Source organism: Melospiza georgiana, chromosome 1, assembly GCF_028018845.1.
Source record: "Melospiza georgiana isolate bMelGeo1 chromosome 1, bMelGeo1.pri, whole genome shotgun sequence".
NCBI lineage: Eukaryota > Metazoa > Chordata > Aves > Passeriformes > Passerellidae > Melospiza > Melospiza georgiana.
Genome location: NC_080430.1, coordinates 80,533,974 through 80,822,331, shown reverse-complemented (window position 1 = coordinate 80,822,331; position 288,358 = coordinate 80,533,974). Strand labels below are relative to the sequence as shown.

Sequence of the window (288,358 nt, the reverse complement as noted above, 5' to 3'; positions counted from 1 at the left end):
CTAATTCTAGGACAGATGCTCTGATGATAGTGAAGTGACTGCTACATTAACTAAAGCACACTTGTGTGCCCTTAGCAGACAAGCAGTGTTCAAAACATTCCCACTGCTTTACCTTGTCATGCCTGTGTCCTGGCTGTCAACATTCATCAGCAATCTGTGTTAGAAAGAGGGCTCTGCTTTGGCTGTGAGAGACCTGTGCTGCTTTTCCTATGGTTTCTCTTCTGCTCAAGAGTCATTCCAAGCCTAAATTTAGCATGCTTTTTTTTTTTTTAATCTAATTTTAGTATAACATTCAAACTGATGACACTAACCAAGAGCATGTCTGATTTTAGAGCTGTAGTCTTGACAATGTTTGTACTGGAAGAAAGCTTCTGTTATTCTTTGCATTACTGATCTTTGTTTTTCTCTTGTGGCTGGAGCATAAAGTTCATGATATGGTAAGGCTTGGGAACACCTGAGTCCTTTCTATTTTTGAGAAATACACATTTTTAGATGAAAAAGTGCTGGTTTTATTTACACTGCTAATAACGCATCTAGAAATTTTAGTTTTTTCTTGTAGTTTCAATTTAAGTGAATAGTCATTTGTTAATATTACTTTTATCTTTTGAGGGATATATTTTTAGTGAGTAAAATAAACTGTAAAATATTATCATTTTAGATACAATAGTGCATGTTCACTTAATGAATGTGTATTTTCTTAAGTATTTTTTCTTGCTTTTCATCGACTGGTTTTCTCTAATGCAGATTGTATTTCATATAGTCTCTTCAAAGAGAAATTAAAAGTGAGTTTTTATGTATTGTAATCCATAGGATCTATTTCTTTGTTAACAAGTGAAGGAGTTACCCAAATAAATGAATGATTTATATTAATATCTCCTGTTAAGCAGCTGTGCCTATCTTGACAAGACCACCAATTTTCCAGCCAGGTTATCCTTACAACCCTTGATCAGATGACTCCTGATATGCACAGTAAAATACTGCTCTGTTGCTTTCCTTGGCTTAAGAAAATATGGTTGTATGAAAAAAAACCAATCCAATAATCCTTTTCAGGGGCTGTGATGAGTAAGGAAGCATGACTTTTGTTGCTTAATTAAATTTGGAATTCTTGTCAGTAAGTACCTGGTCTGCTTTGATTTGTGATAAAATGGAAGGATTCAAGGTGTGCTCGAATTGCTGGTGCATTGTTTGAACAGCGAGTGCTTAGTGCTTTTTTTTTTTTTTTTTTTTAGTAAAGTCATGGCAAAAATAGCTTGTCTGATCTCATCCCATGAATACAAACAAAATTAATGATACCCTTGTCTGTTCTGCTGCTCATGCTCAGAATTAGGTTTTGGTTGTTATTTTCTGGTTCCTGAATTCAGTTTTAGGAGGAGCTCTTGATATCAAATGGGTTTATCTTTAAAAGCACCAGGATGTAGTGTGTCCAAAACTAATGAAGGTCTGCCATCAACAGCAGTAGTGCAGATGCCTTGCAAGACAGATGTTCCAGGCTGGTGTGAAATGTGGGGTATTTCAAAGGCAGCAGCACATTGCCAACTAAGTGGATATGAACCTGGAATTGCCCATTAGGTTAATACTTGCTGGGGCTTGCAGGGCCTGGCTGGAAAAGGGAGATTTGGGGATATGCATCTCCAAGAATCTGGCAAAAGCTTCATGAAATGGGTAAATAGAGGTGTGTAGAGCCTTACCTTAGGTGGCAGTGCTCAGTTAAAAACCAGATTGGCAGTGAAAAGTATGGAAATTGGGTATGTGGACATACAGAGGCAAAGGTGCAAAAGGTAGAGAGCAATTAAAACAGCACATTAAGAGAAGATGTTTATCTTGCTCTTGCCTTGGCACTTCTCTCTGCTCCCTCAGGACTTTCCTTAGGGCTTTACCCCAGTGCCTGCATTGTCAGCAGTGGAGGCCAGTGCCCTCACTGCTGTGCTCTTGGTATCATGCCTATAGGTTTTACTCCTATTAAAATGCTGTCCCTTCATCTTCCCCCAGTGTGCTGGAATGTTTCTTATCCATGAAATTTTCTACTTTTCTACTGTTGTCACTAATGTCTGTTTGGTCTAGTACCACGACAGCCAAGCACCAGCAGCCTATAGTCACAAACCCTGTAATCACAAAAGGATTGTTTTATTCTGCACAGCAGCTGGCTGGAATTGATGTGTCTCTGTTTCTTACCTGTCAGGAACATTTTCTTTCTCCTCCATTTTAGTGCTGAGAATCTGAGATTCCCATGTATAACCTTGTTATAGATTTCTGTGAAGGAGTGGTTTCTGGTTCTGGATGTTCACAGACCTTAACTGCACTAAAAGTTCACTACAGAGTAAGTCAAGTTAAAGAACTGCACACCACAGATCTGAATCTGCTCCTGATTTAGAGTTTTGCATGATCCCATCCTTACCTTTTCCTTCTGGTCTGTTTGTCAGTCCAGGAAAAATGACATTTTAAGAGTTTAAAATTCAATAAATAGGTTGTTAATGTATAGCTTCCTGTTAATCAGTTGGTAATGTTTTGGAAATGCTGCAGTTTTAATATACTTTGACAGATCTCTTTCAAAGCTTCTTACAAACCTTATAAACAGTGATGAGAAATTAATATTATTTGGTATCTTCTGGGAATGTGGTCAGTATCTGAATGAAAAGGGGAGGATTCAGAAAAATTTCAATCAAAAACTATTATCTGCCTTGAATATAGCTTTCTATCACTGCTCTGCTATACATAATTTGATATTAAAAAGTGAAAAGCTAGACTGACAATAAGATACACTGAAGAAAAAAGAATAGCTATGGGCTGAGGACAGAGTAAATGCTTAATTCAATTACAGGTTTCATGCTTTTGATGAATATTTGGTTGAGGGTTTTTTTTCCTGTGATCAGTTTTGATTGAACTAAACCTGCTGTATTTAGATCAATTATTAATTTCTTCTGTGCATCAAAACACAGAGTCAATATTATATGTATTAACACATACCTGTCCTATGAAAGTTATTCAGAGGTACTCAAATAGTGGCAAGATTATAGTTTTCTTTATTCTGTGTTCTGCAATTCTCCACAAACATCAAAGATGGACACAGGAATCAACACAAGGGTTCAATATATTTTCAACAAATGAGCTTTGGTGCTTGTCTTAAATGATGCTGACCTCAGTATATTAAAAAAAAAAAATCAACCCTACTGCTTCCTTCCAATAGAAGGAAGAACACAGGGGGCGTGCACATTCTGTGTGTTTCTTCTGCTAATTAGAGGTTTGAAGGAACTGTGCATGAAAAACTCCCCACTGAGCTTATTGAATTTTATGTAACAGCCCTATTATCTGGTATTAGTGTTAAATGTCCATTTTCTCTCATGTCCCGGTGCTGGTAGATGAAAACTTACTGTTTGGGCTTTTTATGTTGGCTTGATTGCACACAGTGCTAAGTGAACACAAAAGTCCTTTTAAGTGAGCTCAGAGCAAGAAAAATCTGTTCCAGTAGGAAAAGTGGTTGTGGCTATTTTGGAATGTGTTGTTGTGGCTTTAGCAATAGTTAAGAAAAACTACCGTGTAATATTTCAGCTGCCTATGGGACTCCAGCATGCAGAATGTATGATGTCATCTTCCCATCGTCCCTGTTGTTTTGGGGAAGGGAGGAAGAAGGTATGGAGTGAAATTATGAGAACAGTCTCCAAGACACACTTTTGTTAGGGTTACAGCTTGAGATCACTTGAAAATGTCTTTGCTCTAATAAATAAGTCTACTGCTTTATCTGCAACTTTTCACATGCTTTACGTTCCCCATTTATTTACATTGCTTTTGGTGTTTATGGCGTTTATGGAGGCTGGTCGCTTTTACTATTCAAATTGTCTCAAAGCAGATAGCATTCTTGGATTGTGATTTGCTAGTTGAATTGTATGGCCAGAATATGTAGCATGACAATATAAATAGTTGGTGCAAGATATATATAACAATATAGTAGAAAGCCTGAAAAAGCTGTTATTTGTCTTTCTGTACTTCCTCTGGATTCCTGTGGATTTTTTGGCATAAGCATTTTGGTGTAACAGAAGATACAAACTATATCTCATAAATTGACTGCAGAAAGCTAACTCAGATATCCTGCTGTGTTACTGCATTTTTGGTACATTTGTAATATAAAAGGTTAGTATTTAGATACTAGCTCTGAAGGAGAACCTAAGAAAAATATAATTTGTGCTTGTTCTGAGCCCTTGTTTTGTTTTGCTAGTCCTTGCAATAAATATCAGGGATTTCTTACTGTGGGAAAGTATTTTGCACTGTTCAGCATTTTTATTCCCAAAAATGATTACAGGTTTTTGATTTCCCCCTAGGAGATGCCAGCCTGGTTTGCTTGGGAGCCACTGGCCATGAGAGCTCCTGCAGAATGCGTTCATCCTGGCCTCATTCATTCTCTAAGCAGACATTGTGATGTACCCTGAGGTTTTAATTGATTCAGGGTGTGAGTATGAGGCTGCATGGCATCCATGGACTTCCTCACACCCTAAATCAGTTCAATTCTGTTTCTTTGCTCACCTTCCATCAGCCTGTGTCTTTTGACTGCCTTTGTGGCCCATAAAGCCAATACTTCAGACAGGCAATTCAGAGCCATCTCCTGCCAATGTTTCTCAGGCCTTTTCTGTTACATCTGCTGATGAAAATGTTTTCTGTGGGAAATCTTAGACCCTAACAGAAGGATTTTTAATTTCACTTCTATTCACTAGAAAGATTTAAGCCATTTTGAGAAGTGTCATCCACTTCTGAAATACTTTCTATGTCCCATACAAGGCCTATATTGCCATCAGTGGTGTTTGCTGCTGCATGCACTCAGCCTCTAGGTAAAGGAGTTTGGGCTATTCTTGATAATTTTCACTACTTGGCTCTAAAAGTATTCTTCCAAATTGCCTCCATCTTTCTTCAAAGGCCTTTCTTTAATCTCACCAGCAGTGATTACTTAGTCTCTTCACCTTTTCTTCTTTGACATGTGAATTGTTTCACATATGGGATGTTTGCTTGTACAGTTTTGTAAAATCATTCAGTGAAAGAATGATTTTACAAAACTGTTTGTACAAAGAAAGAAGAAAATCAGTTAAACTATTGAGATAAGGCTGGTCAAACAGTGGAAAAAAATCTTCCTTTTCCAGGTTATTCTACATGCCAAGAGAAGGCTGTCATGCTGTTGTCAAGCTTCTGACATCTTTCAAAATTTTAATGAGAAGTTTAAACCCCTACTGGTATCCTTTGGAGGGAAAACTGTTCATGAAATATGAGCTACCAACCGAAAATAATAGTATATTTTGAACCTGGGAGTCAAGTTAAATTAACGTCACAACTAAAATACAAATATGATAATCTTTCCCGTGGCTCATTTTTTCCAGTTGAGGCATTTGTTGCTTAATTGTGATTGACTTTATGCATAAGTAGCTTTGCAGGGTTAATACATTGCTTTCTAACAAGTATCTGGGCACTTTCCCACTTAAGACCAGTCAGTGTTCTCTGGGTGCCCATTTCCTCTCTCCCTCCTCCCTCCATTGCAAATGCCCTAGGTTGTGTTCAAACGGGAAAGGCATCCCTGTATCCACAGGGTATCCAGGTATTGCAAATATATTGATTGTCTTGTTTGTAATCACACACTATTACATTTGAATAAGCATAACTATCAGCAAAAATTTGTGATAGTGAGACAAGCATAAAATTGCTTGATGCCTGTGGATATAGACATCCCTGTATCCACAGGCATCCAGATGAAGCACAGAACTCTCAGATTTAAAGCCCTGCAGTGGAGGTGCGTGGATGGTAAAGACAAAGCTTCCAGTTAGGCATTTCAGCCTGCATTCAGGAGACACAGCTTTGCCTGGTTACATCTTTACTGCAACTTTTAACAGCAGTGATGGAGCAGCACTAATTTGAAAGACAACCAGCATTTGCCACAGGGCACGGCTGAGCCCCTGAGCCCCGGGGAAAGCCTGGGCAAGGGAGGGCAAAACGCTGCCCGGCAGCCGGGGCTGAGCCAGGGGAAGCGAGCGAGAAACAGCCCTGCGAGCCCCGAGGGGACAGCGGGAGCAGGGCCGGGGGCAGGAGAGACCCGGCAGGGATGGCCCTGCGGCCTGCGAGAGAGCCCGGCCCGGCTGGGCCGGCCCTGCGGCCTGCGAGAGATTTCTGCTCCTCACCACATGTTTCTGTCTGAATAATTAACTTCTTTTTCAGGTCTGTAAAAGGCCTGGGATCTACTTAGATGCGTACTCCACAGGAGTAGTTTCTTTCTTCTATGGCTATTTTGTCTAGAAAATTGAATATTCAGCCTAAATATAACAGCTCAGGAGTCAGCTATGCTGCTTGAATAGCTATGGACAGGAATTCCCAGGCTTACCCTGTGGCCTACATTCCTGTGCAGAAATGCATAAGAATGTCTGTGATTTAGGTTCCATGATGGCTGATCAGGCCAACCACATCATTTCTCACTGTTGTTTTAAATGATGGCTGTTTACATTTATATCATGCTGTTGATTCTTTGCCTTTCCTGAGAGGTTAGCTGAAAACTGAAAACAATGGTAACAGGTAACCTGTGGAGGACAAAGGGCTTTTTGTTTAAAAATAGAAAATGTGAATGCTAATTTTGGTCCCAAGATGTTCCTGGCAGAGTAGGTTAGCCCAAATGTTGTGTTGTTTTTCCTTAGTAAGGGTACCTAGACATCTGAATCCTATCCTTCATACTGTCAAACAATATCTGGAAAAAGTCTAATAAACATGGAAATGTTTCAAACTTTTTTTTTTTTTTTTAATAAGAGCATTAATTTTAGAAAACACTTTGGGCAAGCTCTAGGCACAGTTGTGAGGAAATCATCAATATAATTTGTGTTCTGCAAAGGGAAAAGAGACAAAAACATGAGTTTGGTAGGGTTTTTTTAGCACATATTTTTCCCTCCCACATCACCTTTATCTATTACAGATTAAAGAAAAGACAGCTGATTACTGCCAAAGCTCTGTGAAGAAAATCATTGTTTTCAGAGGGCTGCATGTGATTTAATTGGGCATTTTGCACTGAAGTCATGGTGACAACAGTGTTTTCCTCAGCATCCCGTATTCTGAACTCTGAGCATGTGAACTGAGCTGAGGCTGCTGAGTGTGACTGTGATGTGGGAGCAGCTCCCCTTCTCCAGCTGGCTGTGGCATGGAGATGCAGTCAGGAGAAGCACGCCCTGGTTGGCTCCTGGGCACTGTGCCATTTTTCTCCTGCTGCAAGGCTCAGAGACAAAGTTGGCTGGTGGCCTGATCAGGGGCACTCAGCCTGTGTCTTTGAGGAGCTGAAGAGAATGTATGTACTGTATTTTTTGGCATGAAATGTAACAGGTAAAGGATAATTTTTATGAAAAAAATGTTCAGCTTCTTTTCCTGGTTTTGGGAATACTTGTATATATGACTTCTGCATCAAGTGGTTGGGGTCCTAGTCCCCTGAGAGCTGGCACAGCCCAGACATGTCTGAACAAACAAACCCTTCCTAGCTTGAGACCTACTTAATGTAGTTCTTGCCGGTCCAGCCGGCTCTCTCTGTGCATCAGTGCAGGATTCATGACAAGAAGTCTCTGTAAGCATCACAAGACTTCTGCCCTGCATTTTGAGCTGTAATAGCCACACCTGCTCCCCACCCACACAGACTCAGTGAACTGATAGAAACCCCGTCGTTTCAAAAATGTGAATCTGCATACAATACTGAAGGCAATAAATACTTTCAGATCAGTGTATTTCCAACCTCCTTTGCTTGGGGTGAAGTGGATGTGTGAAGTCCTTGGCACAGAGTTGGTGTTTTCGTGTCATGTCTCACACACCTTGACAGGCTCACTCAAGCAGTAAGGGAGGTGTAATCTAGTAGTAGAGGTTGATTTCACTGCACATGATTCATGCCCCTGATTTGAGGCCTGAGGAAAAACTGCATCCCATTCATGGGCTAAAATTCATGTCCTGCATTGCTTTTTGCTCAAGGCAAAGAACATTTATAGTCAGCTCATGTCCAATCCAGCTGCTACAGTCAAAAAATGCCAGTATCTGGGTAAAGTAGAGGTAAATCTATTTCATGGTGAAAGTCAAAGAAGATTAAATGAGAAATTACTCCCTCCAATTGTTTTGGCTTTTTTTTTTTTTTTTCCTACTAGTGATGGAAACATTCTTTATTTTCCCCAAGCAAATCCCTTTGTAGATTGCTTTTCCCCATCTTTTGTTTTGTGACCTTGGCTGTGAGAGAGATGCAATTTTATGCTTGTCTCACTATCACTAATTGTTGCTGATAGTTATGCTTATTCAAATGTAATAGTGTGTGATTACAAACAAGACAATATCTTTGCAATACCTGTTTTATATCTCATGTAATCTGGTGACCTTTGTTCAGGTGTCTTCTTTCTGGTGTTGTGGGGACAGGACCTTGATCCTGCAGCTCTGACAGCAGCGTTATGTGACTACATAACCTGACCTGTGGCTCTGCTGAATCCTTTCTGTTGGGAAGATTGAATGGTTTTTTGCCATTTCCTTCACTCCATTAAAACACTGATGCTTTTGCCTGTGCTTACACCTTCTTGTATCTTTCCTCCTGCCAGTTAATTTTGGCCCTTTTGTCCCATTGTTCAGACTCAGGTATTGTCCTTCTCTGTAGCCCTATCTCCAATGTCAGACCTTTGTCCATTTCTCTTTTAGCTCCTAAGCATGAGCCTCACATATGTAAAATGGATTAGGTCCCATCCTTTTTTTTTTTTTTTTTTAAGGCATTTAAAAAAAAAATAAAATTTAAAAAAGGCACTAAAAGTGCATGTTCTCAGACCAGATTACTTCTTTCTTTTGCTGTTCCATTACTTCCACTGCTCACCCACCACAAGCATACTGCTGTTTTTATGGGTTCCACCCTGCCTCCCCCCCAGACCTTTCCTGTGCAGGATGCCAAGCACACAGGAAGGAAGGAGAAGAAGTAATAGTAGTAGTAATAACTATGATCCAAACAGAATAAGTCTCTGAGTAATGCTGGCACCTCTCTTTCAATATCCTCAAGTGAGTGCAGCGAATGCTTTGCAGAAGTGATCAAAGAAAAGTCAAAGAGCATTATGTAAACACAACTGAGTTAACAAAATGTCCTATCATGTCTCAATTTACACCTGTAATAAGTTACACAAGAGTTACGGGAACTGTTCATATGCACAAAACTTGGATAAAGTTCACTTGCTGAATTAGGGGTCCAAGTTCTCTTCCCTATTGTATAATAGTTTTGAAGTAAAACAATACTCTTTTTAAATGATAAAATGAAAAAACCCAAGAAGGAAACTCAGCAGGAACAATGAACACTTTATATCTTCCCCCCTTCTCCCCTCTCTTAGATTTGGCAGGATCCTTCAGGAATGGAAAACATACCTTAACATTAACCAGCATGCAGAAATGTCTCAAAATTTCTGCTCTTATTAATCTTTGAGCCAAAATTTGAAAGGGCCTTAATCTCACTCCTGCACGTGATGTTCATGTATGCCTTCCTGATGGTTATCTTTCAGTGTTTTAATGAGCCCCTAGGACAGATAAGTTGCTGCTAGGAGAAGAAATAGTTGTATACAGGAGTGACTTGGATAACCACACAGTTGCAAAGATTATTTTTTTTATGTGCTTTTACCATGTTAAACTGAAGAACTTAGAAAATGTGGCTCAAAGGATATTTTTAAAGCAGGTATTCAACTTGGATCCAGTTTTGTATGCATAATTATATGCATACAGGGCCTGATGGTTATCAGAACCAGGTTTTATTGCCAAGGGACACATTCCATTATTTGTAATACACACCAGTATAAGTCTACTATGCTTACCCTTGGATTTTATATTGCTGCAGTGCTTGTGAGCCCTTGTCATGGATGAGGAGTTTATTGTGTTAGGCTCTGCACAAATGGACGACAAATTGGTGTTCCCTGCTCCCAAAGGCAACCCTCCACGATCTGTTTGGATGCCTGATAGGATATTTTTTCTCATCTGCACCTCAGATTTGGGAGGTTTTTTCTCAGACATCAGCAAAATATGATGCTGTCATTTTACATTGATGACGATACAGTGTTTAAGAGGGCTTCCTCATATTGTAACCCCAAGCCTTGATCTTATTAATAAAATTCTTTCATAATAATTTTCTCCCCACCATCAGGAGAACCTTCAGGAAAATTCCAGCTCTGGTAGATGGTTAAGTGGTGTTGCTGTCATTTGTGTTAACACGTGCAATAGTGTTGAATGAAGTATGGAGTGAATTTGTTTCCCATTGTTATTAGATTGTTGGAGCTTAAACTTGGAGGGTTCATGAAGCTCAAATTTGTTACAGGAGAGCATATGGATAGCTAAAAGGTGTTGCTGTTCATATTTAAAGTAAAAATGAGGGGTGAAGAGGCAGGATGACAATCTGTGGAGTGCTGGAGGTAAGGGAAGAGGGAAGGTGCAGACAGGGACAGTAATTACTGCTCTGAAGTGGTGAGGTTAGTGTCTTCACAGCCTCTGTAGGGAATCTCTACCACTCCTCCACTGTTGCCATAAACAGGTCACAGCTCTCATGCTTCAGTTTATGCTCATTGCTTTCCATCCTCCCACTGTGCATGACTGTAATGATGCCTTAAAATGCACTTGTCTCCATCTTCTCAATGATTTCCTTGGATATATCAGAAAACTACCATGAGGTGTTTCCAGTGTGTTTGGCTCTCCAGGCCTGAAAAAGCCCCTGTCCCTCAGCCCTTCTCAGAGGACAATGTTCCAGCCCCCAATACTGAACTGCCTTCAGTTTATTGATGTCCATCCTGCATCACGGGTCCAAAATTAGACACAGATGATTGAAAATGAAATCTCACAAGTGCTGAACAGATAGAATTCCTCCTCTCCATGTGCTGGCTGTGACCCTGTGGACAGAGCCCAGGACACTGTTAAATGATCTTTTTATAACTAGTCACACTACTTAAATAGCACTATGTTGTGCTATGTAAGTAACATTGATGAGTCCTTAAAAGCTAAAAAATCAGATCCAAAGCCTAAAAAAACCCAAGTAGGAGGTGGGAAAGTGAGATTGTAGTAAGGTGAGATTGAATTCTGAAATGCAGAATCATATTTGCAGTTCACTGCAAATATGGTCCAGACAAATGCAAACAATATATCTGAAAATGCTAAAGCAGGTGGGATTGCATTCTTGACCCGGGTTCACTTCTTTCTCATGTATTTTCAGGTGTTTGATTGAAGAGAATGTCTCTGAACATCACATATCAGTATCTATCAGTTTAATACTGTAGCTAGCCTAAGGTGTGTCAAACCACAGAGGAGCAATGGGCAAAGATGGTGAAATTCTGTAAAACCCGCTGTAGATGTGCATCTAGCTTTTTCTCCTTGAAAACCTCTTACAAGAATTTTTCTTTGACTTTTTGTCCTTTTTTTTTGTGGTTTTTTTTCCTGCTTTAATCAGTCTCCAGACCCTATTAAACAGGAACAAAAAGAGGAAGAGGAAGTACACAGTATCTGCTTTCTACAAAGCAGACTGTATTTATTTGTTTAAGTGAGACAGAATCTCAATGTCTTCAGTGTTTCTTAAAAGCAGATTTAAGCAAATCAGCCAGGCAGCCAGCCAGACAGAATGCATTTTTAGGCACTGGCTCAAAGGCAATGTCAAGTCATATTAAGCTGGGTGTCTAGAAATAATATATGTGAGATTAAAAAAAAAAAAAAAAGAATACTCAAAGATCATCTTGCCACAGTTGTGGATGATTATTTGATACAGGGGGAAAAGAAATTGCATTGTAAGTCATAAAAGGGTGATGAAAAATGCTTTGGAATATTAAGCTAATACGGTATCTAAGGCTGAGTGCCACCTGATTGCTACTTCTCAGTCACTTCACTATGAATCACTATGAATCACCTGAATGTAGTCAATAAAATAGCTGGTTCAAACCAGTTCTCTGGGTTTGACCACCTTCCCAGAAAAAAAAAAAAAAAAGGAGCTATCTTAGTTGTTTACTTGTGTGAAAAACTTGCTTAAATGATTGTGTATTTCAGCAGGAGATTTTTTTTTTAAATTACCAGGTTGAAACAGCTGTTTTAACTTCCTCCTTTTTTTAAAAAATATATTCAGCAGTACAAATTAAGCATCTCACCCACAAAATATCATCTATGTGATGAATAATCAATTTTGTTCTTAACTCTTGGTGCTGACACAGGAGCAGAGTTTTCCTCAGCTTTGAGGACCACAGGACCTTCAGGGTTGAAAGGGACCTCTGGAGATCATCTCATCCAACCCTCCTGCCAAGGTAGGGTCACCTAGAGCAGGTTACACAGGAATGTGTCAGTTGGGGTTTGAATGTTTTCAACGAGGACATTTGTTTAATTCATGACCTACCCCGGCAGCCAGTTCCAGCTGTCACCCTCAATGCAAAGAAGTTTTTCCTTATGTTGAAGTGACACTTCCTGTGCTTTGGTTTATGACCATTGCTCCTCTTCCTGTTGCTGGGCAGCTCTATAAAGAATCTGGCACCATCTTCTCAACACCTGCCTTGGAGATATTTGTATGTATTGATGAGATCCCATCTCTCTTGTCTTCTCCAGGATAAACAGACCAAAAGGCAACATCATAGGTGAAGTTAAATGGTTTTCATTGCAAGATGAAATTAGTTTCCTATTTGTAACTAACAACAAGGTAATTAATTATACCATTAATCTAACACACTTGGCAAGGCATGCTAGAGTTTATAGAAGCTCATCTCGGTAGATGGTGCTGTTGTGTCTTAAACTACTTCCTAGGATGAGATGGAAACACTGCCCGAAGCAGCAGAGGCACTGTAAAGGTTCTGCCTCTAGAGCAATTACAGGCGGCCTTAAATAAGTTTGGTTTGTTGTTTGTTTGTTTGGGGTTATTTTGTGTTTTTTTTTTTTTTCCTAAACTAAGAATGGGCAGGACTGATTTATGTGTCTGTAAAACCTGTACAAAAAATGCCCAACCTTTGAAGTAGGTCATGGGGGTAGAGTAAGGCAAAACAAACTCTGTGTGGGATGAATCAGCTGCACTACTGAGTCAGGAAAGGAAGAAAATCTTTAGGTGTGCACTGAATTATTAGTGCTTATGGACATTAATTGCCTGTAAACGGATACAACCACACCTTATCTAATCATGCTTTTCCTCAGACTATTTTAATGACAACTCTGGCACAGGTCCCATAAAAAAGAAAGTTGCACAGAAGGGTGCTGCTAGTATGTGCATGAAAAGAACCCTGTACTGCACCAGAGTGCTCTGTTCTTGCTTCAATACCTGACATGCAGAAATCAAAACAGAAGATTTTCTTTCAGGCTGGGAAAAAAGCCCCAAGTCATGTGAGCCTGCAAACATAAGATTATTTCCCCTTCTCCACCCCTCATCCCCCATCCCCTGCCGCCTCCCCCCTCCATTAGTTTTTCTTAGAAGCAATTCCTTGCTGGATTTCGGGATTTCAATAGTGCAACAGTGATACAGTCTGAGAGCCACTCTGGTCATTTCTGTTATGCTCCCCAAAGCTTTTTTTGGCTTTTGCACAGCAGATAGCAGTTCCTGGATCCCAGTTCTGCTGAGCCAGCTGTGCTCTTACAGCCTGTTTACAGTTGGGAGCTGTGCTGCTGAGAGACTGAGGACAGTAAGAAATATTGGCACTCTTAGGATAGTGGGAGGTAAGGCAGCCTTAAGTCAGCAGAAAATTAGGGCAGCATTAACTTACAATCTAGGTCTGGGCCAGTCTTAGCCATGTAAGTAGCCTTACATGATGGATAAACTGGAGGGATTTGCCCTGTTTAATGATCAGCAGCATTTTTTTTAAAATAGATATAATTAAAGTAGCAGACTGCTGCCCCACAGCATGGTCCCAGATGGCAGCACAATCTCTGGGCCAAGGTTTCCGTCTGTTTTCTTGCAGGCAATCCCTGGAGCAAAAGAAGTCGAGTTACTATGGTGACTTCATACAGGAGGAGGGGATATCACAACCACAAAAGCATCCCATTTGTTGAGTATCTCCTGGACACATCTTTTCCATTCTGCTGAGCTGATATAGTCTAGCTGAGCCAAGCTGTTTTGCTTAATTCCTCAAGAGCAAAAAAAATTTCATTTATATGTCACATCTGTCTGGTTGCCACTCCCTGTCATGAAAGCCTCTCTTTGTTATATGCTATTAAGCACACTTGATCTCTTAATCAATTTTTAAGGCCAGAGAAGATGGTTGTGATTCAGAGAGAATACTTCACTGGAAACTGTACACCTAGCTCATACCCTCATATTGTGAGTAGAATTTCCTCTTGTGATGCATAAGAATTTTCATTAGAGAAATTATGACATGTGATGGTATTTTCCTCTTATTACATATTTAATGTATCCTTGAAAATCTTATAAAGCCACAAAAAATTGTATAGATTTTGGTGGGAGACATATGTAGGCATGCAGACATGGTATTAACCTGAACACTTTATTTCTTAAGTAGCTTACATATTTAATGGAGAAAAGCTGCTTTACAGCCCATTTAGATGAAGATTAACTTGTTTAATGTTTAGTTCTATTCCCAGTAGAGCAATGATTGAAATCTATTTAGTCTGAGACAAATGCAACAGCAGTGTTTTGCCTAATTTGAATATTGCTAAGGATAAGGGACAGAAACTCTTGAAAATTAGTCCAGACAGTCAACTGTTTACACAATACTTGAGTCACTTGGTTAGACTGCCATCTCCTCATCTTTGCATGCACAAGGCTATTCCAGTCTTCTCAAAATGAGTCTTAGGAGCCTGGATCACACTCTAAGCTCTATAGAAGACTGAGCATGCCTAATTAAGTGGCTGTTAAAATGAGACTAACCACAAACATTTCAGAATTTATAAATAAATGACTGAATCTGAGTCTGGTGTAGCAAATCTCAAATCCTGAAAGTAGATTTTGGGCTGTTTTGCATCCACAAATTGTAGGAATCTGGTGATGTAAGACACATTTTGCAAGTAAACCAAGTTTGCAAGAAATTAGTTATTGATAAAGAAACCCTCATTTTTCAGGTCATTATATTGCCTTCCTTAAAACTTAGTGCATCTCCAAAATGTCTGTGACTGATCACCTCAGATAGGGAACCAGACTATTCCATGTTTAAGCAATTATTCTCTGTGCCCAATATGGTTCTCTAGAGGGATGCTTGGCTCCCTGACTTCTTGCACACTGCTCTAGCTCATGCCTATGCATGTGATTGCTCTGCTTGCCCCTCCCAGCCACAGAAACAAGAGTAGGATAAAAAATAATTTGAAAAAAGTAATTTTATAATAGCTTCTGTTTTTTATAGTACTTTATTTTGGTTGCGAATCTTCCAAAAAAAAATCTTTTGAACTAAAGCAAAAACCCATAAAAAGTAGGGGGAACAAACCTAGGTGTCTCTCTCAAGCAGTTTGAGTCTGTTGGGGCAGTGGATAAAGTCAACATTTACCTTCTGACTTCCTTTTGTGGTTACCAGAGGGATGCAGCTGTTGGGTCTGCTTGGCCATGCCATCCCTAGAGCAGGGGGTGGCATGTTCAGGTGTCATCTCAGTTCCCAGCAGGTGATTCATTCTGGCGGCTGGTCCATGACAAGCTGATGGGCAGGTGAGATGATTTCAATCCTGCAAAGAAGGGAATGTGTAATTCAGGCCATGTGTCAGGGCTGTGTGTGTAGAAGCAAGTGGGAGAGGGACCACAGTAGAAGGGAAGAAATAAGTGATTGAACCACGAGCAGAGAAAATTGAAATTTATCCCAAAGATATTACCTAAGATTTTGGTAGTGCCTTCATTATTGCTAATGATGAGGCTGGGAGTTTTGGAGTTGCACTCATTGGTAGATGCACCCTTGGAAAGGAACGTGGGGAAATGTTCTCTATTAGGATCTGATTATATGCAGCGGAGTCTGACAGTTCTAAGGTTACTTGTGTATAAATCAGTCAGGCAGAAGAGGAGTCAGACAGAAATTTTATTTTGCCATGGCACAGTGTGAGAACTGTCATCCTGGAGTCTGAACAGCACAGCCACTGCCATGTGCCAAGCAAGCCTGTATCATTCCCAAGGCATTTCTGTCCACGCTCCCATTCTGTGCTGTGATGCTAGAGCCTTCCTCCTTGGAGCTTCCCTCCTCCTCCTTCCTTTGATTTCTGAGAGAGGCAGAGGCAGTAAGCAATACTTACCTGTCCCCTTTCTGAGCTGCATGGATTTGAGAACATGGCTGCATTTATTTCTTACACTGTCATGTCATTGTTTCCTCTCCTTCCAGTCCTGGGAGAGGAATAACACTTGCCTCCAAAGTGGAAGTCACAAGAAGAAGAAAACTTTTTAGGAACAAAATGGATCCCAGAAAACTAGCTGGGGCAGGATTGGAGCTGGAGCTGGGCTTGCCAGGATCTCATGACAGACTCTCCTGCCAACATCTTCACTTAGGTGTCAGCTGGACCTGGAAGCAGACTCAGTTTGTTTTATGTTTGTTTAATCAGACTTGGAAGAAATAATCCAGATGTGTATCAACTTTTAAATGTTTTTATTCAGTGGGCGAGAGATGTTGATTCAGGTTTCTTGTTTGGAAATGCACTGCAGTGAGTTAGAGGTGCTATAAACTGAGTAGACTTTCTGAGGTGACTGATTCAGATTATTTATCTGGCAATGTGTGTTACATCTGCCAGATCTTTAACCCGGGCTTCAAAGTGTCAGTTTCTAGTACATGGAGAGGATATACAGTACCCTCTCAGAAATTAGGCAAGGTCTGACATTCTTTTTTAAGGGATGAAAGTGATGTAGAAGAGATGGCAGAAGAAAATTATTATGGTATCTACTGTTACCAAGCTGGGAATAGTTTCTCTGAAGAGATACTAAACTTCTAAACTTATTTCAAAAGTTTCAAAGTGAAGTACTGCAGAAAATGTTGAGGAAGAAAAAATAGTTCTGGTTTCTGAACCTTTCTGTAACATGGAATTGTTGATTGTCCTAAGGTGAGGCACAGGGCAGTGGCTCAATTCACTTGACATTATAGATCCACTTGGGGATTTTCAGGTTGTGATCAACTGACAGACTTCGTGATTCTCTCATGTGGGTACAGAAATTTTAAAAAAATCTAGAAAATTATCTTCAGGAATAATGCTGTAAAACATAGCTTCTAGCATACACTGTGGATAGGCCACTTAAAAAGAAAACAACAACTCAAGTTGACCACCTCAGAAGCTCTGGGGATGCAGAAAGTATTTGACTGGCATAAATTTGGCCAGGAAAAGAGAGCTTGTCATTTTTATGTACTCTTCCTCTCCTTTTCCATTCCTCCTCATGTCTCTCCCTTTTAGTGGTAATTAATCGGGGTAGATTACTCACTGGGGATGGTGTTCTGTTTTTCTCTGCTCATACCATCACACCAAATGCACCTAATACTCATCTTTGCCAGCCCTGGGGTTCATAAAGTGCCAGAGAAAATATGGAGTTTAACATTCTCTCTCCTTTTCCTTTTTTAATGCACAAATAGTGACAGTTTCTGTGTCTGCATATCTGTGCAGCCCCATCCCTTTGGTTAACACCTCCTATCTCCCTGGGACACCAGGGACACTTGGCAAATGGAGCAGGGAGTACAGACATGGCCTCACCTGTCCCCCACCCCTGTCTCTTCCCTGAAGTTTTTGCGCTTGCAGTACTCTTTCATGCAAACGAGAAGCCATGGGTCCATTCAGCTCTGCCTCCTTTATTAGCCTGAGCAAAAGAGGCTGGGAGCACTTTGTTACAGGTGGGAGGGGCAGGCACTGGGGCAGGGAGTGGTGAAGGGGTGTGGGCAGAAGCAGCAGAGCGAGGATGGCAGGAGATCAGGCTCTGTGTGTTGGTGCTGTGACTCTCCAGGGACAGGGCTGTTTCCAGTGCCATGCTGAGGCACTTGTGCAAGAACCACATCCAATGTGAATGCATCACTTTCCTGAGGAAAAAAGTGCCAAGAGCTCAGCTCTTCCAAACTTCAGTCTAGCTTTGACTTCTCCCATCCAATTATCCAAGTTTCTTTCGTCCTCCTTGCTAGTGCATTGTGAATAGGCTTTCTCAGCCCTTTGCTTGACTGGAACTCCTTACTTTCTCCAGGAAAAGAAAATGTACAAGTTCTCTTCTCACTGTTTCTACTGCCCAACATCCTGCTGTCCAAAACTGTATGCTTTATGTATCTCCCCAGTTTCTCTGCTGTATTCTCTTGTAGCTGTGGTCAAGTATCTCTTCATATACTCACTCTCTTCTCTAGAGGCATTTTCCATCTTTTCTCAGGTTCTTGGGCTGAACAGAGGACCCAGGTGATTGCAGAAAATGTTATTTACATCAGTTTATTTTCACTGGGGAAACCTGCAAGTTGTAGAATGAATGTATAAGCCTGTTGGCTGAGGCCTAAAGTGAAAATTAACCCCCTGCATTGCACTTCCCCACTTTGCCCAAATAGCAGATGGCAGAGAAACCTAAAAAATTATGAGTGTTCTGTTTGCATCTCAGGGGGTATAGGGAAGACAAAAGACAAGGAGGGCCAATGGGCGAACCTAAAATATCTTAGGTTTAAATGCATGAACAAATTTGAGAGGACTTTCTGCTGAAAAGGGAGCAGAGTTTCAGGCCGATTAACCCTAATTGTGCCTGGGATAAACTCATCTCCTTGTGTGCTGGAGTTGCTTCCAGGGCTGGAGTGGAAAGATTAAGGTGTACAGGGGAGAAGGGAAAGGGATGGGCTTCTGCAAGTGTTTGGCAACCTCTGGCACAGAAAAGATTTCCTATGGGTTTCCTGGGAGCTGAAAAATAAAGGCAGCTGCCAAAGAACCACCTTTAAGGGAGATTCCTGGTGGAATGTATTTAGCTCTCCGTATTATCCACACTTTCTAAAATGCTGAAATAACAAACTGAGTAGAGTGGCAGGGAAGTTATCACTGTTTTTAGAGAGATGGGTGGGTTGATGCCTGACTGGCTGAGGGAAGAACAGTTCATGGCAAGCAGCAGGGTCCACTGTAGGAAAGCATCATGACTACAGATCCCCTGAGGTGACTCTGGACCTTGCTATTTGTCCAAAATGAAAACTAGGAGGCTTTAGCAGTTCTCTTCAGCAGAAAAAAACCCCAAAGAACAATGTAAATTGTCATTAGTGCTATACTTCAGGGACTTCCTCCTTCCCCAGAGGAGGGTCAAGGCAGTATTCTTTTAAAAACTTCTTTAAATATAAACTATATCCTTGTTGCTGGCAGGAGGGCCACACACACATGTAACTTTGCAATAGTGTCCAAAGATTTTACGTGTCAAAACCCTCTTGCTGCACAAGTGAAAGGGAGATGCTTGTACTGCACATTAAGTCCATAATGAGAGACGTGTGTGTGCAGAGTGGGGGGCGTATTTGAGGAAATTGCAAAATATTTCTTGAGTTAAGTATGTTTATGAAACATTTCAGTCAGGACCAGTTATACACCAGTGATTCCCAACCACTTTCAACCTTTTCCATAGCACTGCATGTTGTTTTCTTGTCTCCCATCTTGACAGCAACCCCCACAGTACTGAGTTGCTGCCCCTGCCTTCCTCCACTGCTGTCAGTTTGAGAAGGTGCCAGTGGAAAGACTTAGATAATCAGCCAAGCAAAGCATATTAGTTTTGTCTCTCAACTCTAATGTTGGTGTTCAAGCCAGAGAGGTTATTTTAATTGGGACCCAGTATTAGAGATAAAATTATTTTTTTCCTAGAAAGTGATCGCGTTAACTTTGAGATTAATGCTAAAATGGATTAAATTTAACCGGGACACTGATTTAAGTTTCAATCCCTCAACAGTGTCTTCCACAATACAGAAGAAAAAACAAAACAGACAGAGTATGGGATATGTCAATCTCAGCTATTCATTTTTCGGATATTACAGGAGGTGAATGTGCTTGGACAGTGAAAGGAGAAGAATGGTCTGGCTTTAGAAGTGCTTAGTTTCCCAGAAAATTCCTAGTGCATTTAAATTTTGGATGCTAAATCTTTCTGAACATCAGACCTATAGAGTACATCTACATTACTTGCAGTATTGAATGAAAAGATCTAGAGTTCCTATTCTCATGCTGCATTTTTTCCCCTTTTGCTTCATTTTAAGTGATTAAAACCAACTGACAATACCTCCTCTCCTTCCTTATTTATTAATTCATGATGAATTCTGTTTTCTGGCTGACATCAGTTCACTGTCATGGTTCAAAACTTTTCCAGTGCTTGGTTGGCTTGTTGCTTGCTTGCTGAGAAAAGTGTTTATATCAGGATTTTTGGAAAGAAACAAAATGTGATGTTATAGAGAGGGAGGAGTTATTTTGTTTTGTTTCTACAGAACTTGAACTTTGAGATATTTACATTGTCTTATATGTGACTCCTATTAAGAAAAAATACTGCAATTGTACTGGTGGCTTTTTTCTATTCATTCTTTTGTTATACTTTTGACAGAGTATTAATTTAAAATAGGATGTGGCACTCTGTGCACACACTTAGGTGAGATGTCTGGCAAATTTGCCAGAGGGTAAAACATCTTTGAGAAAAGTCTCAGGTATTCCTGTGATTAATTTTTTTTTTCTCCACTTGAGTTTCATGCCTGTCTCACAGTCACCTGCTACTGTATGAAAATCCTTTCTGATTATTAGTTTTGACCTTAATGATGCCTTATTTTAAATGCTCTGTGCCTGAAAAAGGCTCACATGTCTCAATCTGATCCCATAAGTGTCCTACATAAGCAGTGAGCTCTCTCCCAAGTGTGTAAATCTTGAAAATTCAAGTCTTTTGTCAGAAGTCTTTGGTACTGGAACAAAGATGACTTATCTGTTTTGTGAATTCCATGAAACCATTAAAAAATTAAGAATCAGCTCCTTACAAAACCAAGGAGCATTCTAACTCTCATCTTTGCATACAACCTGATATGTTTGTTTAAAGACATTAAATATCAAACTGGTAATGGTTTTACATGGAAAACAAGGGAAAATAGTTATTGTCAGAGACAAGTGTAAAGTTTTAAGATGTAAAATGGTTATTTTCTCTTACTGTTCCCAGTGTCAAAGAGAAGGTTATTCTCTACCAAAAAAACCCCAACAATAAACAAAACCAAAAAAATCCCCACTACCGATTGACAGTTTTATGTATTAAAAGGTGTTCCATCTACAGTGGTATTTATACTAACAAAGCAATTGCATATATCATTAACTTACACTAATTATGTGTAGTCTAAGAAAATTTCCAGAAAGCCAACAAATACTGTGGTTATGACAATTCATGACTTACTGCACTGATTTCACTCTGGCCTAACAAGAGATCTGTTGGAGAAATGATGTTCTAAATAACATCACTGGTACATCAGAGTCTTTTTCTTCAACTCATAAAAAAACTTGGTTCCTGAAATAAAAAAAAGTACAATAATGGGAAGTCCTGACTAGTTTATAACACTGTTCTCCTTTCTGATTATGTTCTCAAAATGCTTGAGCATTCTAAGTCCCAATGGATTTGATGTTGTTTGGTACCTAACTGAAAGCAACTTGCTTCTTGGATAGCCAACATAATATATAATGCATTACCTACACTCAGATTATCTGCCACATGTTGAGATTGGTATCTGGCCACATGGGCAGCCAGAAAATTTAGACATTTAAGCCTTTAGAGTGTCTCTTTCTGAGATGTCCTTGCAAGCAACACTTTTTTGGGTGTGGGTTTCAAACTGAGGGTCAAATCTACTTCATTGAATATCTATCTTTCTTTTCTTTCTTTGTTCAACAGAATGCTGTCTGTGTTTTACTGTGTCCAGCTGGCACACCCTCAGCATGCTGATTTGATTTAAAAAAATCACTACCCATTGTAGAAGCCAGATGTAGCTGAACAGCAGAGTTTTGCTCATAATATGGCTCTGGTGCCTGGACTGTTCCAAGGACCATTACTGCAAAGAGTGCAGTGAGTACTTCCAGAGCAATGGGAGAAGGCAGGAAGTGCTGCATCTGTGATGTGCCTGACAGTGGGACTGTGCTTTGACAGGGTGGGCTTCTGTCATCCCCTGGCTCTAGAACTGGAGATTGTTCTTCAGACATCTGAGTTACTGGGACTCACTTAGGCTGTAGCAAATTCCAAGCCAGTAGCAAATTGTACAGGCTTTCAGGCATCATCCCTGCCCAGCCCCAAGCTTGCAGCTACAAATTTGTACCTGGGGAGCAGCAAAAGGGCTATGGACAGCTTGCTTAAAAAACTATAGAGCAGCCATCAGTATAGTGAATATCCCCGTATGCTTATTTTGTAGTTTCACACTGCAATACTATCAGACCTGGTAGCAAAAATACAGTGAGAAAAGTACCATTTGCATTAGGTGCACCACTATGATTTTTGAGCATTGTTTATGCTGCCCAAGGAATTGAAAGCTGGAGGGATGCTTGTCAAGAGATTACAGTAAACCTGACTGCTAGATCATTCTATTTATCCCTTACCTTTCTGGCCTTTTCCAAATAGGTTTTCTGGCTATTCATACTGTTGTTTGGGTGGGAAAGAAATGAGATTATAAAGACAGCTGGACACACATAGTAGAAATGAGGATAAAAGCAACTGATAAGGGTAAAGATAAAACAGTCTGAGGTAAGACTTCCACAGCAGAAACTTTGCTTTGGTATAAAATGACAGTCACTCAATATCTTCCATTCAGAAAGAGCCTGTCACCTAAACAGTATCTAGAAAATAATGGCTACAGGTGAGAGCACGGGACTGATCATGAAAGGCCTTGAACTTTGTTCTTGGCTTTTCTGTTTTGGATAAGTCACTGTTGAAATCCCTCATTTGCATTTTAATAATATGTAAGCATCCAATGTTGCTGTCTGTCTTGTTCAAATTTATCCTTTCTGTTTTGAAAATGGTTATGTCTCTTTTTTCCTGTTTAAACAATCTCACGTGTTTGATTTTTTTCCTATTAGGTCCTGTTTTCTAACTGCTTGATCAACCTCTTTGCCTTTCTCTGGATTCCTTCAACTAGTACATAAAAATCTGTAACTGCTGTGGGTATAACAGGGCATGCCAGCCCAGCTCAGGCTGTCTCCCTCTGAGGATGGAAGAGCACTTGCTAAGGATGCTGAAGTACCCCAACTAGGAAAAAAGGAGAGACTGGGAAGGTACTCTCAGACCTGACTATTTTCAATACCTTCTATGGAAGTCTTGATCACCAGATGCTAATGCTAAATCATCAATTGTAAGGATTGCTGTCACCTCATTCAAGCCTTATTTGTGTAGCTACAAGCACCCTCCATAAGCTTTCTTTTGCCTTGCTGTCATCTTAATTGATGTTCTCTAAGTGACTTTTTTGGAAGCACATGGCAAACTAAATTTATGAAACTATTTTGGCTATATTAGGATCTAATGAGAGTGTATTACCTTATCTTGTACAGAAATAATCCAGGGATGGACTTTTCAATTTTGCAGTGGCTTCCCATGTGACAGGAGGCTCCTGGAACTGTAAGGGAACAGATACCAGCAAAAATGCTGATTAACTGCAGTGCCCATAGCAGTGCTTGCCTCCTTAAGATGCAACATGCCTACTCTTTCCCTCAACACAATGAATATCACCATCCATTCTAAAAGTTACTGGTGACTCTCCTTTACCAGAATGTTCTTTCTCTTGTATCCCCTGTGCCACATTGAGCAGGTCAGGCATTGCAGTCTTTGGTGTTTGCTTGAATTTCATTTTTGATATGTTGTGTGTAGTTTTGCCCCTGCCAAAAAAAGAAAAATTTATCTGAAACTTTTTATCTGGGGGCTTTCTGCTGCATTGTTTCAGGACTAGCCAAAACTTAAATCACATCTTAAAATAGAACTTATGAAGAATAGACATTGTAGTACAAGAAAATTATGGTGAGTTTGATTTTGTGATTTATTTTTTTACAGGGGCTATTTCTGGAAAAGTATATACCAGGCTTGAGCCTTAAAGAAAATTGACTGCTTGCTCTTTGTGGAGGCTGGACTTGCTCTGTGCTGCCTTTTTGGGCTGTGTGGATCTTGGATGGTGTGTGGAAGACAGCGAACTTTTCCTCTGCTCTTACTGAGCATCCAAGCAGCACTGCCTTGAATGCTGCCAGCGAGGAGACCCAGGGACTGCAAAGAAGTTCCTGGTGCCAGAGAAGGGAACAGGTCTGGTTCAGTGTGGTGGTTTGACCCTGGCTGAACACCAGGTGCCTACCACAGCCATTCTATATCTGCTCTCCTCAACTGGACAGAAGAGCGAAAACACAAGAAAAGGCTCACCAATCAAGTTAAGGGCAGGGAGAGATCATTCTCCAATTATTGTCATGGGCAAAACAGGCTTGACTTTGGGAAATTAGTTTAACTTATTACCAATCAAATTAGAATATGATAATGAAAAATAAAACAAAATCATAAAACACCTTTCCCTCACCCTTCCCTTCCTCCTGGGCTCAGCTTTACTCCTGGTTTTCAGTACCTCCTCTGCTCCAGCAGCACAAGGGGACAGGGAATGGGGGCTGAGATCAGTTCATCCCATGCTGCCTGGATCACTCTTCCTACTCAGAAGGAGGACTCATCACAGTCTTCCCCTGCTCAAGTGTGAGTCCCTCCCATGGGGTGCAGTCCTGTGTGAGCTCCTCAAGGTGGGTCCTTCCCACAGGCTGCAGCTCTTCACAAACAGCACAAACACTGTGATCTCTTCCAGGAGTGCAGTCCTTCAGGAAAAGGCTGCTCCAGCGTGAGTCCTGCACAGGGTCACAAGTCCTGCAGCAGACTACCTCAGCATCCTCACTCCATGGGGGCACATGTCCTGGCAGGAGTCTGCTTCAACACAGGCCTCCCACAGGGTCAGACCCTCCCTTGGACACCCACTGCCTCTGGCACGAGGCCCTCCATGGGCGGCAGATTGGTCACTGCTCCCCCTGGGCCCTCCATGGGCTGCAGGTTGGTCACTGCTCCTCCATGGACCTCCATGAGCTGCAGGTTGGTCACTGCTCCCCTGGGGCCCTCCATGACCTGCAGGTTGGTCACTGCTCCCCCTGGGCCCTCCATGGGCTGCAGGTTGGTCACTGCTTCTTCATGGACCTCCATGGGCTGCAGGTTGGTCACTGCTCCCCTGGGGCCCTCCATGAGCTGCAGGTTGGTCGCTGCTCCCCTGGGGCCCTCCATGGGCTGCAGGTTGGTCACTGCTCCCCCTGGGCCCTCCATGGGCTGCAGGTTGGTCACTGCTTCTTCATGGACCTCCATGGGCTGCAGGTTGGTCACTGCTCCCCTGGGGCCCTCCATGAGCTGCAGGTTGGTCACTGCTCCTCCATGGACCTCCATGGGCTGCAGGGCAGGGCTGCCTCACCATGGTCAGCTGCACAGACTGCAGGGCAATCTCTGTTCCTGTGCTTGGAGCACCTCTTCCCCACCTTCTGCACTGGTCTGGGTGTCTGCACAGTTGTTTCTCTCGCATATTCCCACTCCTCTCTCTGGCTGCTGTTGTGCAGTGTTTATTTTTTACCTCTTCTTAAATACATTATCCCAGAGGTGCTAGCTACCAAGGAAGCCACTGGGTTTGGCCTTGGCCAGCAGCAGATCCATCTTGGCACCAGCTGGCATTGGCTCTGCTGGACATGGGGAAGCTTCTATCAACTTCCCACGGAAGCCACTCCTGCAGCCCCCCTCCCTGCTACCAAAAGCTTGCTATGCAAACCCAATGCACTCAGCAAGCAGATGGGGAGTCAGGCCTGTTGGAAGGATCTGGTAAAAACATGGGCTACAGCTGAAGCAAAGACAGGGGCTGGATGGTAGGGAGCACTGAGGAGGGAAAAGGCAGATTTCACATCTACAGCAGAGACACAGCATTAAAAAGATCTTCCCTGCTCTTGTCCCTCCTTTTCCCATTTTCTTAAATTAATCATCTGAAAACTTAATTCTGCATCTGCTGGTGTGTATTCTGGGCAAGGGGCATCCCTGCATTTCCCTAAAATGTTTGGGGAAATACCCTGAACTAATTCTGTATCCAAGAGAATTAAGGAAATCAAGTTTTTATATGAAAGTTGCTCTTGATGTGACCTTCTTCATAAACAACAACAAAACTTTCCATTGTTTTGCTTTAGCAGGTTTACTTATAAGGTATTTTAGTGCAGAGTAGCAAAACAGCTATTTTCATGCTGAGAGTACTTATTTTTTTTCAGTCATAATACCTTTTATGTCTATCATTTGAGTAAGATATTCTCATCTTCAGTCCTTATCAAGAGTATCCAGAATTTCATGGTACAAAGAGGTATTGCTATCTAAACGTTTGCATTTGCAGGTTTAGTTTTATTGCAGAGTACTGTATATTCTTCTTTCTGGAGTCTACATTCTTGTTCATGTATACAATATGTTGCCTCTGTTACATAAAAATAAATCTTTACCAGCTGTGATCATGAGATAAACTCTGACATTTGAATAGCCTGACTTTGAAAATTATGGGAGAGGACATTTTGTACTTGAGTCCATAGGTATGGACTAGTGGAATAATGAAGAAGTTAAATGACAGCCTAGTTTAAAAATCATTGTTTGCTATTTTCATAGATTATCCGTGTTGGGAGATTGATTAGGGAGTGGAGGAACTTCCTTCATCAGCAACCAATCAATCCAATACATCCCCAGCTAGACAGGGACATCAGTGGGAATGCCAGTTACGCTGCCTCAGGGGAGAGGGAATGTCACTTCGGAGAGAGCAGGGCAGAAGGACATCAGCACATAACTATTCCAGCAGAAAATTGATACGTTTCTGAGCTCAAAGACATTTGTAACTTTTAATGTTGAGGCCACCAAACAAAGTGGGAAGTTAGCTGCTTTTGATGCAGCAGTCAAAGGGTCAAATTCTTTTCCCTGCTTGCTCCAGCGTAGCTCTGTGGCAGTCTGCTGGGCTCCGCCAGTGAAACTGAAGAGGAGGATTTGGCTCGCAGCCTGGTTTTAATCTGCACGTATGGTATCAATTTTGGAAGCATTTTCTGGTTGTCCTCACAGTTATAAAAGGGTAGAAAAATATATTTCTTCTCTTCCCCATTAAAAAAAAACCAAAAACTAACCAGGCTTTTGTTAACTCATTTGTGTTAATTCTCTACCTGAAAAATGTAATGCTTATCTTCATCTTCAGTTTTGCCACAGCATTGGCCTGTCTGTTAATAAACATCTCTGCTGTCTATGCTAAGGGAAAGGCTGCTCTGGAGAAACTAGGTTGCCCCAGCAGATTCCAGTTCTCTCCTGCACATGTAGCTGAGCTGAGTCCATGAGGACACTACTCTATGGATCCCCTTTCTGAACATAGGCACTGGAGTCTCCTGCCCATCAGTCTTCTTCCTTTTTCTCTCGGCATGTTCATCCAGTTATTGCTTTCTCAGTAATGAGGAGTTCTGTGGTGTATGGCTGTTGGCAATGATTGTGTCCATTTTCAAGTGCCTGCTGAAGAGGGACTGTCTCCTCATGCTCGCCAAAATCTTCAGCTCATTTGGTGAGTGCAGGAGCTGTCAGCCATGGAGAAGTGTTTGGCCCCATTAACAAGCACTGACCCCCTTGGAGATCCATCTCAAGTACTGTCATAACTTTCTTAATTGCTGTTTTACTATAAGGTTTTTCCTGCATATTCCTTGATTGTTGTCCCTTCAGTATTTTGGGTCACATTTTTCTTTGGGATAGACACTACTTCATCCTCTTTCTGAAAAAGAGGACAATCTGTCCCCAAGACACAGGACTGCGAGAAGTTGCCTGTAACAAGGACTTCAGTTTTCCCATGTAATTGCAGAGAGCATTCATGTTTTCTTCAGAATCTTAGGAAACTTACATTTGAGAAGTAATTAAACCTTGACAGTAACGTTTGCCTTTTTTTCCTGCTGCTTTCTCATTTAATTACTGATTTTTCTTCCCTTGAAATTGCTTCTTACTTTATGTGTCATTCCACCCTCTTTTTGTATTCTCCTCCTTTTTTTACCCCTTTCCTCTACGCTGGCACTCAGTTAGCACCCAATATCAAAATTCCCATATAGCTGTACATACTTAATCACTTCTTGGCTCTTTTAATAGGCTTAAAAAATTTCCTCAGCATTAACTACTTCAATAAATATAGTAAGATATTTATGTAAGGCAACTGAACAACAGTGGCAGGCTGCATGTGATGAACTTAGCTTTAGTTATGCTACTAAGAAATAAAATGACAGCAAAACCTAGAAGGTGAGAAAACTGAAGCAGGGAAATGAGTCAATGTTGTTGGATGCAGTGATAAGGGCAGCCCTATCCTTTATGCCACCAAGAACTTCTGCTGACAGCTTTCCATGTGTGCCAGTACTATTATTGTAGGTTAATAAATCAATAGAAGTTCTCATTGTTTCCTGCAAATTAGAACTGTAATTCCTGCTAGAAATTTCCCTAGACTCCTTGACCTGTAACGTCAGGAGTTCATAATGATGAAAATAGGAAGCAATGCAGCAAGTTCATCATGCTTTCTAGAGCACAGCACTGCTTTGGTACTTTAAACAGAATACATAACATCTGTGTTGTGCTGGTTTAGATTTATTTCTTATGGAAGACAGATCTCTATCTGCTGAAATATCTGAAATTACCTTCTAACATACTCATCAAGAAAACAAACTTTAACATCAGCAGACCACTATGGCTGTGTCTGTAATTTGGGAACTGAGAATACCTGTAGGAGATTCTCTTTTAATAAGATGAAAATAAATGACTATCCAAAACAGTTAACTGATTAGGATCATAATGACCTTATTTTAATTTGGCTGCTTTGCATGTTGAAGGTGAGAAATATCCTGGTTTTGAAATACATTCCCAATATTCAAAGTGACTATGGAAACAACACAGGTTCTTCACCTTTTACTTCCAACATCAGTGTTTTAAATGAGAAATAAATAATTCAACTGAAATAATATAGGTTTCTGAGTCTATCAGATTTGTTCTGGCTGCCTACTGCCAATCACTACACCAGTTCCAGTTTGTGAAAGTCTTTTGCTTTATGCAGTAGTTTGATCATGACTGTAAGTATGGGCTTTTCCCCATAATTTTCATGTATAACTTTGGATAGTGGTAGCAACAGTGGGAAATCTTAGCGAATCAGGCCTTTGAACACAAGCCTTGTGTGTCTGGGATTTATCATTGCACCATTAGAGCTCTGGCCATTGCAAATTTACATCTGCATGACCCAATTGACAACAATTCTGAGTAACTCTGGAATATGCCGATGACATGTCCAGAACCTCAGGCTTGAAGTACTGCACAACACACTATCACTTTTTAAACACTGATTTGCTGATTCTCTGCATAACTCTTGCACTGCTAGTGGGTTAAACAAGGTTATTGAAAAGGTTTTTCTGAGTTTTAAGGATTTGTATTCAAGGGATATTATGACAGCATATTTAGTAAATATAATAAATAAATTTAGGTAGTGCCTTCACACATTCAGGACTATATCAATCAGGCCACATAATTATTAGATTGGATTTGTCCAATGAAAATTATATGCCTCTGTACTATATGCTTTGACCTCTTTTTCACTTGCCCTGATAAAATAGCTTAGGAAAAAGCCCACAACTGTGCTAAACAAACACATTTGTTTGGTTGTACCAAGTTTTTGTTCCAGCATTGGAATTTATTAAAACAACATGTTCTGTATATTGCCGGCAGGTCATCAATGCATGATTGAGTCAGATTCCTGACCTTTACTTTCACTTGCTAAGTCTGCAAAGTTGCCTCATCCTGGAGACTTTTAAAATATATATCATTAATAATATACCTTGCCCTGTTTTTCTTATAGCTGAGAATATCTTCACAGGTGTACTCATTGGTTTTCTCTGGTAATTATCAACTAGTTTATTTTATGTAGAGTCAGATGCTTAACTCTAAATAGTCGCTGAACTGTATGAAATAGAAATATTTTTTCCTCACCTAAAGAAAATTTAAATTAAATTTGAAACCTATTTAGGATTTGAGGTAAGCTTTTTCCTTCTGTAGGATGGTTGGAGGTCATCTCAAGCAGCTACTCAACAGTATATATTCCCAGGGAATTATGTGGATTTGTCATTATCTAATCTGATGTTCTGGTTGTTTGTCTAGATGTAACTAAGGTTAATTTTGCAACAGTGTTACCCCATCAACAGCTCTAATAAAATGTGCCCCTACACTTTACTCAAGTTGGAAAATGGTGATCAATCCATTGGGGCCCAGCTGGGCATGTCCCTAACCTCTGCGTTTAAGTGCTGTATTTCACATCCTGTTTTCGTTTTGGCACTGACCATAAGCGTCTCAACTCTAAGTGTCAGGACAGCTCCTACATCAGGGTCACTATCTAGAATCAAGGGATTACGCCCTGCCTCCCTAATTTTGTAGATGTTCTCAGAATGTTCTCAGTGCAGTTGACTTGTATCAGACCTATCATCCTGGGATCAAAGAAAGGACTGTTTTTATTTCCAAGTTGCAAATATTTTGCAGTTGTTTGGAATCAGTGAGGAGACTACATGTCTACATGAAAAACCTCACCATGTTCTTCTATTCCCTTTTCACAGGAAAAAGTGATCCTGTAAAGAGACAAACTTCCTTCAGAGGAATTGTGCACGAGAGCTGTGAATATGTGCAAGGGGTGCAGTGCCAAGATCTGTACCAGTGTGCCAACTCCACTGTCATTACAGTCAGCAGACTTTTACAGCATAAGGATCCACAGCAATGTAAATACACCCCAGACTTCCCTGAACAAAAGTGTGGTATTGATTTTGCTGTACTCTGTTGCACTCCTATGGATCTTAGTGACAGGCTGTTACTTGAAACAGCATGACAAAAACTTACTAAAATAATCTATTTTTCCTTGGTAATTAAAGGCAAAGCAAAAGGGAGATGATCACAAACAGTCTCTGATGAGAACTTCTCTTAATGTTTCTTTTGATCTCTTGTGCTGCTGCTCCAAAGTAAAGCATTTAGGCAAAAATAAAATCACATTAATACAGGATGTTAAATGGAAACATGTTCCTAAGAATGAAGCCTATACAATTTAGTGTCTAGCTTTTTTCTGGCATTTGTTAAAGCCCAGTGAATGCAGCTCATTTCAATGTGATTTCAAAAGCAGATAAGCAAGTATGTGCATTATAGGAATCATTCAAAAAAGATGGTTTGAGTTTAAGACCAATCATTTCACAAATGCTTCAATAGTATAGAATACCACTTAATAATTTAAACTCTGCCTTAATAAGGATCTATGAAATTGGCATTTCTTTGAGATTTTTTTTTCTATTCATGTAAGAGAAACACCTGAAATAGAGTTAGAATAATCAGATCTATCCATCACTGAGATCATGTCATGTCCTTGAGACCTGCAGCAGAATCATTGATTGATTTGGGTTGGAAGGGACCTGTAAAGGTCATCTAGTCCAAACCCCCTGCAATGAGCAGGGACTTCTTCAACTGGATCAGGTTGTTCAGAGCCCTGCCCAGCCTGACCATGAGTGTTTGCAGGGTGACAAAAGTTGAGATGCAGTTCTTCAGTGTTTCTTCAGTCCCCTGTTTCTTCTGTTATGTGGTGTGTTTCTGTAAGCTGTGAGAGGAGTCAGGCATAGTCTACCCTTTCCATGCATAGATTTCATAATGATTATAGTAACTTTGAAAGAGGATTGTGACTGGTGCTTTCCCTTTTCCAATGTACTTTTGTTATTTTCCCTTTGCCCAGTACAACTTTCCAAATAAATCTTTCCCCTTTACTTTTGTCAGTCATTATGTAAAACATTGTTTTTCTATCCCTGGGGACCAATGTTAATCATTTACAAGCTTTTTCACACAGCTAAATTGTAAATTGCCTAAGCAATATGCATGTCAGGAAGTGACAGACAGTGTAAGCATTCAGTTACTTGCCTATGCAAGGTTACTGAATTTACCTAGATGTGATTAATGGTGCTAGTTATCTTATTAAAGGTAATTGAGGGAGAATCTGGTGTTACAGTTTTCAAGATCTACAAAAATACAGTCTAAATTAAAGCAACTTCAACTGCAAGTCACTTTAAAATTTAAAAAATATATATGAGTGTTTATCTGTATGCAGAATTATTTCGTTGTTACTTTACTGGTCAAGCAATTAGTCCTGCAGGGCTTTGAAATTCAATTAAGGGAACAACTTCATAAAAGTTCTGGGAATGCAGTAGCTACACGTGAGTTCTGGGCTCCATATATGTGTGGAGCTCCAGAAGAAACCACTCCTACTGACTCCTCAGAGTGGCAAATGTGGGCTGTGTGGCCACCTTGGGGAGGTGAGTCAGGGAGAGTTGCATGCTCTGCAGTTGGTACAGACCTCTCGTATGTCATGTCTGTGCACATGTTCTTGCTGTGCAGAGTGAAATCTGCCTATCAAAGACTCTATCAGTCTGCTGGGACTTGTGTTCCTCACGTGTTCTTGCTGATGAGCCATCCATATCCCCCAAGCTGATTGTGCACTATGGTACTGCAGTCATGGTGGTCAGATTTCTATTGAAAGTACTCTGTAAAAGAGCCAAGAAATGTGAAACAGATGAAGAAGTTCTAAAACAAAGATGAGGTATAATGGCTGTTATAACTTTAGAAATTGTCAGTGCTGTACAGTGATGTTAGCCTGTGGCTTTAGGAGAAAACATAAATGCAAACCAGGTTTTTCTTTTTTTCCCTATTCAGCTAATGAGAACTTGACCAGGGTGTAAGCATTTTATGTTACTGACCTGCTACCTTCACTCATTTTGGAAAACAGTTGAGACTTGGATATTTTGTGTAACAGCTTTGTAACCCAGCACAGGCATCTAATTTAGCAACCTGCTGGACTATTGCATCTGTCATGGCAATGTAGTCTCTGCTTTGTGCTGAAGCAGGCTTTGGACATACCGTGTTCCCTCTGCCCTGGTATCAACATTTTCCATGCAGTATTCCCTCCAGTGGGCTGGATGACAGTGAAATTTGGTCAGTTGGTCTCTCTTGAGACCAGCCAGTGTGTCCTACCTCCTAAATGTAGGGACAAGGGCTGCTTTGCCAAGAGGGTAAGAAACAGAGAGTGGTTTCAGCCTCCCTGTCTTCCTCTGTGTTGCCACAGGGCAGAAGGAGGATTCTAAATCTTTCAGGGTTCTGTGGGGGAGCTGTCAGCCTCAAATCTTTCTCTGTACATGCAAGAAGAGAACATGCAGCTAAAATGTGTGATGGTAAACCCTTTAATTCACAGTGTTAATGCTTTTTATTCCTAGCATTATAATTTTCCCTTTCTCTGTTACCTTATTTTTATCTCTCCCCCTGCAAGCTGTGAACCACACAAGCAACTACTTCAGAATTTTGATGTTGTTTGTCACACCTGAAAATGTAGCTTGTCCCAAAATATCATCGCCTTAGTTCCTATGTCAAAGTGGCTGAAGCCTCATCAGGTCAAATGAGCTATTCAGGGTATCTGGGTGCTACTTTGAATGAGACAAGGGCAGTTACCAGAAAATACTCTGAAGATTTAATTGTCTTAAAAGTGGCAGAATAGTATCCAAACCAAAACAGATGGGAGGAGCATCTTAAAATAGGAGGATTCTGAATCAAAAGATAATAAAATGATTAACAAAATATGATTTTGAAAGTATATCACTTTCTGTAGTGGTTTTTCCCAGCTCTCTCTTTTCTTGTAATGTAAGGCGTAACAAGAAATAAATATCCTAAAGCATAGGCCCATATACAGCCTCAAAAAAAGCAACTCATGTGAAAGAACAGTAACCCCAGCTCTGGGGGTTTTTGTGTTGTTTAAAGCCCTACATAAATCAAGAGGAGGCCCACAAAGGGAAGACTGTTTGGTTTCAGGGACTGGTCTTGATTTTCTGCTTAGGATAATCAAGATCAGGAATCCATCTCTAATTAAAGGCAAGCAGAAAATATGAAAGATTTTCACATACATTCTTTTCATACTCATCGTTTAACATGTTATGTATACAGTATTCTTTTCCTTTAATTCAGCTTTCTCAAATTATGTGCAGACAGCTCCAGCAGCAGGGAAAGGTGGGAGTATTTAGGATATCTAGAAATTAACTCTTCCACTTCTACAGAAACACCTATTTCTTTATCAGAGGTATTCAATAGAATGTGGTTTCTTGTTTCAACAAAAAACCTCATTGAATCTGTGATTCTGTCACATGGGGGCTTGGGGGGATATGTTGTTAGCTAGGTTTTTTTTTCTTTTGGTGTTTTTTGTTGGATATTTAGGGGTTTTTTTTTTTTGGTTGGTTGGTTTAGTTTTTGTTTGTTTTTTTTTTTTTTTGTTTGGGGCTTTGTTTATTTGATGTTTGTTTGGGGGTTTTGTGTGTGTATTCTTATTTTTGGTTTGTTGTTTGTTTTTTTTTTTTTTTTTTCTAATTGTAGCAAATATACTTGCCTGGCTTCTTTGGAAAAAAAGACATGCTTTTAGTTTTAATAAACATAGCGCTTTTTCTTGTCTGCTTTTCTAGTAACGCTGACTTGCTTTGCAGTGATTTTCCATGGATATGTCATTCAAGTGAATGAAATTTAAGCAGGATGTGGGTTTTGTCACTTTGATGGTGATGTAGTTTCCAAGATGTAAGTTTTTCATTAAGAAATTAATATTGGCAGATTGGGTATTACAGTAAACCGAACAAGCTCGAGTATGCGGTAGGAGCACATCATTTCACTTGGTGGTGTTCAAGGTCCCCTCTCTCCCCACACAGTGAAGTCTGGGGTTGATTTACATAAATTCTCAGTTTTCTAAAAGCTACACCCCATAAGTTGAACTATCCCTTATGGTTTTGGCTCCTTTTCTGAGATGTATTGCTGACACTTCCATCAATGACTCAGTATAGCCCAGTGAATCAATGTCTGATGTCTGGTCTAGAATATTTTTACTTTTCCCTTTTCTTGTTTTCAGAGAGTGTAGAATATTGGAAACAGTTCCATTTTTTCCTATTTATTTATTATTTTTTTAATTATTAAGAGAATAATTTAAAAAACAGGCCTTATATTTTTTGTAATATCACTTTTTTTTCCAGATATACTTATTTTTTTCCTTTACTTTCTTTGGTAGTTTTTTGCTCTAAGAGGGTTTTTGACTTTCCTAAGACCATTTCTTCCATGCTTGTTCCTATCTACTGAACAACTGTCAATCGTTTCCCAGAAATTTTGTTTTCCCAATGCTTTTCCCAATGCTAATTTCTGGGTTTGGGAATTTAAGCTCCAGATGTGTCAATCTGAAGCTACTCAGTGTAAGGCAGACCAACCTTTCTTCCCAGTCCTGAGTCTCCTACTGCACATTGCTTTGTGTGGCCAATTATCTTCATAACTGAGATCCAGGTTTAGTCTTGAGTAGCTGAACACTTGAAATCCTAGGCTGAGGAGCATTTCCAAATAAGAAGGAGGTATTTATGCATAAACTGTGTATTCCTGAGGGAATGGAAACTGTTTTCTTGAGCATGAGCACGTGTAGGGATAAGCAATGTCCTGTACAAAGGACTCCCACTGCCTGACCTGCACTTTTCCAAAGTCCAAAAAGAAAAGAAAAGTTTGTGGAATTTATACACCCTGTGGAGTTTGAGTCTGTTGATAAAGTAAAGAAGAAATAAAAGCGAAGTCTGTGCAATTTTGAGTCATCTGCTCACTGACTATAAATCTACAGCAGTCTATTTATCAGTTCCAGTGAGGCTGCAGCAACTCAAACAGGCAAGAGAATACAGCTGCCTGTGCCTGTATGCAGAGCCTGTAGATGGGTCAAAAGCTGGACATAAATCAGCAATACAGAGCTGCTGCCCAGACAGCAAAGCTCCCAATCCAAGGGAGAATGGAGCAGTGCCTTTGTGCAGAGGAGCCCCAGCACTGTGCAGGACAGTCAGTTCTGGTAAGGTTTTAACTGGGATATTGTGCCTTGCTCTGGGTGCTGGGCTTAGAGACACTTGCAGCTTAGGGAGAGGAGATCTCAGACCACTGACGTGGATGATCAGGGCTCTTAAGGGTATTTATCGCAATGAAGGATGTAGTGAAGTGGCTTCTTTCATCTCAGAGAAGGAGGAGGGAGGAGGTAGGGTACCTGTGGTCATATATGTGAGCACTTCATGTCCATGGTGCGTAGAGCAAAATCCGGTCAGGTGCAGCAAGATTCAAGTTTTGTATTAGAAAAAAGCCTCTAGAGCAAGCATATGGAAGTACTGGAGAAATTGTCTTCATCACCAGAAGTCTTGAAATGGGATTAAATAAACATGGGCCCAGCACAGTTCACATAATCTTTGCCTTTCCCAAATGACCCTCTGAGACTCTCACTAACCTTGAGATTTCTGTAGGAAAATAACCTAAGTTTCTTCCTTCCAAAACTTGCAGTGATATAGCCTAAAAGCAATGGTACCTACTTAAGCACCCAGTCCTGCTGTCATTTGTTAAACACGCCAGGGCTTTTTTCTTGTGAGAGCTTCTAAATTTTACAATAGCTTCATAAATATCCTATGTAAAGATATACAGTTTCCAAAGTTTTAGCAACATCTTCAGAAAAGCTTGAAGCAGGGACAGCCATCTTGAATATGAAAAAGTGTATATATCTAGGTGTAGGTGTAGCAAGTCTTAAGATGACTTGTAAGACCAGTCACTTTGCCTCCACTCATCTGAAAGGATAAAGCACTTACAGAAAGCTCTTGACTGTTTCCCCTGATTATTTATATTCCCTTGCCCTTTTCTGTTGGAATTCAGACTTTTTATTTTATTTTTGAAGGCAAAAGAGCACAAGTACTTCAAATTGATAATGATGCAATAATAAAGCTCAGTTGCACTATTCTGACAAACATGGTGTATGAGTGTGCAGGGTTAGGAATCCTGGGGTATTGGGGCACTGTTTTACTAAACTGCAGGGGCCTCACTGTGGGCTGATAACTCACAGTGCCAGGTCAGTGGTGAGATATCTTCTTTAAGTGTTAGCCAGAATTTGTTGGCAGGCAGCAGGGAAGTGGATAGAGGCCTCAAAGGTCAGATGTTGTTCCAAGTTTGTCACAAATATGCATTAGGGAACTGCAGTGTGGGGGTGGATGGGGCTGAGATGCTAGATTTAAGCAGTAGACTGGTGCCTGACTCCACCATCATTGCAGACAGGAGTTGGATAAAAGAACACAAAACTACAATGCTAATTTTCTTCAGACTTTTGAAATAATGAAGTAACTCTAGGGCTGCCCGTTATATCAATGTTAACACAGCTCCATCCAGTACAGAAAACATGATCACAGACTTCAATAGTTTTGAGGCATGTCTGCTGAATGTCACACAGATTCCTGACGTAGATGCAAGCAGTAGAGATTTTAAGTGCCTGTGAAGAAGGACAAAGATTCTCAAAATGCTCCACAAAATCCGACCAGCTCTGTTTCCCAGTACACTTCCTCTCCAGCAGCAAGGATAACTATATGTGCCCTTTATTGAGATTGTGCAACCTTAGTCATTTTCCCTGGTCCATTCCCAATAGATTGCACTGGATCCACAGGGATGTTACAGGGTGCATTTCTTCTTGTTGCCTCTCTGTTTATAGAGCTACTGAACATTAATTTGTGTGATTGTTTCTGAATCTGACAATGCTTTCTGTCTCCACAATCTCCTGTGTCAGCAAGTTCCACAAAGGTGGCATGAGATATAGTATGATTTTACATCAGAGGAAATCATAAACCTGCCTTTTTGATTTTCTTTCTAGATGGTTTTGGTTCCTGCACCATAATCACTTTTTAAAAAGCAGTTTTGAAGCACATGGGCCTGGAGATATGGAATTTTCTTGTGCATACCTGTAGACTTTTGGCTGTCTACCTGTGGGACTGCATGGAGTTAAAAGCATCCTTATAGCCTTTTATCCACTTTCTTCCATGTGATGTATCCTTAAGATGGTCTTTACATTTCATCATGTGATAACAGAACTAGTTAAAGTCTTAAGTAAACAGATACACTCTCATCTTTGGTTGTCTAAGGTCTAGTTTTTAAGCAACATGTTTTACACATGCCTATAGCTAATTCAGGTCAGGATCACATCCTTTGGCAGACAGCTGTGTGCTGTAGGAGTGCCTGTATAATGGGGAAGAAACTATGATGAGTACTCCTGCTATATATATATATGTATGTATGTATATATATATATATAAGCTGTACTTTCCAATGAGGAATTATTTGATCCAGTGTTCACAATAAGGGTTGAGAATTATCCTCCATAGGCATACCCTTGGAGGATATGCATTTTCACCTATGGTTGAAGCCAGTTCTATGGAGATCTTGCCTCTAGACCTCTGAGTGTCCACAGTCTGTGTGCAGGAGAACCTGTTGTTGAGACAGCCACTGGAACTTCTGGGGCTCTCACAAATTCTGCTTTGAGAATGGTTTGATAATACAGAAGTTTCTGTTGATAAAAGACCCGTATGGCCCAAGGCTTCCAGCATTTTTCAGGTGGCTCTTGAGTGTCCACAAGACGTCTTTATGTGCAAAATGTTGAGCTAGCCTTTTTTCTCCTGTAGTGCCTATTGCTCTGCAAAGGGATCTGGACAGCCTGGATTGATGGTCCAAGGACACTTGTATGAGGTTCAACAAGGCAGAGTGCTGGGTCCTCCCCCTGGGTAGCTGGAAAGTGGAGCAGCACCTGGGGGTGCTGGTCAGCAGTTGGCTGAACACGGTCCAGCGTGTGCTCAGGCGGCCAAGAAGGCCAGTGGCATCCTGGATTGGATCAGCAACAGTGTGGGAGCAGGAGCAGGGCAGTGATTGTCCCCCTCTATCTGGCACTGGTGAGGGCACACCTTGACTTCTGTGTCCACTACTGACTCCTCAGTTCAGGAAGGACACTGAGGTGCTGGAATGTGTCCAGAGAAGGGCAGCAGAGCTGGTGAAGGGTCTGGCACACAAACCTGTGATGGTGTTCACAGGGGTCTTAGGATGAGGGAAGAGACGTAGATCTGACTCCCTGTTTCAGAAGGTTTGATTTATTATTTTATGATATATATTACATTAAAACTATACTAAAGAACAGAAGGAAAGGTTTCATCTCAGAAGGCTAGCTAAGCTAAGAATAAAAAAGAAAAGAATGATAACAAAGGCAGATGCCTCAGACTGTCAGAGTCAGCTCTGCTGTGATTGGCCATTTATTACAAACACCCACACGAGACCAATCACAGATGCACCTGTTGCATTTCACAGCAGCAGATAACCATTGTTTACATTTTGTTCCTGAAGCCTCTCAGCTTCTCAGGAGGAAAAAATCTTAAGAAAAGATTTTTAATGAAAGATGTCTGTGGCACAAACCCATTGAGGAGCAGCTCAGGGACATGGGGATGTTTAGCCTACAGAAGAGGAAGCTGAGGTGAGACTTTATCACTGCCTAAAGGGATGGTGGAGTGGGGTAAGCACTGGTCTCTTTTCTCAGGCAACAAGTGACAGGACAAGATAAAATGGCCTTACATTGTGCCAGGAGAGATTTAGATTGGATAGCAGAAAAGTTCTTCGCAGAAACAGTTGTCCAGCATCAGAACAGGCTGCACAGGGAAGTTGTGTAGTCATCATCCCTGGAAATATTTAAAAGGCATTTAGAGGTATGTGGAGCTTGGGAATGTGGTTTAGTGATGGACTTTGCAGCGCTGAGTTAACAGCTGGACTCGATGATCTTAGAGGTCTTTTCCAACCTAAATGATTCTATGACACAGAAATGCACTCTGGAGCTCTTCAGCAACACTGAATTTTGTGGCATGGCAGTAAAAGAAAGAGAAAAAGCCTTTTAGCCTGACCTTGCTAATTGAACAAATAGAATTTTTTGTGGTTGACAATATTACATCATCCTCATGTCATTTTTATATGATCTTTCTGACTGTAACCATAATGTAAACTATGGCCAGAGGTGCATTTTCAAAGCTCAGTTCTGAAGTTTCTAAGTAATTACTTTCCTAAATTTGAGACTGATGATGGTAGCTTACTGTGTATTACTGCAGCCAGAAAAAGGATTAAATCTAGACAGCAGACAGACATAGGAAAACCCCTCAACATTTGTGTATTTTCTGCAATAACTTCTTTTTGACTAATCTGGACAAGTTCATACCTGGACACTTGCAGTCAGGGAAGCAGGATTTTATTTTATTTTATTTTATTTTATTTTATTTTATTTTATTTTATTTTATTTTATTTTATTTTATTTTATTTTATTTTATTTTATTTTTTGTTTTGTTTTATTTTATTTTATTTTATTTTATTTCTTGACAACCATTGACAACCCTTCAACAGCTTCCAGGAAGGAAAAAAATTAGAATGTTTAGAATGTTAATTTAAAAATATATACATATACTCCTGACCTTTCTGTATGAATTTTTTTTCCCCCATGAAGGACAATCTCTTGAAAGCCTGTAGGATAACAGCAACTGAGATGGAACATCTTAATTCCTTCAGATGCAGTATCAGAAATCTGTGGAAATTTTTAAAGTATTTTTTTAAATGCTGAAAGGTAGGTGGGGTAGATTAGTATTCAGAAGAACACACATAGCTTTAAAGACATATAGAAAAAAGTCTAAAGGGAGTAGTTTTCTGTTTGTCATATATATGCAGTTATGCATGCATGCAAGCCCACATTTCATTTAACCTTTTATTGATAATTGCTGAAGGCCAAAATAGTAAAATCTTGATTTGCTGCACTTCAGAAAACACCTTTCTCCTTTCAGATGCCTCTGGCAATAGAGAGCACAGTTAGTGAAACAGAGCACTGCTGGGTTGAAAATGCTGCCAGTGTAGATGACAGCAGCACTTTGTCTTTGTGGAAATGCTTTGTAGTTTGCGCCATGTCTTGCTCCTTTAGACATGCTCAGTACAGCTCCCCCCATCCTCCACTGTCTTCTCACAACCTTCCTAAAATGCCTTTCCTGCAATAAGGAGGGGTCTTGTGTTAAGTGTAAACTTACAGCTCCACCTATTTCCCTTTTACTTAATTTCAGGTTTTCAGTGTTGTTTAAGCATAACATAAAACATATTGCAGAACTGGCAATTCTTCCTACACATCTTAAAAAGTTCAGATATTTAAAAGTGAACTTAATGCTTTCTTTTGCCCATATTCCTACTGCACAAGTCCACATAAAATGAAGTAAGCTATAGTTGTTGGTGCCTTGGATTTTTTTGATAAGGTCATGTCAGGGGATTTGTTCTCCACTTCTCAAAGCCTTCAAACTTACTATCAGCATCAGAGAAAAGAAGGAAGTGTGTAATTCCAGCTGGATTGTGTATTTGCAGGTTTATTGTTCTTCTATTGATTTTTCTTTTCATTTTTACTTGCTCTCCCCTAGATCCTTGCTGGAATAGCAGAAACATCTGCCTCTCTTCCTTCATGGAAGAGAATCATTTATAAGTCCCAGATTCACCAACAGTATCAGTTACTTCCAGCAAACCTCACTCCTGGCCTTTTTAATTAGTTTCCATATGTTTTTCCTTCAGTCATCTTGGTTAGGAGAAAAATGCATGACAATCAATATTAATGACTTCTTCAGTTGTTATTTATTAAGTCAAGCTTTTTGCAGATAAAGTTTCAATAAATACATGACGGGTTGGGTTTTTTTTAAGAAGGAGCTATCTTTCAATTGGACATAGTTGAAAAACAAAATGCAACAATTCCAGAAGCTGATGACAGTATGAGAGCAGAAAGTGGTTTGACTTTTTTTGTAATTTTTGTACATACTTCTTTGTATTTTAAATTGACTGATACTCTTAACCTCTGCTTTGAACTTTTAAAGTGAAAGAAGCACAATTTGGATTTGATAGTTATACACTCAGCTCAAGGAAAAAGTAGAGCTCCAGAAGTTGCTGTTAGAAGCAGCTACCGTGGACAGACAAGGGTAGTCCTACTATAGTTTCGCTCTTGTATTTTGTTTTTTACTTTTGTTTTGGTGAAGTGAACATTTATATTCTTCTTTTCCCATGACTTTTCCCTCTTTTGGCTATGTTGCTCCCTTGGATTCTGACTGGGAAAGCAGCATTGAACTTGGAGCGCTGAAAAGATGATTAATGGTAGGCAGAACTGTATACAACGTGCACTTTATTTGGGGGGGAGGAGCCTGCAGTGAAATCCTGCATTGGAGAATTCTAGGCAAATGGTGTGTGAAATTGTTGACAAATTGCTCTCATTAAACTCGCTAAATGAATGCTTTCATGAGAACACTGGCTTGATATCACCACGTATAATGTAACTTCTACTTGAAATTGTGTGTGCTGCTATTCTTATCTTTTAAACCCTTGTAACAGCTTTAATGTCCTGATAAAACCAACCATTGTAGCTGTCTTCACTGTTCAGTACATGGGATGTGAAGGGAAATTGCTGAGGGTGACTTCCATAAGTGGTTTTGAATTATTCATTAATTTATTACTACAATTTTGAACCCAGTCGCCAGAGTTCATAAGTGCCAAGAAATGGATTTAGAAATGCCTCAAGTTCCTTGGGCTCTTTAACTTGATCCCTGCCAATGAAAGGGGAAGCAACAGGACAAAAGTCACGAAAGCCTCACTTTTAAAATGCAACATTGTATTCTGTTTAGCCATGTTGATGGTAGAAATCTTCCAGAAAAAATGTGTCTTAATGGTTTTTGTTGATTCAGGACATTCACCAGCATTTGGGTAAGGTCACTGTGCACTAGACACTTGCCTTACCAAGTTGAATTCTGGCCATCAGCCTAAATATGCCTGGTTGGGCAAAGAATGAAGTGTGAAGCCATCACAGGGAGAGCTGCACACACCAGTGAGACCTTCAGAGATGAAGGTCAGGCCATGGCCTGGTGCCCTGGATTGTGCCACACACAGCATGTGCTTGTTACTGGGTTTTAGGGTAGTAAAAGTATCCATGCACAAACTACCACTCTTGGCTGTTTACTTTTGATTCAGCAGTTGCTTTAGCTGCTTCAAAGGTGTAGGAGATAACAGCCAATCCATACTGAAAGATGATCCATGTGATGAAATATTGAAGAAACTCTGCTCTAAACCAAATGTAGAAACCATGCAGAAAATGACATAAATATATATAAAGCTGTCTTTGTGTTGAAGACTAATAGTAACTTTGAAGAGGAATTTAAGAAAGGCATGGATATATTGTCAACCACTGATCTATTTGGGGTAAAACCAGATGTGTCTGGTCCTTCTTAGACCTTACTGCAAGGAGACCTGGAAACTTTGCTGTCCATTTTCCCACATTTAGGAAAACCTCAGATGAGCTCCATCACTTTGGAAAACTGTTTCCCTGTATATGGTGTCTCCCTGATGTAAAAATCTAGAACATTAATCTATTCTGTGGCTGTGATATGCTGCAGCTAAAGCTTAGGTGGTAGGTGGCATTCTTTGCCTTATCAGCAGGTGTTCCTCTGAGCACAGTTTTGTGATAATGAAATGGGTGGATTCCTCCCTGGAGCCAGCAGGGAGTAGGAAGTGTGGTCAAGGACAGAGTCTCATAAAATGGAAGTATCAATGAAAGTCAAATTGAAAAATAATGCTTCAGCTGTTGAATCACTTCGTAGTAAGACCTCTATGATATTCTCCTACAAAGGACATGCATGAGAGATTTAATAAGTATGAGCAAAAATCTTTAGAATAGTAGGTCTGAACGTTAAAAAGGAAGCAATGATACTTTGTTTTCCAGAAGTAGTGCACTGATTTATTTGAGCCAGAAATTAGTCTACTAGATGATGTCTCATAAAATTTCTGGTAATATTAAATGCATGCTAATTGTGCTGGCTTTACATGTGGACAATGTCCTTGCAGCAAATTCCCAAATTAGTCATAGGCAATGATTAAGTGTCTTGGTTGATTAAGTGTCTTGGTTCTGGCTAGGTAAGGGTCAATTTTTCCTGGCAGCAGCCAGGGGGTACATTATGTTATTCTATACCACCTCGTGTCACTTTCAGGGGCTGTATTAGGAAGGGCCCCCTCCTGGTCACGTAGAGGGAGGTGAGTTGTGGGGCTGGATTTGTGTTCCTCGTGGTGAGCTCTGGTGTGAATCACTCGCCTCTTGTGCACTGTTATTAATACTCTTGCAGTTATTGCTGGTTTCTTATCTCATTGCTGCTTCCAGTAAACTGTTCTCATCTCAACCCATCATCTTTACCTTTTGGGTCTCCAGTTCTCCTCTCCAGCCCTCCATGGGGAGGGAGAAGAGAGAGTGAGCAAGCAGTGCATGGTTTGGAGTGTTCTAGTGAGAGCGCTACACTGGGGAATATAATTCCTAAACCACGACAATATGGGACAAGGCAAGCTGTCTGGGGGGGATGAAAACTGGAGAATGCGGGGGACCTTTTCACTGTACATGATGCACTGCATGCTAGAATCACTCCACTGGGACATTTGCCATCCCCTGAAGCATTGCCATAGAATCTTGGTCTCATATATGTGAAAACCCTCCTAGCAGAGCACACAAACAAGATTGTCCTGCTGTGCTCTTCCAGGGCTGATGCTTGAACTGTTTCTGCGCATCCAGACAGCTGCCATTGGTGTCCTCTGCAGGTTCCTGGCTGATGTTCACACCTTAGTTTTGTTTCAACACCTAAATGCTGATGTTTACAGAGACGTGCACTTTTCCTTCACTGTGGCACAGTAGTCCAGCCTGCAGCACTGAAAGAGCTTCTTGAGCATGCTTCTTCATGCTCCTGGTTTTTTCATCATAGCACAGCGCTGTTTACAAACCAAGTTCTGGTTCTTGGTTAAGAGTGCAGGATGTGCTGACAGTGGGATTAGTGTTAGTGACAACAGAGTCACCATTTGCTGGCTTTGCCTTTGGGAGAAGGCACACACAGCTTGCTCTCAGTGGGTGCAAGCTGCCTCAGAAGAAACCTAGTTCAGCTTCATCTGTGAGTTGAGTGACCCAGTGACTGGGCAAGATATGATTCTGACAGGCCTGTGAGGAGATCTAGGGTCAGCAGAGAGACTTTTTTCCCTCACTAAATCTTGTACAAACCTGTCTGTGAATTCTTCACTGAAAGTCAATCCAAGCTTGGAAGGAAAACCAGGCTCGCTGTGCAGGGAATGACACCACCAAGGGAAAATGAGGCATTTTGGCTGCAGGCTTGACAACTCAGGTATGATGTCTGAAACACAATAAAACCTTCTGATTGGAACTTGGTGAAATTCCCTTTCACATGGCTAAATTTCACTGCCTATTCTTATGAAAAGAAGAAAGAACTGGGAGGGAGCTCATCAGGGCTGAACAATTAAAAAGCCACTTTGGATTTTCTTAGAATGTTTTGCATTAAGAACAGTCTGAGGCAGAAGAATGGAACTGAGGCAGAAGAATGGAATGGCAGCAGCAGTGGTGAGAGACCAGAAGAAAATTGGTTCCAGGAATGCTCACAAAGACTTGAATGTAGAAGGAATTAGTGGAGATAAGTGCTGCAGAGAAAAAAAAATCTGTGTAAATGCAAGAGTTGAGTTGGTGAAAGAACTTGGGAGGTAAGACAGTAGAGGCAGGACGAAGGGAGGGAAGGCCAAAGGGTCAGAGGAAGCTTTGTTGAGTGTGGCATATATGGGGCACGAGAAGCTGAGACTACAACTAGACAGACAGGAAGAAAGGATGTGAAATGAGGATTTGGTGTGCATGTAGAGTTTGACTGTTTGTGGAGTAGTGTTCAAAGGAGAAGAAACAGCACTTACGGAGATGCAATGCTCAGAAGAAGCTTGGTCTAATGCAGCATCCTTTGTCCAGCACCCTGTGATCCTGCAACATCTGCTGCTTCTTGAGAAGATCCACAGCATTGAAAAAATGCTTTGTCTTTCCCCAGTGTTGATTCCTGCAGGCTGTTTCTGAACAGAGGTTTCCAGAATTTGTCCACATCCCTGCATAGAGAGTGTCCACAGTGTGAAGGTCTGCTATGAACAACCTGGGCACAACCCTGCTCTGTCTGTGACTGGAAGGAAACCTGGCCACGCCAGGAAAGAAGACCACGACTTCTTTCTGAGGAGAAGCATAGACACAACCATGGTGCTTGGAAAGTCTTATGTTTCCATCATTACTTCTCTTAGTCCAACCAACAGCATCCTATTTAGCAGAGTTCAGGCTTCCAACTCTGAAAATCATTGCTAGAAATGTCGATGCAATGAGGCAATGTATCTTAAGTTCACTCTTTGTTCAGTTTTTGGAGAATGCACCAGCCAACACTGTTTTTTAAATCCAAGGAAAACCTCTACTTTAAAATTGCAAGGTCAGACATTAGTTGTGAAATGCCAGAATTGATTTTGCTTCTACAGTCCTACTATGTCTCATTGTGCCTGTGCATTAAAATGCCACAATTTACATAATTGCAAAGTGCTCCTGGGACTGAAGTGGTTTTGCAGTGTTGGCTGAGGGCCTCAGGTTTGTCCGTGGTGGAAGGTGTACTGCAGACAAGGCGGGGGAATTCAGGATGGTGGTTCTGGAGCTCTACACAGTCTTCATTCCTGTGTTTTCTAACACTTAAGACTTAGGAACTTGGCTTTTCAATCTCACTATTCTTTTCAACAGATTTTACATGTAATGTAAAACATGTTCAACACAGTCTGAAATTTATTTATTGCTTTTGTTGTTGGAAGAAGGAAAAATCACATATGAGTGAGGAGTTTCTCCTATAAAACTGAAAAAAAATCAGAAAAAATGTCTTAAAATCTCAAGTTGGTTAAAAACTTTTAAAGACTTGAATTAGTTGAAGTTCTGAAAGAAGTTTAATATAAAGCTGGATCTTTATTTGATAGAATTGCCTGTACTTCATCTGATCTGCAATCTCATCAGACAAACCTATCAGAACATAAACTCACATTATCCAAAATGTCCTAGAACTGGAGCACCACCTTAATTTAGTGCATTTCAATCAGGCCTATTGAAGTCATTGTGGGACCAGAGCCTTTGCTTGGCTGGAGCAGCCTGACCTCATGCAAGTGGATGCTAAGAGAGTTCTCAGCCAGGAGAACTAGCTCTACTAAAAGCTGCCCTGTCAAACTCAATCTGAGATATCCTTAGGTCCTGCAGCTTTTTAGCCATGTAAATCAAGTCACTCATAATGATAATAATGAGGAAATGGCACATACTTTCAGGTCACAGGGAAATGAGGCCATAGCTTTTGTCTGTAATGATAGACATAATTTAGATTTTTCTTTCTTTAGGAGGTACATAGCATTAATGGATCATTTTCTAGTTAATGAAACAATATGCTTTTGATAATGGTTTTAAGTTGCCAGCAACATATTAGTCAAATTTCTTTTGGATTCTTTTTCCCTTTACAATGCCCAAAAACAGTCAACACAGATATTATCATGAAGCAATCACAAAATATATGCAGCCCTATGAACATGGTGATGTAAAAGCAGACTTAATTTAAAAAATATCACTTGGCTTCTGCTGTCAGTAAAAGGATACTGAATTTTTTAACATTTTATTTAAATTCAGATTGTGAAATGAAATGTTTAAAATGTTCAAGGAAGGAAAGGAAAGGCAGGTAGGAAAAATCAAAGCTTTTTTAACCAAATAGGAAACTAATCTTAGATTTGCTGCTGGAATTTTAAGACCTGAAATGCAAATGGCTTTTAAATTTAACTTTGACATAAGGTCACTTGGAAGTAGCTGGAAGTTTTTGATATTTGTTCATCCTTTCTTTCAAAAAGGAAAGCTTAGACTAAAACTGAAGGAAAAAAATAGTACTGAAAAAACTGTAGCAAAAAATTCAAAGCCAAATTATTTAGCCCTGGAATTGCTTTGACGATACCTTATGGAAATAGTCCTGCTGCTTTCAATTTTTAAAATTTTATTTTCTTTGTCCAGAACCCTTTATTCGGCTACTTCTTCAACAATTGCTGTGGTTTTGTTCATGAAATAGAAAAATGGTGCATCATGAGACATGTAATGTACCACAGAGGGAGGCCCATAATGGATACAGATGTAATACAAACATTCTGAGAAATGATTGTAGCAACACATCCAAATAGAAACATTTTGGCCCATAGCTTTCTTATTTTACCTCAGCTCCAATAATTTCTAAGCTCCTCTTGCTGGGATAGGATACAAGTCTAAGAAAAATGCATTGGTGTCTCCTATGAACAAGGAAGGTATAGGAAGATATATGGAACAACAAATCTTTCTGTCTTGCAAAACCAGCATTTGATAGTACTCCATCTCATCATCTCTGAACTGGGTGTGTGCTGCTTGGATTAAGAGACAAAACCACCAAAAGTTGTCCTTGTGCTTACAGAAAGCACTGTATCTCCTTCGGATCATTGAAAAGATGGCAGAACTGATGTGCTTTCAGATTCTTGGCACCGTTTTGAAGGTGGAAGTGTCTAAAAGGGTTATTGTAAACAGCTTCACATAGAAACTGTATTATATGGTTTAGACAGCTTAACTCAGTCACAGCCAAGAGAGACTCCTACCTGTCCATTGTATTGATATATAAATAAACTATGTAGTTCAAGCTGAATAATCACAATGTACAAGGTATGGAAGACAAGGAGAAAAAAAAGGAAAAAATCCTACTACCAAATTTTGCCAAGAATGAGTGAAACATCTCTGAAATTGTTGAAAGAAAATATCTTCTTCAGTCTCATGTGCAGGCATTGTAAGGGACTAAGACCCAAACCATATGTCTGAACATAACAGGCCTCCCAGGGTGCCAGAGTGAATCCCACAATGAACCCAGTGTTTGGTAAATACTGAAGGGCTGTAAGATGACTCAGTCCTAGCTGGAACTTGCAGAGCCTCTTCAGACCAGCATTTCCCAGCTTCTCTGCTCATGTTGATGTTTTTGGGCTGATGAAGCTCCAAGTTTGAGTGTCCTCCATGCCTTGCATGAAACAGTTACCCGCTGTCAGCATATCATCTGTGATAGATACATTTCTGGTGAGAGTTTTATGTCTTTATAAGAAAATTAGTTTGGTACTTTACTCTTTGTCCCTGTATCCTCCACCTCATTCTCCAATAGGAGTGTTACACAATGTGCAGCAGCAATATTCAGTCCTTCATCAGAAAACTGCGTTCATATTTCCTATGCCAAGGCCTTCTTTCCTCAATAGACTTTTTTTTTCTCCCTGGGTATTTTTTGTTTGTTTGCTTGTGTATTTCATTTTGGTTTTGTCTGTTTGTTTGTTTTTTGTTTTATTTTGTTATTGGGGTGTTGGTTTTTTTTATTATTTTTGTTTTTCTTCCCTTTTGGTTCTGGTCATGGTGGAGTATTCCTGAGATTTATATCATAAACTTGACTGAGTGGTAACAGGTCTAATATCTTTATTCTTTACAGGGCTCCCTCAACAGCTGAGCTTGCTGCCTCACAAAGCACCAGCCTATGCTGGTTTTGATAACCAAAATTACCCCGTGGCAAAGGGAGTCATTTCAGTTGTGGTGCATCTGATGTTGAGTTTGGAGGGAAACTGCTGTATTTGCTCTCAAGGAATGAACTCATGATTTCTGAATGATGTAAAATTATTTACATACCGCTCTGTGCCTGGGTCTGTGTGAAGTGATGTTTCTAACAAGGCTGAGAAATTTCTCTTTCATATGCCAAAAGGGTTGCACAGCTTTCTAGGAGTTAGAAGTGGGATCATGGGCCTTCCTGTCCTGTGAGCCACACTGCCACGGTGTGCAGAGCACAGGGTGTGACATGAGGAGCTGAGGCTGCCTCAGGAGTCTGCAGCGGGTGCTCGCACCATAGCTGAATTTCAGGCTGGAATTAAGCACAGCTGTGCTGCACATGGAGCAGGGACATGTGTTGTTTTCAGCCTGCATGTGCTGTCCCACAGCTGGGGCCTAGCAGTGCCCTGCAGCACTGGTGGGGAGCATGGTATGGCTGGGTGTGCTGGCCCACAGCCCAGCTGGGTGTGAGGGGTTCAGTGACAAAGGTAGGCTGCTGTGCTGCAGAAAGCCCTATATTTTTTCTTTACCCTCCTACCCTGCCTAGGTGAGTTCCTAACAAGTGTTTGGGGTACATTTATCAAACCCCACAAGCCACACAGCAGGAAAAATAGTACTTGGATGTTTGTGTTTGTTGGCAGCCTGTGGGCTCATATTGAGCAGATACTGCCCCACAACTTTTTACAGAAGGCAGATTGCTCCTCCTGTCCTCTGCCCTGCCCCTGAACAGGTAACTCTCAAAAAGAAAGTAGATGCTAAAAGCAGACACTTGTGTCAAGGCCTACCTGCTTTGGCACAGTTCTAAGTTTGTTTCATATGAGTTTTTAGACATTAACCTTTGATTGCAGAAACCTATATTTTTTGACAGATTCATATTTTGTTTCAAAGGACCAAGTTTGGTCACTTGATGAGTCTGACCCCAGAAGGCACTCTGTTTTCTTAGACTTTCACTGGTTTTTGAGAATTGAAGGGTGTGTGTAGCATTGTATTGTAGTGTTCAGTATTGAATCAGGATCAAAACTTTTTTACAAGAAGAGAGTTAATGATGGGTATCTGATGGGATTAGAGCCTCAAAAACATTGCCTGATTACTTGTCAGTCATCTTTGCTGCTGGCAACTTCAGCTTCTGGTAATTAGCCCACCTCTTAATAAAAAAAATAAAAAATTAATGCACCCATCCTTAAAACCTCATGTTTTAGACACCTTTTCTGTAGTCCTGACAGTGTTGATATTTTTGCCTCTGCCATTTCATATGCCATTTGTATAAGTTGACAAAGATATAATTAGCTCAGAATTATCTGTATGTGCAGTAATTATCTTGTGGGTGTTGTGATATGTTTAGAAAGACAGGCTTTTTCATACATAACATCATAGTGTGGTGCAGGGAAAACTGCTCAACTCATGGTTTTAATCAAATCAGAATTAAAGTGGTTTTGTCTTTTTAACAGGGACATGTTGACCTAGCAATCAGTGAGCTCTATGCTGGGGCCAGTATCAGCAGTACAACACATAAACACCAACCACAGATACTTGCAAAATGTTAGTAAAGAGCTTTGAAACTAATCCTCAAAACTCCTAGCCTCACACATGCATTGCTTTGGGCATGCCACTCCCCAGGCTGTGTGGGCTACAAGCTGACACTGCTCTTTGGGAAGTGTGGGTCCCTCTGTTGCCCCCCAATCCCTGCAGGTACCCTTGCAACCACATTTCAGGTACAGTTCCATGTACCTGTGCTGCTCCCTGTGCTGACAGACATGCCTCAAGACCCCTGCACACCTGGGCTGGGGGTCCCTGCTTGTTACACCCAACCTGCCACCAGACAGAGCCAGCACCATCAGGCCAAGGCACAGGTGAGACACCAGCACCAAACCAAGACTGCCTGCTCTGGTGTTTCCACCTATTGCAAGCTTTCATCCTTCTTTCTCACTTCTTTTACACCGGATTCTTTCCCCAAAAAGCCTTTGGTAACACCCAATTACCACTTGATCTGGGTAACAGTTGTGTGGAGCAAACTTAGTTGATGTCCTTAGCTAGCCCACTGGGCACAAGTACCCTCTTGGGACTGGCAGTTTCTGTATTAACCTGGTCACACGCAGTATATATCCTCACTCCCATTTGACAGCATCTCTTGTTATCCAGCCCCTTTTGCCAGGCAGAGGTGGTGTGGGCTCTTATGCAGTAGAGCAGTGAAATCCTTGCATCCCAATGCCGTTCTTTGGGTGGGCTGCGCTCGGGAAAGGCACCCTGGTAACAAAGTCCACCATCCCTGCCAATCCCAGTGGTCTAAGAGTCTGTCTTTTGGGGTGAAAGAAGCAGAAACTGTTTTTTAAGACAGCTGGATTAAATAGAAGCATCTCATCCCAAGGGATGAGATATATCCCTATAGTATACCTGAAGAACAAATTTGGGGGATATTCAACAGTTTGATATTTTTTCTTCAATGCGGCGGCAAAGGCCGGCAGTGACTCCCTGGAGCTGAGTGACTGCAGGAATACCATTTGCAAGGAAAAAACAGCTCGAACTCCGGAGCAGCCAGAGAGGACGAGAAGTAAGCGTCCCTGCTGCGCGGCTTCCTCCTACACACGGAGATTTCTGTCAGCCCCCAGCTGGGTTGCACGGGGTCGGGGGTGCAGCGAAGGTGCCGAACGCAGAGCCCCTGTCCTGCCTTGGGAAGGACACCGGGGCAGGAAGGTGCCGGACGCAGAGCCCCTGTCCTGCCTTGGGAAGGACACCGGGGCAGGAAGGTGCCGGACGCAGAGACCCGAGCCCCTGTCCTGCCCTGGGGAGGACACCGGGACAGGGCAGCGCGGGGCGGGTCTCAGCCCGCAGCCCCCGCCGCCATCCCCGACAGCAGCCCGGGGAGCCCCGGCGCCGGGCGCTGTGTCTTTAAGGGCCGGGGCCGGCTCGGGGCTCCATCCTCCCTCCATCTCCATCCCCTCCCGCCCTCCCCGGCCCGGCCCGGCGGCGCTGGGCGCCGGGAGGAGGCGCCTGCCGCTAACAAAAGTCTGCGGCCGAGGCTCCCTTTCCTCCCGCCCCGGGCAACAAGTGGCTGGCGGCGGCCTCCCGGGGGAGGCGGCGGCAGCGGCACGGCTGCGAGGAGGAGGAGGAGGAGGAAGGCGGAGCGGCGCTGAAGCATCGGAGGAGCCGAGCAGCAGCCGCGGGGCGGCGGAGCCAGCGCCCGGAGGCCGTCCCGCCCGTCCTGCTTGTGGATTATAACTGAGCCACCTTCCTGGCCCGGACACACCGGCTGGAAACCAGGGCGGGGTGGGCGCACCGATACATCGCATTTTTGATTCTTTCTCTTTTAAAGTTTGTTGTTGTTGTTGGGGTTTTTTTGTTTGGTTGTTTTGTTTTGTTTTTGTGAGGTGGGGAAGGGAGGGTGTCGGCCACCGCCGAAGAAGCGGAGGAAGTTGCGGGGCTGCTTTGGACATGTCGCCGTGAACACTTTGGGAGGCGCTGCCCGGGGCTGCACTCGGTCCGAGCCGCGGCCGCCCCGCGGCAGAGATGCTGAGCGGCGGCGTGGGAAAGCGGCCACGAGCATGAAGGCGGCAGGATGGGCGCCAACAATGGCAAGCAGTACGGCAGCGAGGGTGAGCTGAGCTGGGGGGCGGCAGGAGCGCGCTGCGGGTCCCGCCGGCCGGGAGGGGTGACCGGGCGGGGACCTCTCCTCCTCTTCCTCACCGGGACCGCTCCCGCCCCGACCCGCCACACTGTCTCCCGCTGCGCCCCTTAAAAACACCCTTTATTTTTATTATGTTTTTTATTTTTCACTAAGTTTAAACTATGTAGTTTAAGTGCTGTCTCAGCTCATGATGTCGAGGCAGCGGCGCGGCTTGCTGTTCGAAGGCAGCTCGGGGGTTATGGAGAGTGTTAACTTCGCTAAAAAGTTGTAGAGCGCTCTTTGTAATCTTTTTTTACTCGTCTTTCTATCCCAGGATCCTTATATTATGCAGTATGCTATATGACTGCTTCCTGTCTGAACAGAAAGAAAAAAATTAACCCCGGCAAGGGCTGGGGGGAGAGTTAATGTTCTCCAGCTGTTATCCATAGATTGTACTCCTGCAATTTCGCTTCAGTGAAACTTTAGTGGGCTTGGTTTTAGATATACAGGGCCTGATTCGTTCTTGTGGAAACCTATTAGTCTCGCTGGAGCTGCATCAGGGATGAATTTCAGCTGCTTTGCTTCTGGTGTGAAGGACTACTGGAACAGTCAGCTGGTGTCAGGCAAACCAATGGCAAGTACAGAAAGTTTGTCTTTCTGCCAGCTAGTTTTAAGCTTTCTTTAACTTCTAGCTGTCTTCTATATGAATCGCCCTCCAAGTATTTAGGCAACTCTGTAGGATGTATGCCTTCCCCTTGGCGTATTGGGCGACTGTATAGGATCACTGCCACCCCCTTTTTTTGGTTGTTGAGGGTTTGTAGGCGGAGAGAGGAAGATGATCTTGTGGTCTGCTCCATTCTTTGGGAGTTCAGACGGCAACTGCCAAAGAATACACCTCTTGAATCCAAAATATGCATGGAGATTGTGTAAAGGAAAGGGGAAAGATGCCACTTCTAGAGCAGATTCTGCAGTTCCTTTCATTTATTGCCAAATGAGCTCTGCTGTTTGAAGAGTTGATGAAGTCAGATGCTTTAAGCTGAAGATATTCTTCCTGTCGTGGGGTTTCAGTCAATTGATACCATCACTAGAAAAACTCCTGCATAAATAGGGTGAGCCTGGAAGTTGCAACCAAAGCCTCTTTGGATTCCTCCTGAAAGGGGAAATCTTAGTTTTTCACCAGAGTTGAAAGGGCCATCATTGATATTTCTGGTCATACTGCTGGGAGGTGTTTACCTCAATGATTAGAAAGTGTGGATGCATGCCTGATCTTTCTTGTGAATTGAGAGGACTGAGTGCTTCAATAAATGTACAATTTTTGGGGAGAGATGTGACTGACACAGAGTCTTTTGCAGCCCTCAGTGAAGGGGAGCTTAACTGTTCCAGAAGTACATGATAGGTGCTTCTGTGAGGAAGAGGAGGATTAGTACTACCAGGGAGTTCTTAGTTCACGTCTCTCCTCCATTCAGAGTGGAGACTGGATCCTGGCAGTGCACACTACCTGTGGCAAATGAATCTTTGCAGTGCAGACCATTACCTGTCTTGCAAATTAGGTGGAATAGTGGCTTAAAGTTAAAATAGACTTAAAAACTCCCCAAGCCCCATGACCAGAACTACATCATCGATGTGCATCGTAGATCGTGTTTCCTGGTAACTCCCATGCATCATCAGTTACTGAGGAACTTGGAGAAGCTCTCATACTAGTTTTGTTTCCCGAGTGATACAGAGGAGAGCAAATCTAAACCTGATAAAGGGAGGCTTTTTTTTTTTCCCCTATTAACTACTGGGGCTTTTGGTGCCTTTGGCAAATGAACCACTTCATTACTGTAAAAAGTTACTTTTTAGTAGGATGTGATTATGCTCCCAGCTGGGTGAGGAAACAACATTTTCTTTAAAAGCAACCTGAATATCCATTTGGAAGTTCATTGAGTGGCATCTCAATGTTTTTAGCCTCAATCTCAACAGTTTTTAGCCAATTGGGCTTTGTAGGCTGATGCTGCACTATGCTATGTCATTTTAGGGGTGGAGAAAAGTACCTTTGTTATCTGAGCTTCTTGAAGGCTGTTTTACCATTTGCTGCTTGCTGATATCTTATGTGGGATTTCAGGAAGACAACTTGAAATGATTTTTAAAATGGTTGGGTTTTTCCTCACAGCTTTCCTTCCTATCTGCTGTGGAACCGCAGAGCTTCATTAATTTGCCCAAATTGGTTCTCATCTCAGTGTTGAACAGATACATTGGGGCAAGAACAGCTCTTGCTCAAGATACCACTTCTAAAATAGAGAGCTTTTATGACCAGGAAATTGGGTGTTACATGGATTGCTACATTGTTACACTACCAGTAAGAAACTTTTTTTGAAATTCACATCTGTGCTGTGTATGCAATAATCTCAGGCAGCTAAGTGTTTGTGACTGATCACATAAACTACCCTGGACTGCCTTTATTTATCTGGTTGGCCAAGGCTTTATGGAATGTGATTTTATTGGGAGCTACAATTGTCATGTTAAGATGCACTGGACAGTTACATGTTGAGGATTCTAAATCTGTATATAGAGTCTGGTGTATAATTGACAGTGCCTTTAAATGTGTTTGTTTTCCATTTATTTAATTTTCTAAGGCTAAAACTTGCTCTGAGTGAAGCTTACATGTAAATAAAGTTTCTTACCTGAAAAATCATGTAATGATTTTTGGGATATGAACACAATACTTACTTAAGAAATTATGATAAATTAATATAGAAACAAAACTTTGTTGACAGGAATTTACCTGTTTTTAAATGTAAAATATTAAATACAAGGTTAATTTTCTAGTTTTCATTTGAACTTTTTACAATAATTGTTATAAGGCATATTATTCCTGGAAATTGTTTAGCTGAAAAATATGGGGAGCTTGAGATTTCAGGCTTGTTGTAATATGTAGTAGATTCAGACTGAAGTGTTAAAGCTTGAGGTGAATCTTTCTGAGTGTGTTCCAGCAGTTGTGTTTGAACAGTGCTGCTGATGCTAATAGAACACTGGAGCAAGAAATCCACTTTATCATGGAGCAGAACTTGTAGGGCTTTTGCCTACACAGATAAACTGATGGAAATCATCAGTGACCTTAGCAAGAGTCAAGTTACTGCTGTCTTTCACTTTCTTGCCATGGGGATAAACCATTCTGTTTTCTCTCACTTATTTAGCTACTTGCTCAGTTTTTAAATAAGAGGGAGCCTTGTGTCTGATAGTGGACAGAGCAGCCTTTTGTTGTAGGAGCTGTCAAAAGTCAGGTGTTCTGTTTAAGGACATGCCTTAAAATGTAACGCTGTTGCAGCTGACCAAACAAGACACTACTCATCATAACAGATAAGGGACTGAATTGAAGGATGTTGCCCTTTAACTATTGCCAAGTTGATGAGATACCTTGGCAGTGTTTCTGTAATGTTTCTGCCCAGAAAAACCTTCTGTGCTGGGCATGAGGCTGGGTGGGTGCTGATGGTCATGGGTAAAGTCCCAGCTGTTGGCATGGAGCCTTGGGAAAAAGTTAACTGGATGCTGTTCCTCTTACTACCTGAGGCAACTTCTAATCCTCAAGGGAAGGACTTTAAAACTGCTCCTGTAGTACAAGGGGATTGGCTTTGTTATATGAGTTGGAGGAATAGTCTGTGTTATTACATATGAAAGGAAGCTGTGGCATTAAGGTGAAATTGCTGCTTTGCAAAATAACTTTTCAACATGTCTTCTTCACAAGTGACTTCTTCATTAAACTGAGACCTGAGACCAGTCAGATTTGAGAGGAGCTAAATAATGGTACAAAATGTTGACAATACCGATGTTCAAACCAGATGAAAGAATGTCTTTTTAACAACTCTTTTAACAACTGTCCAGAATCCTGCAGCTGTGGATAAAACTTTCTTTGAGCCTCTCCTGCAGTTTCTCCATCCATGAACTGGTCTAGAGAGGATTGGTGACAATGAGCTCCACTTGATCAGTTAAAATGTATCATGAAAGACTTGATATAACACAGGAGCCTTGTTCTGTAGAGAACAGAGGATGGCAGGGGAGAAGTAGATGAAACTGTGGGAGACATAGGTGAAACAGCACCTTAGAGAAGGAAATCAACATCCTTTCTGAACCACAAGCCTTGTTGACAAACTTTTTCTTTTTGAATCTGAATATTTAATGTGGGAAGATTTTAATGCAAACTCTTTAGGAATAACTTTCACTCTGTTCTTAGTTTGAAAATGTTCCTTCTTCAGACTTTTATTTATGGTGTTTTCTATTCACAAACCACTTGGAGGGAGAATTCCGTGTTCTCCCAGTGTTCTGCTCAAGTAAGCACCAGCACAGAAACCTGCCTTTGTCATGAGATACAGTTGCTAGAAAGCACAGCATAGTTTCACGAAGTGTTAATTATGATGGGAGTCCTGGTATACAGTAGCTAAAACTTCCCAGGAATTGCCAGCACGTAGCACTGTGGAGAAATGGGTCAGTCTGTGTTCATTTTGGAGTAGGTTACCCTCTCAAATCTGTCCCTTCAGCTGGAAAACATGGTCAAGGTCTGCATTATAGAGCCAGGCTTTCAGACTTGTCCTTTTTCTTGAGGGTGCTGTTGGACACTAACTGATTGTGAATGCTGCCTTTCATTTCGAAGTAGATCTCTGCTCATTCAGTGATGGCAGGTGTTCTGACACACCTGAGGCTGTGTATGGAAATCTTTTTCATCCAAAAGCTCTGACATTCATAGATTTTGCCATATGTTAGGATTCTTTTCTTCACAAAGTGTTGTTGTATTTACTTCACATGCAGTGCTTATGTCAGCTGTGAAAAACAGTGTACCATGGTAGTCTTCCACTCTTTTGTTTAAAGAGTTTGTTAAAGAGTTGAATCATAATCATTTACCAATTATTTATATTGGTGGTTAGAATCTGTAAAGCCTTGTGGGAAATTTTAATGAAGGTAAGGGGATGGGAAAGACAATATAGTAGCTTTTACTGCATTATTTAATTACAAAATTGTGACAACCCCTGAGGTATCTTCCCTGTGTACTGCATCTTCAGAAGCAAGGGCAGTTTTTCTTTCTGGTTCATTATTTTCTACCCCATGAGGTTCCCAGAGTCAAGTGAAGAGTCTCATCAAGTTGGGTGCTAAAAGGCTCCTAGGCTGTGCATTTTTTTTCCTCAACTTGTTTTGATGTCTGAGTTGCATTTACACATTACTATTTGACCTGTTAAAAATGAAGTTTAGTATATCGCACTGCTGTCTTTACTGTTCTGGTGGGGTTTGTTTGTTTTTTTAACCTTAACATCCATGTGACCACCCTAAACATTAGGGTGCTGCTTAATAGTGCTTTTGGTGTTGCACTTACTTATGTGATTGTATTCTGCTTTTTGGTACTTGTCCAGTGTCGATTCTCCCATTCTCCTGTGGCTGAATTTCACTCACCTACCTTCAGAGAGATGAGACTTGCCTCTTAACAACAAAATTAAGACTGGAAGTATAGCACTATTCCGAATGCCAGTCCTTCAAGCAGTGTTGTTTTTCTTAAAAGGGAATTTGCAGTCTGACAGCGGCCAACTGCTCTTAACCAAAAGTAATCTTCAAAAATGCTGCTTATGATGTTCATATTTTATGTAACTGTCAACTGAGCAATGCAAAATGATTGTATGTATTTTGTGTTTACTCAGTTTGTCTCCAAAAAGTAAATTTGCTCTAAGCTCAGGGCTTATGTTGCATGTTGTTGTCTAGATTGCATGGCAGGGGCAGGAGGAGGGTCGGACACAGCACTTAAGTGAGCTGCTCTGCTGCTGTCAGTTTTTCATAAAACAGAATTTTCTTTTCTAAAAAAAAGACTAGCCTGTATGTAGTTCAAATATGTGTTTATGCACACTCACACAGCTACAGATTTGTGGGAGGTTTAGGCTTGTAAATGTTGCTAATTTTATCAATAGCTTTTTAGAAAGTAACTTAGTGACTAATATCCATGTTATTTCATAAATTGTTATTCTTTCATAAAATGCTTCTGGGACAAGGGAGGATCTCTTTTTTTTTTTTTTTTTTAAAGATAGATATTAGCTAACTAACTATACTCTAGGGAGTTGTCTTTGACTTGGTTGTTAGCTTTGCATGGTGCAAGATTAACTGGACTCTCTTCTGTTTAATTAAAAAAAAAAAAGTTAACTGGGTGACAGTCAGAGGCCTGAATAAACTTTGAAGCTGGGGATGCATGACATGGAAAGCTTCCAGCAGACCTGTCTCAGCTAAGGTAGTAAAGGTAGTAGGAGTCCAGGACTTGCATATCCTTATCCTTCTTTTGCCCACTCCCCAAAGGCATGGAAGGAGACAAGACTGCTTTGGTAACTTTTGTAAACTGAATTTGAACATCCTTCTATCAAGCTGAACTTTATAAAACCCAAACTGAAGTGGATACTATATCATTCCTTGTGAGGGGGGGGAAAGAATAGAAATCAACATGTATTCAGAATTGGATGAGCAGTTTTAAGTCTAAACCAAAATACTCCTCAGCAAACTTTGTTTTCTGGCAGTTTCAATCCTTTGGCCACTTCTGGATTCCTTACTTCTGTGAACAATTCCTAACTAGGAATTGGTTTGCTCCTTTCTGTGTCTTGTTTGTGTTAGAAAGTGATTGGCAGAAGGCAGTGGATGACATTTGAAGGCTGAAATGCACAAGTGGTTTATTTCTGCTCTTCATTTCATAGTTAGCTATGCCCTATTTTTTAATACAGGACATGTGCTTTGCTAAATTAGGACAACTATTTCATTAAGGAGTAGCGACTTCAAAAGCTGAAAAACAGGTGGTGGGCTCCCAATAAAATCTGTTCCTTGTTGATGAGAAGATTAAATATGCAAGACTTTCTATGTGTAGAGATGTGCAGCTTGTGATGGGATAGACGAGCTGCAGGACTTTGGTATTCAAGTACCATTTAGGTTGAGAACTCGTAGTGTTGTACCTGATATTGAGGGGGGAAAAGCTGTTAGTTCTGTCTGGTCATACCTCTCATTTTAATTCCAAATCTACTTGTGTCTTCTAGGACCAGCCTGGCATTGAGAGCAGGTTTGTGTGAGACCTCCTTAAAGGAGTTGAAGCATAAAGGAGGTGTTATCATCTTGATGTTGTGCTTGAGTTGGCCATGTCTGAGCAGATATTTCAGGAAAGGCTTCCAACTTTGTGCCAGCATCCAAACTCAACAAAAGTAATTTTTTGGCAAAATAGGTCTCTTCACCCTATATACTTTTGTGATCTCTGCCTTAAGTGAATGGGGAAAAAAATTGTTGTATCTTGGGGATTTTTACCCTTAGAGTAAAGTGAGCAACAGGAAGCTCTTTTTCATGCCCATGTTTTGGATCAGGAAATTCCTCTCTGCAATACATAAATTTGTCAAATCAACATCTGAAATCATGTGGCACTTGTCTTTCTGAGCAATTTGTGTACAAATGTGTGTAATAGTTGCAGTAATGCTATACTGAAGTCTTTTCAAGCAGCATTAGCTTGGAGGAAAATGTTTTAATCCTCTTTTCAGTGAATCTATTTTAAAAATTATCTCCCTCAATTTTCTTCTTTGCTCCTGTTAAAAGAAAACCAAATGAAATTTGCAGATGCTATTATAAAAGGGGCAATTATGAGGTTGGCTGTCTTTTTGTTTGATTGTTTTTTTAAGGAAAGAAAGAGGACTCTAAAACCACTGGCATAACATCAATGATGGTTAACTAGGAAGAACCTCTTTTGATCAAAAGTCACACAACCTTGTTTCACAGTAAAAATAGAATTTGTGTCAAGTCTAGTTGTCACATGACAAGTGCAGTCTTGTCAGCTCATGGGGAGTCCAGAGTTTTATTGCTTGCATGACTGAATGCATAGTGGAGAAGCATGCCATCCATTTAAGGCTCAGATACTATTTTGTTGCCAGATTGCACAAAATCCTCTTTCTGTGTAAATGGCTGCACAGAGAAGAAAAACTTGGAGATTTTTCTTAAATTGTGTAGTAATTACTCAGGGTGAGTGTTTTGTTTAAATCCTGTTCTTGAGAGATAATAATGCTATTGTGTAAAAAGCTGAAGACAAAGTGCACTTCTTTGAGAGGTTCTTGTGGTGCTTGTAGCTCCTGTCTTATTTTGTCTCTGGTGAAATGATGGCAATACTTGATCATGTTCATCACTGGAGTGCAAGACAGCAAGGCCAACAGCTGGTCACCAACAGATGTACTCAACAGATGTTTTTGGGATTTTTCTATAGTACCCAGTAAAATGTATTTCTATTTCCAGTTTTTCATTTGCCTTTGACGTTTTACAAGGAAGCTGCTTGTGGCATCAACGGGGAATCATAGAGTAGTTTGGATTGGAAGGGACTTTTTTAATATCATCTAGCTCAATCCCTCTGCAATGAGCTGCAGGTTGCTCACAGCACCTTCCAACCTGACCATTTATGTTTCCAGGGATGGGGTAACCACCAACCCATTCTACTGTTTTGCCACTGTCACTGTAAAATCATTTTTCCTTATATCTAGTCTAAATATTTTGGTTTAAAACCAATACCCCTTGTGCTATCACAGCAGGCCTACTAGAAAGTCTGTCCCCATCTTATAAGCTCTCTTTAAGTATTGAAAGGTTGCAGTAAGGTCTGACAGGAGTCTTCTCTTCTCCAGGCTGAACAACCCCAGCTTTCTCAGCCTGTCCTCATAGAAGATATGCTCCAGCACCTTGATCATTTTTGTGGTCCTCCTCTGGACTTGTTCCAACAGGTCCATGTCTTTCCTGTGCTAAGGTCTCCTGAACTGGATGCAGTATTCCAAGTGTGGTCATGCATGAATTTTTTAAAAATAAGGTTGTGGAAACAATAAGCTATTGCTTTATTATGTGGTGAAAGTTGTTGATGTACTATTACAAGTTGAGCTTTTAGAGTTTTTGAAACTTCAGGATATATTAAAAGAGGTGTAAGCAAAGCCTTGTAGCAGCAGGATTTCAATTCCAGTTAGCCATCAAGTTGAAGCTAACTGTATGCTCTTCTATGTCAAGAACATCTAGCAGCTGACCTTCCTCCTCAGATTCATGTATGGCTGTCCTCTTTTGTAGCCAACAAGCCTGGAGGTCCTCATCTATTTTTAGCATAGTTTTGGGACATGGGTGCTCTTACTCCAGAGCCTCTTGCTGTGGAATTTTTATGGTTTTGGTATACTAGACTGCTGGTGGGGTTCTGTACAGACAGTAAAATTACATTCCAGCCTTTTCCAATCAACTCTTGGCCATATTTTAATGTCTGTAGAGGCTGAAGTACACAAATCCAGAGATTGGAAGTGACACCTCTGGAGATCTCTAATCCAACCTGCTGCTCAAAATGAAGCCAAGTAGAGCAGGTTGCACAGAATATTGTGCCATCAGATTTCTTAGCACCTCCAAAGATGAAGATATTACAATGCCCATGAAGATATCACGATGTCCCTGAGCAGTCTGTTCCAGTGCTCAGTCACCCGCAGATTTTGAAAGAAGAAAAAAATGCTTTAATGTTTAAATGGAAATGCTCATATATTTGTGACTATTGCCTCTTCTCTGTTCACTCTCTCTCACTGAGGAGATTGTGTTCTTTACTCCACTTTCTCTCTTCTCCAGGTATTTATACAAAATGATGAGATTTTGTCTGAATCTCTTCTTCTTCAGAGTAGAGCATTCTAGCTTTCAGAGTATCTTTCTGCCTGGCCTATCTTTTTGCAGATTAGTCAGTTTTCAGTTTTGTCTCACTGTCCACTTAGCTAGACTTAGCTTCATCCATTTGTCTATGAAGGTGCTCTGGAAAACAAAAGTTGGGAAGCTTTACTGAAGTCAGAATGAATCACTTATGTATTCCCCTAGTGCCAGTTGTTTCCTTATTGATGTCTGTCAGGTTGGGCAAGCATTACTTCCACTTAAAAATCCCTGATAATGTCTTCCCATCACCTTGGCTTGGAAATATTTTCCAGGAAGCTCTGTCACTTATCCTGGATTGAGGTGAGGCTGGCCAGAGTGTGGCTCCCTATATTGTCCTCCAAGCTGTTCTAGAGACAGGGGCATATTTTGCTTTTGTCCAGTTCTCAGGAACCTCTCCTGATTGCCATGACCTTCCTGCAATAATTGAGTGACCTTGCTGTGACATTGGCCAGATCACACAGCCATTGCCAGTGCACTCCATTAGGTCTCATGGATTTGTGTCTGTCCAGTTTGGTTAAATGTTCCCTAGCTCCATCTTCCTGTACTTCTCCTGTTAGTTATGTTTAGAGAAGCTACTACTGGGCTTTCAGAAGCAATAGAGTTCAGCTGTAGCAAGTTCTGGCAAGTGTGAATGCTGTGTTGCAGTAGCTGAGTATCTCTAAACAGTACTCTGTAAACTTGTGTCTGGTTTTTCAGTTTTACCTTATATTATTAATGCTAAAAGTCTTCCTTTCTGCTGGATAAAGAAACTCACACTTTCTCAATGACTGCATTTTCTCTTGGCAGAGAGCAGATGAAATAAGAAGAATACTCCCAAGAGTTGTGGTGGTAGAATCTGGCTCTGTTTTTTTTTTTTGTTGCGGTTTCTGGCAGCAGCAGTGGTCTGTGTTTTTCATAAAAGCTTCTTCCATGGAGTTTTCCTTGCTTCAGGAGGAACAGTTAGCCCAGGATAACATTTTTTTGCTCTCCTAGATGATTAAGATTGCTACTTTAATTAATAAAGTTGTAGTAATAATAAATCACTTTTGCCATGTTCAAATTGATGTAGCCATGACTGGTAAAAATACTATTCTACTGGTGTAAAGGCTTGCTTCTTTCCATGTATTCTAGGATTGAATCAAAGGTGAGTTAAATCCCCCATTTAAGTTATAGAAGGTTAATATTCAAGTTTAGAAGAAATGCCTTACTTTTCATATGTGAAATGATGAAATATGGTTGTCTTAAATTTCCTTCTGAGAGCAATCACTACCTGACAACGTGGGTAATTTTAATCCTCTAAAGTGCTAGTAGGTGCTTCTCATTTAAGAGAGTCTTTTATTTAAAACTAAAGTTATGTACAATACAATGTGTTTTGGATGTTGCTATATCTGAAGCTACTTGGCGGTTGAATTTGCATTTTGATTTTAGTACCAAAAATCTACCTCTAGGGTATTTCACCTGTTAATGTTATCTATTCCTTGAACATTTGTTCTGTGTGGGAGAGGGGGTAACTTTCTAGAAAGGCAGAAGGTTCTGTGGTATCAGAACTATAGCCACAGTGCATGAATCAAATTGTTCCAATGTGAGATTTTAGGGGTGACTTTTTAAAACTGTTTTTCTTTCCATTTGTATGTATAGACTAGACAGCATAGTCCAGTCTAAAGTTTTCTTTGGCACTCAGGCAGGAGCAGAATATTTTGCTTATGTCTTCATTTCTCTTGGGAAATTATTGCTCTTTACTCCCCTGTGGGTGTACCTTTTGTTACCCTGCGTGGTTGTCTTTATGGAAAAACACAAATGCTTGTGGTGAGTATTTATTTCTCTTGCCAGGAAATAGTGGAACAAAGGTGAATGTGAGACTTCCTCTCCCTCAAACAATTAGTAATTTTTCCTGCTTTAACTCTGGTTTTAAAAGGCTCCATGTGAGTGCCTTTCTTGTATCGAAGAAATAATTCAACTGTGAATTGGCTCACAGTTTATCGAGAGGTTGCACAGAAACTGTGAATAAGGGGAAGGACTAGTTTCTGTTTGGTTGTCCAGGAATTTACTGTTTCAAAAATTGTTTTGATTTAATGGAGTAATTTGCTTCTCATAATGAAAGTCCATAGTATGGCAAGTTGTATTTGTCTCTGGAAGAGCTGAACTGTGATGACTGCCCAGCATCTTTATAGTGGTACATGTTTTGATGTCAAGTAATGAAGTGGAATTGAGCACCCTTATCACTTACCTTTTTTTTTTTTGAGCACAGGATTTGGTAGCAGAAGTAGGACACAGTGAATGTTGCAGATCTGTTCCATTCTGGGTTTCCCGATTTCATTTTGCCAGGTCTCATTTTCTGCTGAAAACAAATTCGTGCCCTTCTGTGGATAAGATCTCCTGCTGCCCTTTGCCTTGCCATGTCTGTCACTGAAGTGTAGGGTTTCTTCATTAAGTCCCTACTTGAGCAAAAACATTCCTAGAAAGTGAAGTTTAGCTTCCCCAGGATTAGAGTCTAAACCAGAACAAGTCTAGTCAGACACAGGAGCCTTTCACACAGCAGTTGGCTGTCAGTGGTTGTGTGGTTTGTGCCTTTTAAGCACCAATTAATCCTACCCATGTTTTCCTCAATTTTCTTCCTAACTGAGGTATCAGCACTTGGCTGAAAGGAGTGTGGTAGGTAGGACACAGAGCCTGGGCTTTTTGTTAATTGAGTCATACTGATAACAGCCTTGTTGCTCATGCTAGCCATCCATGGCTTTGAGAAAATGTAAGACAAATTGTGAAGGATTCTGTTGATTCAGGATGTATTTTCAAGCCAAGGTCAGGTCTTTAACTATGCACATGGGGGAAGAAGGATCGTCACACAATCTTGCCTTAACCCTGTAGATGCCAGCCAATGGGTGTGAAGTGTGAACAAAGTCCCTGTAAAATCAACAGAACTTGTGTACAACTTTTTTTTTGTAGACTTGACCACAGGTGGTTTCAGGAAAAAAAAAACCAAATACGTCAACTCAATTACATCTTCTAGAGTTTTGAGGCTTACAGCTGAAAGTACAAAGAGATGAAGCTGCAGTGGAAAGGTGTGTGTTTTTTCCTGGGCCATACAAGTGATATTAATCAGGTACCCAGTAGAAACTTGGCTAATAATTAAAAAAAAAAAAAAGAATGAATACTCTAGGAATAATAAGCGAATCTGCATCACTAGTGAGTTATCGGGTGAACTAGATGTTCCTAGTGGTGTGTTTTTGGATGATAGAGAATGGTGGAAGAATAGTGAATTACATGCAGTATTCTCTGCTATTCTCTTCTAAAGCAATATCAAAATTGAGTTTACTTCAGTTTTGAGAAAACAACCTTATCTTGTGTTGTACCTGAGCCTCTGTCCTTTGGAACAAGAGCTACTGCTATTTAAAAAGGGTTTTTTAAAATAAGGACTTAGTATTTTTTAAGTCCTTCTTCATGATGAAGCCATGAAAAGTTAAAAAAAAATCATAATATGTTAATTCTTGTATGTTGGCTTTGCATTGTCTGCCAGAGAGCTGAAGTCCTGTTTTAGTGATACCTGGACTGTACACAAGTAATAATACAGCTCTGCAGAAATCACAAATGAGAACAGAAATAGCTGAGCAAAAATATTCTTCAGGGAACTGGCCTTAATTTTAATTTTTGTACATATACTGGAAATGTTGTATAGTAATACCACACAGTGTTTTTAATACTTTGACCTTTTTATTTATTTGTGTAGTGTATCTTTAAAAAAATGGTATCTACAATTTCTCTGAGCCTCTAGTTCTTCTTAATATATTGTGCTAGGGTAATGGAATTTCTAAAACTGTAAGCTCTAGTATTCCAATAAGAAGCCTCAAGGAGGTTTTCAATCTAGTTCCAGTGAAATGGCTTTGAAAAGTTAAGGCTAAGAATATGATTTTCAGTGTTGTGTAACCAGGAATGATTTTTGTGATCTAAAAAGGATAGCTTATTTCTGAAATATTTCATTTGAGGAATTGAACTGTGTTTTTGTTACTTTTTAAATTTAAACTGCAATGTTCAGATAAAGACAATGTTCTTTTGTGCTTTTAGAAATAGATGCAAAAAACTAAGCACAAGTAATGGAAGAATGAAGTTAAGGAGGTTGGAAACTAGACCACTGTATTTTCCTTGAGACTGTCTAGCCACATTAGTTAGCCAGGAAAGTCATTACATCCTGGCTATCTTCTGAAATGCATTAGCTGAGCCCTGATAATTCTGGTTGCCAGCAGACCAGAAATCAACTAATTGCATGTTTTATAAACAATTTACCATAACACTAATGCTTGGTGTCAATATATATTAATGTGGTGCATTGACCTGACCCAGTGAAATGGGACAGCCCTACCCTTCAGTAGGGCATAGCCCTCTGGAAATCTGGTGAATTAAAATTCTGTTATTGATATAATATGTTCTTAGTTTGCTGAGTACCAGCTGCAATAAGCTGGGTATTCCCCTAGGATTGTTTGGTGGAATGTTCTGTGGTGGAGGAGACAGGCATGCTGCATCTCAGCAGTGGCAGAGTACCTGCTCTAAAGCGGAGCTGTGCAATCACAACTTTGATGAATTTTAATAGATTTGTTGCTGTCGTCCATTCAATAAAGGGCTAACTTGGATTTTTCTCTTGTGCAATAGTTAAAAAGAAGTACAGTAACTTAATATTATCTTTCCTGTTTGGTAATAGTCCAGGGCATCTCAAGGGCCTGGCACATCAGGTGATCGCCAAGGAAGTTGGAAAGAGTATCACTGGTTTTTGGTTTTTTTTCCCTGCAGATTGACTCTTTACACTAGTCATAAGAAAACTTCTCTAAAGAGATTGCATCAGTTGTGAAGAATAAATGGACAACTTTCCCTATCTTATGTTTTGTCAATGATTTGCCACTTAAACAAGGATTTATTCTGAAGGGTAATAGATTTATGATTTGGTAACACTGTATGGATAGATAACACCATTTAGATAACTGACACAAAGGTTTTCAAAAGTATTTTAAAGAGAGTTTGCCGCTTGAATTACTTCCTGTGCTATCTTGCTATCCAAACTAGTATGCCAGCTCTGTGACCATGCTGGAAGCAATTAAGGATAAGTAAGAAAGATGCTACCATTGTTCCAGGTAGGGCTTTGAATGTTTGAATGAAGAATATATACAGATCAGGTAAGGAATCGATCTAGAAGCTGCCAGAGGAATTTGTTTGTAGTTTTGGGTCAAATCTGGTATTTCTCCTTCAGGAGCTGCCTCTTAAATTGCTTCTCTGCAGCTATAAGCAAACTCCAGTCTAAGTTTAGTCTGGATTCACCTTAATATCTTCTGAGAGATGAGCATCAGTTGTCTCTGATACTCTGATCCTTATTAGATCCTTAGAGTCAGTAAGTCCAGTTGCCTGCTGCCCTCTTGTAAAGCCTGTCAACAGTTCCTTATAGCTCAGTAGCTCTGTGCAAAGCCAGTAAAGCCTTGGGCATGCTCCCACGTGCAGATGGTTGGGTGGTGGCAGCAGCTGCTGGACTCTGTGCAGCTCAGGTAGTACTTTTTTCTGTATTGGTGTCATTCAGACTGGTCAGAAGTTTTTAGCATCCTGAAGAATTTTCCATTACACTTCCTAATCACTTTTGAGTAAATTATGAAGTGAATAAGAGGTTATTCTTCCTTTGCTTAATGGCACGGCTGTCTCTTGAGTATTTCTGTTCTGCTGTGCCGTTTTGAGGAGCAGTATGGGAGAGTGGGCACTGCAAGTGCTTGTGTTGTTTTGGAAATGCTTCTTGGGATCCAGACAAAAAGTAATGTCTGGAATATTTCTGTTTATTGTCTGTGAGAGGCACAGGAAATGGGAAAGGCCAACTAAATTATAGCAGCCAGCAAACACTCCTCTGAAGCAAAAGAAAATTTAGGAGTGACAGAACTGGGCCTTGCTGCCCACTGGGTCTGTGTTGCACATTCCTCATAAATCTAGTGACAGAACTGGATCAAGGCTCCTTCATCCTAGAACAACAGAGAGGAAATGAAGTTAGAGTTTCAGCACTAGTTTATCAACTAGAAAAGGGAGAAACATTTACTTCTCTCACCCCAAATATCCATAATCTGTAGGTGAGTTCTCAAGAAGGTACCAGACCTGCAGGAAAGCTTGTAGGCAGAATTTTCTCCACTTTCACTTAGAATAAATGGTCATTATTTGGACATTATTTTCTTTTGCTAGTTAGAGTTGCAGATGAAAGTGGAGAGTGCTAAAGACAGATATTCTAAGTGAGGAAATTACTGTAAAATACTGGATAATCCTGTACTATTCCAACTAATTTCCAACTTCTCCTGTGTTGCTGTAAAGATAAGTAACCTACCAAGTTTGCAAGTCCTCTCACCTCAAGGCAAAGATGTTTGCATTTTCAGCCTTCTCTTTTCTTGCAGCCTAAACTGTCCAATTTTTAGCTTAAACAGATCTGTGAAAAAAAATTAAATCCGGGCATTTGGCCACAGTAAACAAACGAGAATTGCTGTTTCTTTGAATGTTTAATAGCAGTAAGATAAATTGTTCCAAAGTACTTTATGCCTCATTCATAGCAAAGATCTACCTTTATCTTAAAATATTGTTTGCACATGTAATGAAAAAATGCTATTTAGACTTGAACATCTTTATTTTTGGTTAATCTAAACTTAAATGGTGATTGATTCCTTCGGATTCATTGTCATGCTTTCTGCTAACCCAGGATGTGTCCTTGACCTGTGAGAATGTGCTGCTGTGGGGCTGCTTGCCTTTCTTTGTGCCGTGGCAATTGAGGTTTTGTCCTTCAGAGCAGTACTTTTTTTGTATGGGTTCTCATTGGAAAGGGACTCTTCATGTTGTGCTGTTGTATTTGTCATGGAGTTAAATCCTAACCCTTTGCTTTTATCCTAAGAAATGTTGTGCATTGTTTGTGTAGGTGATGATCATCTGGCCAGGCTGACAGCCCAAGGGTTTGCGCAGTATTTCTGTGTCCCCGCCATGATTTAAATTAAAATCTCTGTGGCAGCTATCAGCAGTGGCAGAAGTAGGAATCAGAAGAAAAGGGCTGTGTGGGCAAGACTGCTTTCTCTGAAGACACTCCTGGGAGAGCCTTTGTGTAGAACCTTAAATACATGAACTGGCTGACGTGAGACCCCGGTAGCCTGGTGAACCTTCATGACTTATGAGCAAAGAATAGTTTAATGGAATCATGTCAAGAGGTAAAAGACAGAACCTGCAAGCTAGAATTGTACATTCTAGAAGTGTGCCTGGTATCTGAAGCAAGAATAAGAGATAAGTGGGTGCTCTTTTCTTATTAGGTCTTCATTGCTCCTTATTTGAAATACTACAATTCTCTTGACTACAGTTGTCAGTAGAAGTGAAAAGCTGAAGTCATATTTTGTGTTAGAAATGAAATCCTGCAAATTGTTATCGTTCATCACTATAGTTTAGTTAAAAACATTTGTTTCTGACACCTTGTGGTTGAGCCTTAGAGCAGCAGCAATATGAGAAGTTTTATTAAGAGAGAATTTTTTCCTTGCTGTTTAGTCACAGAATGGCCTGGATTGGAAGGGGCCTTAAAGATCATGTAGTTCCAACCCCACTGCCATGGACATGGACACCCTTTGCTCACCGGATTGCTCACACCTCCATCCAACCTGTCCTTGAACACTTCCAGGGATGGGGCACCCACAGCTTCTCTGGGCAGCCTCACCACCCACACAAGAATATCTTGCTAATATCTAACCTAAATTGCTCTCAGTCTGAAACCATTCACCCCTGTCCTGTTACTACCTGCCTTTGTAAAAATCCCTCTCCATTTTTCTTGGGAGCTCCCTTCAGGCACTGAAAGGCCACACCTAGGTCACCCCAAAGCCTTCTCTTTCCCAATCTTAACAAACCCTACTCTCTTCGCCTTTTGATTTGATGGGTGGGATGTTAGAAAGATAGAGCTGCTTTTCTAGCCCTGTTCCATTAGTGCAGCCTTGCTGAGTGACAGTGTATTAACCTACTTGTGTGATCTGCTCCTCTCATAATGACAAAATTAATCGAAGCTCCATGAATTTGCAGTGAACTATGAAAGTGAACTGAATTGGCAGTGAACTCTTCTAGGCTTCTGGAATTGGAGTTTTTGTCACATGTATAGTACATCTCTAACTATTGGATTTACGGACCATAAGAAATAAAGCTGCATTTTTTCCAAGCTTTTTATTTTTCCTGCATAAGCATTTTTATTATTCATCTGTTTTTAATAGCTCTCAATAAGGGATGGGTTTTATATTTACAGTAAAAGCTTTGAAGCATATAATTGTTTGAGTTCATCTTACCCTGAAATAGCTTATTCTGAAATACTTTGTTTGTATCACCCTGTACTGTAGCTCCAAACCCTGACTTGGACTTGGTGGGTCCAACTGGGACAACTCTCACTGAGAATGATGGTGAGTCTAAGCATCTGTTTGCTTTTAGAAAGTATCCTTTTTCTTCTGGAAGTCTCTATTTCAGTACAATGAGACTACCTTTTAGACAGAGGGTGAACCCAGAGGGAAAGCAAATCTGCCTGCTGGGTACAGCTGTAAGCCCCCATAGTTTAAGTTCCCCAGAGGAAAGGGCATTTTCAAATTTAGTCTGTAATAGTTCCCTTGATCAGGTAAGATACCATTGGAGAATCCTTTTGTTGCTAATTTAATTGTCTAAACTGTGACCCTCATCTGTGTAGAAGCTTTGCACAGGAAGAAATTCCATTGCTAATGGACACTGCTTCTTCAGCAAATTTCTAAAGTTGGTCTGGTCTGTGAATTTCAAATAACTTGTGGAGAATTCCTTTATGGACTTGAAGCCATTCCAGGGGTTTGAAAAAAGAATAGAATTGTGGTGTCTGTTTCCTCCTTTGTAAGGATAGAAGACAGGCAAATGGACACATTTACTGTCTGTGATTATTGGCAGAATCCTGCAAAAAGCAGATTTTGTAGCTTGACAACAGCTGTGACTCAAAGCTGCCTAACTTGCTTGTCTCTGTTTGTAATTATCTAATCCTGCTTAGGCTTTTTTTTCCTGAATACTGGTTTTTGTATAGTGAGCATTTCCTGCAGACTGAGGGCCTTTTGCATCACTAGGTAGGATGCTTCAGGTCTAAACAAATATGTGGTATTAATGTCTTGATTTCTTCAGACTTGTTCTTTAGGTTGTATTTCTCTTAAAGCCTAATAAGGACTGTTGCTGTCTTCTGGTCTATGCTCTTAAAAGAAGAACGCTAAGTAACGAAATATTTTAGTTTCTTTACTAAAAGTTGAATATTGTCAGCATCTGCCACTCTTTGTCAAGAATTCTTGATATCATCTTGTTTGTTTGTGTTTGTGTCTCCTGGCATGAACAGCTTCTGATAGCTGGATGTCAGATACCCACAGGCAATATGGCTCTGCTTCCCATGTCAGGGAATCTGCTGGATGCTCTGGATTAAATGGAGCAACTTGGACTTAGAAACACTGACTGTTCATCTTAAATTGGCAAACAACTCTAAAAGGTGATTCAAATGGGGGGAAACTTGTTCAGGGTAGGCAGAGAGGAAATGCAATGAATTTTAGGTATACTATTGATCTTGTAATTCTGGAAATAGAGAAGCAATTCAACTACTTTTAAATTAAATGCCATGTCTTTATTAAAAGACAAAGTACTTGCATGACTTATCTGTTACTGATTGATTCATATAGAAAATAAAGTTTTAATAAAAGCTGTTATGAGAATTGCCAGGGTTAGTTCCAAAAAGTAATAGTGAGATGTGGTTCTCGCTTCATATATAAATCCAGAATTGTTAAGAAACAATTAGAGGAGTGACTGAGGTCACTTAGTTTGTTCACCATGGAGGAGCTTAAGGAGGATCTCACTGCAGTTACAACTTCCTCATGAGGGGAAGAGGATGGGCAGGCACTGATCTCTTCTCTTCTCTGTGCTGACCAATGACAGGATCCAAGGGAATGGCCTGAAGTTGTGTCAGGGGAGGTGTAGGTTGGATATTAGCAAAAGCTTCTTCACCCAGAGGGTGTTTGGACACTGGAGCAGTTCCTCAGGGAAGTGGTCACAGCACCAGCCTGACAAAGTTGAGGAAGCATTTGGACAATAGTCAAGCACATAGTGTGATTCTTGGGGAATCTTGTGCAGGGCCAGGAGACAGACTGATGATCCTTACGGGTGCCTTTCAAACTAGGATATTCTGTGATTCTATAGCACATGGAAAATGACAGCCTAAAGGTGTAGCAGTGTGGCTAGGTCTTCAGAAATTTTTTCAAGCATGCATTCAGACTTCCTGCCATGAGAAAAACAAGGTAAATATTATGCTAGTGTTAAAAGCAAAACATAATATTTTGTTTTGTTTTCTGCTTAGTTATGGCTTCTGTTAGAGGGTCCTTGCTTGGAGACTTGCTTTTGTTATGAGGTTTCTGTTGATGTTCTTGTCCAAGTTATCTACAGCAGGTACAGGACCCCAAAGCTTAAGCAGTCCTTCTAGGCATTTTAAGACTTCTGCTATTCAAATTGACAGCAGTCTGTGTGAAGTCCTGATAGTAATTTGTTGTCATTCCTAGGAATTTTCTTATTCAGTTGTGCAACTGACCAACACATCAAATGTTATTTATTTATCATGGTTGCTTCTTTTTTTAATACGTTTTTTCCTCCAGGTGGCCAGGAGGGCCAATGGCACCCTGGCCTGTATCATTAATAGAGTGGCCAGCCGGACAGGGCAAGGACAGGGCAGTGATTGTCCACCCCCCCAGCACTGGTGAGGGCACACCTTCAATCAAGTGTTGGGACCCTCACAACAAGAAAGACATTGAGGTGCTGGAGGGGGTCCAGAGAAGGGAAACAGCTGGTGAAAGGAACACAAGTCTTATCAGGAGCAGCTGTGGGAGCTGGGGTTGTTTAGTCTCAAGAAAAGCAGGCTCAAGGGGGGACCTTACTACTCTCTACAACTGCTTGAAAGGATGGTGGAGTAAGGTGAGTGTTGGTCTCTTCTCCCAGGTAACAAGTGATAGGATGACCTCAAGTTGTGCCAGAGGTAGTTTATATTGGATATTAGGCAAAATTTCTTCACAGAAAGAAATGTCAAGCCATGGAATAGGATACCTAGGGAAGTGGTTGAGTCTTCATCCCTGCAGATATTTAAAAGATGTGTAGATGTTGCACTTGGGGATATGGTTTAGTACTAGGCTTGGCAGTGTGAGGTTCATGGTTGGAGCTGATAATCTTAAAGGTCTTTTCCAATTTCTAAATGATTGTATGTTTTTGTGGTGATATGGATAACTACATGGACCCCAGTATTTACAAACACAATGAAGAGCTGCAACTTAGGAGTGTGTTTTTCTAAGTTACAGAGAACACACAGCATTAATTGTAACACTTTTCATTTCTATGAGGGTGTCCTTGGGTAGCTTTTGATTTCTGGGCTCCTAGGGATATGTAGACTGTAAAGTGTTAGTAATACTAATTCTCACTATAATTTCCATACAGTAACCCAATTAAAAAGGTCTAGTTAAAAGATGCTATCCTTTAAAGAAAATATTAAACCTTTGAAATGAAAGAAATATAAGCGTATATATTCTTAATGTTAAAAATAAAATCTGGCATTGGGATGCAGACAGTCAGTGTGACTGGTTCTGAGTGACTTTGTAAGCCAGCTGGGGAATGTGTGACATTAAGCATACTGTAATCCATTCCGAAGTCAGATTGTAGTTAGAACTTTCCATGATTCTTTAAGAATTCTGACTCAGCTGTAAGTACACATCAAAAGATTATAGCTGGTAGCCAAACAATGCAGATCATTCATTAGAACATGCGTAGTTAAATAATTTTTTGATGGAAGGAGATTGAGAGGAGGAACTTTGTGAGATGAGATCTGACACCCCTGCCTTGCTGGCCCTAAGTGGTGTAGGTTTTTGTATAAGCAAGTGTGGTTCTCTGCTCAGTTCAGGTGTTTCCTGTCCTGCCTGACACAGTACTTCTCTCTACTCTATGTGTAGCAGGTTAGCAGTGGTCTTTGGTAAACACACTTTCCAGAAGCCTCATCCAAAATGTGATGTACAGAAGTGTTTGCTGAAGGTCATCAGGGCCTTTGCCTCTTGCTTAGGTAGAATGGAAATTCTGATGACCCAGGGATATATTAATTGTGACAGTAGTAATTGCATTCATAATATGTACCAGTTTCCAAGGTGTTTTCAGTTCAGCTATGTTTTGAAATCATTACAGTCATATGAATTCTGGTGGCCTGGAGGTAGTAGGATTTTTGTGGAGAATTTTAGCATCTACTTGTTAAAAACGTCTGTTTCTTCAGAGTTTCGTCAGAGTTAAAATGACTACACATATAAGAACTTAAAATCTGGTGTGTCACATCAGATTAAACTTGAAATTTAGTGTTTGCTGCCATGTTTTAGAAAATTATATCCTTGTCATGAGAACAACTCATGCTGCAGATATTGTGTACAGTAGAGAAACTTTTAAAAGCTTCCAAATTCCCATAAACTTTTGTTTGAGCATGCTTGACAGTCCAACCTCATCTTCCCTATAATGTGCTTTGGCAATTGCTCAATTTAATGGGTTCTCATGGCCAAGCATACAGAGTTTTTGATATATTTGAGGCTCTACAGGGCTTGTATACTATGACCAGGTATTAGTAAAAATGTGGGTTAGCTTTAAGGCAAGTAGCTTGAATTTCATAGCATTTCAATTATTTTAGCTGCAGGTGTTATTGCTATTATTGGTTTGTCGACTTTCTTTTAGTTGTTGGAATTTGTTTGGGTTTTTGTTTTTGGTTTTTTTGGGGAATGATTAGCTTTCAATTTTTACGTGAGGAAATATAAATCTTAGTTGGCCAACTTCAAGTTCAAGTCCATTTTTATGCGTTTGGACAAGAAATCAGTCCTTGTGTTCTTGGTCTTGGTGGCAGCTGTTCTATTTTTTTTGAATAAATTTTTAAAGGGAGAGGAGACCTTTGAAAATGGATTTGTCATATGTTTGGTGTCTTAATTTTGTCTCCAAATACTATCAAAGAAAGTTTAATATTTGACAGTTCACAGACAGGAAGCTGTAAGGTTTTGTGATGCTTGTGGTGACAGTTGCCATTATGTTGAACATGATGCTGCTGGGTTAGGTTTGCAAACTTTCTCAAGCTGAATTTTGGTGTAAAACTGTATCAAAACCAAGCATACATCAGTTTTAGTTCTGTATCAAAACCAAGCATACATCAGTTTTAGTTCCTTAATAAAAGGCAACTCTGCCTTGTGTTGTTTTTTAATGCTTTAGAAAGCAATTACTTCTTTCAGGGGGCAGTGTCTTCTGCTGTACGGTGCCTGCAGGCTCACTGCAGCTCTTGGCTGCCTCACCTCCTTTTCCCCTACTGCCAGTAGTCCTGGCAAACCTGTCTCCTGAAATGAGATGTCTTTGGGTGAACAAAACTTTGGTTGATGTGAAGAGCACATAGTGAGGTGTTTTCAAGAGGGAATTGCAACAATGGTGATGTTCCTGATGGTGTTTCCTCATAGACCTGTCTTGTCTAACATTTTCATTATTGACTTTGAACTAGATGAGGTAGCAATGTGTGTAATGATGGGAAACGTCCTTACTGCAAAAGGACCATAACAGAGTATGTTGACAGAACTTTGTGAGGTGGTAAAAGCAGAAATGGCATGAGCTCACTGGTGCAAAATACTGAGTAGTGCAGGAAAGAGATCATGACAGTAGAACTTTTATTAGGCATCTCATTGACTGGAGGCAGCTGAGGAGAAGGGATCAAGAGTGTGTTGCTAAACAGGCCATGATTCTCAGCATGGCATAGCATGGAGATGGGAAAGTATTTGCAATGAAAGAATACTAGAACCTGTATAAAAGATCCTATTTAGAGGGCCAGAATGGCAATATTGATCTAAACCAAAAAATCTGTAGGAAATTGCCACTAGAATGCTTGGAGAAATTGGGAATGGTATCGTACACATTAGGCTACCTTTAGGGCTGTTGTGTTCAGGGCTGTGAAACTCGGATTTGTCTTGTTTCCCAGAGGTAGAACAGATGCTCTGGGTGGATGTGCTTGCTATGTGCTTCTGGGGAGTAGTCCTTGGTTCCTTTTCAAATGTTCAGACTGTTACAAATCCCTGATAGATTAAAAAAAATGAAAAACGACTGAAACTAGAAGTTAGAATGTTTGATCCCAGGAATATAGTTTTAAAACTATCTTTTGGACCTGGCCGAGGTGGAGATTCTATTTTAAAGTAAGAGTTCTTCAAACTGTTAAAATGGTCAAACTGTTAAATGTCAAACTGTTAAATGGCCTTTCTCTGTACATCAGGAAAAAGTTACTCTCTAGGTAAAAGTGACCATCGTGCTTGCTATTTTTTTAATCTTCCTGTTGGGCCTTATGTTTTTAGGTGTCTGGGGAAGTGTGGTGGCATGGCTACTCTGTGGACTTTTCTTCATGGGAGAAAGCAATTAGGAAGAACCCCAATCATCTTTTCCTAATATTGGCTATACAGCTTTTATGTGCCTGAATTCAGTCTACTATGGTTTTCACTGCTCTTGGAAAATGTGAGTGGTTTTTGTACTCCTGGGTGTAGACCACCCCATTTAGCCTGATTTTAGGCATCTGGTGCTGTGAGATGTTGTATTCCTGGTAGATGGGGAGTGCTTACAGAGTAGGCACTGGGCCATAGGGGAAGTGCTGCTATGAAGCACATCGTCAGGCCTCTGTGTCTCTTTGTCTGCTCTGCTGTGAGCTTTGCTTCAAAAAACGGCTGTTTAATTAAATGCCAGGACTCTTGCCAAATTCCAGCATGATGTAATTAAAACATTCTCCACAGGCAAGCTCTGACCAGGCATTCAGTGTGGATCAGAAACCTGATGCACCCTGGGGATCACACTCTCCGGAGGGTATTCTTCCAGTTTGAACAGAGACCAAAAGGGGATGAACAGATGGGGAGCAAGCAGGCTCATCTGCAGAACTGTAAGGTTTTCAGTGAGCTGCATCTTTTCCTCCTGCCTGTGCAGAAGGAGCAAGTAGCCACTTTCAAGCACAGCTCAGTCATCCATCAGTTACTGATACTTGTGTGGGTTTTTACAATGTTATGAAAGTTTGTCTAATTCAGTGCACTGTATCAGTGCAGACTTGTTGGATGAAGAGTGACATGACCACCTACTTCAACCCCTGATTTTTACAACTTTTTAAAAAGAATAAATCATTGTGGAAGATCGTGTGTGTCATGACCCTGCATTCCTTTGCAGGGATCCTGTTATATGTCACTTGGCAGTTTGTTTTACCCACTGTGGTGGGTACTTGATCAACTTGAAGAGTTTTTATTCTCTGCTGGTTTTTTTTTTTCAGTGAAAATTAGAATATTAACTTGCCAGGAATAGGAGAAATGTCTTTCCCTGCAGACTTCCAGAATTGAAGTGTTGGTTGTTCATGCTGCTGGACTGCAGCAATAGAATAAAATTCCAGTCCTCCAGAGCTTATCTTCTTTATTGGAAGAATCAGACAGAAAAGCAGATTTGAGGAAACAACTAGTATTTAATACTAGTTGTCTTGATGGATATTTGCCTACCTACCACTAGACTGCTTAAATCATGGAAAGCTTCATCTGAGAGACTAAAAGAGGGCAGTAAACTTAGAGATTTCATGAACTTGAAAAGTACCTTGGGAATGTGCCTGTGGATGTTGCTGGGGAGTAGATGGAATGGAAGGCTCTGAAGAAAGATCTGTTTGGCTGTTTTGTTTTTAGTTGGTGGGACAGGATATGGTAAATAGTGAATAAATCTCAAGCCAACAGTACCTCCCTTATGTCAGGTACTGCCTGTGGGTAGTTTTCGTTGTCTTGATTTTTAAAGGTGTTGTTTATCAGTGGTGCCTGTTCTGGAAAGGGGGACAGTGAAAGTATTAAGAAAGGTTATTCTGCACTGTTGCAAGCTAGTGGAGTGGGATGATGACAACTGAGGCTGAGATTTATCCCTTTGAAATAGAGATAGTCTTACATAGCGAAAGGTCACCATGGGGACAGATCAAGCTTTATGCGATTTGTTTCCTCTAAGAAAAAAGTTCCTTTTCAAACAGGTATTTACTAATGGTTAGTACATGCTTTTAAAGGTAAGAGAAAGCACACCTCTCCTTTTTGAGAGGTGTGGTTTTCTTCAGAGTGAGATGTGGTGCCAAAAAGGCATCTGCTGTTGGGCACTGTCAGCGAAGCTCTGAGATGGATCAGCCTTTCTGTCTGACCTAGACGTGCTCAATATCCATCTCTTCCTTTGTGTGCCAAAACCACTTTGGCAAACGTTCTTCCATAGTTATGTATATTTTTAAATGCTTTAGATATAAGATTCAAGATGTATTTTGTTATTTGTGAGTGGACTGACTTAGTAAAGATATTTGTCATTAATAAATGCCTCTGTCTACAGCTTCAGATTTTGTAGTGATGCTTTCTGAAGTTGGGTTTCAGCTCAAATAAGAGTGTTTTTTACTTCAAAGAAAAGTGTGCTGTATTGCAAAAGAAAATGTCAGAACACTGCAGATAATAACCATTGAGAAAGCTTGCCTTCAGGTGTTTGCTGACATCTGAAACCCAGATTATGAATTTCAAAATAGTAGTAATACTGGTGCACTCATTGCATTGTGCAACTTGGATTTCTGAAGTGATGTTAAAAATGGACACTTGCATTTCTTGACTGTGTGCATCTCTGTGTGTGCATTTATATGCAGAAATCAGGTACCTTTCTGAGTTTTCAAGACAGCATGGATGTTCAAATAGCATTTATTCTTTTTGTTAAATTATTAATTAGTAGTTGTGCTATGCTGGAATCACAGCCGTAATCTGTCTAAAACTCTTATTTTCCTATGGCAACTTTGTTTTGGTAGCTATTGATTTTTCAGATGTGTAGTATAATCATTCAATAGTATGAATATCTGTTACTACTAGAAGCATGGGAGGTATTTTAGGAAATATTGATACAATCTCACCTCTGCTACCCAGCATTTCAGATATATTCCTACTCGTTTTCTGACATAGACATAGGACAAGTTTTACTTGTGTTCTTCACTTCCGTCCTTTTGTCTTTCCATCCTGTACACACTGCCACTGCTTATGTTTTGAGCAAGTACCTTCTAATGACTTCCTTTGACACAGGGTGTGACAAGCAATGGAAAAACAGATGATGACTTTAAGCATTCCTGCATTCTCTCAGGCCCTCTGAGGTAGGGTAGTGGATGAACATGCACTTACTGGCACAAGGGGAAAAAATCAGCCTGTTTGGTTTAAAATGCCTCTGTGTGCTCCCTGGATGGAGTTAGTGGGCTTGCGTGTTCCAGGCTGGTCTAGGACTGCAATGGCCTTCCTGCTGCTGTAGAGTTTGTACCTATGTTTGAAAAAATGTTAGCCTTAGATTTCCTTTAATGAAGGCAAGGAGAACCCAAGACAATAACACACGATACCTAATCACATGGGAAATCACTGCTTCAGTATTAGTTTCACAATGTTGTTTAGTTTTGGAGAAGTCTGTTTCAGTACAGTGATTTGGCTTCAGTTTTAATTTGCAAAAATTAATGCCTGAAACATGGCATTACTTTTACATTTCAATTACATTTTGCACTATGTACTAATGAATGGTACGAGAGTATCTCAACCTTCTGAAGGCCCTTTCTGTGTAAGAACAATGGTCTAGCTCATAGACTTTACCCTGAAAAATAGCATACTGGAGATTGAGATAAATCAGCAAAACTTCTAGCTGGCTTGGACAAGCAGTTTTGCTCCTTTTGTCGTGGTACAGATAATTTCTGTAGACTAAATTTTAAGATGAGTAAATCAGGTTCTTGGCATGGCATGGTCTATTTCTCAAACTGTAGTTTTACAGTGGCATTTAGTTAAAACTTAAATCTGAAAAGAATCATATGAGTTGTTAGCAGCTCTCAAGTGTAGTTAAGGATAAGCTGTCCTTTTAAGAGGATATTGTGGAAATGAGCACTGGAGCAAGCTTCCTGCACCTGTGGCTCTTTAACATCAACTGTGTTTTGATCTGATATGCAGCCATGGACATGCCAAGACCAGAGAAGTGCAGGTGTTTCCCTCTGGCTCATGTAAGATATATGCTTCCCTGGAAGTAAAATGCAGCTTGCTATTGCCTACAACTGCAAAAGTGGATGCTTAGTAGTTAAGGAAGTGCTTGGGTATGAAAGGTGCCAAATGGCACTAGACAGAGATTTCAAAGAGGAGGGAGTGGGAGGAAATGCACAACTGTTGTCAGTTCCCAGAACACAGCTACTCTGCTCCATGCTCTACCTCTGCATGTAAAAGTCCAGACTTGCTCTGTGTGCTAGCAAAAATGTACTAATGGCATTGTAAATGTTATTGGACTTACTTGCTAGAAATCATCAGACAGGTTGGAGCTAATGCAGGAAGATGCAAACTAAATCCCAAATGGCTAAATTGTTGAACATCTCTACTCCCCACTAGAAACACACTTTGGGAATGTTTCTTGTCAGACGGATTGTGGTCAAGGAGTTGGAACAGTTTTCACAGAAATGAGTTTGTAGTGGTGACTGCTTTCAGCAAAATGAAGCTAACCAGAGAGACTGAAAGACTTGGGAAGAGTTGAGTTGTGTTGTTCAATGGCAAAGGCATTCACTTATGTTTGGCTACTCTTGCTTAACAGGTCTGCCAGCAAAGGCTGCTGTCCTGGGCATTGCTCAGTTTGATTTGGTTCATCAGGCACATCTTTCAGAGCCAAGAGGAGCTAGGGGCTGAGCCTTGGGTAGAGCCAGTTGGGCCATCTTCACATTGCACTGCATAGGTTGCTTAGCTGGTTTCAGGATGATAAAAAAGCCATTAAAATGTGTAACTGAGTGGAAGTTTATGCTAAGAGAGAACCAGAGTATCTTGTAGATAGATAGTGCGCTTGGACCTTATCCTGTGTTTGTTGTTAGCCGGAGCCTGTCTGACACCCCTATTTGGATTTCTAGTTTCCTTCTCATGTTACCAACCTGATTATTGACAGCAGTTTAGCAGTTTTTGTATAATAAACTGTTTCTTCTGTAATAATTACCATTGCATTGTACCACTTCATGTGCTTTCTCTCAACTTTTGAGTCACCCTAGTTATTACAAATCTTAATAATGATTGAATGGCTGTTTGGTTTGGATTTTGTGGGGTTTTGTTTGTTTGTTTGTGTTTTTAATTTTGGGGGTTTGTGTTTCTTGTTTGGGTTTTTTTTTTGTTGCTTTTGGGGTTTTTGCTTGGGTTGGGGTTTTTTTGGTGGTTTTTGTTTGTTTTCTTTTCTTTTTGGTTGGGAAAAATTCTCTAAAATGATTCATGTTTCTTTGGTGTGACATCTATTAGTTTTTTGCCAGTACTAATTAATTAAAAAATATGTGCAGAAGTGTGATCAAGAAGCTGATTCCCTGAGTGTTTTAAGAGTGCTCACATGACACTGTAGTGGTGAAGATTTTGTGTCAAATGACAGAATATTAATGCAAGCAGTGCATCCTCTGTCCTCTTTTCTGTACAGGTAGTTAATTGGCTCAGAGAAAGAAACTTAGGATTAATTAAAGAACGTTTTTAATTACTTAAAGAAGAACTAAAGAGTCAGTGTGATGCTGGGCAGGATGAATGGGAGCTGGAGACTGGCCCTGCTGCACCATGGCTGGTTCCCAGAAACCATCCAGACAAGAACATCATGAGCAAGAGGTTTTTTTGAACTGTCATGTGTAGTGGTCACTGACATACCCACTCTGTTTCTGCTCTCTTTTCTTCTGCTGGAGATGTACCTTTGTTTCAGTATTCTTTTTTTTCCTTTGATCAGAAGCTAATACTAAAAACGACAAGAATGAGTAATACCAAAGAGCAGAACTACTTCTTGTCAGTTGTGCTTGGAAGAAAGGGGGATGAAGCATGTCTTTTCACAAAGACATTAGATAAAACACTTTTGAAAGCAGTGCCTTTATATTTATTTTTCAGGATTGCTCAGTTGAATTAGAGCTTTATGGATATACTTCAGAAGGAATTTTGTAATTCTCAAACTGTAACCAAAAATCTTTATGACAGTCGCATGCATACTACTGAATAGTGAGGAAGAAAAGCATTTCAAAATTAAATACTGAATTTTAAGCAGGGTGGATATTAGTTAAATTTGTTTTTTTCTTTAATTCTGTCCTTCTCCCACTGAAAACCTGTGTGAGTTGTAAATAACATAGCCCTGGAGAAGGTTGCAGGGCAAATGAAAAAAGTGTCCTTTGTCTTTTTGTTGCTGGTTTGTTGGGATACCTTGGATCATATGCTGCAAATAAAATAGATGAAGAAATTGTAATGCCTTGAGGGAGATAGATTTATATTTAACTCTTCTCAGAGTTTCCATGCCATGTTTTCATGTCTTCTGACAGGAATAATTTTTTGTTAAAGAGAGCTGAAATATAGATAATAGTGCAGAAGGAATAAAAATGCTGAATTGGCAGTGAAAGCACAGAATCTCTATGGAGAATTACTGTCCTACTCACATTCTGGGGAGAGATGAGCCTCTGCATTGTTTTGGATAAATTTTACTCTGTGTTCAGGCAGTGACTGCAGTGGCAAATTGCAGTAGTGTGTACAGTCTCTGTACAGAATTGAGACTAAAAGATTAATTTATGTAATTGAAACTACAGAGAGTTTTCGATAGGAAAAATGGAATTTTCTATTACATTAAAATGATCTGTTAAAACTGTATTTTAAAAAAATAGACGGGTGCTGGGTCTTTTTGGGGTTTTTTTGTGGCTTGGTTCTTTTTTTTTTTTTTAGTTTTCAGCGTGATCATTGCCAGACATCTGTGGTTAGTGCAACATTAGAACTTTGCATTTCATAGAATTCAGAGAAAAAGGAAGAAGAAATCTAAAACTGATTGCCAAACGTATTGTATGAAGCCTTAGTTTGATTTCTTTTGTAAGTATGGCTTCTTTCATTCTCTTAATTGTTTTTAACCTAGTTATGTGCTGATGAGTTTCATTTCTGAACCTGCTAGTATGAAGCTTGTCCTTTTGCCAAACTTGATTGTCAGTTAAAAGAAGTAGGGATATTTCTCAAGTTTGTAGGTTTTCTCCTGTTAGTTGCCTTTGAGATACCACCCTCTATCACTATATGCCTTCTTCACAAATCAGTTTCATTTAGTTTTTGTAATCCCTCTATTTTTCAGAGTCTCCTTCTACTTGCATCCTTGAGTCAGCCACTTCCCTTTCCCCCTCTTCCCCTCCCTGTATCCATCAGTAAAGAAAAGCTGGAAGTGACTGTGCTTATCTAAAAGAGTAGAGTGATCCTTGTCTGCTTTTCCTTAGCTGTCAGGTTCTTTTGTTCTTGTTTAAGTAAAGAAGTCATCTTAGGCTGTCAGATCTGTATTCTCACATGAAAAATTTGTGTATTACTTTTCACAGTGTACACTGATACCAGAGTCCTTGGTATCATGTCTCGATAAACGTTTTTCACTTCCTCAATTCTTTACCATTAACTCTGACTTGAACAGCTGTCAATAGTCAAGCTGAAAATTTGGGAGATATTGCAAGGTTGATTTTTGTGGTGTTACTATGTACTACACCAAAAAAGCTGCCCCTCCAGCCTGCCACAGCAGCCACTTCCATCTGGGGGTTTCTTCTGTTTCCATTGTAGCTGATTGAGCAGTGAAATTGATAGTGTTAAGTTTACTATTAATATTTTTTGTTTAAATCTTGGAACTAGTTGTTTGTGAAAATCTAAAAAAACCAAATCTTAAGTATTAGTGGTATTACTGTGGAAGACAAATGTGTTTGGTGGGTTTGATTTTGTACTACTGAACTATATTATGAAATTCAGACCCGTACCAAATGCCAGATGCATTCCATGCAGTAGCAGGTTGCCGCCACTTCATAATCTGTACTGGAGTTCATCCTCTCTGGCTACCTCCACTCTTTGGCATGTCTCATGCAATAAAGTGCAAATGAAGTCTCTGCCAATTTATATTTGGTATTGAACTGGATAGTCCTTGCCTTTTCTGAATGGAAAGGATTAGCATTTCGCTTAAATTACAGTAGAGCTGGGAAAAAACCAAAATTGAAGTAGCCTTTAGTGAGGAATTTGCCAATGAAGTGTCTTTCTCAGAGAAAGTATAAAACTAGAAAAAGGATTTTTTTTTTTTTACTTGTGTTTATTAATTTTTTGTGTTGGTTTAATAATTTTTTTTGGCTTTTGGATTAAAATAGTAGAGTCAACATTAGGTAATAAATTTGAGAACATTGTGTCTAGAGTAAATGCCCATCTTACAACATGGTGATGATTGGATGAGAACTTGTAATGGAAAGCCCTACATTAAATGAATGAGTGTTTTGTAAGAAAATTCTGTGATTGGTAGGAAGGCCAAATTTTTATTTCCCTGTTTTCTTGGCAAAGTAGAAGTTTACAGAGTGGGAACCATTTTGGAAATAGGCTGAGCCATTTCAGTGGAAGATAACATTTTAATATTTAGTTGGGAGATATGCTAGTCCTGCTAAGTAAGAAAAAAGGATGTTAAAAATTTCCCATCTTGTTTTCTCAAGAGATCAAATAAGCAAAGTACTTGCATTCTTTCTTTCTCAGGCAGCCTAGACTAAACAGTTTATGGAGTTCTATCACTGTGTGTTTGAAAAGTAGAGCTTAACACTTGGAGTGGGTGCAAAGTTTAGCTGCAAATAAATATTACCTTCTGGCATGCAGGCTGCTTAGCAGGTGTGAAGAAAGGCCTCAAAGTAGTTTGATGCCTTATTGATTCTTTATAAACCTAACAGTCTTGTGTGTTGTTTGTCACTCTGTATGGTGAAATCCTTTGATAAACTAGACATGTACTGTCTTCAAAATTAGGGTGGCCTTCATAGTCCCATATAAGGGTTCTTGGTTTGCAAACCTCATCAGTGAGTGCTGAAGTTCACTTGGAAAGGGATAATATCTAGAAAATATATTTTAATCTGTTACATAGAGGAGGCAACATGTGCTCTGACTCTGTTTAGTTGTTGGATTAGATGAGCCCACTTGAAGACTTCATTAAATAAAGCCTTTAGTATTCTAAACTCATAGTGAGTTATTTAGCACCTGGCAAGTTTAGCACCTGAGAGTTAAAGATGTCCTGACTGCAAACCCAGTAGGCTTCCAGTGCAGCAATTAAAATCTATGACTATGCAAACAATTTTATTTAATCTTCACGATTTTAATCCAGATGTTCTGAAGGCTTTCCTTGGTGGTAACAAACATCATTCTGCTAAACAGTTCCGAAAAATTCAATCCCCCACCTGCACTCTAGCGTTCTGAAGCCTTTTGCAGTATAGTGGATAAACTGTTGTGTCTTGCTAGCTGTAACACAGCTGTATTTACATCAGAATTAAATATGCTTATTGCCTTCAAGTGGGCTTCTTGTATCTGGTTGTAACACTGCCACTGAGGGGCTGAGCCTCAGGGCTCCCCTGCTCTGAGGGGCTCAGCCATGCCCTGTGGTGGGGCCATTTGGCTGGTACCTGCACCTGGGAAAGGTTCCTGAAAGAAATAAAACATGAGGTGACTTGCTCTACCAGGGATATATTAGTGCAGCCTGTTGGCGCTTGCAGGACGTTTTGTCGTGTGCTGTGGTACTTGAGAAGGTGAGGCAGACGCTGACTGAAAGAACAAAACTGGCCAAATTGGCCTGTGGGACCTGAATTGAAATTTAGCTTAACACTTACACAAATGCTGCAGAACTAAGTGTACTATTTCATAGCTAAGTTATGCCAGATTTCACAGCCAAATTTCACAATCCTGGAAGATGGAGTGTGGTTTAAAAATAAAAAAAGTAATGTAAAAATGCTTGTGGAGATTCCACTTGTGAAACTTTTAAGAAATATTGTCCCAAAGTACCAGTGCTAGCACATATCTGCAAACTCTACAAACTTCAGTGTGCTTCCTGTGAAACATTCAGTTTATTTCTTCTCTTTGGGATTGGAGTTCGTGGAGATTACTGCACAAGTTATTTTATCATATCCTGGCCAAATGTTGGGTGGAATGAAATTTGGAGCCTGCTTGTTACATTGGCACGCATTTTAATTTGGAAAAAAGCAAGAGCAAGCTCAAGAGCCATATGCCTAAGATTTTAGGGCAGAAGGTCAACTGTGAATGGTCAAAGTGAATCTGTAAATGAACATACTTCATCCTGAAAGCAGTTCAGTGAGTAACAATGCTTGTAGGTAGGTAACTTCAGTGTTGAAACAGTGGTAGTTTGGTCAGCAGCTAAGAATTAGTAGATGGAAACCATTTTTATGACATATAATTTCCATTCGTACAAATGTAAAGTTCAAGGAGAATGATTGTCCAAAGTGTGTAGTCCAACTTATCTTGTACTTTGGATAAATGGATTGATATATTGCATCTTTAAAGGATGTTTTATATCCACAAAGCCTCAGTACTGCACTAGGCTGCTGATTTCCATGGGAATACTTGGAAACATACTGGGAGTCTGCAGTCTTTGGAGGGGCAGATTGTAAAGAGATACACTTGAGGTTTTGGTGACTTGGACCAGCATAATGTGTGTCATGGAAATAAGAGAAGGAAAAGAGATTTTTCTTTCCTCTTGAATGATCCCTGATGCTTTGAGGTTTGGATTAATTTTTTTTTTTCTCGATCTCTTCTTGATGTGGTTGGCATGTATTTGATTTTAAAAGAACTTCTCTGAAGATATAAAAGAGAAAGTAATGATCATCTGTAGGAAAACCATGCACATATGCACTTTCATTTTGAGAAGTTTAATTTGAATAATGTCATTTGGATAAGAATTGGTGCCTTAAATAAACAAAATTTTCAGACTTTTTACATCAAAGTCATTGTAATATAACACTTATGGACAGTTAAAAAGATTAGTGGTTATTCTGGACTTAATTGTTTTCTGCTCTCTTTTCCTAAATGATTATTTTGTTTTTCTGTTTTGGCATTTTGTCTAATGTTTCACTTCAGCAGGGCAAGCAGTGGATTTGGGTGTACTATCCATTTAATTCCTGAGGTACCTGTCACTGCCTGCTGAAGAAAGACATCATCACATAAAAACTTGATGTCAAGAGAAGTACTGCTGTTACTTTCCAGGGTGACACAAAAGAAACAATGGTCAGGTCAACCTGTCTCTATGAGATCTTAGAGGGATGTGTAAAATATGGCTTGCAAATGCTCATAACACCAGAATCCAAGGCAAATGTGCTGTGTAAAAACCTAACAAAATTGTTCCAGAGTGAGTGAAGGGGACTCACTGCTGTTCAGACTAGGACAGGCTTTGCATATGTGGTTCCCAAAACAGTTTTTCAGTGTCATACAGTTATAGACTGTGCTTTGCCATGGAAGTTTAAATTGCATTGATTCTGTCCTGACTGGCTTGGGATGTCTTTGATACTTGTCAGCAGTGAGTGTGATGGCAGAATCCAAAGTTTGCAAAACTGAAGATAGCAAGCACTTTATAAAACAAGCATAATTTTGTTGTCATTATAGGCATCTGTATGGTAAAAAGAAAATTAAATACATGATTTTAATAGTCATGATTCAAAAAGAGACAAGGTAAATTTAATAAAGCTGTAGGGCTACTAAGTGGAAAGACGTCTGTGGCTGGAAAACTTCTGTGGGCTACAAAGGCCTGAAGACAATGTTGAGAAGTATCTGTTATATTATATGCTTTCCTGATTCTAGCTTTCTTTCCAGCAGGATCAAAATGTAATCTGCAGGAAATAGTGTACTAGGTTAGATAGCTGGAGTCTTGTTCCTACAACTATTGTAAGATTTTGGCACTAGCAGATGGAAAAAAAAAAATCCCTACTTTTGCTTCTTCAGAAGCAGGTCAGAGACTTGATTTGAATTGCAACTGTGTGGCTGTGTGATTCTTTGCAGGTGTTGTGAAGTACATGCTACCTTCACTCCCAGTGTGAATTATGTTGTATTCTAGGAAAATGGATTTCTTCTATCATATCTACATACTACCATAGTGCAGTTTCCTTTCTTTTGGATTGCAGCTTCTGGTTTAGGAATAAAGAACTGTTGACTGTATGAAGGAAACTCTAGATCATTGCAAGTCATGTTAGGGAAGCTTTTGGCAGGCCTTTAATTTTTTTAAGCAGACGATCAAATACAGTCATTAATGCTGTAGTCTTTGCAATATTGCCCTCTGTTTGATCCTTCTAGTTGTCATTGCGTTAGAACCCTTGTCAGGGTATATTTATGTGCAATGACTTTCTCAGTGCACTTTTTAAATTGGAGAGGAACTGGTCTCTGGAAACCAGTGTTATGCTGTGCTTTAACTTTTCCCTATAGCATTAGGGAAATCAGCAGTCTTTGGGTTTCTGTGATTCTAATATTCCATGTAATCTTTCAGGTTGGAAAAGACCCTTACAATCGAGTCCAGCTGCGAACCCGGCGCTGCCAAGTCCATCACTAAACCGTGTCCCCAAACGCCACAGCTACATGTCTTTTAAATACCACCAGGGATGGTGACTCCTCACTTCTCTGACCAGCCTGTTCCAATGCCTGAACACCCTTTTAGCGCAGAAATTTTTTCCTAGTATGGAACCCAAACCTCCCCTGGCACAACTTGATGCTGTTTCCTCTTGTCTGTCGCTTCTTACTTGGGAGTAGAGGCCAACTGTCATCTCCAGGCTGAACAGCTGCTGCTCTCCTAGCCTTTCCTCTTTGGAGAATATTTAAATGCTGTTATGTTTTAGCTTTGGCATGTGTACATGAGTCTGCAGTAGCCAAATCTAGCCTACTCAAAGCTTTGTGAACTGAGAAAAAACCAAAAGAAAAGATATATAGTGTCAGCTAGTCTGTTTGAAACACATTGAAAATTACTAGAAAGTACATCCTTTCTCATTATCTGAGTGGAGAGTTACAGTGTTGGCAATAAGGAAAAAGGCTAGTTTTGGGGCTCTATGCAGTCAGAGGAAACTCCATATAAAAATACAATTACAGGCAGAACTGTATCAAACCAAAGCAACAACTATGTTTTGTTTATTTTTTTTCCTTTCTCTTAATTTCTAGTTTTAAATTCTTGAAAGGCATTAAAATGTTTTAAAGTTCAAGTAGATTTAAATGATAAATATCTACATTTACATCAGGCATTTCACAATTTCTACAGAAGTGTGCAATTTTAAATATGTTGCTACGATGTGTACTCACAGTAGCTTACAGTGGGTAAAACATTTTGGTTATGCTCTTTGAGGTGGGCTTGTATTTGCGGTAAATAGAACTGCTATTGTTAATGGGGAGCCTGGGAAGAATTCACTTTGTGAAAACAACCCATTGCAGATATGACCATCTTGCAACTCTGCTGTTATTTGGTTTCACTGACTTCCTTTCCCTCTCCCCTCCCCCCCACAAAGATAAATTCTCTTTTAGAGGAAATCCTGTTTATTTGCTTTGAGGAAATAATTTTTCCAGTTGCTCTGTTTATTTTGTTTTCTTTCTATGAATCTGTTGAGGAGTGCTGATACCCCTTAGAATTTTATTTTCTGCCTCTGTAGTTAGAGTTTTTGATATATCAGGAGTTGCTGGTAGTGGCAATACCACCTAAATACCTTTCAGTACCTGTCAGTAGTGATTTGATTCTCAGCTGCTGCAGGTGTTTCTTGTTCTTTGGCCTCTTCTTGGGACAGAGCATTTAACAAGTACCCTTCCCTTTTATCTTCTGCCTTTCTTCTACCACAAACCTTGTTGCCTTAGTTATGGAGTTATTTTGGGGCAGTAATTTCTATAAAGACCACAGTCTATTACTCCAACTCGTCACAGCTTGAGAACAATTGAAGATATTCTGGAAGTGCTGCTTCTTGGTTTTGCTTAACTTCTTAAAGGAATGTAAAAAGCAATTAGTGAATCACTGAAAATACACTTTTTTCTTTCTCTTCATCCTGCCCAGCTACTAGCTTTAGCCGTTTATTTTTTTATCTTCTTCTGGCCATTTTAATATCCTTTCACTCCAGTTAAATTCAAAATCATCTCTCAAATCGAAGCATGTTAATTTAAGCAACTTTCTGTGGAGGATGATTCTCTAGGGCTGGCTGACAGATTAGGTGGCAGTACCTTGGTTGTGAAACAACCTACATTTGCACATTCTCCAGTTGTTTCCCATTAAAATTTAAATCCTTGTTCTGTTGTGGCACCTTTAAAAAGCAGACCTCTCCCTTACATCTAAATGTTATGAAAACCAGGCATACTGTAACCCAGAACCCCAAGGAATGCTTGATTGAAATAACAGAACAGAAAAGTCTCTTGCTAACATTTCTGTGATTATGGGTTTACTCAAGTGACAGAAACTTGGTGTCAGCTAGCTTTCTGCATACAGATTAATTTTGGTCAAAAAAAACCAAATAGGTCTTAAAGGCTTCAGTGATGCAGTGTTTTTGGGGATAGGTAACTTCTTAAAATGTAACAGTGTTCACTGCATTTCCTCTCTCTAGAATTATCCCACTTATTGCTCTTTGGGTGGTTGGTCTGGTTCCTGCTGCAGAGTAGTGCAGTATTCCCTGCTAGTAATTACTGAGATTGAGTAGTATGAGTGAAGGGAAACAGGAGTGACTCCTTCTTAGATCCTCACGGGAAAACAAAAAGACAGCTTTGGTTTAGCCAACTCTGTTCTTCTGTAGTATCTATACAGGTTAGTTTTTAATATGTATTTGGATTTCTTTTGTTTGTAACTTGTATCTAGAATTTGACATCCTGCAAATATGTCTGAAGACAGTGATATAGGAAATTCAGGAAAAGCTTTTAAGAGAGAAAAATAAGAGAAGAAACATCCATAGGTTATGATTTACAGTTAAAACCTCTCCACCATTAGTGAGAAGTTAATTTTGAAATGGTGTATTACATCATGCAGTGAGTATGGTGAAGGAGAAAACAGATACCTTGCTTTCATTTTCACATGACCAAATGACTTGAATACATGATGTGAACACATAAGACAGAAATCTAAACTCATTTAACATATTTTGAATGTAACCATTTTTCTTGATCTGTGTTAGAGGTATTTGAATGAGTAAAGTGAACATTTAAGTTCCCCTAATGTGTTTAATCACAAACATTTAATTTTCAACAGACCTTAGCAAATATGTACTTTATGAGAGGCCCTGTGGCATAGGAGACTATTTGCAGCCTCAATACACGTAAAGATGCACATGCTAGAAGTTACAGTGCAGTGAATTCCTATTCTGGTGTGTACAAAATGAACATCAGCTGCTTTAAACCTAGTTTAAAGCTTCCTGGAGTTGTTCCAGGTTCAGATATTGAAGGTCTTTCTATTTCAAAGTTTGAACTCATGTTTTTGTTCTCTCTCCCCTCGTCCCCCCCTCCCTCCCTTTCCACCTCCTTCTCCTTTTGCAGGCAAGGGCAGCTCAAGCATCTCATCCGACGTGAGTTCAAGTACGGATCACACACCCACCAAAGCCCAGAAGAATGCAGCTACCAGTGAAGGTAGGCAGCTGGTACTCATTACCCAGGTCAGGCCTCCCAGCAGAATCCTAGCAGTTTTCAGAAGAAGAAACTCTCCTCCCCACTCCTTCTGTGTAGAGTAGCATTGGTCTGCTAGAAATCCCAAAGCCATTCTTCCTTCAAACAGTTTTCACTTCTGCCTGTGGTAGTTTCTGATTTGAATTTGTGACAAAGGATTTAAGTACTTCTGTGGAACCCAAACGTAAAGAGTTAGGAGTAATTTTGTATGCTACTTTTTCAGCAAAGGTCTTTATACTTAAGATTTTATGTGACATTATTTTGCAGTTATATGTGAAGGATATATTTGATGGAAGCTTTTTGACATACAATTTAGGTCAAATATCAGTCATAATTCTTTTTGTATTGTAAACACCATGAAAATATGAGTTGTTTGAGAAAATATTTTCAAAGGTATAGCTGTGGGCATGCTGACCTGACAGATTTAATTAGGTCAGTACACCTCACCTCAATTACTGGAGTATGTCATCACTGAGGGCTGGATTTTGGATGTCCAGGGGAAGGAGGTGTCATGTCTGTCTGTATCAGTACAATGTTGTGCTAACTGGTCTATGAACAGAAAAATGCTGATTGTTCCTTTCTGACTTGTTACATGTGAGTAAGTGTGCCCTGTTAAATGTAAGTCTACTTGCCCTAGTTTTTATAATTTAAGGCTGAGAGGAAATAACTATATATAATTTATTGATGTAAGCCATAAGGCTTTGTAAAAATTGTATATTTATATGCCTTAACTAGTATTTCTGTTTAACTGTCATAATGATTTGGTTTTACTTGGTAGTAATTGAGTTATAATTCTGATTTCTTACATTTCTGTCACTACAAATTAAGTTACAAGATCTGATTGCTCTCGGTTTAGTTTTATTTCTTATGGTTAAAGTAAATCGGTCTTTTGAATAGTTCTGGTGTGGCAAGTCTGACTATGGCTGTAGAATCTGTTCAGTAAAAGCAGTTCATGTAAGTAATAAATGACCACATAAATCACAAGAGTTCTGATGTTGGGCATGCATAATCCCATACCAGGAATGAATATCTGGCACTTATGAATCATAAGAAATACTGGTTTAGAATCTGTGCTTTTTAGTCCAGCCAGTAAATTTAGCAACAAACAAATAAATGGTTAATCATAAGTTGAATAGTAGACATCATGTTTCTTTAAACCTTAGATTCAAAAGTTTTGAGGGATCTGAAAGAGGTGAATTACCAGGACACAAAAAAAAATTTAGGAAATGTATTCTCTTTATGACAGCCAAGAATGAAAAAGAAAAGAAACCACAAAAGAATCGTGGAAACTCTGAAGTCACTACTTAATAATTGCTCTGAGTTTCTTTTCTACTTCAGTCTATAAAGCATTTTTTTTTCCTTGGATTCAAATAAGATAGTGCAAAATAATCCTGTACTAATCTCTATGGTTTCTGTTCTTAATTTAGCTCTTTATTGAGCCAGTGAATACAAATGTTGACCTTGAAATCTTCACCTCTAGTTTGCAGCTGATTAATTCATTAGCAATGGAGGCTTAAATGCAGACCAACAGTTGCTGTAGTAAAATTGTTTTTATAAGTTCACATGCAAAATCAGAGTTCAGAGCAGTGTAACTGTGCATTCTATACTTGGAGGCAATTTCAGTTGTCAGCCTAATTTTTCTGTGCCCTGAAACAGTGTGATTTGACAAATACTTATTTTGAAAACAGATTTGGAGGTAGCTTCTTCCTCAGCCTGTCCTATTACTACTTTCTTACCGTTTCTTTCTCCTGAAGAATTACTAATGTGGACCAGTTGAATAGAAATTACCTTAATAAGGACTGCTGCATAATCTGGCAGATATTTTGAATGTCATAACCAGGGAGCATAAGAATTCTTTGAAGGCAAGTGAGACGAGAGATATAGAAGTAGCTAGAGCCAAACAGGCAGTGTTGAAACTGGTGCTATTACTGAAGGCACATTTTTATCAACTTCTGTGCCTGGAGTTTTTACTAATGCTGCCTCTTTTCCCCATGAACAATAGAACATATACTGAAGGAGGATTCAGCTGGTAATAAAGACTCATACCTTCCACAAGATGACTTGAGTTCTGTTCTTGCAGAATGCTGAATGTTTTTGAACCATTCAGTTCCAGAGTAATGCCTAGGGGCCAGCTAAGAACAGGAGTCTGATGGTGTTAGATGCTGTACAAGCAGTCACACTTACATCTTTTGGAGTGGTTGCATAACATTTTTTAAACTTTTAGTTAAATTTACCTAGTCCACTGTAGTATTTGCTTGCCGTGGTACAATAGTGTCTGCCCAGCACAGTATGTGTAGCTTTGTTTTCACTGGAGGCTGTTTACTGCAGGCACAGAATGGTCCAATTCTGCCTATGTTGTAAATTCACAGTACTGTGTGTTGGTCTGTGAAGAAGCCATGTGTTGTGTGGAGAGCTGTATGCAGCCAGGTTTGGTGTGGGAAGGATGAGGAATCATTGCAGGTGAACTCTTCTTCAGCTTCATTGCCATGGGACATGATCCTGATTGAGCAAGTGGCAGACACCTTCTTTGCATCCTCTGAATTTCTGTTGCCAGCTGCTTTCCTGAGCGCCCAGCTCTGTGAAGAACACAATGTTTGTTTGGGGCTGAAGGCCTTTCACAGCTTCTGCTTTCCAGCTTTTTAAACAGACCCAATTCTTTCCAGTTCTGCTCAGCTTGTCTTCTGTTTCTTTAAGACAGGTGACTTGTGACAATACTTGTTGAAGCTGAATCAATGGAATGAATGCCTTAAAACAACTAGAAAGGAAATTTGTGGGAATGATCCGTCTTATCTCTGGTAGTGTACAGCAGAGAAGCAGTCATGTAAACTACTACTTAGGCAGCTACATATTCCCAAGAATTGCAAAAAGATGTCAAGCAGGACTGGTGTTTGGAAGTGCAGACCACCTCAGGAGGTATCTGACAGCAGGTGTTGTCTTTCCATCAGCTTAAGCAATCAACCACACTCTTCATCCTGATGACTGCAACCACATTATCTGTCAAGTTTCAGAGCTCTGATGTTTCTCTACAGAATGGGTACCAGAAATAGGTAACAAGATGCTTGAAATGGCTTTTGTTATTCCACTCCTAGATATTAATTTAAGGCAACATCATTTAACTCTCTTGATGGGCATGGGTTGGTGCAGTTAGGGCCAAAATAATGGTACCCTCCCTCACATTGCGGATTTAGAGCATCTGTAGGTCATCTGTTGTGGAATATTTTATGCCTCAAAGAGATAAAATGTTGGCCATGCTATTGAGTGTGTCTGGGTGAAGGGCACATCTTCCCCAGACCAGGACAATGTGTGCTGGTATCCTTAGCTAAACAAGCTTCGCTCAGTGATGCATCAGAGGTAACCATTATTCTGTTTTTGTGGCATAGAGGAAAGCAGACAGTACCTGGCAGACTGTGCAGCTTCCTAAATTCAGGCTTTGACATACCAGTTATGCACTTGAGAGGAATGGAGAGGTGCTGAAACTGGAGTCCAGTGGCTCTCATTTTGTGTATTTGAGTGAAGGGAAGGTGGCAAAACCCTGATGTCTGGTCCTCTGTGTAAATCACAGGCTGGAGGGACCTGTTGGTTTGGCTCAGAAGAAAGCCTGGTAGCCTGTGGGTGTGCATGCACACTGATGCCTTCCCACTGTCTCCTGAGGATGCAGTTTCCTTCAGCTTTGAATATACACTGCCTTTAACTTCCTTTCCAGTCTCAGACATTGTCTGCAATTCTTTACCCTATCAATCAATTGCAGTTGGAAACGTGAGAATGCATGAGTTTTTACTACCCCCCATTGCTCTCTGGCAAGTGAGAGACTAAATGGATTTTTGTGGGCCATTTAAATGCAATTTGCTAGACATAGTCTCAGCTGGAATATTATTGTCTGAAACTTGATTTAGAAGATTAGACTGAATGACTGTTTTTGTATGGGCTTACCTTGATCAAGGAGTTTACTTCCAACTTACCTGCAAAGCGTGGAATGTTATGCACACTTTGTATTAACTTGACTGACTGTTTTTCAAATAAAAAAATCAATACTGTTTTTACTTCATGTATAGCACTGTTAAGATGTAATCCAGAGGCAGCTTTAAATTGAGTATGTATGAGCTCAGTGTAGAAGTTCTAATTTATTTCTCAGTTTCTGTAAAATCAAATTGAAGGATTAGGTCTGAAGTAGAACACTATTTTAGCAGAAGGGCTCAGTGCTGAAGTACCTCTGAATATATCCCATTGATTCATAGTATTTTGAGTTTTGCAAAAACATGGGGAAGCCAGCTGCTGTATTTTGAAGTTCAATTTTTATCTGCTTTTAGTTGACTTCTAGGGACCTTCAAAACTAAGTATTTTACTTTGTTTCTCCTTTTGCAGTACTCTGACAATTCCAGAGTACATTGCAATGTATGTTTATGGTGGAGATCAAATGAATTTGTTTTGGCAGTAGCTGTTTTTATGCATCTGCAGTTTAGGTGTGTACAAGAGGAGCCCTCCCTTTCATAGCTGTATCCTCCTTCCTGTTTTACTTGGGTTTTGTAGTGTTTCTGCTGGACTTGACAGTGCTGGGTTTACAGTTGAACTTAATGATCTCAAGGGTCCTTTCTAACCTAAATTATTCAGTGACTCTCAGAGCAGCAGGGCCTATAGCCTGGTGGGAACAATTGCATTCATTAGAAGTAATTCCCTCCATTAAACCATCTTGGCGGGGGGCAACTGAGTGAGCCCTTTGCAAACATGTAATGCTTTAATTACTCATGTAAAAGTTCTACTGTACCCTGTGAAAGATGACGGCTCAGTTGATCAGGCTGTGTTTGGGGCCATTGGCCATCCTTTTTTTGTGGGACCTGGCCGCTGAAGCTTTTCCATAGAAAACCTTTTCCAGAAGAAAATTGACCTCAATATCAGAAAACATTTATCACTGCTCTACATGGGACTATATTAAGTGACATTTCTTGAACACAAATTTATTTGGGTTGCATGCCTCTCATTTCGCCTTACAAGTGAGGGAACAAAGTAGTTGTTATAGGATACTTTCTGGGAGGCTGTAATTAGTTTAATTTCTTTTGGCTTCATAACCACATTCTTTTGGATCTCTGAGTAATTATTAATCTATTCAATGAATTTAAGAGGAGAAGTTCTTGTATTGTGGACTGTGGTGGACAGTATCGAAAAATTTGGGAAGATGGAACAGGTTTGTCGCTATGGAATGCTCTATCAGTTCCTGATAGAGAATCAGCTCAAACTGAGATTTAGGTGAGTGCAATCTGATATTTTTTTAAGGGGATATAAAACCTCAGAGAACCAGTTTGCAAATAGACATCCTCTCTGTATATTAAGGTTTTCATAAATAGGTAGGTAGCTCTGTTTGGTATATCAGACTTCCACTAAAGCTTTTGAGTTGTTTGTGTACCTTTTTGAGACACTGAGCTACGTGTTGTGGCAAGACTTTTGCTGAAAAGAGATGCAGTTTTTAACTTAGATTTTCTTGATCCCTTTGGGAGAAAGAGCTCTTTACCTGTTAAGAAACATTTTCCCACTTTGGTTCTTTACCATTTTTCTTTTCATTTTCTCTTTAACATTAGAAGGTTATTAACCCAGTATCAGAAATGAAAACCTTTAAATGTTCTTTCTGGATGAATGCGAATATATGCATAATTCCTATTCTTTTCATGGCAGTTTTCTTCCTTTTCATATCTTTGCATTCTTTTTAGCCTCTTGGTGGGTATTTGGGCTCTTGGTTCTACTACTGAAGTTCTGTCAAAGCAGGCTTTCTGTACACCACAGTGTGTCAGAAGTTGATATCAATGCCTGAATTTGCCCCTGCTTGCTTGGAACTGGGCAGAGGTTCAGTTGGCTTTGGGTGAGCTGTGGCTGTTTTGAGTTGGTAGTGAAACTGGAGACTAGGTAAGTTTCCTGGGGTTTTGTGTTACTTTTCTAGCAGGGGAGTTTTCTAGAGAAGCGAAATGTTGCATTGCAGAATGTGCCAAAACAGAATAATTTCAAGCCAAAAAGATTGAGGAGGAGTAAGAGGGGGCTGAGAGGCATGACAGCTTATAAATCCAGAACTGTAAACAGTTTGGCCGAATAAACAGAGCTCACTATTTAAATTGCTGTAACCAACATATCTGAATGCATACACAAATATAATCACCTCAAGCAGTGTGTGAAGGTACAAATTAGTATAGAGCTTGCTCTTAAGCTCTGTTTTTTTGTACTTAACCACATCTTGATATGCTTTTGCTATCTAATAGGCAGTATTCCTGTGGAACTGTTCTGCTAATTACAACATTACCATTACAATCAGCATTTAAATTTGGGTTCATATACAAGGCAAAAGTAGCTGAGACATTGGCAAGGTTAAACCTGCAAATTGAAACCTTACGTTATTCTGGCTAATTTGTACTGAAATGCTATAGCCAAATGTTTAAAACTTGCCCAAACAATACCAAGAACAAATTGGAAAGGTACATCAAACTGCAGTCTTATTTGATCTGCTGCCTGAAATGTGAGACCCACCAGAGCAAATGCACTTAACAGTACAGTTAAAGAGAAATTATCCCAATTTAAAAACCTGGCATTAGCTTTTCCAAGTGAGGTCTGATGCTTGGTAGGAGTGATTGCAGTTTATTCAATTACCTGTAAATCTGATTCTAAGGAATCCAAGATCTCAAATATAATTCTTTAGGTAAAATACCGTACCAAACTACTTAAATACTGTTATCACAGGGAGGTTCTGACACTTAACTGTTTGTCCTGTTATTGCGTATGATAGCTGTCTAAAGTAGTTTCCTTCTCTGAAAAGTGAAGTCATCTCAAAGGATATGAAGAATGCTCACCATTTGTTAGTCAAAACCCCATCTTTCTTGAATGCTAGACTGTCTCCTAAGACTTCTTGAAGAATATATGCAACCTGATAATGCATATTTAAATATGTCAGGTTTATCCATTTTTCAGAATTTATGAACTGAGACGAGCAACTTGCTTCAGATTAGTTCTAGTTCTTGATTGAAATAATGAAATAAAATTGGAACAGCAAATTCTTTGACTATAACTTCACAATCCATGTTAAAATGCTGTCGTTTAAATTTATTGCACAAAATCTCCTGCGTTATGTTTCAATATCTTATCTTTTAATGTCAGTTTGTCGAATGACTGTGTACTTTTTAAGGCTGATACCACCAATAGTGCCAAAACTAGCAGCATGCTTGAGAAATATCTGCTTGGAGTTGCTGAGCCATTCTGTACTTCTCTTCTGGCTTATTGTACCCTCGTTCCTGCTACTGTGTCTTTCTCAAGGTTGGCATCTCCCCAGTTCTGTCCTTGAGAAATATCGGGTGATGAAAATGGCAGTTCAAGAGTGGATGATGATAATTCCTCTGCTCCTGTTAATTCTGACTGCTGAATCATCTTTGGTTTAGGCAGTTACATCAGACTAGGCTGAAAGTATAAGGAGAAGTTGTGAACATGAATATAATTGGATGATTTGCCTTTTATGTGTTCCTCTAGCCTTAATCAGCTGCACCTGAACATAGAACTTGTGGTGTGCCTGGTCACTTACTGACCATTGCGATACTTCTTTCCTATTTAGGGATAGTTTTCATCTTGAGCTGTGATGTTAGATTTGGGAATTTGTAACTCTTGAACCTCAAAGTAAATTTTTTGTATTAACAGTTAAAATAAAAGGGGTTTTTTGCCTTTTTTTTTTTTTTTTTTTTTTTTTTTTTTTTTTTTTCTATAGAGAAAAACAAGTGCCTGTAGCAGCATGTCATCTACACTGGGCTAGGAGGTTTTTACTTCCTTACTCTGTCCTCTTGGGTGTACACAGGTTTGCCAGAAGGCAGGCAGGGTCTCTTTAGACATGCATTGTAAATGGTTGTTTGCAAGATCCTGCAGTCTATTTAGATCTGCCAGTTTGAGTTACCTTCCCAAAAAGTGAAGTATGGAGACTTTTCATAGGCATGTCACCTCCTTGTGGCATGTTGGTGCTGCCTTGGAGGTGTGAATGTGTGGGTGGGAAGAAGCTTGATGGCTTTACTGGATGGCTGTAATCTGGCATGTTGCTTGCAGTGACTTGAATACATCATATATCTCCATTGTAAATTTTTATCACAGTTATCATCAACATGTTTTGGGGTTTACCAGTGCCTGATCTAATCTATAGTGCTTTTAGTTTTATAAAGTATAGTTTTCCCATTTCCATCCTGTATATCAAAGAGAGTAAAATTTTACAGCACTGTGAAGTATTCATTGTTTGTGGGAAGTTTTAAACCTTGTTCATTGTAGGTAAATAATGCTGTGTGGGAATTTCTGAAAGACAAACCATAAGAAATCTCATGGATGTGGGCAGTAGGAGTAAATTCTTTTCTCCAGTTGTGATGCTTGCTTAACATGAATATTTATATGTCCATGTGGGCATAGGTAAACATTGATTATTTCTTTGTTTATTTGATACACCCACATTTCCCACCTCATTCCCATAAGATAAACATTTGTAAGCCTTGTCAGGTAGGGTTTGAGCTCCCATTTGAGCAATAAAAACTTACTGTGGCACTCAGAAGTTCAGTAACTGTTCGCTATTCAGAGCAGTCATTTACCTTGGTGCAGTAAAGACTTCTGTGGTAGTTTTCCTTAAAGAACGGGCACACATATAGTCTAAATGATAAAATTATAATTGGACTGTATTTTGTGAGCTCAATCTTGTAAAACTATTGACCCTTCTTTATTGTGCGCTGGAATAAACCATTAGGTTGAACTCTGCTTTCTGAAAATGCTCTCTTTTTCTCTGCCTTTAAAAACAAGACTTTAGTAACTTCTTGTAATCTGAGGCAAAATTGCATCTCAATCTGATTTTAGCTGTGAGTGTATTTTCCCTTTGCTGTTCCTGTAGAGTTAACTTTCTCAAATTTCTTTTAATACCCTTGTACCTCAGATTCAGTTATATAATGGATTTTCTGTCCAGCCTTGAGTTTGTCTTTTGAAAGCTTTTGCCATGTAAAACATGCGAAGCTGATGAAGAAGCTGATGTGCCTGGTTTTAATGGGAGACTATTCTGGACCTGGCTAAAAATCACAATATTCCGAATATGCTTTGTTGTGTTCCAGTAAAAAAATCTGTCATCGGTAGGTATCAGTTGGCACTGTTAATTTGGCAGACTATTTAACAAATTTGGTTTTGGAAAAGAAAAAGCTATCAAGGAATATTTATTTTTCTTTCTTCTGAAATGGCATTAGATGAATGATAAATCTGCTTCTATCCATCCATGTTTCATAAAGATCGCTTCTGCCACTGTCTAATTAACCGTGTAGCATTTTGTGGAACGTGAATGTTTGCTGGACTATGTTGAGAATGTCGCTCCCAATGAAAGTGTATCCAGTTCAAAATAGCAGTACAGCCATTCAGTCATGGGTTCAGATTTCACCAGTCACATAAAGTAGCTACATGGAATGAAGGATAATTAGTATCTTCTCACCTTGATGTGTTAATGCTTTCACATATTTTTAATTCTGTTTAGAATGTGTGATTGTATATGGGAAAAAACCTCCAAAACTCAAAATGATACACAAAATAGCCCCCACCTACTATGTTTTTTTTTTTTTTTTGTTGCTGAAACAGTACTTGTTGTTTTTAAAATATTGTTTATAAGGAGAAGACTCTGAATGTTCTGAAACAAACATGAGATTTGGTTGTGAGAAACTATGTCATGATTATTAATAGATGTCTATTTTCAATTAGCTGGCAAATGCTGTGAGCAGAAAAAACAAGGCTCAGAACTGATGTAATTTATCTCATGTCCTGATTTCTCTTATTGGTTATTCTAGTTTTGATATGAACAGATCCCTAAAGCAAAGACTGGGGTAACCTCCTCAATTTGATATCAAGTTAATTCCCAGACTATTAGAATAACTTATTATCCTTCATTTTTGCTTTAACTCAGAACTGTACTTGCTTCAATGCTGCTTAAATTTCAAACCTGCAAATTTCACAGACATCAGAACATGAAATATTAGATCAGCTCCTTATATATCCTTGTCCAAAAGGAAGTAGTTTCTCACGTATCTTGGAAATAAGATAAGTGTAGAAGGACAATATACCATGAACTGTTGAACATCTCCTGATTCTAAATTGAAGCAACCGTGTTTAAATCTGTGATATTCCGTACTGTTTTTGATGGAAGAATAATAAAACCCTAACTAAGCAAAAACTTAATTTGCCTAATAGGAGAAAAAAGGAATGTAGCTGGAACTGCGAAGAGTAAAACTTGGTAAAAGAAACTGAAAAACAGTATCTGCAAAATCATTTAAAAAATACGGTATGAGTGACCAAACCTTTGTATTCTACTGTCTGTTGCTCAATATGATATATTGTGCTTATAAAGTTAGTAGGTGTAGATACTGCAGAAAAGATAAAGTGTTTCCTTTGGGCCCCTTTGTGGAAATTGTGATGTTTTGCTTGAATGGTTAGCCAGTGCATGCCAGAGAAACAAGCATTTTGTAGTAGATGGTTTAGTTAACAGCAAATGTAATCACAGTGAATCTTTGGAATCTGATGCTACTTGTGTAACCAGATAGACTTCCTTAATCCAAAAGATTAATCATAAAATCTATGTAAAAGTTAATGATGTTTATTTTGGGATTGTGAGTGTGGTTCTAAAAAATAGTTGACACACCATTCTGAAAATGTTGTTTATTGTCTTGAATTGAATTATACTTTTACGCTAAATTCAAGAGTGTGTCTAATTTCAAGTCCTAAGAGAGGCCATATTTCTTTAAGTTTTGAAGGAGTTCAGTTCACTTCTGAACTTCACTGAACCTATGGATATGTCCCATCAAGAAGTTGCCCATCAAAACCAGCTTGAGCTGTTCTTAAAAAGACTCACTCTGGAATAGTGAGATAAACTGGAGCTAGTGATCAATCATTACACAAACCCTCTATGAAAAGAAAATAGTTCAAACTTCAATGAAAATCTGAGGCATGTTTCTCAGCTCCTTTTAATCTGAGGACAAGATCATCTTTGGTATTAAATGCATGGCTGTCAATGGTGCTGGTCTCCATTTATGTTCTGATACAATTCTCTGTTGCAAGAAAAGTGTGTGTATTTTAGGCGCTAGGGTGCTATTTATGTGTTGGAGGGTTATTTATTTTTGTTTGTTTCATTTACTAGTGTCCAGGAAACTAAATTCAAGATTTGGATGAGCTTCAACTCTTCCCATCTGTGTGTGTATTGGAATTTTCAAGAAATTTGGCATGGGAGGATGCTAAACTGCAAACACATCGTCAGTCCTCACCTCATTAACACTGTACTGCAGTAGTTTGTGGTGTGTGCCTGTTTACTCAAAAGCTGGAAAGGTTTTGTTGCCTTGGTTGTTTCTTGAAAATTAAACAAGTAACATCAATTTTGTTCTGACTTTGAGTATTTTTTAATGCTAATGTGGTTCAAATATCAACGGAAAAAATTTGCTTCTCCTTGGACTGTGCTCTTTTTAATTCTGACCCAGTTTTGTGGGCAAGCTTTGTGATCTGGTAATGGTGTGTTCAGCTCAGAATTAGGTCTTCTAATGGGCTTGGAAGTGTTTATGCTCCTGTGCTGTTTTATTGACATGCTGGCTTTGAGTCCTCATTTGTACATCATGTCTGTATTAATTTGATCCAAATGAAGGACACTCCTGCCCCAGTTTGTCAGGGCATCCTGTGCACAACTCTGGAAGTGTGACTTGATGCCTTACCATGCCAGGTGCACTTAATTTGATTCTGCTTATGTGGATGTAGAAGTTAGCTGGAGCTTTTGAAGCTTCAGGTATCCTGGTCAGAGCCATTGCCATTTAACATCTGGAAGTAGTTGAAAAAAAAAAAATTTCTCTTTTTCCTTGAGGAAAGAATTGTAGGCTGACAGAAGAAGGCCAGGGAAAACCAGGTGTTTAACTATGTTGCACCGTCTTGTAAATGATGTTGTCTTACACATCCAAAATATGATAGTCTTCAGATAGCCTTAGTCAAACCATTAATCACTTGATGGCAAAGGCTTAAAAGAAAAAAATAAAAGTTTATATGTAGGTGTTGAAATACATGGTCTTATTCTTGGTATTTGAACATTGCATGCTGGATCTTGGGCCTGGGTGAAATACCGTGTAGGAAACTGACACTGATTTTAAACAGGTTTTATCCCCCCTCCTTTATTTTTTTTTTAATTTTTTTTTTTTAATGTATTCATTTTGTGAACTTTTGGCTGTGGAGTTGGACCTGATAACTCCTATTCATCTGTCCATTTTTTTTAGTTTTAATGGAACAGTAATTAGCTCTGGCATTGAGCTTGTGACTGAGTCTGAATGGACTATGCTTTAATTTTTTTGGCAATTTCTGCTGAACAAGTTATTTTGGTTCCCCATCACAGAAACATGAAACTGAAGTTTGGGGAGGGAAGGGACTGCTCAAACTAAAGGCCCTGAATTTAGATTGGGAAAAGGGAGCAGTGATGTTAAAAGATAGCAAAGGTAGTAAAGCCAAAGTTTAAAATAAAGCTTCTGTGGTGTATAATATTAAAAAGGTAGCTTTAGGTTTCATCTGTAGGGATAACACACTGCTAAGCAGTGCTAACAAGACATTAAGGAAAATGTAGGCCATTGCATTCCAGCACTTGTGTCTCTTTACAGAAAGCTTCTGATGGAAGCAACAACATAATCTTGACAGACTCATTGAGAGGTCTAATAAAAGGAACCCTATCAATTCTAGGTGCATGGAAACCTAAATGCTACAAGACCATTGAAATAATATTGATAGATGTCAATATTGAAACAGTAATATGTTGTGATGTTGGATAATTTTGAGTTTGTACACAGTGAAGAACCCTTGTGTGCTAGAAAATCCTTGAAACAAGGTCTGTGTCAGGACGGATGGGTTCTTTAGCTCCAGGCAATAATGCCTTCTTCACTCATAAACTGGAGCTTATGGCTGCAGGGAGGTACCAGAGAACTCAGCTGGGCAAATGCATTTCAGTTATATAGAAACAGCATGAACAAGCTAAAAACAAAGTCCTTGTATTTAGTTGGAATGCAGTAGAAGCTGTTTTCAGTTGTGCACCAAATGTGTTATAGGTTGGGAGGTATTATCATAAAAGCATGATTTTATGATTACTTGGAACAGAATATTATGTATCTAGAATAGCATCTTGTACATGCGTTTATGTATAAGATGGACAGCTGTTGGAATAAAAGTTGAGACTGAAATTGTAATGTTTAACTGACACTTAAGTTGAAAATAGTACAGTTCAGAATTCATAACTATTCCTCTCATTGCAGAGTATTTTAGAAAATACTTACTGTTTTCATCAATCTAGCATTATGCTCAAACATGCAAACTGGACCAGAAAAACTCTTAGTTTTGCGTGTGCTATCCTGTGTCAATAATACCTCTTTGCACGGCCCTGGTTTCACCATTGCTCTGGCAAGCTTTGGAAGGTACCAATAACCAACACACTAGAAACCTTGATGATGGAATGGCCTTTAAACATCTGTATGTCTGCCACCTCCTCTGTCATGATCAAAGCTTGTTCTGCTGAGCACCATGCTCCTTCAGTCACATGGATGACATCAGACTCCATCCATCTTAAATTTACCTCCTGGAAATGTCTTATTCCAACACTATTTCTGAATGTGAGATGAAGCTGTCCTCACTGCCAGCTTAGTTTTCTGAATATGCTCGCCAGGCTGAAATGATATACATCATAGTTACAGGCTTCTTGCTGCCAAACTTTGGTCGTATATATATTGCTCAAGCTGCAAACTTCCAAAGCAAACACTGAGAGGAAATCAAAATTAAATTAATCCTCTCCAAGGATGTATAAAGTATGGCTGCACTAAGGTTTACATGTTGAGGTTGAGAGGGACTGTTGGTCATGTGGGAGGCAGAAGCCACTCGGTATGCACAGCCCTGTTCTGTTGCATTGCTTGTCTGGGCTGGAGTTGCTTAGTGTGAAGACCCTAATTTTTTTCCTGATAAGTTGACAAAAGGCTTTGCTAAGCCATGGCTGACTGTAGAACCATAGGGCTCTCATGGTAGTTTGCATTCATAGGACTAAAGGCAAACGAGTCACTAAATTCTCTGGAGCCCTCATAGCTGTGCATGTGCTTCATTTAATGTAGTCAAAACTTTGCTGAGACCAAACAGAGCTCTGGGGTCTTCAACTTTGGACAGCGTGCAGGTTGGGTTTGGAGGTTACTGCCTCTTGCCCTCAGCTGAGAGGAGTGGTTTAGGACAATGCTCAGTTCTGCTGTACTGCTGGGTTTCAGCTGGCCAGCAGGAGAGATCATCAGTAATCTTGAAGGATTTGGTGACAGCTCTCTCAGATGATGTGAGGGTTGGAGGTGTAAAGTAGTGGCTGGTGGCTTTCTCAAAAGCCTACTGGCTATACCTAGTCCATTTTCAAATGGAAATCATGGATGAAAGGAATACTGCCTGCAGGACATGAAAATGAAAGGGAATTGCTTAGCAGAACTTTGTGCAACTGCAAAATAGACTTGAATGGTCTTTCATTAAAAAAAAAAATAAATGTGGTGGATTTTTTCCTTTTCCAGGTTTTGGGTTTTCCATTTTGGTTTTTCTTTGTTTGTTTGATGTTTGTCTGTTTGGTATTTTGATTTGTTTGATTTTTTTCCCCCCCTTTTTTTTTTTTTTTTTTTTGGAGCTGTAGCCTTTGTATTTTGGTAGCCTCATATGAAATGAAGTTATATCCCCTATTGTAGAGTTATTCAGAAAGAAATTCCTCAGCGAGCAATGGTAGTCATAAATTAATCTACTTCCACAAGCAGAAAAATAGGTTTGATTGCTGGAATAGCAGTCATAACTATTCTTCACCAAATATTGTGCACAATGAGAAGGAAATAAAAACCTTGTCTGTTTTTCCTATAGGCATAAAAGAGCTTCAGCATCATAAATCTAGTATAGGATGCCATCAGTGATCATCTTGATCTACCTTCTGCTTGCTCTGAAGCTTTTAAATTTAAATTATTAGGAGCAATTAAACTTTTGTCTTGGATAATTTAAATATCTCTTTAAATTGTTTTGAGAAGTAGAGCTGTAACTGAGTAGCTTAATCTTGACTTGTTCTGGATGAGAAACTTTGACTACACGAGAAGCAGACAAGTTCAGGTGTTGAAAATGTGCTCTTTTTATCCTGCTAATTCAGGGAAAAGCATCTGCTTTTATTCTTGCAATGCTATCTGTTACTGAGACTTTTCTACTGCTTACTCCCTGTTGTCCAAGATGAGACTTTTGGAGTTAGTAAAACTTTTTACAGAAGACCTCCTGTGGTGGGAAGTTACTGGTGTGTTGTCTTGCTGCAAATTATCTGTCCCATCTTTCGTAAGCTTAATCTTTGTACAAACCCTATGTTTAATTTCTACTGATAGGCAAACAATTTTCCATGCCTTCCCTGCTAAATCTGTCAATTTGTGTTAGTGGAGAAACTTGTCAGTCATTAATCAAGCACATAGTGTGGACCTAGAAGGGAAAGGGTAAGAATTATTTTCTGTGCTTCTTGATGACTGTTCAAGGACTGACTCCTTGCCAAAGTGGTTAACAGAGCTGAAGTAATGTACTGTGAATGTCAACTCGTTCATCTGCAGATCTTGAAACTTTTCCATGAAGTACAGAGTGCAGTCATGAACTTAAGCTTGCTGATAATAGGTTTTGTTTTGGTTTTTTTTGTAATATTGATAGTAAAAGTTCTGAACTCTCAGGTATTAACTTCTGATGTAATGACATCCCCACTGAAAAAAGGCACTGTTCTGGGGAGAATCAAGGAACTTGTAACTCTTAGAAACCACTCCTGTCATTTATCATTTCAGTCCATTTCCTCACCCACAAATGATGCAGGATGGCTGCCTGCCATGAAGGCAAACTGTAACAAGATGTAAAATAATGAAGGCTTTTTTTGTTTGTTTAAATGATATATGTTAAGTTGTATTATTAATGACTCATTTATCTATAGTTTGGTTTGTTCTATATGTAAAAAACTTATTTATAATTTGAACAAACAAGTATCCATCAGTTTGATACTTTGAATCAAGGCTCTGACTTAAATTGTATTAGTCTTCAAAAGCTTGGAGCACAAAACTGACTTAGAGCACGGGCTCTGTTTGATAGAATTTGATATGAAACATACAGAAAATACAGCAGGAAGGATGGCATATTTCAAAATGCTCAGCAAAGTTGCTTTGGGAATTTCATGATCATAAGAATACAATTTCTTCCTTAAAGGTTGGTAAATTACACCATTGAAATTATTGCAAGATATATTTATTAGTGGAGGCTGTTTTAAAGATATTAAATGTCATTCCAGTGGCAATGTTTTCTCATTGCATTTTTATTCTTGCTTTTGCCATTTGGTAGGTATACGTGTCTGCCAAACTAAACCAGATTTTAGAAGCCAGGCCCTAATATTAAATGCAGGCCCTAATAAAAAGGATTTGCGTGATTTTAGGTAGTTATTTTTCATAATCTATTAACTTAATTAAAACCGATCATAACTTGGTTATGGTTTTCTGAAACGCCTGAGAATAAAATGGAAGCTGAATTTTGTCCAAGTTAAATTCCAAAATAGAGTAAGGATGTTGCTTTCATTATTCAATTTCAATGCATGATAATGGCCAGTCAAAACTTTTTCATTTTTCTTAAAGTTGCTATAGAAGTTCAGCAATTGGGAAGCTTTTCTTAAGTGAGTAGGTGCCCAAGTGTACATATTTAGTAACTCTTTTCAGGTAGTATCTAATGTGAATATTGGTATTGTAAAACGTAGCTTCCCTTGAAACACAGTGTAAAGTGAAGTGTGGCTTTTACTTGAAACACAGAGTAATTTCATATTTCCATTAGCAGATGTATGCTGGATATATGAAATATGTGTAATTATAGTCATTTTATTAATATATAAAATTATAAAGTGCATAACCGAAAGCTCGTCAGTCTTACATGAAGCACTAAAGACTGTCTGATTTAGACTAAGGAAATAAGTGTATATCCTTTTTCTAGATTAATTGAAAATTATTCTGAGATATTATGATGACATTTTTTACAAGAGTAGATTTTCATATTTGACTAACATTGCCTTATGCCAAGTAGCATGGCTTGAAAAGTAGTTTTTTGTATGTTCAGATTTCATGTGATTTTCCCCCCCCCACCCCTTCTACCCTACATTTTTTGTCCTGCCTACATAAAACTAGAGTGAGAAAATTGTTAACAGTATTGAATTCTGTTACTTTTCCCTTTTGTCCCTGTCTTATTTTAGAGGCCAGCTTAATGCTGCACCTAGGTAGACTTGATAAATGGAATTGCTCCAAGTCCTGTGTGTGAATACAAGGCAAGGATAGACTAGAGAGCTGAAAACCTGCCAAAACAAACTTGGGTGAAATAGCTTCATTTGTCTGGTGCTGCACTTTTTAACACCATGGGGCTTGCTGAAGGTATTTCCGTTCTCAGATGTATGTGGTCTGTCGGGTATCACAAGAGGCAAGTGCCTTTGTGATCCATGAAGTCTGTGTCCTGCAGCTCTTAGGTGACATTTCAGTCATCCTCGTAAGCAAGAAGGGACCCAGCTTGGCCCAGCCATCCTGGCTGACACCATAAAACTCGTGGTATTTAAAGTAAAAGCTGCTGTTTTGTATAGAGGTAGCAAAAAGTACTACAATGTCTTAAAAAGGCAACGTCATATAAATGAAGCTATTTCAGATTCTTTCACACTGGCATTTCAAATGCCTTCCTTCAGATTGTAAATCAAATACAGTAATACAAGCTCCTTGCTAGATCGAATTTCAAGTACTTTGTATTTTAAGCTGTGTTCATCTTTAAGAAGCATCTTGTTAGCTGTTTTGAGGATTTATGAATGTATTTCATTACAAGTGTAATGATTTGAGTAATTTCGAGGCCATATGAGATTGAACCTGTGTTCAGAAAACCTGACCTGTAAAGGAAATCGCTCAAACATCTTTATGTCCTAGTATAAGTTTGAGAAAGGAAGAGGACATAAGTGTGTCTTGGAATACAGAACAAAATTACTGCAAAGAGAAAGGATTAAGATCTTGTCCGTGCTTGGTGCGGATGAGAGAATTAGATTTTGAAAATAGATCAAATTTTACTATGAGCATTGAATTAGCCTGTGCTCAATTCTGGTGCCTCTGCTCAGTCATGAAGGAAACAAAGACTGGCCTAGGTATGTGTAGGACTGATACTTACGTCTTGTACATACACTTGTAACTGACACTGCTGTGAAATAGAAGAGCTAAAAATGAAAAGGGACTATTTATGACCTTTGGAGACTCTATCCCCTTTCTACTCTCATGTTGGACTTGTCCACAAATGAGTATTTTTCCTAATGCTGGTTTTAATCTGTCAGTTGGAAATGGGTTGTCATTTAGGAATTGAGTGTATTCACACATAGCAGGACTCTGCTTGCTGATGTGAAAGATAAAATCTTTCCAGTTTTACTACAAAGTACTGGATTTTCCCTTTGGAGAACAGTAGCTTAAAGAAAGCCAGGATCTGAATTGCTGCACAGGCTGGAAAAACATCTCTGTCAATGCAGTTGCCAAGGTAGATTTTTGGGATGTCCAAGAGGTTTTGTAAAGTGTCTTCAGGAAATCATCTTTTAATCTGCCTGTTCTGTTGTAGAATCAACTTTTATAGGCATTAAAATGATAGGAAAATCTAGCAAAAGGGTACATGGGGAGACACGTAGAATATCCTTTGTAGGAACATGTGAGATAAAACATGTTATCCCTCCTGTACGTGGGAAGGAGGTGAAGCATATGAAACTTGTTCAGGGATTTTTTTGAAAATGTGATCCATAGTAAATGGATAAACTATTTTGCTAGAGCAAATATCTGTGCATAAAAGGGATCACTATTTGCTATAGATGTGAAGGTCAGGAGGTGCCCTGGTAGAATCTCCACCTCAGTTAATAAAATGTGCTTAGTTGCTCTGACTATAATATTGCATGTTTTGGGATTTTAATCTCACTGTGCAGATTGATAGAGTTAGAATTAACTTCCAAATTCTAGATGCTGAGTGACATTCTCAATATATCTCAGTTTTCTTAGTGAACAACTAAGACTGTAGGCTTAGGGCATTTTCCAGATATGATTTCTCCCTTTTCACATCGATGCTCTAGGCAAGTAACAGAGTGTTTGCAGGAAGAATAAATGCAAATGGCAACAACAAAAGCTGAAAATTTTATTTCCTCAATGTGAAATTGGTCAGTAATGCAGATTATGCATAGCAAATATTGAAGACCCTTGAAGGTAAACAGTACAAGCTTATTTTGAAGAAAAAAAGAGATCATGAAAACCACCAGATGTCCTTCCATTTTTCAGTCTAGAGAATTATTTAACAAATTTATTAAGATTACTGCCTGAAAAAGTATAGCTGTTATCTAGTTTTGAAATTGCTAGGACTGCTGGAAACCAAAAAGAGGCTAGATATAAAAAAGCAATGAGATGAAATGAAACTTCATTTTCTTATATAAAAAGCTAAGTATTTTTGAAATAATTCAGGTGATTGTGCTGTCCATCCCACTGTCCCTCTGCCCCCCTTAAATAGGTAGTGATCTTCTAATAGTATAAAATATAATTTTAGGCTAAGAGGAACAGATGAGTTCCTTACAGTCTGAAGCAGTGCTCTTAAATGTGTGTGTTGAAGCTGCTCAACCATAGAGATAATCTGCACAATACCTGTATAAAAGGATCACAGAAGTTTAACTGCATAAATTCTTGGTTTGTCTGTAGCATGTGCTGCCGATATTTCGTATTTTTTTGCCTTTTCCATTGCAGCATATTAATTATTTTTGTTAAGATCAAGAAAATTGTTTCGTAGTTATACCATAATTTTTACTGAAGTTGTATTGTTTATTTCTCTATCTGTGGAATACAGAGTCCCTGGGTTGACTTAGGCTAATTTTTGTCAGAATCCTGTACCCTTGTGGTGCCTGATCCAAATGATGTTGAGTTGTAAACCCTGGAACATTCAGCTCATCTGTGTTTAATGAGAGTTTTTTCTTTAAAACCTTCGGTGTCACCATGAACACAACCTAAGATCATTTTCAGGACTACTAGAGCTGACCAAGAAACTCTTTCCTGGTTTTCCCAGTGCCATCCCTCTACTGCTTGCACAGATGCTGTGGTTTGGACTGAGAAAGTGGAGAAAATAAGCAAGCAAGGATGAACAACCTGTGAAGAAGGAAAAAAAAAAACCCACAAAAATCCCACCCTATCCACACTGACATGCCAAACCTCCAAATGCTAAAAAGTTAGAAGCAGGATGAGGAAGTGTTTGTTCTTAAGCCATCCCAAAAATGAAAAGGAAGCCTCACAGGTATCTGAAGGGGGAAGATAAAAGTCTGAGTGGTGAAAGACCTTGCTTGGTCAGGAAGAGTGGGACAGGGTAGGAGATCTCCCAGGTATCTGGGTTATGCCTTCTGTTTGTAAATGCCTCTGAAACCCCAGTGGTAACCCCTCATTGCAGTCTGCTCCGTCCACTGCTGTTTTTTAATTCTCTGCTTGCTTGAACAACAGAGGAGGGTGTAGTGGATTAGAAGGTGGCCAATAATTGTTGAAACAAACAAGTTTCAATGCAAGACCATAGTCTAAAAATTTTTTTAGGTTAAATTGTTTTTAAATAAACTTGAAAGTGGTATATGACCTAAGTTGAAACAGTAATTGTGATTTTGAACCCATTATTTCCTATAATTAGGAAAGTCTGTAAAACTTTAGCTTGCCTTTGTCATGTTTATGAATTGTAAAAAATCTTCTTTTTGGACCTTTTCTGTCTCAGTTGATACTAAGACCAGACATTGCTTTTTCAAAGACTTACTGTTTATTTCCTGTGGTCATCCTAATTGTGGTAGCAATATTTCAGCTGTAGTGCTCACAGCATATTTTGGATAGAGTGGCATCTCCCTGCCTTTCTGACGTGTCAAGACAGCTTTGGGACAGGTTGCATGTAGAAACTCTTCAGCTGCCTTAGGATTGTTGGAAGTGAAGTGATGACCTAAAAGCTATGTGATTATGACATTGTTGGGTGTCCTACATTTAACTGTAACTTTTACCTTAAATCAGGGGTGAAACCTCATTATGTGCATGCAGAAAGATGGCCCACAGTTTTAGGGACTTTGGTAGGGGATGTCTATAGACTCCTGGTGTAAGAACACTGAGCATCACAGCAGCAACCTCCTATTGTGGATTTTGCTATGATTAAACTGTTCCATTAATAATCTCATCTCATCACACAGCACTCTTTGGACAGTGGGCCTCATGCATGTTATTTTTACTTCTCTCTCTTGAATGATGAGTTAAAAACCAGAATTTTGTCTTGTACATGGCTGCTGTTTAGTATAGTCCAGCCTGGGAGAAAGTCTGATAAGACTTATTTTCCAGCTCTGACAGGCTCGAATAAGGGTTGAACCGTACATATTGTTAAATGTAAAAACAAGTGTGTGGTTCCAATATTGCTCTGTTGCACAGGCAGCTGACCAGAAGAGTTAAACCCAAACTTCCAATCTCTGCATTCAGCTCCTGGCTTTGTTTCAGACTAATTCACACTGCTTAATTTCTGCAACTCTTTCCAGTTTTCATGTGGCTGTAGGCTTAGATTTTTGAGCTAGCTCTTGGCATACTTTAAATATATAAATATATTCTGGACTTTTTTAATGCCACATTTAAAAATATTTTGACTACCTGAATCTCTGTGTCTCCTGTAAATCATATGACTTCCTATGGCCATTAGATGATAGTGTGTGTGAATGCATTTTTTTGCTGCTGAGAACAGGAAACAAAGTGTATCTGTAAGCTTCACAGCCATCTTCCTTCCAGTTAGTGATGATTTCCATAAAGCTAGGCTCCCATCTACTGTGACCTCTCTAGGTAAGAGAAAGGGAATGGGGTTTGTAATTTGCCTTACTACTGAACTCAGGCCAAATAGTGACTAATGAACATACCAGATGTTTCTGCTTTTGAAGGCTTTTTTTGGAAAGAACTATATTAACCAATTTATCCTTCCTCCCAGGAGATAATAGGACAGCTGCGTAGCTGAGATCTGACAATTCATTACATAAGAAGAAAATATTAATGTTGACCCTTGCTATATTGACAGTAGGGTTTGAATCTAACCTTCTGCTCTTCTTGCATATAAAAATGCATGCAAGTAGTTTTCTTCCAATCTTTCAGCTACTGTGTTATGATGTCAACCACATTTTTAGCAATTTGGAGTACAATGAGTCAGATTTTTTTGTGCAAATCCAGGGGATCTCCATTGACTTAATAGTGTTACGCAGATATTTATTCATCTTACCATGAAATTCTAATCTGACCTTTGTTTTTGAAGAACAAACAAGCCATGTTTGATTTGGGATAGGGGAGCTATGGAGCTGAAAGGTTATAGCAAGTTTCTTCTCTGCCTTTGTTGATGAGCTCTCAAAGGCATTCATCTGCAGTTAATTATGTTAAGTATGAGAGAGGATGGCTCTGTTGAAGTTTCTTATCAGAAAGTACTTGCAGGCAACCTAATTTCTAGAGTTCTCGTGATTCAGTGGGTGTTCTACCTTTTGTCCCTGGCAGGAAGGTAAAGGTAGCAGCTGTGAGGACCTCTGTGTGGGACAGCCAATGAACAGGAAGGAGATGGTTGTAATGACTTCAGTTTTAGTGGTAGTGTGGAGTTCTGCAAGAAAATAATGAAGAAAAGAATACAATCCTGAAGGTGCCTTCACAGGCTTTGCTCTTTGCAGCTCTTCCCCAGGGACTCCCTCTCTGGGTGAAAGGAGGCCTCACTTCTTGGTGCCTTGTCCAGGTGGGCTCAGGGGAATGGGAGGCAACTTGTGCAGGCCGCACAAGGTTTGGCATGGCTCTGGCTCCTCTCCCTCCCTTGCTCTCGTTATGTGCTTCCATTCCCCCAATGTCCAGCAACCTGCTCTTACTCCAAACACTTCCATTGCCTCATCCTGCCCTGGAGTTCAGGATGCAAAGATATTTTGAGCGCCTCATGCAGGTGGTCTGTGTGTCAAAAACGTAGGACCTTGAAAATTGATTTCCTTTGATTACACTCTGTTCCATTGTTCATGAAATGTGCTTAACTACAAGGGATGAAGTCAAGAATGATGTAATAGTTATGGAACCATAAATCAGTACAGTCACTGTGAATATCCAGGTGGAAAATTGTAACAACAGTTTATGCTCACATCTGCATTGAATATGTACCATAAATTATGCACAAAATCAAACATCTTTTAAGTGAACAGCATTATTTAAGGCATACTTCCAGAAATCAGAAGAACCAAACCCCCTTGATAAGCAGGTAGTTGCATCATTTTTACTGATTGCTTGCAGATTTCTACTTGAGGCAGAACGCAGCAAAAAGAATGATGTGGGTCCACAAACCAGCTTGTTGTCATGAGCCACCCAGTTAATGTGGGAATAATCTCCTTAGGAAGCCTTTTTCTGCACACATGCACATCACCATTTCTGTAGTTTGTTCATTTCATCTATAAGGTTCAGGAAATGTTACATTTAAAGGTCAGTAATTTTTCAGTTCTGATTTCTCTGTGGTGGCAAATCCCTGGCTAAGCTGACTGTAGGAGTTATATGTGAGAATGTGCTATGCTTAAATTTCTTTTGAACATCAAATTTTAAACAATAGGCTGACACTCTTAAAGGGTAATCTGAGACCAAACAGAGGCTGTTCTTGATGTTCACATAAATCTCATTTAGTCCATAAAGATATCTATATCTTTCTGAAGCACTGTAGATTTCATGTCCATTGGAAAAACTGCATTTCTAAGCAGCAGAGTTGCTTTGCTTTTGTAACTGGACATGTGTTCGCCTGTAATAACATCACTGTAATGATTTTCATGTGTGCTGACTGCTCCCTTATGTAGCGTGGGCTGGAGTCCTTTCTAGCTGAAAATTCAGAAGTTTCCAATGTACATCCTTGTTCTTCCATGCAATACAGCCTCTTACAGAGCTGTGTTGATAATGTGCCCTGCGAAGGCGTGTGAAAGGGCAGAGTGTCCTGTTTCTGTGGCAGGATCCTCTGGCTCCAAGCTGGAGAGGGGAAAAATGGAACCAGACCTGACAAGAAACTGAATCTGGTGTTTCAGTCTGTGGTCATCATAAATAGAGGCTGTTTCAGTTTAATACCCTATGTGCCAGGAAGGGTGGATGTAATTGGACAGCATACCTAAATCTAGGAATTTTCTTCTCCCATTCTTAAGTTTGCTTTATTGCTGAATGTGGTGGCTGCTTATAGGTGGGTTAAATAGTAAGATTTAACTCTATTTCTTCATTCTTCTTGCTCTCAGCTCTTGAACTGAATGTTCCTATCAGAGTGTTAAAGTATCATTCTGAGTACCCCCAGTCTGATCTGGGCCTTACTTTGTGAGCTGATATATGTATGGCCATATAATGATAACTTATCATAAAGAGCTTCTGAGCTCCTGCTGCTCTTGTGTGGTTTTTGTTTGTTTCATGTGACTTGAGGTCAGAAGGACGCTCTTGACCTAAATGCTGTACTAATGTTTCACTGTCTTCTCATTAGATGTTTTCATGAGGTTGTAAGTGTAATGGGAGACAAGGAAAAGGTTATAGATGAGTTCTGAAGTTGTTTAGCTGAACTTGGAATATCTTTCTTGGAGTGAGACAGAGAAGGAAAGAATAGTGGAAAAAAGGCAGCAACTGAAGGGGGGGAAAAGTTGGATGTGTTTTATAACCATAAATGGTAAAAGTAACCTTGCTCCGCTGCCAGCAAGCAGAAAGATGGAATAAGGTTTTGATTTACAAGAACAGCTCAGCAAGGGCCTTGTAGAGTGCTTCATGCCTGCTATAAAAATGTGATTAGCTATAAAATGGGAGAGATTTAACAAGAGTTTAAGCATCGGCAACAGCGCTGTTTCATGCAGAATGTGGATGCCTGCTTTTAGAGTTCTGTGAATACAAGCTAGTTTGGAAAACATTATACCTTTCAAGAGAGAATGTAGATTACTTTTATGTATTACCTGAACATGTTGAATTTTGGTTCTTTGCCCATCCATCATAAAGTCTCTAAAATTAAGCAACATTTATCCTTATAATTGTTCCTTTAGGTAATTGGAGGGGACCTTAGGCTTTTACAGTAAGCTGCCTAAGGACATCGAGGTAGATATGAGATTTCCTTAATTCCAGTATTCTGTCTTGTTAAATAACCTTTGTGGTCTTTCCCTACCTGCATATTACTGCTTTACTCAGGAAGGTAAATTTGTCAGCTTTAAGCTCCAGTGGTCAGTCCTGTAAAGATTCATAGTTGTGGATGGCAAAAGCCTTTCCCCACTTTACTGTTCCCTGGCTTCCAGCCCTGGAGGGATGGCAGCTCAGAGTTTAAATTTTCTTAACAAGAAGGTTATGAGCAAATGACTTATCAGCAAACATGGCAAGTAGAGTTTGGGGAGCAGAGGAAGGGGAACAGCAGCGTTTTTGGGTGCCTAGTGTCATTCCTTGTGAAGGTTATTCCACTGGAGGCAAGTGGAAGAGAGGGTATGGGAATTTCTTTCTGAAAAATGAACTATCAAGTTGACTGTGAAGATTTAGCTGTACTTGTGAAAATCTGAGGCCAGATGTTTCTTTTGAAGGACTCAGTCAAAGGCAGAAGAAGGGGAGACTCATTTGCATAACACCATATGATTTAGGATTAAACTGAATGTTGAGATTATCTATTACTTTTAATTAGGCAAATGTAAGGCACCTTCATTTAGTTTAAATGCATTATGATAATATTACTGCTACTTCATTTAGTTGAAAAATGACTCTCAAGAATGAATACCTTAAAATCCTTAAGTTATTAATGGCAGTTATTTTCTTTACATGAAATTGAGAAGCAACTCAAAGATTGAGGCACACCAGTATAATAGAATATGTAGTTACCTATGAACTTGGGTATCTTAAGATACTATTTTTGTTTATTTTCAAACCAAAGTCACCCTCCATGACATCTAAATGTTTCAAATAATATTATCTTAGCAATTTCAAAAAAAATAAATGCAGAGACCTTGAATATAACATTGTACTGTCTATTAATTTGATTTGAATCGTATTTTCTCAATAAACCCCCAAAAATTGTTTAAAGCTTACTTTTCTATGTATTTTCACTCATGGATCAATAAGCAACAGTTTCAAACTGCTAAGTAATAAATCTCCTTAATTTAAGAACATAACTGAGGAGATCCATACAGACAAAATTTTTATATTCTCTTATATTACAATTAATATAAAATCACTTTGTGAGAAATTATTGCTAAAAATCTCTCAAGGAAAAATGTAGTTTCTCTTTTTCTCCACTGAAGATAATGTGTTATTCATTAGTATCATGATACAGTGAGGAACTTGCACTGTAACATTTTTATTGGTGTCTAAATATGCTTACATCAGGTTTATGGTACAGATGCAGAATGCAGAGTTGAATTTGGAATGTATTTTCTTAAGTGAAATACAAAGAAAGCTTTCCTCCTCATATTATTTACTTGTTAGATATTAGGGGCTTCAAAACTTAAAATTAAGTCCAAAGACACAAAATTGGTTGTTAAGTAATTATTAAATGTGAAAAAGCTGTTTTGTGTAGGCTCTGCATACAATTCTGGTTTTAACCAAGAAAAAAATTGTAATTGAATACAATGCACTCACTGTCAAAGAAGTATTTAATAGGTTAAATTTTCAAGGTAATTGGATTTTCTTGGTAGTTCAGAAGCAGAAAAAGGTTAAAAATTTGGATAGTTGTACTAACACTGAAACCTTATTGATGACTGAGTTTAATTACTGGCTTTTGCATGTGATAAGCTAGACACCCATTGAGGAAATTGATTCTTGGAAACTGACAAAGAAAACAGAACTGGTTGCCACATATATCCAAAGTAGGTCTAGGATCTCATGGCTGTATATGATGGGATTAACCCTGCCAGCATCTGTATGTGCACTGTTGATGTATGTTAGCTGAAATCTCACTGTATGTCCTGTATGCTCTATGGGGCCTTCTGTTTGCAGGCCTTAAATGAAGATGCATTCACTTCAAACAACTTATTGGCTTGGGGAGAGGAATGCACAACTGTGCCTTTGTGTTTGGGTTTTGAAGTCCATCCCCTTTCCCCTCCCAGTCATCACGTAGTGGTGGGAAAAACTCCACTATTCATTTTACCTTTAAATCATGGAATTATTTCGTTTGAAAAAGACGTTTAAAATCATTGAGTCCAACCATTTAACCCAGCACTGCCAATTCAACCACTAAACTGTGTCCCTAGGCACCTGAGTCTTTTAAAATACCTCCAGGGATGATGACTCCACTACTTTCCTGGGCAACCTGTTCCAGTGCTCCATAATTACCTTGAAAAAGATGTTTCACTAAGTGACTTCTTGCTATGCTGTGGGTGTCTTGAGTAAAACCATGAGTTCAATCTGCTGTTTTCTTTTTCTGGGCTCTCATTTCCTAGCTGGAATGTGAAAACTTTTTCTCCAATGTTAATTACTTTACAGTAATTTCTTTCTTTGTCACGTTACATACCTTAGGTAGGATTTGGTCAGACTTCAGGCTAAGGATGTAGCTGCTAAAAGCACTGTTGTCTTGTCCAAATGTGGGAGTATTAGAGGTACAAAACAGAAAATGCAATTCCTGAACTATGATTAAAATCATCTTGCCTTAATTCCTGCCCTCCACTCCGCAAATGAAAAACTGCTAAGCAATTAAAAGCTTAACATCTGTACTTCAAATCTGTTGCTGTGAGTTAGATTTCTGTGCTTTTACTTTCAGGGCTGTCTGTTGGGAGAAATACAGTCAATAAGAAGGGTATAAAGCCATTAGGGAGCATCCAAGGGAGGGCCATGAGGGTGGTGGAAGGTCTGGAGAGGGAGCAGTTAAGGTCACTTGGTGTGTTCAGCCTGGAGAAAAGGAGGCTGAGGGGAGAACTCACTGTGGTCATCAACGTCCTCACAAAGGGAAGAGGAGGGGGAGACACTGATCTCTTCTGTGGTAACCAGTGAGAGGACTCAAAGAAATAGCCTGAAACTGAGTCAGGGGAGGGGGAGGCTTAGAAAAGATTTTTCACCCAGAGGATGATTGAGCACTGGGACAGGCTCCCCAGGGAAATGGTCACAGCACCAAGCCTGTGACCCTCTGAACAGAGGGTCACAGAGTTCAAGAAGCATTTGGACAATGCTGTCAGGCACATGGTCTGATTCTGGGGGTATCCTGTGCAGGGCCAGGAATTGAATTCAATGATGTTGATGATCCCTTCCAACTGAGCATATTCTATGGTTCTATGATAGGTACAGGTCTCTTGGCTCAGTGTAAAGTATGGAATTGCTGACATAGGTTTAATCAAACCTGCTCAGTTGATGGATCAACCCTTGTGTGGGAGCTTCCCATTTAATGGTTTTGTCTCAGCATGGGCTGTTGTGCATCAGCAGCCTTGTCTGCAGAAGGGAGCTTCTTTGCTGGTGTGTAAATGTACCATTATAATTGTGCCACAAAAAGTATACCTGGGCACCCACTGGCAAATCTCTTTGCCTGCTTAGTATGCAGGGAAAGAAAAGGAGTGATAATCACCTTCAGGACTCAGGAATATGAAGCTGAAGAGAATGGAGTTGCTCCTGCTGAGCTCCAAAACCCTACAGAGAATTTGTAATAAGTGTACTGGAGGATATTTACATGTAATTCTCCCAGAGTCCATCTCTTATCCTAACCCAGTTAGGATGTGTCCTCCGGCTAGTAACCTGCTTGTAAATGGGCTGAAATTCATTCTGTTGGGCTCTGCACAGAGCACTGAGGGTGGGAAAGGCAGTAACTGTGTAAAAACTATTGAGTGGCTGGCTCCACATGTTGAATTGCCTTTCCCTTGCCATTCACATCATCACTAAACATTCTCTCTGGCAAGCATATTGCTGCTTTCAGGTATTTAGGCTTGATGTTGAGAATTAGAATGTAACATTATTTTTTCTATCTTCATGCCACTGTTTTTCCTCTCCCATAAATCTTATATATTTACTGTACTCAGTGGTGCCCTTTTGGATCCTTAAAACTCCAAACTTTATTTGTTCTTGTCGGCATTCCATCCTATACCTACAGAAATTAATTTCAGTTCTTCTTCTAACTCATCCATGTTTTTTCCTGCCTCCAGTCTGCAAGTTTATGCTCTTTTTCATTATTCTGTGTTGTGAGGCTTTGAGAATATTTATGAAAGAGAGGGGATTTAATCCCTGTGTTAGTCTCCTCCAACTGCCTCTACCCCTGAAAACCAGCCACCTTGAGCAGGCAGCTAACTGTGATCTAACATTCCAGGACAAAGATTACTTTTTAACTTTTAAAGCCAAGACCAGTGCTTGATCAGAGCCAGTCTTTCCTCTGTGGTGCTCCTGCTCCTTAAACTCCTGCAGGAGTTTGTGAAGCTATGTAGAGCCAAATTTCTTGGTGAAAGGACAGGCATAGCGTTACCTGACACCATGGTTTTACTTGGATTCTTTTGGAAGTGCTGATTCTATGGGGTATCTCTGGGTTAAACTATTGTCTCAATTGTCCAACTTCTACAGTATAACTTTATTTTTGTGTTTCTTTTCTTATTTTTTCTGGTAGATCTAAGCATACTCCACATAAAGTTGCACTTTCCTGGCCACAATGAAACCCCAGATGTCTGTAGATATTGAAAAATGGAATGTTCTCTCTCCAGTGGTGATGTGTCCTGGTGTCAGCTGCAGAGAGAATTCACATCCAGTGTGGATCTGTTTCTTTTCTTTGTGACCATTTCTCATGAATATGAAATTTAAATGGTTGTACTTCAGAATGAAGGGTCACCAGTCTTTTCTTACTAATAGTTAGAGGTATTGAGAATTGCTTGTGGTTAAGCTTTTGAAATATCTTCTTTTGTCTGTAGAATTAAAGCCATGAACCTAGTTAATCGTTTAGAAATGTGCACTGATGTCTTAAGAATCCAGTTTGTGAAATTTCATTCTGGGTGGATTTTTTTTTTTTTTTTTGATAAAACTGAGAAATGAGACTTTCTCCATAACAGCAACTCTTGAGTTATTGTCAACTCTCTTTGGACAGTTTTCTCTGTGAAGGCTGTATTTGTAGGAAAGGACTTTGTATCTGATAAGGAATGTATTGTAGATATTAGTCCAGAGACATCACTTTTCCTACTGTTAATGTAAAATTAAACATACCCTTGTATAATAACCATTTTATGACAATGAGGGAAAAGGGAAAAAAACATTGAAAGACTTCAGCCAGGCATGACTTGTAGGTGTTAGTGTTAGTCATAAAATTGAGCTGACAGAAAAATAGTAAACTGCATTTTCAGCTATTGCGTTTTTTCTCAGAGTCAATTCCGCCACTTTTGAAAACATTGTGTCCTTTAGGATTTAAAACACGGGGACCTAGTCCACAAACTTGCTATGATGTTTTTGGGGAATCTTTCCGCTATTTTCACCTCTTCCTTCTAGAAAGGAAGAGGTTACAGCCCAGCCCATTCTGTTTTTCTAACTGGCTGCATCTGTAAACATCTGTAATCTGCCTGGAATGTCTTTTGTGAAAGTGGAGTTGTGTTCTTCTCTGACACCTGGTGGAAAAGCAAGTCTCTCAATTCACTTTGCTATCATTCTGTTCAAATTAGAAAAATGTAGTGTAGTCATTGTATTGTGGTGAAATGTCAAGCAGAGAAAAGGGCTGTAATTAGTGTAACCTCCTGATTGTTTTTTGCACAGCTGCATGGATTCTGGTTTTGCCATGATCCTAATGGATCTACATTTTATGACATTCTGTGTTATATCAAATTTGCTTCCATCCTTCAGGCCTTTGCCTCTGATGCATCTTGTCCAAGTTTTCAAGCATTTCAGTGATAGACTAGTGCAGGAATTGTTTGCCTTTGCTCTGATATGAATGGGGTGCAAAATATTTACATCTGTGTAGGCACAAGATTGTGAGAAGAGATTTGGCTTATTCTAGGTTATCTTTGGCTGTGTGGTTACTGCTTGGTGGTTGCTTGTAAGAATGGGACTGGCAGAGGAGAAGAGCCTGTATGAAGCCAGCACTAATCTTTTCAGTTAGCAGAATTCAGCCTTTAAGAACATTTAGGGGAAAGATGGTTCTTGCAGAAACTAGCCTCTGATTTGTATCTTTTATGAAGAAGAATATGATCGTTGCTATGACTCAATAGGTAAGACTTTGAAAGATGTTCACATTTCCCTCCCAAATGCTAGGAGAAAAGGACTTTTCCTGTCCTAAGCACACTTGTACCAAATGTGAACTGTATTAATGGTGCTTTTTGGAGAAACCATCCATGCTTTGAAGGGCTTATTGCCTGTAAATGTGTGTTCTTACACACACCTAAATTCCACCCTCTTTGCAGATGGTTGTTTGTGGAGGAGGGGAACAAAAAAACCCAAACAAAATTGAGCAGCTTGGTGATAATCAGGAGTTTCTTGTTTGGAAATGTTTTCCCATTTAGAAATTATTGCTTTCAGCTGTGAAAATAATGGGCTTTTCCTGCAGAGAAAAAGAGGGAGGATGCATTTAAGTATTTAAAATAAATATCAAGTCTCTTTTGCAAGTATGGAAAAATAATGACTCTTGTTTTAAGATCACATAGAGATTCTACAAATATTGCTTGCATTTGTGGATAAGTTATTTTATTGGGTCAGGTCAGAGAAGCCCTGCTTGAAGATAATCTCTTAATGCTGAAGCTGTGCTGACACCATTTTTGAGCAACCTCTTCAAAACGAGAGTACCTTAGGGGTTGTATGTAAACAGAAGCTTCAAATAAACTTATTTTATTGGTTGCACTGACATAATCTAGCAGTGATAATTATCTCAGGGCTGGATAACTCCAGAGTACTTGGAGGTACTTGCTATGTTTGACTCAAAAGCTGCCAGCCTAGCAGGTGATGGAGTATTTCAAACACTGCCAATCAAGTTCATTTCTGCCACTTTTTAGGAAAAGCAGCCTGACATTTATTCATGGTCATTTTCCCTGAGACTGCTGTTAAGGCCTTTTTTCCAAGTATAGTGAAATATTTTACAGAAACATACTGTGACCCATCTAAGCACAACACGATAATCTGAGAGGAAGCCTCCAGGGAGCATGCAGTGTCAGATAACTGGACAATAAAACTTTCTTCTTGCATGTTGCTTTCTCTGACTGTTCAAGCGTTACTGAAGGAGAAAAACAAAGCTTTGCATAAAGGGTCTACATGTGCCACCCAGTGAGTTTCAGGCTTTTGGGTTTTTTTCTGCTTGTTTTAAGAGCAAAGGTCAAATACCATTTGCCTAGTTTCTTCAAATCCTCCCACTCCCCACAGAAGTGGGTCCATTTCAGGCTGAGACTTGAACTGAGAGCCCTGCTCCAAAACCAGTGTTACCTGGTGGTCCCTCACACTGAAGAGGGGAATTCCTTTGTCCCATTTTGGGGAAGGAGTTTGGAGTGAGAAGGTCCAGGGTTACATTGTTGTTGTAATTGTTTCAGGCAGCAAAGATGGAAATATCTTGATGTAGGGGCTGTTTTGGAACAGAACAGGTGGGTATCATGCCATGTGCATATTGGTGGTAGCACTGCTTTAAAGAAAGAGAACAGTGTTTTTCAAAAGTTATTTAATTCTCATGCTGAAGTATCACTGAGTTAAAGTATTGTGTGAAAGATGTATTAATATGGCATATCCTATCAATTTTTTTATTATACTAGTGAAATAATGATTTTTTGGCAGGAATGTATTTAATTGGCATGCCATTGATTATGGCTTTCAAAGGAATTGCACAAGTACTGCTTGGAGAATAATGTTAACTTACTCAGCCTTTCCTGAAGGATGTACAGTAAAAAACAAATGGAACCTCATGTTCAGACTAGTTCAGTTTGCAGAGTTGACTCTTTGAAATGCTTAAACCTATGTGTGTGATAAGAGAATGGAGAATTACTCAGGATGCTGCTTCTTTTTCGAAACTTTGATTAACAGTTACATGAGAATGAGTCTGGAAACAGCAGCACTTGTAAAGAATATTATTGTATGTAATTCTGTCCACAAGCACGTGCAGAGTAATGCTGCACATTAAAGCATAGAGTTCAGGGCTTACCTTTCTTGTTTAACATGAATTGAAGAAAAAGGAAACTCAGCTGTATTTTGGGTGGTTTTAGTTCTGTCTTTAAAACAGCAATTCAGACTGCTACTGGCCAAAAATGGCGAGTGGGTAGAGTGTGCTCTCCCTGAAGCACCTTGCACAAAAGAATTGTATTCCCATTTGGCCCTCAGTGGGCAGTATTGGTTAAATGGAAATGTCTTTGAGCATGGAACTAAAGATGCTGCTTCTGATATGTCCTGCTGTGGTCAAAGTCTTGTAGAAGACCAGTAGTGACTATTATTGCCATACTCAGGTTGCCTAGGAATAAACTTTCATTCATAACATTAGTTTTAAAGAGTATACATCTGTGCTTGCTAAGGTTTTACCAGACAGACATTGCCACAGAGTAAGATGGGGAGGAAGGGGAGCAGAAGACATGAGCACAAGCTACCAAATGCTAATCTGGAAGTTTCCTTTAAACATTTTATGAATTCTCTGGCACTGGTACTAGAAAAATATCTTTTGATCATTATCCTATTTGGTTCTTTCCACTGTTTTCAATGCTCTGGCTCATGGGATGCAATCAGTTCCTTTCTGTTTTCCTCTGATTTCTTTTGGATTAGTTTGCTTTGGAGGGTAAGCAGGCTGCAATAATTAAGCATTTACATTGTCCACATGAATAGTGCTTCCTTTTCAGAATAGATTCAGTAAGGAGAAAACATGCATGGCAGGAGAAGTAAAAATTTTGAGCAGCTCTGACATGGAACAATCAGCTATTCTGCTCTTGCCTCTTTCTTAAGTGATTCTAAGAGACTTGACAGAACAGTAGGTTCTTGGAAGTCAAGGGCTTTGTACTCTGAAAGTCATCCCTTCTCTTTCCAGATAACATGCTTAATGAAAATTATGAGAATCTCTTACACCAAATTAAGCCTGCAGTTTGCCTCTGGGGCTTTAGCTCAATTGAGTCTGAAATCTGAGACTTCTTAAAAATTCTTTTAAGAATATAAGCTATTAATTGGTGGGGGTTTCTAATGGGACTTCACTCATGCAAAGAGGGGATATTTTATTAAGGAGTCTTATTTTAAGATATCTTTGAAATACTGAAGTAATGTTGAGTCATTATTTGCGTGCAGTTTTAAATTATATTTGACAGCTCCAGTTCTTGAATCACTGAAAACTCATGTTTCTCTAGAATCTGACAGTGTGGCGGAAATGGTCATATTCACCAGATTTAATACAACTGTCAATGAGTGCAGGAAAAAATTATTTCAGTGATGCAAAACTACATGGCAAAAATGCCTTGTGACAAATTTTATTCATCAGCAGTCATCTCATACCAGATTTCAAAACCAGCCATATAGATGAAAGCTTCCAACTGACTCAGGGTTTGCGCATGAGTTTTGAAGTAATAGCTTAGTTGTACATCTAGTAAATTATTTAAATGAACAATATTGTTTTAGTAGATTAAACACTTTATGTATATTTTTTGCTATGTGGCTTAGCTTGGAACCTATCTTCATCCTTTCTGGTGGGAAGTTACCAGAAAGTGTTTTCTAAAATTGTGCAGCAACTTGTGTGTGTAGGAAAAATGCTGTTTGGATTGTTATCATTGATGCAGTTCTCCTGTGGTACACAACACAATGGATGGATTTTCTGAATATGACAGCAGAGACCAAAGCAGTATCAGGTCATTAAGAAATGAAATCTGCTTGTGCTTTGAGCAGACTAAATACTTCAAGATTTTGTGTATTAATAAACTAAAGTCTTATTTTGGATAAAGAAGAAAACAATCTTAAACAATTGGGATAGATTTGGCAGAGTTAGCTGGAAACAACAAAAAGTTCAGTGACTCTTGCTATTTTTTCTGTAAGATAGCTGGAAGTTGTGAAATCCTACCTCACCCTCTGCTTGCAGAGCAATGTTCAGTGTTTTGTAGAAACTGTTGTATCAGGCACTAAGCTCACAAAAACCTGTGATGTAGGTTTAAGTTCAATCCTACTTGGAATGCAATGTGCCCTTAAATTCATTAGTTTTGCTCGGTGCTGCTTCTAACAAAAACTCTTTTAGTCTTAATGTGGGGACCTACATTACTAAGTGTGCATCAGCCAGATAATGCTCCCTGACCATATATAGTCTGCCTGACAGAATGCTCTGTAGTGCAAGGGGTATAGAAGCTATCTAAGCATAATCCTCTGGCTTCAAGAGCCTTGGTTCTTCATGTGGAGAGCACATACCTGCTCAAGAATTGGCAGATAACTTAATTTGCTCCAGTAGCACAGCTGGCAGACTGGCTGATTACCAATATAAACCCTTTGGTTCAGTTTTGGTCATATTATCTCAGTTTGACTCGGGGCTCCCAAGACATTGCTTTGATGAGAGAGCAAAATTTGACCTTTACACTCAGGGATGGCACTCACTGTGCAGAAATTAAGATGCATCTGAGCATTTGCTAGGAATGTAATGAGTGTATGAAATAAGTATTAGAGGGGAACCTCTGGAAGTAAGAGGGTAATTTTAGGCACAGAGAATTATTCTTACTAGTACATGACATTTTAGTTGTTTCTCATGAAGGTGAATTATACGACTTGGTAATGAGCTGTAATTTATTTAACAATGATATACAGTTTATTCTCAGAGGCATTACAGGCAGGAGAAGGAGTCTGTGTGCATTGCTTTCTTAACTCAGGAATTTCCCTGCTATCAGTCTGTGTTCAGCTGCTGATGCAGTTTGTTTTGCTGTGTTTTGAAGTGGCTGAGCAGTGCATTGCTGGCATATTTCTGTGTGTGTAAGCTATGTAGTGACTGATGGGCCTGATTTCACTCACACACACACATGCCTTTTATCTAATGGACTTGTTTCCATTTATACAAAGTGGATATAGCATAATGATGTAGGATACTTGGTTTAGTCACATTGAGGTAGTAAAATAATGGAAAAACCCCTCCTTTTTGTTTGCTTTTTTATTTTTGGTTTTGGTTTGTTTTTAATACTCGAATATTGACTGAACTGGAAGTAGTTTAAATTTGGAAAGTATAGTTATGGTTAATTTCCTAGAAGCTACCAGGCCTAACATACTAGCAAGAAGCTGAGAAGTAAAATGAATATGCCTATTAGTAATGTGAATGGCATGAATCTTAAGGGAGTTGTTTGGAAAAAAATGGTGCAATTCACATTTAAGCTGTATGGTCAGATGAGTGATATGTATATGAGAAGCAAAGACTGGTCCATTTAAAAGCTAACCACATACTGTGCTTGGAGGAGGATTGTATTGGGACTCAGACATTCAAGCAAATAGAATGGATGTGTTAACACCATAGCTTGCTCATGTCTGGGAGCAATGGCACCAATCTGCACTTTCCTATTTTTATTTCCTGGCGTTTCTTTACATTTTGTGATCATTCCAACCATGCAAGATTTAAGAGGGATCCCTCTTTGAAATACTGGTGATCAGTGAACTTCTGTAGTTATAGCTCAAATCCACCTATCACATCCTCAAGTGATGGAGCCTATGTGCAAGCCTAAGTATTTCTTATATTACTATAGCAAACATCCTAATTTTCTCTTACACTAGCTATAAAACTTAAATGTAAGAAAACAGGCAATAGAAATGATTGCAAATTACAAAAGTTAAATTAAAAGCAACTGTTCCAACTGCAGCATGTCTTTAGCAAACTAAAAGTGCAGCAAACTAGCACCTGAATTTGTAGCAATAGTTGGATATTCTGCACACAGTAGTGAAGAACTCCATAGGAAACAGTATTAAAATATTGGAGGAAAAAGAGTAGTGATTCTATCAGGGTTGGTTTTGGTTTTTTTGTTTTTGTTTCCTTATTGAACCTGTGATGTACACATGAGCGTTTAGGTGTTGCTCTTTCAATCTGCTCCATTGTGATAGCCACTCAAGACAGCAGTACCATGGAGTCCTTTTTCAGTGCTATTTAAAGGTGGTAATATTTCAGATTGTATTTGTTTATCAATGTTAGAGAGCAGTCTTTCTGGTTTATGGAGATTCAAAGATCTGCAGAGCAATACTCAGCCTTCTGAGAGCCTTCTGTAGATGCCTTGGCTCTATATTGGGAAAGATGGATGGTTTTCCAGTGTTAACATGGATGCAACTGACATATTCTAATTCAGTTTCTCTCAGGTTGAGTGTGCATTGTGTTTCTTCCTGGCTCTAGCAGGAATGGAATTTGCAAAGCTGCTTTAAGGCAGGAGATATTTTGTGTAAGGCAGGAGGAAACGTGAGGGAAGGCAGATGTATTACCTGCATTCCTGGTATTGTCCAGCTGATGTGAGATTTCAAGGAGATTGGATGCTTGAGGAGTGCAGGAGTAGGTGTGACTTAATTTTGGAATCTCCAAAAAGGTCTTAAAGTGGCTCTGGGGAAGGTGTTAAAATTGGATGCCAACGTGCATGCTGGCAAGGTACTTGTGCAGGTAATGCAGGGCTCAGTTTTGGGGTGAAATTGTTACTGGTCAGAGCTTGCTTGCCGATGAGAATGTGAGTCAGTGATAGGAATGCTGAGTGGGCATTGTAAATCCACAACTTTATTGAAACAACTAATGGATGATCTGGAAGTGACTGAGATGGAGCAGTTTGAAAATTCTAGGAACTGAGCCTTGGAAGAAAAAAATGAAACTGTAAATCATTTGAGGAGAAAAGCATTCAAAATGAGCATAAACAAAGTAGATTATAATTCTCAGTGAGTATATTTGCTGCATAAATAGTATTAAACCCCAACACTTAGTGTTGATTTAGAACAGGCTTGTTGTCAGTATAATCATATTTTTATGACCTAGCAAATATTGTTATGATCAATGGTTTCCTTCTGCTGAGATATTTCTCTTCAGTATTTGCTACTCAGCCATAAGTTCAGGTGAATGAAGTCCAAAGTGCCTTTACAGCTAAATTGGTCAGCTGTTAGGCTTGACATTGAGCTTCAAAGTACTTGGTTCACTTATCTGTGCCAAAAGTTAAGTCCTTGACGTATGTTTGTAAACTCAAGCATCACTTCAAATTTTTGCCCCTGCTTCTTAAATGCTATAAAACATCTTTACAAGTGTTAAGTTTGCAATTAGTCTCCTTGAAGGTCAGATGATGACAGTAATTCACCTGAGGCCTTGTTTCATTGCAGGATTTGGTTGTTCAATAACTTTAGATTGCTTTGAAAGGTCTTAATCTAATTGCATTGCTTCTGTACAGAATTAACTCATGGTTTAAAAAGCACCTACTGTTCTCAGATTTGTTCCAACACCCAGTACCCCTGTTTTTATTTATCCTAGAAGAAACCCCCTCTGTTTTGTCCCATCAAAAGCTAAATCTATTTGGCACATCTAAGCAGAACATCATAGAGATATGGGAAGGAAACTGGAAGGAAGGATTCCCACTCATGTTCTTGACCCTCATGGCCTTTATGGGAGCTTCTCTGATTTCTGTTTGAGGTTTTCTGGTTCTGTTCTGTGGCCTGTAATTTTAAGTGTAGCTCAGGTGAGGTTGGTGTCCTTGTGCAGCTGGTAAACACTGCTCTTTCACAGCGCTGTAGTTGAAATAAAATCCCAAGTTCCATATTAATGTTGCAGTACCTGATGAGGAATGGATCTATGGAACTGGATGGGTGAAACTGAAATAAATTCCATGCTGAAAAGACAGACTTTGGCATTTTTACTTGCTTTGTGCTCAAGGAGGTTGCATGAGGCTGCTCTCCAACTATATGGAAGCTAGTTAGAACTCAGGGCTGTCGTTCTTCTTGCAGAGCTGTTGAATATAGTGAGGGGACTGGGGAAGAAACAAGGGCTGAATTTGTTTAATTGGCAATGACTCCTCCTGGCACACTAGCATGCTCTTGATGATCCCATTTATGGGTGCCTATTGCCAGCAGTAACATTCATGTCAAACTACACTTCATGGTTGACAGAAAATTATCTCTCCATCATATTACCATGTTTAAGCCATTTGTTCACTCTCTGCTATTATTGGTTATTTTAAACCCTGTTGGTGAATCTTTTAAAATCTTTTTCCAGTTTCGTATTTTCTTTTACTCCTCAGGAGAGAAAAATAGATGTATAATTCAGCATTGGAGAGTTGGTCTGAGCAAATATAGAATAAGAAGTCTTATAGTAAATTTGCAGCAATTTGGTTTCTGTACCTAAACTGCTTTCTCTTTCTCAGACATCAATTACTAACTCTTCCACTAGCCAGCTACTGTTCCTTTTGTTAGATATGAACATTTTTCTAATGAGTAGCATGTGTTCTTTGTGGAAAGAGAGGAGTTCTCTGTTGTCCAAAACAAATGCAGAATTCAAGTCTTAAAGCACAGATTTTTGATCTGAATTCAAATTCCCAGGTTCCTTGTCTGGTGGCAGTACTCAGCTGGCATCTGCGTTGAGCAGCATGTTCTTCATGTTCTTCTGTATTGTTTGAGTGGCCAATATCTAGTCCCAAGATGCTATGAATTACATATGATTATCACTTTTTTATTCAAAACTTATAGTTGAATTTTGATGGAGAATCCCATAATGGACTGCTTTTGGTTTTTTGTTTTTTGGTTTTTTGTTGTTTTTTTTTTTTTTTTTTTTTCCAGAATGAGCATCTGTTACAGATAAGCTGAATTATGATGGAATTTTGTTTCTAAGGGAAATTAAGATCCCTCTGTGCCTTTCCAGATGTATTCCTGGGGATATATATTGCAAATATGTTAAGTTTTCAAGGATAACTAGTTTTCTAACAGTCAACACTACCAACTGGAAGCAGCTGTCCCACATTTTCTATGTCAGCAGCTGCCTGTCTTGGGTAACCAGATGATTTTGTGTTCTCACCTGTTGTTTGTGCATTTAAAAGTTGAGGCTGCCCTGCTAACTCCAGCATTCTTTTTCCCTCAGGGTTTGACCATATGTGGCCATCAAATCACAGTGGTCAGCTGCTGAGACTGATTAAGTCATTTAGCTGTTCAGGTCTGAAATAAATTAAGCAGCATGAAATAAGTTGTCAGACTTGCATATCTTTCCAGAAGAAAGACATGTTATTTGCTTACATAGCACATCAAATGGCAAATATGCTTGGGTTTTTCTGCTTGCCTTGGAGGGGCTGCAGCCCTAGAAGGGTTGGAAGAGCAGTGGGAGCCAAGTGAATTACCCAGAACCTCATGGGATTAATTTTTGCAATTCATCTAAGAGCTGGAAATCAAATCTGCAAGGCAGGAGAAACTTCCATTGCAAGGCAAGACTCTCTAAGAACAATGCTACGCTGTGCCAATAAAGTTACCTGTAGCATTTTTTTATTTAAAATATGAATTTATTTCCTAAAATTTAGGGGTTGGTGACTTGGAATTTTTTAGTTCCTTCGTGTTTGGAGTTCCTTTGTTGTTAGGATTATTTTTATTTTCTTGTAGGGTGGAGGTTTTTTGCTAGATTTGGTGATTTTTTTCTCTTTTTTTTCATTTTTTCTTTTCCTAGCAAAATAGGAGATACATTCCTAGTTCATTAGGATATACAGATATAGTTACTCCGTGCCAGATTACCCCTATCTAGCCAAAAAGATACTGATAGAAAGCTTTCATATCCTGAGGCAGACCTTGTCTGTTTGTTTGAAACAGAACAGCTGTCTGGAAATGTGCAGCTCGTTGAAATCTGAAGTGAGGTATGATTCTTTTTGTTTCATTGCATATCAGACCCTTTGTACTTTTTTTTTTTTTTTTTTTTTTTTGTTTCTTCTGTTTTGGTCGGTAAAGTGGGGAGGTGCTTCCAAACTTTTCTTTTTTGTTTATTTAATGTTTTTGTGGCTTTTTGCTAGATAGTTTTTTATTATTTTTTCCAGAAAAAATGACATTGTCTATATTGTACTAAAGGGATACCCTTATCCTTTGCTCCTTTCTGCAAGGGAAAAAATTACCCTATTGTTGGTGTTTCAATGTGTTAATAATTCCGTCCACTAATGGGCAGGTCAAACAATCATAAGAAAAGAAAGACACCTTTTGTGTCCCAGGAAATTTGGTACAGAACATAACAAGACATGCATTTTGTGTTAGGAAAGAACCTAAAGGTTTAAGTATCATAAATCATTTGGGTAAATAACATCTCACTAGCACATGAGATCTGCCCATCATGATGTAACCTGCAGGGATAAAATAATAAAATAGTATTATTTGAGATATGTTGGACTTAAAATATCTGTCTGCATTTAGTTCCCTTTCAAATTTGCCCTCTCATTTCTGGCAGCACTATTTTAAATGAACAGCATGCTGTTACTGATACCTGCGCCTTCTTGGTGGCCCCTGCCTAAAGATCAGCATCATTTGCTATCTAACTTAATTTAAATTTGAAGTGAAACAACAGTGGTTCCACAAATCTGATGATAAAATACTGTAGGAAAGGAGGCTGGGTTGCAAATGGATAAATGAAGAACTTAAATTTGCTAAACAATTTGCAGATGTGAGAAGCACAGAGGATTAAAATGAGAACAGCAAACTTAAGACTAACAAGTATGCACACAATGGGCCAAGTTTGCAGAGGCCTCTACTTGGCATCTTACATGCTATTTGGTTACTTCCACCCACAATTGACTTGTTGAAGCAAAATTGGAGCCACAAAAAACAAATGTGAAGTCCTTCTGCTGTAATGTGTACGGGCAAACAGCGCCTGTACACATAAATCAGGTGTTCAGCTATCTGCAGTAACTTGAATCTGCAAATGATTGAAAGCTTCCTTCTCCCTCCCAAGTGATGGAAGTAATACTTTTTGAATATTTTTATGTATAGAGTAGGCAGCTCTGAAATAAAGACACGTTGTCACCTTACAAAATAGCTAAATGTTACTTTAGACCTTCAGCTATAGAGTATTAAACTCCATGAATGCAGTCATGGCAGAAAACGTTTCTGCCACTCAGATCTGCACTTGGAAGTGCAATTCCAGTCCTTTTGCAAAATAAAAATCTGGATATTGGCTTTCAGAACCCTGAAAGTGCTGTTGGGGTTCTTGAAAATACCAGTGGGAATGTACTCACTGTAATGTCAGATGTTTGAATTTCTATTAATTCATATTTTTAGGTATGGCAAGTTGAAATCTTCTCAAAAATTGAGATATATTGATTCTTTGAGCCAAGGGACAAAGTCCATTTACATTAGCAGTATTTTGACACTTACAATAAAATTGAATTACTAGTGTGAGATTTTCTGGCTGCAGATAAACTTGCTAAAGCATTTTCATTTCTTCAGAAATCTTTCTGGGAGATCAGTGACAGCTGGAATACTCCAGAAGTGAGTCATTTATCTAGATAGCTCCCAAACTGTAGTGGCTGCTCAAACATTGCAAATGATGGAAATGGAAAATCTGTGGATTTAGCAGTCTTTTAAAAAAGTCTTTGGTTTGAATCTTCTTCCCTCCCTCATATCCAGAAAAAGTAAGATATTGATTGTTCTGTCCCCAAAAGACAGCACTTCCATTGTGACAGTAAGAACGAATTCAGATGGATTTGGTCGACATTTTGTGTTCCTTGTTAAAATCCAGAGTGTAGACTTGTCCTTAATGACTTTATATAGAAATCGTGTGTGCACATTTTGTTCATGGATGCTTTATCCCTTGTAGTATGAAGTTGTTACAGGGAATATCTTGTGGACCTCAGTATTCAGTAGGGGCAGAAGCACAGTCTAGTGCTACATGCATGAGGTGGTAGTTCCCTGAATTCATTATTAAAAGCAGATGAAAGGGATATTCTCATTAACACCTCTGCTGATAAGAAGCCTTTGGATAAATTAACTAATGCAGCATGAATAGTAGAATCCAGTGGTTTGTACAGACCTCATTTGCATTTTTTTTTGATCCCACAGCATGATTGGGATGCTTTGTTCACATGAAATATTATTTTTTAAATATGGGATAATAGTATGAATGATTTAATATCATGAAGCACTCTTGATTTTTATTTCTAGTTCCTTCTGGGAAATTCAGATGGTGTTTTTTCATTGAGTTTGATACAGGTTTTCTGTGCTAGGAAGAGCTGCTTTTGAAAAGTTTCTGTACATGTCATAATGAAAGTCTACTAGCAAATCTGTCACATCAATGGATATAAAGTCCTACAGTGTTGTTTTCCTGTAAAAGAAAATAAATAGTATTTTCCAAAATTATAGAATAGTTCAGGTTGGAAGACAACTTTGGTGGAGAAGTCCAGCTGCCTGCTGTATCACACCAGATTCCCGGGTCTTTATCCAGTTGGGTTTTGTAAACCTCCAAGGCCAGTGGCTGAGAATCCTCTTCCACTGACTTTCCTTAGAGTAAAAAAGACCTTCCTTTTCATAGCATCTGGATGCCTCATTTCAACTTACATTCATTGCCTCTTGTCCTCACATCTTCACTACTGTGAAGAACCTGCTTCTCTTTTCTTTACAACATTCTTGTAGGATTGGGAAACTGCTCTTAGCCCCTTTCTGCTGCCACTTCCTCAGTTGTTTCTTGTCCAGGCTGAAGCCCAGGTCCCTCAACCTATCCTCACAGGTCAGTGCTCCAGTAACCTGATGACATTGGGGCCTTTCTGATGGAATTATTCCAAGTTTTCAAAGCCAGTCTGGTATCAGGGAGTCCAGAACTTGGAAGTAAGGGAGATGTGTTCCCATTAATCTTCAGGATTGACCCTTCTGGTGCTTGTTACTAGCCTGGAGTACAACCAAGCAATCATTACCCTTTAGGAATGGACAAATCATCCAGCATTTTTTTGCCACTCTGGCTTTCCAGTCATCCAGATCATGGTATACCAATTTGATTGCAAAAATATTGAAGATTGCAAAACAGGCTTAAAAAAAGTCAATGTCACTGAATCACTGAAGGCTGTCAGGTGACATTATTTCCTCTTGGTTAAGCTTTGCTGATCTAAATCTCATTTTTATGTGTGCCCAGAAATGGGTTCCAAGATGGGACCCACTTGAGCTCTGAAATCTGAGTCATGTCTTAGATGGTAGAGGTTGCTTGAATAGGATTTAAATGAACCCAGTTCAAAAAGTTGTTAATTGCAGGATAATTATTGTACTGTAGTATCTCATACAAAGGACTTTTCCATGTCAAAGACTTTCATAAGCATCAACAGAGCTGAAAACTCCATGAATTTTCCTGCTTCCCATAGCTAATACAGATCAACAGCACAGTAGGATTGAATAGTGATCAGGCAAATGGTTTTGACACAAAGCATCCTCCAGTACCAGACCCCAGGCTGATGGAGGAGTTGTTCAGTGGAGTGTCACATGAGAAGATGCTTTGTGCAGTACAAGAGATGTTTTTTGATGAACTTTCAAAACAAACATTGAATTGCCTGGTGCTTTCCTAACAGGTAAATAGGTGTTAAATATCTGGAGGACGTGTTTCTCCGGCAGTTCAGGAAAATGGAGAATTTCCTCAGCAATCCCTCCACTGCTATTACTAAAAGTCAGTTCATGACTTTGTTTGCCCTTTCTAGGTCTAACCCCACCACTTGCCTGCTTTTTACAAAGGCATCCAGGCTCACTGCGGCTTCTGCCAAAGACCTCTCTCAATGGTGTCTTATGGTTTTGCCCCAGCAGCAGTTAAAAAGGGGTAGTATTCACCCTGCTGTCACTATCCTTGCATTTTAAATGGAGCACAAAGTCCTGGAAACAATAGGTTTTGGCTGCTCAGAAGCTCGTCCCTCACAGCCCTTCTCCCCAGTTGCCTGTGCATTAACTTTGTGCCATCATGGGGTGCCATCTCCATTCAGCTGTGGCACCTGGCAGCCCCTCAAGAGCTTAGCCCTCCCCCAAAGCCAGTGTCCCAGGAGGAACACAGCAGTGTTCCTGCCTCTTTCCCGTCTGCTCAGTCGATCAGAACTCAAGGCTGATGGCAGTTTACACCATGGCGCTCATGTGCCCAAACTCAGACTTAATAGTTCCAGCAGACTGATTTACTTAATTTGACTCCTCTACAGGCCTTGTAAAGTCTGTTGTTCTTTTAAAACATACATGCAGAAGAAAATGTAATTGTTTTCTCTATGCTTTTGATTACTGTTGGCTGGGTATATGCAGCTGCCTAGACACCACAGCTTTAACAATTCTTGCTGTGGTTTATACAGATTGACGTATTCCTGCAAGGAATGTAAGCCACAGAAAGCTGAAGATGAAACCAAGGAGGGACTGTTAAACTGGTAGCAGGGAACAATTTAATTGCAGTTTAGAATAGTGTTTAATTTATGGAGGCTTCAGTTGCGTTGTTCCGTTTTTGTTACTTGACACCCCAGCAGTTGAAAAGAAAACCCTGTACATACATGCTGCAAATCCCTAAACCCAGCTTTTCCTGCCCCTAAACTTGCACCATACAACATATGCCTTGTAGCATAGAAAAAGTGATACATTCCTGAAGACTTACTCGATTTCTGCTTTTTTTCTAAATTCTGTATTGAGTTTACTAATTTAAGTCTCTGTCTAACTGACTGAGAGTCAAATTTGCTCTTCAACTGAGGGGAGAGGTCTTCCCTTTGTTTAGCCTATATTCCCATTCTAATACATCTAGTAAGCAGGAGATGAGGCATAATACAAGTTTAGAAAAATTTGGGACTCTATTAAGTCTGGAAATATGGATGATAGAGTGAGACAGAGATCAACATTTTCTGTAAATATAAAGATAGTTTACATTATAAGACTACTCTAAACAGGAAAATATTTTCATTTGCTATTTAGAGTTTCAGTTGTTTCTTGTGATTTGAAACTTTGTTTTCCCTTTTAATACTGTCTTCCTAATATATGATGCAAGAGAAGGCATTCATTTTGCAGAAAAAAAAAGTGGCACATTTTTCTGAAAATCTTCAACTATTGTGCTGACTTCTAAACTTGGGCAAACTATACAGTTATCTCAAAGACACTCATTTCAAGGGAATCACATATTGATAAAGTACTTGCACTGAAGCTTTTCCAGCCATTTTTCTCTAAAACTGTTTTAACGTTGATACACTTGAACAAACTGTGCCCTGATTACATCTCAGAACTGGGACCAAACTCATTAAGGATGGAGGAAATGCTTTCAGTGTCTCTTCACTTGTATAGTAATTTGGGATTTTAAAACCTCGATTTATTCCCATACAGCTCAGTCCATTTTTGGAGATGGATTAACTGTATTTGGAAGAGAAAAGGCTTTGTAGAACAATGCTGTAAGGCTTTTGTTCTTTAGGACCAACACTTATTTCTTCAGCTGGATTTTTTTTTCCACTTAGTGATGAAACGCCACTTAAAAGGTTTGCAAATTATTACAGTGTGTGAATGTTATACTGACTCTTGTAACAAAGGTGGCCAAGGATTTTACTGGCTTTTTCTGAAGGACAGCAAAAGAATTGAAGGGATGTCTCAGGATACTGGGACCAGCTGCTCTGCTCTGGGAGCAAGTGCCTCGTGCAATCCTTTTCATTAACTTGCAGAGCCCTTTTGTAAGCACTTTGTCCCTCCCCCTCATTTCTGTGGGAAATTATTTCAAAGCTTTATTTCTCTAAGGATGCAGAATATTTCTTTCAGTCGAAGCCTGAAAGTATTCTAGGCCAAAATGCCTATTTGTTCTTCAGCAATACTCTGTCACTCCCAAATGATCTTCATCTAGCTTTACTTCTGGATAATGCCTCTACTACTTGTGATACTATTTTTTCCTTTTTATTTTTATATAGCTGAAGAACTTCTTACAAGATTCTTTAACATTTCAATGTCTAGTTATACTTGATTTGGACAGCTTATGTCTTATTCCTGTGCTTCTAGACCAGTGTTTTCTCCTTTGGTGTTTTCTTATTTCTTAACAGCACCCTTCTGTATTCCAGGCAGATACCTATATGTCATCTTTCAAGGAAGTCTGTGGTCCTTTCTCAGAGACTTCCTTCCCTCCAGGGCACTCCTCATGTGGGATAACTTCCTGAGTTTAAGCACTTCTGAAACAGAGCCAGTCCTCCTGCTCCATTTGCTGCCTTTAAGTCGTTCTCTCATTGTGACTTTGTTTGTGCCTCTTCAAACTGTGGCTCTCCTTCCAGACTGACTCATCCCATGTCACTTTTCTCTTGGGTGGCTCTGGGAGCTTGTTGGCCCTAGTATAGATGGAGTATCACTTTTCCAGGTATCTGTACTGCCAGAGAGCTTTGTGAGCCAGTGCAGATTCACTGGGATTTTCAGCAGAGTGTTACCATAGACTGGGCATGAGTTTCAAGCTCAGCTGTCTAGTATTTATGGAGAAAGGTGACTTAATTATAGTCATATTTACATACCAAGTACAGGTGTTCAATTCTTCCAAACTTGGCTAAAGTTGGGCCTTGACCAGCACTACCATAAGGCAGACTCACTCCCATCACTCAAATCCTTGGTGAAGATGTTGAACAGTATTGCTCTTAGTATTAACCCTTGAGAGTTTTAATCTGAAATTCTGTCGCTGGCTTAAGATGAAAAATCGATTGTTAATAAGTAAGAAAAGATGAAGCATGATATAAATATAAAATCAGCAATTAAACTGTGAAGTCATCAGTCAGCCGGTGCCAACTGGCTTCCGAAATGACATATTCAGTGACATTACAGAAATAAGTGGGTTTTTATAAGGAGTGAACAAAATATACTTCTGCCTAAGCAACGCTTAGAAGAATCACTTAAAGCATTGCAGGTACTGGTTTATATTTGCTGTTAGTCAGATAAATGGACACCTTCCATATTAGAAAAATATTAAATTGGATTTGATATTGGATTGATAAAATTGGATTTCTCCAGTTCCTTCTGGAGAAATGAAGGAATCTGTTAATCCCCACCCTGCCAAGCCATTTTTCTTTCTCTTGGAAAGCACACGGTCCTTTGACATGTTTGGCAACAAATTGTTGCATAAGGTACCAGGCTGAGTCATTCAAAGTTGCTCAGAGGATATAAATGACACTGTTCTACACACACACACAATAATTGCAGGCTTTAAAAGTGCAGTTGTTTTAAGAAAATACTCTGGCTCTTTGTAAAATTCTCTAATAGGAAATCCCTCCACCCATTTCCATCAATTATTTATATGAGCTTCAGGCTTGATATTTAGCTTTGGACACAAATGCAGCTGCAGCTGTTCTCACAACCTTTCCTCTGGGGATGCTGCTGGTTAAGCCCTGTCCGACCTCAATGCCCATTCAGCCTACAGGAACAATCCCTCCTGTAAAAATCCTAATGAAATCTAAGCAATTTTGTTGTGATTTAGGATAAACTAGATGAGTTCAGTGATCATTTGTGGTCCATCTAAGGTTTTGTTATGTTGTCCCCTGGCGATAGGCTTTGTTTTCTTTCTGTAAAGCAAATAATTATTAAATGTCACCAAACAATCCTGTGCTGAGCAAACTTTGTAGCATTGCCAGCACTGGTAGGTAGTTATTTTATCTTGGGCCACCAGCCAACAAGGAAAATGTATATGAAACTGGGAGTTAATTTTTAAATGGCAGATTCTCCTTAACCTGCTTATGTACAGGTGTTTTTGTTTTTTTCTCTAGTCTTGCCACTGTGGTGAAGTACTAATTTGTATTTTTAGCTTAACAGAAGAGTAGGATAAGTGTATGGCTTAAACTGTCATGGGCTGGCCAGAAAAGAAGGAATCAAAAGGTCAGCAATGAAAGGAAATAATGAAAAGCAAAAGAGTTTATAGAAATCCTGCAGGTAATGATGGGTTTTGTTTATTTCTTCACCAATACCTTGTTTTTTACCATTCTGCTCCTGAGATAATAAAAATAAGGAAAGCATTTCCTGTATGGTTTAGGAGAGCAAAGGATTCTTTTATCCAGAGGGAAATACTAAATGCTGAGTAGACCTGTGGGTAGATTTTACTTGCATGTATCCAGGATTGCTCAGATGTTTGATTTCAGCAGTGTAGTTTGCCATATCTCAGTGGGAATATGCCTGCATTGGTTGTGATGGAAAAACTGTCCATGGAAGGTGCTCTGTCTGGTTCGATGTGTCCACAATACTTCCAGGCATTATAAACCCATGGAACAATTGCAGTGGGATTTTTACTATTTTTAAATACCACCCTAGCTGCAATTTCACGTGATTTAAAAAAAGCTTACTTAAAACTTTGTTATTGATGATTATATCAGTTGGTGTAAAAGAAATGCAATGGTACATATCTGACCTGAAATCTGAGTTGGTAATGCATGGTATTTCTTTCTCTTCCTTTGCATTGCCTCAGCAATAGGCACCCCTTACTATAAAGCCTGAATTCTTTTGATCTTAGCCAGGCTGGATTATCACACTGCTCTGAATTTTATAGAGCTTGGAATGCACACAGTATGTCATCAATGCATTTTAGGAACAAATAACCATACTGTGTAGCACATCCAGTACTCTTCAAGTCTCTTGAATAAATATAATACAACTCAGTGCACAAGAGTTGTTAAACAAATGACTTCTGGCACTTAGCAAGGCAGGAGCTGTCAAACTTTGCTGCACTTTAAAAGCAGCCCTGATGATTTGCTAGACCTGATGAATCAAACAACCTTGAATACACAGTAAAGCTCAGTGTTTAAAATTTGCATGTATTCATTTGATTTCCCTGTTCACTTAGTAAATATTTACTAAAAACATCTCACCTGTTGCAAGATGTCTAAGAATATTAACTGTGTCTTAAACAATAGACTAGAATTAATTACTTGTTTGGGAATATTGTGAAGATGAACCAAGTGGTCTCAAATCCTATTCCACATCTGGAATTGTCCAAGGGGCTGCCTATTGTTGGCTTAATGAGAAGTAACCTTGCCAAATGGAATTTTTTCCTTTCTGTTGCTTGTTCCTCCATTCATTTTTTTTCCAAGGAATTGAGAAGATGTGCAAAGGTGTCAAGAAAATGTAAAGTGCTTAACTGCAAATGATGTAAGTAGGGAAATAGGGTCAGTCTGTATGTAGCTATAGATCTCCTTCAAAATTATGGAACTGAAAACTGTCCCATGTTGTTCTGGGCAGGAACAGCAGAAGGTGCACATGGAGGGAGTGTTATGACAGGTAGCGTTTTGCAGCAGTGTTGGAAGGACCATGATTCTTCAATTTCCTCTCCTTTGTTCCAGTGTGCTGCTGAGTAATGTGCAGCACTAATTTATTATGTAGGTAATTTTATTTTCTCTCCTTTTAAAATAATTGTTACAGAGCGTGCACCAGAAGTATTTCTGCTTTCTGTCTAGGGTTGAGATGGAAAATGGCAATGATATACTGCAGCTGTCCAGCATGGGGGCAGCAAAAATTACTTCCATTGTGTGTAAATGAGACTTGGGTAATGTGGGAACTGTTTTCTACATTGGAAATAGCTCATATTTTCTGGAACGTGCATGCAAACATTCATTTTTCTAGACAGTGAACCCAGCTGACTTTGTAGTAAATCAGTAGCCTACTCAGTGTTGTATGTAGGTATGACTTTGGCCCTCTGCCTGAGTGGGAGTCCTGGAAGGCTTCACTTTATGCGTGCTCTGAGCATTGTGAGCTCCTGTTGTTTCTCTCATCTTTGTGAGGCTGCACAAAGCTTCATGAAATCATGTTGCCCTGCTCTGCAGCGAGCTTGCAGGCTATTATAAGTCAGTTCAAGTAAGGAATCAGTCTGCATCACCCTCCTCTTCTCAAGTAACATGTTTTTTTCATATCTGTTTAAAGGAAATGGATATTTTTCTTAATTCTATTGAAATTCCAGGTGTTTTCCCTCATGTTAATGAGAACCAAAAGATTTTTCCTTGATACATACTTTTTTTTTGCCACTGATTTTCCTGAACATTGAAGGAGAATATTATCAGACCTAAAGGAATAATATAATTACTTTAAAAAAGAAGAATTAGATGTCTTATTTGGGATTTGTTTTCAGCTTTTTTCTTTCCAAATAGATTGCAGTATGAAGGCAAGAACTCCCGATGTTAGGAACTTGAGTTGTCAGTACACTGGGGAAATAAGGACGAGTGATCAAGAAACTGATGAAAAGAAGGGCTCCTTGTAGTACTGTTATAGAAGATGAACTTGTCTGGTCACACATAATGTATTTAGTTGGGGAATAAAAGAAGTCCTTCATAATTTTGAAAGTACTCTCTGCCTTGAAATTTGGTGAATCTTTTCCCTAACTTGATCGGTGAGTATGCAGGCCTCTATAAAGGATCACCTAAGTTATTTTGTTCCCCTAATCACTCTCTGCATTTCTTCATCAAAAGGCTATCATATAAGTAAGCCTCTCCCCAGTCAAGAGTGGCTGAAGGGGTGAGATGGCAAATTAGTGTTGTTATAAATACCTCTGTTTATGCATGGATTTATGGTCATATGTGCTCCAAAAGGAGATTAAAAAAAAAAAAAGTGTTCGTTCCTCTGCTCCTAGGGTCACATACCTCTTTGGTGGGATTTCTGCTGGCCACATACATCTAAAGGATGCTGCTTTCTGCTGCCAGGGCTACTGTCACAATACTGTGTATCTCAGGCAGACAAGGATTGTGTCCCTTCAGGGAGACAAACTGGTGTTCATCCCAGAAAAACTACCAAATACCCCTGTTGCTGTATTTTTGAATGTAGTAGAGAAACTTTTTGGGGGTGGAAGGAGGTGTAGGTTATAGTTTAGAGGAAAAGTGGTGTGGACAGCACTGTAATTATGGGGTGGCTTATCAACTCTGGTCACATGTCAAATTTCACTGTCCTCTTTAAGGGAATTATTTGGGAAAGGTGGAGTAGCATGGGGGTGAAGAATAAGCTCCTCATGCCAAAGCACAGTTGGCAGCTGGCCGCCTTTTTTAATGTTTTATTTCCTTCATGACCTATTGTTGTCTGCCCTGACCTGTGTTTCAGCTCTTAGGCCCTGGCAACAGAGAGATCAGATTAGGTTAACTATTATATTGTTTTAAACCCAGTAGAATGATAAGCACAACAGTCTTCAATGTAGCTTTTAACAAGATTTTCTACCAAAACCCAGCCTGAAACTTGAGCAAAAGTACTTCATTGTTTCACTCCTCTCTGCTACAATAGCATAAAACTATCACTGGATTTCAGATTTATGTTTTGAGGTTAAAAATCTCTGATTAGTGCTAAGCACCACTTGTTAATGTCAAGGATTTAGTACATTCTATCTTTATTTGTTGATTGCTGGAAATGAATATGTTCCTTTTTAAGAAGTTACCATAAATTACTAACTTGCTTGGAATATAAATGTAGTTCTTCATCAACCCTCCACAAATATATTGACAAATTCTGCTTTGTTACTCCAGTGCAGTTACAGGGTTCTGTTGCCTCACACAGCTGAGTAGCAGCTGCTGGTGATGCCCTCTGTTTCTAGCAGCACTTTTGAAAAAGTTACTCAACAACTATATTAATTAAATCTTGAATGTACCTTCTTTTGCAGTTGAGGCTGCTATGAAATTCCTTTACTAGTAGGCAGTGCCTTTTAATTGATTCACAGTAGACTCAGCCCCTGAAGTGATGGAAAGTCTATCACTGATTTCCCCCACTCATCATGGGCTAAAGTGGTGGACTGGGCGATCAGACTCAGTGACCTGACATTGCTGAGATGTAGGCTTTTTGTAATAGACCTAATTTTTTTTCAATATCAAGGACAGGACAGCACTAAATTAAGGCTAAATTCTGTGAAGTGATTACTCCCTGTACTGGGTTTGTGTGGTCAGGTTTTGGTAGCTATAGGCTATTGGGGTGGCTTCTTTGAGAACCATCAGGAGCTTCTGCCGTGTCCAACAGAGCCAGTGCCAGCCAGCTTCGAAACAGAACCACCACTGGCCAAGGCTGAGCACATCAGTGGCAGTGGAAGCACCTTTGGGATAACATATTTACAAAGGGGAAAAAGTTACAGCACAACATCAGCCAGGAGAGAGGAATGAGAAGATGTGAGAGAAACAGCCCTGCAGACACCAGTAAAGGAAAGGGAGAAAGTGTTCCAGAAGTTTGTGGAGGATGTTTCCCATGGAAGGGAGCCCAGAGTGAAGCAGAGGAGGAATGTGAGGAGTCCTCCCCCTGAAGAGAAAGCAATGACAGAGACAATGGATGATGAAATTGCTGAAACCCCCATTACCCTTCCCCCTGTGCTGCTGGAGATCTGGAGGTAGAAAAATCAGGAGTGAAGTTGAGCCCAGGAAAAAGAGGGCTTGGGAGGAAGGTGTTTTTTAAGATTTGGTTTCATTTCACATTATCCTACTCTGATTGGTAATTACTTAAACCAGTTTCTCCAAGTCAAGTCTGTTTTGCCCATGACACTAGTTGATGCGTGAGCTCTTCTCCCTGCCCTCGTCTCAACCCATGAGCCTTTGATTAGATTTTCTCTCCCTTGCCCTGTTAAGGACAAGTGATAGAGTGGCTTTAGTGAGCACCTGGCACACAGCCAGGGTCAACTCACTGCATTCCTTAAGAGGTTGAACAATGCCTCCTGTTTTCTTGGTGTGGTGCTGCAGCTTCTTGGTGGTCATCACCAGAGTGTACTCAGCCAGTTCTGGTTGAGGGCTGAATTCGGTAAGCTTTCCCAACAATTTACAAAACCCACATGAGTATACAAAATACACCAATCAGAGAGCTAATCTATGCAGCCTTATAGAGGAATGGTGCATGGTCTAGGTGCACTGGCATTCTCTGCTCTTCCCTTGGAATGCTCTACTGGATCAGGAAATCTCCTTTCTGAGATCACACTAAAGGCACTGGCTGTCAAAGTATGTGGTTGCAGAGGATGGAGTTGCAAGAGAGTTTTATCTTGGGTTATAGAGAAATATGATCAGACACAGACTACATCAGGCCACTGGCACAGGCACTTGAGGCCTGGAGAGATTTTTATGTGAAAAGCAGCTCAGTGCTTGCTGCTCCAGACAAAAGCCATCCTCGCACAGTCACGGCTGGTTGTGTGGTAACTTGGCAGCAGCAGTGTGGTCCTGGTTTGCCTTGTGCTGTTAAACTGTTTAAAGGCTGTACAGTTCCTTATTGTTAGTAAGAACTTTTTCCATTATATTGTTCTTCTTCATCCTTTTTGTTTTCTCATGGTACACCTCTTGTTTTTATAGTTCTTTAATGGAGAGGTACTGTGTCTTCTAGTCTGTTTCCATGGAAACACCCAATTAGAAGAGTAATTTGAAGAGATTGAGACACAGCTGCCAAAACTCCTAAAGGGAGAGAGGGGTGGAGAGAAAGGGGAGAAGATTTGGGTTGGCAAAATGCAAGCAACATTGCCTGTCCTCTGCCAGCTATTTCCTAACACTTGTCTGTAAATTCATATCTGACTGTACATCTTGCACCCATTTGGTTTAAGCTACATCTGTAATGAATTTTAAAACTATAATTGAGTCTGGTGCTCAGCATATGTGATGTTAATGCTTGGAATGTGAATTTTTTTTCTTGTTGCATTGCTTCTTTCATATGTTTTTTATCAGGCAGTGGCCAAGACTTGAGACCAGAAAGGGAGGGGAGAGGAATTAGAGCATCTCTGTCTTGCCAATGTCTCATGTAAACACTCGTGCTGAAAAGACAGTTTTCTGTCCTCCCTTTGACACAGAACAGGGTAACCCAGGTATCAGTGATTCAGTGATTCTCAAACCATTTATAAAGGAAAAAAACCCCAAACATTTCACTGACTTAGTTTTCTGGTAGTCAGATGATTAACATATCTGCCTGTCTTCTTTTGACTCAGTGGAGGCAGTCAGGAACTGATTCATGTGAGAACGGGAGAAAAGAAGGAAAAACTAGTGAAGCAAACATTGAATACTACATATGTCCTTTTCCATAGGTGAAAAATCTATTATTTGCATATATGAAAACACACCAGTACCCCAAGAATGACCTCTGTACTTAAAGGGATAACTTTGCTACTGCCTTTCACATAGGAAAGAGAATTAAAATTTAAATGTCATAGGATGTTAGGCTTTGTTCATACCCACAGAAATGTGTGCTGTGATGACAATTTACAAACACATTTTAATTTCTGTTTTCTCACAAAAGAATGGGACTTTCTCAGTATTTTTTATGAAGTATTATCTAGACTGACCCTAAGACTCCTTACTTTCCTTCCTGACTATAGGTCAGTCTTCCAAGACTCAAAACAAGAAAGAAATCCCCACCAAACCTACTAAATGAGCTGAAAACAAACAGAAGTCCCCCTCTCCCTGAAAAAAACCAATCCAAATGAGCAAAAACCCATAAGCCCATTAAAAAACCAACATAAAGCCCATCCTCACACCCATACTTTTATCAGAGAAACTTTGGCACAGGAGTAGGTTAGAAATCTAGTGTTCTTTAAGGAAGGCAATTGCAGAAGCTACCCAGTATTCATGGGTAATTCCTGATCTGATCATCACAAGATAACTCTGAGCCTCTTGCTTGACAGATTTCAGCCATGGCTTTGAGTGTTTTTTCCCATTTTCACTGCCTCTGCTGCCTTTTGTGCAGCTAAAGGAATAGGTTTGTGCTGTCCTTCCTTCCTCTTCTGTGACCTTGCCCTGAGTTTGTGTCCCTTGAGCAAAATGGGCCCTTGGTTGCCTAAGAGCATCACCTTCCCATGGCATTGTGAGTAATACTTTGAGGACCTTGGGACTTGGCAGAGCAGTTGCTGTAGTGCCTTCTTGGACTTGTAATCACTCACTTGCCACACTGTCAAACTGCAGTGTTCAGGAACATTTTAGATCTGACAGATCTTATAATTGATAAAGCTTCAGTGTTTTGGGCCTTCAGGAAATGCTTTTCTGGGTTACTGAAACTTTCCAATTTCCATTACAAAAAGAAAAGGCAGCATAGTTTAACATTTTAAATTCAGTTAGTTGAAATGGAAATCTTATAGGAATCTCCTCTGACTATCTTTTGCCAACCAGGTATGTGTTACATTGAACCTCAGGGGAAGCAAGGACGCTCTAAGAGTTCATCCAATGCAGTATTGCAAGAAAGCAAATACTTTGTCTTGCTGGTTAAAGATTAGAATAGAAAACCATCATTCAGGGTGACTAACAGGTGATGTGTGATTTTGCTGTTGCTGCTTTTTGCTGTAGAATAGAGGGGAGATCAGTCTCTTTCTGTTTAGGTTGTCATGTGTATTTTCCACAGAATGGAGTTTCTCAACATTATCTTGATGGAATGAACAGTCTTAAAAAACAAAACCAACAACCACCCCTAGGAAAGAAGGACCCCCAACAATATGGTAGAAACCACTTATTCAAAGACATCTGCAAGAAACATGGAGTGAACTGACAAACTTAAACTCCTCTCTTAAAGGAGACTGACAGTATCATATTTAACACCACATGTTTATATAAATGTGGATATATATGCATATAGGACCTTATTAGCCAGCAACTCAGATTAATACTGAGTGCCTGAGCAAAGTGTTGACTAGTGTGTGTAGTTAATTAGATGTAAGCATCTAATGAACCCTGTCAGCAGTTGCTTCCTATTAAATCATTATCTGTTACAGAAACATGTTGATACAGTTTTCTTTCAATACTGGAGTTAGAATAGATGTAGGAAAACTACATTTGTTGAGTAGATTTCAGGTCTATGTTGCTAAACACTACTTCTTTAGTAGTGGAGTGAGAAGAAAAGTGGATGGTATTAAATTTTAGTTGCGTCTAATAATGACTAAAGCAATTGTCATTGCGGGTTTTGGCAAATGGGAATATTTTTCCTAATGCATCAAAGTCTAGACTGAACATGGAGAGATTGAAATGCCTGGGTGAGTAACATCACCTTTTTAATATCCTTCCCTAAATTTAGTATGGACAGTTAATGTAGCTTAGCAGTAGAAAAGCTTTTTAAAGGAATTACCTTGTAATACTTAGCTTTTTAAATGGCCTTCTTTAAATGCTTCTAGGTTTACAAGAAAAATACCGTTTCCCATCTTGGTTCTTCACCTGTAGTGAAGCAAGAGCTGTGAAATACTTTCTTGTAGTTCAACCAGACAAAATTAGCAAAAGCATGCCTTCCACAGGAATGACCAACTAAATCACAAAACCCCCAAAATTCCTGTTATGACCAAGCCCTTCTATAAATGCTAATATTTTGCTTTGTGATCTATCTTTTTCATACTAACTTTTCTACTTGTAGATCTTTAAGTCTTTGTATATGTGGCTTAAGCCATATCACATGAGCTGTCTGCTTCCTGCTTCTTCCTTTTTATCAGCCAGGGTTGTGCCAGTGTCAGTCTTCCAAGTTTGCTTTTTTCCTTCCTGGTATTCTGATTAACTACAGCTTTGATAAGTTTTCTTGAGATAGATTTTTTTTTATAGCATTTGTTGCTGATGTTTTTGTAATGGAAAGTTTATGGTCTAAAATTAATTGTTAGCTGATTTTATTTGGTAGCAGTGATCTTCTGCAACTTCCCAGGCAATTTTGGGAGACCCCCAAAAACTTGGTTGTGCTGTATTTATTAACTCCTTCTCTTGCATGTGTGGCTGCAGCATTCTTTTATGCTATCTTTATTATGAAATTAGGTTTTTTTTGGTGTTTGATTTTTTGTTGCTTTTTTATTTTGGGGGCTTTTAAAATAACATTGTACTTAAACAAAGTATTCTTATTGCTCTATGCAATACTCTGTAGTAATGATTGTTAGTCATCACTCCTAAGGACAAGTGAGAAAGGTAGCAGGAGCCAGACTCTGAGTTTGAACTCTTTTTCAGCATTTGGTTTTGGGATTTGATCCCAGTGAAAATTCATGTTGTCCTGCTTCCAAGGCTGCCTTTCAAATACACCTTGTGCTGGCTTTCTTCTATTCCCACTGACATGACTGAAAATATCCTTAAGCCTTCTCTGAATCCTGATTGGTATGAGGAAATAAATTATGAATGACACTTGTGGGACAGGAGTCTTAAGCTTGCTGTTAGCCATTTTTACACCATATGCACACCAAATTTATCTCTAGGATGATCTTACCTACATGCCCACTGTTTGCTCAACTGTGAAAAAACAAAGAAATAGCAAAATGGGTGCAAGTCATCAGCAAACCTACAACAGATCCTTGCAGTGGCAGATCCTACAAATATACAATAAACCAGAATTATAGTAGTGAAACGCATGAAGTTTAAAACAGCCTAGAATGGCTGTTTCAAGGGCACTTTGTAGTTTGTCAGTTGTTGAAATCTATTCTTTGTCCTCAAAGCATTTTTGCAGGTGCTGGAAAACACATTGAGCTTATCTGATGAGTGACAGTTGTTATTTAAAAAAGTCACGTGTTAGAAAAGCAGGCGCCACTAAACAAGAAGATCTGACAGTTCCATCTGTAATGTTTTTGCTGGCAAAGTAGATGAGATACTGTTCCAAAGTCTGTGCAAAGCATGCTGCAAACCTCTAACACTGGAAAGAACTTAAGAGTTTGATGTGTTCTGGCTTCACGTTACATAAACAGGGGTCCCTATGGTCCTATATTGATTGGGCTTGTGTTCCACCACTGTTTTTGTGGGTATATGCTAGCCCATAAAATCACATTTTTGTTTTTGCCTGCCAACTCCCTTCTATTGCTTTGTCTATTAGACTACAGTGGTTAAGTGCTACAGCTGGTGTGCTCAGGGATCCAATGCAGAACAGTCAGACCACTAATGTTTAGGCTGATAAGCCTGAGAGAAACCCTTGCAATTGGATAGTACAAATGAAAGTATGTCATGAGATGTCAGAACTGCTTTATGCTGTTTGGAAGATGATGGTGTATCAGCCCAGGCTAACATCACCAGCACTACAAATATTTTGCAGCACATCTCTAGCAGTCACAGCCTCATAAAATTACTGCTGTAACCATGGGTAGTCAGATGGGGAGAAGACTCTGAAGTGAAAGATCATGTTTAGTATGCTCCATTTTTTTTTTCATCTGTTCCTTCTCTAAACATACAACTTTTGGGTTTTGGTAAACCTTTCTGTCATCCTTGCATGTGAGTGTGGAACATGAAGTTTTGGTGAAACTGGAAAGCCTTTCTGGCTTTTTTTTGACATGTTGACATTTGACTTACATGGGAAGATATAAGGAATCTAATTTTTTTCTTTAGCAGGCAGCAGTTAAACTGACTTAATAGTCCTTGTAGAAAGGACACTGCAGCTTCTACTGCCAACTCCGACAGTTCTGTGCTGTGTTTGCACTTCATTAAAATACTGACATAAAATAAAATGTGATACCTGCATGCTGGGTGAAGGTCTATGCAAACTGGCATCCTTAGACTCAGGATTCAGCTCACGTGGCCACCTCCTGCTTCCTGTCACATCCATCTCTACATCCACGTGTGCAACTTCTCTCTGATGGGAACAGACTTTTTAGAAGGGCCCATTCTGTGGGACAAGGGTTAATGATTTCAAACTAAAGGTGGGTAGATTTAGACTAGCTAGAAGGGAGAAATTGATTACTATGTGGGTGGTGAAACTGTCATAGGTTTCCCAAAGAGGTGGTGGATGCCCCATCCCTGGAAACATTAAAGGTCAGGTTGGATGGGGCTCTGGAGAATAACTGGATGTTAAATTTTAAAACTGAAGTATTTTACAATTTTGTTATCATCCTGATATATCACTATATTATCACAATATCTATTATTCTAACTCATAAAAATATATTGTGTAGTATTCTAGAATAACTTGGAATATATTATGTTACCATTTTTTCTTTAACAATATTTGGGTCAGTTTTTTTCTTTTTGTTTGTTAGTTTTGCCAGATAGGTCAAAGTCTATTTTTAGTTGAGTAAATGCATAACAGGACACCTTCTATAATTTTATTATAATTTGAAGAAAATCAAGGAACTCCTCCTGAATATGGAATGAGGTTTTATTACCTCAAAAAATTCTGCCAGTGTCTTGCAGGGTAGGAGTACTGCAATGGAAAGAAATGAGTTGCAAAGGAAATACTTAGAATACTAGCTGCTTCCTTCTTTTTTCTTTTTCTTTTTCTGTCCCAAGAATGATAGAAGAGGCACACCAACTACCCTCAGCCCCCCAGAAATGATGAATATAGTGTGGAGTTAAAAGGACAGTGAGATAGATAAGGACAGCCTGAGGTTGGGTGAGAGCTGTACTCAGTTTAGGATGAATCTTCTCTTCCCCAGCATTTGATTTAGAGACTACTTTGGATCCTAAGGACCTGAGCCATCAAATTTTAACAGGGTGAGTTGAAGCAAGCCACTTCTTTTCATAGTATATTTGGGTTTCTCATTGGCCATTTAATCTGTATGGCTTTGCTGGATGCAATATGCAGGGTTTAGCATGATTGGTAGCCATGTGCAAAACAGACCATGACTAAATAATGGGATTATCTCTAATAACAGATGCACTTTTCACAGAAGGCTTGTAATTGTGGTGAAGAGTTTTACCACTAAGCATGGTGAGGAGGTTACTCTTGCAAAGTCAAGGAGTAGGGCTCCTAGCAGCTCTTTGCTGCCCTGCTCCTGCATTTGCTCAATTAATTGCAGAATTACGGAGATAGACACAACTTTTCACTAAGTTGTCTAAGGGTGGACATCATCTGCTTCTTCCTTCACTGTTTTACAAGAGGAATAATTTACTTTTATAAATGAACACAATGAAAATTTCCTACTTGTTTGTGTGTCTCTGATCCACTGAAAACACAAAACACAAGGACAGCGCATAACCATTGCATCTGCTAGTGTGGTGGGGTGAGACAGTGAACTGAAATCCTTTGATACTGCAGACAAGCAGCACAGCTGTAAAACACTTGAAAATCTGCACAGCCTCTACTGGTGTGCACCCAGAAGGCTCTAGTTGTAATGTAACCAGGCAAAAAGACTTCCAGAAAAGTGTCTCCACTTCTGGAATAATACTTCTGCCCTGGCTTGTAGGTTAGTTTTGTTACACAGGTGTCCTCCGTGGGGACTACGTGACCTGGAACTGGGCTTTTGTATGCTGGACCTACCTCAGAGATGCCAAGCAGGGCAGCATCTGGGATTTGGAGCCTCAGGAATAAAATGCTCAGTGTCTCAGACCCTCCTTCATGTTCAAATAAATGTTCCAGGTCTAGGTCAGTGTTCTCATTTCTCTTAAAAATATTTATCAGAATAATTAATCATTTAAGCAGTCAGAAATGACAGTAGTTATTTGATGTAGGAAATCACACAAGGAAGGAAAAATTGGCAAGAAGTTGTGGGAATACTGAAGTGGCCTTCTGCATTGTTGGAAGTGACAGTTTTGTTCATTGTTTCCCTTGGATCCTCTCATTAGTCAGCTGGATAGCTTTGTGCTGGCCGTGTTTCGCAAAGGTTGGGACACGGGGCCGCGCGATGATCACACAATTGTGCGCGGAGCTTCGGCTCCCGTCGTCTTGCCATAGAACAAAAAGGCCATTGTTTCCAGCATAATACTCAAGCAGGAAAAAAATCACAAAGGTCTTTCCTCTAGATAGAAGGCTGACTTAGCAGCAAGCAGGAGAGAGCTAGCAAGGAGTTTATCTGCTGGAAATGGCTTCTACAGTTTGCATTTTTGTTTCGTCTTGTTTTACTCTTGGCTGGAGAAGATACTTAATGCTAAAACTGCAAAATCAGTTGTTGTAAATATCTCACTGGAAGCTGATGATAGAGTAATCTAGCACTGGAAACTGTTTTGTTTTTTCCAGGTTGTGTTACTGTTCAGTTTTTAGAACCATTAAATCCTAGCAAAGGAGGGACCATGTCTTTGTGTGTGTACATTCCTCTGGCACACTGAGACCCCTTTAGTCACTTGCTAGGAACAGAATACATTGTTGGAAAATACTTAATGACTTGCCAAAGTAGACTAAATAGTACACATTAGTTCTTTCTGGGAGGCAGGTTCTGCTGAAGTAAATTAAGTTATGAAGCCTTTTCTTGGAAAATCCACTCTTGAAAGGTATCGATGGAACAAAATATCTCAAATGTCAAATTGGGTCAGCACAACTCCGAAGAGCAGTGGCCAGACACCTTTTATTTTTTTTTTTAAATTCTACTTCATATCAGAGTTAGCATATCTTCCCTTACCCCATTTCTGTTCAAAGGGCTCTGTAGCAGGCTTGAGCAGTGCTATGTGTGGAGACAGGTAATTTGTGTTATGGAGACTTCTAGGAGCACCTCCAGACTGTGAGGTTGCAACTTCACTATTGATCTACATGTTGGAGGAAGCATTTATGGAAACTACCTCCTACCATTGCCAGTTTGGACTCGTACTGTGCCTTATTCTGCTGTCAGTAGCATTGCCTGGTGTTGAGCCAGAGCTTTTATTAGCAAAATGTAAATCGATATTACTCTTAATATGCATATTAACAGGTGCATGCACAAAAATATATATCATATGATGTAAATGATGAAAGAATTGTTCTGTAGTTTCTTGTGCAAACACTTGTATTATTTGCATATAGACACTTCCCCTTCTAGATGAGATCACTTGTGCCTCTAATCCACTGGCCAACAAGTAATACAATCTTCAACAGAGCCTGTATTTCAAAGCTGTTAGGAGTCTGCATTCTTGCACAAACTAAATTTTATTGAATGGTTTGCTTAGCTTGGTAAGAGGTGTCTTGTTCCTGGAGATGTACTACACTGAAAGCATACAAAAATATTATTTCATGGGAAATGATAACAACTTTATGGGCAGTCTGCAGTCATCAATTATTTCTTAGTGAAACTGGACTTCACCACTTCTGCAGGGAGAAAAATGAGGAATATTTAATTACCAGATAGAAAATATTGCTTTAGTAGGTTTAGGAAATAAGGGTGACTTTTTTTTTCTTGTAAATGTTATCAAACATACTGAATATTGCAAATGGGTCTTGCATTGCCAAGTAAGTTAGAAACATGGTTGTTTTCCCTTGTTGGTTTATCTAACAGTAAAAATAGAAAATATTCATTTTGATGGTGGGTAAATGAGAATTATATCCACAAGACCCAGAAATGGGCATAATGGAAATAATAGAGTCTATATTATAATGGCATGATAATGGACACATTTGAATGTTCAGAGAAAAACTGGCCAAATGGATATGCCTGATTACACACAGTGATGGTGTACCTCATCACAGAAGTATTCAAAGAAGAACTTGACTGAGAGCATCAATAACTTAGCCCATTGTATGTAAAAAAGTTTTACCAACACCATTTGCTCTAGTGTCACAAACAGTTCCTACCATTGCAGAGGGAGATGGTCTTTGGAAATCGAAACAGTAACTAGAGAATGACTTTTGGCAGCACAGTGCTTTCTAGAAGCTGCAGCTGATCAGTGCTGTGCCTTGAAATAGAGTTACCTTGTTTGTCGTGCCTAGGGCACTAAAAAAAAAAAATTAAGCTTTTTTAAATGTGAAACCTTTGAGAACAATTTTTCCAATCCCCATGACTTCAATTTTCTCTTTCCCCCCCATATCAATTTTGGTAAGTTCTTCTTCCTAGGTTTTGGAGAAGTGGGCTTGGACTCCTAATCTTTACATGCTGCCTTACCTGAATATTCCTGGCAAATGCAATAAAGCTGGGAATCTTTTTAGGTAACTGATGGCAGGCTTCAGAAGGAAAAAAAGGAGCCAAGACAGGAAGAAAAATTTATGCTGAGATTTATATTTAAACATTGTAAACCTGTAAAAAGAAGAGTTTGACCCCTTCTAGGAAGTAGTCTGAAACCACAAAAGGAGTTCCCCCCCCCCCCCCCCGAAAGGAATCTCCAAAAGGTGGAGATTCACAAATCTACCCTTGAGATAGGGAAATGAGAAAAGGAGAGGTCTTCTGATATAAAACATGTATCAGAAGGAAGAGTAGGAAGCAGGATGGCTTCTCATCTTGCTGAGATGTCATCTGCAGCCCAGCTGGCAAGCAGCAACCATTGTAGAGGCAAATGAAGGGGCTTATGTGGCTGGCTTTTGCCCAGGCTGCCAGAGAGTCCTAGTCAGTCCCTATTGGGTTGTGATAAGCCAAGTGATGATGGATATACCTGCTGGTGCTGTTTTCTGGCAGTAGAAGTCATGTGGTATTGATTAAATTCCCTTCAAAAGCAGGAGGCCTAATTGTCTGATATCTTCATATGTCAGCTGTTGCTTTGCTGGGCTGCTGGAGATGCAGATAAATAGAAAGTTCTGATGTCACTTCCCCCTTTAGCTCAAGAGTGGCTGGTCCATGCCATCAGCCTTGCTGACTGTTCAAGAGAGGCAGAGCCACTTTGTGGTTGGAGTTCTTGGCAGTTTCCCATAGACTGGAGGAGACAACAGGACAGTCCTCCCCTTGTCTGGCTCTCTTACTGTCTGGGGAGACTGGGCAACCCTTCAGTGATGCTGAATTCCTGATTGAAACAGGAATGTGAATTTAGGTGAGTTAATTCGACATTGTCCTGGTTTCAGCTGGGGTTGAGATAATTTTTTCTTTGTAGCTGGTACAGTACTGTGTTCCAGAGTTAGAATGAGAAATATGTTGATAACACTGATCTTATCAGTGATAAGATCAATATTATCACTAATATTGATGATGTTTTAGTTGTTGCTGAGCAGTTCTTACTCTAAGTCAAGGACTTGTCAGTGTCTCAGGCTCTGCCCTTGGGGAGGCAAAAAGCTGAGAGAGCTTGGCCAGGACAGCTGACCCAAACTGGCTGAAGAGATATTCCATACCACAGAACATTATTCCCAGTCTATAAACTGGGAGATTGGCCAGGAGGGGTCAAGGTTTTTCAACATTAATTTTTAATCCAGAAACACCTCCGGCATGGACTGTGCAATGGGAGCATGAGGCTAGTCATGGAGCATGTGGATGTTCTCCTGAAGTGGTTGGTGGGAAAAGTGATGCTCTGAACAGCAGGTCCCTCAGCTGTGCTATGTAAGTGGCTGCTGTTTTGCCAAAAGCATAGGAAGCAACTGGGACTTGATAGGGTGGTGAATTCAACTCCAGCACAGACAAAGAGTGTCCTTGTCATGAGAGATTCAGATGTCTGGAAAAGATGCACAGAGAGAGAAGAGAATGGTCCTCAGGACACAGTCCAAAAACCCCAACCTAGTCAGTCTAAGAGCAGTGAACCAACTGTCAAATATCACTGCTATTTGTTTCCAGATTTTCAAAGTTGTTTTTTTTTTTTTTTTCTTTTAACTTTCACTTTTTGATCCTTTACTTCTCCAGACACAGTTAAGTTTCATTTCCAGGATGGCAAAATTTGGTGACTCATCAGAGGTTATCTTACCTGCTGAAACTCAGATGTGACAAGCAGTTGCAGCCTGTTTGGGTAAGAGAAAAAAGTTGTTATAACACAAGCAAACACTTTGTACACTTTCTAATAATTCTGAAAGATAATCTCCTGCAGCTGAGTTTCTTGGGAGGAGCTTTGTTGCTGATTTTATTTGATTCAGTTTTTGACAACTGACTAGTCTGAGCAGTACTTGGAAAGAATAGTTGTTTGGATCATTTTACATTGCTTTATGGCAAAGATTTTACTTCCAACTGTCTTAGAAATGACAAGGGCAAGATGCTGCTATTTTGTCCTGCCAACTTCTTTTAGTTTGGATGTGAACTAATGAACCTTGTCTGTAGGCTGAACTGGCCTTGAGTTTTCTTTGTTAGTGATTTTCAGAAGACCATTAGCATTTTGTGATTGAATGGTCATTGCACATGGATGCTGATGATCTTCCCCATCTTCTGACCATATCATGCTCCTAAAATCACCAATTTAACAAGGTTATAGTTGTTTAGCTGACTGCAGAAGGCACCTGTTTTTCTGCTTTGTGTGTATTGATGGAAAAGTTCATCTGCTTTTACTTGAACTGTATATAGTCATGGAGAGGTGAGGAATGGTATTTTGTTCGTCTAAAGTAGCTCTGGGCATTTTTACTTCTCCTATTTTTAGTATTTTCAAGTGATTCCGTCAAGCTCAACCACATGGAGACAAACAGATCATACTTAATCTGAGAGTTCATGGCTTGTAAAACGATAACCAAAGCAAGACAATGAAGTTGATGAGCTTCTAGATTGGAAGTTTCCTTTTTTAGCACAGTTTGAGCATTACTGTGGAACTCTTTACTCCAGTTTTGGATTGGTTAGTATTAGGTTGCAAGAAACCATGGTGTTTTCTTTCTGCTTTTGACACAGTAACTGTTTTGACAAGTGAGTGTGTGATTAAAGGCCCAATAGTGACACACTAATGACTGAAAGCCTGTGGGTTTTCTGTGTGCCTATAACGGAGGTATTTATCAGATATTTATCAGAGTGATTTTCAATAGCTCAGCAGGCAGTTGTTCTGCAATGGGAAAGTGAAGCAAGTGTTTGAACAAAACCCTGCTGTCATTTGGCAGCGCCGATGTGAGCGAAACCTGTAGCTATGTCAAAGACCACTAATGTTCGGTATGTTGCTGGCAAACTGCTCGTTTTATTTTTGATGGCAGATCCCCAAGTGTCTGTACACAGCAGCAGATGTAGCAAGAATTCACATACACACACTTCTGCCTTAAAGCCCTTTCTCTCTTTTCACACAGGGACAGTTTAGGATAGGAGCTCCTTGGTTTTATGCTTCTTTTCATCCTATCGTATTCCCTTCCTAGCCCTGTTTATAGTTCCCTGTTCCTTTGCATGCAGATGACAAACACTGAGATATCTGCATTGATTAATCTCAATCAAGTATTGTTGTTTTTATTTGGGGACCAGGTTTATTATTTCTTAATGTTTTCCCAGAATCTCTCCTTTCATGGAAAGTTTTAAGAGCATTTAGTGACCTGTGATAGGAGTGGTTCTGTAATTTTATATTCCTTTTTCTTTATTTAATTTCTTTGGTTTGTTAAAGTTTTGAAGGTCATGCAACAGCACTGAAAGTTTACAAGTGTAAGAACTGAAATCCTATATTTATCTTTGTCCTGAGTCTCTTCCAACTCAGAATACTCTGTGAAAAACGAAGCAGTTCTGTGAAGTCAGAAAATGTGATGAGAAAAAAAAGGTAATAATAAAGAAAGCTTTTTTAGTTTCTAGCTCTATTTCATAAGCTCTAAACACTAAAGACCCAACGTCTGCTAAGGTTAATTAAATGTGGTAGTGCTGGTTTTTTGTCTCTCCTTGCACTGGAAAAGAGCTGCAGTCAGGGCACTAAATACAAATTTCAGTCTGGTATCCAATCCTAACCTGAAACTTGGCCTAGGAGCAGAAGATCCCCATTTCTCCAAAATGATTTTGCAGGATCTGTGTCTCAGTCAGACTCTGAGTTCCACCTTTACCATACAAACTTGCGATTTTCACATCTTTGTTACCCTTAAGTCAAAATTAGGCATTGCTGGCTGCTTCTTCTGTGTAGTAATGCAGGTCAGAAAGCAACAAAATTTTGGGAGTGACAAGCCTGTGAAGGTAAAGGCTGCCAAGTTCCTCACAGCCTTGGTTTGAGCTGCATATGTACAGTGGTGATTGAGATAAGTACAAGCTGTCCTGGGATGCCTGCAGGAGAGGAGGGAGTTGCTGCTTGGAGCCTGTAACACTCTAACAGCAAGATTCTTTTTTCATGACTTTTTGCATTGAAAGTTCTGCTCTTGAAGAGAAAGGAAAACAAACATGATCATAAATCTGTGTTATAGGAAAGGAACAAAGCAATCTGATTTTCAATAACCATATGTTGAAGATAATGGAAAGCAATAGCATGCAAAAAATCTTTCATTAGGCACTGCTTTGAAGTTGTATTTAATCCGTTTTCTTGACAGTTCATGGAAACTTTGCATGCATCTTTGCATGGCACTGATTTAACTGCATATCTTCACTCAAGCTAGGATTTTCTCTTTGTTTTGATCCATAAAGTGAAGTCACTGTAATCCAGCTAAGTAATCCATGCCTATTTCTCATCTGTGGCATACCCAAATGGTGCTCATCTTTTCAATCTAGAGTACCACAATATGTTCTGTAAAGCAGCATTCTTCTCCAAATTCTTTGGCAGTCTTCTACCATTCATGACCTTACTGCTTTTCACAATCATATAGCTTCATTTTCACATTCCCAGTTATTCTTCCCCCTCTCTCTTCATTGTGTCTTGGATAAAATAAGAGAATAAACTCTGTGGGCCAGAGTCTCTGTTTATCTACGGCACTAAAAGGTGCCATAAAGTAACATAAATACCTGAAGGGTAGGTATGGATGGATGACTTATGGGACAAAGGGAATTTAATAAAGGAATGTGTTTAATTGCTTGCTTGGGATTTAATTGCTTGGGATTTAGTGGGATTAGAAGAATTGGGAGCTCTTCTGAAAAAAATGTGTGATCTTAATAATATATATATATATCTTGATTTCTGTAGGTAACTAGTAATATTTGTGACTTTAGAAAGATCTAGTCCTCTGAAAAGATATGAAAGTTGCTTGGCTGAATTTACAGCATAGCAAGGGCTACTGCCAGCTCACTGGCAAATGAGCAGGCCTTCCAACAGCCAAGATCTATAGCTTTAACTTGAGTAGCAGAAACTGGTGCTCAAATAGATTAGCAATGCTTTGCATAGCCTTATCTCTCATCAGTCCAGGAGAGACTTGTTGCCATATTAACAAATTCTTTTAGGACACTGTTTTGTTATTTAACACAAGCTTGGCACAGCATCAGACAAAACAGTTCTTCTGTTCTCCCTAAGCTATTGTTCTTTCCTTCTGATCTTCTGTAAAGTCTGTTACAGGATCCTGCCTCTCTTCTGCAACTTCTGTCAAAGGTTTCTAAGAAAAATCTTCAACATCCCGAAACAAAAGCAAGGCACCCTGACTCTTAGCCTGCCATATCTCTTAATTTTGTGGGCATGGTGTGCTGCTCCCATGCTGCATTCCCTGAGATGCAATCACCTCTGAATTTGCCTGTGGTGTAGTCATCTGCTTTACTGGATGACTGATCTTAGGTAGCACATAGGAGTGTGCGTTCTGTGTGGCCATAATTTGCACCCATGTGCAGACTTATGTAGAAAAGCCACATGTAGTTTCTGCTAGTGGTGCTGGGTGTGCCCTTTCCATTCCTAGATCCTCACAGGGTCTTTTCCCCACTTCAGGTCTAGAGACATCTTGGCATTCAGAATTACTGCAGCTCCTTCTATCATGGGAATGAATAGAAAGGAGTGTGAGATAGCCTCAGAGGCAAGAAAACATTAATTAACAACACAAAGCTGTTTTCAGATGAGAGATAACTTCTCTCCAGGGAAAGAGCATTCCTCAATAACCTCATTATATAAAACCTTGTTAAGCTCTTTAAAAGGCTCAGGTCTGTGAGATGACTGATGTTGTGCATTGCTGTGGAAGTCATGGGGACTCGTGGCAGGTGTTGCTTGCAGGAGACAATAAGGATCTGAGGAGATGAGGGAATTAAGCAGTGATGTATTTATTAAATCAGTTAACAGTGTTCATGTGACTGTTGCATGCTAAATGCATATTTTAAGCAAAGCAGAAAATTTATTCTCTTTAATTAGAAACCTGGTACACAAGGGAGGGAAGGTTGTTCCATTGAGTAGCAGCAAGATGTGCTGTTAGTGTGACTTCTTATAGAAGTCTGGTAGTTAAATCTCCCGTACAATGAAAGGGACAGTTGAGGCCATAGAAGCAGTTGACAACATATTACAGATTCTGTATTTTCCTGTGAGTGCAGAAATATGGTCATATCTCCTTCAGAGCTGTACAAAGAGCTTGCAAACTTCTGTTAGCTAAATGTGCAGTAAATAGGTTTATCAGCTTAGTGTGTTTTAAGTGTCACCTACCAGCAGGTAGGGTGAAAATAAAGGAACAAATAAAAAATGTTTGTGGTGAAAGATATGAACTTAGTGTAGTGTTAGGTGAGTGTAAGGACAGTTGCCTATAAGATAGTCACGAGAAGAGAAATTACAACTATATATATTAGGACTATATATAAATGCTAATGCTTGCATTAAGCATTTTGGGCACTGGCGGTGAAAAGCAAGTATTGCTCTGCCTGCCCTCTGGCTTCACAAAGAATGTAATGCCTCTGCTCCTACATCTGGAGGTCTCCAGCATGCTTGCGTTCTCTGGGAAGTTTGGGCTGGTGTTTCTGCTTGGCCCAGGTCTTCCTATAGTGCTTCAAAGGTGTGGAGCATTTTTATTTTTAGGTTTAATTTTCATTTTTTTCCTAAGTTCTATTTTTCTGTCAATAATTGTTTTCATGGAATTCAGGTGGTTGCCACAGTCCATCTGTTTGTAGCAGGCAGTGGGCTTAAGCTGCTTGCACATAATGTTTCCATTGCCCTCTCCACATCTGCCATGACTGACAGAGGTAATCAAATCAAAGTCTTCTGTGTAATCCAGTCTCACACTGCTTGAGTCCATGCCCTTTAAAAATGTAGTGTATTATGTTTTCCTCTCTTCCTGTTTCTGCAGTGATTTTTTAAACTGTGTGCAAACATGTATGTATGTTTAAAAGAAATGCTACATGCACACACATTTTATATGTTAATTGCCTATGCTATGAAATTTCATCAGTATGACTTGTCAGTGATATACTGTGAAACTGGAGATGAGAGAGAGCAGGTGGTTCACACTGAAATGACACTTGCCTTCTGGATGGGTTTAAAAATACAAGATTTAGATGCAAGGTTACGGTACTTGATCCTAGGGCTTAACTCAAAGGCATGGATGAAGATGAAGCTGAGCATCTTGATTCCAGAGAGGATGTCTGGAGTAACATGTCAGCAAGCTGGACCATGTTCTAGTTTTTCCATTCCCTTTAATCACTTGAAGAGGGATGATAGTGCACTTAAACAGCCTAATATTTTCACAGATGGATGTCAAAGGCACTATTCTGTCTGTTGAAACTGAGGATCTTTCTGATCAGACCTTTTTTCTTTGAAAATGCTGACTTGTTGGAAACAAAACTTTTAATAGGTATGCCTGTGTCTGGGGAAGCAGAGGTACAGCAGAGCATCTGTTTTGGAAATGGCCAGAGGTTCAGTTACTAAGGTTTGTCTGGGACAAGGGAGACATGAACCCAAATCCAGTCTCAGTTTTCAGGAAAACTTCTTTGAAGAGATGTTTTTCTCCCAGTGTGAAGAAGAAGAAGAATATTCTGCTGAATAAACAAGTTTTCTGTGACTACTCAGTATCCAGAACAGAAGGAGCAGCTTGCAGGAAAGACACCTCTAAGTGCCTCGGCAGGGGCACGTGTGTGTGTGTTTGACATTCAGGGGCTTTGCGGTGGGGCTGCACAAATGGAGCCACAGAGGAGCTGAGCCATCGTGCTCTGTGTGCCCAGGAGCAGTGGTGTGATGGTGTCCACAGGGGTTTTCAGGTGAGGGAAGAGACGAGAATGTTGACTCCATGTTCAGAAGGCTTGATTTATTATTTTATTATATATATATATATATATTACATTAAAACTATACTAAAAAGAATAGAAGGAAAAGTTTCATTTCAGAAGGCTAGCTAAGCTAAGAATAGAAAAGAAAAGAATGATAACAAAGGCAGCTGTCTCAGGCTCCCTGTCCAAGTCAGCTCCACTGCAATTGGCCATTAATTACAAACAAGCAGACGAGACCAATCACAGATGCACCTGTTGCATTTCACAGCAGCAGATAACCTGAGGCCTCTCAGCTTCTCAGGAGGAAAAATTCCAAGAAAGGATTTTTACTGAAAGGATGTCTGCGACACAGTGGGGCTGCAAGCATGGAGCCACAGAGGGGCTGAGCCATCGTGCTCTGTGTGCCAGGAGCTGCAGCACTGCACAGCAACGCTGAGCCTTGAGCTGTTTCAGTGCCACCATGAGCTTTGGTGATGCCCACATCCATTGTACAGATCAAAACAGTGGTTGCTGATGCTGAAAGGTGACAGACTCTCCAGGGACGGCTGTCTTCCGTGCAGCTTCCTTCTGCTGTTTCATAGCCCTCAGAACCACAAAGACAAACACATTTCATGTGCTCCTGCTGCTGGAGGCACAGGCCTCTTAAAGAAGACCTGCAAAAAAGTTGTTCTTTGCACTCTGAAGCAGTGTTTTCTAATAGTCCAAGTTCTGAAACTAATGTGGTTTGAACATGGTAGAAGTGTATTTCTGTAGAAACATCCACTATAAATAACAATCAAAGTTAATAGCTTTTGATCCCGTCAAGAAGCTCTCAAGCAGGATAAGTATATGAGGGGTTAGATTAGGAAATTTAATTTAATGCTGAAGTGGAATGGCTTTGCATTCTAACCAGGAAATTCATAAGCTCTTTCTACTCCCTGCAGGCATGGTCTGTCAATTTTTGAAGATTAAAAACTTAAGCATTATTAAATCAGTTTATTCTCAAGAAGAATTCTCATACTTGACATCAGTTACAGGTCTCCCAAGCAATGTTCCATGACAAATGGAACTGAGAGCAGAAATTCTGCATATGCAGCATTCTCCTTGTGGAGAAAAAGCAAGCTTCTGCTGGGAATCTGGACAGTCAGAATCCCTTCTTACAATGATTTTGAGGGATGACTGTGACGCCATTGTGTGGTTTCACCCCAGACAGGAGCTAGGTACCACACAGCTCCTCACAATGCTCCCCCTCCTCCCTGGTGGACTGGGGAAGAGAATTAGGAAAATATAAAACCTATGGATTAAGAACAGTTTAATAACTGAAGTAAAAAAACCCCAAAGTAGTAAAACCAAAGAAAGACAAGTAATGCAGAATACCATGCTCACCACCCACTGACAGATTCCCATCATCCCACAGCAGGCCAAATTCCCCCAGTTTATACACTGGCCATGATGTTCTATGGTATGAATATCCCTTTGGTCCGTCCTGGCCATGCTCCCTCCTAGGTTCTTGTGCACCTTCCTCCTGGCAGAGCCTGAGACACTGAGAAGTCCTTGAATTAGGGTAAGGAGTACTCAGCAACAACTGAAACATCAGTGTGTTATCAGCATTATTCTCATCCTTAATCCAGAAAACATAATTTTATCAGGTATCTGGAAAAAAAATGAATTCTATCCCAGCTGAAGCTAGGACAAGCTGTCTATCTCTCTGTGGAAAGCTTGACAGACAATCCTAAAGCTTGCAATTCTGGCAAAGCAGCTCCAAGCAGCTCTTGGTGTAAATATTTCCTTGAACTGTGGCATCACTGAGAGGATGAGGTGCTTCCTGGTACAGCAACATGAAGTCCTGAACTTGTGCCACGTGGACTTGTACTTAAGGAAACAAGCCTCTGAGGATAAAGGCTGGGAAGCGTTTTCATAAAGAAGGTTTTTAATTAACTTTTTTAAAATTATTTTTTCACACTATAAAATGCACTTCAGAAGTGAGATTATTGGTTACAATATGAATCAGCAGGTTTACAGCTGCACAAATTTCAACTAGCAGCCAATTACCACTGGTATCCCTCGGGCACTGATACTGGGCCAACGCTGTTTAAAATCCAAATTAATAATGCAGGTGGATGGTATAGAGTGTGTTCTCAGCAAGTTTATGGATAATACCTAACTAAATGGAATGACTGACCTACTTGACAGCAGGGGGAATATCAACTGGCTGGAAAAAATGGCCTGAGGCTGGGCTGTATTAGTAAAAGTGCAGTCAATAAACTGAGGGAAATTGTCTTTTCTCTTTGGCGCCTGTGAAGCCACACCCGCTCTACTGTGTTTGGTTTGAGCTCTCCAGAGAATGAAGCACATTGGCCTAATGAAGTCAGTCAAAGGAAACATCCTTAAAGAAGGTTGAGGACTCAAGCACTTACCTGTAACCAAAGGCTGAGAGGACAGGGCTTGTTTTGCTGGTGGCACAGTCTGCTGCCTACAGATACTTTAATGGAAGGGTAGAGATGAGATAGAGATGGATTCTTCTGGCCATACTGAGTAAGGTGGGTTAGCCTCACTTTCTGCCTTTGAATTGGCTGTTTGATGTTGTTTGAATTGGCCCTGCTGCTGTTTCCTGAGTAGCAGAAGTGAAGTCCTACTGCCCAACTTTCCATCACTTTATTTCCAATACTTGTGTAATACTGACTACCCCAGAAGGACTCGAGCTCTACCAAAAGGTGCATTAAGTGACATAGTCATAAAAATAGCTGCAGTTTAACATCATCTGATATTTTCACACAATTCAAATGGAAGTTTGCAGATTCATTTGATAGATAATTCCTGGTAAGCTTTCAATTATTTGAAGTTAAGTGAAAAAAAGTTTTACACTTGTGTATTTGTGACATGAAAGGATAGTTCTAATGTAAAATCTTAATTGGAAACAGAAGAAGTCCTTGAAATAAAAAATGTCAGAAAACACTGAAATAAATTGTAATTGATCAGTCCTTATTCAGATTAGGCTAGATTTAATGGATAGAGGAAAATAATTGGGCTATTTGCATACAGCTTGCATTCTTGTAGCTCAGCTGAAGCCAGCAGATTTGCTGGGATGCCAGGTCATACCATTTGTTAATGAAGGGGGAATAGAAGGTCTTATCCAGCAATACACTGAGGGTACAGTGACCATTCAGGAAAAAAATCTGAGATCCTTCATTGCTTTACAGAAGGGATTTGGCATCTCAAGGCTTGTGCTGTTCAATGAGCTCAGTGGCCATGAAATTGCAGGCTTTGAATCTCTGAGAGCAATAGTATGACCCAAGTATTTGTACATCAGGCTGTACAAAATTGCAGAGAGAAAGTTTCTGCCTAAAATTTAATCCAAATACTAGCTTGTCTCTGCTGTCATTCAGATCAGTAAATTTCTTTGTGCAATACTTTTTTAGTTCTTGTCACCAATAGCTTGTGTGCTTTGATTCTGATTGAGTATTTATTGCAGTAACTGTCTGAGCAGGTGGCAGGGGAGAGGGAAGGGCTTGTGAGATTTTTGTCTGGAGGGGTTGTGTTTGTTTTGTTTGGGGTGGGTTGGGTTGGGGTGGGGGTTTTCTAGATTTTAATGAAGGAGACTGGAGGCAAGAAACAACATATAAATACAAATATTTGGAGGACCTTCAAGCAGGACAGCTTTTTATCCAGACATTGGTAAAAGAGCAGAAACTTGTAGAGAAGAATTGAATGTTAAGGGAGCAGCTGGAGTAGGGCTGGAAACAATATTAGTAGCAGACTGATCATTCAGTTCCCAAGAAAGAGTCTTGCTAAGGCTCTCCAAACAACACACAGCTCTCAGCTTCTTTTTCAGTCGCAGTGATAGCACTGAGTGTTGTTAACCCTGCCAAGTAAATTGATTACATGTTCTCAGTTAAGCAGTGGTTGCTTTGGGTAGGAACAAAACTAGGACAGGAGACTTAGAAGCAGGTCTGGAGTTTCTCTTCCAGATGAGGAAGAGGAATGTGAAGAGTCATGTGGATAGTGTCATTTCTAATACCTTAGAAGTGGTTGAATTTTAAACCTGTTTACATTTGACCTATTAGGTTGAAGACATTCTTTTTTTCATTAGTCTTGGCTTGAAAAGATAAGCTTCACTGTTTAGAGATTAAATGAACTGAAACAAATTTTACCAATTTAATTTTCCCAGATGTTTATAGGCTGTAATGGCACATGCTGATCTAGAGAATATCACCTGCATGTTTCTTTAGTTGGAGTTTGCTTTCTCTTAAGAGTTTATTAGTATCTTGAAAGTGATGGTTTTGTTCTTGTTCTTAATGTTTTAAGTACCAGGGCTCTAATCAATATTTTTCAGTGTTTTGCTTCCAGTTGTCCTTAAGACTCCTTCTAATTTTATTTTTTTTATATATCCCATCTCTGAAAAGCATTGTGAAAGCATTGCTTTCTGGCAATTTTGATAGATTCTCTTGTTTTTACACTTTGCCACTTTCATGTCTGTTCTGATAACCATCCACTTCATAGCATATCTGTTGCTTCCCACCTGGAAGGCCTCTTTTTGGAGCATGTGTATGGTGGAAATTTCATGGTCAACTCTGCCCACGGAAGGTCCTTCCCAGATTGCTGTTGTTTCTCTTTTCAAGCTAATCAGTCAGGCAGGAAGCAACTGCTGCAGGAAAGCTGTTGAACCTTGGAACCTTTTGCATTTTAGGCCAAGAGTCACAACTTTCATCACAACCAGCAGGTGACAATTAGTGTCACATTTTGCCTACTGTATTAGTTGGCTGCGCTGTCTCCTGTCTGGCTTCTGGTGGAAAGATGACCAGAGTCTGGAAAAAGATGGGAGTATTTGGTTTGCTTTGAAAATTGGCATGAAAAGCATGGGGACACAGATCTAATATTTGTTGGATGACTCAAAAATGAATTTATAGTATAAATACCATTGAACAATTTTAAGTTAAACTGTTGTGAGCTGTCCTCTGATTCCTTGCTAAGTCAGATTACCTGAGGTCATGGCTGATTTATAGAGGTTTCTCGACTGATTTGGTCTTAAAAGTTTCTGAGTAATTTTGAATATACTGTCCTTGTTTCTCTTGTTTTCTCTGTTATTAGACTTGTTGCTGTTAGTGTACATTTCTTATCTCATTGCTCTTTCCAGGAAGTTGTTCTTACCTCAACCCATGATCTTTACCTGTTGTGCCTCCAATTCTCCTCTCCATCCTGCCATAGTGGGAGTGGGAAGGGAAGCAAGAAACAAGCAAACAGCACGTGCTTTGGAGCGTTTCAGTGGGAACACTAAATTGGGGAATACCATTCCTAAACCACAACAAATGCACACAGAAAACTGACTCAGGAGCTCTCCTCTATTTTCCACTTCATTAAGAAAATCTGTCACTCCCTCTGCTAATTGGGAGCCTAATTGCCCTTCCACACACCTTACTCCTTAGCATTTTTCCTCTGGATAATGTAAAACTGGAATGATCACACAACTAGAGCAGGTAACAAATAATTGAAACACAGTGTTTGAGCATGCATTTTCCATTATGAATTGTCCGAAATGTGTTAATTAGCTGCTAGATGTAATGCTGTTTCTCGCTAAGCTGCTTTTTTGAAGTGCAGAGCGCCACCCTTAAATGACTGAACACCTTGAATCCTCATGTAGGACTAAGAGTTACAAAGTTAATTTCTCTGGGTGTGTTTCCTAGATATCTTCCAAACTCTCATAGGTGTGTTGTGTAACCAGTCACGTACTGGCTGGGAATTGTTTGCATCTGAGATACCTACAATTGTGTCTTTTGCTGAATTTAAATATTTTCTCTTGCTGGTTGTTGTTAGCGTTGTGTTTGTTGGTGGCCTGCAGTGAGCCTTAACACAAATTAAGGAAACGGCTCAGCTGCCAAACTGCACAAGAAGCATGAGGAATAGCACGAGCTTTCAGTTGAGTAACCTCTACTGACTTGGGGAAAACTTGGGGAAAACTAGTTTGAAATAGCTTTCAGTGTTGCCAAAGCCTTGCCAAGGTTATTTTGCCTGGTCATTGGGTGACTCATGTTCTCTTGCCACCCTTATCCAAGTTCAGCTGTCAAAGTGAAGGAACATTAGCCATAGAATTGTAAAGGCAGTTGCAATCTCCTGGAAGTTCAGATTTCTTGACTGGGCTTTTGGTTCAGCTCTGTTAATTTGTTAAGATATACTTTTGCTTTAGGAAAAAGATTCCCAGAATATATTAAAACACATTACACGAGAAAACAATGGCAGGAATAAAACTTTTCCACTAGAAAATGAGCATGTTGGCTAGTCTTGCCATACACATGGGTTTAAATACAAACCAGTTTTAAATTGCACTAATTCTCTATATATGAACTATAATGAAATTTAAGTGAAAACAAACCCTGCTGCTGTTTGTTTTGTTTGGATATTGGCAAAGCTTGAGGCATGTTTCTTCTTCCTCCTTTCATAACTATTTCAATAAAGTGCAGACAAAATTAACAAAGAATCACCCTGTCCCTGTTTGTAAGTGAAAACAGGCATCTCTGAGCTCTCTATTGTTAAGGTATGCACAGTATTTGCATAGTATAGACTATTTTATTCCTGTTGTAAAACTACTTTTTGCAACCTCATTCTGGGGGAAATTAATGTGGAAAACTGGGCTTAGGGTTTTTTTAGGAGAAAGAATATTGCTTTCTTAAGAAGAATTAAAGTAAGCTTAAAAAGGCTTTGAAGATAGTATCAGACATCAGTCTGATACTGATTTCTGAAGAACTCCAGAGTTAGTGTGTTCTGTCAGTATCATTCACCCCCCTTTTTTTTTTTTCTCTGCCTCTGTCCTACTGCATCCTTCTGGCTGAAGGGCAAAAATCAGTCTCTGCTACGTGCTGACAGAACTGACAGCCCATCAAAGAAAGTATGAAGAACCTTCAAGTGTTCAAAATACTTCCGTCGTTACTTAGCCTGCGGCATGGTGTCTCCGTGGCAGTTTCCATTTGCCTTCATACTCTCGATGTCAATAACTCCGAGTCTCTGGGAAGGGCCTGTACTGCTCTAGCAGCATGGTAAAGGTGCTGCCCTGCATTGCCAGTACTCAGATAAGTGTTCCCACTTCTGCCAGAGCTGTGGATTGGCAGTGGAGATATGTCATTGCTTAAACTTTTTGAGGATGAAATTCTTAGCTAAACTACGAAATTAATCAAGAGCCTCACCTTGATGGTGTATCTTCATATGTGTCTCAAGGCAATGGATCATCTCACAAGCTTGAAGATGCTGTCTTTCATACTGTTAAGAGTCTTGTTTCACTATTTTTGATGTATTTTGAATTTCTGGCTTTATTTTTTCTGACTTTTCTCTTACTATTTTACTTCTTTACTCATCTTCATGTCTGTCACCTAATATTTTTGCTTCTTTTGAAGCTGCAAGTAAATTTTTTCACAAAGGGTTTATTTTCATTATTGTAGTAAGAGGATATAAAACCAAGGTACATCCAGTACAAGTTCAGGAGGCTGGTTTTAAACCAGATGCTGTGTTGGAATGGTGAAGGGGAGAATCAAGCCCAAAATAATGATTGATTTTAATTTATTGTAATCATGGGATTTTTTTTTCCAAGCAGAAATTTTTGGACGAAAAGTGCCCAGAATGTCTGAGTTGACTCTAGAATTACAGCCATCCAAAACATCCATAAGAAAATCCAAACCAACTCAAACGTACTTGTGTTTTAGTGTTTCATTATAAACCCTTAACTCAGCCAAGGTTAGTAACCCTCTGAAAACCTGGCCAGAACTGTGAGGGAATCTAAGAATGAGAGAATCTAGGTCAGTTTTTTCTTTGTGGATGGAAACATGTAAAACTTGATGGGTTTATGTGGTTTCAGCTTCTTAGCCATGCAAAAATTCAAAGTTGCATTGAGCTCCAAGGGAACTGGGCAGCTAAAATGAGTGGCCTGCTTTCTGCATTGTCCTACATGGTCCTACCCCTTATCTAAGCTGATTTAGGTTCTACTGCCTTGCACTGGGGCCCTGAAGAAGAGGACAATGCTCATCACTTATCTTCTATATGTCACACAAAGACATCTGTATTGTAGTCTTTTGGGGCATTATTTCAGATAACAGGGAAATGGGAGAGATAACTAAGGGCAGATTTCCCAGCAGAGGACAGTGAGTTGACTCTCCCACTGGTTGTGCTGTCTGTTGCAGTATGTGCTATCCAGGATCACAGGGTATGGAACTGGAATTGTCTCTGAGCCATAATGACTGTATAAGCAGACAGCACTATCCAGGCACATGAGTAAAACGATTTTCTGTCCCCAGCAAGGAGTGATAGTTTATCCCCAGCTTTGACATGTTCCAGTGGCTCTGAGGAAGAGAGGGAGAATATGCCCAGTAAGTATATGCCTGGCTGTGATCTGGGGCAAAAGCTGTTCCTAGCTGAGGTAGTGGAGCATTTGATGTCATCAAGTGTCAGACTTGGTAATATTTCTTGTAGTCTTCATCTTTAAGTGTTAGGAATGCATTAAAGGGTAGATAAGTTCATTCCCAGAAGGGTTAAATTATGGTGATAGAGAACCCCTTTAGTGCTGGTAGCCTGTTTCCTGTTTCAAATGCTGATCAGATGTGAAACAAGCCTAGTCAGAAAACGTAGGTGGAAATGGTGCTACCAGCACCTTGCCTCATACCTGTCTGGTCCTCTCCTGTTTAAATAGGATGTCATGGACTTTCTAAATGCAGTGGATGCTCCAATGGAGGGTATTGTCCAATCCCAGCTGTTCTCTTTGTTCTCCAAAGGCTCGTTGTGGGCTTTGTCTGTGGCCTTCTGTGAAGAGAGAAGATCTTCTGTGGCAACTTCTCAGTGATGATAAATCTTTACTTGTTAAAGGCTTCTACTGTAGCCTCATTGTAGCTGGGAGAATTTAGGAAGTTTCACAACAAAAATGATGATTATGAAAGCAGTCTTTCAGTCTGGAAGACTGGCATCTGGACTTAAAAGCATTCAATATCATAAATCACCGGGCTAGTAGACAATTCAAAGTACCAATTATGTCCAGAATTATTTTGGGTACTGTGGACATTATTAGTGATGACATTCCTTTGTTGCCCCAGCCAGGAGAAACTCTTAACAGGTTTTTTTTTGATTTTGTATGCATGAAACGTTGTTTAGTTTCTCCATTTGGGTTTTTTTTTGGTACATTTAAAGCAAGCTCATCTTCAGTGCTTGTGCCAGTAGTGGTCATTTGCATACTCATAAGACAAGATTAACATCTGAATAGAAATGCAGAACATGAACATGAAATGAGATTACAAGACATCCTCAGAAAGTTGGGGTTTTTATCAGATAAAATGATCTTCATAATAAGAGTGGTGGGGTTTTTTTTACCTGTCTCACAAATGTAGTGGGGGAGATGGGATATGGAAAAAGCAAAGTGTAAGAAATGAAGGGACACTGAAACAAAGGCTGGTATTTCTAATTTGGTTCTCTGTTTTATGAGCTCCTAAGTAAATGTAGGAATGGACAGAACAAATCTTTGTTTATGTATGCAAATTAGGAAGAGAAGAATGTGCTATATTTTTGAGCTTTGTTTGAGTATTGTTTCCAGCTTAAAGCAGCTATCCACAGAATTAAATTCTTTTAGTGAGGATTAAAATTGTTTTAATAAGGCCAATTACAACTAACTAGGAATGATTTGTAAGGCAAAATACAAGAAAAAGAGGTGGCAAAAAGGCTAAAAAGTCAAGTACTTCTGTCCTGACCTTACCTGCAGAAAAAGGAACAGATCTGATTTTCATTCAGACTTTTCAATTAATTTTATTTTCATTTTTTCCAACATACTGCTATTTTATAGAAGTGGATACCCGATCTACAGCTTGTAGTCAGTTTCCAGGTTGCTCTGGCTGCGAAGGTGTGGAGAGATTGAACTGTGAAGTTTTTTGAGGTGTATCATCCTGCCTTTTGGAGATACCCCCTGCTCTTTTTGCAATTCAAAAAGCAGAATTTCCTGCTTGGGCCTGCCTGCCTGCCTGGTCGTGCCCAGACAAGCACACACGGCTTTTGCATTGCAGGGGCTGAGCAAAGGGCATTGCTCTGTGCCAGGTTCTCAGTGTCCCACAGGTCCTGGGGTCAGTGGAACAGGCCACGAGGGTCAGAGCAGGGTAATTCAAACCTCTGGTGCCACTGCTGAAGGCTGTGAGTGGGATGGTGCTGGGAAGAGACTGAAACATCCCATCAAGGGCTGTCTGGATCATTGTGTTATGCATTATAGACATTCTTTTCACCCTCAAATGTATGTACAAATAAGTGAATATGAATTCACATACAAGGAAACTGAAGCTTCCCATTTACCCTCAAACTAGTGCTCCTCATTTCCCTGAAGTGCATACCAAATATCTCACTGGGATCTTTAGAATGTGTTTTATTTAAACTCTTTTTTTAAACACCATCCCTTGGTTCTGTTGGGGGGGGGAGGGTGTGGTGTTGGCATTCAAGTACTATTGACTCCCTCTTGTGGCTAACTTAAAAAAAAAAAAAAGAAGTAAAAACTACATCAGTGATAATTCTAGTATTGGGGGGCTAATTGTACTGTCATGGTTTAAATGCCTGTTGGATGAAGTGATTTTTCTGTATCTAAAACCTTTCTAAGTGCTTCCCTTGGATGTCCTTTAAATATTTAACATGGAGAGTGGAAGCAAAATATGATAAAAGGCTGCAATTAGACAGTAACAGTTTATTTCAGGTACAGGTGGTCATTTGTGTTTAGGAGGTTTCAGTGCAGGAAATTCGTCTTCTGGGGAATGCTAGCTTTTAGCAAGCAAATAGTTCTTGCCCCTGCTTCATCATCAAACTATTTCTGAGTTTCAGTGTTTTCACATTTACTAAATAAAAATATCTGTGTGTGTGCACACGTACAGAGTTATTGAAGGTAGCTGCTTACATTTCTGATCATGTTTTTAGTACCTCACCAAAATTTTCACTTCCACACTCACTCAGCTGCAATAGGAAGTACAACTGCATGGTCAGTGATTAGAAGATTTCCCTCAGATTTTTCTAATGAAATAGAAGCTTCACCTCTGGTTCAGTGACCAGTGCCTACTTTCTTTGTTTTCTTGCTCACATTTTTAACTATCCAAATATTGGCATTTCAAGTGTTACATAATACTGCTGCAAAATTGAGCCTGTAGGTACCACTCTGTGCATTAGACTAACAATAATTTTTTTTTCCCATATAGCTCCCATTTGCATTAACTTCTGATAACGCTAAATTGGAGGGAAAAATCTATGAAATTGCTCTGCATTTATGATGCTTATTTTCCTTGTTTTGTTTTTTTTTTCTCTCTAGAAACTTATCACAAATGTTATTATTGCTAAAGTAGATTTTATAATTTAGGATATCCAGCTATCTGATCTCTGTTTCTAAAGGCTTAATTTTTTCAAACGCCTTAGTGGCCTGGCATGGCTTTTATTTCCAACGCAGCAATATGGGAATCTGTGTTCTTGCTAGCACATGTTCCCCAGCCTGTGCCAAGGCACTTCTTCACATGTCATTAAACGACATCATCAGATATTTAATGACTAGATTGCACTGCCTTTGTTCTTAAAATAAAGGACTAATCCCCCTTTGTTCATCTGGTTTTAGAAACAGTTGTCCCCAAGACTACAGAAAGTTGTTAAATGAAAAGTTGTGCTGGTTGTTACAAGGCTTTTAACTTTTTTTTTTTTAGAGGCCATTTAAATTGTATTTAATGTTAAGTATGAAAAGAACAGGATTTTTCCTGTTGTCTTCAGGACTTGCCTAAAATACAGTAGAAAAAAAATATTTAATAGAACTCTTAACTGGAGTCACTTCATTTAGCATAGTTTAACTGCAGGCTTGATCATGGAAATATTGAAAACATGGAGATCTTGGTCCTCATTCTTCAAAGATCTGATGATGAACAGACATACAAATCTTTCTTAGGGCTGCTCATTATTTCAGTTTCAGTCTGGAGCCTTCCTGCTGAAGTTCCTTTGTTTCATTCCATCAGAGCAACCTTTCTCTGCAGCAGCGCCCACATGCAGGTAGATGGTCACATTTGATCCAGCTGGTGGCTGCTACTCACAGACTGGCTCTGACATTTGTTTGAAAACCTGGTCTCCAAACACACATCTAAAACTGGTGAGACCTGCAGAGGTGAGGGGAGCTGGGAGCAGACATTTACTCCTCTTACACACTCGGCAATCCTGCTGCACTGCACCAAATGCACCATTCCACTATGTGGCTTGGACAGCCCCTGGGTCGCATCTCTAGTTATCAACATCAAAAAGTGCACAGCAGCAGCAGGGCACAAAAATACAGCTTTTCCTTCTTCTTATATATATATATATATATATTTATTTATTTTTAACTCATTAGTAACACCAAGGAAAGAATATCACCTCAGCTGCCTTAACACTTAGGGTTGTGCTTCCCTGCCAGCTGATTTAGGGGATCCAAGTGAAAATCTTCCATCTCATTTCAGCTGACTAGAATCCTGGTGGAGCAGAACTGCAGGTCTGTTGTTCAACTGACTTTGGCAACTTACTCATACTCCAGGAGCGTTGAGACAACTGCTTATTGTTTTCAAAGGATTTGGGGCGTGCCTTTGTATGCAAAAGGCCCAGTTGCTTCTCCCCTAGAAACTCCAGTCAGGCCTGTTTGCACTGCTGATAGTGCCCAGACGTGGGGTGTGAGTGTGAGCAGTGCACTGAGGTGAGCAGGGCTGCTGCATCTTCTTCATCTTCTTTTTCTTCATGAGCCCTGAGGCCTCCTTATCCTGCCCAGGAGCAAACCACATGTTCCTCTAAAATGCTGTTCCCACTGACAGACCCCTTCTCTGTTGGAGAATGCTGCTCCCTTTGAACCAAGGGGCAGCACAAAGTTCTGATGCTTCCCCACATCTCACTTTAATATGGGAAGCAAATGTAAATAAGCTTCTAAGCACACTAGAAGAAAAATTTTTAACAATACTTGCAGCACACAAAATTGGTTTTGTTCTGAAAAATCTACATGGCTTTTGTCTTTCTTTTACTGCATAATTCTTAGAGACATCAAGTTTCTGTATTTTATAGTATTTTAAAAGTCAGTGGGAGAAAAATATTAACCTCTTATATCTTCAAAGGCTAGGTATTTCTGCCTGACTTCTAAGGCAAATCTAGATATACATATATATATGAGGTAAATTCTGATTCATCATCCAGGCTTTAGATGGTGTAATGCTAGACAAGCCATTTAAATGCCCAGCCAAGTTTAAAGTGGGCTTTGTCAGATCTGGGATTAGCATAAATGTTTCTGGCTTTTTGCTGATTATCCTCTCAAAGTAAATTCTGACGCCTTTGACCTTGGTCAGTAATTTCCTTAATGCAGCAGTCCCTTGGGCAGCAATAGGGAAACATCCATTGTTCTTGTCATAATTTTGGGTTTGGTGGCACAATTTTTTTTTTTCCTTACATGGCTCAACAGTATTGCATACTGTCTCAAACTTTGGCACATGTAAGTTCTGTGGTACAGGAACAGGCCTAGGCTTTAACAGCATGTATATTTTTATATTATTGAGCTCCACTGTCTTAATTTCATTAATCAGGCTGTGTGTTTTTTCCTTTTTCTTGCTCCTTTGTAAAACTCTTACATCATTCTGAAAGTGGTCAATTAAAGACCTGCCTTCCCTTTTGCAAACAGGCTTGTGCTGTACAGATTTGTTTGATACAGAACACAGCTTTTGTAACTATTAGACACATAATCAGCAGGGATATGTTTCCCCCAGCTCTTTCGTGAAAAGAAAGTTGCCAGATTATTTCATAGTCTTATTTTTTTCTTTCTTTTTTTTTTAAGTTTGGATTCTTCAATCTGTCCCCTGGATTCTGAATGGGTGAAGTAATTTCCACATGCAGATGGTTCATGCCTTTATACATGAGCCTGCTTTTCCCTTCTGGATTCCTACAAGCAAATTAACAAGTGGAACTATGAGCCAGTGACTAGCCAGCAGCATGCTCAGCCTCTCTAGTCTCTTCCAGACTCCTGCTTTGCTCAGTCAGTGGTGCTGGGTTGTGCTCCACGTTGTGCTGGCAGGGAGCTGGCTTCACATGGCTCCTTCTGGCTTTGCACGGCATGAGTGGAGTCTCCTTTTATTTCATATAACTGTGAGTGCCTTCAGACACAGCCCAGCCTTGCTGAGGGATGCTGTCCTCTCTTGTGCCTGAGCAAAGCTCCCCAGAGTGGAAAGGGGTCCCAGGCTGGGTGCTTTCCCCAGGTATTGGGAAGAATGGAGGTAACAGCTGCAGCCAGTCAGGGAATGTGCATAGTGCAAAGCATTTTCACTTTTCCTCCCCATGCTCCTTTCTGTCATAATTAGATTTCAAAGTTTTCATTAGGTTAATTTGCTATCTTGGGTACTGTAATTAATAAATTTGTTGCTATAAAGGAAGTCCCATGGATTTTTTTTAATATTTTCTAATTAATATGTTTTATATAATACTATATATATTTATAACTGTATATATATTTATAGCTGTAACTATAATATTTAGTATGTTTATTATATATAATTTTATCATGCATTATATGTTATAAATATAATTTATAATCAGACTTCACACTTGATTAAAAAGCCAGCAAAACCTCATGCAAACTAGATTTAAAGGCCAACTAGTTCAGGAACTAGGAGGTAATTAGGTGGTAATTAGGTATTTGTCTATTCCATTTCAGTAACTTTTGTGATAATAATTAATTAAACACATTTTACAGTTATGTAATAATATATTTATATATTTAATAATTTAACAATATAAATACATGGAAAATAAATATAATAAAAATCAGCTCTCTGGGCTGTTGGTGACCCCTCTGGGTTTTGCCAGGATATTCCATTAAGATCTGACATGGGACTGATGAGGCACCATATGACAACAGCTTCCTTTCAGCGGTCACTAGCTGTAGGGGCTGGCGTTGCTGCATTTGCTCAGGGATTTATGCTGTGGCAGGGACAGCAGGCTGCCTGTTGGGAGCTCCTGGCTCACAGTCCCCCAGCCCCTAGGAAACCTCTTTTAGCAGTGGTGTGATTCCCTCCCCTGCCAGGGGCCGTGGTGAGCTGGCTCCTGTGCCACACTGTCTTAGTTTGGAAAGACAGGTGTCTGTTAAAGGAAGGCAGGAGCCTCTCTTGAAATGGAAAATGTAAACCCTCTCCTTCCAAATTGTTATAAATTTGAAATTAAGTGGCACTCAGGCAAAAATATGGGAGAAAGAATAACAGTTCTTTATTAAGGAAGAAAATAAAAAGATAAATAAACAATGCAGTATACCAAAATAACACTGACGGAATCAAAATATGACCTGACACCCTGTTGGTCAGGGTGTTGGTAGCAGTCCAATTGGAATTGTGGCTGCAGTCCTCCTGGAGTGTCAGGTGTGGTTCTTTTGGAGCAGTGATCATGTAGAAGGAGTGTAGTGTTCCTCTGGAGATCCAGTGGAAGAGGCAGCTGTTTCCCTGGGAAATCCAGTGGAGAAGCCGTGCCGGTGTTCCAGAATCTCAATATTATATCCAGGTAGGAATGCTTGGCTCCTCCCTCTGGGCGGAGCATCTCACAATGGGATGCTGTAGTTTTATCAGTCATGCAGTGACATTCAATAGCCTGTTATCAGCAGATGTTCCCCCCCCCCATGGGAGCATTGGGTGTGGAAGAGATAAGGAAAACTGCCCACTTAACAGAAGACAACAGCTATACAGATGGCAAATAGAATGTAATTTGTTTGGCAATCCAGGATACACACATGCAGTGACATCTCAGGCCATGGATGAGGGAGCCCCGTTGGCAGGCTGTGGTGTGGTTGAAGGACAGTCCAGAAGAGCAGCCTCCTTTTCTGTGTGTGAGTTGTGGCCCTGGGTGAGTGCAGGGTGTGTGAGCAGCCACAGCTTTTCAGAAACTCCAGAATGCCAGCCTTGAACTCACAGAGGGGAAGGCAGAGCTCTGCACAATGAGATTAGAGGTTGCATAGTGGCTGAAGAGCATCTGGCGTATTCTTTGCTGGGTAGAAAACTGGCTGGATAGCTGAGCTCAGAGAGTTGGGGTTAATGGAATTATATCCGGTTGGTGGGCAGGCAACCCTGAGTTTTCCACTCCTGAGGACAGTCCTGTCTAATACCTTTATAAATGATCTGGACAAGGGTATTGAGTTGCACCTTCAGTAGGTTCACAGGCAGCACCAGGTTGGATGGGAGTGCTGATCTGCTGGAGGGAAGGAAGGCCCTGCAGAGAGTTCTGAACAGGCTGGAGTGATAGGCTGAGGCCAATGGTATGAGGTTGAACAAGGTGAAGTTGGTTTCTATCGCAGCAACCCCAGGCCGCTGGGAGATAGGTAGCTGGAAAGTTACCCAGTGGCAAAGCACCTGGGGGCAGCAGCTGAACATGAGCCAGAGTGTGCCCAGGTGGCCAAGAAGGTCAATGGCATCCTCGCCTGTATCAGCAATAGTGTGACCAGCAGGAGCAGGGCAGTGATTGTTTCCCTGCACTTGGCACTGGTGAGGGCACACCTCAAATCCTCTGCTCAGTTCTGGGCTCCTCACTACAAGACAGACCTTGAGGTGCTGGAGCCTGTCCAGAGAAGGGCAACAGAGCTGGTGAAGGGTCTGGAACATGAGTCCTATGGGGAGCATCTGAAGGTAGTAGGGTTGTTCTGTCTGCAGAAAAGGAGGCTCAGGGGAGGCATTATTGCCCTCTACACGTGCCTGAATAGAGGTTGTTGTGAGGGGAGGGTCAGTCTCTTCTCCCAAGTAGCTAAGTAATAGGACAAGGGGAAATGGCCTCAAACTGTGCCAGGGTAGGTTTAGATTGAATATTCTGAAAAATTTCATCACTGAAAGTGTTGTTAAGCAGTGGAACAGGCTGCCCAGGAAGTCATGAATTTGCCATCCCTGTAACTGTTCAAAAAACAGACAGACATTGCATTCCACTATATGGTTTAGTGGGCATGGTGGTATCAGGTCAAGGTTGGACTTTTGATGATCTCAGAGGCCTTTTCCCACCTAAATGATTCTATGAGTCCATGATCTGTTTTGAGAATATTTTGGCTCTGCAACCAAATGCTCCAAGTATTGCTGAACTACAATGCAAATTAAATAGCACTCGTTCCTTTTTCTTTAAAAGCTAGCAATTAAATGATTAAATGGGAGATGCCCTCGTTGTATGCTAGCTCTTGCATCTGGCAGTTGAATAATAAGATAATATATTGCTTTCTTTTCCCCTCTCTGTCATTCCTCTTTCATTCTTTGTAGTTACTCAGGGATGTTGCTTAAGTGGTTGGAAAGATGGTGGCAGAATAATTTTTCTTAAAAAGTTGAAACAAAATATCAGCATAATGTTAATTATTTCCAGACCTGACTGCTGTTAGTAATTCTAAAAGAAGAATAACTCTTTGAAGAGGTTGCAAAATATCTTTCAGGTTTCTACGAATTTACTAATTTCTCACTGCAGAAGGGTCTGTAATGAGCGCTTATTATCTGTTGCATGGACAGGAAACACACACCTTTACTTCCTTATGTAACAGCATAAGACTGTTTTAGAGTTCTAAACAGTTTTAGAATTCTAACAGTTTTTAGAACTCTCAAAATCTGTTAAAAGGAATAAGTAGAGGAAATCAATATCATAAATTGTTCCAGAGCTTCATTGGATTTTATGGGGTTTTTTATAAAAATATTTTTTTTCCAATAAGAATGTCTACTGCAATTTCCAAATGTTATACATGATTATATGTTTTATATCCAAGGTTGAGTAGTCCTCTATCAAATCTATCTTTTCCTACTGGCACTTACAAACAGTTATCCTGGACCTCCTCAGTAAGATAAATATCCTCAGCTGCTTGAATTTCCTAGTCTGCTGAAATATGTTTTAGTCATTCTTGTGGCTCTTACTGATCCCTCTCCAGTTTTTCCATACAATTTGTGTCATACACTGCGGAACAGAGTGGTATGCTAGCCCAGCCCAGTGCCAATAGAGACAGTGTTTTCTTCCTGCCTGGTGTTTCCTCATCCACGTACCAAACCCCAACTCTGTTGCAGTTATTCATGGAAGATTATAATATTGGGCTATATACTTTTCCCCCCGTGAAACAGGGATAAAAAGCTAGTACCTTTGCAATTGCCTTCTGGCTGAACAGCACATAACCTGAATTTGTGTGTATAAAAGATGCTTGTCTGGGATGTGTCACGTAAGGATATTTGTATTCCATGGGCATCCCAAGAAGGGTGTTACAACATATGAGAGGTAATAAATCTTGAATCCTTATGAGGCCACTTCCAGCACCTGCTGCCTTGTGTGATGACAGAGACAGGGAACTTTCAGAATTAAAATCAGTGTTTTTTCCTATACATCAGAGAGCATGCTGGTATGTGATGTTTTCATATTTCATGTGAAGGCAACTGCAGGCAGCACTAATTTCATTTACACCTTTTAGAACATTTTTGGTTTTGACCAGCTGGAACAGACAGTTGCACTCTGTTGCATCTGCACTGCACAGACTCCAGGACAGAGGTGAGCAAAGATCAGATCACAAGTTCCTGAGCTGGATCAGGGCCACACCTCTGCTTTACCTCATTTGGGACCTGGAGGACTTGCAGCACCTGAGAAATGGCTTATATGAGCTTTGCCAGGTGGGAACTGCCTCACTTGCTGTCACAGCACAATTCACTCTCTCCTGGTGTATGTGGATACTACCTCAGTGCATAGGCATCTAAAAACACAGAAATTCTGAGCTTACTTGTTAACAAGTGAAACAGACACTTGGAGCGCAATAGAACAAGGAAATAGATGAATGAGAGAGAATTGGCAGAATACATCAGTTTTTCTTTCCTTAAACCACCAAATAGTTTTTTAAAAAGTTTAAGTGAAACTAAGCAACCACATAATAAATTTTTAAAAAATAAAAAATAAAACCCATATTTATTGCATTTTTTGGATAAGCTGTATCTCCCAACAGGATTTAAAATCTTTCTTACCACTGACTTATTTGACAGTTCAGTCAGAGTTTGGCCATGGTCTGATCAATATGGTTAGCCAAGAGCACCACCAGCCTGGAGGACACTGATGATACTTGATGCCTTAATAAACAGTCTGAGGTCTGTGAAAGGAAATACAATTGAGAATTTTTTTATGTCAATACAAGCATGGAAAATAAACCCACATTACTTAAAGACCTTGTGCAGGATGAATCATAGCAGTGCTTAAGTAAATTACATGGAGTTGAGGAGAGCCTGCCTGGCAGCTTTAAGTAGTCAGGGATGGAAAACAATTAGAAATCACTGTCAGCAAATGGAGGTGAGGCTGCTGCTGGCTTGGAGGACAGCACTGAGCAGTGTCTTCCTGATGCAGCTTTGCAGCACCCACGTTTCTGTGGGCAGTGTGCTTGAAGCTTCACAGGAGGGATTCGTGAGGAGAGGTATTTTATATTTTGGAGCAAATAATATTAATGGGTGGGAGGAATACATGTTTCTAGATGCACAAGCTGTTCTGTAGATCCAAAATAGCCTGTAGCAGTCTTCACAGTTCATTAACAGTTTAACAACTGTGTGGAGTGTAGATAGAGCTTGTTGGTCCAGCCACCTGACAGCAGTGTAGGAGGAGAGGTGGACAAATACAGAGCTGTATGGAAAACAGCATGACCTGAAATTTATACTGCCTGTGGATTGTGAGAGGCTTTCTGGGAGAGGGAGGAGAAGTTGGAAATACCTTAAGGTCATTATTCCTGTTGAGTCTGTAGGGTTTGGTTTTTTTTTACTATTTTGTTTTGGTGTCCAGTGGAACATATATGAATTTTTTTTTCCCAGCTTTTCTCCAGACTGAGCAATCACTAGGTTGTTTGGGTTTTTTTCCCTCTGGTAACTGGATAATTTTGGTCTTCATCAACTATGTGTTGATTCAGGCATCTCCTGCCTGGGGTTTCCCAGAGGGTGTTTTGCCCACCAGATGACATGTACTGCTTATTGGGAGGTGCAAGCTTCTGCTCCTGTCATGTTTCTGATTGTGTTGCAAGTGGGATTTACCATCACAATTGTGAAAGTGTTTCGGAAAAAATGTTACCCCAAGAGGTGTTTAGTTCCTTTTTGACATGTAGAGTTTAAAAGCATTAATACATTTCTGATGTTGTATGAATTTAGCAGACCAAAGGCTTGATTCAAAGTGTTGTTAGAGATGAGGAAAGGTTTGAGGCCAGGATTGTTTGTTGTGGTTGGACTTACTTCACTGTGGTTCACTTCACTGAAGTGAACTGGTGGTACATCACTTCTTTGCCAGTCAGGGGTCAAATGCCCAACCTGCTTCTGCTTGGTCACTACCTCCTTTGGGTTGTGCAGGGACTGTGCCAGTACTCTGATAAGCAAATTTAAGCCATTTTTAGCAATACAATGCACATAGTTGCTTTTCTGTCTTCTTCTGTGGAACAGGAAGGTGAAATATCGCTCTTTGTCATAAATAAGCGGGCTGGGTACTTTGATTTCTGAAGTACCATTTCAGGTACCCCTTAGCAGTGATCAAGGCTGGAAACTAAACTGGCCCAGGAGGGTTGTGCCTCACACCACACTCTAGGCAGAAGACTGATGGAGCACTTGAATGACAGGGTTGTAGCCCCCATTTTTGCACACAAGTAGTTCAATTGTTTGATGGACTTGAGGGTGGCATATCCTTTTTTTTTTTTTTTTTTTTGCTTTTTTCTTTTTGACCTGATGATGCTCTGCATAGAGTTAATTGGTCCTACTGACCAAGAGAAGGACAATGGATGCATCAGAGCCTTCTTCACAGCATCAGACATGGAGAACTGTTTGGAACAGGTCCTGCATTATACTGCAGCATCTTTAAGAAAGGCTGGTGAGGTTGACTTGTCAGTAGCAGGACAAAATATGATTTCATATCTTGAAGCTCCACTCAGAGTTGGAAGAGTTGGTGTTAAGATACAATTTGGTACATCCTGTGCCTTGTAGGGTAGGAGCCTTCAGGTGTAGTTTACCCAGCATTCCCAATATTTTGCCCCATTTTCTCATTTCATTGACCTAGGCATTTGTCAATCCTTGATCCTTGGGTTGAGTTTTATACTGAATATAGGCCTGGTTTCAGTTACAGCATTAAATAAATGCGTCTGTGTTATCTGCTTATGTGTCCAATCCAAAAAGTTTGTACAAGGGTCTGCTTTATAGGATAGTAAAGATTATTTGGAAATAATATGAAGCTTCATTCTGGAACCCATTCAGCAGTGTAGAACATGTGCTTGCTAAATAAGATTGGATTTAAGCATTTTGTGCTAAGCTTTTTTATGTACATTTTCTCTTAATTCTAAGAAGCAATTGGGATTTTATATACCAAGTTTCAAGAAACAGAATTTAAAGATTATGACTGTAGCTTGAATTTTGTTGTAAATCATGTAATTTTCTTTGCAGTCATATTTAACAGGGGAGCATATTTTATACTAAAGTGAGAAAGAGACAAGAGGGAAAAGACTTTATTAAGATTAAGAAAAAGATGGCAGAAAATCTAACAGTCATCTAAACTCACTAAACAATTGAATTTTTCTGTGAGTAGTGAGGAGTCTGGAGTAGATACATGGCAACAGAATGACTACTTAGGTATTTCTCCCTGTGGATAGTTTGCAGTGGTTCTACACTATTCATTTAAAAGACATTTGCTGGGGAACAAAAATATATTAGTTCATATATCTAACAGGCCTGCAGAGGCAGAGAGTGGTTCAAAACCTATAACTTCATCTCTTTCCCAGCCTGCATATTCTGTTTTTGAAAGCAGAGGTTAAGCACTGGAAATCCTTTGCCAGATGTCCGTAAGTACCCTCATGATAACAGTTTCATTGTCATAAGGTGGCTTTCCAAAGGTCTCTTTAGGTACTTGATTTGTGTCTTGTGCCCTGCCTCATTCTTCCTTCATATATCCCAACTGCAGCATGTCTCGCTGGTGAGGAGGGCACAATGGCTGTCATTGCTTGCTTGAGCTCGTGACAGCAGAGTTACAGATCTCATCTTTCTGCAGCAAACCTTGTGTTTCCTTGTGATCCATGGCAGAAAACTCTGTGACACGATGCAGAGCAGTACATCTATTGACGCTTCAAAGGGCTGCTCTTGGCCTCTTAAAGCTGGCCTCATTTTGGCTGCTGCACAGCACATCCCACCTGGGGTTCACGGATCCACGTCTCTGGCACGCAGGAGCAGAGGCTGTGGCGCTGCCTCCCTTCCCCAGGCGTGAGCAGAGCCCGGCGCAGCTGTGCGAGCTGGGACACCATGGGGGGCTCTAGCGACCGCAGCATTCCGGCAATCCAGGGCAAGATGGGCCTGCATGTGCAGGCAAATCAGCCCAGCTGACAGGGTGGATGGAGCCTCCTGCATCTGGCTGGGCACTGAAGGAAATACGTCTTGTAAATCTGTCCTGTGGTGTGGCAGGTTTGCGGCATCCAGGAGAGCAGAAACAAGCTGTCCTTGAAGTAATTAAATGTTCTGCAAATAGCAAGAAATCCCCTGGAACATTTTACCTCGTCTGTCCCTTGGAGCTTGCGTTGAATCCTACAGAGTTGCTTTCTCCAAGAAAAAAATTTCTTTCCGTTCCTTAACGCTCTTGTTTCTGGAGAGCCTTTCTGTCCCCACGAGTGCCAAAGCAATGCTGTTGCAGTTCCTTCAACTTGTCATATGGTTTCCCTAATCTTAAAAGAATGCAGAAACCTGCAAGCCTGTCAAGTTATTGGAAGCACTGGAAACATATGTCTGAGTCATCCAGAAACTCAGGTAATGGAATGGAGGAACTTCATGTTTTTCTTTCCAGAGGATGTGCAGAGTTGGTTTGTGCCTGTGCAGTACACTTGCAAGATCAGCCCATCAATACAATACTTTGTGCACAAGTTTTGTCTGCTTTTAGAACAGTTTAGCTTTTAGAGAAGGAGGATGCAATTGGTTTGCATTTTACCCCTTTATAAATACAAAATTCATTACAGTAATTAAAAATTTTCAGTAGTTGTTGTGCTTGGGTGAAATGTATATGAAAGGATAATTTTATGAAATTACAAAAAATGTACATATTTTATAGCCACCATGCATCTTTGCAGATAAATTAGATTTTCCATAGGATAGGTGTGGAGTTTAGGGCAGGCTGATGGGTGCAGCCGCACCAATGTCAGTCTGTAAGACTCTTTTTCAACACTTTTAGAACAAGTAGTGAGACAAAAGTGCAGAAGATTCAGTAACAAAATCAAGTTTCCTGTGAATTTCTTGTCCACTACTATTTAATGACAATCCATAGAACTGCAAAGATTAACATTGGCTATAAACATCAGCTTTTACTTCCCTTCCAATATTCATGTATTTTTGGCAAAATCTTAACCTTACAGAACTGGAGCACCTCTTCTCTCTTGTCCTTTATACATAGTGCTCATGATCAACCTGGACTCTGCAGGGACAGGGAAATTCTTTTTGCTTTTGCAGCAAAGTTGTCTTCAAACTGCACTTGCAGCCCTTGAGTTGCTGTCTTTCATTACACTCTTCAGCCACACAAAGTTGCAGTTGAAAGTCAAGATTTCTTTTTTTTTCACACGTTGGTGGAAACCTTACAATGCCAGAGCAGATTATGGATGACTGTCATTCTCTTGCCCATGCCCCACTGCAGAAGCTGAAGCAACTGTTTATGGCAAGTCTGGGTGTAATCACTCAAACTGAGCATGCAGAACTGGAGGCTCCCAGAAACCCGAGAGCTTCCACTAAGTGTGGAAAGCTTGGCTCCACACAGAATTTCCAAATGGGCAAAAGCTCTTCCATGTGTTCTTGAGAAAGAGATGTAAATAGCATCCCTGAAAAAGTTAATGATGCGCTAGCCTAGCATATAAAGTTTGTGGAGTTGCCTTTAAATATGCTAAAGACATTATGGCTTGAGAAAGAAATTAGTGTCTGGCAAATTATATGTTTGCATGTAAAGAACAATAGTGTCTTTAAACAGAAAGTGTACTTAAGGGACAAGCCAGGCTGGGTTTATTTGTGTGCTGCAAGTACTGTGATGAGGGCAGGGAGGAAAATGCCTCAGAGCATTTCTGGAAATTTCAATGGAAATACTAGGAATAAGTGCTGAGGGTGATAGTGAGTAGGAGAAAAGTGTAGAGCATTAGGGAGACTTGAAGCAACCAAAGAAATATAAAGATCTATGAGCAGGTTGTATCACAATTATTTTCTTTTCACCACTGGACATAATTTGCGCCATCACCTCAGAGCAGTGTGACTCTGAAATTGCCACTAACCCAGGTTCTAGAATAGCATTCTGGACAAATTTTGGTATTTCATCTCTTACATTCAGATATGGAATCTTGCAGTAACCAAAGATGAATGCTTTCCTTGGTCAAGAAGAATTTTCCTGGAACTGAGGAGAGTGGAGGCATCAGTCCAGTTTCCAGCAGAATCTGACATTTTCACTGGCATTTTCTATCTTATTTAGGGCATAAAATATTCCAAGAAGCAATTGAGCAAACATTAAAAATTGAAAATGAAACACCTGATTTTGGTGCTAGGATCTGATTTAGTTGTTGGTCTTATAATAAAGTTTACTGTTTGAGAGACGCTATTAAAGGTAAAATTGAATTTTCACTGCAAAGTTTATATGATCATGTTTATTAATGTTGCTTTCCCTAGAGTCACTTACATTTTGCTTAAGTAAAATATATAAGATGTTAAATGCTGGTCTGGCTGGATTAAGGCAGTTATGTGTTAGAGTCCTTTCCTCTCCTCAATTGCATTTTTATGAAGATGAAAAGTTCCTGTATTGGAGCAAAGACCTAAGTTCAGGAAAACGTCATAGTCATATCAAAATAGAGTGAAAATGGGATAGTTTTGCCACTCTTTAGTACAAGCAATGCTTTCAGAATGCTCTGCATTATGAATGAAAATAACAGAATCTGAAGAACTTGCAAGCATAAATATTGAGATCCAGTTTAAAACATATTTACATTGGCATTGGGTGGCTCTTGTGCAAATATATAAAAATTTTAAAAATGTATTAAATATTTCTATATAAATACTTCTTTTAGGTTATCACATAAAGCTTGAGTCTGGATTATTTGAAGATACATCACATCATAAAGCAACACAATGTCAAAAGTTTGAGCTGTTGATAAGTTTGTGAGCTTCTAAGTCCCTGGGTTTTGTTCTTAAAAAAAAATTAGCTCTTCTCAACCTTAAAGTCTTGATTCTTCCATATTTTCCTTCTTTAATATAATATGACTTGTTAAAAAAATCTTTTGATGCTGAACAACTAAAACTCTAAGCATGCCTTTTTAAATACATTATTTTAATAAGAATAGAGCTGACTAGAAGTGCTATATACCGCTATCCTTACTGCTAAGAGGTACTCAGAGGAGTCAGACTCCAAGAGCTGCCATGGCATTGTGTGCAATGTCTTGGTTAGATACAGCTTTTGATTTTGAATCCAGCACTTCAATCATACACCTTTTGTCTTTGTTTTCCTTCTTTTTTTGTCTGACAAGGAAAATGTTTTCCAGACTGAGAATGTTTTAGGGTGGCTTTCTTCCCCCTTTATAATTTTTTTTCATTTTTCATTCATTTAAAACTGGTTCATAATTTCACTCAAGCCATTCCAGGGTTCATAGAGCTGTTAAAAATATTTACTGCATAAGCTGGGGAAGCATCTGCTTTTTTCTTCCCTAATTTTGTTTCTCCAATCTGTTATGTACTGTTTCCTTCCTGAAGGTGCAAAGGTGATGGAGGCTACAAAAAGCCTATTAGAGTGTAAAGAAGGGGGAATATAAAGTAGCAGTACAGATCTCCTTTTGATCTGAGGGATTGCTAAGGATGGAGAGTAACATGTTTCCCTGAATTGTGAATTGGTCAGTCTCTGTGACCTAGGAGGCCTGGGTTCAGAGAAGAATTAAAACTATAAATGCTAAAAAGAGGAGAGGATTTTGCATGAGGTAGGAGAAACTACCTCAGAACTTGGGGGAGAGCATGAGAGAAGCTTGATGACCTACCTGCTGCAAAGAAAGAAAAAGAGATGTGTCAGTGACAAGGCTACAGCTGTAACAATGGCATTCAGCATCTGTAACCCTCAAAAGAGATTACAGTGTTGTTTGCTCTTCCATAATCCATTCCCAACCGGAAACTAGAGGTATGGTAAGCATCTCACATAAATGTTCTGAAGCAGAGGTCTTAGTGGTGCAATGAAAAGTGAGGAATATTGGGGAAAACACTACAGAAGATTAAGACAATAGGCAAGAACTGCTCAGTGTGAGATCTTTCAAAAGATGTACTGAAGAAGAAGGGATGGTCATGGAGAAGGGATAGAAATCAAATATTGCTCAGCAGATTTTTATTAATAAGCACACCGTTAGGGTACTCTCTTGCACAGGAATTTAAACTGCTAGGTCAAGTGGACAGCAGTCTTTCAGAACTGTCATGAAGTTCAAAAGATTGAACTAGTCCAATGAAGCCAGCCATGATAAACAGACTAAATGGGGAACTATTTATAAATAGCTTTGCAGAATAAAGATGACCAGTGCCTTAAACTGAAGGAATGAGGCTAAAGCAAGAGAGACTCAGAGATGAGAGGAAACTTCTCAGCATGGTTTTTTTTTTTTTTTTTCTGTAATTAGCTAATGGCAGGTAAGCTTGTGATGTGCTCCCCTGAGGTAGATAAAGATATATTCTAGATCCTTCTGTGCTTATACTCCTGGTGTGTTGGCAGTGATCTTTGCTATCATATGTAGGACTGCACGGGTTATGTCCACCCTTGCAACTGAGAAGGGCCAGCCTACAGGATGGGGCTGGCCAGGTTCTGCCTGCTCTACTGGGCAGCTGAATGCCTCTGCAGGTTAGCCAGCACAGCTCTTAAAATCATGGTGGAGGAGCTTTTCTTCAGAAGGTTTGCATGAGAAAAAGTGAGGATTCAGTAAAGCTACCTTTATTTTTTACTACAGATAAGCTGATTAATATTTTCATGCTCAATATACTTCCCCTGACAGCAGCATAGGTCTTTCTTCGATGTACAGCTCTTCTTTGAGTGTTGGTAATACTGCAATTGTCAGCCCAACCATGGTGATTTGCCTCACTGGTAATTTATTATACAAATCATTGAAGGAATTTAGTGCTTGAAGGTGATTTTCCATGTTATGGCAAAGTGCCCCCTTACTACAGATACTGTATATATGTAGTAATTCAGACTGAGCACTGAAATATATTTTTAATTCCTGTCCTGATACTGTCATGAATATCTTTGTTCCTTAGTTCACTTCCCTGTTTCTTAATGCTCTTGCTGTTCCCTACAGGTGTTTATTACACTTCAAAACCTGTAATAAAGTTGTCAGATGATACCTGTTCCTTTTCAAATACCCTAAGGGAACCTAGCTCTTAGCTTATTTATATGCCTCTTCATTGTTCCTGAAGTGCAGCAGATTATTTTAGAAACAGCAATAGTGTTGAAAAAAATGTATTAAATATATGAAAACTGAACTCCAGTGAACTCTCTGCATTATGTCTTTTGTTTTGCTGCTTTTTCATTAATTGCTTTCTTACCTTCTTCCTCTAACCAAACCCTTTAAAAACACCTTGGTGGAGTTTCCTTGTTTTATTAATTACAGACCCGCTGTGTTCTCAGCACTGCTGTTAAAATAATGTTTTTGATAGAGTTGCTTGCTGTGGCAGAGGTGACCTTTCTGCACTGATAAAATTAGGGCAGTGTGGAAGGTCAGCAGGAACAATTCACTGAGGCTTCACTTCAAGTTGACTTCTTCCTTCCTGGAAGCCTGAAAGCATTTGTGCAGGCAGGCACTCCCCTGGCTCTCGGCACTCCCTCAGCCGCTTGTGCTGCTTTATTAGCAACCCAGCTCTGATCCAGAGCAGCACTCACAGCTGAGAGGCAGAAAAAGCTGCTTGCTGCTGCACTTGGGCCCTGCTTAGGGCTGCTTGATGTCGGAACTACGTGTGAATAAAGGACCCAGTGGCAGAAGAGTACTCGAGGAAGATAAATCACGCTTTGGCTGGACACCGTTTGGTGTGTACAATACAGATCACAGAATGGCCTGGGAGCCTTTCCATGGTATTCTGGGCCCTGCAGGGGTGTCCCTAATTGCTGCAGAAGCTCAGGTGTGTGCATGAGTGGAGAGATGCTGAAGGGGGAAAATGTATTTTGGGAAAATGCCACTGCATGGTTATCTGTAAACTGTGCAGAAACACTGAGGATCACTCTTCCTTCCCACACCAGTACCCTGTTCCCTTTCCTTTAGGAGACAACAGCAGCTTTTGCTGCTTCATTCACTGGAAATGAACTGCTTTATCCACATCAGGCATTCCCAGGGTGGGATTTCTGTAAATGAGCTACTTGTGTGAGCCTGTTCCTCAGCTTCTGGTACCTCTATGCCCTGAGAGGGGATAAGAGGCAAAAATAGCTCCCTGAAGAGGGCAGCTATTTCTTTTGTATTACTTTTTTTATCTCTGAAAAAAACAAGCAATAACTTTTAGATCCTGAAAGTATTAAACATCTTTTCTTGCCATAAATCTACTGTGGTTCTGTTTACTCATCTTGAGATTTGGAAAGTCTTCTCCTTTCTTCCTTGACTGGATTTTACTAGAAGTATTGCCAAATACCAACCATTTTCTGGATGCTTTTGTCCTGCAGGACCTTCTGGGGAAATAAATTTTTTATTTTTATAGCCAGAATTTATGTATAATACTGCAGGTGGTCAGATGTAGATCACAGCTCTTCCCTATGAGTTTTTACAGGTGGTACTTGACTGAAATGTTAAAAAAACCCGACAAGAAAACACTGTCAAAGTTTGCAAAACTCAACATTTACTTGCAGTAATGCTAGCTTGAGCCATTGTCCATTGTATGGGAGCTGGGAAGATTGTTTTCAAAATTTCAAAAATTAGAATCATTCTAAGAATTATTCTCTTGGTTCTCTGAACTTCAAGAAGGCAGTTATCACAGAATCACTTTGAATGATCTCAGGACTTATTGGGGAGTTGTAGAGAGACTTGCAGAGTGTTATGGTATTAGCAAGCTGAGGGGCTTGCTCTTGCACTGCACCCACTGCTGCTCCCATGTGTGTTACCTAGGTCTGCCTCACCTTTGCAAGGCTATTGACAGAAAATGCTCATCTCCTACTATGTTTTTTCCTTCCCTTGTATTCAGACATGATTATTTGGAAGCCTAATATTTACATGCTCCAGCAATTGGCCGCACATTAATTCTTTTAGTCTTTAGTGCCAGATTGCCTGTTTGCAACTTAACCTTTTCTTGACCTGGTTCACAGCTTACTTTCTTGACTTCTGGCCTTCACCAGTTTTTAACCATCATTTGGCTCCAGCTGTTCTTATAAAAGGAGGGATTTAATTTCACCTTCCAGTCAGCCTTAGGACTTGAAAACCCTCATCAGTTTCAATCATGTTTGCAATACTCTATATGGAAGAGACGGCGGCTCTTAACGCTTTGCAGTATAATGTGTTTTCAGTCCTATATTTATTGGAAGTGCTTATACGGCATTCTTACAGGATTTAAAAATCCACATGGGAGAGGAAGGAGTGAGATTTTAAGTGCTGATGGAGCTGGATAAGAGCTATAAGCATTATGAATATGATAGGAGGTGATTTCTGCAAATGCTGCTGTCCTCCACCTACAGATCATTGCCCTCTCGTGTCTGTTTGGTTTGAGCCTGTCAATGGTTAGTTTAATTTCTATCATCTGTTCTCTTGTGCAAGAAAATAAGTGAAGTATAGCTTTTTAATGCCTCTTATGACTGTACAGGTCTCCATCATATTCTTTTTCAATTGTCTCTTCTTTTGACTGAAGAATGTTTGTGATTCAAAAGCTGTTTCTTATTTTTGCTTGTCCTCAATACTCCTCTGAACTGCTTCTGCTTATACTAAAGTGCTTTGAGAGGAGGAGACCAGGAGTGCATGCAGAACTTGAGTTGGTTTTTTTCCTCTGTGGTGATGATTGCTCTTTTCCTGTTCTTTATTCCTTTGTGAGAGTTTTGATTTTGCCCTTCTGTGTTTGTTTGTTTGAGACTGTATACTTGGAACTATGGTGTGTAACTGTCTATTGCAATCCCAAGATCTTTCCTGTCAGCTCAAACTCTTTTACTTTATGTGGAAAATTGCCTATTTTTGTGAAAAGTTTATCCAAATGAGTTTTATTTTTGCCTACATTAAATTATTTGACAATGTAATGTCCAATAGCAGAGTGCAATTGAGACTTTTCTACAGTTCTCCAGAGCAAGCCCTCATCTTCAGCTTCTCGAGTAATTTAATCAATCAACCATCATACTTATTGTTTTCCTGTTAAATAGATTGTCTAGATTACATGTGAGCCTATCAAACTGTCTGGAGCCTTCCCTGAATGACAAGTGACTGATAACTCCGGCTTTGTTTTCTGTTCTCAAAAATATGGAGCTCACCTTTGAGACCTTCCCACTTGTTTTGGCTGCAGGGTTTCTTTCAAGACTTCAGTGTAGGCAGTAATTGACTATCTTCTGCAAACACAAGTGAACTATAGCAAACAGATCTTCCTCTGTCCTTTGGTACTTTTCTTTTTGGTTGAGACTGCTGCTTGCAGTGGTTTTGTTTGCCAGCTAACAAGTAACCTTAGTTTTTTCCATATTTTGGCCCTCTGTTCTGAGCTCTCCAAGTGTGCAATCTGAGCCATGTAATAGGGTTTAGAGGCTTTCTGACTGAAAGGCCAAGTTATACAGCTCAGAAATCAGGTGGTATCTCCTCTTCATCTGTATCTGGTGGAACTTGGGAAAATCCCCCTCTCCAGCTGGACAGCTTAAAACCTGCAGAAGGAGATGCTGGTATCCACACTTTGCAGTCCAGCAGGATTGTTTAAAGCAGTATCAGTGGGAACAGCTCCAGGTTAGTCTCTGCAGCACAAAAGACCTACTGTGAGCCAGATCTGTATCCAAGATGTATTCACATTATGCAAGTATTTCCTGTTCAAGATGACTATTCATCAAACCAGACAACTCTTTTACAGCAAAAGCTTTCTATAAAATTCATATTTAGGACATGGCATAAACTTACTAAAAGTGGCTCTTGAAAAAAAAAAAAACAAAACAAAATACAAAAACCCAAAACCAACCAACCAACCAAACAAAAAAAAAAAAAAAACAAACAAACAAAAAAAAAACCCCAAAAAATAATTAGCCAGAAAAAAATCTGCTTTTGGAATGTAGAATGGCATTTTGCTCTTGCATAAGCTCATATTTATGCCTTTTATAATTAATGAAGAGAATGAGTCTTAGGAGTGGCTGAGGGAGCTGGGGATGTTTAGCCTGAAGAAAGGGAGCCTTATTGCCCTCTTATTGCTCTCTACAACTGCCTGAAAGGAAGTTGTAGCCAGGTGGGGATTGGTCTCTTCTCTCAGGCAACCAGTGAATGGACAAAAGGAAATGGTCTGAAGTTGCACCAGAGGAGGTTTAGAAAAAATTTCTTCATCAAAAGGGTTGTCAGGCACTGGAACAGGCTGCACAGGGAACTGGAGTCCCCGTTCCTGGAGGATTTAAAAGACATGTAGATGTGGGACTTGGAGACGTGGTTTAGTAGTGGACTTGACAGTGTTAGGTTTGTACTTGAACTTGGTGATCCTAGAGGTCTTTTCCAACCTAAATGGTTCTGTGAGTCTATAGTACTTCATATTTCTGCCTAAAGATAACTGTGTTCATTTAACCTTGAAAACAGGTTCTGCAAGAAGGGAAACTTGTCATTTTATTCCAGGGCTGCATTGTTGAGTGTAATATATCCTGCAACATGAAAGATAACCTCTTATTATAACTTTGTAAGTGTCAGTGAGTCCCATTAAAAGATCCTTTCTCATCATATCTGGATATGGCAACTATATTGGGGAGTGTTAGTGACTTTGGCTTTCAAGTGTCTGGTGCTTCTGCTTTCTGCACTGAAAGGTTTAATTTCAGTTGATAAAAGTCACCTAAGGGGATGGGTGCCTTGTATCTGGAGAGCCGAACAACCCCTGAACTTGAGTCAAAGTGCTTTTCCTGTCAGAGAGTTAAGAATCCCTAATTTAGAAAATGCACTTCACTTCTGAGGCATCTTCTGATCACCTCTGTTGAACAAAACAGCAGCCACTTTCCTGGAAGGTTTTTCTGTGCTGCACTTCTCTTCTGATTGGTTGTGCCCATCTGCATCCTTCCTTGCACCTGCCAGCCCTATGTTCTCTTGTGTTGACAGTTCTGCAGCACTTCTTTCAAAAATATCCTTTTCAATTTTTTTTTTAATTATTTTCCAAGATGAAGCTCAGCTACTCTAGATCTGCCCCATCCTCATCTCTCAGAAGGACCCATATGGTTTCACACTGGAAAGGACCCTGGAGGATTTCCCCTACCTGGGGCATTTCTTACAACAGTGTTACTCACAGTGAGGAGGTGTGTGCCTGAAGAAAGGAGGAGCTACATCACGTGCCTGTTTCCTTTCCCTAGTGCTGCTGCTGTGGTTTTCCAGGCAAGAAAGGTTTCTTTTCCATGATTTCAAAGGCTCAGTCTGGGTGTTGCCTTTGGTAGCAGAGGGCACGTGTTGCAAATTCTGGAGAGGAAGGAAGAACAGAGGTCCTCAGGGTAATAACAGAGGTCCTCAGTGTAAAAGCTGCCTGGCTGCAGGCCCCAGGACTGTTCAGGTCTTGGATTCTTGTTGGAGTTACAGGAATGACAGAGCTGATATGTGGGATCATTTTTCTGAAGCTGTTAGAGGAAGTCCATCTATGCTTGGTACTTGACACCTCTCTGGGAAGCACTGTCAGACAGCCAAGTGTGCTCCTTGCAGAGCTCAGATGTGTCTTATGTTGGCAGTATTGATTCTGAATAGAGCAGTCTTACAAAGACATATTTTAGTCTTTTGGAAGATATAGTTTAAACCATTTCCCAGATATAGCATGGTCCTCTTAAAACCACAGTGGGATTTTACTTTCCATCTCATCTGAACAGACTGCAGAAGGGCCAGTCCAATGTTCAAACCCTACCCTGCTCTAGAGTGCACAGTTACAGCAAGGCACTTACTACCTGATGTGTACTGTGACTTTTAAATTATTTTTTTAAAGGCCAACCACCTCAACTTCATGAATAGTTTTATAAATGTATAAAAGCAAAAGCTTTATCTATTCCTCCAGACAATTCCCTTGCCTAACTTTCATTTGAATTGAAGCAAGGCTTGATCTCCTTCTCCAGCTCCTTCCCCCATCCAATAGTTATAGCAGAGATTTCCTCTCATTAAGTGAACTTCAGATGGAGCCCACCCTCAAATAAAAATCCAAACATTTTGCTTTATTTTGGGCAAAGGAGGCAGGGAGGCATGTAAAAGACAGGAGAAAGACAAATAGCCTTTCTAAACAAACAAAGGATAATTGCTCTCATAAATGTGGGTCCTCATAATTTAAGAGCAATAGTTTATATACTTGGTAAGCCTTATAAACAGAGAGAGGAGACAAGGGCCAGAGTTGTGTTCAATAAAAGGTCCAACTCAACAAGGCCCTTGATTGTTAAGTTGTGTATTTTGTGAGCCTCTGCCAAGTTTCCTTGCTAGCAGGGCTGTGCTGATATCTGCACAGAGGAGCAAGCTCTGGGAGTTCCTCTGCTCTGTCCTGGGAGTGGGAGGGTGCCGTGACTGAGAGCACTTGGAGGCAAAAACAAACCATCCTGTGCATGGTGGGCAACATGATACTGTGGGGTTGGCAGGTAGAAGATTCATCTAAAAAGCCTAAATCTAGAGTCTGTTTATAGTACAGTGTGTAGAAAATTTAAATGTGTCGTGTATTTGCCAGGTGGGTGAAACCAATGATAAAGGCTTTAACCTCACCACAGCCTCTAGCAGTAGTTGACTCCATGGCTTAAGGAAGGCTGGTTAATTTACCTGCTTTGATTTCTCTCTCTATTTTTTTTTTTACATTTCTTTTCATAAGATTTCTAAACACTTGAATGTGAATGAATGTGAAACAGTATTCCTGTTAAACAGACTTTTGTTGTGATTATTGACTTGCTAGGAGAATCCTCCCAGCATGTCTCAGTTTGGGTATATTCTGTCAAACAGGTAAACAAAACTTGAACTGACAATCTAGACTGTTTCAAATAATGAACCTTAGGGTTGCCAGGTTTCTCATGGTTGCCTGCAGGAATCTGGTGATTCCACACTGCATGGTGGTGTGTCCAGAGGGCTGTATTTCAGGTCTGCTACCACCTCTAACTTGAGGTGTTAATGAAGTTTTTGTTGTATGATGCATTAGCTTCTTTCCTGAGCACCTGTAGTCTGCTTGCTTTTGCTTCACTTTTTTTCCCATTAATCTAGAGCACTTTCTATCTGTGGATTCAGATTTTGTCTGCTGCAACTGCTGCCTGTGATGGTGAAAAAGTTACACCCGGCCCTGGCTGCATGGGCTTTACTACTGGTACTGGGAAACAACAATGCAACAGCAACAAATGCAACAGCAGCTGCATTTCAGCAGCTGTATCTGAATGCTCAGAGTAGTAGAGGGACCCCAGGACAAAGAAAGATGTGTGGCTGGGTGAGCACAAATATTAGATGTGTTGCAGTATGCCATATTCTGCATGATCTTCATGGGATGCCTAACACAGGTTGGTGGCACCATGTGGTCATGCCAGTGTGAAATATTCCTGTGAAAAAAAAGAAATTTTTCTGCCTTTCTGTGAACCTCACTTGCCTTTAATGCTCTGGTACCGGAATGGGCAATTGCAAGGAAGCAGACCTGTTCTGTGACCAGGCTGGGCTTGCTCTCAGGCTGCTAAATGGCTCCTGGTGACTAGTTAGATGTGACAGAAGTAAGCTGCCAGTGCTTTGTTGAGGAGCACAGGGGGCAGGTAATAAATAGTGTGGCATGCTCACAGGTGACTGAGGAAGTTTGGGTGCCTGACAGCTGCTTTGAGATGATGGGTGTCTCAAAGTGCCCTGAAGCTCCTTTGGAGCTCTGTCATGTCACCAGGAGCACCTCAGTGCCAGCTGCAGAGGAGGCTGCTCTGCCCTGCTGCCTGCCTGGCCGCAGGCTGAACCTGGAGAGCTTGGAGGGTACTGATGAAGCCAAGTGGCTGAGATCTCCTGTTCAGCTGTCAAAAGAAGACAGGCACCTTACTTTCTCCCAGTGGTGAACATGTCAGATTCAGCAGCATCAGGTCTGTTGCTTGAGCTTCTCAACCACCCTGACTCATACGATTTGCCTGGATGTCAAAACATGTGCTGAGGAAAGTCTCAACAATAGATTTGATGCAGTGTTTCTTTTGGATACAGTCTTTTAAAAGAAGCAGAATATGAATTCACATCAAGGTTGCCAAGACATCCAACAGCTTCTGAATTCCTTGTATGTTAGTGCAATGGTTATTATGGCTTATTTTAAAATATACAATTAAATATAAACTGAATTTCCTAATCCAGTTTATATTGGTTATAACATAAGAATAAACGTCTGGCTTCATCCTCTGGCTCCACTCATCATTATCTGTATGACATTTTTGACATTGTGTTGTGCAGTGGAATTATGGGTTTTAACAGAGGGTGCAAAAAAGGGAAAAGAGTGAAACGGCAGCACTTCTTACACCGTCATAGCTGACAACAGCTCAGTGCTCATATCCTCTGGAACCACAGTGCTTCCCATGGTTTGGGAAAGGGTCCCATTTCCCCAGCATGTCTCCCACAGCTGCAGCTATTCCCAGCTCTAGGCCATGATCCATGTTTTCCACAGTCTGCTCTTGCATTGGTGCATCCCCGGGATGCATCATCTCACGGGCTGCACTGGAGCTCACCTGAAGACCTGGTACAGCCCTAAGTCATTCTCACGGTCTGTCGTGTCTGTTCTTTCACCACTCTGCTGAAAGAGGAGAGTAAGTGTTTAATTAGGGAGAATTTGATGTTAAAATTGGTACAAGTCTGAGAAAAGCTATAGTACTGCTATATAGTAACACTACTCCCAGGAAAGTGAGAAGGGCCATTTTCTGGTTGAGTTTCAAGGATGTGCTGGACACACACTAAAAGCTGTTTTCTTTGCAGTGTAAACTTGACTTAAAGCTACAGTATCTTGGTAGCTTATCTTAAAGTTTACAACTCGTGTCCATCTGTTTTCTGAGCCGTGCTATCATGAAGTGTCTCCATTTTAAACAAAGCAGATGCAGCCCCTGCAAGTGCCCCTTATTGTAAAACTGTATTCTGTGGCTTGCCTGATTAATTTTTAATTAATTTAAACATAATAAGCTAAATTTAACCCAGCTTAAAAATAATCCTTACCACTGTGCCACTGGGTGCTTGGCTTTTTTTCATACTCCTCCATAGTAATATGCCAATTCCTGATCTTACATACTTTAACAAAAAAAAAAAAAAAAAAGAAGAAAAGAGAGAAAGTTAATAGGGTAAAATCATTATGATTTAATTGTGTGATTGGAATATTACTCATAAGGAATTTGATACCTTTTCCTAGAAAAAATGTTTTAAATTGTTTAATTGCCTTTAATTTGGTTTCCTAATTATATTAGGTGTATATTATTAAGTTTTCCCTGGCACACATTTTTATAAATGAAAGGTGAGCTTTTTATTCAGTTGTAACACTTCTGTGGTTTCCATTACTTTCCATACTTAGGAAGAAAATTCAAAGCCGCTGTTTCATTTCTGGCCATCTGTAATTATCGTAAACTGCCTATAGGTACAGGGAAATGTAGCTCAAATGTATGGAAATAATGCACACTTTTGTATGGAGAGATAATTAGATTATACCAGGGCTGTGATTCCCTGCAGGAGAAACCAGAGTCTGGATCAGCTGCAGTCCTTGCCAAGGCAGAACATGATCCCTCATTGCAGGTGTTTAGCATCTCCCTGTTGCTCCACTATGCAGCGCTACACAAATCCACAGTGACATCTAGGTTGCTTTTGGAGTTTGTCCACACCTTTTCTAAGCAATGGCTTGTTGCAGCTGGTTAAACAACACTCTTTAATCCCTAGCTTTATTTTGAAATTCTTGTCAACGCCTGATATAAATCAGTTTTCTCATCCTTAAAAGTATAACAGAAACAAACAGCAGGGAGTGATGAATCACATGTGCTGCAGAGGAGTGCTATTCAGTTCAGATAGCTTAAACTAAAATTAGGATCAAAGCAGTTTAATACTGGTATGAATTTAATCAGTAGTCAATGAAGTGCTCATTTGGGATCAGTACCAGTAATGCCATAGATAAATTACAACCCTGAACACTGAATTAATGTTAATAAGCACTTACAGAAAACAGATTTAACTAATCCCCAAAAGTTACACACTCTCTTCCACAAGTACACTCACATACTCTGCCAGCATTTATGGGTTACAGTCTCCCCCCTTTCCCCATCTGCAGTGCACCCATATCCTGCAGGAGATGTGGATGCTCTCACTCCTGGGAGCCAGTGCTTCCCCCTGCAGCTGGTGAGGCAGCACCCATGAGCTCAGGGGCACCCCATGAGCTCTGGTCTTTGCCTGCAGCAGGCTGCCTGACAGCAGGCAGCTCCTGGCCTCTGTCTAGGAAGCCGCTCTGTCTGGTGATGATGATTTTCTTCATTATTAAGGTGTCTGGTTAGAAATGATGGGTTTTGTGCATTTTCACATGAGCAGTGTTGGGAAGCACACACTGATTTTATGTGTTTTTTACACCTGCACACCACCAATGATTTGCTCACGGTTCTGTCTTAAAAGGTGGTGTCCCAGACCATTTCCCAAGGTTAGGCCATACCATCACCATCTGTTCCTAAACCTCACTTTGTTATGCTCAGTAATCTTCTGCTGCATTGGCAGGGCATAGAAGCACACCCTGCACCCATACCTTTGTGTACAAAAAGGCTGCTAAATGCAGTTCAAGCATGATGAGATTGCTTTTTGCTCTTGAGAGTTTGGAGTTTTTCTATAAGCAAGAATCTGAATTCCCTTCAAGGAACAAATATCTGTTCAGAGAAAGGCTCGCAAGCCTGCTGCAATGTACTTGCTGCAAGACTGATGAAGCTTTGTTGTGTTACAAGGCAATTTGCCTAAGGGGCAGGCGCTGCCAGCTGTAGTCTCAGCTAAAATAACTTATTCTGCCTGAATTGTTCTCCAGATATGGCTTCACTTTCATGAAACTCATTATAGGCAGTAAAGAAGAGTCAGTAGCATCACTGGTGAGTGCTGTAGGTATAGCAAGTAATGAGGAGAAGTGACTGCTTCACTGAGATGTGCAGGAGCCATGGCTCAGTCCCAAGGCAGGCATCCCACCTGTGCAGTTCCCCCAAAGAAGAGCTGGATGTCCATGCCTAATGGTCAGCCCTTGTGGCTGCAGGCATTGTGGCCTCTCTAAAGCCTTTTCTTGTTGTGGTGGTCAAGGGGTTTCTGGCTGGTTTATAACATAGCAGATCACTTGGGAATGTATTGTCGCCTTCCAGAGCTTATGAAATGGAAATTGCTAAATCAGAGAACAGAGGCTGTTCAACATAAAAGCTTTGTGAGTCAAATATCACTTCAGCAGCATCTGTTTCTGTTACACCATTGCAGTAAACCCAAAGCTTTGTAATGGCTTTCCTTAAAAAGATGGGATGGTGAAGGGGGTTTGTTCAGTAAGAGCTGATGCTCTATGTGAGCTGTACAGCCTGCCTTTGTGCTCTGCTCTTCAGCCCTTGTGAACAGACACCTTTCTGAGAGGTATGTGCCAGGTATACTGTTGTGCCAGGATTTGATGAGTTACATCACAGTCTCACTCTGCAGTGGCAGAATTCAAGTACTGCAAAAGTCACCTGAGAAGCAGGTTGGTGGAGAGTTTGTTTTCCATCTCTGGGTTGATGCACAGACATCCCATTTTGGCAGGTTGAGAACAAAAAACACATTTCATGTGTTATGGAGATGGTCCTAGGGAGGATTTTAATTCCTGTGATTGAAAAGGAAGGACTTCAGTGCCCTTGTATAGGGATACCTCTTTAGACATAAGCAGCCACATGCACTTGTGTCATTGAAAATGTTCTGCTCCAGTGCTTTTGCCACCTCTGTTTCCTTCCCTGTATCTTGTCAGAACAGTCAGTCTAAACTGAACAAGAGAGATGTCTTGTGATAGACACAAACTACAGGATGATCAGTAATTGGCAACAGATTTTGCTGTCTCCCAGACTGGATAATATATTTAATAGTGAAAACTTTAACATTTTTTACTAGTTTTTGAATCACCCTCAGGGCCACAGAAGTATTTTTCTGTACTGTGTGTAATACCAGTAGTATCAGTGCCTTGCATATGGTTCATGTGTTCTGTAAATGGAATTAAAATGATGAAGCAAGTAAAGGCATAACTGGATTATAGGAGATTAGTGGCTCAGTGTTTGTAATCTCCTCTCACTTCTTACTTTAGCATTTCTCATAGTGACACTTTTGCAATGTCATGTTCCTATACATGGTTCATGCTATAAAAAGTCATGAATACAGCATGAGTGGAGTGTAACTTAGTATGATGAAATGAGGGCAATGCTTTCCAGCCAATTACTTATGTTATAAAAGTCTCTTTGCCACAAACAGAAGAGAAGAGAGTGAACTAACCTGGCAGCATTTCAGTTTTGGTGTGTAGTGAGGGGAGTTGTGATCCTGTGAGAGGCTGGCTGCTCTGAACTTACAGTAGCCTCTGGTACTCTGCACATCCTAGGAACTAATTGGCATCCAGGTACCAGCATCAGCCTCTTTGCTTGTAAATTCAGTGAGCTGGAAAATGTGAAATCACTATGTGCTTCTAAATGTTTCCTAATAAAAATTCTTTTTACCTTCTCATTAAAAGCTTTTAAGTGCAACTTTGTGATCTCTCTTTATTGGCCGTGTTCCATGTTTCCAAATTATACTAAAGAATGCTAGGAATACTTCTTTTTTTTTTTTTTTCTTGTGTAATTAGGAGGGAAATGATGAAGTCATTACTATAATTTCTCCACCTGAAGCCTCAGTACCTAGTGGAACTATAGCAGAGTTTTAAATGTCTCTTCTAGAACCAGAGCCTTATTACATCTACCTTAATTTACATCACACATCCTGTAAACACAACGTTGTCACCACTCCTTAAAAGTAATGGTAGTACAGCCATTGGACAGGGCTTTTCTCTCTCTGAAAGATTATAACTTTCCCCTGTGCTTTGTGTCCATCAGCTTCACTTCTGAAGCAGGTCTTATAAGGATTAGCATCAGTTCAGCTGGAGGTGATCTGAGGGTGGATTCACTAGGATTTCAGTGAGTTAGTTCTGGTAGTCCTTGTCTCCAAGCTTAGTGCATCCCACCAAGAAATCTGTAGCCTCAACTCTATTAAAAGGAGAGGACATGGTAATTTTTCTACAGCAAGGAGGAAGGCTGGCAGTGTAATGTGCTGCTCAGGAGTCTCAGAACTGAGCCCAGTGAATACTAAATCTCGAACTCAAGTTGTAAGTTACAAGGATCTTTGGTATATTCACTGTATTGTGAGGGAGAAAAAAATCTTGAGGCATTTCACTGAAGTTCAAGACACTTATCAGAGTCTGCATGGGTAGGGTTTAATATGCTCCTGTGGATCATGTGAATTGCAGTGAACTTCATCCTCTTTCTTCTCAAAATGGAGAATGGTCTGTATTTTATGAACAGAGTAAAAAATCTGTAAAAGTGTGTGCTGCAGCGAGAGCATTGCTTCTCAGCCCCAAATGTGGATCCATGCCAATGATGAAAATAAGCATCAGTTACTCCTTTATTTTTCAACTCCCTGACAAATCTTACAGTTAGTTTTACTTCCCTGTTTTAGAAAGACCAGGATGGCTAACAAATCAGGGCTGCTTGATGATAAAGCATGGGGAAGCTCTTGGGTCATCCTGTGTTAACAACATCTTAAAGCGCAATTTTCTTCATAGATTAATTCCTCTATTGTTGTGTTTTGGTTTTTTAAAATTTTGCTGCTTCCTAGTAAGCTCTAGATGTCAATCCTAACGCACTCAGCCTATGCCTTCATCTATTTGTGTACTGTGTCAGAATTATTAACCCTCAAGTACTATGTTGTCTCTTAGTCAAAATTGGCTGCTGCTCCTTCTGAGATGGCTCTGCAAGCACAGTAACCTTTCCATCACCTCCCTCCTTAACTGCATCCATTGGAGTCATGGTACATATTAGCATGAACTCTTTGATCTTCAGCTGCACAGGGCAAGATCACTTATCTTTTCCACTCAGAGTTTGGGAATTAGAACATTTATTATGACATTTTCACAAGGGTTTGATTTGCTTTAATTAGCCAAGGTTTGTTATTCTGTGCAAGGCCTCAAAAAGAGGAGCATTGTTAAGATCAATTGAATTGGTAAACACAGAATAATTATATTTAGAAGGGACTCAAGTACACTTTCCTGTCAGGTGTATATACATATTCATTAGACCCCCCTGGCAGGTTCCCATTTTCCTTGGACTTTGTGAAGATAAGGGTTTTTCTCTTCACCTTCCTCTTACTTTGTCAAGATGTCTAATATTTCTTAATTCCAAAAGCTGCTTTTGCTGCTGTCCTGTATTTAAGTCTACTGCCAGAGATACTACCATAAGCTGGTGATAATAAATCTGAGGATAAATGTAAAATTCCATATAGAGCTAGTGATGATGTTTTAAATAATTAGCTTAGGTTAACATGAAACGGACTTAAAGATTTAGATAGTGCTGGAGTTCTTGCTTTGAATAATACCTCAGCAATTGTGTTGCCATAAACATCACATTTTCTTTTTTTGCACATTGATTTTGAGGTAATGAAATCAAAGTGACGTTGAAAGAGTCAGTGAATAATTTTGTTTATCTCATTTCGGTAAATTGAAATCACAATGAATTGAAAAAGAATAATTACAGTCAGTTCCTATTTTCTGCACAATAAAGCAGTTATTTATTGTGGTGTTCAGTAGACTGGGAAGTTATTGAAGTTGCCATAAATACTGAGTGCTGAATTCTTGATTTACTTGCATGTATGTATATCTGATACCCCTCAAATGTCAGAGTACCTTATGCTGTTGCATATAAATCGTGATCTGCAATTTATACAGCACCAGTCACAGACACAGCAATTGGGACCTCAGACGGCAGGGCTGGGTTTCAGAGGGAGGCTAATGCCCCCTGAAAGCTTCTGCAGTCACAAGTACCATCTGTTTTGACACAGTCTGGGACTGCTTCACACTGGTGGTCAGGAATCCATGTAACTTAGTGCAGTTGGGCTTGAGCCAGCTACATTTTTCTAGTGGAAGAAAGCTGCCAATGGCCATGTCTCTTTCCCAGCTTAACTCCCAGATTTCCCATAAACAAAATTTTAATCCTTGTGGTTCTGAGTAAGCACTGCATGCTTGCTCAGTGTGTTGTTGTGTGTGTTTGTAACAAGAGGGGACTGCTCACTGTCACTCCAGGCTCTCATAACGTGACGTGTTTATTATGAAAAAGCCTCAGTTTATGTATCTTTGTTGAAGAGATGCTGGAAAAGTTAGACTGAGCTGGTGCCGTGGGTTTCTGCTTTGGAGGCCTATGTTTCTTTGCTTTCATCCTCTCCAGAATGTTCCTCTCACCCAGGTCCCAAAGGTGATTTGTTGGGGAATTGGTTTTGGCCAGCTCTTTGCTGAATGCATTTCTTTGTCTGTACGTGTAGTGGCAACAGTGGGTTTGTAAGAAATGCAAAAATGTGGGTTAAATGAAGTTTTCTACCATTCCTTCAAAAAGCCCTGGAGACCAGCTTTGTTTTTCTGAGTTTGGCCATGTGTCAGAAGGGAGGAGGGATGCAACCCTAGAAACAAGGTATTTGCCCTCAAAACATGAGTGTGCTTGCCAGGATACTAGCAGGTGCTTTTGAAGGAATCTTATTCCTGGAAAAGAAAATAAGCTTTGAAAACTGAGGTGTAAATGGATTTGAGCTGATCAGGAGCAGGTGTTGCAGGTCAGCCTTTAGTTACACTTTGCACAGTTCCACTGAATTTCTGTAATTTGTGGGCATCCTGCAGATGGATGCAGGCAGGGCTCCTAGTCTGCAAAAGCATTAGTCTGGGAGTAAACACATCTCCTTGCTAAAGTCAGGAAAACTGCTACTGCCTCAGTGTAATTCTCCTCGGGGACTGAAAAGAGCTCACCAAACTCACCCTGGAGTGAGCACTAACATGGTAACTTATTAAGCAGTTTTTTAGAAGAAGGTTATGTTCTCTTGTCTGTTGGCAGCATTTATGGTTGCTGTTTCATTATCACTCACTTACTGAAGTTTAGCTGGTAGAGGGATGTGTCTGCTGCTCTGACACACGGCTCATCAGCTGGGACACCAAGCAGGCACTTGCAGGTATCTCATGGACAATCTGTAACAAGCTGGGATGAGCCAAGGTGACTTGGGAATGGCTTTACCAATTGGGTTTTGAGTTTGTTTTCTTATTTTTAATCTAGACACCTCTTCTTGTGCTATGTACAACTCTGTCCCATAATTTGCAGGCTTATCTTTTCCAAATTATCAGCAAAGAGTATGTTTTCAAAGCTTGAATTTATTTTAGGAAACATATTTGTACTATTCTAAATTACATTGATTTAATGCATCATTAACATCTGGAGAGAGACTATTTACAAGAGCAGGACAAGGGGAAATGGCTTCAAAGTGAAAAAAGAGTAAGTTTAGATTACATACACAAAAGAAATTCTTTGCTGTCAGGGTAGTGAGGCAATGGAACAGGTTGCCCGGAGAAGTTGTAGATGTCCCATCCCTGGAAGTGTTCAAAGCCAGGTTGGATGGAGCTCTGAGCAATCTCTTCTAGTAGAAGTTGTCCTTCTCACAGTTTGAGGATTGGATCTAGATGGTCTTTAAAGTCTTTTTCAACCCATCAACCTTCTATGATTCTGTAATCTAAAGTTGATGATAGGAGAGAAGCACAATTTTATGGCTTTAAATCTCTGATTACTGTTTATTCTTCTGTTTAGCATACTGCTTACCATTTGTTCCTCCAATTTTGAAGGTCAAATCCTGGATCCCCTGTTAATTTAAAAGTCAGTAATTTCTGAGAGCTGCATGCTTTTAAAATGCCAACAGTTGATTATGAGACAATGTTCTTTTACACAAATAATTTGTTTATGGTGAATAGGCTGGAAACAGCCATTCTTGGGGGAATTATTTGTCTACTGCAGCATTTGCTACCAACTGGATCCAAGTCCTCTTGATTACACAACAAAGTGATTATATTGTCAGCTTTTCCCAGAGGTAAACATTCCTCTGCTTTGTATATTATTTTCCACTTAGAGTCACGCACATCTACCAGAACTATATTTCAGAGTTCTGTAGGTCCCCATGGTTTTTATCCATGTGAACTGGGGATTTTGAAAATATATTTCTTCCATAAATATATTCCAGCAACTTGTCTTGAAGTTTTGCAATAATGTAAACTGATATATTTTATTCCAAATTCTCCCATTTTTGGAAGGTAAAATAGTAGGACAGCTACAATTGTCTGGAGCAGCTGATTGGATTTCTGCATTTTGAAGTTGGGAGCCATTAAGTAGTTGTTCCAGTTTTCTATATAAATTGCAAAGATACATTTGCAATGAGTATTTATCATTCAAAGGTAGAGTAGGATCTGTTTGTCCCATCTCGGTATTATTCTAAGAGACTGATTCTGACCCTGTGTGTGTGGCTTGAGAGCCACTGTCAAGCAGTGTGCACTCATCCTCTCTACATTTATTTAAACTTGGCGTTAAATGAAAAATAAAGACCAGTGGATTTAAAAAGTGGAACACAGTAATGTAGATATTGTCTAGTCAGGTGGAAAAATGTTTAACCTGACAAAATTTTGACCTTGGAGCATGGTAGAGTAACTCAAAGAAAAGGCAGGTTATAATTGTAAGCCTGTTTCACTGAAACAAGTCATTCTCTGGATAAATTGGAAAGGTTTTTTGTATTCCCCAGGATTGGGTTTCTGGGTTATTTAAGACTATCAAACTTACCAGGAGATGAGAGAGAGACCATGGCAGGATTTTTAGTAAGATTTGAAATTAAGCAAACTTGCTATCTTGTTGTTGCCTTCTTTAAACCTTTATATTGAAGTATGTTGAAGGTGCTTATTTATAAGGATCTCGTAAAATTATTATTTTTGTTTTAACTATATTTGGTTTGCACATTTTAGAGCAGTGCATTAAACATCATGGATCCTCATAGGCGTGACAATCCTGAAAATGAGGGCTGATGAAATGCAGTGTGTCTGGTCCATTGATAATCCAGCCCTGGAAATCCAGCAGGGCACATTATGCCTCTCCTCAGAGTGGTATGGAATAGGATGGGAGATAATAATTCATGGTTTGGAGGAGGTAGACAGGAGCTTCTTCTGACCAGTTTATCTACAGTTTATCTACATTAGTGGTTTTTTTTTCAAGTCCAAAGCTCGCTTTTGAAATGCCTCTCCTTCTTACTCTGTTTTAGTAACCACCACAAGGTATATGAACCCAGTTACACTCAGGCAAAACTAAAGCCAAAAAATATGTTCTGGCAGTACACCTAAAGCACCAAAGGCAACCCCTACTGAGCATTCAGGATTGGGGATTAAATTAAATGTTGGCAAAAAAATAACACCCACTTCCCAGGCCTGTGGATGTTGGGCTTTCAGCAATATTAGTTTTGCTCCACAGAACTCCTCTTTCTGGGCTGCACTCCCTGTTAATGTAAATATAAACTAGCTCAGCTGGAGGAGCTCCCTGGCATACCAAAAAGATTTGGGAGAGCATCTGACTGAAGGATTTAAGCAGAGCTTTTACTTAAGCATGTGTGGAATTCATTTTGGGATACATATTTACAGAACATGGAAAAAATGCACCTTCCAGTCCATCTCTGTGTAATTCCCCACAATGCTGCACTGTGAAACCCTTTTCTCAGAGCTGATGTGCTAGTATCATCAGTTTACTCAAGGCTAAATTATAATGCTTTGACTTCCTAAACTAATAGTGAATTCCTTTTTTACTTTTCCTCCCCCTCAGTCTTTGTATTTTTAGCTTCGTTCAAAAATATGGGGATAAAATTAATTCCTGCCAAGTGGCAGGGGACAAAGTCAGTAGGGGGGAAATTAGTTCCAATTTTCCACAAATACATTGTAAGGAAGAATTATTTGCTTAATAAAACTATAATGATTACTTCACTTGCAATGCTCTTTGACTTTAGGCATCTACTGTGAGTATGCCAGGAATGCAAGATCGGGTCTCCAAATGTGTGTAGAGGAGTTTAAAGGCTGAAGAAAACTGGAGCTCAACATCACAGGGAAGCTACACCACTGTAATCCAAGGTGTAAAGTGTCACACAGAAACTGCTATGAGATGGCTACAGATTCTAGTTAACATATCCCTCTTCCACAATGCCTCTAGTCTTATTCAATAGGTACAGTTTCTTATTACATTCTAAAGGGGGTTTTTCAAAACCATAAAAGGTTATTTCAAGTTCTGTGGAACTGTTCCTTCCAAGACCATGTGGATGTGATTACTTCGTGAGCTCCAAGGTTGCTTATTCTTACACTGACAAATCAAGCTCTGCTGCAGGTCTTTGCTCTTAAAATGAGAATTGCATTCTCATTTTAAGACAAGAGAATTGAATTCTCATTGACTGACAAGATCTCACAGGGTAAAAAAATAGTTTTTACCTTTGCCAAAATGGTGTTGTACCTTTGACCTCAGTTTTCCATGTAATTTTCTGTTTTGGCAAAAATGAATTGTCTGGTGAGAGGGAAGCAGTAGCTGTAAGCTATCTCAGGTTTATTTGGACTTTTGCATGTGTGTATTGGAAACAAACTGGTGAAATATGGGGTGAACAAAATCATGGTGAGATAAGGTGGGCACTGAAGGGGAGTGTCACTCTGAGTATTTGTCAGCTGTGATGATGTTTCAGGAAGAACCCTTTAGAAATCACAGAATATGCTGATTTGGAAAAGACCATTGAGTCCAGCTTTTGAGGAATTTCCTCCATAGAGGAAATTTCCTCCATAGAATAATTAGACCCACAACCTTGGTGTTACCAGCACCATGCTCTGATCAGCTGGGCTGGTCTCATCTGCAATGGCTTACAATATTTGTGAGCAAGTTGCCAGACTTTTCATTTCTCCCTAGGAACCATCTTTTTCAATTGAATTGGGACACAAAATTACCAATATCTAGAGAAATGGAATGAAATTTATGGTCCTGGAGCGGCAAAGTATTTGGAAAACTGAAAACTAACACACTCAGAGAAGGTTGCTCAGTGCTCAAAATACTCTTGAAAAAGTAGATTAAGGAGAGAGAAAACATAGTATTCTCCAAGGAGACAGCTGGAGGGAAGATGAATGGTTTCTATAAACACAGGTGTGGAAAATAAATATCTAGGTGCTGTATGTCACATGGGAATCCCAGCAATATCTTGAGTCACATAGTGAAAATACATGAGCCTTTTGGGACTGTTGAAATCTGGAAGGTTGGAAATGTGCTTTCCATGGAATATGGGTGGAAAAGGCTCCACTTTTCCACTGCTGGTGAGGTTGGGTGTGCATGGTGCTTAGTTCAGAGCATTGTGCTTTAAGAGAAAAACACACAGATAGGAGCAAATGGAAAAGATAGAGGAAACTGGGAATGTTAGTAACATGACTAATAAAAAGAAAGGCAAATGCATGTAAGAAATCCTTACGGGGGAGAGAAGACCTCTCATTCTTCACAAGCACAAGGAAAGGGGCAAGAAACAGTTTCTTATATGAGCCAAATAAGAGGAAAAACTTGGAAACTTGGTACAGTGACAGCACTGGAACAGGCACCTCAGTGAGCTGAGTAATAGCTGCCCGGAGCAGTTAAAAACAGGGCAGACATGCACATCAGGGATGGTTTAGGTGTACTTAGTGTTCTTGGAGAGAGATGAGAGAGCTCATCCAACTCATTCTGCATCTTCTTCATTGTAAAAGGCTGCAAAATCATGTGGCTATCTCCACTGGGCAACCCTTTCCTTCTGGCACTCTTGACTGCTGCAGCCCCACACAAGTTTGCATGTGAATTTTGTTCCAGCTGCCTCTTTGCTATCTCAGAGTCTCCAGTTCCTCCCAGCCTCCTGGGACTGGGAGGAACCAAGGTCAGTAGGGTAACTTATCCTGAGAAAAAATGCCTGAGGATGTTTGCAATGTGGAAGATGCTCTTTATTTTTTTGTAGGTAGCACTTTTTCTGGGACTTTGTCCATACCCAGGGCTTTGGAAGGAAAATGGCTGGGTTGTAGCCTGCTCTCCTAGATAACTCCTTTTCCTACTCTAATCCAAGGGCACAGAGCCATATTTGAAATCTGTCTGTCAAATTCACAAGTCTCTCCTTGAATCAGCCCACATTGTATCCCCTGTAGAAGTCTCTGTTCCCCTTTGCACCACTGATTGTAGCTGCTGCAGTCATTAATTTCCCATTTTCCCCAGTCTCTGTAAAAGGAGTACTTACTTGGCATGCCTGAGGTTGATGGTATTGTGGTAAAAATGTGAAGTCTATACCCACATTGCACTTAATAAACTATGTTATATCTACACAACACTTATTGAAGAGATGCTAAGTCAGTGAGGTTTTGGCATGCTATGTAAATGCTTCTTGTGCACATTACTCTGCAGCTAATGCTTACAAAAATGACAATTGCTTTTTATTCTTCTCAGCTGTATTGACTTTTTCAGAGCTTGAACACAGTTTTGTTTATTTCTTGCCTTAGTTTTGCTAAAAACATCAGTGGTGACAGGAGATCAACACAGAGGACCTTTTTCAGTTGTCAGATAAGAATCTCAAGTTTGATTGGTATTTGCAAAATTTTCATTTTAATTTTGTTAGCTTGAAGAACTCAGCATAGTATTCATTTCAAAAGAGACTCATTCACCATACCATAGTGGAAGGTGTGAATGAATGGAGTCATGCCTCAAGTTGGAAAATGGTTCAATCTTAAAAAGGCCATGCTGGGATCTGGACATCAGTGTTAGTGTGTGTTGCTGGAGTAATGGAAATACAACACTGTTTTCTCTCTCTGGTTCTGAAATCAGACTGCATATTATTGTCAATGCCAGAAGGAATGGAGGTTAGATCTTGGCTTAATTCTTATATAGTTAAAGGTTTTTTTGTTCACATATGTATCTATTAATTGGGAAACAAACTGGGGAGAAAAAATCCTTTGAAATAAACCAGATTCCTAGTGGAATAAGAAAACTCCCTCTAGTGCATTTTCTCCCTCTGTGTCAGCTTTTATGGTTCTGTTTCTGGAATGAATCTTTTGAGATTTCTTTAAAGATTGTTCAGAAATTTTGTCTTACATCAACGAACAACTATCAGAGCTTGATCAAAGCTTTAATAAAAGGTATCTTGCACAGAAGATTGGAGGCAAAGGGGCAAGAGAGATTGTAGGGAAGGAAGTGCAAGGCTGCTATCTAATTTGCTTTTACTTTCTAAGATCACCAAAATTAAAGTCGCATTTCAGGCTTGTAAACAATTGAGTTTACAAGAGTAATGCTTGTATAGGGCATGTGTGTGTATAAAGATGTGTATTGAGAACTTTATTCAGTAACTTCATTTCTACATGCAGGGTTGTGTTTAATAATGTTACATGGTCATTACTTTGCTCTTTCTCAGACTGCCACAGCCTGTTGGCAAGCACTCAGTAAATGGTGAAGAACAAAATTCTAAGGAAACTCCTAGAGTTGAGATAGTGCTACAGGAAGCCCCTCCCAACAACATTAGAAAAGCCTGGAAAATGTACAGTAGACCAAGTGTTTTGCTGAAGTTTTAAATGCTAGCAAAAAGCTTTCCAAGTTTTTCCTGGCAGTAAGGCTGCTGGACTCACCTGCTATTTTTTTTTTTTAATTTTTGTTTCCCCTTAGGGGTGTACAGAGAACAGTAAGCAGGAATACCTCTGTGTGGAGCTCAGCTGAGCTACCAGCAAAATTCCTGTCTGAGAGCATACTGCATTATGGGCTCAGCAGAGCAGTAATGTGCTCACAACTCCCTTTTTTAAACACATTGACACCACTACAGACTTTTTCCATAATACTTTCTGATGGGGAGACAGGGTGCATGTGTACGTGTCTGTCTGTCCCTCTGTGCCCCGAGGATGGAGGGAGCAAGTTTTACATGATGCACCTTCAGGACTGAAGGGAAAGGAAATACAGGATGCACATCTGGAACTGCTATACTAATGAGAGAATTAAGAGAGCACAAAGCACGGAGCATACACATAAAACAGAAGGTCAGGTCTTTTTTAGCTGAAAGTCTAAGTTAAAAACCACATATTAGTAATTCATTACACACCCAGAATGTCTAAGTATTGATTATTCACAGTGCCCAGGAGTGATGAAGGAATGCCACTTCTGATCCAAAAGCAGTGGAGATTAGCCGTATTAGCTTGGAGCATTGCTCACCAGGGAAAGGGGGGAGAATCGTGGACTATGAAAAGCTTTTTTAAGCTTAAGTAGGAATGGAAACTAATGAAGACTGCAGAACTAACGAAGACCCTACAGAAATTTTAAGGTGTTTTTAGTGATAACTGGCTAAAAATGTACATTTTCCAAATATGCTGTGTCTTACAGAAGGCACTCATTCCCAGAGGACTAAAAATTGTTTAAAGCAGATGTAAATAATTGGAACTTTTTGCTTTTGATTTTAGTTTTGTTTTGTGGAATAGAAATAAGTGTTTCTTCTGTGGTTTTTTATTTACATAATTTTGTTTTCCTTTTTGTTCTGGTTTGTGTAAAACAAGCAACCAACAGTTAACCAAGGAAAAGGCCCAAAGCAAATGAAAAAGTAAAATGAGAGGAATTGACAATATCAAATACATGTAACAGTAGAAGATACATCCAGCACTTGGGAAAAAAAGTGTATATTCTTTTATATTAGAAACATTCTTGTATTAAAATTTTAAAAAAATGATCTAAAAGTAAAGGCTTTGCCACATATTCTGCACATGTTTAGCTTCAGGCGCTGTCACTGGTTTTGGTGATAATGTGAGCAAGGTCAAACATATGGTAAGTCCTTGCAAAAATTAATCTCAGGGCCTGTTGCCTAAGAGGCCTGTGGAGTCAGTGCTTGTCTCCAGGAGCCTGGCTGCTGCTGGTTGGATTTTTCTCTCCAGCTGTAAATCTCATTTTTAAAATACCAGCATATACCAGATGCTTACCAAATAGCACTCTCCGATGCAATTATTTGCAAAAGCTGCCAGGGGGTATTAGGAGGTCTCAGAGGGAGCAGGGTGTCTGCAAAACCCACTCAGCATGAAGATACTGTTCTTGCTCATAATTACACAAATCCCTGTGTTAGGACCACATAGCCATAGCACAGACTCAGAAGCCTTGGGGAAAATGTTCTTTCCTTTCATTTGCTGAAACAGTGAATTTCTAAGTAAAACAAGAATGCATAAGAGGAGGAGGGAAGGAGCTGGGCAGTACAGGTTTTTCCTCCACAGTGTGAGAAGATGATTTTGATGTCTCTGCAACTCAATTAGGTGATCATGAGCAAGCCATTGGACTTTGTGTCTTGGATTCCTCAGCTAAGTATTTGTGCTTCTTTCCCTTGCAGACTCACTGTGGAAATACAGGCCTGTGGTTGCTGTTGCTGTAGAGAGATCAGAGGAGGCCTGTGCTGGGCTAAGTAAAAGCTTCATGGGGAAGTTTATGTGTAACAATCAAATTCACCAAAAATGTACTTAATTTAAAAAACCTGCCCAAATCCAGGTGTGGACATGTTTGTTGAATGCATTTCTGGCTGTGTCTTGATTAGGCTTATCTGTGCTTTCACAGTCACACAGCTGCAGAGTCAGTGTTACTTAAGGGGCTGTCTTTGTACACTTCCCTGAAAGGCCTGAACATTGATGTGGAGATGTGGCAGGAGATGTGATGTGGAGAAAAGCTTGGTCCTCTAAAAACATTGTCTGTCTGTGAAAATTGTTATTCTGCTGGTCCCTAAATTGTGGTTACTGTATTCAGTTCTGGGTGGTGCTTTCCTTTGGAAAAGTTTCTGTTGAGATCATGCTGAGGTGGAGGGAGTGTGCTCAGCAGCAGCGTGCATCTCTCATACACTGCTTGTATTTGTGTAGCATACTGCTAAAACATCCTCAGAGTCTCTGAATGTATTGCCCATGGCATTTGCTGGACTATCAAAGTTATATCTTAGTTGTCTTCCAGTCTTTTACTTGGGTTGCTTGGAGAAACTGGGAGCAGGAGTGGAAATTACTTGTAGGCGATGTCAGCACACAGGAAAAACAGTTTAAATAACCTTACAGCAAAAGTAACCTTTCTTAGTAGCAAAAAACCTCAAATTTTGTGCCTGATTTTGACAACTAAAATGAACCAAAGAAGGTAAAGAAGTAGCAAATTGTTTTGGGGTGTTGAGTTGACTGCTTCCAATGTGACAAATAGCCCTAGCAATTAGTGTGTAAATATTGTATAACAATTCTCCAACAAGTTTCCAGGCATGCTGTTTCTTCATGAGTTACTTTTCTGGGCTTTTTTTTTTCTCCCAAAAAGTTTGCTTTAGTCCATTGGAAAGGAGTGTTTTCTGCGTGCACATGAAGAACTGTTCTGGGTTCTTGGGTGAACTGAGTTTCAGTTTGCATGACTGAATTAGAGAAATTAACTTTTCTGATGACACATTGAAAATAAGTGTATGGAGTTGAGCTTTTCCCATCTGCCCAGATCTGGTGAAAGAAGCAGTATTTGCCTTGTGAGCTCTTTTTTGGCCTCCTGCTGAATGGCTGAAGGAGCTTAGAGATGAGGGACCACAGCATTCTCTGCCCCTAAGAGTTCACAGCTGTGTCAAGGTTATGGACAGTTACTTTCTGCCAAAAAAAAAAGCCTGTGACTCAAACATAATAATTCAATTCAGTGTTTAATTAAGAGTATAAAGAATAAAAATCCTTGGATTTTAAAAAATTCTTCCACTGCTGTCTCCTTTTCAGGACTCAGAACTGCATCATCTCCTTTGCTCACATGGCTTTTGAAATGTTTTCTCACTCTGACTCGTAGAAGTAACTGCTTAACCCCCAACAAACCCCAAAGTCCATTGTTCTCCATAAGCAACTAGGCTAGGAGGGTGCTGTGCTGTGCAGAGAGCTCATTGGAATTGTGTGTTTTATCTTCCAGATTCCGACCTGAGCATGCGAACGCTCAGCACACCCAGTCCAGCATTAATATTTCCACCGAATTCCCCTGGCTTCCAAAATGGCAGAGGTTCGTCGACGTCCTCGTCCTCAGTCACTGGGGAAACCGTTGCCATGGTCCACTCGCCGCCTCCCACCCGTCTCACCCATCCTCTCATCCGGCTGGCATCCAAGCACCAGAAGGAGCAGGCCAACATAGACCGGCTGCCCGACCACGCCATGATCCAGATCTTCTCCTTCCTGCCCACCAACCAGCTGTGCCGCTGCGCCCGCGTGTGCCGCCGCTGGTACAACCTGGCCTGGGACCCGCGACTCTGGAGGACAATTCGCCTCACCGGCGAGACAATCAACGTGGACAGGGCTCTCAAAGTGCTGACGCGGAGGCTTTGTCAGGATACCCCCAACGTCTGTCTCATGTTGGAGACGGTAATTGTTAGTGGCTGCAGGCGGCTCACAGACAGAGGACTCTACACCATTGCCCAGTGCTGCCCTGAACTGCGGAGGCTGGAGGTGTCTGGCTGCTACAACATCTCCAATGAGGCAGTCTTCGATGTCGTGTCACTGTGCCCAAACCTGGAACACCTGGATGTGTCAGGTAACAGGGAATGTTCCAATGCAGGTGCTTTTGATGTTTGTCAAACTCCATAACTGCACGCTTATCCTTTCTGTGTTGTCTTTCAAAGTAGGAATGCCTGTCTCCTAACAGAGCGCCTGTGAGACAGGCACCACTAAAATCTCAGTGCCCCTAATGCCAGCAACACCTCTGGAGTGGCCAGGCCTCTTCCAAAGGAAGTGAGCTAGCAGAGATGGCCTGTTCAAATGGCACAAGGAGTTCTTACAGATTTCTATGGGCACAAAGCACCCATAGAAGGGCCCACACTGCAGTCAGAGCTACGTCATGTGGTGAAGCCTAGTCACTTCAGCAAAATTTGTTTTATCTTTTTCACACACATGTATATGTAGATTGTATATAGATAACGAATACATCTGTAATCTGGTAAGTGACTTGAGGAGGAGCTCAGAAAAAGTGCTAGGCTTTTTTTCTGGGTATTAATATCTGTTGTCATCCCTAGCTTCAAGGTCCTCTTGTTTCCATTGCTATTTTAACAAGACTTAGCCAGCTTGATCCAGCTTGAGCTTTTTTCCTCTTTTCTTCCTTTATTTTTTTTTTTTTTTTTGTAAAGCTGCCCTTGCAGATGTTTAGATCAGCAGAAATGTTTTAGACAATTTTCTTCAAGCCTGCTCTGGGGAAACAAGATGTTTTTTCCCAAGGTCAGCTGCACAGAATTTCTTCTCTGCAAATAGGTTGGCGCTTAATGGAAAGGATGCAGCCAAGCAGAGCACTGAAGTAAATTTGCTGCTCAACATTGTGATCTCATCTGTTATCAGTCTAATGCCATCATAAATCAACCAAACCAGGTTTGCCATTGCAGAGGTACCAGTGGCAACAAGAAAGATGAAGACAGAGGATTAAACAACAGGGGATAGAAAGTGATGCCATTGAGTCATTGGTACCAGATGCTTTTTCCAGGGCTGCCTATCTGGTATACACTGATTTGCATTCTTTCCTCTGCCTTTTTATTTTTTTTTTAAGCTGATTTACCCAACTCTCTCACCGCATTCTTAGGATGGCAGAATGTCATGGAAGGCATCAAAACAAATATCAATAAATCAGAATTATGCCCTTTTTTGTGATTGCTTTCTGAAACCACAAGGCAATAAGGAATCTATGGAACTCCACAGGTGTTTATTCACAGTGACCTTGTGTATGAATTACTTGTTGTTGGTACACACTGACATTAGTTCTGGATTGCTAATCACACATCCAGGCTGAAGCATCTCTAGTGCCAGGAAAAAAATATATGTACCTGCGTGATTTAGACTTAGAGCTTTGGAACTCACAGCCTGAGTGTACCTCGGGGCTTGTAGGTGGTTGAAAATGCTTTTGGTCCAGAGCTCTTATTTATGGATGTGCTATAGAACAAAGGTGACTTTTTCAAAGGCAGGGAAAAGAAAAAGATTATACCAGGCCTTGAAATAGGTTCTTTTGGGGTCTGTCTTCATTTGTGGCTTTCCCAACTGTCTTCCTCTCAGACCCAGAAGGCAGAGTCTGTCCCTAAGAGCTCATCAGTTTGGTATAAAGTGTGCAGGGGTCAAATAAAATTCCTTTCTCCCTTAAATTTTGTCTCATCAATGAGATAGGAAAGTAATTTTAATTTCTTTTTCTCCTAAGTTGTTCTTTCCATTTGGAGCATGTGAGGGAGAAATCCTACTTTTGAACATGCTCAGAAGTCAGGATGTTAGGCTTTGGATATGGCTTTTGCTTCATGTACCATGTGATTTGAGGATAATCAGTCTCCAAGCTCTTGTTTTGAGTCCACTTTTTTATGTGGGTAATTTTGGAGGATGTTTGGGAAAGAGGATTCCATTTTCCTGTTCTTCTCTCTGTAGTTACTAGGACAAGGCTTGTGCCTACATGCTCAAGGAATTGTCAGGACTGAAGTGTTTCACTGGTTTGGTTCCATACTGAGCAAGAGGACGTTGGAGTGTGTGTTGGGGGGTGATGCTAGCTGCTAGTTAATTAAATCCCAGATCACAGTTGTACATCTAGTTGAATCCTTTTTCCCTTTGGATGGCTACTTGGCAGCAAAAACTTAGCAAAATCTTTAATGTCAAAACCAGATGTTTGTATTAACTTTAGGGGCTTTCCACAATTTAAGTTCTGTCACTGTCAGCATCCGCCTTGTGGGCAGGTCTGAGATATTGCTAGAAGTTGGTTGAGCTTGACTGCAAGTTATTATCTAACACTCTAGCCAATATGTTTTTCCTGTCTGTTTGGACATTTCTCCACCCTTTTAGAAATCATACTTTATGGAAAATCATACTTTATGGAAAATCCTGTCACAAGAGCTTTATTTTTACACTTGGTGTTATTTAGGACAGAAAAATTGTTGCAGACCCAGGAACCTGTCATTTTGCCTAAAAATCAGTCAGTTCTGTATCGGCATGGACTCGTTTTTCTGGTGAAACTGTTTTGAATATCCTTCCCATGAAATGTTTTACACTGTAGCCAAAGTAACTAGACATGGCAGTGCTGAGCTTGACAAAACCGTGATCGCACAACTGGTGTATGCGACTCCAGCCCTGCTGAGAGACTTCTGACCCGTTCACTTTCTAATTATGGTCATTAAACCTTCTTGGACTCTCAGCAGAGAGAATGTTCTCCTTGGCCTCGTGGATGCATCATTCTCATTAAGCTGGATTTAAATTTGAATTCTGGTCAGAATATAAAATATCCAGACTGACTCCTTAATCCAGCAACCTCCTCAGCCAAATGCAACAGCAGCAGCTACATCAGGTGCAGCAGAGCTCTGCCTAGGTGCCAGCTTCTACTGTGAAACTCCTTTCATCCATTTTGTATCACCTACTTCAAAGAATATACTAGAGGTGAATTTTTTACACCATTAGTATTGTTCTGCTTCCCTTTAAAAAAATCCTTTGTGTTACTGAGTGTGTATATAGTACTTACCTGAAGGCAAAAGTATTTCCAGAGATTGCTCCAGAGCATAGACCGATCCAAAACAGTCTGAAGAGAAAATAGCATTCAGTTTTAAGATGTTTGTTGAACAGAGTGTTTTACTTCAAGGTCTTTCTTCTGCATGATCTGTGGGCAATCTGCCCGTTTAATTGTGTGAGGCCTAAGGTAAACTTTGCCTCTCTTCAAGTGAATTTGAAATCCAAATTAAAGATCTGGCATAAATTTAAATGATGAATGTAGAAATCTAGTTGCAGGTGGCAAAGTGTTTCAAGTCCATATCCCACACTTCTTACAGCATTTGTGTGAGTCCACACTTGCCATCTCAAGTGATATTTTTCCTTTTTGCTTTTAAGAACTGAAGCATATTCATACCTTCCACTAAGTCTCTGAATGACAAACCCTAATAGCAAGTGGTACAGCTTTGGGTCATGTAAGTTTTAGAGGCAGTCTCCCGACATCATCATGCTCTTTAATTCCACGCTACAGTATTTTGCAGTTTCTGATACATGGAGCTCTAAGGTCATCGCTTTTTATGAGTCACTTCATACTGCTTGGCCAGTGTTCCTGCAATACAGAAAAGGTCTTTTTATTTCTACCTGGGGGAACTCTTTGAGCATAACCTGCAGAAATTCTCTGAGTAGCCATTTATGGCTAAAACTGTTGGGCCTTAATCACTAATGGGTAGACTCTCATTTCTTGCAGCTGTTTCTAGCTATGCTAATGCAAAGTGCCCAGCTGAACTTGGCACAGTTTAAGAATTTCCCTGAGAAGCCTAAGACTGCCAGTTTGCACTGCAGCAGAAACCACACTTTCCAAAAAAATCTTTCACTCTCCACTATGCAATGAGTTGAGACTAAAAAGGGGGAAAGTCTGTGTGTATTTTTCCCTTTAATCTAGTTCTTTGTCTTCCCTTGCAAGGTCTGGTGTTTCTCCTCCAGTCTAGTTACCTCCATTCATGGCCAGACTTTCTCATTGGACACAATCCTTTTCTTTGTCTGTCCATGTCCTCGCATGCCCTTATTAGTCTGTTGGCTTCCACCAGTTCTCTCCATTCTCCTTAGGTTATCCAAATCTCCCCCCTTCTGCAAGCACACAGTTGGGCCACAGTTTGCATCCTTCCCGCATTGCAGGCTTGGGGCTGGATTCACATCTGTTCTCCAAATGCTTGGGGCAGGGGAGGAGGGGAAAGGGAGCGGGGTTGTGTTTTCCATAATGAGTTTGGATGGCGAAAGAGCCTCTGATGTTGGTTTGCAAATTCAGCCAGTCAGCAACGAGACTGATCGAAAAACTGCATTGGTTGTCACGTAGTATCCTTTTCTCTAGCTGTCACTGGGTTCATATTGCAGTAACAGATCATAGGCTGTCCCCAGATAGACCCAGGAGCACCATTTCACATGGGGGATATGGACAAAATCAGTCTATTGCTTTCCAGGGCTCCCAATCTCAAAGTAATTTCACTGTCTCCCGTGGAATTTATTGTTTCCTCTGGTGTGGGGACTCAGCCCAGCAAATCAGAGCGGTCAGTCAGGGTGATTCCACTCTTGCAACGTGAGGATACCTTCATCAAATCTAGCAAACCACTCCACACCCGCCTTTCTGGTCCTGCTGTGTGCTTTGTTTTTACTGCTTGCTTAAACTCGCTGTGTTTTTCCACCTAGGCTGCTCCAAAGTAACGTGCATCAGTCTGACCCGCGAGGCCTCCATCAAGCTGTCTCCCTTGCACGGGAAGCAAATCTCCATCCGCTACTTGGACATGACAGACTGCTTCGTCCTGGAGGACGAAGGACTGCACACCATTGCCGCCCACTGCACTCAGCTGACCCACCTGTACCTGCGCCGCTGCGTGCGCATCACCGACGAGGGCCTGCGCTACCTGATGATTTACTGCACATCCATCAAGGAACTGAGCGTGAGCGACTGCCGCTTCGTCAGCGACTTCGGCATGCGCGAGATCGCCAAGCTGGAGTCGCGCCTGCGCTACCTGAGCATCGCTCACTGCGGCCGCATCACGGACGTGGGCATCCGATACATCGCCAAGTACTGCAGCAAGCTGCGCTACCTCAACGCGCGGGGCTGCGAGGGCATCACGGACCACGGCGTGGAGTACCTCGCCAAAAATTGCACAAAACTCAAATCGCTAGACATCGGCAAGTGCCCTCTGGTCTCAGACACCGGCCTGGAGTTTCTAGCCCTCAACTGCTTCAACCTGAAGCGCCTGAGCCTGAAATCCTGCGAGAGCATCACCGGGCAGGGCCTGCAGATTGTAGCTGCCAACTGTTTTGACCTGCAGATGTTGAACGTGCAGGACTGCGAAGTCTCTGTGGATGCTCTGCGATTCGTTAAACGACATTGCAAGCGCTGTATTATAGAGCACACCAACCCCGCTTTCTTCTGAAGGGACACCCCACACCTGTCATTGCAATGCAGTATTAAAAACACTGATGTATAATAACACATGCTCCCATAATCAGTAATGCTGTCTTTTCTGTCGCTCACGGGAGTCAGTTTTTTTCCTACCTTATGGGTGAGGGGTTTTCTAGAAGACTATTTTGTTTGCTTTTTATATGATCACTTTTTAAGGTGCCGTGGGCCTCTGTGGAGAGGTTGCCTTAATGCAAAAGCAGTGAGTGCTCAGCATCCCCGGTAGGGTGTCATTTCCATAAGAGCCATGACCTTGTCCCAGGCTACAGTAGCTGCCTCCAAAGGAAATAGCACATAATCTCTCCTTCGGACATGCTACTCAGCTGTGTCAAATACATCTGATTTCTAGCTGTGCTCATGAAGCTGACTATGCAATGTTGTGTCTGTGTTCCACAACCTTTTTCCAATATGGCTGATAGTCATCCATTGTAACCCCTCAGTAAATACTGGGTAGTGTCCTTAAACATACTCATTTGAAGCAGAGTAAGATCTGCTGGCCATTGCTGAGCACTTCTGTGGAGTGAATCTGGAGATTGTGCCCATGCATGGGTTCTCTTGGGAAGCCCACCTCCAGGTCACTCGTGCATCATCGCTACTTGCCTTCATTTCTAAATTTGTCCTCTCCAGCTTGTGTAGTACCATCCTCTGCTAGCAGATAGGGACTTCTGGCTCTGATAAGCAATGATGTATTCACATGAGTGTAGGAGAACAAATGAGGTATTGGTGGCCTGGCAAAAGGAAAAGCCAGCAAACCGGCCTGAGAAGCTGCTGTAATTCTGCAACAAGCTGAGATAGCACTGTAGGACTGCAGAGAGGCTCTGAGGCATTGCGGAGCAGCTTGCATGGGCCAGTCCCAATTGCTGTGCTGCATGGCTGTCACCAGGAAATCTGGCTTTGTCCCTTTGCTGTACTTTTTCAGCAGTGTACCTTTGGCACCACCACTGGGTGTTCCCTGAGCAAACCAGGGACTTGCGTTTAGGTCAAGTTAGTATGTGCCTTAGTACACTTGGAAACCTGAGCCTTTTCTGTGGCCTTCCAGTTCAAAGGATAGATGGCTGATCTCAAGACTTCAAAGACATTAGCCTGATGTTAGATAACACCCCTGGGGACAGAGGGGCTTGAAGTGTTATTCACATTAGACTTAGATTCTTTGAGACTTTGGCTCTGTGTGTTTCCTTAGGCTGGAGAAACAGCTGCGTTCAACAAAGAATTAAACAGCAGAGTTGCCCTGTGACGCTGGGAGCTCCTGGTACTCTCATGGTCACTCTTGCTCTTGCATGAGCAGGAGTGTTTTGGAAGTCCCCCATCTCATTGGCTCCTTCCCCAGAGCGTGTGGTTGATTCAGGGTTACTTTCTTCACAATTTTCTGGCAGCTGTTCCTCTGCATTTTCACATGTAATGCTCAGATCTGAAAGCCAGACACGTGAAGGGTGATGATATTTTCAGGCAGGCCCCCCGTGCCTGACTGACAGGTGAATTCATATGTTCAGCTCAAACACTCTAAGTGTCTCATGAGAAGGGAAGCGCTGTGTCTGGTTTTCATAAGCAGTAGTTCCATCATCTCCAGACAACACTAATAAAATCAGTGCTATGAAGTGAAAATCAATATGCCCAAGAAAAACACATAACTACTGAGGAAATAATTATAACAATGCTCTCTCAAATTAAAAAAAAAAAAAGGCAATGATTTGGACATGTCCCCGGAGAGGGAACTTGTCCTACTGCTGCAAAAATTCCTGTAATTTATGTGTGTTCCTCCAATTTTGGATTTTTTAATATACAGGATGGCATCAGCTCTGAATTAAAAATTAAGTTATACTAAGGCAAAGAGGGCCGTGGAAAATGAATTTGTCATTGCTACTGTTACTGGTCAGTGACTAATATGAGGTGATCCCATCCCTTGGACAGTTAATTTCATTTTGGTTTTCCTTTCCATATTTCTAAAATAAGAGGTTCTTCTCCAGCAAGTAATACAGTATATTTTATCTGAGCCAGCTATACTCTCTGTTTATCCTTTATCTAAAAATGGCCTCAAGGAATTTAAATGTTAAGCCCTGAGGATGGTGGAATTTTGAGCCATTTGCACTCATGAAATATAAGGCCTCACTAGTAACATTTAATTGTTTATTAAAAAAAAAAAGCTACTTTTCTGGCTATGTTGAATTGAGTGAATAGTGCTACATGGTTTTTAAAGTTTCTAATGTTTAAATTTGGCCTGTACTGTACAAATCTCACTATAAAGCCTTAATTTGCTACCAAGAAATAAAGCAATATATTGGTAACTGATGAGCATGCAGCATCATTTGCACTAAATGATTAACTGCTAGTGGAAAAGAAAAGATTAAATACTTATGAAATTCAAAAAGTAGGTGAGTGATTGAGCATATCAACCCATCAGGTAGGTAAATGACTATTAAAAGAGGAAAAAAAATTATTACAGATTATGACCTCGCCTATCTCTGTCTTTAAAATTTGATTTTCCTCATGTGGTTCTTCTTGACCCTGAAACATAATCAGAAAATTGAAGTATAAGTAAAAGGAAAAAACAACAATATTAAAATTGTATAAAAATTTCAGTAGGGTGGTCTCTGCATTGGTTTAAAGACATGTTAACATATTTGATGAGAAAAGTAAGATGGAATGGCTGAAAGGGTAGAGCACTTACTGGAGCAGTGTTGCCTTTTGCATGCTGTAGAAACCTTTCTCTGGGGGGCACTGGTGGAAAGTTAATAAAGGTAATTTTTCTAAGCCAAATGTTTTTAAATACATAGTCTTACGTGATCTGAGTTGGTACTCTGAGACTGCTACTTATTTCAAGAAAATTTGAACTTATTGATGCAGCTTGCCTGATTTGACTTTTAACCTTTTTCCTGTGTCTACTTCCAAAATGACAGAACCAGAAAATACTGGAAAAAAACTGCACTGGAAAAAAACTGAAATAGTCCATGTGGAGCTGAGTTTGCTGGAAAAGTTGCAATGTGTGTCTGATGTGTCTTCTAGTTTAGGGTTAGCAAAGACTATAAATTTCCTGAGTGAAAACATAGGTGATGCTTGAACCATAAAATTCAGGCTCAGGCAGCGAGGCTTCTTCTGCTCTGCAACAGCATATGGTGATCTCATCAAAGAAAGGCAGCAATGAATCACATCCGTCAGGCTGGCATGTTGTTTATGTCTTTGGAATCATTTGTGTCCTCTGGAGAGGGGTCTCTTAGAAAAGGCACATCCAAACTACCATGCACTGTGATTATAGCCAAAACTCTGTGTCTAGGTATTCATCCTTCCCTTGGCTTTTGTAAAAAGTAGAACTGTATTTTTCATATTAGCAGCTTGAAACTGATGGGAAGTGCAACACTTGCCTCTTTGAGCTGTGCTCATCTGGCTTCCTGCAAAATGCAAACCAGCTTCTGTTGGATGTCTTGAACTCAGAGCCGTGGTCCAGACGGAAACCTTCAGTAGTGGTTTATGTGGTTTCTCAAAACTCCTGGACATTGAACTGAAAAATTAAAAAGCTAGTAAAATATCTAATTTTAGCACTAGGCTTGAAGCAAGTCCAAACTCTTATTAAAAAGAAACACAGTGATTATTTGGACTGCAGGCTGGCTGCCCCTCGGCTGCCAGTGTTAGTTTAGAGGGGAAAAGTTCTCTGGCAGAGTTGGTGCACGACTCCTCTTCCCCCAGGGTTCCCCAGGAAAGTAACCTACCCTCAGTTTTTTGTAATTTTGTCAGTTTAGCTATTCATGCTGAAACTTCCCATGCTGGGCTTTGAAAATGTTAGTTGAAATGGTTCATCTGGTTCTGTAAATAAAGCTGGAGGAAATGTCATTTTGCTCATGTTAAACTCGAGGTGACCTTTCCTTTGAAAATGGTTCATTGCTCTTCATCTCCTCTAAGGCCTTCAGAGTGAAAGCGTGAGCCTTGCCAGGAGGTCAGCTTTGGGAAAAGGATGTGTCTTCCTGATCTCCCAGTAAGTTTCACCTAAATTTAGCTGCATTACATGTCTTTGAACATCTCCAACTCTGTAACCAGGGAGAAAAAGGGACATGCTCAGATCTTTTTTAGCTTGTAGTCTGGCAAGGCCAAGATTTGGCAAAGCTAAGAGGCGTTTATCACCCTGGCAGTGTGAAGGAGCAAATTACCTGAATTATGTGGAAGCTGCCTGGAAAGTCAGGACTGGGTTGAAAGATGGGGTTTTGAGAGCTGGGACAAGAAGAATGAAGTAGATTTCCTGGGCAAGGGGGACTGGGACTGAGATGATAAGAGATTGAATGATTTTCAGCAAAGAAAGTGGGACTGGGGTTAAGAGAGGTGGGTTTGACTGGTTGAGCAGGGAGGGTTGGGCCAGAGGAAGTAAATAGTGAAGAACAAAGTTTGGAGTAGGAAGAGAAACATAAAGAAAATTAATTTAACTTCATTTAAATACAGTACACTTCCTTGGCACAGGCTGTGAGAAAGGCTTACAGACTGTTTCAGTGAGGATGCCTCAAGTTTGAAACCAAAAATAAAGTCATAATTTTGCATCTACTGCATCCAATATTTAGCTTTATATATATGTATTTATTTTTTTTTGTGAGGCCAGAAAGTCTTTACCAGCAGATGTGTATAGATTTTACCAATATATGAAGGTTTGAGAGGTTGTCAGCATCAGTGTCTTTTTCATGCCTTTACACCTTTGTGTGAATAGCCTGGTGAGAAGAACAAGGAAGGCAGGTCTGTTTGTAAGGTCTGTTCTTCCTTGGAGCTGCATTTCAGCAGCACCAGCTGCTCAGCTTTGCCAAGGTGCAGCCACCAGTGTGAACCCAGGCTCGTGCTATTTTTGCAGACTGTTAAAGGGCATAATAATCATGGGTTCAAGTTACTGCCAGGCAGCAGACATCAGAATTCAAACTTAGCCTAACAAAAACATATTTGACTGAACAGCATTACTGCATGCTATTAAACAGATTAAATCAATTTTCTCTGTGAAATAGCTGAGGGATGTTTCTTTTCATGCACCCTGCTGCACAGATTCAGAGCAGGTTTTTCCTCCATCTTTGTATTCTGTGAAAACTGGATAGAAACATCAGGTCATTATTCCCTTGTCCTCTGGATGATCACAGGGGCACAACTGAGATTTAAACTAGCCAATAGAAGTCTTTTCCAAGTAGGCTTTGCTAATGCAAATTTAAAAAATATTATGAGTGCAACAATCCAGTTTGCCATAGATATATTAAGCCAATATAAAAGTTACTAAACAGGCATTGGAGGAAGAACCAGAGGAATCAGAAGGAGGGATCTTTTAAAGCAAATAACCCCTCCAGGCTTTTCTAAATTACTCTGGTGCTTTTAATGCAGAACAGAAATCTTAGCCATTCCTTCTAGCACTAAAGCTTCTGTGTTCTTTGGGTTAGAATTGATTAATTTCCCTTTGTTTTTTAAAGAAACATTGCATGCTGTAGCCTCAAGCTCACAAAAATGGTAGAAATGGAAAAAGTCATCTTGTAAAGTGTAGAAAGAATGCTGAGAGGGATCTGTGCCAAAATGAATGAATATTTTAACAGTTTCATGTTTCGTGGTCTATCTTTGATGGCTCTTAAAATAGTTTATTTTAAAACAAGTAAATATCCATTTTTTAGATGTTTTGTTACTTCTTCAATATACTTCATTCACACAGTTGCCTCAGCAGACAGACATCAGAGTTTTGGAAAAATTGAATTTCTAGCTATGAAAAATAAGTGTAGTTAATGTATAATTTATAATTTAATTTAATTTAAGCCTTATCAAGTTTTTTTACATCTAAATCACTTGTCCTATAAAGGATATATCCTAAGCCTTTATCAGGACAACAGCAAAAATATTTCTAAATATTTGCAACTATTTCTATTTTTCTGATACCCCAATTTTGCCCTAGTTGTCTGTTCCTGGTTTGCTGTATGCTGTGAAAATACTTTCAAGAACAGGGATTTCTTCTGGACTTGAATTATATTCTATTTGATTTCTCTATGGTCATGTATCTCATGTGGTATCACAATTGTTGATGGGTCTTTTGTGGCATGACTCTGCAGAGTGGCTACCTGCATTTCAGCATGGAAATAGAATGGACCAACACATGGTGTGTGTGACACAGCATTTGTCAGAGCCTGCATTTTCATGGGTGGTGGCTGCTGTGGGTCTTCAAATACCCACCCACAGCAGTGTTGGTAATTTTGTAGTGATTTATTCCTTGACTACATGAAGCATCTTCTGTTTTATTTGGCACCGATGACAGGACCAAACTGGCACTAGGACACCTGCTTTGGGCAAGGTAATAGGGTCAAGACCTTTCCTCCATGCTGTCCTTTCCTTTTTTCCTCTGTCCTCATAGAGTTACATAAGTTCCTGTGACAATCTGAGGTATTCCACCTCCACAGTCCTGAATAATTCAAATGATGGATGCCTCAGTATTAATAGGATGAGTAAGGCCATTTACTTGGCAGACAATCCAGGTGATTAACTGAGAGGATTGACTACAAGTTACTTAGTGGCCAGATCTTACTGATGATTCTCAGTGGAGGTGGGAAGTCCATGCACAAATGCCAGTGAAGATGATACTTTCTGATGCTTTTCCTTAAAGGAATAATGTGGAACTACAAGGTGAATCATCTGGGGGAAAGTGGTCTGCATAATGAAGCCATTAAAATCTGCTTTGTTAAAGCAGTGTAGTAGAAAATCAGGTGTACATCTACCATGATGTGTATGGTCAGGTCCTACCTGTGATACTGCTGGGGCAGCACCACTGGAGTTTTTTTTCTCTCTGGCATTGTATTCCTGTACCTGAACAGCAGAGAAATTACCCAGACTTTCTGTATCTGTGCTCCAAGCGACTGTGAACTTTTGATGTTTTACTTTTTAATCTCCAACAACTTCATGTCCTCCCTCCCTCTCTCAGCAGCTGGAATGCTGGAGATCCATCCCAACAGCCATATCTTAGTGGGAACTGGCCAAGAGCATCATCTCTGGGGCTGCCACCGTCCCAGCTGGGCTGACAGCTTCTCTCAGTGCTGAAACCTGAATCCCTGCTGTTGTTCTCTCTGAGATGTGGTTGCTTCTCCCTTTTCCATTCCTTGAGATTTGCTCACCACAAATAGCTCTCCCTTCTCACGGGCAGGAGAGCAGTGGTGCCACCTTGGTGGGACCTGCTGCATTTTCCAAAGAACCAGAAGGAAAGGAAAGTTCAAGCAAGCAAGTGCCTGGAAATTGACAGTAATCACAGAGCCACACAGGCTTGAAACAGCCTGACATGCAATGGAAAGCCTGGCAAAAGTTTAGCAGCAGTGCCTTCTTGCTGCTGGGGCATTCACAGCACTTGCATGGTTTAGTGTGCAGGGAAACCTGCAGTCCTAAAGCAGCAGCCCCACTGTCAACAACCCACATGTGGAAAGGAAAAAGAAATGCCATCCTTCCCTGTGGATCCAGGCTGGAGAGGTGGGGAAGCTCTGGCCACTCGGGAGGGAGGACTCTGGAGTGCCCTGGGGGGTGCCGGGCCTCGTGTCAGGGGTTTGGCACATGGGTCACTCCAGTGCCATTCCTTAGATGCTGGAGTTACACGAGGAAAGTCTTCTTGGTGGGGTATCCATGCTGCAGGGACTGTTGGAGCCCTGTCATAAACCCAGGACAGAAACGGGACAAATGTGCATTTTGCAGAAAGGGCTTTCCTGGCATCCAACCCAGACAGATTTTTCTCCAAAGAGTTTACTCTGCTCTGTGAAGCAGCAAAGGGAGCTGTGACAAGGCCAAGGTGACCATGTTCATAAGCTAAGGGGAGGTTGTTGGAGATGCAACACAGAGACACGTAAAGAGAGACTCCAGACTTTTAAATTTATTTTTGTAAAATGAGAAGGAAAGGGTATTTTTTTTTTGTTGGTTTGGGTTTTTTAAGTAGTGGCCTTTTAGAGTTGCTTGGTATTTACCCTTTGTAGGGGAACCTCATCCAAAAACACTGAGACTGGCTTATCTTCAGATCAGAGGGGTGTCTGATTTCTTAACACTGGTCTACTTTTTTTGTAAGGCAAATTGATGAAGACACAAGACGACCTTGCAGTCTGAACTTTGGAGTTCATAAATCTCTGGCAGGTTAGATTTGAGAGCATGACAAAGCAGCCCCTTTCCCTGCCAAAAAAAAAAAAAAAAAAAAAAAAAAAAAAAAAAGAAAGAGAAAAAAAAAGATAAATTGCATCAAAATCCCCAGTAAAGAGAGCAAAGGAATTCAAGGCTGAAAGCTGAATTGCAAGTGGTAATGTATAATCTCTTGCTTATAAGGTATTTTCTCCTGTGGGAGTAAAATGTGGTCCTGGGAAGCTGAAGGGTAAATTGAAATTATCATAAAGATTACATGAAGTGAGCACATGGATAAATGAGGATGTAGGGAAGAACCAACACAGCTTTTCTACAAGAAATCCAAAGGGTTAATAAATACAAGGGGGACCTGTCAGGCTGTGGAGCTGGGGGCACCAAAAAAGTTTTGAAAATGGTTTCTGTGTCTGGCATCCCAGTGCAGGCTGGGTGCTTTGTCTGGAGAAGAGTTAACTATGGCAAGATGAGACACACGTGACAAAGGACATGGATGGCTGGATGGATGAAGGGATTGAATGTTTACCATGAATAATAGTGTCGGAAAAAAGAAGTTTGGGGCATCATGTGAAACCAGTAGGTAAGAGATCATTGGCAAATTAGAGTAGTTCTTTGTTTGCCATTTGTTAAAGCCTTAGACCCCTGCTGTGGGGTGTTGTGGGTGCTAAGTGTTCACATCATTTAAGAAGAGACTGGATGAGTTTGTAGAAGAAAAGTGTGTGTGCAGCTATTAAATTCAACAGACAACCTCTGGCTCAGGAAATGCCTGAGGCACCAAGTCTTGGAGCCTGGCAGGCTGTGCAGGGAAAATGCGCTTGCTCTGTTCTTGTGCTTCTCTAGTCACTGGGTTTTGGCTTCAGTCAGCCAGACTGTTCAGCTACATGGACCTTTTTGTCAGCAGCTGTTGTCATGATTTGGTATCTGTCTCAGCAGATCCATGACACAGAACACATGTTCATTTGTTGTTTGCAATGCCCTTATTCAGAGTTGCTCAAGGTTCTCCAAATCAAATATTTTCATCACCCTCTTTTCTGAAATCCTTGTGCTTCAGACTGGAAAACCCAATCCACTCAGGAGAAAAGATTCTCATCTATTGATTCTCATGGAAGTAGACACTTGAAATTTTGATGAGGGCTTGGTACTCTGCATATTTAAGCCCTTTAGCTGCAGGCTCTAGTGAGAGTATGTCTGTATTTCGAAGAGAGCAGGGGAAGGAGAGTATTTTGTCCTCTTTCCACCTCCTGCAATTTGGGAAGCTGGTCACAGAGACACAGATTTTCCAGGCCTCTCTCACTCCTCTCATCTACAGGGAGAATTAGAAATCAAGACACCTCTTGATTTCTGTAAGACTGCATCTTTGTAATCAAGACCAGAATTTTCCCCGAGCCTCTGGTCAGTCAAAAAAGTTTAAGTATCTCTGCTTCCCTTTATTAATTTTTAGCAAGGCCTGCCATGTGTCAGACACAAGCAGGTGTATCAGGGCAGTTGACCACTCAGATTGGTCAAACTGGCTGTGATGTTTGGCATCAGAATTAAGTCTCCCTTAAAAGGCAGGACACAACACATATGACAGAAACTGTGCTGTCACCAAGTGCCAGCTCATATGTTTCCCAGACTCATCTGGAGGAGGCAGAAATTATCTCCAAATCAGCAACACAGAGTCCCTTCTCTGCTCCTTCAAACCCTTTGCCTACTTCTGGCCCTGGGCCCACACAAATACCCAAACACAGCGAGGAATATAAATTTGCAAGGGTTTCAACTTTCATAATATGACTAAATTGTTTTGATTTAAGTGTGCTCGTCTTGCCAAGATTGGAAAAAGTTAGTCTGTTCTTCTCATGGCTGAATGTCAAGGTACACTCAGGTTTTCAGACAGATGCCCCAAATGTGCCCATGTAAATGCACAACTGAACCAAGACCTGAATGTTGGAGAACTTAACTCTTTCCTTAATAGTTTTTTCCAGGGAAACATGGAGAAAAATAGGAAACTATGGCAGTATGAGATGATCAAGTCCTTGCTTTGAACAAGGACTAAAGTCACCCATGGTATACCAAGAAAATGAGAAAAGTGCATACAGAATTACTGTTCTGGCTTTGGAGTACTGAGACACTATTTGAAACACTCCTGGGCTTCACTTACTTTTCTTCACAAACACTCCTGGGCTTCAGGGCTTTTCTCCACAGAATTTGCCTACAGAATGGTAATATTTCATGAGTTTAAGAACTTTGCTCAATTTGGCCATTTAGTGCATGAAGAAAAGGTAGGAAAAGTACTAGTAATAGTTAGCTATATTCTGATTCTTCTCTAGGGTCATTGATAGTTACTTCTTGTTGTGTAATCTCAGCCTGCCTTTCTTTTTTTAATAAGGTGTTCTGCCAGTAATACCCTTAAGATTAATGTAAATGTAGACTCATATTGGGGAAAACCATATCAGTGCAGAGCAGCTGTTTGCAGGGAGGCTTGTCACTGTAGAGCAATCTACACATTTTTGGATCCGTGACACATTTTCAGGTTTACATTCATTCCTTATTTACATTAATGAAGGCCAGAGTTTTGGGATCAGTGTTAGACCAAAGGCTCAATTTAGTTGACAAAACAGAGATGCTGGATGCCATTAGAGATGCACAAGGGTATCTGAGGCATCCATGGAAGGATGGGATGACGGTCCCTGAGGAAGTTTTGTGCCTGTTTGCTGTGGCAGAGGGAGGCCAGGCAATGCCGTCAGGCATCTCAAATGCCTTTAGTTGCCCTTCTTGGGCAAAGATGCTTCCAAAACTTCTGAGGAAAATGTCTGTGGTTCAGGCCAGACAGGCTGGGCCATGAACACACAAAAAATGAACCACAAATGATTGACTATGCAAGCAAGCGTAGAAATTACCGTCATGTGAGGATTTGATCATTTTGTATTGTTGTCTGCCACAATATTTGTGCAAATATTTATTCTTGAAGAAAGGGCAGTCTGGGCTTCCTTTTTAAAACCAAAATGTTTCTGATGTTTAAAAGAAAAAGAAAAAAAGAAAAAAATTGAGACATCTTAGCTCTCACTGCCTGGGCTTTGCTGAAGGTCTCTGGGATTTGAAAGGTGAAATCATCTCAAGCTGTGGCACTGGTTTCATCCCCAGCTGAAGGAGCACAAATGTAGAGCCACAGTCTAGAAATCACCGAGAACATTCTTATACGTAAAACAGTTGTGAGGATATAACCCTGCGCTTCTCTTTGTTCTGCCCTTTATCTGCTGGAGAAGCAGCCCCTGATGCTGGGCCCGAGGGCTGCAGGGAGCAGCAGGGAACCAGCCACACTTGGAGGTCACAGCCAGGCTCCTCCCCAGCCCCGTGCAGGGGATGCTGTGCAGCCCAGTGTGCCCTGCCAGGGGTGCTGGGGGCGGTGGGTGTCAGGGAACGCCTGCAGGGCTTGTCCAGAGCCTGCTGTGGGACAGCCCAAGCTCACCCCATAGCTGGGGACACCCACACGGCAAACTGGGGGATGTCTGTGTGTCCCCTCCTTCCCCTCTGTCCTCTTCTGCACACCCCAGGTGAGCGGCAGCCAGAGGGAGGGAGGGATGAAAACCTGAAGCCCAGCTGAGTTCTTGAAGTACAGACTGCAGAGGAGGTTTCAGCAGCTGCATAACATCTGTTTGCAGCTCACTCAGACATAAGTTCACCTCTAAGGGGTTGCAAGTGTTGTACTGGGTTTCTATTCCTGCATGATATTTCACAAGGTAATGGCAATTTACACTGCTGCCTGTTTTTCTCTCCTAAAGAATTTGCTATTAAATAGTTTCTTTGTTCTGACTACTGTTTGTTCCCTAGATATTTTTGCTTTGTTGGTTTTTTTTTTCCCTATCTCATTTTCTCTGCTTCTGGGTTTTACACTGGTGGTGGCTTTTACACCCTACCTGCTTCATTTTGATTTAAAAATTTCTCTCCACCTAGGAGATGCCCTGAAGATCTCTCAGAAATCCTTCCTTTTTTCTTGTCTTTTTTTTTTTTTAATTTTTGCCTCAAAAGGCCTAACTAGGAAGATTTTCCTATAAAGCATCAATTGCACATATAAAAGAGGAGCTTGCTTTCCATTATTTCAGACTACTAAATGCTGAAAGCTATCCTCCAAATGTTAATCTCCCCCTTTTTTTTTTTTTCTGGTAGCTAAAACAGTTGATATATCCTTTGCAAATAAAGGCTGGTTTGTGTGGAGAAACATGGCAGCTGATGACAGCATAAATTTAATTTACGTTTGTGCATTAATGTTTTACTGCAGAAGAGGCATCCTGGATCATTACCCAAGCTGAATGATTCATGTGAAAATGATAAATGTTTCTGCTGACCTGCAGTGTTTGGGATACTCGTTGAAGGCAGTATCAGCTCCCATTGCTAGCAACACTGCCTATTAAAATAAGAGGTTAGGAATGCCTTTTCCATCTTCATACCATGCAGAAAGATTATCCTGAAGTATTTTGTAAGAATAAGGTGTTAATGGGTTTATTCTGCAGAGCAAATTTCCCATCTTTCCTTCTTCATCCTTTCTAATAAGATTAAATTCTCTTAATGAACCATGTGATCCAATTTATATTTCACTTAAGTAGTAGATATTACCCTAAATAAAGCTACGTATTGCACATATTGTCACAACAGTGTTAGGGTAAAAGCTGTGGTGCGTATAAGAATCCATTCTCATAAATCACTAGGAAAAAAATATCAGCTATGAAAAGATTCTTTATATTTAAAATACTAAATTATACAAGTACCAAATAGCAGATGTAATAGATGTAAGAAGTGTTCTGGTTGCATGGTGTCTTAAGTGTTCATGGCAATTTTGACAATTAGACTCTTCCTGTATCTTTTATCTTACAAAATTGGTCTGAGGACCTTCTGCCAGCTGTGCCTTGCTGAGAAAAGCAGTGCCTCTGAGGGCAAGGAAGACTTCTTCCAAAGAGCTGCTGTTTGGAGAGAATGGTCCTTGAGCAGATCCTTGCAGCCTGAACAGCCTCCCTCTGCTGCAGAGGGCATACAGTGGTTTGCTGGGATTCTTTGGCTTTTCAAGGAAAGGAGTACCTGGGTTTTGTCAGATTCACTCAAGACAAGGTTTGGGTGAGAATCTGAGAGGCTCAGTTCCAAACTGATGAAGTTTGTAGTTCTATAACATAAATAATTAAACATTTTTAAAGCATCATACAAAGTTTCACTGTTGTGGGGGCTCATTGCTCACCCAGTGTGAAAGCAGTGCATTCAGAACATGCATTTGACTTCATCATGTTCTCTGAGTAGTGACATTACCTAATGTCACTGCTCTGGATTTCCCTGGAATGTTCCTGTGTTCCCTCATAGCCTGACGAGACTCAGAATACTGAGGACTCTCTCATACTAAGTTACTTCTTGGCCTGCTATTATTGATAACATCTGTCTCTGTACTATAATCTAGTTCTCTGCTGCACTGGCAGCCAAGAAATGTGGTGTTTTGGGATCAAAAATATTGCTGGGTTTGTTCTTGAAAAAACTTTTTTTCAGATGAAACTATTTAATTCCCTGTGAATTGTGAAATTAGATCAGTGTCACTGACACAGAACCAAAATATTTCCAAAATTATTTTAAAACTTTTTTTTTAATGCTGAAGCTTTTATTTTGGCTTGGATAAAACCTGTATTATGTTCCCTTCCTTCCAAGTCTGACCTGTCTCCTGACCAGCCTGACCAACTTCCCTCCAAAAAATGTCTCCATTCACTCTTTGAACAAAACCACTTAAAAACAATTCAGTGAAATGATATCAGCTTCCAAATAAAACATTTGGAGTTCATCAGTATGAATCACTTTACTGGGTTTAGTGTGATTCATTTGGATGTACAGCTCTACTCTGTGAGCACTTTTAAAAATTGTTTTTTCCTAATTGAGGGTAAAACAAAATTTGAAACCTGAAGAGTTTTAGGGAAAAATTCATTCACAGATTTGTGTTGGGTTTTTCCAGGAATCATGGCTTGCTGGGCTCAAGCACTCAGTTTTCCCTCTTGCACGAATGGCATACACACAGCACTCCCCTCACCTGGGCAAGTGCAGATCTCTCCATAAGTGAGTCCTGCAGGATGGTTGGGGGCTAATTACAGGCAACGATAGGAAAAGGGATCAAACCACCGTCAGATTTTACAATTCCTGCAGAATGGAACTTTTTTTCTGGGGAAAAACAAACCAACAAACAAAAATCCCCAACAAACAGAGTTACTTGACAAGTCTGCTTCCATACTTCTTTTGAATTCCCCCTGTGATCCCGATCCCCTGTTAGGCTGGTACTGAGCCGCCCTCTCTACAGCTCCCCACCATCCTGGCTTCTCCTGGAACTGGCTAATAAAACCAGCTCATTTGGTGCAAAAATCCCGGAGTGAACATAAAATCTCGGTGTGACAGAGCCGAGAGAAGGAGCAGCTGAAGCCCGCCTGTGCTGCAGCCCGGAATTCCCCGCGCTGGGGCTCTGCCAAGGAGCGGCTGCTCGCTGGGGCGAGGGCTCCATCTGCGGGAAAGGACCCGCATCCATCCCTGCCCAGGGCATCCTCCCTTCTGCAACAAAGAGCAAAGCCCTCGGGGCTTCTCCTCTCCAAATGCACTCATTGTCAATTACTATTGGGCTAAGACGTATTGCCTACAAATCCCACCCAGGAAAACTGACTCTGAGTGCATGTTCCAGTAGTGAGCAGAGCCAGCCTGACTGCAGCAGTGATGCTGATGGAGTGAGGATTTTCTTTGCTGTGATATTAAGTAACTACATCTTTAGGGCTTGCCTGGAACCAGTACTTATGCAGGTTATTTCATGTGTGAAATGCTCAGATAACCTGCCTAAGTACGATGCATCAAAATGATTCTGTTCTTCCTTTCCAACTGCATTCCCACTCCCCCTTTCTATTTTTTTTTAAAGTTTGCTGTTGCCATATATGCAAAGTGCAGGCATTTGGTGTCATACCTGTGAGAAGGAGCATGCTTTCTGTACATGATCCCTACCATGGCTGAATCTGTTCCATCCCCACTCAGCAGAAGTGGCAGCTGGCATCCCTAGATAGTTTTACAATGGGAGAGCAGCTGAATGTTGATGCTCCTGGAAATGCCTAGCAGAATGAACATTTTATCACAGCAATTCTTCATAACAATCCAGCAGGCAGTTCCCTGTTACTGTTTTTTTTACTACCTCATGCAATTTTTCTGTGAGTTGTCATCTTCTGAGTTAACACATGGCTAAGTGCAAACCCTCTGCTCAGAAAAGGAGAAATGTAGCTCACTGGTTGCTGAAGTATCGTCTGCCATTATGAAAATAATGTTGTTTTATTTCTGGGGACAGAGACTTCCCTTCCATAGCTGTTACCTGCAATTTCTCTCATCAGCTAATGAATATCCCATCCATTACCATTATTATTGCATGGTCTTAATGGAATTTATTTTTTCCGTAGAAAATCCAAGCTCAGTTCCTTATTGATAAAAGAGAGAACATTTTGTTCAAGGTCCCCACACATATCCTGCATTTTGCAGTCTAGGCTTTACAGGATACCCACCTGGCTTATGACAATTATTCCTTTGGGCCTTAAAGACTATGAATCCAGTGATTCTCCACACGGAAATCCTCCTATAGCTTGGTAAATGGTTTAGTAGGAGCCCAAGGTCCACTGGCTCTGGGTGAAACATGAAACAGTCCTGTAATTTGCTCTGTCTCAGTCTGTGTAACTTTTTGTCAGAAAAACAACAAACCTATCATGCTGGAGTCCACACAGCCACAGGCAGCAATATCCAGAGCCAGCACAACTGTTTGCACACAAGTGTCCAGTTTTCAAACCACATCCTCTCCCAGCCAGTTCTGTGCCAGCTGAGCAGAGCCAGCCCTCAACACTCAGGCAGACTCCCTGCCCCTTTTCTGGAAAGCCAAGCTGCTCCTCCTACTCATCCTGTGCCCGGGGCAGAGCTCCACATGCGCAAGGAGGGACCAAGGCAGAGTTTGCTCTGGGGGCTGCGTGAAGGGCTGCTGCACATCTTGAGTTTCCACCCAGATAATCCTCTGAGCACATTTGGTGACTCACCGAAGAGATAGGTGCTGAAGAGAGGGTTTCCAGGCCTTTGTTTCAACAGGTTTTTTATTCCTTAAAGTAGATACTGTATTTCCACCAAAAAAAAAAAATGGAATCCTGGTAAGCAGCCTTGGTCGATGTTAAAATGTGGTAGGTTTTTACCTGAAGTGTTAGCAAGAATCTCTTGTGCCTTAAGAGCTATCCTTTTTAACTCCATGGATTATTGCATCTGACTAAAAGGTGTCTCCTAATTATTAATCACATGCAATTCACTCTGACTGTAAAAGGAGAAGGTCTTCCCTTGCTAGAGCAAGTCAGTTTCTCAATTATGTGTATTGTGAATTGTGTATTCTGAATTATGTGTATTATGTTATCATCATGTGTACTGTGTATTCTTTTCTGGTGTAAGTTTGTTTGTGAGACCCATCACAGAGGAGATAGGAAATGCTTTTGCTGGTGTCCCTCTGCAGAGATAACTGCTGGCTTCCCTTGCAAAACCTCAAGGCTATCACCATCAGCAGCATCACCGCACCATTTCCCCCTCAGCCTTACCGAGGTAAACATTTCCATAATCGGTCTCCCGAAAGCTCTCTAGGGAAGAAAAGTATGTGTTGTAACGTGGGAAGGTTTCCTCTGCTTGCCTTCAGCTCTGTTAAGGGGCATGTCCTTGCTGTGCTCTGATTAATTACGCTGCTTTTATCGTGATTAGCACATTGAGCATTAGGCTGGCCAGCTGTCAAACCAAGCTCAGTCACAGCACACAAGCACTCACTGCCTTTGTGATTTTTCATCTCTAACTGATCATCCCAAGAAGATACAAGGCCCAAATCTTCCAGTCCTGCTTATTCAGGGCACAAAATATCTCATCCCCGTGTGACCAATGGTACTGGCTTAATTAACCTAATGTGAAGGGGGCATTGCACAAAATCATAATTCAATTTCTTTTATTTTTTAGAGAACAAACTGCATGCAATTTGGACAGTGGGCTTTCTTATGCATCCAAATTCATTTATGTGCAGCTATATAGGAGAAAACACCTATTGGACAAATTGGGTACTGCGCTGCCTACTTCTGAACTGCAACAGAAACTGAGAATGCAGGAGGGAGGGGAGCTGTCTTTTTACAGGTCTTTTACAGCATCATTATTTATTGCTTCATTCTTACAGGGGAGAGACAAGACACTGCTGCCATCCAGAAGCATCATCTGAAAAAAAAGTAAGACTTATCCTTCTCTCCTCTTGATTATGGGGAATTAATTCTATGTTTTAACTGAGACAATCCTGCTGTGATTTGATGAAGTCTAAATCTACATTCTGCTCCAGCCCTTGTATTATGCAGCAGCTTGGCACACATATGCTTTCCTTCACTTTGTGGACCACCTCACCTGGTGCTTTTCAGACAAAATGGCTGTGGCATGTCTCAATACTGTGCTTGATTGAGATTAGTTTCTTTTTCAGATTTCAGAAATAAAAAAATGTGAGCATGTACCCTGGAAACCCAGTCCAGATTTCATGAGGAACCTCTTGGTCATCAGGTAACTTGATCTGCTTGCAGACTGCAAAGCTTGAGCTTTGATTCAGAACAACATTACTGAATGGAGCTCCTTTGTTCTCCTGTCATTCTCCTGTCATCTGCAGCAAAACTCCTCTCTGCACCACCTGGAGCTCACAGGTCTGCTTGAAACTGTTTATGGTGACAGGGAAGGAAGGCCACAGCACATCTCTTATCACTTTGTTATCCATTGCTGCCTGATAGTTTATCTCTTCCTCTACTGAAAAGTGAGCTCCATCAGGATGAATCAGTTTCTGACCACTGTGCATGAAAAAAGAATAGAATTTCAGTGCCAGAACATCAATTACAATCTGTGTCTAGTAATGTTGACTTCTATAGATTGAATGAAGGTAAGTTCAAACAACCTGAAAAACATAGTATAGTTGATGTAGCACAAGAATTTCACTGTCCCAAAGTAGCTGGTATATGGCTGGTTGGATTTTTGCAGCTATTAAATGCTTGGTAAATGTTGTTAAGATCCAAGTTCATTGCAGCAAGGTCAACTGGTGCTCTCTCTGACATTTACATGTTTTATCTTCTAAATAAGCCTCACAGGAGCCTTATCTGGGTTAAATAAGCCAGAGTTGTGCCTTGTCTGTCACTACTGAAATTCAAATTTTCCCTTTTTGTTACATGCCACCATTTAGGTTTTTCAATACTTCAGCTTCCTTCAAAACAACAGCCAGCTGGTGGATCTGCAGTATGTACATAGGGAAATTTTCATTACATGCTTTTTTTCTTCTTTTTTCATGATCAGGGTCTGGCTCTGATCTCAGGGTCCTAGGGGTGGGTTTCTGTATTTCTTTTTCCAGCTACCATCAAGCTGACTTATCTTACTTGCAGATGAGATCAAGGAAATGTTAGGCTGTGTCAATGGATTTCTCAGAAAAACCATGGATGTCCCATCCCCAGGAGTGTTCAAGGCCAGGTTGGATGGGGCTCTGAACAACCTAGTGAAGAGTGTCCCTGTCCGTATAACTAGATGACTTTTAAGGTCCCTTCCAGCCCAAGTTATTCTAGAATATATTTTTTTAAATATGAGTGGAAAAAGTATGTAATGCTAAATGCAAAATAATGCCATGTTAAATAGCATTATTGATTGCTTTTGTATAACAGCAGCATCTCTGGCTTTAGCTTTGCAGAGGAAACTTCTCCATCACTGCTGATGCTGAAACAGTAGGTACAGCATTAGTCCAAGACTTATAGCCCAGAGCAAGTGGGACTTCAGAGAAACCAGGAAAGCAGAGGAAGCAAGGTTGCATAGAGCAGACAAAGTGCTAATGTTTCTATGATTAATAATTACCTACTGCCTGTTCCACTTTACCAAATGCTACTGACAATAATAATGAACCTTCAGCATGATGAATTTCCCCCAGCTCATCTGAAAATCTCTTTATCTGGGTATTTGGCTGTCTTCTACTTTGGCTGAGTAGAACTGTTCCGTCATTGTGAAACCACTTGAGAATTGGAATTGAACTGGACAAAAGGAAAAAACAAAAATCTGAAAGAGCAAATGGCAGCTCAGTTTGAAAAAGATGTCATGTAAGCAGAGAGGCCCAAGCTAGCCAAAGCTAAAATGCTACAGGTTCTAAAGTTTCTTTGTAAGATCTAGATGATCATTTTTTTCAGAAATATGCCTTACTCTTATAAAGAAAGGCTCTATAAAAATATTTGGGGTTTTCTCATTATTAAATCAATCCCCAAAATCTCAATCACTGGCTTTATATTTTCTTTTTTAAATTCCCTCTCAATCAAAATGATGGCAGTTGAATGCATGCATTAGAACCAGAGCTTCAAAAGATGCATGTGTTACCCTTGAAACTAAATCTGTATTACTGAAAATCTGTATTACTGAATCTGCATATATTTTTCTACACCATATCTTTATTTATCAAATTAGTTGTATTCAAGCCAGGATAAAATTCTGGATTTGTATTTAGTACAAGTTTAGTATTATCCAGATGGTTTTGAGTGAGGATGCTGCCATATTACATTACATTGTGTTCCTTTTAGGTAGGTTCTAAAAGGCCTTGCTGAAGAGCAGAGGCTCCTTGTGATATGCTCTGTATGCAGAAAGAGGCAGCTGTATATAAAAATAAAAAGATCTAAGGATCTAAATTCTAATCTAACTACATAAAGTGTGAGGGGAATCCAGGCACAGAGGAGCAAAGTGACTGAAAAATCCTCACTAGAGCCAGGGTGAAAGCCTAAGTTCCCGTCTTTGTCCCTTTCCATCAATAACTTTGTTTTTTCTGCGCTACTTGGCCATTTACCAACTCAACTGAAGAGCCTTTGGCCTTTATCTGTGATTTCTTCAGCCAGCTGATTCACACTGTCACTTGCTGGCTGTGCAAGGAGGGGGTGAGGGAATATTTGGGCATCCTTAGTCTTCACTAATGGGGTAAGAAAGTCTGCCCGCTGCCAGGAGCTCAGGATGTCCTTCCTTGCAGAGCAGGCCTGTCCCTGGCTGGTGGCAGGGGCTGGCTCAGATCCAGCAGCACGCAGAGCACTGGGCTTTGCCTGCAGTGCCTCTCCTGAGGGGACACGGGGCTGGCTTTGGGCTCACAGAGAGCAGCAGAGAGAGCATGCAGCCCTGCAGCCACCCCGGCTCCCACTGCTGCTGCTGCTGTGGCTGAGGGACAGCACGAGGCAAGGGGCCTGGGCAAAGGAGAGTGCAGCTCCTGTCTCCAGTAAATCTGGTCACAAGTAACTTCCCTTTTCCCTTCTAGTGGGGCCACTACGTTTGGCCATGCCTGGGGCACGATGGGCAAGGTGTGGTGATGAGAAGGTAAATGCAGAACAGAGAGATGTGGTGAAAGAATGAGGCCAGTCAGCTGAACTGTGCAGTGGTTGTGTTTTCAGTGCACAGGAGGGGACAGCTGCTGGCCTTGGATGGTTTTTGTAGAGTATTGGAAAAAGCCTCCCAATATTACCAGTCAGATAGTGCCTGACCCTCGCTGCTGGGCCAAAGGCAGCAACTGCGGTGTATCACCCCAGAGATACCTTGGCTTGCTGGGGGTTGCAGCTGGGCACTGAACAAGTCCAGGCTTGTTAGGACCCCGTTTACCTCAGGAGGAATAGCTTCAGGCGATGGTGAAGAGAAAAGGAGATGGATTCTGCTGGAGGGTTTAATGTCCAGAGGTTTATTCCATGGTTACAGAGGTCTGAACGTGAGCAACTGCTCCAACAGAATCTCGGCCGCATGGTCTGATCACCTTTTTAAGCTCAGGGACAGGGGGAGGGGAGGTACAGGTGAGCCACCAACCAGGTGAGAGGGGCAGGGTCTCAGGGGAAGATGACACCCAGACAGCCCAATGACCTCTGGACATAGGGGCATCCTTTGAACTTGACCAACCACACGACGCCTTGCTGGAATGTTAAGCCTGATTGACAGGACTCACTCAGCACGGGGGCAAGGGGGAAGGGAGAGAGGTATAGGCACACCTGGGGGGATGACCTGGAAGGCCAAAATGGGACATTACAGCACACCAAAACAGGAGAGCATGATGTGTCTCAGCTCTTGAGGTTGTGTGGCAGGAGCTGAGTCATGTCAGCTGGGGAAGCAGGCAAATGGTGACACACGGCTCCCCAACCACAGCATTTAACCCATCCAGGGGGTGCTTGGGAAGAGACTGACCCCTACCATTTCCACTGGAAGGGTGACAGAGCAGAGCTGAATGCTAGTTTGGCCTAAATGGTGAGTTTAGGGCTGTCCTGTCATGTGGAGAATACACCTTTCAGGGTGTGAGGCATGACATGTCCAGGGCTTTGCTTCAGTGCCAGCCTAGAAACAGTTGCAGAAAGCATGAGAATTTGAGAAGAGAACAGGAAAACTAATTTATCCTTATGAATGAGTGGAAATGGTGGATAGGTCATTAGGGGCCGGTACTTATAGAGACAGTGTTTTCAATTTTTAAGAAGTGTTTTAATTGATAAACAAAATGAAGTACCCTTTTTCAGCTGGAGTAAATGTGGGGTTTATTAAATATGTAATACCCAAATTAATACCCTATGAAGGTGATAAACACTTGATGTGAGGATAAATATTGAACAGGCCTCTCAGATACTCTTGTTTCATGGACAAATGCCAAGCTGTCATCAGTGGGATGTGGATAAATTACCCTAATGTCTGGGAGTGAGTAATAGCCCAGATGTGTTCAGTGGGAACAAATGTCCCACCCCAGTGTGCACTGAATGTAGCTTGAAATGTATTGCTAATGTCAGCCCATGTACTGAAAACCTTCCATTTCAAAGTGTAAAAACTCATTCTGAAGTCCATGAATACAAGCTGAATCTGCCTGGAACAAGAGATAGCAAAGTCTAACAAATCACATAACCCAGCTGGAGCCAGTCTGTGCCTGGATGATAGATGTCATTGTCCAGTAGATCAGGGGCACAAAACATATTATACTGAAATTATTTGTGCCTTTTCTGGATTGAATTGCCTTCTTTATTAGAGACATGGAAGAGTTTTATTCACAGACACTTCTGGACAGGAGAAATGCATCTGGCACTAAGTTTCTGTCCCTGAACCAGACTCAAGCTACTATTTGTTTTGACCAGTTGCAAAACAGTAGAAAAACAAATCCAAGTGTGTCTGTGCACCTACACAGAGGAATTTCTATGTTTGTGCCTGATGGTAAAACTGTAATGGTAACCAAAAGGGCTAAATACCTGTTTTCCATTGGAACCAAACTGTTCTAAAAAAACCATATATATATATATATATATATATATGAAATATTTATTTATTTATTTATAAACACTGAGTGCTCAGTGTCACATCACACTAATCTGTCCCAAGGGATCCCTTAACAAGATCTTGGGTTACTCTCACCTTCTGGTGGCAGGTCATAACAGGGGAGAAGTACTCTTTCCTCAAGAATTAGTGCTGATCAGGCCTGAGAAACAGGACCTTTGGATAAATTGGTCAATATAATTTTTTCTTTCAGAAGTTTGGCTGTTCCTTTTCCAGCTTCATGTGTAAGACAAAGTGATGTTTCAGGCTAGGAAGGAGCAGTGGTCACTGAAGAAAGCCTTTTAGGCTTTACTATGCCACCATTGTCCAAGTCCCTTTCATTCACCCTAACTCTTCCTCCTCTGGTGACTTTGGTGCCATTTCTGGTCTCTGCCTATGACTGATCCCAAATTCTGGCATTTGGACAGATTTGCAAACATCGATCTAGGTCAGTACAATTTGCTTGGTCTGGTGTTAAAACAAGTTCTGTGGCTGGCTCCAGCCAGCTGCTTCCTGCTGAAAATGTCATTTATGAGGCTTTTACGAATTTTTGGCCAGCTGAGGGGTCTTCTGTTGTTCAGAGGACAGGCCCTCGAGCCCACTGCTTCTAAAGTAAGGGAGCAAATAGTGACATGTCAGGGTCAGATTCAGCTGGAGTTTGTACATGAGGAGGCTCCAGGGGAAAGGACAGCTTTGGTCTGTCAGGAGGGAGTTCATTAAGCAGGAGGATGTTCATGGGTTTCTACAAACCTGCAGGAGAGCTGACTGGCCACAGCAGGAGGAAATTATGCTAATGATTCCTTTTTTCCTGTTATCTGCAGGTGATCTTTGAAAGGTGTTATGCTTCTCAGGGGCCTGTTTCCTAGTGTTTCCTTTTTATTTTTTTGCCATGTGACTGCTTTTGATGTGGGCATCACCTTTAACAGAGACTGTGGTTGCACTCTACAGTGTGTTATAAATATCTCTCCTTAAATCTAGGGAGAATATTAATACCCACCTGACAAATTTCTGAATGTGTAAAGAACCAAAACTTCGTTTCTAATTTTGAAACATAAAATCCAAGCATTACTGGTTTTTAAATGTATTTTTCGTGTCCTCTTTAAGGTACTCAATTCAGTCCTGAACACTGATTTATGTCCTCTTATACAAGAGGTATTTCTAGGAATTGATAACTCATTAGGGTTTTTTGAAAGTGTTGTGAGGCTTACTAATTTATTTTTTTTTACCTATGGCAAACAAGAAAGATGAAATGTTTTAAAGAATGTCTTCATTTCTTTTCACAAAACCTGCTAACAATTCATATTTTTCAATAATTAGAAAATGTCCATATTCCTTGGTACATAATTTACATATTTGCAGATCTGACAGATAATAAATTATTTTTAAATTCAATCCAGTAGAAATCATCGTTTGAAAACACTGGTAAAGTTTTCAGAGGGAGAACTATGCTTTGCAGTGTGGTAGCATCCCCTTGTATTGTCCTGTACTCTGCTGTACACAGACTGGAGTTAGATTTCGGTACTGGTAATCAGTCCATTGGTGTGTCATTCACAGAAGAGAAATGCAATTAACTAAGACATTCTGTAGTTAAAAAGCAACATCAAATATTATAAAGCAACTAGCATGAAAAGTCAACAACAAAATCAAATATACCCTTTCCTCCAAGTTTCTGTTGCAGTGGAGTCCAAGTTGCAAATTAATTCCTGAGGAGCCACCAGCAGGAATTGCTTTGCATTCATGATGGGTTCCATGGTACCTTATGAATGGAGTAAAAAAATTCCTGTCAAACCACTGTGGCTTTGTGTGGAGTATAATCACACTGGCAGAGCTCAGTAAATGGCCTGCCTATATCTTTGCAGTGCTGTTTGAATTACTGAATTTGATTTACACACCAGAGTAGGTTAATACTGGTGATGCCCAACTGCAAGAGGAGAATAGGTAGAAAGTTTTGCTTTAAATATTACATTATATGTTTCAACAATAAATTGATTTTTAAATATAATTCTAAAGGAAAGATATGAGGATCTGTTTGCTGTCTATTTGAGAAACTATTTTGCAGAGCTCCATCATATTAGCTTTCTGTTGTCAAGAAACTCTTTATGAAGCATTTTTTTTTTTTGTTTCTATCAGTTTTCTTATTGATATTCAAAAGAATTATTGAGTCTTTCCAGTCTAGGGAGAGGTGCTCTGTTTGACTCCTAAAATTATATGCCTCTAATAGTAATCTATTTGTAATGGGCTGGGTTGTTTGGGTTTTTCTACTTTAAACATTTTTAAACCTTATGTATACAGTAGTGACTGGAAATAGCTTTTCCTTGAGAGCCTTGCTGTGTTTCACCACTACAGTTTTGGGATAGTGATCTTCAGTTTAAGAGCCAACATTTCTATTCTTAAGTGAGCAGAATCTGATTCTTCCTTGCTTTCAAAGTCATATGAATGTGAGGGCTGTTCCCTGCACAATTCTTGCTATTTCTACTGTGTGCCAAAAGAGAAACTCAAATGTTGCCCTTATGCTGCCTATAGTTCAGTTGTTTTACTGTCAGTGGTGATTAATGCAAAGAACATGGAAAAAATGTGACTTCCCAGAGGTGGTGGTGAAAACCTTTAGCTTGTGCAACACCTTGATTCTCTCTCACTGTGGTTTTAGTATCCAAAGAGGATGGTGACTGAAATGCAGGTTTGACATGGTCTGATTTCCAGTGTTTTTCCTCTGTCTGGAACTGCAGGCAAGACCTAACCCTATATTATATCTGGTCCTAGGGTTTAAGTAAATGGTGATTTTTCTGGTGTCCATTAAATGTCTCTCACTTAACTAGATTAGTTAGAAAAAAGGTTAATTGTTTGGTCAAGACATTAAATTATTCAGGAGAGGACATGTATGCATTTTGTGTCCATAAAAATGAACACAGAGGGGGGAAGGTGTTGTGGATTAGGAATGGTTCTCCCCTGTTTACTGCCCTCACTGGGACTCTCCAAACCATGCACTGCTCTGGAGAGGAGAATTGGAGGCAAAATAGGTGAAGATCATGGGTTGAGATCACAACAATTTACTGTTAACAGCAATGAGATAAGAAACAAACAGTAACAGCTGCAATACTAAAGACAGAGGGTACAAGAAAATAAATTATTCACAAACAACCCCTTCCCAACAATGGACCAGACATCTCCCTCCATGATGCTTACTTGACCAGGAGGAATAGAACTCCTTCCTGGAAGAGAGAGGAAGCTGGGGTGGTACAGAATAACCTCCGGGTCCCGGCCAAGCCTCTCCCAGTATGCAAAATTAGCCCTGTCCTGGTCAGAACCAGGACAGAAAGGTACAAATCCCAGTCTTCTGCCACCACTAATAATGACATGTCAATTACTTTTCATAAAGTCATCAAAACCCCTCTGATTCAGGCTGGAATTTTTGTCACTGTTTTTCTTGGAGGCTCTTCCAGTAATTCACTGTGGCACATTCAAGAAAGACAAGGAGGAAAGTCAGGCAGGGAGGATAAGAAGGAGGGATGCCCAAGGCTTAGAGGAGAGGTGAGATATGTGGAATTCTCCTGTGGGCCAGCTGAGGGTCTGGTGAGAACATGTGAGTCAGAACCAAGTGAAGGGAAGGAAGGGCAGCAGCATGGGGGAACCACCATGGAGTCAGACTGAGGGAGGGGACTTAAACCTTTAGAGGGAGTCTGGGGAGGGCAAAGCCTCGTGTTCCTTGGGGCCATGAACCTCCCTGTCACTGCTGGAGGGGCGGCATGTCAGGACACATGCAGGAGTATGTTTCTGGATGGTGTCAGAGACAACTTCTTGATACAGGGCCTGGTTGGGCCATCCCACGGGATCACACTGATAGATCTGCTGTCCCTTTCAAGGAGACACCAGCAGGGGAGGTGCTGACCCATGGCAGCCTTAGCTATGGTGAGTGTGAAAGAGAGGAGATGAAGATCCTGAGGGGAGAGATGGAGGAGAATGGCAGAGCCCAAATGTGGGGCACCTGGTGAGCATCTTGTCCAGGATGTAGGCAGCTGAGATCACACAAAAGGAGCTCTGAAGGGTTAAAGAGTTGAGGGGAACTGCCAGGACTATATCGACCACATGGTTCATCCTGATACCTGGGAAAACAAGCAGGTGTGTCAGCAGCCTCGCTTGGCTAAGCCAAGAACTCATGAGAGAATTCTGGTAAATGGCCACAAAAAGGAGGCAGAGAGGCTACAGAAGAGGACTTAGGAAAGCCAAGCTCAGCTGGAAATGGAAGGGACATCAAGGGCAAGACAGAGATCTTCATCCTCTGTGTGAGCAGTAGAAGGCCAAAGAAGGAGCTGTGTGCTCACTGCTCAGTGGAGAGAGTGAGTCTGTGGCAGTGGACACAGAGAAGACCAATGTCCCTAATGCCTTCTTTGCCTTTGTCTTCACCAACAAGTCCTTTCATCTTCTAATTCTTTGCAGAGGCCAGTACAGGAAAGACATGAAGCAACTGAACAAATCCAGCAGAAGCTGGATTGCCCTGCGTGGGGAGGAATCAGGCCTTATTCAGCCTTGAGGAGGGATGGCTTCAGGGGAGGCCCAACAGCAGCCAGCCAGGACCTAGCAAGGGGTTAGCAAGCAGAGCCACCCACTTCCCAGTGGGGCTTTATGGGAGAATGAGAGACAGTGGGTGTAAGCTGTAACAGGAGAAAATGTGGGATAGAAGGAAATACTACTCTGGGAATAGTCAAGAGCTGGAGCTAGTTGCCCTTAGAGGACGTAAAATTTCCATCCTTAAAGATTTTTGAGACCTGATGGCTTAAAGCCCTGAGCAACCTGCTCTGACCTCAAAGCTGACTCTGCAGCTTGGATTAGATGTCCTCCCATGGGTCCTTCCAGCTTGAATTGTTGTCTGTAATTCACTCCATGAATATTTTAAAACCACCTTGAACTTCTAGCTAAATTTATTTCTGATCTATTTGTGCCCTTGAGTTCTTCTGCTGTCTTAGGATTGTCCTTTGCCTAAAATAAATTTTATTCAGCAATGTATTAACTGAGAACAATAACATTCGCTCTCGACTTTTGTTAAGCAGAACAAGCCGGGTTCTTCTAATTCTGCACACACCCCTCCTCCTGTCCCCATAGTGACTGGAACAGAGTCCCTGCTCCTTTCTCATCCTAATATCCTTTCTATGCACCTGTTCTCATTTTAATTCATCCTCTGGCATGTAGGTGATTACAGCAATGCAAGTACTGCACTAATCCAAATACAAGGTCAATGAAAAAATGTTCATATCCTGCACTAGGCACTCTTACTACTGAAAATATTTTGCAAGACAACACAATTCCATTATTTTTTAACTGCATCCTGTCTATACTGATCCTGATGCAGTTTATTATTTCCTGATCCTGTTTTCTACATATGGAAATACATAAATGCAGTCATATGCAAAATTATTGTGCCATATAAATTAATGTTAAGTTCTCCTACTATTAAAAAAGCTTTTGTGATATTTGCCATAAACATTTCTCTTACAAACAATTTTCATTTCTCTTAGTTGGGCCATTTTTTCACTCAGAGGTTGTTAAGTGTTCTAGACCTAGGCGTCTCTCAAATATTTATGCACAGAAATCTTGTCTCTCTTAAATTACATCTGTTGATTTTCTTTCTAGTGAGTTTTGTTTTCCCGCAGCACCTTACCCATTTGGATGGGAATAAAAAGATTTCTATACAATAAAATGTTTTCATATAGTTCTTAATTTTGTTTTTAGGATCCTGTAAACAACCACTTAAATATTCTTTAAATCCCAGAGATCACAAGTACCTAAAAGGTGTGAAACATAAGTACATTGATCACAGCATACTGGTATTGCAAGTGCTTTTTGAGATACTGTGATCTCAATTTGGTCAAAAGAAGCTGTGGTCCTTCTGGGAAAGCAGCCTTTATTTAAGCAGTAATTAAGAGCAAGTATTTCCCAGTGACACAGCAGGTTTCCCAAGTTATAGTTTCATCTTTTATTTCTCCCCAGATTTCTCCTTTGGGAAACTTTTTGAAGATAACCTAGAAGTGAATTCTCATAGTTTCTCAAGGAGAGTGCCTGTTGTATGCTGGTAATTTGCCAGGCAGGAGATAAGTTGGGTTTTTAGAGATAGCATTTTGTTGTTCATGGCTTATGTACTGCTTTTCACATGAATTGGTTAGAGAGCAGTAAGACATCTGTAATTTACTAAATATAACTTTGAGCTTGTGAGACTGTAACACAGAATGCTGGGCCCTGTGTAGAGTTCATTAGATAAATGTTTATGAGTATACAAGGAGCTTTTAAGCACCAGTGCTTAAATTATTTCTATTTCCCTTCCAAGTGTAGTCACAGAGACCTCCTGTGTCTGGTGGTGGCACGTAAGCCTCTTATAAAAGGAAGGCATGCACTGATTTCAGCGCCATCTTGTTGATTCATGAGAGGGAATTTTCCAGCCTCAGCACTCCATTTCCTGCACAAAGTAAAAATTTTCAGCCACTGGATAAACTTATTTTGAAACAGAAAATTGTTTATCTCTGTACTACGTCCAGGTGCCCAGGGGGCAGGTGGGGATGGGAGCTGCAGAGATGAGCTTTGTGAGGAGAGGCTGGGATTGCTCCATGCCAAACACAGTCTGTCCCAAGCAGAGTTAGCCCTGTGACCCTGGAGATGTCCTGGTGGAGCAGGTACTTCCCTGTAAACTCTGGAGAGACCATGGTGCAGCTGACATCCTCCCTGTAGCCCTTGGCAGACACGTCTCAAAGGAACTGTAGCCCATGGAAAACCCACGCTGGGGCAGGTTTATACAGAAAGACTGAAATGCTTGGAGAAGCCCAAGGCTGGAGCAGAGAAGTGTGAGGAGGAGAAAGGAGCAGAAGACAGGAACTATTATAGACTGACTGCAGACCCCTATTCCTCATCCCCCTGTGCTGCCCACTGGAGAGCAGGTGGAAGAGTTGGGAGTGAAGGGTTGAAGCTGAGCCTGGGAAGAGGAGGGGTAGCTGGTTAGTGATGCCTTGTCTTTGTCTTGACCCACAAGATTTTTCATGCTATATTCCCTCTCTTTTATTGAGAAGGGTGATAGAGAACTGGGAGGGGATGTGACAGCCACAAAAGGTCAACCCAAATTCCTTCCCTGACCCAGTTCTCTTCAGCATCTTCATTCATGGCTTGGACACAGTACTCAAAGGAACACTAAATATGTTTGCTGGTGGCACTAAATTGGGAGGAGATGTTGACCCCCTTGGGGGCAGGGAGACCCTGCAGAGCAACCTCGACAAATTAGAGAGATGGTCAATCACTAACATGTGAAGTTCAACATGATCAAGTGCTGGATTCTGCACTTTAGATGGGGCAACCCTGGGTGTGGGTATAGGCCAAAGGAATGAGGTGCTGGAAAGCAGCGCTGCAGAAAGGGTCATGGGTGTCCTGGTCAGTGGCAAGCTGAACATGAGTCAGCAGTGCCCTGGCAGCCAGGAGGGTTACCCTGTCCTGGGATGCATCAGGCACAGCATCACCAGCTGGGCAAAGGAGGGGATTGTCCTGCTCTGCTCTGCACTGGGGCGGCCTCACCTTGAGCACTGTGTGCAATTTTGGGTGCCACAATATAAGAAAGACATTATGCTATTAAAGAGCATCCAAGGGAGGCCCAAAGGAGGGCTACAAGGATGGTGAAGGATCTGAAGGAAAAGCTGTATGAAGAGCAACTGAGCTCATTTGCTCTGCTCAGCCTGGAGAAGAGATTGAGGGGAGATCTCACTGGTGGCTTCAACATCCTCATGAGGGGAAGCAGATGGGCAGCGTGTTGGTTAAGGTGGTGGTTACTGCAATTGTATTGAATAGTGGGACACCTGGGATCATGTAAATGCTATGGAATAAGGGGTGGAATGTGTTGGGTTTAGCTGGAGTAGAATTAAATGTTTTCACAGTGACTGGTACAGACTGTTTTAGACTTATGCTGAGCACAGAGTTGGGAGTAGATGTTGACAGAGATTTTGTTATGGCTGAGCAGGGCTCACACAGAGCCAAGGCTCCTTCTGATTTCTGTACTGCCCTTCTGTTGAGGAGGGTGAAGTTGTTGGGAGTCTGGGAGGAGACACAGCCAGGACAGGTGACCCAAATTGCCCAAAGGGATATTCCAGACCATGTGACATCATGCGCAGTATATAAAGCAGGGGGAAGATGGACAAAAGGGAGAGATGTTTGGAGTGATGACTTTTGTCATTCCAGTTAACTGCTACGGATGATGAGGCCTAGCTCTCCTGGAGATGGCTGAACCTGCCTGCCCATGGGAAATGGTGACTGAATTCCCTGTTTAAATTTGTTTATGTGTGTGGCTTTTGCTTTCCCTTGTAAACTGTCTTTATCTCAACCCATGAGTTTTCTGGCTTTTACGCTTCTGATTCTCTCCCATGTCCCATCAGTGGGCAATTGAGTGAGTGGCTGCCTGGCTGGGGTGAAACCACAACAGACGGGTACCGCTTCACTCTCGTGACCAGTGACAGGATTCAAGGAATAGCCTGAAGCTGAGTCAGGAGAGGTTTGGACTGAGTGTTGGGAAAAGGTCTTTCACCAGAGGTGAACTGAGCAGTGGAACAGGCTCCCCAGGGCAGTGGTCACAGCACCAGCCTGACAGAGTTCAAGAAGTGTTTGGACAACACTCTCAGGCCCATGGTGTGACTCTTGGAGTGTCCTGTGTAGGGCCAGGAGTTGGACTTGATGCTTCTATGGGTCCCTTCCAAATCACTATATTCTATGATTCTACAAAACTGTTTTGAGTAAGCTAGTGTTCTCAGAGTAATTTCAGTCTTACTTTTCTATCTCAATCTTCAACAAGCTTATTATTAGGTTGAAAATTATTTCCATTCCATTACTATTTGATTAAATTCTATTAGAATTTTTGCCATGAAACAGAAACAAGAGAAGCAAACTTCACAGCATTGATCTATCATAATATTGACTCATTTTTAATATGATGATTTGTTCTCTGGCAAAATTAAGGTTCTGTATTATTTATACTCCAGATTCTATCAGAAATTACAATGCACATTTCTTCTCTTTTTTTTCTTTTTTTTTTAAAGGGACATCAATGACCTATCATTAGAATAGTACTAAAGATTCACACATTGCTAATTCCAGCAGTGCTGCTGAGAAGGCAATGCCACTTCTGTGCACAGGCACAGCACCAGCCCTCTGCAGATCTTAAGAGAATTGAGAGGCAGTACAAGACTCTACCCCTGTCTGTGTCATACTTGTGTCTGATAGCTTGCATGGACATCTGGGAGAGCTAAAAGAAAAGAATTCCCATCTTCTTTTAGGTTTTGTAGAATACTCCCTGGGCTTCCTGCTTAAATGCAAAGGACAATATATCCTTTACTTACTTTCACACATCTGAAATGAGCTACAAACAACAGCAAAATAAAGACAGAAAAGGAAAAATATTTTACTTGTGTCAACATTCTTTTTGGAAGAATGTTGTCCAGTTTAATCCTCATGAAAGTGGAAAAAAATAACAGTAGTGGATTAAAGCCAGAGTTTAAGAAAATACATTTAAATATATCTTTTTACTTAAAAATGAGTTTCCTCATCATTCAAAGACCTAAGAGTTAAGCTATGTTACATACACCTCAGGTACAAATTGAGAAAAGATTCAATAAATCAGACTATATAAAAAGCAAGAGACTTTTTCCCCCAGAAAAATGTATTTGTGTTTTATCTGATCATATAAAAAACATTAAATTTAAAAAAAAGAAGTGTATATATTTTTTCAAGTGTTAATGGTTTCACCATTCATCATAACTACATTCCACAGTCCTGTAACACCAGGGCACATTATCCTTATCTGTGTAGCACAGTGAGCACAATCTTTACACTGAGGTCACTCTCATCACTACTTCCCCAGAGCAATTATCCTCTGCTGAATCCTCCTGAGGTCTCATGCGGTTGAACAGCTGTAACAACACATAGCCACACTGAAATCTCGGTGAGGTTAACTGTGTTGGATGAACTAAACTTCTGTTTCTAAATGCAGTCAGTGGCAGCCACAATGTCCTCCCTGCTGAGGATTCTCCTCGATTGCTCTCTTCTATGTCTGTGGCTTTATCATAATTTAACACATCCCAGTGCAGATTCACAGCTCTCCAGCGCTTAAACACCCGGTAAACAGATGCACCTTCGTGGACTATCAGTCCTGAAAGTAAGAGGGAAAAAAGAGACTTTATACAAAATGTCAGTGGATACCATTTTGAGAGCAAATAGAGATTTAACACATTTTAATGACACTGGCAATTTCCAGATGCAATTAAATTACTCATAACATTAATAATTCAAACAAACTGTATATATGCAATTTAACTGGTTATTCATTTGTTTGGGAGGCAGGAACGTGCAAAGGAAATAAGTTGTTCTGAATGAAAGCTCAACACAACCAATACTGGAATAATCTGAGCATGCCTAACTAAATAAATTATTCAGATTTAAGTAAACCAATGCAAAACGGGCAGATTTGGATATTGACTGCTTATGCTAGTGCTGCCCCTGTTCATGGTAAGTACTATTTATTTACTGAGATTGGTACTCCTTTAAGTAGACCTTTAAGTAGGTTAGACCTTCTGCAATGAACAGGACAGTCCTAAATTTGTTTAAGAGTGTTTTGTAGAATTCAGTACAGATACTGAAAAATTTAACTGCTTTCAAATTCCCAGTTCAACTTAGGAGCACATAAGATTTATGAAACAGCTGTAAATATAATTACTTTCCTGTCTTGTTCTTTAGAACAAGAAGAAATTAAATGTTATTATTAACTACAATGAGCGTGGTAAGGATGATACACTTTCTTCTTTCTCTTCAGTATTCAGTAGGAAAAAGTTGTAAATTATCTTTTTCTTGAGACCCAAAAATCCTTTAAAAGGTCCTTCAAGGAAAATACAAAATTTCTGGAGTCCTCAGGAGACCAATCTGCCTATGAATTTCCATGTAGCTAATATTTATGCCTATTGTATGCACTCAAGCAACTTATTTAAATACATTAAGCTTCAAACTTTTTGTATGTATGTATATGTTTTTACTCACACTCTTTATATGTGAGCATTTCAAATATGGATCTACTGGGGAGACACATGGAGCTTCTGCCTTCCTACTAGTTTTGTCCTCAGCCAGCCTGCTTGAGGACACTTACACAGTTCTGACTGAGCAACACCACCTGTTTTCTCTGGCTCCCTGCTTTGGGAAGAAAGCAATCTGCCTAGCCAAAAACATTTATAAGTCTTTTTTCCAGTGTACTCCTTGCCTAAAATTTTCCTATCCATGGCCACATCTGTAATATGGACCTGTGGTGTGCTTTATCCCAAGAGATTGTATATCACCTGTTTCTACACAAGAAAACTGTGATTTAAGTGTCTGAGGTCCTTTAGCACAATTAAGTGATACCAGAAAGGAGATGCTCACAGAAAGATGACACAAGCTGAAAGGGTGGTAAAATTATTTACATGAACAGCAAACCTCACATTAAAATGCAATGATTTGCAGTAAGCAACGCCTACTCTAACATATTTTTAAAGATCATTGCACTGAAAGATGGAGAAACACAAAGATTTCTTTCAGAAGGACATGATAGTGAAAGCAGCATCTCTGTACGGCTTTCAAGTTGCCTAGAATTCATTGAAGCTTCCAATACAGCAAAAGTAGCACCAAAAAACTTAATTAAATAGTAAATATTCTAAATGTATTTTGTAACAGCAAAGCATTTTAGTGGAATTTTTTCTTGATTGCAAGATTTCTATCTTTATCTTCTCAGACATAGATAAAGTAACCTGTCTTTAAAATTTATCATAATAATTTAGTTGATACATAAATGTACCTTCAAGACTGGCTTGATTGTACAAAAATAATAAATGCATTGGATCCTGTACAGAATCTACAAACCAAGTTAGTGATGGTTTTACTGCTGTGACAAAGATTAATCCTTTTGTGTTCTTTTGGAATTCCTATGAAGTTGATAAAGGAGATGAGAATAATCTTCCTCAACCTGTTCCTGGAACACAGCATTATTTGGTCCAACTTCTCTCAAGTCTGCGATGAAGCAAAGTTAAAAGAACCTATTTACTCCAAGGTAAAGATACATGTCTGCACTTCACTAGAACCTGAACAACATATTTCAGAACAGAGAACAAAGTATTTGAGAAAGGATCATTGAGATACATGAAGTACATTTAAACAGTCAAAATATCTTTTCAAAATTACAACAGAAAAAGTTGTAGGATGACTTCTTTCAGGGAGCCCTTTTTTACTGCATTGGGGCTTTCAGGATTTAATGAAATTATGTTTTCAAAGTTTTTAAACATTGGCAAGGGTTTGGCAGTGCTGAAGGAGAAAAGCAGCACTTTCATAATTCCTCTCATAAAAAGTTTTAGCTCCCTTCTTGATAGAGCTATAGATTGAAAAATACCTACCTAGATGAGGCAGAAGAACTGGGATGGTGGGGGGTGGGGGGGGAGTGTGAAGTTCTTGGCACCAACAGTTCCAAGACCACAAACAAGAGGAACTGCAGGTAAGTTTTAAATGCTAGAAATTTTCCAGGTCCAGAGGAGTTCTGATGCTCAAAATGCAACTAGTTAGTTACTGAAGTCGAGCTGTAAGGAAATGGCAAATAATTGCCTTTCCCTTAAGGATTTCACAGCAATGAAGGTAGCTATGAGAGAGAAATTAAGAACAAATCCCTGAAGAATACAAATTTGTTCCAAACACCATGATTTCAAAAGCACAGAGGACACAGCTGAACACTTGTAGGGGAAAAATATTGGTTTGACTCAGACGATCCCAAGAAGTACTACAATTCACTACTGTTAGCTGTTCAGATGTTCTGTCCAATTAATATCTACAAGGAACAGGGTTTTTGGATGATGGACCCATCTAAATGTCCTATGGTCCTAAGAAGACTTTACCTTTAGGTTTTATCTCTAAAAGATAAAATTATTATTATTATCCCTATTAGCAGTGGGATCCAGCTAATAGGATTATGAAGAATCTTAATTTTATTTTCTTTTTTTATATTTTTGCCAAGTACTATTCTATTCTTTCACTGTCTTCAAAGGTTTTCTTATCCTGACTCACAAGATACTTGAAACTTTTTACTACTGAATGTCTTTACAAGCAGTCAACTTGTCTTATTCATATTTGGTGGTATTAGGTTACAACTTTATCTTATTTATCATACTAAGCTTTCATATAAACATTTAGGAATGGTCCTCCCAGTAATATCACAAGATTTTATCCAGGGATAAAAGATCATTTTCAGAAACAGACTTTACCTCTGGACAAAATGTCATGTCTTAAAACTATTCTAGGGCCCACAGATATTTAAAAAAAAACCACAATAAATTGCTCAGAGTATTAAAATGAAACATATCCATGCTAAAAATAGTAATAGTAAAAAATATAATTATTTATAAACTATTTAGAATTAGATCCAGTGTGGGAGAAAAAAAGACTTTCTGAGTAAAGACACATAAAGTGCAGCTAGATGTGTTCATTGTAAGTAATTTCAGCCTGTTCCTTTTTACAACTAAGGAGTTACAGGAATGTGCAAGGCATCAAATTCCTTAGCAGAGAAGAAAGAGGCTTTCAGAGGGCAATTCACACCTCGCACTGCCTCCCATCTCATCCTCCCTTGCCAGAGTACTACTGGCACCTGTCATGTGTCTAGTGCAATGTAACAACTACTTTTCACTGCTGGAAAAGGAGCAGCACTGTTGTTCTGGGATTGCAAGTCAGCTGTTATTATTTGTGAGAGGTTTTGTTCATGTTAGAACCACTTATGACCAGTAGTTATAACTGCTTTCCAGTAAAAAAAATATAAAATTCTACTATTTTTCTGTTATGCAAAATAATTGCTAGGTTTGGAAAGTAGAATGGCAAAGGCTTGATACACTGTCCTTCAGTGAGTAGATAAGGGATTTACATTATTCATTCCTTTCATTAACTCATTCCCTCTGGTAATTCCTACATGGATGGTCTGGTCCTAGCACTATCACTGGAATAGCTCTGGGTTTCACAGGCTGTAGTTCTGCTTGATCAGAGTGTTCAAGGTTTGCTTTAGGAAAACTTAACCACTAGCAAATTTCAAAGAGAAGAGCTTTATGCTCAGCTCTGATGCAGAAAGGTACAAGGTAATGGCTTGTAGGGTTAAAACCAACACTGATAAATAAAAACAATCCTATTTGTCAGGAATAACTCTGGGAAAATTCAGACTAGAAGAAAGAGAACAGTGGATACCAAAAAAGCATGAACACTAGAATGAACAGAATATATTATTCTCATGATCTATAATCTACAGGGTGTTTCTTTTGTTGAAATGTAAAAACAAAGAAGTAAAATACATGTTAGGTGTAATTTACTTACTAAGTAAGTGACTGGTGAGCTACATGTGATATAAAAGTCAATAACTGAGTAAATTAATTGTTATGTGCACATTTTCAAATATGTGATAAAAATATGTCAGTACCTTTTGGCAAACTCCTTTTAAAATTATAGCAAAAAATTTCAAGAAATGCTTCACACTTTTTGTGTGAAGATATCTACATTACATTTCACAAACAACCAAAAAGTATTTGTATTGTTTCTGCAAAAGTGTAGAGAGGCATAACTGAAAGCAGGTGGAATAAATCTTGGTCATACCATCAGTACCTCAAGCATTATCTTGAAATACGTGGTGCACAGGAAAACCTGTAGGTCTGCATAAATTTTTCATTGAAATAAAGAGGTTACAATGGGAGGAGAGATACTCGCTCACTGTAAATCCTGTTCAAAACTAAGACAATGCCATGGATGACTAAACACAAATGAAAGGAGAGGAGATCCTAAGTGAGACCTGTAGCTGGTTGGAAGCCTTACAAGTTTGATGATATGAGATGATTCATAATAATGGTAAAATAAGTTAATGCCTAGGGAAATCATCAGCATAATGGAAAGTATTTTGGGTTTTAAAAATAAGTTATAAGTAATGCTTACATATATCTATTAGAGAATTTTATTTGAAAATTGTAAATTAAAATTATCAATCTAAACCCCTCACTTCATCATGAAAGAATAAGATGAAATTAATAAGGTTGACTATATTAATGAATACTTTTAAGAGTTACAAGAAGTCCTGATCTTACAAGCTAACAGAATGCAAATTACTTGAAATTATATGCAGATTAAGTGGGTCTGAATGAATCTGGATTACCAAAATTCCTCAATTACAAAACCTCCTTTATACAGCTTTCTGAATTTCCAGATACAGTAAATTCCTAAGTCATATGTGCAGTGAATTTTGTATCTACAATATAGTCTCCAAACATATTTAATTGTAGTCACTTTTACATTTAAATTTTCATGTATTATTTGTGATAGTTCTATAAAATATGCATTTATTAAATGAAAGGCAAGTCAGTTTATCTGTGTGTTTGCTTTGCTCCTGCAGAAGCTCCATGTGAGGTACACGTTTGTTCAGCAGCTTCCACTTCAGCAGTGGCTTCAGCCTAGCTGGCTTGAAAGGCAGCTAAAGGATGCACAATCTATGGAAAGTCACCTGCCAAATATTTACTTCTATGGATAAATACAGTCATATTTCTGATTACCAACAGCCATTCTTGGCTAATTTGGAGTTTAATCTGGTTTAGGTGTTTTAACAGTAAAACAAATGGGAAAAAAGAAAATAATTTGAAGTAACTGGTTATTTCAACTAGCTGATGCATTCCAAAGTTGGTTTTTTCTTTTTTTTAATTGGGGAGAAAAAAGCCAAACAAATCAGAACTCCATATAAATGAAATGCTTGGAATGCCTGAAGCACATTTTATCTTCCTTTGGGGTATTTTTAAACAAAAGCAAAGCCCTCAGTGTTGAGTATAAAGCTGGAAAAAGTGATGTTCAGAAATCAGCATCTAAGAGGACACGTAGCTGAGTTCTTTTATTAATTTAAAAGATGAGCACTTGTCCAAACTATGAGATTCTGCTCACTTTTCTGTCTGAGATTTGGGTTCACAGAAGAAAGCCTATGTTACAAAATATTCCAGAGCAGGCTTCTTTAACAAAAATTACAAAATGAATGGAACTGCTGATGTAGCTGAAATATAAATACTTTTACAGTAATGGAATGGTTTAAATAAAAGATGATGTGGCTTTACAGTTGAAGCAAAACCCTTGATATTAGGAATCACTCTGCTTCTTTGTCCCTTACAAAGCAGAATTCAGCACTGTTCTAATTCCCATATATAAGATTCAGGTAACATTTATCTCTCAGAAATGTCAATGCAAACATCAGATGGCATTTGACTTCTGGATTTTCTTGCAATTAAAATTCTGTGAATGTGGTTTGATGTAAATAATTATTACTAATTATGTAAATTTATTTCTCTAAATTATATAATTATGTAATATTTAATGTAAATTTTCTCTCCAAATAATAAAAAATATTCTAACAATCAAATCAGGTTGTTTTACCAAATACTAAAAGGGATTTCTATTTAAATATTCCTGGTTCCAGTGTATTTTCAGAAATTTCAAAAGTGGTTAATACAGTGTTGCAGTAAAATGGATTTTCTTTTACAAGATTTCAGCTAAATTACTTGGGGCTTTTTAATAGTAAAGCAAGTTACTATAGTTAGCACTGAGTGTTTCATTATTGTTTATGATGTGCAAAGAACTCATGCCTGCCTTCTTTGTTCTCCTCCATTTCTAGCACAGTGACCTATATAAATCTGTGCAACCTAATTTTGGGTGTGCAGTTTGATGACATCTTCAAGGGCTTCTTCTGTGCTTCATGATGGTACAATCTAATTCAAACTGGCATCAGAAGATGACAGTGTGTAACTTTATTAATTATTTTAATAATGTCTTTCATATTTTCATCTAACTCCCTGATCTTTGCTAGTCATTTTATCAAGAAATTTAAACTGATCCTGTTCTCACCACTAAGATTTCGTGAATCCACTGATGAATCTGAGAGTAAAGCTTCTTTGATTCTTTTCTCTCTGCAATATTTGCAACACTGTAAAAAGCAGCATTTGCCAAAGGTATCAGCTGAGAATAAATCTGCAAAGAACTGATCAATTAGTGACCAATTAGAAAAATAGAAATAGTCACAGTCTTAAACCACAGTCTGTGCTGTTTAAAGATTTGAGCTTACCTATGCATACTAGATCCATAAAACCATACATTCCATAGCAGATTTGAAAAAGGATGTCCTTTCTTTGCCATACTGCATAAGGGCTGAAGGCTGACCATAGAAGCCAAGTCACACTTGCTACTAAGAACAGAGATCCTAGGATTACAGCAACCATCTGCACTTTCTCAACCAGTGTTATAGTAATGCTTTGCCACTAAAAGAGAAACAAAGTTGTATAAGATAAAAATGTTATTGTCCATGGTTGCACATTCAACTCCATCATTTTCCTGAAATCAGAAAGTATTTTAATATTTACACATATCTTCATAGATATTTACTAATATCCTTGATACTGAAATCTTATAGATCTTTTTTCCTATTTCAAAGTGAAGCTAATAGTTGCTTCTCCATTTCCTCCAGTGTCCCTATCAATATGATCTAGCTGTGAACTTCTGAAGAGTTAGTAGTTTTGCTTCTCTTTTGAATATGTAGGTAAAAAATATATTAAGTCTTATGAATGGAACTCTGTCTTTAATCTTTGGAGAGTAATGAACAGAATAAAAAAGAAAGAAGACTTTTTCAAATATATGTTATGTTAGTGTGACAGGTTTCCTTTCCATCCCTCCCTCCTGAAGTGTGAAGCCATTTTCCACTTTCAGGCTTCTCATCAAAGAAGTTCCAGACATACCAAGGGAGTTGTCTTTCTCTGCATAAACCAGTGTAAACAGCACAAAAAATCTCCTGCAACCTAGTGTGGAAGTGACATGAAAACTCAGGAGAAGCCCTGAATATAGATAGCACAAACATGTCTTTTCAGCACACCCCAATTATGTCCATCTTTCCAGGGCAGGATGTATCTTCCATATGTGACATGACTCTGGTTTATGGTTGTACAAGATTTAAATATAAAAGAGTGTGTGTACTGACTTCTGTCAAGAGAAATACAATTCCATTATAAGAGTCACAAAAACAAAACACAGCATAAGGAACTAATTGTTCTAGATTACCCTTAACATATATGGCTTTCCTTGGACATAATTATGTAAATTACTACTTTGGTAGACTCCCCACTCCAGTCCCGTCACTCCTTCCAGGGCTGATGTGAAGATTTTGTAGACATCTTTCCTGTTCCTAATTTTGGATGTACCAGCCCCCTTCTATAGCTGCAGTAGGGAACAAGTGGAGAAAGCTATTGCAACAAGGGTTTTCTTGCCTCTTTTCCCATCTAGCAATAATTTTTCCTTTTTCCTACTACTTTACCAAATCCTTCTCTTTTTTACAGCTGTTGGGTACTCAGTACCAAAAAATCATAGGATAAAATAATAATTCAGGTTGCAAGGGGCTGTGGGAGCCCTCTAGTTCAACTTCCTGCTCAAAACATGATAAGGGGATGATATTAGACCAGGTGGCTCAGGGGTTTATTCTGTATACCTTGAAAACTTCCGAGTATGGCGGCTGTTCAGCCTCTCTGTGCAACCTGCTCCATTTCTTGACTGTACTCAGGTTGAAAAAAGTTTTTCTTATATTCATTCTGATGCTCTTTTGTCCCACTTACACTCTTCCTCCCATCAAGTACCACCGTGAAGAGCCTGGGTGAGCACTGGGTCCCCTGTCCCTTTCTTTCAGCTTTTCCCATTAACTTTTCTGCTGTAGCCTAATATGAACAATTGGTGCTACATTCCTTCTCTTCTTGCAACCTCCTGAATATAACAGTACAAAGAGATAGACATAGAACAATTTGTAAATCATCTATCTTGAAATAATATCCTTTTATAATGAACTCATGAAATGCATACTAGCTTTTTCATGGAACATGAAGGTTAGGAATGGGGCTATTCATGCTAAATACTACCTTTTTGTGTCAAACAACAATGGATACTCATTTCCTTTGTTCAGTCTCTTTATGAAGGTCAAAGAAGGTCATTAACAAGTGATGCATGACAGAATGGTGCGAGCTTTCCATGACTCAATATACAGTATACAGGATTGGAAGTTCAGGACTGAAATTCAATGAACATTCATTAGACCCCATAGGATAATGTTAAACAAAATTATTTTTCATTTCTCAGCTGAAGCTACATAGCGTGACTTGGCAGAAAGCTGTCAAAAAATGCTGCTGGTTATGTATGTCTATCGTCTTTCTTTATCAGTGTGAGACAGAACTGTATTAAATTTCTTTGGAATGCCTGGAATCAAAGTCCATTTACATGAAGTAAAGCTTTAACTGTCACAAAATATTGCACTGTCAAATTCACAGAAGAAGCTGGCAATAAACTGAAAAGACATAAAAAATGAAATAAACAGCAGATCTGTCACAGTGCAATTTCAAAAGTTTGTAAACTCACTTCAGTTTATTTTTATTTTCTTTTTCTTTTTTTTAAACTTAGATTGCTCATAGTTAGTCTGCAAAGAGACTAATGAACAAAAGAAAAAGCAATCCAAACATTTGGGATAAATAATATAGCATGCAGTCTGGATAGCTTATCCCCTATTCTGGTGTTGCCTGAAAACCAGTGTCTCTTCCTCAGTGCCAACCACTCTTACTACTCATTTCATGAGGGCTTTTTGTTGGCTTGTTGTTGGATTTTCCCAATTCTTTATTTCTAGAAAAGCTTGACCTTGAAAAGTTCTAAGAAACATAGATATGATCCTCACCTCTTCCTAGCCTCTTCTAAAGAATGTATTCTTATTATTTTACTCTTCTCTTGATCTGTCAAGAATGCAAGCAATTGAATCTCTCAACCTCAATAAAGTCAATAATTCCAAAGATTCAGCATATTAGCACACTATCAAATTACTACAATTACTGAGAAAAACACATAAGCATTCCAGAGGTTGTTGTTCCTAACTCTTCTGCCTTTAAAAACAAAAGAACAGTTCCAAGAAAACCCCCCAAACCAACAAACCAAAACCTCCACCAAAATAATAAAAAAAAATAACCCCAAAAATAAGATTAGATATTTTCTTCTATTACCCAACTACTTTAACCTTTATGGTATTGACTGTCTTTGTCCTATGGAAAAAAATTTTAATCCTCCACCTTTTTCAGTATGAAGGTCAGCAAAAATCAAGAAATTAAAAAATTTTACAAAATTTTCCTCCCTATTACTGTAGTCTGTAATTTAAGGTAATTGATGATATTCCATAGTAGATGGGTGAGGAAGGACTGTGTGTGTAAAACAGAAGACATTGCAGTGGCCTAGAAAATTTACGTGAAACCTCTAACTTGCCTCCTTGTGGTCGGCAGCCTGCCATAGGAATCCAGCACCCCAGGAGTGATGAGGTGGGATGGATTGCTGTTCAGCTCTAACATGTGGTGAGCTTGGGGATCTCATCTTCTGTCTGTGTTAGTCCTTAGTGCTAATGGCAAAAACACTGTGGATGTTCCTGATGGTTAACTTACCCCAACAGAAATTTCCTCCTCCTTGCCCCTCTCCAATATGTTTGGATTTGTACCAGTCTGAGATTGTCTCTTGGGAAATGAGTGTCTTGACATTTTTCCCCATAAATTTGACTGAGTTTGGGTAGAAATTATAAAAAGGCAAGCAGATGTTACTGGGACAGGTGTATTTGTCGCATAATGAAGGTGATATTCTGTAGTTATGACGTTATTCACATATTGATAGGCTTGGAATGTTCAGTCCTTTCTTAAACGGGGCCAGCATTAGCCATTAGACAATGAGATGAACTGCACAGGACTGCATTGTTTGGTTGCTTTGCATTTCATTACAAGGCTTGTGAAGAGGACTGGAGTTGTGGTCACACCATTTGCTTGTGCCTCTCACTCACAACATGGCTAACATGTGTGAGAATACAACTGAAAGAAACCCAGGAAAAGAAAGCTCCTTCTAAGAATGACATTCTTATTATAATATCAGAGTCAGGTAACCATTCTTTGATTTCTCACAGTTATTTTCCTTATTGTACTCACTGTTCTGTTATAATCACTTCATCTTTTAATGTCAAATTAATGGCTTATGAAGTCACAAAATAATAAAAATTACTCAGTGATACTATGTTGAGAAATTGCATTCAGAACAAAGCAGACTGAATTCATGTGTCATGACTTAAATCCATTATTTCCACTAGTGTTTTTCTCATTTTCTTCATATAACTTGGTTCTAAAATTTTAATCATTCATGACTACAAATAATATTATGACTTTCTAATTTGTTTTTTCTATTTGCTGACTATACATTCCACAATCTGTAACAGTTATTTTAGCTAAACATTTTGCCGTGTTATAAAAGATCTAGACAGGATTTTATTGTCAGCTTCTGTAAAGTAGATGACCCTAAAAAAATATTATGAGAAAGATTGTCGTTTTTTGTTCAACAGCTAGAAAGAAATGTGAAATATTTTGCATCTTGATAACTATAATAATATTGTAGGTTTCAGATATAATAATTTTTAAAACCTCATTTATGAGATTTTACAAATGCTTATAAATTTAACATAATAATTATAATTATAATCTATTATATGTAATATAATATCTATAATGTAATGATATAAATATATTAAAATTATTATAAACTATTATATAATTATTATAAACTATTAAGAATATAATTTAAAATTATTTCAAATTTCTATGAAAATCCCATTTCATATTCCTTCTCATAATATATGTAGTGTTATGATGTACCATGCCATCTCAGTTGCCCATGAAAAAAGCATTTTATTTTAATTTACAATGATGGCAAAAACTTCCTTTGAAAATGGTGTTTTAAACAAAATAAAATTAATGCTTCTGATTTTAATGTAATACTTTCTGCCCTTGAAAACTTCCTAGACTTTTACTTCTACTGACACTTCATTGTATTTGGTTCTTTTAAACTTTTATTTACCACTGGTCCTTCCCTGATAAATCATTTGGGAGTATAATACATTAATGGTACTCTAGAGTTCGAATTCTGACCCCAGAAATATTGCTCCTCTTTTCTTCTAAAGTTTCTGTCAAAGAAAAATACAAATACAAGGAAATAATTCCTTATTTTTGAGGTTGAGACTTTCAGAAGTTGAAGGAAATTTATTGCTTTGATGGAATAATTGTTAAAGAATAAAGTCAATGCAGTTATATGCATGTCCTTACTAACATAAAGGTGGATAAAATATTCAAAGGTCTGTCATTTTTGAGATAAATCAATATTAACTTGGCTTTGTTTTAATAATGCCTTGTAGAAACCAATTGATTATGGTATAATATATGGCGGAAAAATTATCTCAAAAGAACTGATACTGTGCTTGTACTTAGAATACTTTGCATTAAAAATGTCTGCAAAGAAACAACAGGTTTTGCAGACACTCTATGGATCCAAAAGCGTGCAATCATATGAAGAACATATGAAATTTCCTTATGGCTACCCAAATGCGTATCAGCTGTACCAATTTATAACCCACCAAAATTCCTTAAGACAAAGAGCTCTTATGGGGTTATCCCACTCTGTTGTCTCAGAAAGACAGTTCATTATGGGCACTGCTGACAGAAACCTCTCAATCCCTTCACTCATTCTGGAATGAATATTTTACATACTGGTAACAATAATGCCTGGCTGTGACCTACTGTAATATAACAAGATTAACCTGAAAACATACGAAATATACAACTTCAAAAACCTTTTGTTAGATTGCTCTAATTGCTAGAACTAATTTTTACAAGAAAAAGTTCTTTCCTAGTATCATCCATTATCCATTACCAGGTTTGTAATCTGCATACATATGAATAAAACTTATAGAGAAGCAAAAGAACACACTGATTTAAGTCCAACATATAATTTTTTAAATGGCTGTTCCTTACTTTATCTTGTTGGTAGTCTATGCGATTAGATAATTAGGATTTCTAAAATGTTTTGCAGTAAGCACACACTGCCTACATGATTTAGTATACAATGATAGTTAATTTACTGACCAGTCTGGACAGAAAATGCATAGTTTTGAGTACACACACACAAAAACATAAGAAATGTCATTTTTAGCTATAGGCTTCTGTTTTTATGACTTTTTCTTAAAAGAATCAATGTCACAAAAATTGCAGCACACCATTAATGGCTGCCTATTTTGATACATTATTAACACATAGAGTGCCTGGAGTCATGATGCCCATTATCTTTTTATCTGCCAGAGAGTTCATCAATACAGATAGTTTGGGCTGTATGTAATTTCTCCATCAGCTTGGAAGGCTGCACCACTATTTTACTTGGGACATTGTAAAAACATAACATTTACCGTACAGATCCCACCCATCTGTGCACCACTCAAGCAGTTTAGTTGACAGCTCCTGGAAGTGTTGACTTACTGCATGTACACAACTGATTGAACATCTACACCTACCCTGGGTGCACCTTGGATTTCTGGCTGTCCAGAAGCTTGGACATCCTGGTCAATCTACAAAATCTTCACATTCTATTACATTAATCTCTCAAAATCTTACTACTTACTAATTAGAACAGTTCAACCTTTTATCTTACAATTTTTAAAATTATGTTAGAATTGGGATCTGAGGCCACAAGCAGAGCTGTGCTGTCAACTACATTAGTCTTACATTATTCTTTCTCTGAGAAATTTTCACTATCTATTTTTTGCTGACAGTTAAAATAATGAAAGGAATTAGGCAAGACTGTGTGACCAGCCGAGGCAGCTACCCAGGCAGAGCTCCAGTGGAATATGCTGACACCCTGGTGCCAGGCTGCAGAGTGTGTCCTGCTCTTGTGGCAGTAGGGACCAGCAGCAGTGAGCATGCCTGTGGGAGGCATGCCCAGGAAGAGGAACTTCTCTTCATAGTGACAGAAAAGAGGCAGGCAAGCAGCATGAGGAATATCGGAGTAAGAAAGAAAAAGTAAAGAAACAGTTCAACTACCTTCCCTGGGACAGGCACAAAAGGGCAGACAAGAATGCATGATATGGAGGACTCCCTATCCTCTGTCCAATGCAGTGACCTAAATGACAGGGGACAATGGTGACAAGCTCCTGCTGAGCTCAGCAGGCAAATCTCTGCAACTCCCTCCCTGCAGAATTTTGAGTTTTTTAATCACGGGTCAATTTACATGGCGTTGAGCCTGTGATGACAGACAGGGCGTACCTGTCACAAAGCAGGAAAAGGATCTTTGCTCAGGAGTTTTCAGGGCTCACTGAAAGAGCTTTAGACTAAACTTGAAGGGAAAAGGGATAAAGCCATGTTCGCTAGAGATCAGCCTGGGGATAGCACACTAGTGTTGGAGAGGCAGAGTGCTATGAAGGTCCTTTCGTCTGCCATCTCAGTAATGCAGGAATGAAGATCTGGGTATGTGTCAGCAACAGCACAAGTTATTGATACATTAGAAAGCACAGAAACACCTGAGAATGGTGATGTAGGAATTAGGGCTTCTGTCCCCAAAAAAGGCGGTGGGATCAATAGCCCAGCTGAAGTGCATCCACACCAATGCATGTGACATGGACAACAAACAGGAGGAGCTGGAATCCATTGGGCAGCAGGAAAACTGTGACATCATGGAAACATGGTGGGAGGACTTGCACAACTGGGGTGCTGCAATGGATGGCTGTAAACCCTTCAGAAGAGATAGGCAAGGAAGGAGAGTTGGCAAGGTAGCCCTGAACGTTGGGGTGTTATGATTGTCTAGAGCTTAATGATGATGCCGATAGACTTGAGCATTCATGGATGAAGATTCAGGGGAAGGGTGACAAGGCAGACGTCCTGGTGGGAGTTTGTTACAGGCCACCCAAGGAGGATGAAGACACAGATGAAGTATTCTGTAGGAAGCTGGGAGAAGTTTCATGCTTGCTAGCTCTTGTTCTCATGGGGGACTACAACAAAAAAGAACAGCTGTCTGCTGATATACAGCACAGCAAAGAGGACACAGTCTAGGGTTTCTTATTTTCTGAAGGAAATAAGAAACATGTACGGTTAGGTAAATTATTCTCAAGTTAACTTTTAAAGCCTATGAGACTCAAACTAACTACGTTTAGCTTACTGGCATTTAGCTCATTGGCATTTTGCACATTCCATGGATGTGTATATTTGGTGAAAATGAAATTACCATTCTATGTGAATAAATAGTATTCCTACTGTAAAGTAGGAACTGTTCAATTTCTGTTGCCGCTGTATTGGAAATATTGAATTTCATTACAACCTACTGTATTTTTGATAGCATTATCTGAAAATTAAATATTAATGACTGGAGGAAATTAAAGCCTGCCATGGTTGTTGCAGTCTCTGCAACCCAAAGATGATTGCAAAGTGATGCTGACAACTTAGCTCAAACATAGGCTGTCCTGTTACCGTCAGGTCCACATTCCTGGAAGAACGCTGAGAGAAAAAACATTCAGTATAATTGCACTCAGGAAGTAAACCTCAGCAAGATCATAAATAAGTGATACGAAGGAGGTATTAACAATTTTCATGCCATGTAGTCACTTTGGAGTGTTAACCACATTTTGCCTATACAGTTCTGCATTTTACTTTTTCAACACAAATAAACAGTATCAGAAAGGGCTCTGGATTTGCTTTTTCCTTCTCTCGTGGGAAAAAACCTATCTGTAAATTCTAGCTAAAACTGTTGACAACTTTTAAATTTAGAAAAAAATACTGAACATGAGGTTAATATTGTGCAGTTCATGACGATATTGATGCAGTCACCAAATGTATGTAAAAAATTTCTCAGCATGGAGGGCCAGATCAAGCCTCTTCCACAAGAATACCTTGAACACTAGTCACTATGCAGTCACTAGACAGTCACTATACATTTCTGTTGATGCCTTCTTGTCTTCCATGTTGAATATATTTAAGTATTAATTCTGGCTCCTTTACTTAAACTCACATTTAATTTGCTAGCTCAACTTTCCGAAAGTGCTGGCTACTCTTTCCCTGTCTTTTTGATCCTATGAATAATTAAATAATTTTTACAACCAATGCAAAAGGAATCATGGAGAGTTTATTTGAGAATATTCTATACCTTAATGTTTGGTCCATTCCAAAATTATTACATTATGAGGACCTTGCCTCAAACTTATTGTTCACGCGAGTGAAAGCAAGGTTTTAAACTTTCACCTCTAAGGATACTATTTTAATAACAGATTTTTGTGTTATTCAGGATATTCAATAGTAGAACTTCTTCCAAGTAATTTATTGGAACACTTCCAGTTCCTGTACAATACATAGATGTTCTCTGAACTAAAGGAAAAGTAAATGAAATTGATTACTCTATTCACATCATCTCCATAGGGATAAGTAGGGAAATGATTTTAGTACCGTACAAAGAAAGTTAAGAACTATTTCTGATACTGGCCTATTTCAGTGAGTTATGGATGCAGAAAAAGAAGCCATGGAAAGGCTATAATGGAAAAGAACCATAGAAATTATATGAAAGTGAAAGAAATTCCATGCAATTGGAAATTCAGAGTTCAAAGTTTCAAGTTCACTGAAAGAAGACTGGAAGAGGACCCTCAGAATGTAAATGCACAAACGCATTTGATTGGATAAGTACAGTCTAGTTGTAAAGCATAATTTTGTTTAAAGTACATCATAATTACTGCTTCCCACTATCTGCTTGCAGACACTCTGTGAATCCAAAGACATGCAATCAAATAACATCATCATGTATTGTCGCTGGATTTCCCTGCATCCTGCAGCAGCATTAGTCACAATAGTTCAACAACAGTTCGGGAACAAAGCAACTCCCCACCTTTAGTTAGGAAGATGCACCTTCCCTATTCAGACTTCTTCCAGTTGCTATATGGCAATGATGTCTCTCAGCACTGCAAGATACAACCTCATCAGAAATCCACTGAGTACAAATACTGGCCTCTGCTCCTTTTGGCCCTCAGCAAAACTAACTCACAGACTGCAATCAGAATTTTCATATGGAAATCTGGAAGATGCTCATGAGAGAAGAAGCAATCCTGATTTCATGTGTTTCTTTGTAAGATGAGAAACAAAGAGAAGTTCAGATTTCAAGGGCAACGAAATTACTCAAGAAACATATCCTGAGCTCGAGTTGTTGCCTTGTCTAATCCCCAAGTAAGATAATGAGTATCTTGGATGAAGGTTAGAAGGCAGAATGGCAAGAGTACCAAGATATTATATAGCGTATAATCATGAAGAAGACAATCTTGGGTTCTGGGTTGTATGAAATCTGGCAGAGTCTGCTTTGTAAGTCAATTTGAATGTAATTGCTTAAATTAATAAATCAATTAGATTGATTTTGTAGTGAATTAAATTAGCAATGTCTTCACTTAAAGAGAAATTTGTCATAATTATAGAATTTTAGAGTGTACCAATGAATATGGTAAATAATATACTGCTTGAAAATTTGGCCTAGTGGAAGAATTAAGTAATTTATTAATTAACATATCACACATTATGTATAATAATTAAAAGGCTTTAAAAATATGCATAATACATTTTTAAGAATTAGTATAATGGATTAATGTTAATAGTGGTATTAATAAGGGGGTTTTATTAGGTTGTTATTTAAATATTTATTACACAGCAAAATTTTAGCAGTCAATTGCATTAGTGTTTTCAGGTACTGCTAAATAATCACAATTACACACTAATAGGTGCTGTTTGAATCAATACTAATTTTTTTCTAATAGTTTGAGTAACCATGGTTTTGATCACTCACTTACTTACAAGATTCCATTTTTATAAAAACATAGAAGCTGTAGTGCTTAATTACAGAGAGGGGCAATTTAAATACTACATATCATATAATACTAGAGCTCTATCTGTGAAAAAACAGAATAGCTACCTTTGTAGCATACACTATACCAGATACTCTCTATTTCTCTCTAACCATATCATGAATATGTCTGAAATCCCTTGGAGTAATTAAATTAAATTGCACAATATGCTTTTGAAAATTTCCAGCTAACTTGTTGCACTCTGTGTCAACAATCATATTGCTTCTAGAAGCAATGGCTGCAATACCAAAAACTGTAATATCCATTCATATCACTGTGTTTGAAAATTCCCAAGCTATAAATTGTTCTTGGCTTGATGGTGCTTATATGGCTTACATATAACCTATGTACCATCTCTTGCAGTAAAAACACAGACATAAAATAAAAATGCCATCAATTTCTCTCAAATACCAAAAGCACCAAAAAGAATGAAAGATAAGTACATGCTGTTAATATGGAAAATAGATTTATGGAAAAATCTCTTACTGTTCTGCAATTGTAATTTTTTAAGTTTATTACTATAAACACAGTCACATTTTGTTGTTTCTAGACAGTAGTCCCCCCTTTACGTTCATTAATTATATATGATGGAGCTACTGGTCTTCTTTTCAGAACAGGAGCTCATAAGATTGTTCTGCCTTACAGTCAGCACAGTTTCTGCATTCCTTACCAATATTAACAGTAACAGTTGAGCTCTGAACTAATTTAGGACACTCTTAGAAAAACACCTGAGGGGTCCCCTAGCATATAAGCCCTGAAACAACTTGCTAGCCACTTGAAAAAAATTAAAGCAATTAGGAAGAAATTCTTTATTCAGAGGGTGGTGAAGCACTGGTTAAAGGCCAGATTAGATGGGATCCTAAGCAACCTCATCTACTGAGCGGCATTCCTGCCCATGGCATTCCTGCCCGTGGCATGGGGGATTGGAACTACAAGGTCCTTAAGGTCCCTTCCAACCCAAACCTTTCTATGATCCTATGATTCTTTTTCACCTCTCTGAATGGATAGAAACAGGGAAGTAGATCTTCAATAGGCCCTGGTTCTGCCACTGTAGTCAGACAAAAATTTCTTGATTTCCAGAGTTTGCGGGCAACTCATCCTTGCATGGATGATGTCTAATGAAAAAGCAGGGAAGCATCTCCATCTCAGATGGAATTTTCACCTACTCCTTAGACTGGTAAATATCAAGCCTGTGAGCTGAGAAAGTGCAGGATATTTAAGACTGGTGACTGCAGACAGAGGTAATGGAACATGTCTCAGGGCTGTGAAACAGGTAGTGTAAGATCTCATGGCTCAAAGCACTCAAAGAGGTAAATGGCTTAGACATCTAGTAAAGAGAGGACCTAATACTCTTCTTCAGGTATGTTTGTCCAGTCAGGCCTGACTGACTTAGTAACTTATGCAGATCCAACTCTGAATTACAGAAAACTGACTGTGAATCACTACCATAAACTATACCAAAAACAATCATTTAAGTGGCCAGTATACTGACATCAGACTGTTTTTTGCTATGCTGTACTGAAGAGAACTGTTTCTCTTGTATTAGCCTTAACTCATAGAGGATTTTAAGGGACAAGCAAGATTGAAGTAATGCATCATTTCTCCAGTCAGGGAACTTGGAATGAAGTGTTGAACAGGAAAAGTTAGTATTTTAGTGACTGTGAAAACAAGCCTAAGCAACTTTCCAACAGAAGAGCTTTTATGATGCCACTTTGTGAATGCCTGATCATGGTCCACCAAAATGAAGCTGCCCAGACTCTCAACCAACAAGATAACCAAGTCCAGTGGTGGAATCGGCCAGCAGGAAGTTAAGTAGCTGCAACTTTGGACCCACATCCTTCAGAAATGCTGATGGCCACAGTCAGTCTGAACAGTTGGATTGCTGTCTTCCAGCACACACAGGAGTCTTCTGAAAATGCTTTTCCTTTAGTAATGAAAATAAACATGAGATGTGCAAATTAACCATCTCTTTGGAGGCATGAAAATTCATGCATGAACTTGAGTTTGTAAATAAAAGTTAGTTTTCTAAAGTAATTTTCTTTTTCTTATCATAAAACATATTTTACAAAACTCTCTTCCCCAACAAGAGAGACAACAGGAAAGACAGGGAGGGAGCCTTTATTGGGGAGTACAGTGATAGGATGATGTTTAGCAACTTTAAACTAAAAGAGAGTAGGTTTAGATTAGATATCAGGAAAAAATTCTTTGCAGTGAGAGAGGTGAGACATTGGAACAGGTTGCCCAGAGAAGTGGTGATGAAAACAGAGAGTGACCCTGGGACAAAGACATGGCTTCTTATTCACACTTCAGATGTGCTAACGCAGGATTATAGGATATAGCACTGCAGAAATTCTAGATTATTTTTAAGTAAACAGGTTGGAAGCCTGTATCTCTGAACCTAAACAAGGAAGGAAGAACTTTGAAGGTTATCTTGAGGACCTGATGCATGAGAGTTGTACAATGAAGACAAAAACTCACTTGTGTCACATGATGACCACCAAGACATCTGGAAGTTCTTAAACTACTGAAACTTCTTTCTATTCTAAAACAATCTAGACTAGAAGACTGAAGTCCATAGATCTTGTAGGTTTAATTGCTGGGGCTAAGTTCACAGCAATTGTATCAGTGACATCTACAAAAGCAGGAGGGTAAAGCTCAGAGGAAAGAGAAGCTTTTAAAATTCCAGCAGCCATAAATACTTCCCACTGAGCACACAATAGATTTTCCACAAATTTCTGAACACAGTCAAGTACATGGCATCAATTCTTAGTGGAGAAACTCTGAACTAGGCACATTTCCATAGAACCAACAGCAATTTTACATATTTTCTAGATTTTTAACCAAGGCTATAAGAAAAAAAGAGCAGTAGAAGTAGAGAATTTTGAAATCCCAGAGATTATAGGATCATAGAATTTTAAAGTTGCTAAAGATTTCTAAGATCATCAAGTACAATCATTGACCTAGCACAATTCCTTTCAGCACTAAACCATATTCCCAAGTGCCACATCCACATGCCTTTTGAACACTTCTAGACATGATGATTTCACCACTTCCCTGGGCAGTCTGTTTCAATGCCTCACCATTTCAATGAGGCAATTTTTGCTAATCTCCAATCAAACCTCCCTGGGCACAACTTGAGGCCATTTCCTCTTGTCCTATTGCTTGTTCTTCACTTGGGATAGAGGCCAAATCCACCTCACCAACACCTCCTTTCAGGTAGTTGTAGAGAGTGATGATGCACCCATGAATGCAATTCTAGAAGATGTATTTGAAGGTCCCTCTGTTTACACTAGGTAGTGGAGTATATGAAGATATTTTCTGTAAATTTGACAGATATCAGAAAAGCATCTGTTACTAATCTAATTTCTATTTAGTGCAAGCATCCAGAAGGCAATGAGATGATATGCAGGGCTCTGTAAATGGTGGGTGAGGAGGAAGTGACCCTCTTTATGAAGTCTCGGGAGGATTTTAGGTCAGCTTGTACATTCAAATACCATCTAAGTGTCCTTTTAGGGAGGTGACATCGAATGATTTGAGCTTAAAATGACTTTTACGGTCAGTAAAAACAGCAGCTATGTGAAGGAACAGTGCTCTAGGTGCAGGAGAAGGATGAAAGTGTGAGTCTCCCATAGTCTATTTCTGTTATTCTGATGTGACTCAGGGAGCTCACATCAGCTGTTACACCCATTCCTTCAACTAAAATTTGTCCAACTACTCTACTCCTATGAAAGAGCAGCCCTGAAACAGATGCAGACTTTAGTCACTCAAGGAGGAACACAATGTGCTGGGAGTAGCCACAAGCTCTAGTAGATTGTAAATTGCAGATTGCTCAGATAAAGCAAGGAGAGATACATAAAGTGTTCCATTAAGATGTAGACTCTCAGTCTGTCTGTTTTTGCCCATAGAGCAGAGGGAGCCTCCTTAGCATGAAAAAAGAGAAGGCATATTGAAGTTTACTCTCATTTTCTTCAGTTACAGATTCCTGGCTGGCAGTGTCACAGAATTTGCTTTTTCTAAAATATTTGTAGTGCTTGGAATAATATGCTTCCAGTGTTAGAAGAATAGTTAAATGTACATAAAGCTAGCTAGCATTTGATCTTGATGACAAGGTACATGACTATGTGAAACTGCTAAGGAATTATTTTATTATATCTGTTCTTTAGCCATGAAAGATGAGAAAAATGAGCCTTAGCTTAGGAAATAGCCCCCATCCACTAATATGGCTTGTGAGGGTAACAGTATGGTATATTCCTGTACTGGGAATATGGTCATTACAGAACTGACAAAGTTTAATGCTGCCCTGAAGGGAAGACACTGCCAGAAAAATATGCAAAAATGGGACACATGCACACTAATAGAGTAGGGAGTAAGGAAACAGCATGTGGCCAAGAATGAGAATACTCATTCTCCACGAGCTTCACTGAAATGTAAACAAAAGAAGAAGAAAAATAAAAGAAGAAATAAAAGTAAATAAAAAGGAAATTTGAAATAAATTTTAAAAAGAAGCAAAGAACCCCATGGCAAAAGAGTCATGCAGGCAAAACGCACAATGAGGGTGCTCTGACTCAGACAAGTACTTCAAAGGAAGTGAGGTCAAAGCGTTCCTTTACTGTTGCACTGTAGCCACAAAAGCAGGCAGGGGCTATTCTCTGCGCACTGCTGAACCAATAAGAAAGAGTCTTCAGAGTGAATATCAAACATCCAATTTGAATCTATACATGGGACAAAATTTTTTTTAAAATACAAGTGCAATAGGTGCAAAAGCTGTCTCCCCAGTACAGCAAATTAAGAAAGAAGTAAGTTGGCATGACTGCCAGTCATTGGGATGAAGTGCTAAAGACTTCAGTGAGAATGGACCAACATTCAAAACCAAGAAGTATTAAACGTAAATTTCAAAATTAATTTAATAAAATCTTCTTTGACTAATTTCAGTTGTGGATAACACTACAAGGACACTTCAGAGACTGGTAGAGAAGTCAACATGTATTGACAGTACTTGGTGCTCAGAGCAGGCTACTTGCACTGCCAAACTGGCGTAAGGTAAGGAATTATGGACACACAGTATGAAAGCAGTACACCATCATGTATTAACAATTTTTCGTATTAAGAAATAGAAGAAGTCTGCTGAAACAACCACTTCTTGGTTTCAGTATTTTTCCACTAATCTCTGTTGACAGGAATTAAAGACTTAAATAATAAGGATTTTTGACATATGACAAAAAGACAAACATTTGTATTGTGAAAACTCAGAAATCTTTGATCACTAAACAAACTTCTAGCAGATCAAGCCGTTGGGAAAACACCCAAGCACAGAAAATGACAAAAAAACCAGTAATACAAAGGTTTGTAAATGCAGGTCTGACGCCATATCTTAAGCCTTGCATTGTTATTCTTAGCATTTCAAATGGCAGCACTTATGTATAGGCAGCAACCCTGATTCCCATTGACATCCTTTTCTACTTTTGGATGTTTTTTTATAATGAAGTCTGTTGCAAATATGTAATTTATGCTTATATTTCCAGCAATAACTGTAATTAGATATATTTCCTCTGAAAAACAACCTGCCTCTGTTTCCCATGCAAGTCATTCTGCCCCATGAAAATCGTAGGCTGAAGGAATCTAACTTTTTTTCCTTGACATATTTAACCCACTATTTAATATAACAAGATAATGCCACTCTTTAAATCTATATTATATATCTTACCACTAAATCAGTAGGACACTTGTAATTAAAAAATTATTTCCAAGAACCATTCACAGTTTACATTGCACTGTTTTTTTCACACTATTCTAGCAGTCAAACTGCCTTGAGCACAAACTACACATCTCACAAAATAAAAACAGAAAGCAATTGAAATTTAATAAGCTGCGGAAAATAAAAGTGTAATGTATGAGGGGCACACACCCAAATACTTTTAATACTATTATTTTTTTAAAGTAGGCTCTGGTTTTTTTTCTTTTGTATTTTACTTGATTACCTTAGGATATGCTTAGAAGTCTGACAGAATTGCTTAACTGTTTGATTTTCTCTGTAATCCCCCATATTTCTTCCCGATGGCTTCAGCTCCCACTTGATGTGTCCTCTGACCTCTTAAGATGAATTTAATTTCTTCTCATAACTTACAAATATGCTTCAAAGGAATATCAAAGTCAATATCTAGTATTTTGTTATTAGTTCTTCTCTATCCCTACCCAAATCTCACTGTGATGATAGAATCAGTTCCTTTGTTCAACTACTGTTCTTTATTTTTTCATGACTTTCAGATCATTGGTACTTATGATATTGTTCCATCCCCTGTTCTCTCTCGCCTCATTAATTATCATTTAGATCCATATTTTTAAAGTTTCTAAAGCTTTTTTCTTCTTTTCCACTGTAATGTCCACTTTGCACTCCTTCAGCTCTGTATGTTAGCAGCCAAATATTCAGCTCCTACTGTGCTAGCAGTGCACCAGTGGCCTGCTTACTTGCTCTGTGAAAAATGTGCTCTCTCATCTGAATGGCCAACCAAATATTTTTCTCAAGCTAAACTGACTTCTGTCTCCACACCTTTTTACCACTTTTATTTGCCAGTTCTCTACTCCTTTTATTTCCAAGTCTTTCTTTGCATTAATGACAAGAAAACAAAGAAAATATAACATGAAATTCATTGTCCCATCAGAATTTTCTCTTTGATGCCTTCAATTTTTTTGCGTTTCTGTTTTTAAGTTGATGTCCTTGCTTTTATACTCTCCGTACTCTGCACCATTGGCACTTGCTTACACAATTCTCTTTTTCAGTCCCTCATTTGCCTTCAGATCTTTAACAGAAAGTAAACATAAAATGTATTTTGTCTTTCCCATCACAGAAAAAACCCCAACTGCCCTCTCCAACAGCTCTGCTATCCTTTTGTTTCTTAACTCATTAAGCATGATACTTAGAACTGATCATAATCACAATCTACCCAGTGCAGTCACTGAGCTGACTGTGAGTATATCAGATTAAAAGGTTTATCCAGTCTAGTAAATTCTCCCTAGAAGTGGCCAAAAGATGCTTACAAAAAAGAAAAAAAGTGTGAGAAGTACAGGTACTGTATCTATGCTGATGACTGACATCTAGTTTTCTGTTTCAGATTTCTCTCTCCTGTCAAAACTAAAGAATTAGTCTGCTTCTACCACTTTTTGTATGGATTTTATCATTCAATTAGGGTCATTAAAATCTCTAGGATTTTCATGTCCCAGCCCTATAGTTTTATCGCTCCAAAACATGAATTTGTTCTTGGGATGATCCTTAATTTATCAGGAATTATCTTAAATTTCAATACATATTTGGATCCTCCTGTTCTCAATATTTCTAAAGCTTGCATGTGCTTTCTATGTAGCATATCTAAGTCTATTCATATGTTAAAAATTATTTCTCATCATCACTTTTGTCTTATGTCTCAATTAACGTAACACATATTTTAAGCTCATGACAAAAGTAATCTTCTCAGCAAGTACAAAACTGCTTCAAGTACAATTCCTTTTATTCCACTACTTTGACCATGTTACTGGCCTACTTTCTCCACTATGATGGACTCTCTTCTCCATTACATGAAATTAAAAAGACTTTATTTGATTTTTTTAAGTCCTTCCAGGCATTTATTGATGTATTAATTACCTTCTAATGACTACTCAGGCATTGAATCTCGCTTCCATTTAGTTCATGATACCTGTCTCAGCCAAGTATTTTATTTTCCAACAGCCCTTGCATAGTGCCTTCATATTCAAAGGGTGCTTGCAAAGCTTCATTATTTTCTTTTTAAGAGGTCTCTTAAAATACATCTCATTTGAGATGCCAAAAACTGAATTATAGTTAGAAATGGCTAGTGTACCAGGGGTCTCGGTACCAGGGCCAGTGTACCATAGATTTGTTCCTTATCTCTTTTTCAAATTTCTTTGTAAATTGTCCAATATTGGAACAATTCTTTTTGTTCTTTTTTGTCCACTGACATATGGAACAGCACAGTATTCTTCTGGATCTTCAGTACAGGAAGAGACATTAATAGATTGTCCTTAGTACATTGTGCAGTTTAGAACGCGTAATTGAAGATTTCAGCCTTTCCCCTTTTTAGCTCTGCCTAGAAGAACTTAATGCTGTCATCCAGCTGAGCATAGTCATCCACAAAAACTTCTATTAAACATTTACAATTTTTTCTGGACACTGACCTCCATACTGAAGTAGCTGAAAAACTTGACTTTTGCACTTTTTAGTGTAACACACATTCACATACCTGCAGTCTGCTATGCAGTTTTGCTCATGCTTACCTAGTTGATGCCGGTGAGCTTTCTCAAATGAGTGAGGATTATGCACATTAACAAAATTTGGAAAAGTGAAACCTCACCTTTTGAAAAGTACCACCTTATCTTTTTTCTTTTTTAAGAAATCAGGCCTAACAAGTAAGAATTTACTTATTTAAATAAGTTTGGTGATTTTACTGGTATCAGAAAAAGTTTTAACTGCCTCACAATTAGGTTTTAAATTAGCACATCCATCTACTGTATAACTTTTGGAATAGGTCCATTTCACCAAAGTACCAGAATATAATGTTTTAATGAACAGGATTTATCAAACACCTAATGTAACACCATTTTATGACAGACTACACTAACAGTCTAGAAAAGGCTTCTCTCTTAATATCTTTACTACTCACTTATAGAAGTGACAGGTTTTAGTACCAAAGTATATATTCTCAACCTTTGCATTATTCTATTCCACTTTTAAACATCAATTCTCAATCTTACAAGAGCACTGATATTCTTTAATACACATTCATACTTAAGTGCAAGTCTAGTAAACTAATCTCCTGACAGCATAAAAACTACATAGCACCAATAAAAATAAAACAATGTGTTTATACTTCTTTTAGAAATATATTTCCATATATTTCCTTTAGGAAGGAAATATGTACAAATTATAACCTTATAATGAACTAATAAAAATATTTCTTTTTGCACTTTTTTGTTTTTTGTTAATCTCAGTTATAATTCTAAATTAGTTTAATTTCCAAGTCACACATTTGAAGTTTCTCTCTCATTTTTAAGTATTTTCAAACCTCCCTGCCCAAAGCAGTTTTTATTCCAGCTTCCCTCATTATAGTTTGAGGGGCAGTAAGAGAATTTCCTAGTTATTAACATAGCCTAGCCTATTATTGGATCAAATTCCACCCTGCCAATGGAGCAAGTCCAGCAACATGAACACGTTTTCATTAATGGACTAGTACAAGATACATCTTTCTGATATGGTCCTAAGAGGGATACTGAAAAAATTCCAAATCTCTGTTATACATCATATCAAATGTCATCAACTTGTTTGTGTGCTCATCTTCCACTGCTAGCCCATGAGTTAATTTGGGGTTTTGTTTGTGTTTTAGGGTTTATTCCCATAATAAAATCTATGTGTTTCCAGGATTAGATTCTTAAAGGTGAATTATGTAGTAGCTGCTGAATCTGGAACTGGAACACTGACACTGGAAGAATTTCTATCAAAACAGAAATATTCTGTTTCTTGAATGTACTGCCCCAGGAGATGCACCCTTGGAGATAACTTTGCCTTCCATGAAGCAATGGAAACCACAGAACATGTTAGATATTAAATGGAATATTCACATCTATTCCAATGTTCTGAACGAAAACAAAGGAAAATCTTTCTTAAGTCTCTACACATTGTTACATTCCTTAAATACATGAGGTGAAAGCAAACCTGAAGAGCTGATGTAGATCTGCACAGACCTGAGAGTAAATAGACCAGGCTTGCATAGACCTGGCACAGATCTGCATTCACCTGAGAAAAAGCATTTTTTGTTAATAGCACCAGTTTTCTCTCCTATGACACTGCCCACAAAGTTCTAATAAGTAAAAGACTGGTAGAGACAATTCTGGGAAGATGGACTGAGGCGGACTAGTGGTTGTTGACAGAGTAAACTACTCCTGTCCAAATACTGTATCTAATGTGATGCAAGAAGTCCTGCCTTTTTGGGAACTTATAAGTACATTCACTACTTCAGCTGACGATGTTTTAAAATCCTTCTGTATTGAAATGGTCTTGCCCTTAGCTTTTTGCTAAAACTAACCAAAAAGTTACCTTAAAACAAGCAATTGTGTAGTGTAGAAAATGACTCAGAACCTGTCCAAAAGTTTAAGCCAAGCCAGTGGCTAAAAGCAGCAAATATTATTACAGTCAAGAGTATGGGGGAGTGAGTAAGCGCATTTTAAGACTGATTCCCCTTATAAAATTACACAGATGACTGCAGTTTGAGACTTCCTTTCAGGTTCTGTTACTACAAGACAAACATTCTGTGCAGGAGACTGAGAAAGGTACTACTGTGTTTCCTCAAAGACATGGGTTGATCTTTTGAGTGTCAGGAATTTGACCTCAGGATTGTATGTCCAACTTATTATTTGAGATGTAACTCCATGAAACCTTTCTGTATGCTATTTTGTTTAGAAAGAGAGGACAGACTTAAATAACTTACCTAAATAATGAAAGACAGGGTGAAGAATAAATAAAGAATTAAGCTATTTAATGAGAAATATAAATCCGTTTTCTGTCCCTCCTGCCCCTACCCCCAAAAAAATAAGAAAAAAACAGTGACGACTAATGCAATGAGTGGCATTTAACTTTTGTCTCTTCAGTTTCTTTTTACATCCTTTGTAAGCTTGGCCAAACTTTGTTGCCTACTGCATCATCTACTGACTCTTCCTTGCTTCTCTTTTCCACAGTTGTTCTTCAAATTTGGGCTTGATTCTGCTGTCCACAGACAGGTGTCTAATGACTTTTCAAATGTCCTTTAATATTCACTTGGCCTCCATCTGCAGTTCCAGAGCGCCTCACAAGTTCTGTCATATCTGCTATTCTGTGTACACATTTTGGCTACCTTAGGACATCTCAAATAGTACTAGATGCCTCTTTGCAGGCAACTGTGTCATGTCTTTGCTGTCTCACAATGATTTTCAGATACTATAATTGCAAACTATTGCTATTGTAATCTTTGCTAGGAAAAGGATGAGATTGCTGTGGAGATGCAAGAAATAAAGACTTTTTAAAAGGTTAAAAAAAGCCAAAAGTATTAAACCCCATGCCAAACCATGCCTGTGTAGAAACAGAATCTGCCACCTTCATTTTCTGGAATGTCTTACAAATCCTTTACTTTTTAACATCATAAAGATTCTATCCAGGAAAGCTTACCAAAAACCTTTCCTTTGAGAATTTATAAAGCAAAAAAATTGAAGTCCACTGGCTCTGAAAGTACTTGCCCATAATCTGAACAACTGTAAGCAAATACTCCAGATATTCTGCATCCAAGGAATGCTTATCACGTTCACATAACTGCCATTACCACCCAACCATGTCTTTTCTATAAAACTCCAATCAAACACAGGCACAGAAAAATGACCCGAGTGCTCTGGCCTTTGAGAGCTCCATCATCTCTGAGCTCCTAGGATCAAAACTAAAAAAAGATACAATTATCTTACTAAATGTGTTCCTCAGATGTTATAAAATATAATTTCCAAGATGGAATTTAAAGTCCCTAAAGAATTCTGGTATGCACAGTGGTATTAAGGCTTCCCTAAGAGATCTGGTGGAGCTTTGAGTTTCTCCCCCCACCTCTCCCTGAACATGCTACCACTACAATGCTCTAACTTCCCTCTCATGTTCTGATGCTGCTGAAATGGAGCTCTGGAAAATGCTACTGCACATTTCAGCTTCTGAAACAGCTTCTGGAGGACAGAACTTTAAGAGTGTTCTACTGCTCTGAATTGTGCCAGGACTGAAAAGTCACCTCCTTTTACATTTCTACACTTGATGAATACGCAGACAACAGAAGCTTTCGTCACCTCTCCCTTCTGGATCCCAAGTTGAAGAAAGAACAAAATCAACCTTTGAGTGAGCCTTGAACAAACAATAAAGACATTTTTAAAGTTTAGGAAGTTAATCTGGGAGATCCAAGTTTTCTGTCACATCTCAGCATGATTTAACTACTTACAGAATTTACCAACCTCTAAAAACCATTTCTACAGCAAATCAAAAACCAGAAGAACATAACAGAACCAAATCACTACACATTTTAATATGTAACTGTTCTTAAAAACCAACTTCAAGTGGGTGCAAGTGCTAGCTGGTGAGGCATATAGGATCTTCTGCTGCATTTTCCAAAAACCTTGGAAGTAAAAGTAAGAATAATTTTGTTTAAAAAAAAAAGACTGAAAAGACATACTTTTTTTTTAAAAGAACAAATTACCTGACAAGGCTTTTTCATTTTAATGGCTATAACATGGTATCTGTAACAGCAGAGTTCACAGGTCCATGACCCTCTTTCACTTATCCACTTTAAGAGGCAAAGCTGATGCGTGTATCGTACCGAGCCATCGCAGCGGCAAGGGTTTAACAATTCACCCTGGAAAGGCAATACAGAAACGTCAACTTTAAAGGAACCTTTCACATACATGTACACTCAATACCAAAATCTTTAGGGGGTCTGTTACAATGACTTGGTCTCAATTTCACTATCTGGAAAAGCATGTATTTTTGGCTATGAAATACTCAAAAATGTAACTGTCTTAAAAATACCTAGCTGCTTCTTCTGATAAAAGCCAGAGAGCTGTCTACACATGTTCATGTACCTGTGTGAAACAACTGAAATATTACCTTGCATTAAACAACAGTACCATTAGCCATTTAAAATACCTCAAAAGATACCAAAAGTGGTTGGATACTTTTCTGCAACAGCTATTTGAAGTCATCACTTAGAAAGAAATGTGTGATGTCACAATTCCAAGAGAGCCTTACTCTTGGAGCATGGCTCTGCGCTGTCCAGCTAGCCAGCTGTCAGAGAGGACCTTAAATAATGTAAGTAAGCACTTCCCCCAGTAGTTTCTGTATTATATAAATCAGCTGTTCTCTTCTTTCCAACTCCAAGACAAGCTATAAAATGCTAGTTACAGATCCATCGCTGATATTATGCCCAGTAACGTCACGACAGAGATGATACTTGGAGGTCTTCTCAGCATTACCTGTAAGCTAACACTCTCATTTTAAAGTCTAACAGAAACCTGAGAAATCCGTACTGTGTAGAGTCCCTCGGAGGTGAACCAGGGAGCGGGAGCGCCAGAGGACACCCAGCGTGCGAGCCAGACACGGCAAAATCCCTGAATTCCCCCAAAGCTTTGCGCCGGCTCGGGTTCGCCCCAGGCTTTTGCCAGAGCCCGCCCGCACAGCGGCAGCCGGGGAGGGCGATTCCAGCCGGGGAGCGCCGCCGAGATCAGCACCAGGGACAGGGCTCGACCCCGAGCCGAGGGCGCGAAGGTGTGCGGGGCTCGGCCGCCCGCCCCCGGCGCTGTGCTCACCTGCTCGGGGCCCTGGAAGCAGATCTTGCAGATGGGGCCGGCCCCGCCGCCGTGGCCGCCGCTGCCGCTCTCGCTGCTGCTGCACACCGAGCGCGTCTCGGGCTTGTCGCCGCCGGCGGCCCCGTTCTCCGAGCCGCCGCTCCGGCCCTCGCCCTCCTCGGGGGTGTCCCCGCTCGCCTCCCCCGCCCCGGCCGGCAGCTCCAGCGGGGCGGCGGCGGCTCGCGGCGGCTCTCCGGCAGGGAGCACGACGCTCCCGGAGGCGCAGCTCATGCCCCGGGGCACCCGCTCCCCCGGGGCGGGGACGGCCCGCAGCGGCGGATGGCGGCGGCCCGGGGGCGGTCGGGGCTGCCGGCGGCCGGGAAGGTGACCCGGCGGGCGGGCGCGGCCGCTCCCTCACGGCCGGCGCTGTGCGAGGAGCGGCGCGCGGGGCCGCGGGCGGCGGGGCGGGGCGGGGCGGGCGGCACGCGCGGGGGGACGGAGCGAGGGAGGGACGGAGCGAGGGAGAGAGGGAGGCGAGGGTCCGGCACCGGGCACCGGGCACCGGCACCGCCGCCCCCGCTGCGCTCCGGGAAAGCCGCCGCCCTCGCCAGCGCCCTGGCGCCTGCCCAGCCGGGCGGAATCCCTGCCCCTTTCCGGGACGAGAATCCCTGCCTGCTCTCCCGCCCGCCCCCGGCGTTCCTGCCCTCAGCACCGGCTTCCCCCGCACCCCGGCGGCCGCGGCCCCTGCCCCGCCCCGCGGGCACTGCCTTCCTTCCCTGCCCTTCCCTGCCCTGCCCTTCGGGGCCGCCTCCTGGCCCCGCTCCCGGCGCCCTGTGCTCAGGGGGCTCCTCAACCGCGGGCCCCAGCGCCGAGGGATGCGGCCCTTCAGGGGACACCGACAGATCTTCCTACTTTATCGGGGGTTTGGCTGCAGGATGTTACAGAACGAATAGTCAACAGTTGTTCTTTGGGTGCGAAACAGTAGCTCTCCCAGTCTTCTGTGGCTGCCTTTTATTTTTTCCTTTAATTCATTACATCACCTCATTTTCAAAATTAAATCTGCTAAAAGCATAATGATCAAATACCTTCTAAAAAAAATCCTCAGCAGTTGGAAATTCTTTAAAGTTTGGCTGGGGCTGCTGAAGGAAAGTAGGTGTGAATTTCAGCATCAAGTATGACACCAGTGCACATTTGATCTCGTGAAGATGACAGCAACTGTCTGTGCAGGGAAGGAGAGAGAAATAAAACCTAAAAAAAAGAAACCAACCCAAAACAATTGCCAAGCCATATGCTTTTCCATAGCCACATTTAGATCCAAAGTGTGATGAAATCACACGCCTTCCTCATTGGCCGCTTATCTGTAGTCTCAAGACGAGGGAGTACCTGATGAGCTCAGCCAGAGCCTTCACTGGCTGCGTTGTGATCGTAGTGGCTTTCTCAGTGTGGATATTTTATCAGAAGACCGAAGCAGCACACAGAACCAAAGCAGAACTCCTCAGCCCACGATCTCACGGCATCGCATGGCTCTCAAGCTCTTCAGAGAGGCTTGCAGAGTAAATTCCAAACTCCTGGTCCAACCTTTCGGCCTGGCTGGAGACAAGCTCAGCAATGTGCTGTTGGCAGAAAAGCATCAGACCCGTATTGCAGGAGAGTGACATTCAAACCAGTTGGGGCAAAGTGCTGTTAAAGCAATTTCAGTCCCCCTAGAGTCTGCATCTATTATGGAGGCCATGCAACAGATGGACAAAAAACAACAATGCTATTTACAGTATTGCTCTAAAAAAAATGCATATGCAGAGGTTGACTTCTCAAGAAGTATCATTATATATATATTATATATTATATAAATATTATATATTTCTCATCAGCCACTAATTTCGATTCTCATGAAAATCTATTTTTCTGGCAGCTCTACATCAGCCAAGTCAGTGGTGGCCATTTAGCTTGGCATTACAGCAAGATGTTTCAATCCTAAAATCACAAGGTGGTTGTTAAGTAAGTAAATAGCATGGATTCGTCCAGATTTGAAAAGGTAAAGCCAAAAAAAAAATGGCACTTTGACAAAGACATTTTAATGAACAGCAAATGCTGTGGAGTTAGGAAATTCTCTACATATAATTTTTTCCACAGCAATATAATACCTGAAGGGGTTGGCAGAGAGGCTAAACAAAAGTGAAGACAGAACTAATCAAATAGATTAATTCTAAAGAAGGAAGTGGTAATCACAAAAAAATTATAGGAAAAAAAAAGGAAGTGTCAGAACAAACAGATGAGTCAAAAATACTGGGTAGAAGAGAATTAAAGCAAAACCAGAAGGAAAAGACAGTGGAACTAAAGGAGTGAAATGAGAAATGAATGCTAAAAAGTTGCTCAACCATATCTGAGTAATACAGCGTGCCCTTGCCATTTGCTGTATGTGGAGGTTTATGACATTTTTCTTTCTCTTCCTTTTGTTTGTCAGCAAAAGTTCAGCAAGTGACATGGCTTTTGGAAAGGCTATAAAAAGAAGATAAAAATGTCAACACAGAAATGGAATGACTTCTTAGTGACAGAAAAAGAAAGAAAAATGAGACTGTAGAGAATAATAGAGTGCTTTAAGAAGGTCAGTCTTTTCTACATAATCTTGCCTGAAATAAATGTATAACATGACTCTTAAAAGGAAATGCATCTGACATGAATCAGAATAATTTTTTTTCACACATATGTAATTATCTTGGAG

The 288,358-nt window shown here is 40.0% G+C and overlaps 2 protein-coding genes across 2 annotated transcripts; one reads left to right on the top strand and one right to left on the bottom strand.

Moving 5' to 3' along the window:
* The first annotated feature begins 52,686 nt into the window (after window positions 1-52,686).
* On the top strand, window positions 52,687-224,849 carry FBXL7 (F-box and leucine rich repeat protein 7). The gene is made up of 4 exons (XM_058029387.1): window positions 52,687-52,849; window positions 91,839-91,928; window positions 216,120-216,731; window positions 221,333-224,849. The coding sequence occupies exons 1-4, from the start codon at window positions 52,813-52,815 to the stop codon at window positions 222,067-222,069; spliced, it is 1,476 nt and encodes a 491-aa protein (XP_057885370.1). The 5' UTR covers window positions 52,687-52,812; the 3' UTR covers window positions 222,070-224,849.
* Window positions 224,850-253,470: 28,621 nt separating this feature from the next.
* MARCHF11 (membrane associated ring-CH-type finger 11) lies at window positions 253,471-285,930 on the bottom strand. Its single transcript, XM_058030266.1, has 4 exons — window positions 285,661-285,930; window positions 284,556-284,711; window positions 261,640-261,832; window positions 253,471-254,664 (listed from the first exon to the last, which is right to left on the bottom strand). Exons 1-4 carry the CDS (start codon window positions 285,928-285,930, stop codon window positions 254,342-254,344), a joined length of 942 nt encoding a protein of 313 aa, XP_057886249.1. The 3' UTR covers window positions 253,471-254,341.
* Between the last annotated feature and the right edge of the window lie 2,428 nt (window positions 285,931-288,358).

Coding starts and splice junctions, on each gene's coding strand:
- MARCHF11 (XM_058030266.1), bottom strand. CDS start 285,930: ATGAGCTGCGCCTCCGGGAGCGTCGTGCTCCCTGCCGGAGAGCCGCCG. Junction 261,833..284,555: donor AAATGAAAAAGCCTTGTCAG/GTAATTTGTTCT, acceptor TTTCTCTTTTAG/TGGCAAAGCATTACTATAAC. Junction 254,665..261,639: donor TATGGATCTAGTATGCATAG/GTAAGCTCAAAT, acceptor TCTTACTTTCAG/GACTGATAGTCCACGAAGGT.
- FBXL7 (XM_058029387.1), top strand. CDS start 52,813: ATGGGCGCCAACAATGGCAAGCAGTACGGCAGCGAGG. Junction 52,850..91,838: donor CAAGCAGTACGGCAGCGAGG/GTGAGCTGAGCT, acceptor CTCCTTTTGCAG/GCAAGGGCAGCTCAAGCATC. Junction 91,929..216,119: donor GAATGCAGCTACCAGTGAAG/GTAGGCAGCTGG, acceptor TTTATCTTCCAG/ATTCCGACCTGAGCATGCGA.